We start from the raw sequence: 288,358 nt of genomic DNA, 5'->3' as shown, positions 1-288,358 counted from the left end.
TCTAGAGGAAACTGGGAAGGAACATCAGTACAACAAAACATAAACTAAAGCTGAAACTGAAACATTTTGGTGACACTTATAACATCCTGGCAATAAAGCAGAAGGGGAACAAGAGGTAGGCATATGGACCAAAAGATCTACTATTGCTAAATATAGCCATCACGGCTAATATTTATATAAATAGAAATATCTGTGTAGCCTTTGATTGTGTCCAATAATCCTGGAAAATATAGTGCAAACCACAACATAACCACACTACATATAGTGCAACCACACTACATATATAGTGCAAACCACAACATCTGCAGTATGAAAATGGATAATATATTGTTCTTAGTATCAGAGGAACGTAGAGAGAGACGTTCAAATATGTCAAGGGCCGTATTGAGGTAGAAGAGGATATATTTTTCCTTAAAGGACCTACAGAAATGAGAGGACATCCGTTGAAACTTAGGAGTGGGAGATTTCATAGTGACACCAGGAAGTATTTCTTCACTGAAAGGGTGGTTGATCATTGGAATGGTCTTCCACTGCAGGTAATTGAGGCCAGCAGCATGCTGGATTTTAAGAGAAAATGGGATAAGCATATGGGATCACTTCAAGGAAGAAATTAGGGGGTGGGTCATTAGAGTGGGCAGACTTGTTAGGCTGTGGCCCTTTTCTGCCGTCATCTTCTATGTAAAGAATATTTCTGGAAGGCTCTTTCTTACTCCTGTTTTGTATAGCACTTAATCCTTTGAGTACACTTCTTAATTCTTTGGGTTTTGAATGTAGCCTTAATCCTAGAACTGGCAGAGGCTACTTCACACTTGCTTTTTGCATATGACTTGAAGACATTTGACAGAACAACTCTTATTTAATAAAAAGTTTTTCAGATGACATCAGGATGACTTTTGGCCTGGATAAATGTGCTATGGTAATTTTCCTAGGGGGGAAATTATGTAAAACTTAAACCATCTCTTTGATGATTGTGCCATCAGGAAACTTGAAGAGATACATCAGTTTCTGGGAGTTGAGGAAGGTACAACAATCCAATATAAAATACAGTTGATACCGAAAAGTGCTGTAATATCAAAAAATAAGATACAAACCATTAACTAGCTTGCAGTACTTCTTGTACCCTGAAAAACAAACAAGAAAACTCCTCCATGCTCATGAAGTGGCTTCTAAGAAGCACTATATGCCAAGACTGTACATTCCTAAAGCTGAAGGAGGAATGAATCTCATAGAAATAGATTAGAGCTATCATCATAGTCCTCTAAGCTCATTTAACAGCATCAACAGATTCAAACACACAAAGTGTTGAAGTATAAGAGCAATGTCAAAAAGAGCTTGCCTGAGGTACCAGAAGCCTTGTAAAGAACACAACTGCACTTACCAACTTTTTATATATGTATAGAACAATTTGAAAGAGTGAATGTGAGCACCCTCAGTGTGAGGTTGTAAGCTTCTGCGCACCGCCCAGGAAGAGCAGTGCTAATGCTTTCAAATAAGCCGGCAACACTAGGTACGCCAGCTGTACACCATCATAGGCACACTCACGTGTGCAATTACAGTAGTGCAATAAACAATGCAATAAAGTGTTAATAATAATAATAAAGTGGCAGAATTATAAGAGCAAGCATCCAGAATCTAGTTCCAGCATCAAGCTTGGACAGGCACAGTGGCGCAGTAAGGGGGTGGGGGGTGGACCACCCCAGGCACTGTGCTGGTGGGGGTGCAAGAACCTCTCTGCCATGCTCTTTCCATCCCCCACCCCGTAGCTCTGTAGCTCTCCGCTAGCATGAGCAACTTCTCTTTCCTGTTGCTCGTGCCAGCCTGGTTCCCCTCTGATCCCCTTCCTGGTCAAGGGGCCAGGAAGTGACATCAGAGGAAAAATCCAAAGCTGGCACAAGGAGCATGCTGGAGAAAAGCCACTCACACTGGTGAAGATTTAGAGGTACAGAGAGGGGAAGGGAGAGTATGAATGGAGGTCACCTCCTACCATTACCGGTACTATGCCACTGGACAGGTATTCTGACCAGTAGATAAATGAGTGAGTATTCACCTGTAGGAACAGGAATGGGATCAACAGAATGCAGTAAACAGAAATAGATCAATAAACAAGGGAAAATAAATGGGAAATATAAAGTGTTACTCCAGGAATTATACAATTAATGAATTTCATACGTAGATGGTTAAGGAGAGAACTGAAACCTAAGGATGAGAGATTGATAGTTGCAGCCCAGGACAGAGGACTATGGACAAGAGATTCACAGCAAGCAAAGGAAAAACTGGTACAATAGATATTTGTAGATTCTATAAGAATGAGCTAAAAAGGTTACTTACCTCATGGCTGGCTCTGAAGTGCTAATGGCAGAAATTTTTATACAGAAAGGTACAACAAAGTACATCTCTCATTCATTGGAAACTCTAATTATAACATTTTTACAGAAAAGCATTTGGATTATGACCCTAAGAAAACTGTTAAGTGAAGATGATAATCTGAGACCCCCAGCCATCTGATAAAAGCTGGATGCAAGAAAACTGGACATAATGGTAAAATAGAAAAACCAGCATGGCATTAATCATTGAGGTGTCAGTCTGAAGCAATTACTCTGAATCACGTGGAGGGAGAGAAGATCCTCAAGTACCAGAAATGCATTCTGAGACCAAAAAGTGATAGAAAAATGCAGAAATATTTGCCATCAGTTTGCGTGCCCCAGGATTGTTCAAAAAGAACTTCCAAGCACAGCTGGATAAGTTGTCAGATACATGTTACATCTTACAAACTCCAGGGGGAAGCTGTCTTTGGCATGATACAAGTTCTATATTGAGCATTAGCAGTAAATTTTAAAGACAGATTATATTCCACATACCCTGGCTTATTAAGAGTGAGGTTCATTCCTGCCATGTTATGTGCAAAAATAACTAATTTGGAGAAATAGCCCCTGTGCAAAATAGGGCTTCACATGCTTTAAATATTGGAGGGGATAGAATCTTGAAGTACTTGGAGAATCAATGCTCTCAAATTACTCCAAGCCTTACTTTCACATTTTGCATCCAAGAAGCTCTATAAATCAAAAGATCTTTCAATTGTGCTTTGTACGATAAATTTTTAATTTTAACTGGAAGATAAGGGGCAATATTTTTCTTAATTTGGGTGGCCCTTGGTGTCTTTTCATTCTCTTTTTTTTTTTTTTGGTCTTCTCCTAAATTCTTTTCCAAAATCTCATTTTTATTTCTTCTAACACTGATATTTCTCTTTCAGCTTTTTTGGTCATTTATATTTTCAGTACATCTCTATCCACTCATAGCTACATTTTACCTCTCGTTTCACTCCCTATCTCCACATTCTATCCTGTCTCCTTTTTTTCAACTTTTAACTACCTACTAACTTTTCATCTTCCACTCTTGTTCTTCCCCGTTCAATTCATTTCCTCCTCTGTTTCTCACTCCTTCCCAAGCCTTCTCCCCCCCCAACCCTGGTTTTTCAACCAATCCCTGGAATCCCATTTATTGTATTTTTATTTATTTAAAAACGTATATCCCACTTAAACCTGAGTACAACCACCTTCCCAGCCCTCATATACCTTCCTCTGCCTCTTGTCTCCTCACCAGTCCAAGCTCCTTCCTTGTCACTCATCTCAATTTCCCTGACCTCCCACACTCCAGTCCTGAATGTATTCCCTTCTTAGCTTCCCATACCTCTCAACAACTCCTCTCCAGCTATTCTGTTTTCACTTTCTGTCATCCCTTCACAAATCCATCCTTTTCCTCTCTTATTCCCTGCTCGGTGCCTCTATTTCATTCACAATTTTATATCATCTCTCTGCTTCACACTAATTTTGTTTATCATGTTTGAGATATCCCAGGCCATTTAACTCTCTTTTACATTTACCTCCACTGCCACACAATCCCTGAATCCCTACTCACTCTCAGTTCTCCCTCCTACCTTTTCCAAGTCCCCATTTGGTTATAAAGTCTCCACACTCCCGTCCAGTCACCTGAGTACTCACATAATCTTTAAGTTCCTGTTCTCTATCATCCATGACACTTTCCACTGGCTGATTTTATCCCTGCTAATCACTAGACTGGATTATTGTAATATATTCTATCTAGGTTGTTCACACTCAAATCTAAACAAACTACAATCTTTTCAAAATACAGTTATCAGGTTATTGTGCCACATACAAAGATTTGATCGTTCTCCCCTTTACTTCAGTTGCACCACTGGTTCCCCATTGAACAATGGATAATTTTCAAACTATTGACATTCACTTTTAAGACTTATACAATTGGTTTCCCATGTTATCTAGCAAACCTTACTATAGGTCTCCTTCACTCTATAAATGATCATCGTTTGGTCCGTCCTTCCTAGCCCCAAACTGACCCAGCTTGAATTTACTAGACACCGTGCTTTTTACGTCATAGCCCTTCCTACTAGAATTCCCTCCCTCTCCAAATCTGCAACAAACCCTAATTTAAACAGTTCAAGGTTGTAGTAAAAACTTGGCTTTTTCATAAGACTTACAATAATACATAGGATTGTTACGGCTTCTGTTTACTGTTTTTCCACTACCTGTTCTTGTCTATTTCCTACTTCTGCTTCCCTCCCCCCTCCATGATGCCTGAATTAGTGAGTCTGGTTTGTTTGTTTTTAAACAAATCAATTCAGCCAAACTGAATCGGTGACTCGATGTGAATCAAACAGCACTACTGCACGCTACCTGTCCTGAATGCCGATAGTGCTGGTGAACTTACTGCCATCTCAAAAACATATATTGTATGGAAAGATGAACTATAGCAGTAATACTGCTAGAAGTCATTGACACCATTTTGGATTAAGGTGTCAGGCTGGGCAGCAGCAAAGGATGATTGCTGCCACCTGGGACCCCTCAACCGGTAATGCTGAATTCCCTGGTAAGTCCCATGGGGAAGTTTGGGAGGCAGAGCGTCTTGAAGGGAATGGGAATTTTGGCTCCAGTCAGTTGAGATTTGTTATCAGTGGGTTGGATTTGGACATAGGAGAGCGGTTTTTGGATTATGTCAGGGGGTTGAGTATTTAATTTGAGATTTGTTATTAGTGGGTTGGATTTGGACATAGGAGAGCGGTCCTTGGAATTATGTCAGGGGGTTGAGTATTTAATTTGGGATTTGAAGTGTCTTTTGCAGGTTGAGGATCTGATTGTTTGGACAATTTCCTGGAGGTAAAGTCCATAGTCTGTTATTGAGAAAGACATGGGGGAAGCCACTGCTTGCCCTGGATCGGTAGCATGGAATGTTGCTACTCCTTGGGTTTTGGCCAGGTACTAGTGACCTGGATTGGCCACTGTGAGAACGGGCTACTGGGCTTGATGGACCATTGATCTGCCCCTGTATGGCTGTTCTTATGCTCTTATGTGTGCCAAGTACAGGACAATTAAGCCATTGTAACATCGCTGATGAGGTTGGCTCTGAGACACTGTGGAATGAGGCATTATGACATCATAATCTCAGCTGTGGAATGTTGCTCTCATTTATGAATAATATATTTATTGATTTTCAAGAACAAAATAAAAGAGAATACAGAGCAACACAGTGTACAGTTCAAACCAGTGAGTCCCAAATTATGTCGCATTTCACCATGATGCTCCGCAACCCTTCCCCCTCCCAAATATACATAAGTATCAATGAACAAACCATAAACCCCATTCCAGTATATCAGAAACAGAAAAAGTCACACATTCAAAAGATGGCTGCGAGCTCTGGGTGTCAGAGTAGACCAAAAGGGCTCCCAGTGAAAACAAAACACCCTCCCTAGCATCATATCCAAAGAAGGAATGTGAAGACGTTCCATGGAAGCGAATTCCATCATCAGTGTGCGCCAATGAGCTAGGGTAGGAGAATCAAAAGATATCCAGCAGTGACGGATCGCTTTCTTTCCCATCAAAATTGTTCATTCCAAAAAACTCCGAAAACCCCTCGGGGAGGTTCTCTGAACGGTGTCCAGGGTAAACAACAAGGTTGGACCGTAAACATAAGTGTAGCGCCACATAGCCATTATATTTTGATGAACCTGCTGCCAAAAAGTTTGTACCTGTATACAAGTCCAGAACTGATGTCCAAGTGTTGCCGGAGAATGGGAACACTTAAGGCAGGCTGCAGAAACACACAGGGCAGCCCTATATAAATACGCCGGGGACCCATACATGTTGCTCTCATTTAATGATATGGAGTCAGCATGGGTTCAGCTGAGGGAGGTCTTGCCTCACAAATTTGCTTGACTTCTTTGAAGGTGAGAATAAACATGTGGATAAAGGTTAGCTGGTTGATACAGTGTATCTAGATTTTCAGAAAGCTTTTGATAAAGTTACTCATGAGATGCTCCTGAGAAAAATTGAAGTGTCATGGGATAGGTGGCAAAGGTCAGTTGTGGATTAGGAATTGGTTATCGGATAGAAAACAGAGGGTAGGGTTAAATGATATTTTTTTTCAATGGAGGAGAGTAAACAGTGGAGTGCTGCACGGGTCTGTACTGGGACCGGTGCTATTTAACTTATTTATAAATGATCTAGAAATTGGAATGACGAGTGAGATGATTAAATTTGCAGATGACACTAAACTGTTCAAAGTTGTTGAAACGCATGCGGATTGTGAAAAATTGCAGGCAGACCTTAGGAAATTGGAAGACTTGCTGTCCAAATGGCAGGATGAAATTTAATATGGACAAATGCAAAGTGATGCACATTGGGAAGAATAACCTGAATCACAGTTACCAGATGCTAGGGTCCACCTTGGGGGTTAGTGCCCAAGAAAATTATCTGGATATCATTGTAGACAATACGATGAAATCTTCCGCCCAATGTGCGGTGGTGGCTAAAAAAGCAAACAGGATGCTGGGAATTATTTATAAAGTCTAAGACAAGACTAAGAATGTCATAATGCCCCTGTATCACTCAATGGTGCGACCTCATCTGGAGTATTGCGTTCAATTCTTGTCTCTTTATCTCAAGAAAGATATAGTGGCACTACAAAAGGTTCAAAGAAGAGCGACCAAGATGGTAAAGGGGATGGAACTCCTCTCATATGAGGAAAGATTAAAACGGTTAGGGCTCTTCAGCTTGGAAAAGAGACAGCTGAAAGGAGATATGATTGAATAATAATAATAATTTATTTTTGTATACCGCCATACCCAGGGAGTTCTAGGCGGTTCACAACAAATAGATGAGTTACATATAGTGCAGTTGAAAAAGAAGAACATAAGACAATCGAAGGGTCAAACTAGTTTACATTGACAATTTAAGTAAGGAAGGACTAATACAGAGCATAAACGTTATTTACCGTAAAAGAGTACAATTGAATTTGAGAGAAGGGGGAGCAAAGCATATTGTATGAGAGGAGGGGGCAGGGATCATTGGGAGGGGGAGGAGGAGGGGGAAAAAGTAAAGAAAGGTGGGCCGTGTTGAGGGGGGGGTAGAGAAGGAATTGGTCTGATGCAGAGAAGAGAGTTCGATCTGTTTACTAATGAGGAGACGGGGAGCGTTAAGGCGGAAGAGGGGAGCATTAAGAATTTGGTTCATTGAAAAGTAGAGTTTTGAGCTTTTTTCTAAAGTGGAGGTATGAAGAGGCGTCAAGTATAATTTGGGCGAGCCATGAGTTTAGTTTGGCCACTTGAAAAGAGAAGGTTCGTTCAAGGAATCTTTTAAGATGACATGCTTTCAGTGAGGGGAAAGCGAACATAGTTATTCTGCGGGAGCTCTTATTATTATAGTTCAGGTTGAAGTGGGGGTAGAGATAGTCAGGTGACATACCCAATACGGTTTTGTAGCAGATGCAAGAGAACTTAAATAGGATCCTGGATTCGAATGGCAGCCAGTGCAACTTGTGGTAGAAGGGGGATATGTGTTCCCATTTCTTCAGGCCGAAGATAAGGCGGATGGCGGTGTTTTGGACCAGTCTCAGCTTTTTGGTGACTTTCTTGAAGGCGCCTAGGTAAATGATGTTACAGTAGTCCAGGACGCTAAGAATAGAAGCTTGGACCAGCAGACTAAAGGAGGTTTCGTTAAAGTATTTTTTAATGGTGCGGAGTTTCCAGAGTATTGAGATGCATTTTTTAAACACTAGGTCAGTATGTTTCTCTAGTGAGAGAAGTTTGTCTAAGGTGACTCCTAGAATTTTTAAGGATTGCTCGATACAGTAGTCTAGGCCATTGATATGTATCGCAGTTTCCTTGATTTTGTCGTTTGGGGATGCTAAGAAGACTTTAGTTTTTTCTGGGTTTAGGTTTAGCCTAAACGCTGTCATCCAAAGTTCGATCTGATTTAGGGTGAGAGATAGCGAGTTGAGTAGCTCTGAGGTAAGGTAGGAGAGCAGAATGATTATGGTGATGTCATCTGCATATATGAAGAATTTGAGTTTCAAACTCTGCAGAAGGTTTCCTAGGGAGGCAAGGTAGATGTTAAATAGGGTGGGGGACAAGGGGGAGCCTTGTGGGACCCCACAGGGGTTGACCCAGCTGTAAGAGGTAGTGTCATCCTTGAACACCTTGTAGGTTCTTGTTGTCAGGAATTCGCGGAACCAGTTGAGAACATGGCCTGAGATTCCAATAGATGTTAGGCAGTCTAGTAGAGAGGCGTGGTCAACCAAGTCAAATGCGCTACTCAGATCGAGTTGCAATATAAGAGCGCTTGAGCCTTGGCTGAATAGTTGATGAAGGTAATCAAGCAGAGAGGCTAAAATTGTTTCAGTACTGTGGCCTGACCGGAAACCGGATTGATTGTCATGTAAGATATTGTGTTTTTCTAAGTATGTGGTGAGTTTGGTGTTTACTATCCCTTCTGCTATTTTGGTGACCAGGGGGATATTGGCGATTGGTCTAAAGTTGGATGCCTTGTTAGATGGCTCTTTAGTATTTTTCTTAATTGGCAAAATCATAATGTGCCCTTGTTCAGCTGGGAACTTCCCAGAGGTTAGTAGAGAGTTGATCCAAGTCAGCATTTTGGCCTTAAAAAAGACTGGGGCCGATTTCATGACATTAGGGGGGCAGGTATCTAGTCTGTAGTAGGAATTGGCATACTTATTGTAGTATTTACTGAAAGTTTGCCAGTCTATGGGTGAGAATGTGTTCCAGAATAGATCGGCTCTTGAATCGTCTGAATCTAGAAGAATGGGGAAACACCAGTGGGGTTTTGTTGGGTCAGTGAGGGAGGACCTTAGTTTTTGTATTTTGGAGGTGAAGAAGTCCGCTATGCTGTTTGCAGTTAGGGAGGGCTCTTCGGGTGTGTCGATAAATGTTTCTATATTGTATAGATCAGTGATTCCCAACCCTGTCCTGGAGGAACACCAGGCCAATCGGGTTTTCAGGCTAGCCCTAATGAATATGCATGAGAGAGATTTGCATATGATGGAAGTGATAGGCATGCAAATTTGCTTCATGCATATTCATTAGGGCTAGCCTGAAAACCCAATTGGCCTGGTGTTCCTCCAGGACAGGGTTGGGAACCACTGGTATAGATCATTTACCAGCTTAAAAAGGTTGCTACTGTTGGTTGAGATGTCGCCGATTTTGAGGGCATAGAAGTTTTTACGTTTTTCTTTGGTCTGAGTTTTGTAGATTTTTAATTTTTGTCTCCAAGCGATTCTGTGCTCTTGTGACCCTGATTTTAGCCAAAGTCTTTCCGATTTTCTTAGGTCTCTCTTTAACAATAGCAGTTCCGTGTCAAACCAGCCCTCTAGGTTTTTAAGTCTCTTTCTGTGGGTTTTAATGGGAGCCATTTTATTTAGGATATTGGTGCTATCATTAATCCAGGAGTTCATGAATTGATCGGTTTGTGTGTTTTGTTCTGATATGATCTCATAGTGAGACCAGAATTCTACGGGATTTATTTTACCTCTGCTAGTATGGAATTTTTTATTTCTCGTTTTTGGGTTATTATTATTTGTTGGGCTTGTGGTTTTTAGTTGGCAATCGAGTTCAAAATTGCAGAGGCTGTGATCCGACCATAGAGAGTCGGTCCAGTGTTCTTGTTTCCAGAATATTTTGGGGTTAGGTAGCTCTCTTGAGGAGAAAGTGACTAAATCTAATTGATGGCCTCTTTGGTGGGTTTTAATTGGTGGAGGTTTGAGGTACCCTAGTGAAGAGATGAGTGACCAGAGTTCTATGGTTTCAGATTGGTCTATTTTTTCCAGGTGGATATTGATATCTCCACAAAGTAGGTTGTAAGGTCTATATAGAGAGTTAGTTAGTAAAAAGTCAGAGAAGTCATCCTTGGCGAGGTTCCATTTTTTTGGAGGAATGTAAAACAGAGTTATTGTTAGCGCAGCCGCTAGAGATTTGGACGATAGTGAGAGGGAAAGAATTTCTAGGTTTGGAGTGGATTTTGAGCTTAGAATAGAGCAGTGTAGGTTGTCTTTGAAGATCATGGCTAGGCCTCCCCCCCCGCCCCAAGTTCTAGCCAGCGATAAAATTTTGAAGCCTGGGGGAAGGCAGTCTTGGATAATAATATCGTTATCGGATAGTAGCCATGTTTCTGTAAATAGAGCGAAGTCAGGGTTGGTTTCTTTCAGCCAGTCCTTAATAAGTAAGGCCTTGTTTCTCATAGATCTTATATTTAGGTAAAAGCCATGTAGGTTCTGGTAGTTGGCTGGATCAATTGGATAGATGTGTGAGTAAGTTAGTTTTTTTAGTGATCGTTGTTTTTTTATGTATGGTTTGGTCGGTCTGCATAGGGGTGGTAGAACAGGTATTGGGAAGGGGCCTGCATCAGAGTAGTCGTATAAGGTGCGGTGAGAGATTGTAGGGGTGCTAGTTTTAATCGCACGGAATGTGGGATTAAGGACAGGGATAGGGGTTAGGGTGAGAGAGTTGATTAGGCAAATTCTGAACCAGATCAGATAGAGTAGGAATAGTGGTAGCCACGGTTGGGAGTTGGGGTGGGCCATGATACAGATTTTATGTAGGAAGTTGGGAGGAGAGGAACACCGTCCAGCAGACGTAGGGTTGGGGTGACAAGAAACTGTCTAGCCGAAGGGGGATGATGGCTAGAGATACCTTGGAAATGATAGGCAGTCTGACAAAGATGGTTACTTATCGTCTACAGGTTCTGTCTTGGGATCAGAAGATTGTGGGCACTTCACGTTCCGGCGCTTCACGAAGGTGCTCACAAAGGCGCACGCGCCTTAGTCGTGCGCCTTCGTCAGCACGCCGAACGGCTGCACGCCGTTGGGGAGTTCTTTAAAAAGGCTCCCGAAGACTCGTCAGTGAAGGGGAGGGGCGGAGCAGTGCTCCCACGCTCCTCTCCTTTTCTGCTGGGCCCGCGGTCAGGAGGAGATCAGGGCAGCAGAAAGGCTGCCGAGGCAAAGGTGCAGCAGAAAGGCTGCACGCGTTGGGGAGTTCTTTAAAAAGGCTCCCGAAGACTCTCGTCGGTGAAGGGGAGGGGCGGAGCAATGCTCCCACGCTCCTCTCCTGAGTGGAGTAGAACAGGTGCAAGTGGATCGATTTTTCACTGTGTCAAAAATTACAAAGACTAAGGGACACTCGAAGTTACAGGGAAATAAGAACAGAAGAATTGCCACTGCTGAGTCAGACCAGTGGTCCATCATGCCCAGCAGTCCGCTCACGCGGCGGCCCTCTTGTCTAAGACCAGCACCCTAACTGAGAGTAGCCCTACCAGCGCACGTTCTTGTTCAGCAGAAACATGTCTAACTTTTAAAACCAATAGAAGTAAACTTTTTTTCACTCGGAGAATAGTTAAGCTCTGGAACACGTTGCCAGAGGATGTGGTAAGAGCGGATAGCGTAGCTGGATATTTTTTTTATTATTATTATTATTATTTATAAATTTTCAAATTACAAATCAAGTATACACTTGTACAGAAAGTTGTTAGACAAGACATTAATATTTCAAGGTATAAAACTTTATACCTTGATATCTTAGAAATGAAGAACATTTTTTAGCTAACAAAACTCAAGTCCTTGATTTTTGGATCCAAGATTTCAAACAAGTGAGGATTTAGGAAAATATATCTAGGATATGCTATACATAGTGCTGGAGTAGGAGTGACTTTATAGAGCACTTGATTTTCTACAATAAAGCCAAGAAAGCAGTCAGCTGTTGGGGTTCAAAGAAAACATATTTAACTGAGCAGTGGCAAATAATACACTTGCAAGGATATCTTAAATTAAACATAACCCCCACCAGAATGACTCCTGGTTTCAAAAGAAGAAATTCCCTGCGATGTTTTTGAGTTTATCTGGAAGGGTCAGGATACATTTGAATTTTACATCCAAGAAATTCTTTCTGTCTGTTTTTAAAGAAAAGCCTCAATAACCATACTTTGTCTATCGAAAGTGCTACTGTTAATATCAATGTAGAAGATGTTACTATGTCCTTATCAGACGTTTCCAAAATTTCAGATACATTCAATGGTGCTTGATCAGATTCTTTTTCCTGTGATTGAGGCCCATTTTTATTTGGTAGGTAATACACGAGAGAATGGGGTAAAGTGTCTTTTGGGACCTGTAGAACTTAGCTGGCTTTAAGAAAGGTTTGGTCAAGTTCCTGGAGGAAAAGGCCATAATCTGTTATTGAGAAAGACATGGGGGAAACCACTTCTTGCCCTGTATTGGTAGCATGGAATATTGCTACACCTTGGATTTTGGCCAGGTATTAGTGACCTGGATTGGCCACTATGAGAACGGGCTACTGGGCTTGATGGACAATTGGTCTGACCTAGTAAGGCTATTCTTATGTCTGATAGAAAGACATGCCTTAAAAGAATATTACATTTCACAGGTCCTGTAAATCCCATAAAAATATATGTTAATCGTGTTTTTAGATCATATTAAGCATATTCAATTATAATTATAGGATTTGGTTCTTAAGTGCTGGACTAAGCAAAAATATGAGAAAACTTCATTGTTTCTTATTTAGAGGTTTCTCAGCAACTATCGGTGGTTAGTATTTTCCTTTGTGGTTTTGTGACTATGTTAATTTTGTTTTGCCTTTTGACTTCAACTATGGCAATGAAAAGTACGGATTACAAGTAGGACTGTTTCTCATTAAAAATACTGAATGTAGGTCAAGTTTCTGGGCTCAGTGGCGCTGAATCTGCTCAGCTCGGGTACAAGGAAACTGCCATGCAGCAAGGGCAGTGAAGAGAAGGGAGATGCACATTTAGCCATCTGAATTCAATATAAATTGTCAACTAATTATGATGCGTATTCACTGTTAGATTTCTGAGCAGAAGTGTCAAACAAGAAAACTACCTTATGATGCTAGCTATAAGATTAATTATCTGTGTTTCCAATAAAGGGTTCTGTTGGATAGGGAGGGGGGGGCAAGGTGGGGGGGGGGGGTTCCTAGGGGTTGAGATTATTGCATGTCTCTCAATAGTTTTGTATATTATTATGTAAGGAGTGGGGTTCTAAGAGTCCAGGTCCCCTTCATGTTATCATGGTTCTTGTTGGTTTGTACTTTAGTTCTTCTGCTTTGTCCGACATGTTTTAATAAACAGATTATACTCCAATGGGTGGGTGGGAGGAAGGGAGCTCATTCGGGGTAACATAAAAATGGATGACAACCTACCAGCAACGCAAGCAGCGAAACTTGATCACCACTTCTCCAACATGCTGCTGACAACAACGACTGACTACAAATCATTTCGAAAAGAAATCAAAACCCTGTTGTTGAAAAAATTTATCAAGAAATCCTAACACATCTCAATGACTATCCCCACTCTTGTAAATTTCCCAGCAAAGTCTCAACCATATAAACAGCACCCTAATTTGTAATTTTCCTGGAAATGTCCAGTTATCTTCTTTTGTAATCCGCCCAGAACTGCAGGGTATTGGTGGAATAGAAGTCACTAATGTAATGTACTAACAAGAGTTGTATTGTTATATTCTGTTGTTGTCTTTTTGTCGTCAATAAAAACTGTTAATTCTAAGATTATCTAAACAGATGGCAAAAAAACTTGTCCGTACTAAATATGGAGAACTTATTTGAAAATACTATATATATATATATATAGAAATTTGGTGGTAACACTATAGGCAGCGGAAAACTGTTTGATTTGGGGAGCCCAGGAGCGTCTCCCAAGCCCCAGCAGGATCCTGCGGTATGGCCCATCACCAGCTCCCTACTCCACCTCCTCCCAGCGTTGTACTTTAAATCTTTGGGGCAGCCGCCGCTCAGCGTCAATGAGCAGACCTGCCCCCAGAAGTAGAATGTAGGTTTCTGGGGCAGGCCTGCTCATTGACGTTGCATAGTGGCTACCCTGAAGATTTAAAGTATAATGTTGGGGAAATAGGTGGGAGAGTGGGCACCAATTGGCAACTGCCAATTTTTGGGAAGGCCATGGCCCTCTTGGCCTTCCCGTTCCAACGCCTATAGGTAATGCAGACTTACAATAGAATTAAGGCTTCCATTCTTTCATGTTTATAAAACTAAAGGATCAATAATCCAATGCGGTGATTAGGTTTTTTAAAACACCAGCCACTGAATTTAAGTTAAAACTCAATACAGAAAACCCAAAATTCTTCCATGCTACTCCTCGCATGAAGAAAGAAAGAGAGACAAGTATAAATTTGAATGAAATTTTGTACTTGATTAAGCCTACCATAAGAATTCTAGGGGTTATTTTAGATCAAAATCTCACTATGAATTCAAATACAGATGCTTTAGTAAGGAAAAGTGTCTATATGTTGTAGAAATTATGGACTATTAGACCATATTTTGATATTTCTTCTTTTAGACTGTTGGTACTGACATTAATTCTAAGTATTTTGGATTACTGTGATATTGTTTAATTAGCAGGTTATCAAAAAAAATCTTCATAGACTCCACATCATACAAAACACGGCAGTCCGATTAATTTCCAATCTGAAAAAATCAGATCATGTCGCACCTTATTACCAAATATTACATTGGTTACCAGTTTAGACCAGAGTCAAATTTAAGTTTGGCTGTATATGCTATAAAGTCTTACATGGTTTAAGCACCTAATTATCTTGTGGATCATTTTTTTATTCATTAATTCACAATGCCCAAGACATAATTGTAATTTGTTTGCACTTCCATCAGTAAAGGGTCATTTATACAAGAACTATTTTCAATTATTCCCATCTTTTCAGGCAGCTTCTTGTTATAAAGAGTTTGTAAATCAGTTAGGTTGGGCAGGGGTTTAAAATTGTGGAATTGTCAGTCTTGAGAGTTAGAGCTGTTAGAACATAAGAATAACCTTACTGGGTCAGATCAATGGTCCATCAAGCCCAGTAGTCTGTTCTTTCAGTGGCCAATCCAGGTCACTAGTACCTGGTCAAAACCCAAGGAGTAGCAACATTCCATGCTACCGATCCAGGGCAAGCAATGGCTTCCCCCATGTGTTTCTCAATAATAGAGTATGGACTTTTCCTTCAGTAAATTGTCCAAACTGTACTTAAAACTAGCTACACTATCCGCTCTTACCACAACCTCTGGCAATGTGTTCCAGAGCTTAACTATTCTCTGAGTGAAAAAAAAATTTCCTCCTATTGGTTTTAAAAGTATTTCCCTGTAACATCATCCCATATCTTATAATAATTCCGCAATGTATTATGTCTAATAGCTGTCAATTTAGACACCAATTGAAGATAGTTTAAGTTGGAGTAAACCTTGTGATGGTCAGGAACTTTAGCCGACCGCCAGCATTGAGCTAGGGCCAGTCTGGCTGCCGTAAAAATACAGGCCGCTAGTTCTGTTTAGGTTTCATAAATCCTGGCACTCCCACATTCAATAAACAACTCTCCATTAGTATGGGACAATGTTTCTTCAACACCTGCACCAGGATACAGTTCGCTTCTTGCCAATAAACTTGAACTGCCAAACCCGACCACCAAATATGCAAAAAAATATATATATATATCTTTCCCCACAGTTTCTCCAGCAGTGGATCTTGAGTATATTTATGTACCAAATTCCATATTTGTCTGTTCTCTAGTGCTGGTTCAGAATTACAATTCAATCATGAAACAGAAAATCTAAATAATAATCAAAATCTTTGTTTAGTGTTTTATATTTCATTAAATTCAAGTATGTCAATCAAAAAACATATCTGATCATTTCTAATGTAGTGAGCCACTGAAGTCTCAGATTTCAAATACATTTTGATTTGATTGATGTGACAGGATAACCTTTCTGGTGTGCTTATGCCCACACACACAACATTAATTATTTCATTAAGGGGATATTCTTACATGCACGTGACAAAATTTATCCACTGGTAACTTTCATTTGAAGATCTGCTTTCTAGCAGGATTTGCTTTGTTACAGATGCTGAGCTGCAGGCTTTTTTTAAAGATCCCACTGTTCAATGAATATCTTGAAAATGCTTGTTTAAGCAGTATTATAATGAGTAATAAACCACAAACCTTAAGACATCCACAGCTGCAGGAAGAAAAAGTCTGCCACTTGTTTTAAACATGCATATGATTCTTTTCTGCTGACTAAATACATACACTTTAGGTTAGGGCTAGAAAAATTTCAGGCACCTTAAAAACTGGCAAACTGAAGCTTAAAATTTAGGCCTTAGTGCCTGAGAGAAGGGGTACCAATCAATTTCCACTGGGCAGGGAAGAAAGAGTTGCAGTGGTATTGGGTAGCAGGGCTGAGACAGGAATGGAAGGGGAAAGAGAAAGAGTTGTGGTAGCTGGGAAGACCTAGAGTGGGGATGGGTAGATATAGCGGAGGCAGTTGATGGAACCCAGGTTAAAAAGCAAAGTTCTTGTGGCAAATGTTGCTGGCATGGGGTCATGGGGCAATTTGACAAACTGAAGAGTAGCAAATCACCTGGACCTGATGGTATACGTCCCAGATAGAATTGAAAGATAAACTTGCAGTGCTTTTGTTAGTACTCTATAATTTATTTTTAAAATCCAGCATGGTTCCAGAAGACAGGAGAATAGCCAATGTAACTCCAGTTTTTAAAAAAGGTTCCAGTGGTTATCCAGGAAATTATAAACTGGTGAGTCTGACATTGGTGCCAGGCAAAATAGTAGAAACTATTATAAAGAATAAAATTACAGAGCATATACATAAGCATGGATTAATGAGACAATCTACATTTCTTTGAAGGGGTGAAATAAACATATGGATAAAGGTGAGCTAGTTGAGATTGTGTATTTGGATTTTCAAAAGACGTTTAACAAAGTATCTCATAAAAGATGTCTAAGGTAAGGTAAAAGAAAGCAGGAGTAGGGTTAAATGGTCAATATTCTTAAAGGGTAAATAGTGGGGTTTGCTCACCAAAAAGCCATGCAACTGAAAAAAGTGAAGACAGCAGTGCTGGATTACTGCTTGCAGCGGAAAGGAGGAAAAGCCCTTCTCTAACTTGAGAGGAAAGATAACGTCACTGGCAAAAAAACCAAGACAGTGTCCAGGGTAGAGGTCTGTATGGGAACGGGGATCGCGGGAATCCTGCGGGTCCCGCAGGAATCCCCCCTAACCCACGGGACTCCCACGGGGACCCCTCTCTAGCCAACGGGACTACCATGGGGATGGAAGGCTTTGGAAGCAGGGTTCGTCCATATAATATAATGGACACGTCAGCCTTAGTAAAAGAGGGGGTTTATAAGTTAATTACCTGAACAGAAAATAAAAAAAGGGTTCCACCAAAGAGATTCCACAAGGAAAACAGCAGCACAAACACAAAAGAAACTGTGGAATTGATGATCCTGTCAGAAGTAATTGCTGCTTTTTATGGGAACGGGCGGGGATGGAGGTTATTCCGTGCAGGGACGGGTGGGGATGGAGAGGATCCTGGCAGGGACGGAGAGGATCCTGGCGGGGATGGGTGGAATTTCTGTCCCCGTGCAACTCTCTAGTCCAGGGTGAACCTTTACCAAGCCACTGAGTAGAGTAAGCATTTTTCTGTTCCTAGAGGGATCACTTTTACAAAAAGAAAGCTACAGTGGGATTTTAACCTGTGTCCCTTGGTTTGCACTAGGGTTACTCCTGCACTAGGGTTACTCCTCTGTTCTGCAAGGATGTCTGGGTGGCCATTTTAATAAGAATGCTGCCTGACAGGTTTCCTTGTGCTTTGTTTTACCCCATTTGTAATTTATTTATTTAATAAAATAAATTTGTAACTTAAATGTTTCAGTTTGTAAACTGATGGTTCAGGATGGACATCACCATTATAAGGATATCCTTCTCTTGTCTGAAAATTGCTGTGAGATGACCTTTTTGGGGGGGGAGATGTTATGGTCAGAACGTCCCAATTTTGACTTGGACATTTTCAAAAATGCCCCTCCATATATGAGAGATGATGAAAACCTACCCTTGTCATTGTTGGGTGTGTAAACTAAAACAACTCTATAAAATTGTCTTTGAATTTTAATCTCATTCACTCACTGCAGATATTCAGGAGAAGTAGTCACCTCCTGTGGGTGAAAGACCCTACAATACACCATATTAGTATTCAATATGTTATTTTAAAGTACATTAGCATCACAGTCTGCATTCTATCTAGCCTTAACTGGAAAATTGTAGTATACTCTGTTGAATGCTATGAGAAGTTGCCAATGTTTCTGCAGACAAACATACACTATACTGCTGAGCTTGGCACTGTCCATGTGTAACTGCTTTAATAACTTCCACACCATCAAGTTACATTATATTATCAAGCAACTCAACAGAATGTTTCTAATAACTATATTATAACATTTAATGACGGCTTAGTTAAGGGCAGAACAATAGCAAAAAAATGTGAGAAAGCTTCTCTTTTCGCTGGAGCAGAGGGCCCGCAAGGAAATCCCATTGGTCCTGATCAGCTTCGATGCTGAAAAAGCATTTGATAGTTAAATGGGATTTTTTTAATATGCTTCCTTATCAGCATATGGCTTTGATGGGTTCTTTGTATCAACAATTAGGACTGTGTATGCCTCCCCACAAGCTAAAATTGTGATTAACGACTATGAATCAGAAGGTTTCCCAAGATGTAGGAGTATAAGACAGGGTTGTCCCCTTTCACCTTTATTTGTCCTTGCTCTTGACCCTCTCATCTGGGATACATATACTATGCCCGTAATCTGGGATATCCAGGTAGGTTTGTCTTCCTTTAAATTGGTGGCATTTGCTGACAATCCACTTGTGCATTTAGCGGATCCAAAGGCTTCCTTGGTTTCGCTCTTGGAAGTGATCAAGGAATATGAAGATTATGCAGGCCTCAAATTGAATTTGGGGAAATCTGAAGCGCCTCCCTTCTCACCAGAGGTGCAGGCCATGTAGGGAGATCAGTTCCCTCTGAGATGGGCGGATGGCTCATTTGTGTACTTGGAAGTCATGGTAACTATGCATACTCCAAACCTGTATAAATTGAATATTGGGAAATTGTTGCAAAAATGTTGATGGACTGGATATATCTTCCCTTGGCTGAATAAGCTTGATTAATATGATATTATTGCCCAAGTGGTTATATTTGTTTCAAACTTCCGCTCTGCTTGATAGGTAAAGATTTGCAACGCATAAGGCGATTGTTTGTCACCTTCTATCGGGCCTCCAAGAAACCGAAAGTATCATATCAGGTGCTATTAAGTGGCTAGACGAGGGGTGGACTGGGGCTGAATTTCTTCCTCACATTAGGTATCCACATTCCCTGTGTGCTAAAATTCCCTTTTCATAATTGTATCCTGATACTCGCTGGTGTCCGACTATTTTCAATGTAAAATAGTTAATTTCTTATAATTCAACCTATGTATAATTTTCCTTTCAACCACCTTGCATTCATCTACTGTAATTCGCTGATTATACAACTCTTCTTCTTTGTGAACCGCCTAGAAGTCGCAAGATTATGGCGGGTATAGAAAATAAAGTTATTATTATTATTATGCTTGTCTATTGCGACACTTGGGGGATTGGGTTACTATTCAAATGGAAAAGGACTTTTATACCCTATGATATCTTTGCCCTGCTTCATCTGACTAGGGGCCAGCTTCCTCAATACATTAGGAATAACATACTATTTTGTTCTTTACAAGATAGAAACATAGAAAGATGACGGCAGAAAAGGGCCACAGCCCATCAAGTCTGCCCACTCTATTGACCCACCCCATTGAGTCTGAGTGCTAGTGACCTAGTTCCTTAACTTGACCCTCGTAGGGATCCCACGTGGATGTCCCATTTATTCTTAAAATCGAGCACGCTGGTGGCCTTGATCACCTGCACCGGAAGTTTGTTCCAGTGATCTACCACCCTTTCCGTGAAGAAATACTTCCTGGTGTCACCACTAAATTTCCCCCCTCTGAGTTTGAGCGGGTGCCCCCTTGTGACCGATGGTCCCTTGGGAAAGAATATATCGTTTTCCACCTCGACACGACCAGTGATGTACTTAAATGTCTCAATCATGTCACCCCTTTCTCTGCGCTCCTCCAGAGTGTAGAGCTGCAGTTTGCCCAGTCTTTCTTCGTATGAGAGACCCTTGGGTCCGGCGACCATCCTAGTAGCCATCCACTGGACCGATTCAGCTCGAAGCACATCTTTCCGGTAATGTGGCCTCCAGAATTGCACACAGTATTCCAGATGAGGTCTCACCATGGTTCTGTAGAGTGGCATTATGACTTCAGGTTTGCGGCTGACGAAGCTTCTATTGATACATCCCATCATTTGCCTTGCCTTAGATGAGGCCTTCTCTACTTGTTTGGCAGCCTTCATGTCTGCACTGATGATTACCCCCAAGTCCCGTTCCTCTGAAGTCCTAGCTAACGTTTCTCCATTCAAGGAGTATGTTCTGCATGGATTTCCGCTGCCGAGATGCATGACCTTACATTTTTTAGCGTTGAAGCCCAGCTGCCATGTCGAGGACCAGTTTTCCAACGTGATCAGATCCTGCGTCATACTGTCCTTGAGGTTGCTTTTACTTACTATGTTACACAGTTTGGCGTCATCGGCAAACAGTGATACTTTTCCCTGAAGCCCCCGGGTCAGGTCCCTTATGAAGATGTTTGGTGCTGGCTTGTAAAATTGCTGGGTGGTGATCCGGGGGGTAACTGATTTACTATCTCTGAGGGGGTAATCTGTCCTGCCCACCGGGACAGGAGAATAAAAGTTTTCCGGACTGGGAGGGTGTTGGTATACTTGCTCTCGAACATATATTGGGGGAGGATAGTTTAGTGCAAGATTATGCCGATCACAGGCCTATAGCGGGAGATTCCTGGAGTGGACAATTAGCATATCGCCGGGTGGTACATTATGTGGCGTCCCTCGACAGAGCACAACTGAGTAAACACATGGGGACTAAACTATGCCAATTCTTCACCCCGGCTAATAGATGATATTAACTGTATCCTGGCTATCTAAAGATATCCACTTATTGCAGCCAGAAAATTTTTTTCTTAAATGTCGCACTGCTTGGGAGACTGATTTACATGTGGACGCAGAATACTAGGATGTGGGGGACCAATATTAAGTCCATACCTTACTTGACGCAGAGTGCCTGATTACAGGAGACATATTATAGAGTACTACTGAGAGCATATTTTTCACCAAAGCAACTATTTTACAGTGGGGGCACTTAGGCGCCCACTTGTGTTAAATGTGGGTGTGCGGATAGTACATTTGGACATGTCTTTTGGGACTGTCCTGTCATTCAAAGATTTTGGACGTTCTGCTTTGGTGGGCAAGTCCATGCAGTGCACTCCTTTGCAATTAGTGTTCGATATACCAAGCCTATGGCCACATGGCTAAGGGACATTTAACCTTATATAGGAAACTGAGTCTGATAGCCCGTAAAAGCATACTGCAGATGCGCCGGCCTATTGGCATTGACGTACTGTACTAGCATACATCAATTAATCACCTGAGAAGCATGAGATGCTAGAGGGTCCTGAGCAAGGAAGCTTCTTTTTTTTGAAAATATGGGACCTTTATATACAATCCTTACATCCAAGGGGACGTAGCTTGTTGTTACATATACTGGATTAAGCTTTTTTTTTAGGCAAGGGTGAGATGAGGAAGGATGGGTGATGGGGGGAGGTTCTTGTTTGGTTTTGTTCTTTAGTTTTTTTTTGGGGGGGAAGACTGATATGTTTCAGTTCGCAGTATTTGATGAAATTATGTACTCTTCTTGTGAGAACTCTCTGTTGGCCATTTGGTAGATTTTGTATCCCTGTCCGCTGCAACAATTGTCATCAATAAAAAAATTGTTTTGCCATACAACAGCAGGGGAAAGGGGGTGGGATATACACAACTTACAAAATGGATGACAAGAATGGTTGTCTTTTAAAAATCATTGACACTTAACATTTAATGGATTGTGAGTAAAGAGATTTAAAAGGCATGTTACAATTCTAGTATATACAGTATGTTAACTGAAGAATCTTGTATCGACACAAAGTACACACTATCTAGTGATTACATTTTATAGAAAGATGGCAGTAAATCAAAATTAACTTTCTTTAAACTATCTATCTGTGGATAATTATTTGTTCATAGTGAGTCAGAGTATGATAAAAACAATATAACTTATGGCACTAAAGCAGTATCAAACCAATTATTGAGCAGGAGAAGCGTAATAGTTGATTGGGAGAAGTCAATATTTACCATGGCACTCAAATCTTCAATATTTCTAACTTTCTGAGAAACTAACTAATCAACAGATAATAGGCATGATGGCTGTGGTCTAAAACATTCGCTATAAGCAGGAAGGGATTACTGCCTTGAGAAAACCATAATAGATGAAACATGTTGGCCTAATATCCTTGTACTCTGACCACTAAGCTAAGTACTTCTATATCTTATTTACAGTAAAATAAAGTTTAAATGGGTCCGATGAAGAAATGACACATAAAGCCACAGACTATGAAAGTATTGAGTCCCTGGTGGTGTTGCTGAGGCCTGTTAGTGAGTAATATTGAGAGACATAACGGACACTTTTAAACTTGTAAACAGTTGCCTTTTATCTGTTGGGAGAAGTCATGACACTTGAAGACCTATGATTCCTCTACGTGGAGCACGAGAGCAATCGTTCATATATTTTACATGGTCACGCACAAAAATACTGACCTGACCCAACTTTCAAACAAAATTAAAATATACAAAATTAATTAAACTAAATCAGTTACCTTGGGTGTGATTTTTTTTTGTGTGTGTGTGTGTGTGTGCTATATAAAGAAATGCTTACAAATACTGGACTCAAAAATTGTTGATTTTTAAAACTTTTCATTTATATGAAAAAAAACTTGCATGCACCTGGCCACTCTTTAGATAAGTGTTTCTCAACTCGGTCCTGGAGTACCCCCTTGCCAGTCGGGTTTTCTGAATATCTATGGTGAGGCCTCACTTGGAGTACTGTGTTCAGTTTTGGAGACCACACTACCGAAAGGACGTGCTGAGGATCGAGTCGGTTCAGCGAACGGCCACCAGGATGGTCTTGGGGCTCAAGGATCTCACGTATGAAGAAAAATTTAAAAAATTGCAGCTGTACTCACTTGAGGAAAGAAGAGAACGGGGAGATATGATTGAAACATATAAGTACATCACGGGACGCATCGAGTCAGAAGATGATATCTTCTGGCTCATGGGACCCTCGACCACCAGAGGGCATCCGCTGAAAATCAGAGGAGGGAAGTTTCATGGCAACTCCAGGAAGTACTTCTTCACCGAAAGAGTAGTGGATCATTGGAACAGACTCCCACTCCAGGTGATAAAGGCCAGCAGCGTGACGGATTTTAAGAGAAAATGGGATACTCACATGGGATCTTTAAGGGAGTAAATTCAGGGGAGGGGATACTTGGAATGGGCAGACTTGGTGGGCTATAGCCCTTTTCTGCTGCTTTTTTCTATGTTTCTATCTACAGTGAATATACATAAACTTGACTACTATAATACATTATATAAAGGTATATGCCAAAAAGATATCCACCGATTACAATTGATATAAAACACTGCCATTAAAATTATTACTAACAGGAAGAAATTCGACCATGTTACTCCTCTGCTGAAAAGTGTGCATTAGCTACCAATCCCACATCAAATTCTATATAAAATAGCTATTCTTTCCTTCAGGTCCCAAAATATTAATGAACCGTCCTTTATTCGCAAGCTCCTTATTCCACACGAACCTTCAAGAGTCCTAAGATCCTCATCTCAACATCTTCTTTATACACCATCCCTGAAAATCATTAGCATGCGTCGGGCCACTTCATTTGCAGGTACGGCCCCTACAATATGGAATTCCCTGCCACTTTATATCAGGGCAGAAAAAAATCTAGACAAATTTAAGGGAAGTCTAAAGAGCTACCTCTTCCGAGATGCTTACAACTGCTGAATAGACTTGGAAATAGCCAAGGCTATCTAATAATCTTTATTCCCTTGCTTCCCTATTGTTGTTTACCCTTTATGTTTTCTTTACTTTTAAATTGTAGTTCTCCCCACTTTCCTATTGTTCCATGTTTGTGATGTATTGTTTAGTCGGTATTTATATGTTCAGTGTTTTCCTCTTATTTTAATACACTTTGTTAAACACTTAGAAATCTATCTTGATTTGCGTTTTATCAAAATTTTAATAAACTTGGATATACTGCCTCCATTATATGCAAATTTATTTAATGCATATTCTTTGTGGATATCCTGAAAACCTGACTAGCAAGGGGGTACTCCAAGACCTAGTTCAGAAACACTGCCTTAGAGTAATCTAAGGAAATACTTTTTTACAGAAAGGGTGGTAGATGTATGGAACAGTCTCCCAGAAGAGGTGGTGGAGACAGAGACTAGGTCTGAATTCAAAAGGGCCTGGGATAGGCACATGGGATCTCTCAGAGAGAGAAAAAGATAATGGTTACTTCGGATAGGCAGACTAGATGGGCCATTTGGCCTTTATCTGCCATCATATTTCTATGTTTCATTGATGAAGACTCCCATTGCTGCTGATTCTCTTGATTTTCACTCCCAGGCTTGGCGGGCCATCAACAGGTCAGGTTTTCAGAGTACCCCTAATGAATTTGCAAAATGAATTTTCATACAGTAGCAATGGTAGGCATGCAAATCTACCTCGGCCATATGAGGGTGATCAGCCACCAGGCACACATATGTAAACCAGAATGACCACTCTCACTCCGCTGTGGGTGCCTCCTCTCCCTGTCCATGAATTAGCAAATCCCTGGGTGTTGAGAAACCTTTCAGCTTAATTTCTGCATATTATTGCAACCAGTTCAGTATGTGAGAAGTCAAATCCCAGCATGCCTGTGGTCACTTTAAATGCTTTTGTTTTCTCTTAGTGTAGAACCCTGGATTTACAGCCATGCCAATATGCCTCCATGTTGCTTTATTAACAGCAATCAGCAGTCTCCTCTCATGTTAGGTTTTAAGAATCACACAAGCATACCTATTTAAAACAGCTTGCTTTCTTTATTTCATTTTATATCTTGGGCATTTAACCTTAGTCCTTATCAATAAAAGAAACTGTTTTTCCAGCCATTGTTGGTTAAGGAAAAGAATGTAAACACAGGTCTCTTATCCAGTCCAAAAAACATTCCTTTTCTTCTCCTTCAGCTCATCACAGGGGAATTATAATGTAAGGAAAGGCCACTCCCAGGAACCCTGGAAAAATGGGGGTCAAGATGCTTCTGTTATCCCAAGTAGGGTGTTCCGAAGAAAAAAACACTTCAGTTGAAAATATTATACCTGTATTAATGAAACTGTTTTGGTGTCCTGGTTGGATATGGACAAAAGAATGCAATGATTTCACAGGTCAGATGTACTTCAACCTCTTAGCACTGTTTGTGTAATTACTAATTATTGGGACAAGCAGTAACAAACAGCACCATGATTCATGCACAAATGTCTGTTTACAAGGTAACAGGAGCAAGAGAACAGATCTTACCTACGATCAGGAGATGCTAGTTAAAGTTGGGAAGATTTAGGTAACTGACCTATACAATCCTAGTCCACAACAACTAATCTCTAGAGCTGTTAATCACTAACCCTTAACTTTGTTAATTCTACTCAGTCTGTAGTATCTCTTAATCATTGTAAACTGCATAGAACTTCACGGTCCTGCGGTATATAAACTGTTATTATTATTAAGATTTCTTTAGTTAAAGGTGAAACAATACCTGAGCTTAAATATATGTGAATCTAACCTATTTATGCCATCCATATATACTATAAGTGTATTGTCATAAACTTGTCTTTCTTTGTATTTGTGAGTTTACCCTTTTGTGTTCCAAGTGGGGGGGGGGTAGTCTGCTGTTTCCTCCAAGTTGCTATCCCCCCTAATTGTTTCTTTATTTGCTAAAATGTTCTGTGAAGAGTATCGTCTTTATTCCTTTCTTGAACTTTTTCTAGTTTTTATTCATTCGAAAGGGAGTTCCTTTGCAAAAACAATCACCGAGAGGTAGACACAGCGCGTGAAGTGCTAAGAAAATCAGGCTGTGGCTGTAGGACCTGTCATTATCTTTCACATCATCTACAGCAGTGTTCTTCAACCTTTTGACACCTATGGACCGGCGGAAATAAAATAATTATTTTGTGGACCGGCACCGGTCCACGGACCGGCAGTTGAAAAACACTGGGCTAAGTCGTGGACCAGACCCTGCCCATCTCCACCCAATTTCCGCCCCAGCCCCCGCCCCCATAATAGTATTAATTGTAACACCATTATTTCCATTCATTTTTCATATATACACACACAATATAATTGTATTAACAACACATAATGGTTAACCACAAAATTAAAATACACAAAGCACACAGTATGCTTTTCAACATTAATTCCTACCAGAAAACAGATAACCCCATGCAAATGCAGGACCAAAAACTAAAAGTACTAATATTTACAAACAAACCCTAAGATGCAAAACTCTGCAAGCAGTACAACCCCAGAGGAAAAGAAACAAATGCATTACGGTACTTCCTGAACAGACAGCAGAAAATTAAAAAATAAAATAATTCCCCCTACTGTTGATGTCTCCTTCCCTCCATGCTGTGCCTTGCCTTTTGGCCTGTCCCCAGGTGCTATCTTTGGGCCGGCTCCCTCCGCTGCAGTGCACAAAGCTGTGGGCAGCGGCTCCTCACACATCCCGCGCCTCATCTGGAAGTCTTCCCTCTGACGTTGAGACGTCAGAGAGAAGGCTTCCGGTTCAGGCGCAGGACGCGCATAGAAGACAACGCCACATTGATTGCACCGTAGACCGGCGGCTGAAGAACACTGATCTACAGCACAAACTGTACATACTGAGTATCACTTTAAATGAGTAGTTAATTTTCTTTTTGCTGTTGCAGTTGACAGGAAATGAACAATTCTGTATGTTTACCTTCCAGGTCCAGATTGTTTTACATACTCAAACCATGTTCAGCTGCAATTGATATCTTTCAGTATAATAACAGGAAATTGTTTAATTTATCAGGAATAGCTTAACTCTGTGATTGCTGTGATTTTCACAAAAACCTTACCCGTACAGTGGGGTAAATTCTGCCCAAGCAGAACCTGCTTTGCAGGGGACCTAATCAAGAAGCGGACCTTTGGAAGCAGAAGCAGACCATAGGAAGCATTAATTGCTTCTATTTATTTTTTTTTTAAGTTCTCCACTCTATTTTTTCAAAGTTTACAAACTACTAGTTATCAAATTAGGCAGTTTTGCGTGCTGAATCTAAAGCTGACTAAAGGAACTGCTTAAAGTGAGTCTCACCTACATCAAATCACAGTTGAAATATGTAAAAGTTAAGTAATAATTATTTGAATGGGCAAATAGTCTGAACTGCATCTGTAGCCACATAATTGTCTTTATGCAGTTAATTTAATGCTATTTAACAAAATTCAGCAACGAGGCCGTATCTTGTTTGCTTCTGTTTTGGCTCATGAGCTCCCAGCTGACCCCTAATATAAGGTTTCCTCCTCTCCTGATTGTACACAAGACCAGCAGTCTCAGATGTCATTTCTACACACATTTCTATGGACTGGCTGGGTATGCGATGGCTAGTCAGAACCACCATGGGCTTGCTCAGAAATTCTTAGATCTCTGCTGTTATCTTGGTACAGGTAAGACGAGACTCGGAGACTCTGGAGTTTCAGTCAAGTCACTGAGTGAGTGTAGTTGCCTCAGTGTTGATGGATGGTGTTTTCCTGGGTCTCGCCCTGCTCTCCAAGCGTGTCTTCTCATCTCCTTCATCTCTGATCTTCAATATCTTCTGCACTGCATCTCTTCTCTCCTTTTCACTGCACAACAGACAACCATACCAAATTGACCTTCTCACTGTAGGCAAGACTGTCTTCCTTAACTCTTCATTCTTCTTTCAACAGTTGCAGCTGGAAGAGGGACCATGTATCCAATTGCTATTTATTTTTATATTAAACCCGTTTATCATGTAAACCCCAACAATCATTCTAAAGTTTTTCAGATTCTTTCCTTGATAGCTGTAGTACAAAAAGCATTAATATGCAATGCAAACGCACAAAAACTATTATCAGAGCACTTAAACATTTCAGTAATTTGTGTACCTTTTTCATAATTTCCTACAAATTCCAGGTAGGTAAATAACATATTACACAAAATTTAAAGCTAGTTGTTGATTTTCCACATGAAATTGTATCATTTTTCCACTAGTGTTTTTTAAAATTGTCCTAGAGTATGTCTGTATCTCCTAACTATGTAGCATCTCCTTTCTTTGGGTCCCTTGTACAAAGCCACAGTAGTGATTCTGCGGAAAATGCACCAAAACCCTTAGGAATTGAATGGGCTTCAGTGCATTTGCCATGGAAGAATTGCTACCATGGATTTGTAAAAGGAGTTCTTTGTGTTGCTTTGTTATGCATATTTTTGCTGTACAGTAAGTCCTAGATTTGTTTTCCAGCGTCTTTTAGTTATCTGTTCTGAACTGTAGGGTATGTGTCAGAATATAAAATAAAATGTGTGTCTCTGAACCCCTCTCCAGCCATCTAAGATCTGTTTCTATCTCTTCCCCCCCCCCCCCCCCCATCATCCAGGATCTCCTCTCTTGCCTACAATGCAACTTCTCTATGTTTCTCTCCCCTCATCAACATCACCCTTCTGTATCTCTTTCTCCCCATGCCACATAGCATCTCTTCTCTCCGTATCCCTCCCCTATCTATCTAGGATTTTTGTAGGCGGTAAGAGCTCCCATGTTATTTGTGCACTATCTTGCTACCATAGGATCACCTATTCTCTGCGCCTGATATGCCCCCTGAAAAAAAAAAAAATTAAAAAAAATAATTTAGCACGGGTGGTCTCAAACTTGCAGCCCACGGGCCATATGCGGCCCGCCAGGTACTATTTTGAAGCCCTCGATGGGAATGATTCTTTATGGAAAACTTGTGCCTTAAGTGTCCAGCGGTTGTGTCTGGTGGTCGTGTTCCGGAACGTTGCCCGCCTTATAGCTGTAACCTCACCCAAGCGCTTTCCTGCATCTATATGCAATTGTGAGGTGGAGTGGAGAGGACCATCGCGTACAGACACAGCAAAGCGCTTGCTTGAGGTTACAGCAGTGAGGCGGGCAACGTTCCAGAATGTAAGGTAACCATTGGAGGGAATGTAGCTTGTGCGTGCGTCCGGTGCTGGAGGAGGTGAGAACTGAAGGCGGTTGCAGATGCGACCGCCGGACACTTAAGGCACAAGTTTTCCACAAAGGCTCATTCTTTATAATACCGAGGGTCTCAAAATAGTTGGTCCAAAATCTTGTCTCTTGCAGTTGATACTTTGATAGTTTTTCACTTTCTGCATGTTGCACTGCTTTCAGCTGTGTATAGCTGAAATTATCAGAAGCAATTAAGGAAAGATTTATATATTAATTGCTTCTGATAATTTCAGATAATCCACATTTTGGATTTGTAGGTGCTTACCTCATGGAAAGTTGTAATTTCTTTAATAAGACATTAACTATTTTTTCTGCAGCCCTCCAAGTACCTACAAATCCAAAATGTGGCCCTGCAAAGGGCTTGAGTTTGAGACCACTGATTTAGCACGATTAGCACGACACATTCTCAAATTACTTTGTGACACCATATTACATCCAGTGCGTGGTAAGGGGGGGGGCAGGGGTGGAACACCCAGGGCACTGTCTTGGTGGGGAGCCGGCACTTCTCTTCCTCACTGTCCCCACCCCCACTCCTCCCCTGCCACATGCGCCTTCACTTCCCCCTCCCCCACCAATATACCTCTAGCTCTTCACTGGCGAGAACAGCAGCTCCAGCCTGACCCCTCTGACGCTACTTCTGGGTCCTGCAACTAGGAAGTGATGTCAAAGGGGAAAGCCGACATCGCCACGGCAGCAAGTTGGAGATGCTGCTTGCGCCAGGGAAGCTAAAAAGGAACGTGGCAGGGAAGAAGGGGAGGGGATGCACCACCGCCCTGGGCACCTCCCACCCTTGCTATGCCAGTGATTACATCCTGTAGTACTCTAAATTTTTTTTTTTTATTATTTTTTTGCTGTATTAGGTGCATATTAGCACCTAATACATCTTAGTAAAAGGGCCTCTATGTTATCTTATAAATGTATGAGCAATAATGACAGCTGGATGCCTTTGCCACAATGGAAAATGTACTTTATATCGTGTATTACTACTTGTTGGCTCCATGCCAGTGATTCTAAGTGTTGTCAAGTTTATTGTAGTTGGTTGGTAGAAGGTGTTCTTTTGGAAGACTGTTGTTTCATATTGTGTGATGCTGACACCATCTATAAATTCACTGAAGCTTACAGATAATTTCAGAAATGCATTCCACTGGTGAGATTCAGCCTCCCTCCCCCTCACTGATGCAGAAATATGCATAAAAAAGTGAATTATGGTGATTCAGCTCCAAGCGCCTACGCAGTTCAACAGAAAAGCCATTTTTGTCATTCTGCATTTTATAAATCTTGACTCATCCTAGAGCTTCAGGGCATGAGCCAATAAGTAGGGAAACAATTTTGATTTAGACATATTTTAAACAGAGAAGAAAAAATACTATCTAGTTTTGGACACTTCTGTACCCACCTGTACACCATCACAACAGTCCTTATGCCTGCAGGTATCATCTTTATGTAGGTACAGTAGGAATATTAGAGGCAAACAATATTTCTCTTTTAAGTCTGCAACAAAAGTAACTACATACTTAAAAATCAGTTGATAAGAATGAAACTCTCTTTGTGATAGTCACTTCTACTCCCTGGGGACTGTAAATCAGCTGAATAAGGACTATGCATAAGATTAGGGGTGCCCACTTTTTTTTGACTCGCGAGCTACTTTTAAAATGACCAAGTCAAAATGATCGACCAACTATAAAATTTTTAAAAAATCACAACGCACACTGTACGCATAGAATTGTTAATTATCATTCCTATTCCGGGGTTTTTTCAAAGAGGTCAAAGCAGATGACTCTATGCACTGTCACCTCAGTAACAACCATACAAAAATAGACAAATACCCACACCCCTCCCTTTTTACTAAACCACAATAGCAGTTTTTAGCGCAGGGAGCTGCGCTGAATGCCCAGTGCTGCTCTCGACGCTCATAGGCTCCCTGCGCTAAAAACCACTATTGTGGTTTAGTAAAAGAGGACCATACTGTAAAATATAGACAGCAGATATAAATTCAGACACATTTTGATCACTAAATTTAAAATAAAATCATTTTTCCTACCTTGTCTGGTGATTTCATGAGTCTCTGGTTGCACTTTCTTCTTCTGACTGTGCATCCAATCTTTCTTTCAGCCTGTATGCTTCCTTTCCTCCACACCTCATTCCCTCCCCAAATTTTTTCTTCCTCTCTTCCTGACCTTTCTTTCTTTCTCTCTTCATGTGCCCTTTCTTTTTTTCTGTTTCTCTTCTTTCCTTCTGTCTCCTTGCCTGCCCCCTTTCTTTCTTTCTCCCTTCCTTTCCCCAAGCCACTGCCACTGCCATCGGGGAACAGGACCCAAACCGCCATCAATGGATAACAGGCCCCAAAGTCGACGCCATGCTCTCCCTGCTTCAGGCCGACCAGCATTCCTCTCCCCGACGTCAATTCTGCCGTCGGAGAGGAAGTTCCACCCAGCCAGGCAGCGATTGGCTGGCCCAAACTTCCTCTCCAACGGCAGAATTGACATCGGGGAGAGGAAGACTGATCGGCCCGATAGATCGCCAAGGCAAAGTGAGTCCTGGGTGATCGACTCACATTGCCTTGGTGAGCTACCCGTCAATCGCGATCGACCTATTGGGCACCCCTGCATAAGATAGATTTATATAGATGGGAGGTAGTATGCATGCAAGCTCATATAATCCCCACATTGAAAAGTTTGCATTGGCTGCCAATTGAGCAAAGAATTCAATTCAAAGTGTTGTCTTTGGTACCCAATCAAACTGTGCCATTCTGGTTTCAATCTCTATGGGAGATTTATAAACCCCCAAGGTCATTACGGTCTGAGGGAAAGATGAAATTGATAGCACTGACAGCTAATAATGTAAGATATGTAACAACTCGACTCCAAATGTTTTCCATTGCTGCAATATCATATTGGAACAAGCTTACTAGGCAATTAAGATTATGTGCAGATCATTACAGCTTTAAGAAGATGTTGAAAACCAAGCTGTTTGTAGATGCATATTTTTGATCTGTCTTTCCTAAAGTTGTTTGATAACATATTTAAAAGATGGTACAAAGGTGATTGAAGAATTTGTAAATCTGTTTTCATATGTTTTGTTAATATTTTGAAGAATGATTTGTGTATATATATATTTTTTTGTGATATGTATATTTATTTGGAAACTGCTGTGACTCCAGGCGGTATATTAAGTTGTTGTGTGTTTTTTGTTTTTTTTAATAAATACATAACAGTAGTCATTAGGGATATTCAGAAAACCCAACCTGTTCACAGCCCTGGAAGACTGTCATTGACTAATACTGTTTTACTTTGAAGGATAACCACTGCCTAAGACAGAGCTTCCCAAACTGTGGGTTGGGTCTCCAAATGAGTTCACAAAACTTGCCTTCAAGGTCTCAAACTAGGTGGGCTATAGTTACATCATTATTCTGCAACTCCAGAGAGTCATAGAATTTGATTTGGCTGAGATCATGTGTCCACAGCCACAGAAAGATTGGGAGGCACTGGACTAAGGTAATAAGAATGGTAATCTGGGAATTGCACCAGCATGGTCGTGCCCTCCAACTCCAAAATGCCAGATGACGATCCTACTCCCATTTCATATCTAGCTACTGGAATCAACTACCCCAACAGATCAGATCCCTCGAAAGGCTTTTGAACTTCAGGAAAGCAATTAACACTTAACCTCTTTACCCAATCCCCCACTTAATGCCCGTAAAGAAATGCTCTTTAAACGTATGTTGAACAAGATCCTCATTGTGTGTCAAATTAAGAGGAATACACTGTATTATAAGTATACTAAATTTAAACCTGTTTTGTCTACATCCTGTAAATTACTCTCCCCCCCTCTTTTACAAACGCATAGCGCTGGTTTTAGTGCCGGCAGCAGCGTTAACTGTTCCGATACTCATAGAATTCCTATGAGCATCTGAGCAGTTACCGCCGCTGTCGGCGCTAAAACCCACGCTATGTATTCGTAAAAGACAGGGTCTGTATGCTAACCTGCAACCCAATTATCTAAATTTTATGTATGTTAATCTGTAAACCATTCTGAGCTTGTTGGGGAGAATGGGATATAAAATGAATTAAATATTAATTCATTCTCCCAAGCAGATAAAATTAGCATCAACTGCAACTTGTACTAAAGAGTGTATCCTCTCATGTTGCAGAGATTAACCCTGAAGAAGTACAGTACTCCCCTGAAATTCACAGGGGTTCCTGGAATGGAACCCCTGTGAATTTTGAAATAACGCAAATACAGTTAAAAGGCAGGAGAAGGCAGCTGGGGTGCCGGCGGGTGCAAAATTACTCGTGGTATGCTCCGACCACCTCTTCCTGTTACTAAAGTCAGGCTACACCAATCAGGAGCTGCTTTGACATGCAGATCCCGATTGGTGTAGCCTGAATTTAGTACAGGAAGAGGCGGTCGGAGAATATCGCAAATTAGTGAGTTTGCGAACTGTGAATTTGCGGGGGAACATTGTACACAAAACTAATAGAAAAACACAATCTACAGTATATGGGTCATGGTGGATGGGGGGAGGAAAGTAAGACGGCTCCAAGGCATTTGAATGCACAAAACACAGAAAAAAAAGAAACACTCAAAAACCCTCTAAGAAAGTTCAGTCCACAAGAAGAATGTTTTAATAAAATTACCTTTAATAGGCATATCCAGACTGAAGTAGATCCAGGACAATAAGTAAAATGGAATAGCAATGAGAAGTCCCAGATGTTTAATATCTCCAGTTGCAGATAAAGAGTACACCTGTTCTCTAAGGGCTCCTTTTATCAAGCCGCGTTAGCGGGGTTAACGCACGTGACTTTTCATCACGCGCTAACCCCCGCGCTGGCCTAAAAACTACCACCTGCTCAAGAAGAGCGGCTAGCGCGGCTGGCGGTTTAGCGTGCGGTATTACGTGCGTTAAACCACTAGCGCGGCTTGATAAAAGGAGCCCTAAGTCATCCTCTAGAAACTTTACCTGGCATGCTGGGGGGACTCTTCCTCTTCTTCAATTCTTCTCTTAGGCCCTGAGATGAGTACACCAGATTCCTCAAGACAGTCTTGCAAAATGCTATTACATGAACTATTCTCCAAACTTCACAACACTTCAACTTAAGCCCAGTTCATTCAGCGTCAGTGCCTCTAGACTCGCAAAAGGAAAAATATCACAAAATCTGTAGATATTGCCTACAGGCTGATAAAGAACAGGAACACATTTCTGTCCTCCTCAATAGAAAATTCAGGAATTCCTTAAAATTCCTTCTTTACAAAAATCTAAATACTTAGGATGCACCATGGTCAGAACTGGACTTCTCAGGAGCAGAGATGGTCCCAATCACCTCCTGAGAGATACTGAAATGTTCTGTAGCTGAATTTTCCCAGGATTTTCCCCCTGTTTGCTTTTCCATCACTAAAGGGTCGTTTATACAAGAGCTATTTTCAACAACTCCTATCTTTTCAGGCAGCTTCTTGTGATAAAGAGTTTGTAAATCTGTTAGTTAGCTCTGTCTCTTACCAGCAGTTCAGGAAATGATTGAAAACCTACTTATTTAAGAAATGTTTGTAATTTCTAGGTCATTTTGTTTTTATTGTCACTGTTTCAAATTTCTTTTGTAAACCGCATAGAACTCCTAAGGTACTGCGTCATATAAATAAATTTGAATGTTATGTTATACTAAGGGCCAAAACATCTAGATAGGTCATTAAAAAAAAAAATATATATATATATATATATATGTCTTGTTGTTTTGAGAATGGACGTTTTCTCACTGGATTTCTGGACAAACTCAGACGTCCTATTGACCTATGACCCTGCATGGGTATCAAACAGGCAACTAAGGGGTTAAGATTCAAAAGCAACTCAAAAGTTGGGTTTATAGTCTGGATTTGTATAGGATCCAGAGAGACAGTAGAGCACAATGTACAGTAACTACTCCGGAAGTTTGTTCTAGGCATACGGTGCAGCAAGATGGAAAGAATGGATTCTAGAGTTGGCATTGGAGGAGAAGGGCACAGATAAGAGTGACACTCATATATTGATAACAGATCAACTCTCATAGTTAAGCTTCCACCTTTCACAGCAACCTGACATCAGCTGAACAGGAACAGTTTATATACTGAGAGGGCAGTTTTATTTTTTTTTTAAATTGCCTAGGTTTGAAAATCAAGAAGTGACTATTTTTATCCTTGTTTCTATAAACAAAGAGATGTCTTTATAAAATACTAGAAGTAAAATGGCAGAGGTATAGAGTCCCTTTTTTGATTATGGCATCACAGACCATCACAGGTTGGTTAAGAATGTCATCTTGAAACATTGGGGGGGAGGGATGTTCACTGGTTGGCATGCATGTTGCAAATGGCAACCTGGGAAAAGGATGCGTTGGGATAGTTCAGGGAACTAGAGCCATCGGGCCTATTTAGATTGTTGGAGCTCTTTTTAGGTATGCGTTGGAGTCCCGTGGGGGGGAGGGAGGGAGGTATTGCTCACACATCTATAAAAATGAGGGTTGCAGAACAAGTGTATTTGTTGTCCATGTTTCTAAGCCCAAGTCCGGTTCTCGAGATCTACTGGCAGGCCAGGTTTTCAGGATATCCACAATGAACATGCATGAGAGAGATTTGCATACCAAGAAAGCAGTGCATGCAAATCTCTCTCATGCATATTCATTGTGGATATCCTGAAAATCTGGCCTGCCAGTAGATCTCGAGGACTGGACTTGGGCAACCCTGTTCTAAGCTGTTCTCTTTTCGCATACTTGGGACACTTAGCTCTCTATTTTGATATGCCTTTTCAGTTGTATCAAGATTTTTGTATATACCATTATCCCAGGACAAGCAGGCAGCATATTCTTGACATATGGGTGACGTCATCCACGGAGCCTCGACGCGGACAGCTTTTCAAGCAAACTTGATTGAAGATTCAAGTTTGCTGTGCTGCACCACGCATGTGTGTGCCTTCCTGCTCCACTAGAGGGCGCATCGGGGCTCCGTGGATGACGTCACCCACATGTCGAGAATATCTGCCTGCTGTCCCTGGATAACACCTGTTACGGTAAGTAACTGTGCTTTTTTCACTTAGCACTTGGGGCTTGTACTGGTATGTTGTTCTTATTTTTGACACATTTTGACATTGTATGGTTGTTGTTCTTTCTGATGTTCTGCTGCCACAATAAAAAAATATATATATAAATGTAAAATGGCAGAAATTGCAGCTAGATTGAAAATATTTCTTTCAGCAAGAAAGTCAGAAAGATTGTCCATATGCTTCTACTTTGCAATCAGTTGGATCATCCAGTGTTAAGGATAGTTTGATAAGTCATTCTCATTTAGAAGTTATGAAAAGTCTCTCGTGCTAAAAATCTTAGGCTCCTGAATTTTCCAATTACACATTATTTGTCACCACTTAAACTCTTCAAAATGTATTTGAAAGATATTTTGCAATATCCTCAGGGGGACTCACTCTCTTGTTTTGGCCAATGCATGTGCCTAGAGGTACTCAAGTTGTAAATGAAGAATAGCAATATGATCAGATTGCTCATTCAGAAAGTCTAGATGTTTCTCAGTTCTTGGAATCTTCAAAGAATATTATATCTAAGAAAAGAAGGTATTTTGAAATTGTAATTCTTTAATTATAAGCCTAACAACCACCAACACTGTAATTATTGATTTGAAGAACAAGTTTTATCTTTAAGAAAACTCTCTAAATGGATCAAAAATATAAAAACAACACCCCAAAACAAATTTATAACTCCGAGAAGTGATCAAGCATTTATGTTAAAAAAACGGGTGATTTCCACAGCTAAGACGTTGGGCTTTAAATTTTAAAAAACCTTCCATCTCTTCTGTGTATGATGCGCCAGGAAAAATAGTTATTGCTTGACCACAAAAGGAAATGTTCTTTAAAGAAAAAAAACACTTTATTTAAAAATGTATATACCGTATATTAAATATACGGTTTACAAAGCTTACAATCATAAAACACAACACTACTTTTGCTTTGCTTAGGGCTTCTTGTACAAAGCTGCAGTAGCAGTTGCTGCTGTTGTAATCACTTCAGCGCCCATAGGGATTTAAAGGACGTCGGAGCGTTTGCCATGTGAGGGTTATTTAATTATTGCTGATTTGTTATAGCTTATGATCTCTATGATACGGACTAAGATTCTTTTTTTTTCCCTTTATTTTTTAACTGTTTCCTAAATTACAGTTTACAGTTGTATTGATCGTAATATATTGCCTAACTGCCAAAGCAAATGCAGTAAACAAATATAAAATAATTAAATCTAAAATCAGAAAAGAACTCCATTCTTCAATAAGACAGCCCCAAGAAAATACCCCCAATGTCAAAGATTAAAAGTTATAACTACAAAAACCAAATAAATTACAAAACAAATCAAAAAGATTGTACTCTGCAGGCCCCATGTGCTGACCTTCTGGTAAAACAACTCCAAAGGTTTGATGGAAAAAAGTAAGTCTTCAGACATTTTAAAAAATGGGACAAAGATAGTTTCTCATGAAAATCCACTGGTACAGCATTCCACGACACAGGGGCTAAAAAACAAATGCCCCCTTATGCGTTGTCACCATTTGTGGATCCCGACCCATTTCTGATGTAATGTTCTTATATTTTAAATTGCAAAAAAAAAAAAAAAAGATTGTCCACAGCAGATTACAAAATACATCCATAATAAAATACATTAAAAAGCAATAAAACATAGAATCCAGTGACCAGTAGAATAACCTCATAAAAATCAAAAACCTAACCCGAAGGCCTGAACAAACTGCCAAACCTACAGGTGCTTGAAAAACACTCTATACAGTTCTGTTTCTGCCTTAAGGCCACAGTCAGCAAGGTCTGTAAGGGCAGCCAACCAAGAAAGCAACCTTTCCAGTTGCTACCAGCTTAACTAAAGGAACATGCAACAGATTAGCATCCTGTGACCATAACACCCAGCTGGAAAAATAAAGACATTCAAACAATCTTTCAAATAGCTGGGACCTATCGCTTCAAACAGTTTAAAAATCAGAGCGCAAACTATAAAGAGCGGTGTGCAATAGGCAGCTGATATAATACCTATAACTTTGGTTGAATGTGCCCATGTACACTACAGCCTGGAAACACCTGTACTACAGAAATTCTGTGGGAGCTGTAAGGCATGCAGAACTGAAGCTGGGAAATTCAAATAGAAAGCAATATGATACTAATGATTGCATAACTTTGTGAAAATGTATTCATTCATTCATTCAGTTTTCTATACCGTTCTCCCCAGAGAACTCGGAACGGTTTACATGAATTTATTCAGGTACTCAAGCTTTTTTCCCTGTCTGTCCTGGCGGGCTCACAATCTGTCTAATATATTTGGGGCAATGGGGGGATTAAGTGATTTGCCAAGGGTCACAAGGAACAGTGTGGGTGTGAACCCACAACCTCAGGGTGCTGAGGCTGTAGCTTTAACTACTGCACCACTCTAGAAATAAAAATGTAGTAAAAGTGAGTCGAGTCTAGTACAATGAAGCCATTGTGACATCACTGATGAGGTTGGCTCTTAGGCGTTGGTGGAATGAGGCATTATGACATCACAATACCAGCTCTAGTTATCAGAGGCTGAAACTTTTCACACTATTCATTTATCTATACCATTCTCTCAGGGGAGCTCAGAACAGTTTACATGAATTTATTCAGGTTCTCAAGTATTTTTCCCCGTCTGTCCCAGTAGGCTCACAATCTATCAAATGTACCTGGGGAAATGGGGAACAGTGGCATAGCAAGGGTGAGAGGCACCCCTCACCTCACCTCTACATGCTCCTTCCTTGCCCTGAAATGCTGCACTCACTACTTCCCTTCCCCCATACCTAGAGCTGTAACATTCCTTGCACAAGCAGCAACTCCCATGCTGCTGTCACGCAAGTGTCGGCTCTTCCTCTGATGTCACTGTCTAGGTGTGTGTCCAGGAAGTGATGTCGGAGGAAACTAAACTAAACTAAGCCTTAAGTTTATATACCGCATCATCTCCACGGAAGCGGAGCTCGACACGATTTACAAAGAGCCGACATTCAGGTGACAGTGTCTTGGAGGTTGCTTCTTGTGCCAGGAATATTATAGAAATACAAGAGAAGGGAAGTGCCATGCACGTGCAGCAATGGAGGGGCAGGGAAGGAGCAGGGGCGGAGAGGAGGAAGGGTACCTGCACCTTCACCAAGACGGCACCTGGGCCACTGCCCCCCACCCTTAGTATGCTACTGATGCATGATTAAGTGACTCCTAGAGTCACAAGGAGCAGTGTGGATTTGAACCCACAATCAGTGGTGTAGAGGTGAGGTGAGGGGTGCCTCTCACCCTTGCTATGCCACTTCTTCCTTTCTCTTCCTAACAGTTCTCCTAGTTCTCCCTTCAAGTATCTCTTTCCCTCTTCCTCCACACCACCCCAGGTCCATCTTCTCTCCCTTCAGACCATTGCCCACCATCTCTATCTCTGTTCTTTGTTTCTGGCCCCATAAACTCTCCCTCCAGGCCCAATCTGGCACTTCTTTTAATACCCTCACCCAAAAAAAACCCCAACACGTCCAGGAGGCTTCCTCGGCCCAGCATGTTCTCCCCTTTCTCTCTGTGCCCATGTATCTCTACTTCACTCCTCTCCCACCACCATGTTTTTATTTTGAATTTATTAACTGGAATATGTTAGCTTTGGGATATGTGCATCACAATTATTTTTGTATTCAGTGGTGTAGTCATATACAGCTGATTTGGGGGAGGGACTGGAGCCCAAAATTAGTGAATGGGCACCAAAGTTTCTCCCTGCCTGAGTGCAATCTATAAATACTTGAACTAGGGGGATTCCCAAGTCCTGCCAACTGAAGACATCTTCCTCCAGTCTGGCAACTCAAAATCTCCAAACTTTGCAGCCAATGGCAATATCCTCAAGCTGCCCCCTGCTTTCATACATGCATGAAAGCCAAGGGGGGGAGGGAAGGTATCCACTCTGCAATATTGCTGCCAGCTGCAAAACTTGGGAAGTTGGAGGGGGGGGGAGGTGGCCGTCAGTTGGTGAAGCTCGGGGATCCCTACTAGCTACAGCAGGGGAGATATTCATTTTGAGGGAGCCTAAGCTCAAAGTGGGAGGTCCAAAAAAGCAGTAATATTTACCCTGATTAAACGATCCTCCATGTGCACTGATGACAGCTAATTCAGCATTCCCGCTCTGATGAGGCTCACCTCTGAAGAGGCTCACCGTAGCTGTAATAGAAGTGAATGGGAGAATCAGGAGCATACATCCCTGTTCATCTAAGTGGGGATGCGGAAGCCTGTGGCTGCTCCCACTGTCAGCGGTGCACATGGAGGGATCTCTCAGTCAGAGTATGTATTACTGCTTTTTTGGGTTCCTCTCCACAGTGTCCCTTTAATGAAGGTTTATTATTAGATACGTACATCTTCTATATTAGTGATTGCAAATTTGGGACCTGCTCAACCTTTTGCTCATCGGCTAGTGTTAGTGTTTGTGTGGCCCCAGAAAATTTTTTTTCGGCCAATGCGGCCCAGGGAAGCCAAAAGGTTGGACACCCCTGCTTTACATTCCCAATAGTATCTTACAAGGATATCAAATATGAGGGTGTCTTGAAAAGTTTGATAAAACAGCAAGTTAAACAACATAGTCTCCACTGAGGGCTATACACTTACTCCAGTACCAAGTGATTGTGTTGGCACAGACAGAGAAAAGACAAAACTGCTGTTACACGGATGACCTGCATGTAAGACCACACGTCTTGGAATGCCAATTCTTCGGTGCTCTGCTCTCTCCAACTGCTTAGATATCCCCAAAATCTGCCCTCCCTCCTCTCCCGCTTGAGAAAAGTTTCCTGCAGTTTTGCTTCAGTTCCAGGAAGCTGAGATGCCTGGCACTGCTTCAAATACACATTTTAACAATGGGACTTCAAATATGAGAAAATCTAAGAGCTTCCTACAGAAAATGCTGAATCTTCAGATTTTTTTTGTGCCCCACACTCTTATGTTTGTTTGTAGGCCAGCTGTATGTATTATTTATTTATTTCCATGATTTATATCTGCAGAATCTAAAATTCTCAGCAGGATACAAATCACTTTCTGGTGTCATTCTAAGAAAGAAAACAAACCATTATGTTCAGTGGTATAAGAAGGGGGGTGGTTGGGGAGCTGGCACCCATCCTCCTCTCCGCCCCCTTTTCCCCCGCACCCCACTACCGTGTGCAACCCTTGCCTTCCCCTGAATCTCTATAATGTTCCCGGCACGAGCAGCAACCCTCAACCTGCTGCTCATGGGAGTTTGGGAAGGTGTGATCGGAGGTTGGGGGTGCCGATCGGGGATTCGAGGGGAGCATTCGTGTGTGGGGGGGGTGCGCCATATTTTAGGGGGGTGGGGTGGTTGCACCTCGGCAGGAGGGGTTAGCCTCCCTCCTGCCGGTATTGGTTTGGGGGGGTTGCATCTTGGCAGGAGGGGTTGGGCTCCCTCCTGCCGGTATTGGTTCGGAGGTGGGGGGTCACGATTGGCAGGAGGGGTTGGGCTCTCTCCTGCCGGTATTGGTTTGGGGGTGGGAGGATCACATCTTGGCAGGAGGGGTTGGGCTCCCTCCTGCCGGTATTGGTTCGGGGGTGGGAGGATCACATCTTGGCAGGAGGGGTTGGGCTCCCTCCTGCCGGTATTGTGTGGGGGAGGTAGGAAAGATTGGGTATCTCTCCTGCCGCGATCACGATCCTCCGAACTGCCGTGAAATGCGGCAGTTTGGGGGAAGGATCGCGGCAGGGGAGATGAGGCATCTCTCCTGCCGCGATCGTTGCGGTGGGGGGTGGGCAGGTTGCCGGGGCTGCTGATCTGATCGTGGCAGCCGTGATCAGCTCAGCGGCCCCTTTTCGGCACTTATACCTGTTTTGACTTGTTCTAAGTCAAAACGTATAAGTTCTGACTTGGCAACCTGTTAAAGATTTTGGTTATACTTGCTGTATGACTAAGTCTAGGTCAGTCCACCTCCCACCCTTTCCCCTCCTCTAAAAACGCCTCTTTTCGCTCAAGATATATAGAGGCAGGGTACTTGGACGATCTGGCTTTTTGATCGTCCAAGTACCAATTTAGGCCACTTTTGGATGTTGTTGTTTTTTTTAGATTATGAGCCCCATAATATACAGTTTACAGGTTAAATTTGACAACGGTACAGTGCAAAATTTTTCAATGCAAGTTTTTTCCAACGTGATACATACTGGGATCTGGTACCAATATATATTTCTTTATAATCCATCTGTCATGGGCATTGGAGTTAGGTGACGAGGTATGTTTTTATTGCTTTCCTAAGGTGACTGGACTAAATCGCGCGAGACAACGGTGCGCCGACAACTGAGCGCAAGGTTGACGGCGCGCCGAAGAAAAGCACTATTTTAAAGGGCTCCGACAGGGGGGGTGTGGGGGGAACCCCCCCACTTTACTTAACAGACATTGCGCTGGCGTTGTGGGGGGGTTTGGGGGGTTGTAACCCCCCACATTATACTTAAAACTGAACTTTTTCCCTAAAAAACAGGCAAAAAGTTCGGTTTCAAGTATAATGAGGGGGATTACAACCCCCCAAACCCCCCACAACGCCAGTGCCATGTCTGTTAAGTAAAATAGGGGGATTCCCCACCAACACCCCCCGTCGGAACCCTTTAAAATAGTGCTTTTCTTCGGCACGCCGTCAACCTTGCGCTCAGTTGTCTGCACGCCGTTGTCTCGCGCGATTTTGTCTATGAACCCTTTCCTAAAGTTGAGGAGTCCTTCAAGGGATCTGATTCCAGTGGCTCGGTATGAAGTGGAAATAGGAATGTCATTTGGCGGTTTGCAGTTGAAGGGCATGACCAGGGGGCGTTTTGAGGTGCAGTTCATCCTGGGAGCGCAGGGACCAGTTTGGCCCATACGACGGAAGTTTGGCTCGTACGGAGGAGGCCTTCTACTGAATTGTTTGCCTAAGTGGAAGATAATTGCCATACAAATTTAAATTAAACTGTTGGTTTGATTAATTGCACCGTCTGTAATTTCTAACCCAGTTTTATTAATTTAAAAAATCTTTTCTTTATTGTTCTAGCACATTAAACTGCATGTGCATTTGTTTATGCTTCCGTTTCCAAAATATTTGGACTTGAAACTTGTACACAAGAATGAGAAATTGCCTGGCACTTTGCCGGACACTAGGTGTGACTACTGTTTCTTACGCAATAAATCTTTTTCAACAGATTTTCCCCAACAATGATCTCTCTAGGTGGTGAATTTCTGCCAGGTCACTGACCTTGAACCATCTGGAACTTGCTTAAGAACATAAGCAGTGCCTCTACTGGGTCAGACCCGAGGTCCATCATGCCCAGCAGTCCGCTCACGCGGCAGCCCAACAGGTCCAGGACCTGTGCAGTAGCCCTCTATCTATACCCCTCTATCCCTTTTTCCATCAGGAATTTGTCCAATCCTTTCTTGAACTCCAGTACCGTACTCTGTCCTATTACGTCTTCTGGAAGCCGTAATTCCAGGTGTCCACCACACGCTGGGTAAAGAAAAACTTCCTAGCATTCATTCTGAATCTGCTTCCTTTTCTCTATTGCACCTGGGGTGGAATATAAATGCAACCACCAGCCCAACATGGTACTTTATTATGTTTTTGAGAGAGAGAATATTAACTCTAATCTATCTTCCCTTTATACTGTGCACCTCCAGGACTGAATAGTTTAAAATCTGGCCTGCAAATCTGCAGTTATGGAATACTAGCTTAGAGCCTAGTATGTTGGTGCCTAACCTATATTAAATTAACCCATAGAGTATACACACACATTCACACCTTCTTGCATGCTGTTGGGCTGCTTCTTGCGCTTAGTTTTCCTAGTCACGGGACCAGGAAGTGATGTCAAAGGGTAGGGTTACCATATTGGGAGCCTCACAACTTGGACACAGGACCACACCCCATTCTGCCGCCTTATTCCGCCTCCCGCCCCATTCACCCCAGCCCCGCCCCCCTCAAAGCCTCGTCTTCCACGACGAGCTCCGGACGTGTCTGGAGGGCACGGATGTGTGTGCTCAGAAGCTCTCTAGATTCAGCCGGAGCTCATCAGGGCTTTCTGAAACCCCGGATAAACTGCCGGGTTTTGATATAACATAAAAATGCATTTATATTCCGCAGTACCTTAGGAGTTCTATGCGGTTTACAAAAGAAAATTGAAACATTGACAGTAAAAACAAATGACCTAGGAATTACAAAAAATTTCTTAAATAAGTAGGTTTTCAATCATTTCCTGAACTGCTGGTAAGAGACAGAACCAACTAACCCCCTCCTTTACAAAGGCCACACTAGCGTTTTTAGCATCGGTTGCAGCGGTAAGAACTCCAGTGCTCATGGAATTCCTGTGGCTGGCGGTAAAAATACTAGCGTGGCTTTGTAAAGGAGGGCCTAACGGATTTACAAACTCTTTATCACATGAAGCTGTCTGAAAAGGCAGGATCAATTGAAAATAGCTCTTGTATAAATGACCCTTTACTAATGGAAAAGCAAATAAATTACAACGTCTTGGGCATTGTGAATTAGTGAATACAAAATGATCCACAAGATAATCAGGTGCTAAACCATGTAAGACTTTATAGCATATACAGCCAAACTTAAATCTGACTCTGGCCTCAACCGGTAACCAATGTAGTTTTGGTCATAAAGTGTGACATGATCGGATTTTTTTCAGATTGAAAATTAATCGGGCTGCCGCGTTTTGTATGATACGGAGTCTATGAAGATTTTTCTGATAACCCGCTAAGTAACCTTTATTATAGTAATCCAAAATAACCTTCTGGGTTTCATAAAAGATCAGGGCTAAAGCAGTTTGTTTCACCTGCAGATAACTCTGAGCTGTATATCTGTGTTGCTGGCTGTTCCCCAAAGTTGCCTAGTTTAATATGAGGAGGAAAGAGGATCACGTGATGCGTTGAGCCGCGGCAGACACGCGCCACCAGAGCTCCCGGGCCCCGAGTCCCGAATTGCCCGGTTACAGCCGTCGGGGGATCGCCGGAAATTAGCGCTCTGAAGCGCAGCCACAAACTCGCTGCATGGACAGATTTCTGTCCTCTTCCGCGCCCCCGATGTCAACCCGCCTGCACAAAAAGGATCTGGAGTGCCCGCAGAACGGAGGGAAAAAAATGGCGTCGGGCACCCTCACCCCAGCGATCCAACATATTGCGCCGGAGGCACTGACGGCCCTCACCCAGGCTGTGACAGCGGCTATGCAGCCCAGCATTGACAAGCTATCAGAGCAGATTTTAAAGTAGAAAATATGCTCTCAGAAACGACTAAAAGAACAACAGCATTGGAGACTAGAGTATCCAGCATGGAGGACACACAGAACACTCAGGCCACTACATTACAGGAACTGCAGGCCCTGACCCAAAAGCAAGCGGAGAGACTGGAAGACCTGGAAAATCGTTCCCGCAGATCCAACTTACGCTTTTTGGGAATTCCTGAGGCGGTGGCGGGTCCAAAGCTGCTAAAAACCCTGGAGGTATGGCTTACCAAAACCTTTTCCTTACCCGAGGGATTGGGACCTATCCGTCTTGAACGGGCTCACCGTCTGGGAAGGGAACAGGCCCGAGAGGCCCGGCCTCGAATGGTTATAGCCAAACTCTTAAATTATAACCATAAGGTGGAAATTCTACGCAGATATAAACAACTCCGGGAGACCTTACAATTTGAAGAGTCGGAGATCCGCATCTTCCAGGATTACTCTGCGGCCCTAACGGAGCGCAGGAAGCAATTTTACCCGATATGTGCCTCCTTGGCTGAAAAAAAGTACGGTTCCTGTTCCTGTACCCGGCTCTATTGCGTATCCACCATCTGGGACAATGGCATGTTTTTGATACAGCGGCGGAAGCGGCTCTCTATTTGAACACCCATGTGCTTACCCAGTTTGATCTGACCTGATTAACAGCAGGACCTGAGTGTGTACCACCCTCGGGCTGCTTGTCGAACTCTGGTTCTGGGTTTATGGGAAGCATTGGCCCTCAACTGTGGTGGCTCAGGGCTACATTTAAGGCCCACTTTTGCCAGTAACCATGACTCGAGCTGGCGATCTGGCATTTGTTAAGTTATGATTGTTCAAGGGAAAGTATGTTGTGGACAAGTTATTTTTTGCTGTTTTCTTGGTACTGGGCTTCTAAGGTATAACTGTTATTCTTGCACTATTGGGGACTCGGGGCCTGGAGTGGCATTGTTTTGTGATCTTTCACACCTCTGGGACCGCCCTAGGACGGACCCCTAGTTGTGACCTCAAAACCATGCGCCAGGGGGATAGGATGGGAAAGGGGGAGGGGGTCGAATGGGGGGGAGTCCTTTGCTATCATATGGCTATATATATAATTTACGGCTGCAAGAGAGTGTAGGTTTTGAAGCTATGGTGAGCTTCTTGTCCGGTAACTCACCCACTGTATTGAAGGCACTTGGGCAGGCCCTGAGTGCCTTATGGCTACCTCGGGTATGGCTGGGAACCTGGGGTGGCTTCTTTATTTATGCTTTCTATTTTTTTGCTGATCATAGCCCTTCTAACACCGCATGGCTAATACTCTAAGGGTAGCCTCCTGGAATGTATCTGGTATCACCTCTCCTATTAAAAGAACCAAAATTTTAACACAACTAAAACGGAATAAAGTAGATATAGCCTGCCTACAGGAAACCAGGTTGACGGACATAGAGCATCAGAAGTTGAGGAGGTCCTGGGTGGACGCAGTGTATGCAGCCTCATCTCCACAAAAGCGAGCGGGGGTAATGATATTGATCCGTAAGTCCTTACCATACACAGCGAAAGTGGTAGCCACTGATACACAGGGTAGATATGTATTGTTACAGATGACGGTAGGAACATACTCTTTTTACCTTTTGAATATTTACGCACCTAATACATACGATCACGCCTTTTTTGAAGGCATCACAGCATTGCTTTTAGAGCGCATTACTGATCCGGTCTATATAGCCGTGGATTTTAACCAAGTTCTAGACCCGACCTGTGACCGTACTGGGCCGGGACAAAGCGTGAGCTCATCCCAAACTAGAGGCATACCTTACCTCTGTGCCACACTGGATCTGGTTGACCCCTGGAGGCTCTTACACACCACAGAACGGGATTATACTCACCGCTCCAGGGCGCATAACACCCAATCTAGAATAGATTATATTCTTACCACAAGTAGGGTGTTCTTAAATGTGGATGCGGCGGTAATAGGTCCTACAATCATTTCAGACCACGCGTTGATCTGGCTTGACGTGAACGTGGGCTTTGGCATTTGGGGACCCGTACGTTGGCGATTCCCTAGTTACCGTATTTTCACGCATATAACGCGCGCGTTATACGCGTTTTTACCTACCGCGCATACCCCTCGCGCGTTATACGTGTGAGCGCGGTATACAAAAGTTTTTCTACATAGTTCCCACCCCGCCCGACGCCCGATTCACCCCCCCCCAGCAGGACCGCTCGCACCCCCACCCCGAATGACCGCTCGCACGCGCTCCCACCCGCACCCGCGATCGGAGCAAGAGGGAGCCCAAGCCCTCTTGCCCGGCCGACTCCCCGACAATATCAGGCCAGGAGGGAGCCCAAACCCTCCTGGCCACGGCGACCCCCTACCCCCACCCCGCACTACATTACGGGCAGGAGGGATCCCAGGCCCTCCTGCCCTCGATGCAAACCCCCCTCCCTCCAACGACCGCCCCCCCAAGAACCGCCGACCGCCCCCCCCAGCCGACCCGTGACCCCCCTGGCCGACCCCCACGACACCCCCACCCCCCTTCCCCGTACCTTTGGTAGTTGGCCGGACAGACGGGAGCCAAACCCGCCTGTCCGGCAGGCAGCCAACAACGGAATGAGGCCGGATTGGCCCATCCGTCCCAAAGCTCCGCCTACTGGTGGGGCCTAAGGCGCGTGGGCCAATCAGAATAGGCCCTGGAGCCTTAGGTCCCACCTGGGGGCGCGGCCTGAGGCACATGGGCCCAACCCGACCATGTGCCTCAGGCCGCGCCCCCAGGTGGGACCTAAGGCTCCAGGGCCTATTCTGATTGGCCCACGCGCCTTAGGCCTGAGGCACATGGGCCCAACCCGACCATGTGCCTCAGGCCGCGCCCCCAGGTGGGACCTAAGGCTCCAGGGCCTATTCTGATTGGCCCACGCGCCTTAGGCCCCACCAGTAGGCGGAGCTTTGGGACGGATGGGCCAATCCGGCCTCATTCCGTCGTTGGCTGCCTGCCGGACAGGCGGGTTTGGCTCCCGTCTGTCCGGCCAACTACCAAAGGTACGGGGAAGGGGGGTGAGGGTGTCGTGGGGGTCGGCCAGGGGGGTCGCGGGTCGGCTGGGGGGGCGGTCGGAGGGGCTTGGGGGGGGGCGGTCGTGGGGGGGAGGGGGGTTTGCGTCGAGGGCAGGAGGGCCTGGGATCCCTCCTGCCCGTAATGTAGTGCGGGGTGGGGGTAGGGGGTCGCCGTGGCCAGGAGGGTTTGGGCTCCCTCCTGGCCCGATATTGTCGGGGAGTCGGCCGGGCAAGAGGGCTTGGGCTCCCTCTTGCTCCGATCGCGGGTGCGGGTGGGAGCGCGTGCGAGCGGTCGTTCGGGGTGGGGGTGCGAGCGGTCCTGCTGGGGGGGGGTGAATCGGGCGTCGGGCGGGGTGGGAACTATGTAGAAAAACTTTTGTATCTCGTGGGCTCTTATTAGACTCTCTGCTGTGTCTTCCAGAAGGGAGGATATTTAGTGGGCAAGCCATAAGCTTCTAATAAAAGCATTTATGAGGGGGCGGTCGGAGGTTCTTGGGGGGGGGGCGGTCATTGGAGGGAGGGGGGTTTGCGTTGAGGGCAGGAGGGCCTGGGATCCCTCCTGCCCGTAATGTAGTGCGGGGTGGGGGTAGGGGGTCGCCGTGGCCAGGAGGGTTTGGGCCCCCTTCTGGCCCGATATTGTAGGGGAGTCGGCGGTCCTTCGGGGTGGGGGTGCGAGTGGTCCTGCCGGGGGGGGGGGGGCAGGGCAGGGCGGGTAAACGGAGAGTCGGGACAGCGCACGGAGAGTCGGGGAGGGCGAAAGGAGAGTCGGGGTGGCCAGAGGAGAGTCGGGGCGGGCGAAAGGAGAGTCGGGGTGGCCAGAGGAGAGTCGGGGCGGGCAAAAGGACAGTCGGGCAGCATGCGCGTTATACCCGTGAGCGCGGTATACAAAAGTTTTTATACATAATATTGTGGTTTTTGCTCGCTATACCCGTGTGCGCGTTATACACGGGTGCGCGTTATCTGCGTGAAAATACGGTACTTATATTCAGATGACCATTTTAAAACTTATTTAATAACTAAATGGGAAGACTTTCTGACCTTTAATGGTCAACACTGTAATAACCCGACGCTGTTCTGGAGCACAGCTAAGGTAGTGCTTAGAGGTGATTGTATAGCATATGTTATAGCGCGGAATCGCCGATTATCTCGGGGCATCCTTAGGTTAGAAAAGGAATTGGCAACTGCTAAACACCAATATACACAATATCCTACATGAGCATCTAGGGAACGTCTGATCTCTGTGGAGGCTACTCTTAATTCTTATATCCATGAACGCACGGTTAAAATGCTTCTGTATCAAAAATTCCGCTACCACCACTATGGTAATCGTGCGGGGAAATTATTAGCTCGATTAACAACACAGGCTCGAGGTCATCGTTATGTAATGGGAATAAAGGATGATAAGGGACATCTACAGCACTCCACAGCACACATTGCGCAGATTCCGGCCTAATGCCGCTCTCTGACCCTGATGTTGAATTTCTCAATGCAGCCATCACACCTAAAGAATTGTCACATGCTATTAAACAGCAAAGAAATTTCTCGGCTCCGGGGCCGGATGGCTTTACAGCTGAATTTTATAAACTTTTAGCGGAGCAGCAGAGTCCCTTCCTTAGGGACTACTATTCGCAGGTTACGCGGGATGAACATTTTCCTACAGAGGCGAATGAGGCGTTGATTACTTTGATTTTGAAGCCAGGGAAAGACAGCACTGCTCCTGAGTCCTATCGACCCATATCTTTATTAAATGTGGACATAAAAATTTTATCTAAAATATTAGCTGCTAGATTAGCCACTCTACTCCCAAATATCATCGCATCTACACAGGTGGGCTTTATAAAGGGCAGGCCGGCAGTCCATAACGTTCGAAAGGCACTCTTGTCATTGGACCATACACAATCTCATGACACCCCGATGCTATTACTCAGCTTGGATGCAGCGCAAGCCTTTGACCAAGTCAATTGGACATTTTTATTTGAAATACTGCACTCTATGGGAATTTCGGGCTGGTTCGCCACAGCGTTACGCACGTTATACTCGACACCGCGGGCAAGACTGCTTGTTAATGACACTATCACTGACCCCATATTAATTGAAAGAGGCACACGGCAGGGATGTCCTTTGTCCCCCCTGTTGTTTTTACTGTACTTGGAGCCCTTTCTGCGCACTGTATCTCTGGATCCTGATATAGTGGGGGGTGGACTTCGGGGATCAAACATTAAAGGTGTTAGCTTTTGCAGATGACATCTTGTTTATGCTTACTAACCCTTCTCACTCTATCCGACCCCTTATACAATCCCTTAACAAATTTAGATTTTATTCGGGCTTTACCTTAAATTATCAGAAATCTGTTGCTTTAGCCAGTCCAGTAACACTGCAGCAGACATGGAGGGGCCATTTCCCTTTCACATGGGCTGTGCCCTCGATTCGATACTTGGGGGTTTGGATCCCCCGAGACCTCAAGACTCTTTATGACTGTAACATTTCCCCACTACCCCATGACACTTTACGTGACTTACAAAACTGGTCCACTTTCCCGCTCACAGTAGCGGGACGGGTGGCTCTTTATAATATGGTGCTCTTTCCCAAATGGTTATACCGATTTCAGGTCCTGCCCTTGCTTTTATCCTTTTCTCATAAAGCCCGGTTAATTAAAGGATTACAACGTTTTCTTTGGGGAGGCAAGCGACCCCGCATGCAATTTCTTAGAATGTGCTTACCTAGGGAAATAGGGGGTTATGGCTTATTAAATGTACATTGGTATGCTATTGTCTGTCAGATGAGACACATTAATGATTGGTTTAGGGGGACGTCTGACTTTACTGCGACATCATTGGAGTTGTCATTGCTGGCTCCGTTTCATGTGAATTATTTCTTGCATGTGGCGGACCCGCGGCTTCGTCCTTTGGTGGCCCAGTACCCGATATTTGCACCGGCTCGACGAGCATGGAAGTGGGTTTGCAAACTTGCTAGGTTGCCTTCTGAGGTTTCATTATACTTACCCATCCAAGGCAATGGAGCCTTTCAGCCTGGACTGGAAAATACCGCCTTCCAGAGGTGGGGTGTGCAGGGACTTCAATACCTATTCCACTTATTTTCCGAGGAGGGGAAACTGGCGACTTTTGCTGACTTACGTCGGACATTTACTTTACCACCTAATGATTTTTTTGCATATTACCAAATCCGACATTACGTTCAGTCTCTTCCGGAGCACCATCTTGAGGAAGATAACAGGGAGGCTCTTTCAGAACTCTTTAGCCTTTCTGCACAACAGCGGATTCCGCTTCGATTTCACATAGTGGGGATCCGGGATGGGCACTCTGGCCCCAATTTGGACATCTTAGCGGCAACATGGGCTGAGGACTTGCACTGCACGTTAACGGCCCAACAGATACAGAGGACGCTGAAAAATATTCTGAAGGTGTCTCCTAATATTGTCCACTGGGAAATGCAGTTAAAAATTGTTTTGAGACTCTATATCCCGCCGGAACGAGCAGCCCGGATGGGGATTACTACAATTCATTCTTGCCCGAAATGTGCACATGCTCACGCATCATTGGGGCATATGCTTTGGAATTGTCCCAAAATTCAACAGTTCTGGCAACAATTAGGGCACTATATTACGCGGCTCTGGCGGAGGCGTTGGCTCCCACAACCGACAGCTTTATTTGGACTTTATAATATAGCCACGCCCAAACCCAAAGGAATGTCAGCTTTTGTCACTAGAGTGCTTTTGATGGGGAAGAAAGCAATTCTTACTAACTGGCTGTCCCGAGATCCCCCTTCCTACGCTCAATGGAGAGCGTTGATTATTGTTCATGCGACGCTGGAGCGGAGACTAGTGGGAGATTTAGATCGTGGACCAGGCCGCAGATTTTGTCAGACCTGGGAATGCTTCTGGCAGGACCTCACACCGTATGCTCGCAGTAGACTCTTGAATTATTAGGATTATCTCTAACTCTCAGTCTTTGTTGTGGCATTGGACTCTTGGGGCGGGGAGGGATGGGGGGAGGGGGTGAACTTGCACTGTTATTTTTTGGATTTGTATGCAACTTCTATTTGTACGTTCTGGTTGAAATAATAAAAATCATTTGAACATAATATTAGGAGGAAAGAATACCTTTTCTGCTTAAGTAATGAGACTATGGGCTCCTTTTACTAAGCTGCGATAGCGTTTTTAGCGCGTGCAGAATATTAGCGCATGCTAAACCCGCGCTACGCTGCTAGAACTAATGCCAGCTCAATGCAGCTTAGTAAAAGGAGCCCTATGTCTTTCTCCAAGATAATGGCAGTGTTACCGCAACAATTTCTTCTTTCTCTGCCAGTGAAGAACACTGCAGCTGAAGATCAATATAGTCGACCCTTGATTTAATGAACTAACTAGGGTGACCATACGTCCTGTTTTCAACGGGACAGTCCCATTTTCGGGCCGACCGTCCCGTTGTCCCGACCCACCGAAGCTGTGCGCGGGGACACCAGGACAACCGATAACTTTCCGTCCCTGGGCCACCGCCACTGCTTCTTGTTCTTCCCGACGTCAATTTTGACGTTGGAGAGGAAGTTCGGGGCCAGCCAATCGCTGCCTGACTGGCCCGAACTTCCTCTCCGACGTCAAAATTGACGTCGGAAGAAGCCAAGAAGCAGTGGCTGCAGCCCAGCGTTTCAATCGGCGCGGCAGGGAGGCAGACAGGCAAGCAGCGGCGGTACACGGGCTGGCGGGTGGGCAGGGGGTTGAATCGCACGGGGGGTAGAATCTGCGGGTAGGGGTGGTGAATCAAGCACTGGAGAGAGGGAAGGAGGCAGGCTGACAGGCTGGCTTCGGGGGAGGGACAAAGGCAAGAGAAGACATAGGACGGAGGCACTGGGGGGCACTATGGACATGGGAAGAAGGCACTGGGGGCACTAAGGACACAGGACAGGCACCGGGGGCACTATGGACATGGGAAGGAGGCACTGGGGAACTAGGGACACAGGACAGAGGCACTGGGGGGCACTATGGACATGGGAAGAAGGCACTGGGGGCACTATGGACATGGGAAGGAGGCACTGGGGGCACTAGGGACACAGGACAGAGGCACTGGGGGGCACTATGGACATGGGAAGAAGGCACTAAGGACACAGGACAGGCACTGGGGGCACTATGGACATGGGAAGGAGGCACTAGGGACACAGGACAGAGGCACTGGGGGCATTAGGGACATGGGAAGAAGGCACTGGAGGCACTAAGGACACAGGACAGAGGCACTGGGCGGCACTAAGGACATAGGAAGGAAAGAGGGAGGGAATAGAAAATACCTGGACCTCTAACCCTTCATTGTAGTTCCTTTCTATCCCATCTCTGTAAACCGTGCCGAGCTCTACGAATGTGGAGATGATGCGGTATACAAACCTAAGATTTAGTTTAGTTTAGTTCAGTTTAGACAATTGTTGGGCCTGAGTAAAGAAAGAAAGAAAGAAATGAAAGAAAGGATACACAGTAAGAAGGAAATACAACCAGAGACTCATGAAATCACCAGACAGCAAAGGTAGGAAAAATGATTTTATTTTCAATTTAGTGATCAAAACGTGTCAGTTTTGAGAATTTATATCTGCTGTCTATATTTTGCACTATATTTGTCTATTTTTCTTTAGTTACTGAGGTGACATTGCATATTTTAAAGTCATTTGCCTTGACATCTTTGAAAACCCCCCAAATATAAATGATAATTAACATTTTCTCTGCGTATAGTTTGCTTTGTAGTTTTTATTTTTTATTTTAAGGTTACCATTATGAATTAATATGAAGATATTATGTGTACATGAAAAATGAATGGAAGAGATTGAGGGTGGGGCTAGGGCGGGATTGGGGTGGGGCTAGGGTGGGATTGGGGGCGGGACTGACAATTAATAGATGTCCCCTTTTGATGAAAAAAATAAATGGTCACGTTTGGGAAGAAGTGTTTGTTAAATCGAATTATCCATTAAATCAAAATGTCTGAAAAATATAACATTTTAATAGTTTGACGTGCAATACAATTCATTTTCACAATTGTTTTGTTTTGGAATTCTGATGCTTCTGATTCTTAAATCTTGGCCTTGACCATGAAATAACTAACCGTCAGCTTTGTCATTATGATACACACATAGCTGTCAGCTATTTCTCTCTTAAATCTGAAATCCATTAAATCAGGGACCGACTGTATTTTCTTTTGGGCTTCAGTTTGCGTAGTCCAAATTGTTTCTCTTTTCTTTCAGATCTTGTTTAAGTCTCTGAAACTGCCTCTTTCCTTCCCTGTGACTCTGAGGCTTGTGCCCCCTCCAACAATTCTGTCTTCCCCACTTCTGTTCATTTCTCTAGGCCAGTAGTTCCCAAACTTTGTCAGTTCACAGCACAGTAATTTTTCCATGGCCCCTAGGCCACACATTTTCTCTTGGGTCCCCCCCACAGCAACACAATTCCTCTTATTATCTCAGGTCTCTTTCCTCTCCGGTTACATATTTCCTCTTAGGTTGACCACCCCCCCTCGCCCCTCCCATCACACATTTCCTCACGGTCTCTCTAAATCTCCACCCCCAGCAGCATGGAATCCTACCTTTTCTGGCTCCTAAAGATCCCATGACACGGCCAGAACATCACACTTCCACCATGGTTCCATCCAAGCCTCCTCCTCTGTGTTTGGCCTTTAGCCTGTGCAAGGCCCTCGGCTCCTCGCACACCCTGCTCCACCCCTACTTATGCCATTCTCAGGCGGAGAGCCACAGCTGCTTCACTTGCAGCCTTCCGTGCTCCTCACCTCCAGCAACAGCAACGGGACCTACCAAGAGGTGTCATCTCTCATGTTGTGGCTGCTTCCCCTGCTTGAGGCTGCATTGAGGGCAAACAGAAACCATAGCAGTGACATGCGCATTGCACAGGCAGTTAATGTGATCTCCCTCAGTGGTATCCCTTTGAGTTTGCCACAGCACACAGTTTGGGAAGCACTGCTGTAGGCTGAAAACCTTACAGTCCGTCAAAGAAAAGAATGACACTCAATTTGAAAATAGAGTGTCATTCTTTACTTTGACGGACCGTAAGGTTTTTCAAATTGAGGAGCCTGATTTGAAAAAGATGCTTATATAGAAAGATGTTTTCTTCCTTTAATTTTCCTTTGAAATAGATTTCTGTTATTAAATAGTGTACCTCTTTTTTTAATGAGGGCTAGATGGAATTTCTGATTTTGTAATGATAATAATTATGTAAAATGATTTGTTATGTTTCCATATCCTGTTATGTTTCTTTGCAAACATTATTTGAAATTTCAAAATAAAAAAAAATATATAAAAAAAACCAAAAGAATGACACAGGGACAAATTTTTCCCTGTCCCCGCAGGAACTAATTTTCCCATCCCAGCCCGGCGAGTTCTTTTCCTGTCCCTGCCCCATTCCTGCAAGCTCAGTCCACATCTGCATAAGCCTTAAAATCATAAGTGTTCGAGGCTTGTGCAGTTAAGGCAGAGCTTACAGGAATGGGGCAGAGACAGCGGCAAAACTCATGGGGACGGGATGGGGAAATTGAGTTCCCGCGGAGATGGTGACAAATTTGTCCTCATGTCATTCTCTACTTCAAAGTAGTTAATAGCCAGTGTTGGGCAAGTTACTTTGTAAAAACAATATATTAAAGTTACTAGTTACTGCAAGGATAGGGTTACCAGATTTTCCTTTCGGAAAATCTGGACTTCCTAGCCCCGCCCACAGGCCCACCTAGTTCTGCCCATCCACACCCATATCCCGCCCCAAGCTTACCCTAGCCCCGCCCCCACTGCCTGCTCTTGTTGGGTAGGGAGGACATCCGTGCATGCATGGACACTATATGATGACGGCATGTGCGCATGATGTCATCGTATGACAGCCGGGCAGATGTCCTCCCTGCCCGACACAGCTTTTCAAAACCCGGCCAAAGTGCCAGGTTTTGAAAAGCCGTCCAGACCCCTGGACATGTCCTCAAAAGGAGGTCATGTCCAGGGAAATCCAGACATCTGATGACCCTATACAAGGATAAAGTAATATATTACAGTTGCCAATTACTTGTTTAATTAAAGTAATGTTACGTTACTGTGAAAGTGATGTTACTTTTAGTTATTTTTAAATTCTTGGATATAAACAGCTGTTTTGACATTACGTAAAATTAATTCTAGTAATTGGAAATCCATCCATTATCAAAGAAAACATCTAAGCAGAAAATGTTCAAGTCCTCCTATATAGAAATCCAATACCATTAGAGAGATATTTAAATCAAATAAGGGAAAACAGATGAAAATAGCTAGCGTATGAGCAGTAAAGAAACCAATCAAATATTATCTATATTCAGCAATCTTTGGTTGTTTCTTCGTATCTAGGCACTGTTTTTGAAGATCCTATTACAACAAAGGAGCAATTGCATTTCAAAATATTTCTCTATCATTCTTCATCTTCTTGGAATCATCATTTGTCTACCCATGCTGAAAAGCCTTTCAACAGGAGTATTTGAAGGCAAACCCATGTTGTACTTCAAAAAGAACTGGTGTTATTTTTTTTTTCTGATGACAGTTTTGCTGTCTCCACTGCTTCAAAAATAAGTTCTTTGTATTTCATCTTATTTCATCATCTTCAACCCAACAAAGACAAAACTATGGCAACCTAACTGCAAGAATCAAATCTTTGCGGTCAAGATAATGATCAGAATGCTCATTTAGCCCATATTAAAGAGCATAAACCAGAGTTGAGGCATATTTAAGGTCTACTGTATACCAACTTTAGTCAGCTTTCTTTTCAACATAACTAAAGTTGGAGCAAAAAGCCCAACTAACTTTTAAACTAAACTAAACCTTAAGTTTGTATACCGCGTCATCTCCATAAAGACAGAGCTCGACACAGTTTACAGGTAATTTAATAAATGAGGGAAGGACATAATAAGAATTAGAGGTTATGAAGTGGATAGCTAGCTTTACATTTTAAATAGATAGCTTTATGTTTTGGAGAAAAGCCAGGTTTTCAGATGCTTTCAGAATACAGTGGAACCTTGGTTTACAAGCATAATTCGTTCCAGAAGCATGCTCGTATATCAAAGCGAGTTTCCCCATAGGAAATAATGGAAACTCGCTTTGATACGTTCCCCTCCCCCGAGGCCAGCGGTGCTGCTCCCCCCCGTTCGCAAAGGCCCCCCCCCCTCCGCGTGAACCGGCACCCCCCGCCCGAACAACTTGAACTTATCCTCCGTCTGGCACCAGCACGCAGCCCACAGGACATGCCGGTGCCGCTTGAAGATCTTCCTGCCTCTGCCTTTCCCACAACTTTTAGCTTCACTTTGTAAGATATCCAGAGCAGCTGCCAGTGTACTCATGACATGGCAGTACCCAATAAGGGAGGGAAGGCAAGGGAATGATTTGCCCCGGGTGCCGTCTTGGTGGGGGCACCAGTACTTCTCCTCCTCCCTGTCCCCTGCTCCTTCCCTCTCCTCCCCGCTGTGCACACAGTAAAATGTGGAGGGTTACAACCCCCCAAACCCCTCATAATGCCGGCGCGATCTCTATTAAGTAAACTGGGGGGGCTCCCCAACAAACCCCCCCCGTCGGAGCCCCTAAAAACTGTAATTTTCTTCGGCGCGCACCTCCGTCTTGCGCTCAGTTGTCAGCACGCGCCTTTGTCTTTAGCGGGGTTGTCTATGAACCGGTGTCAGGTCAAAAGCGCGCCGGGACAAAGGCGCGCGCAGACAATTGAGTGCAGCGCGGAGGCGTGCACCGCAGAAAATTACTGTTTTTAGGGCTCTGACGGGGGTGTGTGGGTGGCCCTCCCCCACTTTACTTAATAGAGATTGCGCCGCGTTGTGGGGGGTTTGGGGGTTGTAACCCCCCCATTTTACTGAAAACTTCACTTTTTCCCTGTTTTTAGGGAAAAAGTTAAGTTTACAGTAAAATGTGGAGGGTTACAACCCCCCAAACTCCCCATAACGCCGGCGCGATCTCTATTAAGTAAACTGGGGGGGCTCCCCAACAAAAACCCCCGTCGGAGCCCCTAAAAACTGTAATTTTCTTCGACGCGCGCCTCCGTCTTGCGTTCAGTTGTCGGCGCGCGCCTTTGTCTTTAGCGGGGTTGTCTATGAACCCTTAAATACCCAGCCACCATACCTCTAGCTCTTGCCGGTGTGAGCAGCAGACCTCGGTGCTCCCCTCTGAGGTTACTTCTGGGACTCCCGACTAGGAAGTGACATCAGAGGGAGAAGGGAAGGGGAACACACGCGTCAGGGAAGGAGCAAGGGTGCTTCCCACCCTCGCTACACCACTGGCAGTACCCAACCAGAAAAATTATTTCATGCTGCCTGAATCCAGTCACTTCCAAAGCTGTGTATAATTCATTCAGCAGAGTTTCAGTATGTTATGGAAACTCCGAACGCTCAGAAATTATTTTGTTTTTTCCGCTTTCAAAATTCTGGTGCAGTCTTTGGCTCTCAGTCATTTGGATTACTGCAATATCATTTACTTGGCAAATATTAAGAAAAATCTAATTAAGTTATGAATAATCCAAAATACTGCAAGTAGGCTCATTTATGGATTGAGGAAATATGACCACATTACACATTGCTATCGTGAATTGCATTGGTTGCCCGTGGAGGCACGAATTCTCTTTAAATTGGGTTGTCTTTATTATAAGGTACTGTCAGGTTCCTTCTTACTTGATAAATTTCTTTTGTTACTCTTCTACGCATTAGTCGTGTAGTACTAAAGCTTTCTTTGGCGTTCCACCATTTAAGGGCCAAGATAAAACTCTCTCTTTTCAGATTGCTTCATAGGACAAAGATTTTAAGTGGCTCTATTTCTTATCTTCATTATAGAAAACAACTCAACACTTTTTTGTTCTCAAAGTTCTTCAGCTCCTAATATTAACGTACCTATTATTGGGGGGGCGGGTTAGGATGGGAAGGGGGGATAAAACATTTTTATATTTTATTGTTGGAATAGAGTGCAATATGGTACGTTATTTGAATGTTCATGTGTTTGCACTTTGTATTTGATATCAAAAATGAATAAAGAATTTTTTTTAAAAACGTACCTATCATTCTGAATCATGTATTGTAGCTAGTCTTTTGGGTGACGGGACTAAATCGCGCGAGACAACAGCGCGCAGACAACTGAGCGCAAGGTTGATGGCGCACCGAAGAAAAGCACTATTTTAAAGGGCTCCGACGGGGTGTGTTTGGGGGGGATCCCCCCACTTTACTTAACAGACATTGCGCTGCCGTTGTGGGGGGTTTGTAACCCCCCACATTATACTTAAAACTGAACTTTTTCCCTAAAAAACAGGCAAAAAGTTCGGTTTCAAGTATAATGAGGGGGGTTACAACCCCCCAAACCCTCCACAACGCCAGCGCGATGTCTGTTAAGTAAAGTTCCCCACCAACACCCCCCGTCAGAATCCTTTAAAATAGTGCTTTTCTTCGGCGCGCCATCAACCTTGCGCTCAGTTGTCTGTGCTCAGTTGTCGGCGCGCCGTTGTCTCGCGCAATTTTGTCTATGAACCGTCTTTTGTAAACCGCATTGAACTTTATGGTAACTATGGTCTAGAAATAAATTCTTATGTTCATGTGTTTGCCAACAATGGAACACATTTTTCAACACCCACAGAAGAAGCAATTCCACCATACAGCATCAGGAACGATCAGCTGCATATTGCATTTTTTTCTTATACAACATCAGCTGCCTGAGCATTTTGACTTGCCTTGTTCCATAATGCTTAACGTGACCATACGTCCCGTTTTGAACGGTACCATCCCATTTTTAGGTAGCCTGTCCCATTGTCCCCAAGCACAGCTTCGGGATGCCAAAATGTCCCATTTTCAGGGGTCCGCTGAATAAACAAGTACTGTACCATAGCGAATATAGCCCTCCTCCCCCCCCCGTACCTTTTTTTAATCCCTTTCCTGATGTCTTCCGGCAGCGGCAGAGCGGTGTGCCTGCCTAGTCCCACACCGCTCACTGAATGGCTGCCATCAGTTCTCGTGAGTTCCGCAATTTTTCATGAGTTAGATAAATAGAGCTTGTACAGTAGTAAAGTTTAAAAGGTACTTTTCAATTACTTACCCCCCCCCCCTCTTTTTACAAATCTGTGAAAGCGTTTTTTAGTGCAGGCTGGCACGCTGAATGCTCTGCGCCGCTCCCGATGTTCCTATGGCCCTCCTTTACAAAGCCACGCTAGCATTTTTAGCTCCGGCCAGTAAGACCTCCGACGCTCATAGGAATTCTCCCCCCTTTTACAAAAGCGTGCAAGCGTTTTTAGTGCCAGCCTTGGTTGTACCAATGCTGACGCTCATAGAATTCCTATGAGCATCGGAGCTGTTACCGCCGTGGCTGGCACTAAAAATGCTAGTGCAGTTTTGTAAAAGAGGATATCTATGAGCGTCGGAGTTCTTACTGCCACAGCCGGCGCTAAAAACGCTAACGCGGCTTTGAAAGGAGGGGGTATGAGAATCAGGAGCAGTACTACAGAGCATTCAGTATGCTGGCCTGCACTATAAACCGCTTTCACGGTTTTGTAAAAGGTAAGTGCAAGATCAGCTTTATTAGAGACATCAGATTCATAGTCAGCTGTTCCAGCTACTCTATGAGTGACTCTGGCATTGGAAGTGGAAAGCTTTTCAATTCTAAGTGATTCTGGATTTTGGTTCATATTGATGGTCCGATATCTTTAAAACTGATAGTAGGGTGGATGCTTTGTTTTGATTTTTGCCTTACCAATACCCCAGAAGAAAATTCTAGTAGTGTCTCAGGTAGGAGCATACGTATTTTCCTCGCAATCGAATGCAAACCTTCAGAGGGAATTACCTGCTGTAACTGACTGCAATTCACCTTGGGTTTCTGATGAAAAGGTGTGAGCTAAGATCCAAAGGAAAAGGCATGGGGGAGGAGTCCTTTCCAGCCAAAACGTTTTGAATAAAGACCCTTTTGGCCGGAAAGGACTCCTCCCCTTGCCTTGTTCTGCTGCTCTCTTGAGGCAAGTTTGCCAGCTAAGATCCAAATAAATTTGACTCCTCAACTTGGCTCACATGTAGCATGAGGTAACCATGTAATATCTAACGGAAGGTGTGAAATTTCTGTTTAGTTGCCATGGCATTTGTTAAAAATTAGGTTTTCATGATTAGAAAAACATGAGATTTAGCCACAAAAAGCACAGATTTTGGTCCCCAATCATCAGCCTGGTAGTAGCAGCCCACACAGCTAAAAATAGAGGAAAACAATGATCTCAGGAAAGCAGCTGCCAATGACTTAGCAAGCAAAGCAGTCAGAATATGAATGTCAATGTTTCGGCTTTGTCAGAAGCTCATGTTATCTGCAATATAGCTGATCAAGTCTATACAGAAAGACCAGAGATGCCAAGGGCGGACCATCCCAAAGAGTGAGAATTCAGAGGAGAAATGAAAAAAATTAAAAAACCAGCATAAAATAATATTTCTTTCTCCTGCCTCTGAAAGGATACAGAGAGGCAAGGTAAGGCAGTTGTCAATGGGATTTGCCAGATAAGTAAGCAAATACCTGCCTAGATTTTTGGGACTAAAAAGTGTCCCTGCTCAGTGTTAAAAGTATGTGCATAGACTTCAGGGAGTACTGTGTCCAGCACTGGTTGCCAACATGAAGAAGGACACAGTACTACTCGAAAGGGTCCAGAGAAGAGCAACTAAAATGGTTAAGGGGCTGGAGGAGTTGCCATACAGTGAAAGATTAGAGAAACTGAGCCTCTTCTCCCTTGAAAAGAGGAGACTGAGAGGGGACATGATTGAAACATTCAAAATACTGAAAGGAATAGACTTAGTAGATAAAGACAGGTTGTTCACCCTCTCCAAGGTAGAGAGAACGAGAGGGCACTCTCTAAAGTTGAAAGGGGATAGATTCCATACAAACGTAAGGAAGTTCTTCTTCACCCAGAGAGTGGTAGAAAACTGGAACGCTCTTCCGGAGGCTGTTATAGGGGAAAACACCCTCCAGGGATTCAAGACAAAGTTGGACAAGTTCCGGCTCAACTGGAACGTACGCAGGTGAGGCTGGACTCATTTAGAGCACTGGTCTTTGACCTGGGGCTGCCGCGTAAGCAGATTGCTGGGCACGATGGAGCACTGGTCTGACCCAGCAGCGGCAATTTTTATGTTCTTATGGATATACCAGTAGATAGGGAGGCAAAGTAAACAGGAAAGTCTACTTCAATTTTTTCCCCCACTGGTTATCTACTTCCATTTTCTTCTCTGAGGCTTGCCTGGCATGAAAGTAGTGATCAAGATGAGTGCACTGTGAATCCAATGAGGGACTCAGAGGGAGAAAGCCTTCCGATGAGTTCTAACAAGTGAAACTTGGTATTTTTGCTGTGTGGGCTCGGGATTGTGGAGGCTGCTGGCCTGAAAGTTCACAGTGCCATGACCAAATGAAATTTGTTCCAACTGAGCTAGAAGTCCAGCAGAGCAAGAGAAACTGCTTACAGCTGTTCTTCGGAGCCTATATTTTCAAATTCTTTTATTTGTTAATACAATACTGAAGCTGTACAACCAAATAACATATTTAGTAATGCAATGAATTGCAAATGTGAAGTCACTCGGCTGTGGAGGTTATACAATATCTATTTATTTTTGTTATGTTATTTATTTATGTCCTAAGTCGTTTTACATTCAGGTACTTTATCATATTTCCCTATCTGTCCTGGCAGGCTCAAATTCTATCTAGTGTGCCTGGGGCAATGGGGGATTAAGTGACTTGCCCAAGGTCACAAGGAGCAGTGAGGGATTTGAACCCACAACCTCAGGGTGCTGAGGCTGTACTTCTAACCACTGCACTATACATTCATAAGGATATCAATCCTTGGAATTTTATTTATATTTAAAAGTGCCAGAAAGTACAGTATAATGTTTTGCATATAAAAATTGATATCAGTGCTCGATAAAATGCATGCTTCAGAAAGCTGTTTCAGCTGAAGAGAGGTTGGGCAGGCATCCATGTTTCCTGCAGTTTTCAATAAGCTGTGACCCTGTGCAAGCTTCAGATGAGATGAACACAAGGGTAAGATGTGGTCACACCAAGTACCAAAGGCTCTATGGTACTGTGTCTAAGTGCTTTGAAAATGAGCCCCTATTAATACCTGTCATCAATTCCCTGTGAAGCACTTAACCTTACAACTCCAGGGCATTTAGTCAAATATATATATATATTTATTTATTTATTCAATTTTCTATACCGTTCTCCCACGGAAGCTCAGAACATTCTCCCACGGAAGCTCAGCCCATGCATTCATTCAGGTACTCAAGCAGTTTCCCTCTCTGTCCCGGTGGGCTCACAATCTATCTAACGTTCCTGGGGCAATGGGGGGATTAAGTCACAAGGAGCAGCGTGGGTTTGAACCCACAACCTCAGGGTGCTGAGGCTGTAGCTTTAACCACTGCGCCACTCTAGAAATCAAAATGTAGCAGAAGTGAGCTAAGTCTAGTACAATGAAGCCATTGTGACATCACTGATGATGTGGCTCTTAGGCATTGGTGGAATGAGGCATTATGACATCACAATACCAGCTCTAGTTATCAGAGGTTGAAACTGTTCACGTTATTTATTTAGTTTTCTATTCTTCCAGGGGACCTCAGAACGGTTTACATAAATTTATTCAGGTACTCAAGCAGTTTGCCCTCTCTGTCCCAGTGGGCTCACAATCTATCTAATGTTCCTGGGGCAATGGGGGGATTAAGTGACTTACCTAGGGTCACAAGGAGCAGCGTGGATTTGAACCCACAACCTCAGGGTGCTGAGGCTATAGCTTTAACCACTGCGCCACACTCACCCCTACCCAGCTAACTGCTATAATGTTGGGTGTTCTGTAAGCATTTTGCAAAATCCAGTTTCTATGTGTATTTCCTAAACTCTACTTCTATTTTTCACTAGAAAGCCATCTTTTCAGAGCAAGAGAGATTGCTGAATAAAAAGTGGAGGAATGCCAACTGCTTAATAGCAATACCAATTGCATGATACTCTCCTTTCAATCCCTGAAAGGAACAAAATACAAGAGGCCACATAACAACTCAGATTCACACCATCATCACTTATGCCCTGTTTCGTAAAAACTTCGAAACGTCATGCACAGGAGCCTAGCTAGGGTTACCAAACGTCTGGATTGTCCCGGACATTTCCTCCTTTTGAGGACATATCCAGGATGGCTTTTCAAAACCAGGCACTTTGTCCGGGTTTTGAAAAGCTTCCCGACATAATTGCGTCGGGAAGGGGCATCTGCACATGCGCGGATGCCATCTGGGGTGTGTGGCTAGGGGCGTGGCAATGGGTCCGGATTTTCCCAAAAGTACCCTAAGCCTAGCCCAACCCCAAATGTAATCTACACCTTCAAGACTCATGTTATAAATACACTACTCAAGAACAGAATGCATCTAAAAGCCCACTAGACTCTGAACCGGACTGTTATCCACAATGTTTATTGACGCTTGGTTTGAAACAAATTCCACTGTAATGTACATATAAATGGAGAATGTGGTGCAGTGGTTAAAGCTACAGCCTCAGCAACCTGGGAAAGTCACTCAATCCCTCCATTGCCCCAGGTACATTAGATAGATTGTGAGCCCACTGGGATAGACAAGGAAAAATGCTTGAGTACCTGAATAAATTCATGTAAACCATTCTGAGCTCTCCTGGGAGAACAGCATAGATAAATAAATAAATAAATGTATCATGTAATAACTGTTTTAACAACATAAGAATTGCCGCTGCTGGGTCAGACCAGTGGTCCATTGTGCCCAGCAGTCAGCTCATGTGACGGCCCTCTGGTCAAAGACCAGCGCCCTAACTGAGATTAGCCCTACCTGCGTACGTTCTGGTTCAGCAGGAACTTGTCCAACTTTGTCTTGAGTCCCTGGAGGGTTTTTCCCCTATAACAGACTCCGGAAGAGCGTTCCAGTTTTCTACCACTCTCTGGGTGAAGAAGAACTTCTTTATGTTTGTACGGAATCTATCCTCTTTCAATTTTAGAGAGTGCCCTCTCGTTCTCCCTACCTTGGAGAGGGTGAGCAACCTGTCCTTATCAAATAAGTCTATTCCCTTCAGTACCTTGAATGTTTCGATCATGTCCCCTCTCAATTTCTCTGTTCGAGGGAAAAGAGGCCCAGTTTCTCTAATCTTTCGCTGTACGGCAATACCTCCAGTCCCTTAACCATCTTAGTCGCTCTTCTCTGGACCCTTTTGAGTAGTACCGTGTCCTTCTTCATGTACGGCGACCAGTGTTGGACGCAGTACTCCAGGTGAGGGCGCACCATGGCCCGATAGCGGCATGATAACCTTCTCCGATCTGTTCAAGATCCCCTTCTTTATCATTCCTAGCATTCTGTTTGCCCTTTTCGCCGCCGCCGCCACACATTGCATGGATGGCTTCATCGACTTGTCGATCAGAACTCCCAAGTCTCTTTCCTGGGAGGTCTCTCCAAGTACCGACCCGGATTTCCTGTATTCGTGCATGAGATTTTTGTTACCTACATGCATCACTTTACACTTATCCACGTTGAACCTCATCTGCCATGTTGATGCCCGTTCCTCAAGCCTGATTATGTCACGTTGCAGATCTTCGCAATCCCCCTGTGTCCTCACTTTTCTGAATAACTTCATATCGTCCGCAAATTTAATCACCTCACTTGTCGTAACAATGTCCAGATCGTTTATAAAGATGTTGAAGAGCACGGGTCCAAGCACCGAGCCCTCCGGCACCCCACTGGTGACGCTCTTCCAGTCCGAGTATTGTCCATTTACCCCCACTCTCTGTTTCCTATGCTCCAGCCAATTTTTAATCCACGTGAGTATTTCACCCTCGATTCCATGGCTTACAATTTTCATGTGGAACCTTGTCAAACACCTTCTGAAAATCCAGATATACAATGTCTTGTTGTAACTCGCCTCAAACTCCACCTCAGAGGATTTTGCAGGATATAAGACCACAAAAAACATAACATAAAACTTCAACAGTGAAGAATGATTTAAATTCCCCAATCAGGCCTGCAGCCTCTGCAGTATCCATAATAATGACTTTTGATAACATAGAAACATGATAGCAGAAAATTGTCCTTGTTTCTGTACAATGAAGATAAATTTACAGTAAGATCCAGAAGGGAGTCTGGTTCTACTATACAGACAGGAGGCAAAACCAAGCAAATACAAGCTCCAAAAATGATAAAGCCACCAATGATAAGCAAACTATCAACAGAAAAAATACTAGGGGAAAGGTTAGCTTTCATTTAAAGCAGCAGTACCAGCTTCACTGCTCAAGTAACATAGTCCCTGTTTCTGCTTCCAGCTTCAGTTTCATTCCTTTCTTCCTTCATTTTTTTTTTTTCAAATAAGTTTTATTTTTTATATTTTACATCTTTTGTGATTGTTATTGGTACACTTCTTTTTAAACAATCTTTTCCTTCCTTATGAAGTATGACTAGTGGTACCAGATGTCTGGATTTTCCCAGACATGTCCTTCTTTTGAGGACATGTCTGGGGGTCCGGACGGCTTTTCAAAACCCAGCACTTTGTCCAGGTTTTGAAAAGCCTCCCCAAATCACGTCAGGCAGGGAGGAATTCCACGCATGCAGACTTCCTGCCTGACAAGAGCAGGGGGGTGGGACTGGGGGGGGCGGGACTAGGGCGTTATAGGGCAGGGATGGACAGAACTGGGGGTGGGTCTGAGGGGTCCAGATTTTCCGATTGAAAAATCTGGCAACCCTAAGTATGACGGAAAGTGGGGTGGCATAAAGGGAAGTGATTCTCAAAGTACAAACAATAAAATCAGCGTAGGGTTACCAGATGTCCCGGATTTACCCAGACATGGCCTTTCTTTAGAGGACTGCCCAGGTGTACGGATGGGCTTTCAAAACCCAGCAGTTTGTCCAGGTTTTGAAAAGTTTTCTCGGGGCTTCCTCTGGAGGGCCTCTGCACATGCCCGCATGCAACGTGATGATGTCACATGCATACGCCGATGTGTGTGGTCACCATGTCGCATCTGCGTATGCACAGAGACTCTCCAGACGCAGCCCCGAAGAGACAAGGTTTGTGTGGGGCCAAGGTTAGGGGCAAAATGGGGTAGGGCTGTGGGCGGAACGGGGCTGGGGCGGAGCCACCCATCCTCTCTTTTTGAAAAAAAAAATCTGGTAACCATCCCTGTGGTGACACTTATTTTTTTGGCATCCTGTTTATATTACTACTATTTATTATTTCTGTAGCGCTGAAAGGCATACGCAGTGCTGTACATTTTAACATACAATAGATAGTCCCTGCTCAGAAGAGCTTACAATCTAATTTAGACAGGACATTTCAGGGTTGGGGAGGTATATCTTTTTGAGCTCCCTCTTGCCCCGATCGTGTCGGGGGTGCCGCGGTTGGCTGGGGCAAGAGGACGGGAGTGCGTGCGAGCGGTCCTTCGGGGTGGGGGTGCGAGCGGTCCTGCGTTGGGGTGAATCGGGGGGGGGGTATCAAGTTTTCAGGGTAGGGACAGGACTTCAAGGGGGAGAGGAGAGTCGGGGCGGGCGAAAGGAGAGTCGGGGTGGCCAGAGGAGAGTCGGGGCGGGCGAAAGGAGAGTCGGGCGGCGACGGGAGAGTCGGGCAGCATGCGCTGTATACGGGTGTGCGCGGTATATAAAAATTTCTGTACATAGATTTGTGTTTTCCGCGCGCTATACCCGTGTGCGCGTTTTACACGGGTGCGCGTTATCTACGTGAAAATACGGTACATGTCAGTTACTCAGTGAAGTGGAAATTGCATTGATTTTAATTGTATGCCAATAAACATCACGTCAAGATATTGGGTTCCAGTTTCTGCTTCTTTTGTTTTCAACACTTAGGTGCCATCTGCCATAGGGTCATTCCACGTCAAGTGGACTAATTTTGAAAATCATCCACTCTCTACCTCCCCCAAATTTAATTAAATTTTGTGAGGACATTCACTAGGGTCTCAAACTATATCATGCAAAATGTTTTAGCTGGATCCCTATTGGTTCAAGACTTACCAGCAAATGAATGGAGATCACTTTCAGAGTGTCATGCTCCGTGTAACACAAAACAGCCACTTTGTCCAGCTGCTGCAACTCAACAAAACCTGTCAGAAGACTGACATTTTTGGGACTAATACAATCCCTGGTACTGAGTTCCTGTGCAAAGTTTGGAACCTAACATGAAATTGCCTCCCTTTTTATGGGCCAGCAAAGTATGTGAAAAATGTTGCAATAAGAAATTTAAGGCCTACTTTGATTCCTCATTGCTCCTGACCTATACTTTGATTCAGGCTATAAGTGAACTAGTAGTCATGGCCTATGACATACATCTAGCACAGGGGTGCCCACACTTTTTTGGCTTGCGAGCTACTTTTAAAATGACCAAGTCAAAATGATCTACCAACAATAAAATTTAAAAAAACACAAAGCACACAGAGTACGCAGAGAAAATATTAATTATCATTTGTATTTGGGTTTGTTTTCAGAGGTCAAGGCAGATGACTTTAAAATATGCAATGTCACCTCAGTAACAACTATAAAAAATAGACAAATATACCCCCTCCCCTTTTACTAAACCGTGATAGCGGTTTTTAGCGCAGGGAGCTACGCTGAATGCCCCTTGCAGCTCCCAACCCTAAAAACCACTATCGCGTTTTAGTAAAAGGGGGCTATAGTGCAAAATATAGACAGAAGATATAAATTCTCAAAACAGACACATTTTGATCACTAAATTGAAAATAAAATCATTTTTCCTACCTTTTTGTCTGGTGGTTTCATGAGTCTCTAGTTGCACTTCCTTCTTCTGTAAATCCAATATTTATTTCTGCCCCCTCCCCTTTCTTTCTCCCCCTGCCCCCCTCTTTATTTCTGTCTTTCTCTCTCCCCCTGCCCTCCCCAAGCCATTGTGCCGATTTCTCTATTTCCCCGATTCTTTTTCTCTCACCCTGCCTCCCCCCCTGCAAGCCATCACATCGATTTCTCCCTGCTTCCCTGAGCCAGGCCTGGCGCGTACAAGCACCAGGCCCACAAGCCTTCACCTCTGACGTCAATTCAGACGTCGGAGAGGAAGTTCTGGGCCAGCCAGGCAGCGATTAGAGGTGAAGTCCTGTGGGTCCAGCGCTTTACGCGCCTGGCCTGGCTCGGGGAGGAAGGAAGAACAAGATCACAAAGGCAACGCAATTGACTCGCATTACCTTTGCGATTTACTGGTCGATCACGATCAACCATTTGGGCACCCCTGATCTAGGATTTGCACTAGGAGGCTTTGCAGCCAACTGGGAGCAAAGATATACCCCACCCCACCCCCTTTTACAAAACACATAGTGTGGTTTTGTAAGATGTTCTTTCAAATCACATAAAAAATCATTTAAAATATATAATAGAAATAATTTTTAAAAAATATTATTTGAAAGAACATCTTTTTTGCTGCAAAAGTCACCCCAGAGCTATCTTTGGCGCCCTATTGTTTAACACACAAATGAGCTAGAGATGTGACATTTTGCAATGCAACTAAGTTTCTTGTGCTTACCATGCTTTACACTTATGACACATCTTTGCTCAGACATATTTTCATAAATTAGTCATCAAAGTTGTTACAGATCTGTGGTACGTTAATTACCTTGCGTTAGTCAGTGGTGGCTGAGCCACTGCTAATTCAGCAAAATTGGCAACCTCATCACGTAAGTGCCACTCTTGATAGCCAGGCAATATACCAGCCATGGATTGTCAAGCTTTATTTAAGCACAAGACAAGGCAGAGTACAATACAATACAATACAATACAATACAGTGTCTTACACAATATACCGCAATTCTCTGCAAGGTATTCAAAAGTAGCCTCAAACTTCTTCTGCCATACTTTTTGAGTTAACCGGAAGGGTAGTATCACAACGCTTCAACATTGTGATACACGTGAGTTGAAGAAGGAGCGTGGGACTTTAATATCAGATGTTAGTCCCACTGAGTTTTCTCCATAGATAAAGTTTAACAGAATTGTGGTAAAAGCGGTTAACATAGCTGATTTTAAAACAGGTGCAGATAAGTTCCTATAGGAAAAAGCCCATAGTCTGCTATTGAGACAGACATGGGGAAAACCACTGCTTGCCCTGGATCGGTAACATGGAGTGTTGCTACCATTTGGGTTTTGCCAGATATTTATGACCTACCATGAAGACGAGACACTGGGCTAGATGGACCATTGGTCTTACCTCGTAAAGCTATTCTTATGTTCTTATGCAAATTTTACAAAAAAATCACTTTTTTCCTGACTTGCAAATGCTTTTGAACATCCCATCAATGGTTGACAAAGTGGCATTCACAGCTGAGGCTTTGGAAGCCTTAAAGGAAGCTCTGTGTTTGCATGTGCACCAGCAAGTTCCGTTATGTTATCATCATAAATTTTTGCAGGAACTGATACCAGACTATGATCATGCTTTGCTTAGTCAGAGATAGTCAAGGGATCTGAATGTTGATATTACAAGCAATAACCTCAAAATGCATTTAAAAGCTGTAAATAATATGCCTGTATCAATTATACTATGGGAAATCAATTATATGATGGTCATGCATATACATATGTCTCTTCTAAGAGCTCAAAAGGCTTCTTTACGGCGTACCTGTCCTAAATGTTTGCAATCCAATACATCCTTGGGACATATGTTTTATACTTGTCTTAAGATCACATCAAGTGTGTCTGCACATCTGTCATCTTTGGAATACATATTGCATGTTGACACCAAAGTTACTATTTTGTAAAGATTTCCATTTATGTTACCAATGCCTAGAGGCATGAAGGCATTCTTGTATAAAGCATCTCTGTTGGGGAAAAAAGTCAATCTTGTGTGGTGGCTAGAAGTGCCATAGCCACAAACATTGTTCCACTGGAGAGTGGCTATGATTCTCATCTTCTACAAATGGAAAATCAGGCAGATCTTTGGAAGGAAAAAAGCTACAATTCGTCTGAGAACCTTTTCGGAACTCACTATCATATACGGCACGAAGTTGCCTGTTGAATTTACAATATGTCACCTTGTTATTCTTTTGGATGTTACCAGCTATTTGGAGTTATGGTTGATAATGAGAAGGGAGTGGGATATAATTGGTTTTGAATTTTACCAAATGTGTCACCTGAGAATCCTAAGAGCATGTTATATTTTGGGGCTCATTTTCAAAGCACTTAGATAAAGTATCATAGTAACCTGTGGAATTGTGGGTGTGTAAGGCCCTCTTTTACTGAGCCATGATACAGGTTTATACCACAGCCTGGAATACTAAGGGCTCCTTTTATCAAGCCGTGCTAGCGGGGTTAAAGCGCGTGACGTTTCATCACGCGTTAACCCCTGCGATGGCCTAAAAACTACCGCCTGCTCAAGGGAGGCGGTAGCGGCTAGCGCGGACGGCGGTTTAGCGTTCGGTATTACGCACGTTAAACCGCTAGCATGGCTTGATAAAAGGAGCCCTAAATGTTTCAATGTTGCTCCAATGCTCATAGGAATTCTATGAGCATCAGATCAGCATCGGAGCATTTAGGCCCTGATTCTATAAAGTCCACTTAAAGTTCGGCACCAATATAGACACCGATTCTATAAAACGTAAGCACCCTTTATAGAATCACACTCGGCACCGCATAAGCATGCTTAGGTGCTCAGCATCCGAACATTAGGCATCCCTAATTTATGCCAGGGTTTACTTTGCCTAAAGTTAGGGGCCATCAGAGCCAAGAGGCACCTAACTCGAAAAGACGCCCATGATCTGACCCTAACCACACCTACTTTTAGTGCAGGTGCTTTGAGATAGGTGCCTAAGTTTAAATTAAGTCCAATTAAAGCTGATTATGAGGTGTTGAGTGCCAGTATCAGAAATGATTAAGCCTATTCATCAATTAAGTTAGACGCTGATATTGGTGACTAGCTTTAGGTGACCTTTATAGAAATTTGGGCACCCTATATAAAATCTGAGTTTTAGCACTCCAGGCTGCGGTAGAAACCTCTATCAAGGCTTAGTAAAGGGGGGGAGGGTAAGTGCTTTGAAAATAAGACCCTTTATGTGTTTTGTTTTCTATGTATATTATTGTGCTACTTTTGGAACAAATTGCAGCTCTATACTCTCGAGGAGCGTAGGGAGAGGGGAGACATGATTGAGACATTTAAGTACATCACGGGACGGGACAAGGTGGAAGATGATATCTTTCTTCTCAAAGGACCCTCGAACACAAGAGGACATCCGCTCAAACTCAGGGGAGGGATGTTTCGTGGAGACGTCAGGAAGTACTTCTTCACGGAACGAGTGATAGAGCATTGGAACAAGCTTCCAGTACAGGTGATCGAGGCCCGCAGTATCCCAGACTTCAAGAATAAATGGGATACCTATGTGGGATCACTGCGAGGGTCATACCAATGAATAGGGTTGCTAGGATATTGACTTAATAGAGCAGGTCAGTAGAGTTAAGAGGGCCAGTAGAATTATAAGGGTGGGTCAATGGTGTGGGCAGACTTGATGGGCTGTAGCCCTTATCTGCCGTCATCTTTCTATGTTTCCAATAAACATTTCTAAAAAAATAAATAAAATGTAATGGCCATAAACACACAAGACACCCCCATTCCCCCATATAGAAGCCATTTTATGACTGCAGTAAAAAAATGACTTTAGCGCGCAGAAAAAATCCACATAAGAGTACACTAGGGTCATTTTTTGTGCAACTTAATAAAAAGAACCTTTATGAGGGGCCACTGAAAAGTTCTCAGCCCAACCAATAAAGTTGGGGCAGTCTCCGTCGAGAGTTATACATGTGGAGCGGCATAATTAAAAAAAAAAAAAAAGTCCACGTCCATTTTGGGCCTAAGTCACTAGTCATCCAAAGTCCATTCTCAAAATATACGTCCCAATTTTTTTTTTTTTTAAATCCGCCTCCGACATCCAGCCGTTTGATCGTCCAGACCACTAAGTCATCTATCTTTATACCCCATTCTTGTCCAAAAAATCATCCAAGATTAAAATGCCTAGAAAAAGATCTTTTAGACATAGAAACATAGAAAGATGACGGCAGAAAAGGGCCACAGCCCATCAAGTCTGCCCACTCTATTGACCCACCCCATTAAGTCTGAGTGCTAGTGACCTGGTTTCTTAACTCGACCCTCGAAGGGATCCCACGTGGGTGTCCCATTTTTTCTAAAAGTCGAGCACGCTGGTGGCCTTGATCACCTGCACTGGTAGTTTGTTCCAGTGATCTACCACCCTTTCTATGAAGAAATACTTCCTGGTGTCACCACTAAATTTCCCTCCTCTGAGTTTGAGCGGGTGCCCCCTTGTGACCGAGGGTCCCTTGGGAAAGAATATCGTTTTCCACCTCGACACGACCTGTGACGTACTTAAACGTCTCAATCATGTCACCCCTTTCCCTGCGCTCCTCTAGGGTATAGAGTTTGCCCAGTCTTTCTTCGTATGAGAGACCCTTGAGTCCGGTGACCATCCTAGTGGCCATCCGCTGGACCGACTCAGCTCGAAGCACATCTTTCCGGTAATGTGGCCTCCAGAATTGCACACAGTATTCCAGATGAGGTCTCACCATGGTTCTGTAGAGTGGCATTATGACTTCAGGTTTGCGGCTGACAAAGCTTCTATTGATACATCCCATAATTTGCCTTGCCTTAGATGAGGCCTTCTCTACTTGTTTGGCAGCCTTCATGTCTGCACTGATGATTACCCCCAAGTCCCGTTCCTCTGAAGTCCTAGCTAGTGTTTCTCCATTCAAGGAGTATGTTCTGTATGGATTTCTGCTGCCGAGATGCATGACTTTACATTTTTTAGCGTTGAAGCCCAGCTGCCATGTCGAGGACCAGTTTTCCAACTTGATCAGATCCTGCGTCATACTGTCCTTGAGGTTGCTTTCACTTACTATGTTACACAGTTTGGCGTCATCAGCGAACATTGCTACTTTACCCTGAAGCCCCCGGGTCAAGTCAGTTATGAATATGTTGAAAAGGGATGGTCCCAGGACTGAGCCCTGCGGTACTCCGCTAGTCACCTCCGATGTCTCAGAGAGGGTGCCGTTGACCACCACCCTCTGAAGTCTACCACTGCAGGGACATTACTTTGTCCCTGCAGTGGTTATCTGGATACTTTCTGGACACTTAGACCTGTTCTTAAATCGCCTAAGTCACAATGTATAAGTTCCGTCTAGGAAATGTCGTTGAAGTTTTGATTATCGCTGCATAACATCTAAGTCTAGGTCGGCCCACATCCCGCCTACCTCCTGCTTTAACTACTCCTTCAAAAATGCCCCTTTTCATCCTGGGCATACAGCGACACTAAAAATACTTGTTTTTAGATACGTCTAAAACCCGTTTTGATTATCGGCACTTGGACGACCTGTCTTATAGGTTGTCCAAGTACTGATTTAGGCGGGTTTTTAGACATATTTCTGTTTCGATTATGAACCCCTTAGTCTAGCGATTTTCCACTTTTTTCATTCAGTGTTTTTCTGACGGAACAAAAAAGGTGGAAAATCACTGGACTAGGTGTATGGCCCTCGATGGAAACTGCCCCAACTTTGTGGGTTGGGCTGAAAACTTTTCAGCGGCCCCTCATAATGAGTTACAGTAATCTCAGCAAGAGTTCATCAAAGCAAGATTGAGGATTTGAAGGGAGAGAAAATGTAGAAGTGAATGAATCAAACATATCCACTCTAGGTAGTTAGATTAGTTAGTTGACTAGATTGTAAGCTCTGATGAGCAGGAACTGTCTCTTGAATGTTTTAATGTACTGTGCTGTGTACATCTAACAGTGCTATAGAAATGATAAGTAGTAATAGTTATTAAGGTGTGTTAGAGCCATAATATGTTATTTGCCACTTAATGCATTTTAAACATCAAGAACGTGCATTATATTACCATAGTGCACATTAATATTAGTTACCATGAGAAACAGAATAATGAGAAGCAAAGCATGAAAAAAAAAGATTACTATGTAAACTAACATAGCTTGCTGTAAGCACTACAAGCTGCATTATTCCTAGAAAAGCTGGCATTTTTTTTTTCTGACTGGTCGTATCAGGCCTCAAACATGTGGCTTAATATTCCTGGGCCACATCATTAATCTTTTCCTTCCCCAAAACCCACTCTCAAAATTTCCGTCTTCCCCAAAGTGCATCCATGATCATGCTCCCTCTGAAGACCACCTATCATAAACCTTCCTCCTTAAGAACCCCTCTTTTCCAAAGTTTCTCCTCCTCCAGACCAGCCTTTGCAAATTCCTGGGATCTAGTGGGGTAGGGGGTCCCCAGGCAGTCCTGTCCCTAGCAGTGCTAGACTCAAAATAACCCCTAGCATTAGTACCGCAAGACAATCGCTAAGGTTTACTGGCAGGAGCGATTGATGTTGATCCTACCATGACCCCAGCAGATCCCAGGGATTTGTAAAGGTAGGAGGGAAGCTGACAGGAAATTAAGAGGGAAGCTGTGGAAGAGAAGGACCCTTTCAAGGGGGTTTGTTGTGGGGGATCTCAGGGGGGTATGATAAGGGCTCTTCAGGTAGAGAAAGTGATGAGGGGTTAGCTTCGTTAGGGCAACTAGTGTAGGGGGGGCTTTGCAGGGAAGTACTGTGGGGGAGGGCTGGAGGGGGCAAATTAATGCTAGAGCCCCTTTAAAGATGCTCTCTGGGAGCACTGGGCTCTGGGGTAGTGGCCTGATGCTTCTAAACAATATGAATAAAGGGGTCCTTTTTGTTAAGGCGCGCTAAATGCTAAGAGAAAACCAAAAAAACTCTGTGGAGTGACAATGTTCCTAAATGGACTTTATTTGAAAGTGTCAAAGTTCCAAAGGTACACTAAAATCATCCACATAAAATAATTCCATCCACATAAAAGTAAATCATCCACATAAGAGCCTTAAAGGACCTAGTCCGCTAGGGATACAGGACCCAACACAGTCCACGTTTCGACAAAAAGTCTTCTTCAGGGGTCCCTGGGGGTCCTATAAAGGTGAATACGTGGGAAACAATTATGTTGTGAGCCGGAAGTGAGTTTTTTACGCTAAATGCTAAGACATCCATTATATTCTATGGGCGCCTTAGCATACACTAATCTTTAGCGCGCCTTAATAAAAGGACCCCAAAGTTGTTTGCAAAGTTAATTGCAAATAGCATTATTCAAGTACCATGGCAGTCACTAACCTGTGGCACTGAGCATCCATAAATTAGTGACCCCTTCAATGAATTGCCCTTGCAAAATTGTCTTAGAAAAGCTGCAGAGACTGTGGCTAAAATGAACCTGTGACCATTTATGCATGCTTATAAATATACATTTTTATATGTTAAGATTGCCCAAACTTATTTCTACATCAGGGCCAGATTCATACATCAGTAGCCACATTCTTGTCACCATGTATACTTTTTTATACTGTAATTATCTTTAGTGAAAATCACTGAATCACAATCTCAAAAGATAATATAAGAAACATTAGCCACCTATACAGTGAAAGTGATTTGGCTATTGCAGAATCGTTAAGATCAAGTTTTTGTCATAGGAACATAATCCCACCTACTTTACCAAGGTTTTCAGGATAACTCTAATGAATATGCATGGGGCATATTTACATGCCTGTCACTTCCATTATATGAAAATCTCTCATGCATATTCATTAGGGCTAGCCTGAAAACCCAATTGGCCTGGTGGTCCTCCAGGACAGGGTTGGGAACCACTGGTTTTTAATACATGCAAAAATAAAAGTAAGCCGTTTAGAGCAGGGATCTCAAAGTCCCTCCTTGAGGGCCACAATCCAGTCAGGTTTTCAGGATTTCCCCAATGAATATGCATGAGATCTATGTGCATTCACTGCTTTCAATGCATATTCATTGGGGAAATCCTGAAAACCCGACTGGATTGCGGCCCTCAAGGAGGGACTTTGAGATCCCTGGTTTAGAGCCACCTGCACGATCTCATAAGTTCTTCTGCAGGATTTGGGGTGGGGAACGAGGGCCATAATCCAGTCGGGTTTTCAGGATTTCTCCCAACGAATATGCATAAGGTCGATTTGCATGCACTGCCTCCATCGAGTGCAAACAGACCTCATGCATATTCCTTACGGAAATCCTGAAAACCCGACTGGATTGCGGCCCTATTAGGAGCAGTGAAGCTGAGTAGCAAACCACACTGCGGTGATAACGTTTGCTAAAGAACAAAAATAAAATAAAACAGCACACGTCTTCGTCTAACGTTAATGCGAAGAAGCCCCAGGTTACACTACGAAAGGGACCATATATGCGGTCTGCTTATTGCGGTAGTCCGGAAAAGCAGCGGACAAGCGCATTTTGCTCTTTCATCTTTTTTTTTTTTCAAGAGAAACTCCTGTAAAGCAGTAATACAACGGCAACCTCAAACTTCTGGAGCCAGCGGCCTCAGTGGGCCGGGGGCGCGCGCTCAGTTTCTCTCGCGCCCGCGCACGTGCCATTTAGCTCGGAGGCGGCTTGCTTGCCTCCGATTGGCCGCGCTTCTTTGCCGGTGACGTCACCCTGTTGCTGGGCGAAAAACTTCGCTGCAGTTGTTGCCGGGGAGCTGCTGTTTTCGGCGACTTGAGGAAATAACTGGGCAGAGCTGCACGTAGATGCTGAGCAACGGGCCTTGGCTGTTTACAGAAAGGGTGGATGATGTTTTCCAAAAAATACTTTTTTTAAAAAAGTCTTCCCCGTCGCTAAGCTTAAAGTCTGTGCCTTCGGTAGCCAGCGCAGCGGCCCTCTGCAACTTAAATTCTCTGAACAGTAAATTAAGTTTTATTCAAATCAAAGAGGTTTGGTTTTATTAATCATACTCCTTCAAGTTCTTTCACTCCGAACCTGATTCATTCTTTACATCCCAACTTGGATGCTAAGTGACCTATGGTGCAAAAAGCTCTCTGTTTTTTCGAATCAGACTTTAATGCCTACTTTGAGAAAATCCGGGTCTAGAGTTGCGAAGAAAAAAATAAAATTAGCAAGTCAAATTATTCTTGCTCGTTTTAAAACCAATCCATTATATCCCCCCATGGTTTTAATTTCTTGCCGCTTTTACAAGATACCTTTTGCAAGCATAAACTTATGCAAAACATTGTTGCAGGGCTTGTGCCCTAAAGCAGTGGTGTGCAAACTTAAGTAGCACGAAATATAAAAGGCTGCGTGTGAGGAGGTCAGGAACAGCAGCAATAGCCCATGTGGGTTAGGAAATAAGTGGCAAGTCTGGAGGGGGTAGATTTCCTATTAGGATGCTAGGCATTCCCTGCAGGGCAGATACTGAGCAGCAGCTGAGTGAGTACTTCAAGTTCACCCTCTGATTTGTGGGCCTATGGCACTAGTACCATCATTGCCCCTGTGCTTTAAGGATTGCCCCTGTGCTGAGATGTGTGTGTCTCTGGCAGCAATTGAAATTTAGCAGTCAGATGCCATAGTGCTGGCAGGCATGAACATACAGATATTAAGGGTGAATCATTCTAAAAAGTGAGATTTAGTGCCCCAGAGTAAGATCTTCAGATGTTACGTGAATTTGCGTCCAGGGTATAAAGCAGTGGTCTCAAACCCGCGGCCCGGGGGCCACATGCGGCCCGCCAGGTACTATTTTGAGGCCCACGATATGTTTATCATAATCACAAAAGTAAAATAAAACAGTTTCTTGATCATATGTCTCTTTAGCTAAAAATTACAATATTATTATTAAGACTTAACCAAGAGGAAAGATTTATTAACTATAAAGAGTTTTACCTCATGCAAAATTGTCATTTCTTTAATAAGACATTAACTATTTTTTCTGAGGCCCTCCAAGTACCTACAAATCCAAAATGTGGCCCTGCAAAGGATTTGAGTTTGAGACCACTGGTATAAAGCTAGAAAGAAAGTGTCATGTTGCCTTGCAAATGAAGCAACATAAAGTAATGGGGAGGGAGGAGAGAAAATCCTTCCCCCATCCCCCTAACCAGGCAGCCCAGACTGCACCTCTCAACTATAAGCTTGGGACACACATCCATTACTCCTAAAGGGTTTGTAACAAGGACAAGAGAAATAAGCAGCTAATTTTTTGACTGGGATTGTTGACTTTGCTTCAAAATGCTGATGTTCTAAAATTATCTGGCCTGCATTCTGCTTTACTGAAATTTCTTTTGGCTCCCTGCTACATCAGTGTCTTATCACCACAAGAAGCAACTGTTTGTTTTTAAACAAGATTCAGCAGTTGAAAGCTGCATAAAGAGGGATATTTTCAATATAATGTCTAACTCTGGGGTTAATACAACTAAATATATCAAAAGGTACAATCGTATTTAGTCACAAAAAACTTCGATTCAACACGTATTGTAAATGCTGTTAGGTAGAAGGAATTCATTCATACCAAAACGGACAGAAAAAGACTGTAGACAAAATCATAAAACACAACGGAGAAAAATAAACCTCAATTGAGAGCAGCCGGGACTACACAAGTGCCCTAAGCCGCTCTCATCATCACGGGTTTATAAAAAAACTCCGTACAATTATAGATAGCTTTCATACATCAAAGTATTAGATTTTTTTCAAAATTTTTTCAGTCTTTTATCGTTTTCTTCAATATTTTTAATATAATTCAAGATATCAGTTATTAGATCTGTCCAAAACACAAAGGAGGATTCATTCCCAAACACCTACAATGTGGCAATCAGCTCAGCTATAAGCATGTAAACTTCGTGAAGCTGCGTGACTTTTGAAAAACCGAAATATCAAATATCACTCATCTGACAATGTGAACCTTCATAGTCCCGACAGAAAAGACTTTCTGTTTCGCCCGAAAACGGCTACTTCAGGGGATCCATATAATTCGGAATACTCCACGCTTCTTAACAAGACAAAAAATTCAAGCTTTTAAGAATCTGATGATTCAGGATCTTCAGCAGATTGATAACACAGCTAAGTCCCAAAGGAGTTTTAGTAATCTTTCTCCTATAGAATGGACAGCTTTACAACAATTGAGAAATGATCCCACAATTGTCATTAGGTGGGCCGATAAAGGTGGCGCTGTAGTGGTATGGGGCTTAGATTTATATATTGCGGAAGCGAATCTACAACTTAATAATACAGATACTTATCTGAGATTAACTTATGATCCATCTTTAGAAATTTTTGAGAACATTGCACAAATTAGTTCTGAAGCAATGAAACATGGATTCTTAACAAAAAAAGAATTCAAGTTCCTTACTCCCCAACACTTTAAGGTCCCCATTTTTTATTTATTACCAAAAGTCCACAAAAATATTCAACAACCTCCAGGACGCCCGATTGTATCGGCCCGTGATTCTTTGTTAGAGAGAACAAGTAAATATATTGATAAGAAACTAATTTGTTTTCTGAAAAACATTAAATCGTATATTCAAGACACCACTCAGTTCCTTAAAATGCTGAATGATTTGGAACCTGAGATCCCTAATGATTGTATATTTGTCACATTTGACGTATGCTCTTTATATACGAGCATACCACAAGAGGAAGCACTTCTAGTCTTAGAAAGGTTATGGAATTCTCAGCTGAATGTAGATAATATCTCTACACAATTCTTAAAAGAGTTATGTGCTATAGCTTTGAGAAATAATTACTTTATTTTTAATGGTGAGTTCTTTAAACAACTTTCAGGCATTGCTATGGGTGCGTCATTTGCGCCTACCATAGCTAATTTATACATGGCTTGGTTTGAGGAATCATTTATTTACAAGTTATCAGGATTTCAGCGTTTTATAGACAACATATTTGTCATATGGACAGGCACTTTACAACAACTTCAAGAATTTTCTGTGATAATAAACCAGTGCCATGAATCTATTAAGTTCACCATGTCATAAAGTACAAGTAAAATCAGTTTTCTAGATGTACTAATACAATGGAATGGCAATAATCTTGTAACCTCTATCTATCGCAAAGATACTGATAGAAACACCTTACTGAGATTTGATAGTATGCATCCGGCACATTTGAAGACCAGCATTCCTTTCGCTCAATTTTTAAGATATAGGCAAATATGCAATACAAAAGAGAAATTTCTCCAAGAAGCTAAAGTTTTGGAACAAAGATTGGTAGCAAGAAATTATCCATATACCATAGTTAAAAAAGCGAAAAAACGTGCTCTTCATAATCCTAGAGAGATGTTATTAGATTATAAGAAATCTCAAGAAGAAATAGATTTGATTCCATGTACTGTATAATCAAACAAACTCGAACATCTCCTCAAATTATCAAAAAATATAAAAGACATCTTCCACTATTGAAAACTCTCCCGTGCTTTGAGCATAAAAAATTCATTTTTTCTCAATCTAGAAATAGAAATTTGAGTGATTTGTTATGCCATACATCCAAAGAAAAATTTGATAACTATGGAACGGAAATTATCTCAGGACATAGCCCTTGTGGACACTGTTCAAATTGTAATGTAAGGGCCGTGATTTTGAGTTTTATTAATCCATATGATGGGAAGAATTATGTTTTACGACATACGTCTACATGTCAATCTGTCAACGTTGTTTATGTCATTCAATGCCCATGTGAGCTGTTATATGTGGGTCAGACATCTCGCAGTTTGACCATAAGACTAACAGCACAAAAGTTGTTTAAAAACACAGAAACTCACGGCTCCCATAGTCACTCATTGTACACAGCTTGAACACAAATTTGAACACCTGAAGTGCTGGGTTATTGAAAAACTAGTTCCTTCTTTGCGAAGAGGTGATACAAGGAATTTGCTATGGCAAAAAGAACAACAGTGGATAAACCGGTTACATACCATTGAACCTTATGGTTTGAACACAGTACATGAATGGCAGCCTTTTTTGTGAATATGAAGTTCTTTTGGAATGTATGCTTATTCTAGCCTATTGACCTATTATTTTGGACATTCTGGTGTTTAGCCTATCCGACATCACTTTGCCGTGATGACGTCATGACGCCCGACTCCTTCGTCTTTTTGAACGAGCCGGGCGCGTCTCGCAGTCCTTCGTCCATTTTGTGAGGAGCCAGCTGTAATTTTGTCTTGTTAAGAAGCGTGGAGTATTCCAAATTATATGGATCCCCTGAAGTAGCCGTTTTCGGGCGAAACAGAAAGTCTTTTCTGTCGGGACTATGAAGTTTCACATTGTCAGATGAGTGATATTTGATATTTCGGTTTTTCAAAAGTCACGCAGCTTCACGAAGTTTACATGCTTATAGCTGATCTGATTGCCACATTGTAGGTGTTTGGGAATTAATTCTCCTTTGTGTTTTGGACAGATCTAATAAGTGATATCTTGAATTATATTAAAAATATTGAAGAAAACGATAAAAGACTGAAAAAATTTTGAAAAAAATCTAATACTTTGATGTATGAAAGTTATCTATAATTGTACGGAGTTTTTTTATAAACCCGTGATGATGAGAGCGGCTTAGGGCACTTGTGTAGTCCCGGCTGCTCTCAATTGAGGTTTATTTTTCTCCGTTGTGTTTTATGATTTTGTCTACAGTCTTTTTCTGTCCGTTTTGGTATGAATGAATTCCTTCTACCTAACAGCATTTACAATACGTGTTGAATCGAAGTTTTTTGTAACTCGGGGGTTAAACATTTTCAGAAGTGCATCCAGAAATTAGATAGAGAATATGGTCATTATTTAAAAAGGTATCATAAAAGAAAAGGATTAACAAGTGCACAAACAAAAGTAAATCATGCAAACACACAGTACATGGGTCTACAGAAGGGAAGGGGTAAAATATGGACCTTACAGACCTCACGGTTCTAAAACCGCACATCTTTAAAAATCTGAGGTCTGCGCCACTTGTAGTTTCTGGCTCTGACAGACCTCTATGACAATTTAGCTCTGATAGATCCTAATGCTTTTCCCTCCCTATGTTGAGACTAGCAGCAAAACTTTTGCCCTGGGGTCTGTGCCACTTTTAGTCTCAGCATAGAGAGGGAAAAGCATTAGGATCCATCAGCGCTAAAATGTCATAGAGGTTTGTCAGAGCCAGAGACTAAAAGTGGCACGGACCTCAGATTTTTAAGGATGTGCAGTTATCCCAGGACAAGCAGGCATGATATTCTCACATGTGGGTGACGTCATCTACGGAGCCCCAGCGCGGACAGCTTTTCAAGCAAACTTGATTGAAGTTTCAAGTTTGCACACTGCACCACGCATGTGCTAGCCTTCTTGCCCACTAGAGGGCGCATCCCCACCTCGTGGTCCTCAGTTCATTTTCATCCGCGGAGCCAGAAGCCCTGTGGAGAATTTGTGCTAAATTGTGCCTTCTGTCGCCGCGGCTGTGTAGGGATTTTCGCGCGGTCGCTGCGTTTTTTTGTCTTCTTCTTTCTTTATTTTCTTTCTTTTTCAAAAAAAAAACAAAAAACTTTTCGTTTTCGTAGCTACCAGGGGCTCCCGGTAGCCGTGGCTGAGGAACCTCGCCTGTTCCCGGCTCTCTTTTGGGCCCATGTCCCGGCCCGTAACGGGCTTTAAAAAGTGCGGGCGCTGTGAACGGCTTCTATCAATTACTGATCCGCACGGGTGCTGCTTGCGGTGTTTGGGGCCCCAACACCCGACAGCGTCCTGCGAGAAGTGTGCCACTTTCCAGAAGCGGGCACTTAAACGCCGCAAAGCCCGCATGGCAGAACTTTTCTCGGTCGAGTCCCCTCCGGGGAAGGCCTCGAGTTCGGCCTCGGCTTCGGCCCCGGCCTTGACCTCGGCCTCGACATCGGCCTCGACCTCAGCCTCGGGACCGTCGGCTTCGCCTCGGGCCTCGATGCCTTCGAAGCAGCTGGCCTCTTCCAAGGCCTCGGGTAAGTCTCCGCTTCCCTCCTCAGCTCCAGGATCGTCCAAAAAGCCATCCTCGGGCTCGTCGGCGGGTGGGTCCGCCTCCGTTAAGCCCAAGATGCCCGCGTCCGCCGCCCCGAGGGAATACTCGAGACCGAGGTCGCCCTCTGAGGAGCAGCGGCAGGTCTTGCCACAGGGAATGTCAATCCCCGTGTTTCAAGACTTGCTCCGGGCGTTAATCGCCTCGGAGCTCACCGGGGCCATTGAACATCTGCAGCAGGCTTCGGCCTCGGCTGCTTCGGCCTCGGCTGCTTCGGCCTCGGTGGCCCCGCAGTTGGCGACCTCGGCCTCGGGTACCGGGGCTTCGGCCCCCGAGGCGCCCACGGCCTCGACCTCGGCGGTACCTTCTGACCCGGCTTCGCGGGATCCGCCGGAGCGTAGCGTGCGCCCAAAGGACAAGGTGCGCCGGGTGCGAAGAATCTCGTCTTCGTCCTCGAGGTCCTCGCGAGGTTCATCGCCCTCGGGCAGGTCTTGGGCGAGGCGCCGTCCGAGGAAGGCCAAGCGGTCTCGGACCTCGCCTCGGCGGCGTGGTCGCTCGTCGCCGGCCGGGGCCGATGCCTTGCAGGTGCGGGACCTGCGGGTCGATAACCCCATTTTGTTCCGGTCTCCGGCCAGGGAGAGCTCCCGGGCTTCCTCGCCGGGGCCGAAGGGTCGGGCTTCGGTGCCTCGGACCCCGGGGGGATCCCCGAAGGGTTCCTTCAGACGCACACGGTCTCCGACTCCGTCGAGGTCACAGGAATGTGCCTCGTTGGGGTCGGGGTCAGGTAGGGAGCCCAGATACTCCCACGAGGCCTCTCCCTTCGGCTCCGCCGGGAAGTCTCGGTCTCCCTCTCCTCCTGCTAAACCCTCATCCTTTACGAGGTTTGTGCAGGATATGGCGGCGGCTTTGGGTGTTGACTTGTCTGAAGGGTCCACTTACACCAAGGAGTTCTTGGAGGAGCAGGATCTTCCTGCCCCCCCTAGGGAGTCCCCGCGCCTTCCGATTAACAAGGTCCTCTGTCAGACCTTCCTGAGGAATCTTGAGGCTCCATTGACGGTCGCTGTGGTCCCCTCCAAAATGGAGTCTAAGTATCGCACCCTCCCCATCAAGGGGTTCGAGAAGGGCCAACTTTCCCATACTTCGCTCCTAGTGGAATCGGCGGTCAAGAAATCGCAGCCCTCCAGGGTCTCGGCGACGGTCCCGCCGAGTAGGGAGGGCCGGACCCTAGACAAATTTGGGCGTCGTCTCTATGCGAACTCTCTGATGGCTACAAGGGTCCTGAACTACGCATTTTCGTACTCTTCCTTCCTCCGTACGATGGTGAAGGACCTCCCCTCTTTTCGTGAGGTGATGCCTGAGTCGCATAGGGACCGGTTCGCCACCTTTAGTTCGAATCTGGCCCAGCTGCGCCTATATTTGTTCCACGCAGTTTATGATGCGTTTGAACTCGCCTCGAGGGTGTCAGCCTGTGCGGTGGCCATGCGCCGGCTGGCGTGGCTTCGTACCCTCGAGATGGAGTCAAATTTGCAGGAACGCCTGGCAAACTTGCCTTGCGTTGGGGTGGAATTATTTGATGACTCTTTGGATGCGGCGACGGAGCGACTGTCCAAACAGGAACGCTCCCTGGCCTCTCTGGTACGGCCGAAGCCTAAGGCTCCTGCCCAGCGTCCTTTCCGGCAGCCCCCGAGGAGGTACCCTCAGAAGTCGACGCCGGCCTTCTCCAGACCGCCGCCACGGCGACAGCCCCAACAGAGTAGGGGTGGCCCCTCTAAACCTGCCGCGCAGGGAGCCGCCAAGGCCGCGCCGTCCTTTTGACGGGATAGGCGGTTGGGGGCGGGCCCTCACCGCAATATCGCACCATCCCCTCCCCATCGGGGGTCGGCTGACGACCTTTGCCGGGGCCTGGTCGGCCATCACGTCGGATGCATGGGTGCTCCGGACAATCTCAGAGGGCTATTCGCTCAACTTCTCCAGTCAGCCTCCAGACTTGCCACCCGGGGCTTGCCCTCCCAATCGGAACCAGTTGGCCCTTCTCCAGGAAGAAGCCAGGGCCTTGTTGACCCTCCGGGCGGTCGAAGTGGTTCCTCCCGATCAGAGGGGACGGGGGTTTTACTCCCGCTACTTTTTGGTCCCAAAAAAGACCGGGGACTTGCGCCCCATTTTGGACCTACGGAAGCTCAACAAGTTCCTGGTCCGGGAGAAGTTCCGTATGTTATCGCTTCCGGTTCTCTATCCGCTGTTGGAGGAGGGGGATTGGATGTGCTCCCTGGACTTGAAGGAAGCATACACCCATGTTCCGGTGCATCCCGCTTACCGCAGGTTCTTGCGCTTTCAAGTGGGGGATTTGCACCTGCAGTATCGGGTTCTTCCTTTCGGTCTGGCGTCATCCCCTCGGGTGTTCACCAAGTGTATGGTAGTGGTGGCGGCGGCCCTGCGCACGCGGGGTCTACAGGTCTTTCCCTACCTGGACGATTGGCTAATCAAGGCCCCGTCCAGGGAGGGGGTTATCTTAGCGACCCGACAGACTATCAATCTTCTACAAGACCTGGGGTTCGAAGTGAACTTTCTCAAGTCTCAATTGTGCCCGGCACAGTCTCTCCAGTTTATCGGAGCCGTGCTGGACACGGTTCGCCTCCGCGCTTTTCTCCCCCCTCTTCGGCGGGATACCCTGCTTCGGTGGTGCCGCCACTGTCAGGGGCAGCGGGAGGTGTCGGCCCAGCACTTGATGGTTTTGCTGGGTCACATGGCGTCGACGGTTCACGTCACGCCTTTCGCTCGCTTGCACCTGAGGCTCGCGCAGTGGACTCTGGCGTCGCAATGGCGACAGGATCGCGACCCGGTGTCTTCCCGGATATCGGTGACCCCTTGCTTACGTCGATCGCTCCGTTGGTGGACCGACTCTTCCAACTTGTCAGGGGGTTTGCTGTTTCTCGTTCCTCCTCACACCAAGGTCTTGACGACGGACTCCTCCGAGTACGCGTGGGGAGCTCACCTGGACGGTCTGAGGACGCAGGCTCTGTGGTCGGCCGAGGACCGTCGTTGTCACATCAATGTGCTGGAGCTTCGCGCCATTTTTCTAGCTGCGCGAGCTTTTGTCCACCTACTGCACGACCAGGTGGTACTCGTGCGGACGGACAACCAGGTAGCGATGTACTATGTCAACAAACAGGGGGGTACGGGCTCTTGGCCTCTGTGTCACGAGGCTCTCCGCCTTTGGGACTGGGCGATCTCGCAGAACATATTCCTGCGGGCAGTTTACATTCAGGGAGAGCAAAACCGGCTGGCGGACAAGCTCAGTCGTCTTCTCCAGCCGCACGAGTGGTCTCTGAATTCCCGGGTCCTTCGCATGGTCTTCGACCGCTGGGGAACTCCTCAGGTGGATCTGTTTGCCTCACCGGAGACCCACAAACTGCCCCTCTATTGTTCTCGGATTTACTCTCAGGATCGTATCGAGGCGGATGCCTTCCTTCTCGATTGGGAGGGGAAGTTCCTTTATGCGTTTCCGCCGTTTCCGCTGATTTTGAGAACGTTGGTTCATCTCAGATCGACCGGAGCCTCCATGATCCTCATTGCGCCTCGTTGGGCCAGGCAGCCCTGGTTCTCCCTACTTCTTCAACTCAGTACCAGGGAACCTCTGCTTCTGCCGGTGTTTCCCTCTCTGCTGTCTCAGAGTCGGGGTTCGCTGTTGCATCCCAATCTTCAGTCTTTACATCTGACTGCTTGGTTTCTCTCCCCCTGACTTCGATTCCGGTGTCTCGGGCCGTGAGGGACATTTTAGAGGCCTCGCGTAAGGTCTCGACTCGGCTTTGCTATGCTCAGAAATGGACCAGGTTTACATCCTGGTGTTCTTTGAATCGTCTGGAACCGGATTCGGTGCCTGTGGCTTCGGTTCTGGAGTATCTTTTGCATTTGTCTGAGTCTGGCCTGAAAACGACTTCCATTCGGGTACATCTCAGTGCCATTGCAGCATTCCATCGGCATCTTGAGGGTCGTTCTCTCTCTCTTCATCCTCTGGTGACTCGTTTCATGAAGGGGCTAGTGAATATCCATCCTCCTCTGAAACCTCCTCCGGTGGTGTGGGATCTTAATGTGGTCTTGGCTCAGCTGATGAAGCCTCCCTTTGAGCCCATCGACAAGTCGCATCTTAAGTTTCTTACTTGGAAAGTAGTCTTTTTGATTGCACTCACGTCTGCTCGTCGGATCAGTGAACTACAGTCCTTGGTGGCGGATCCTCCTTTCACGGTGTTTCATCATGATAAGGTGGTTCTTCGCACCCATCCAAAATTTTTACCTAAAGTTGTGTCTGATTTCCACCTCAATCAGTCTATTGTCCTTCCGGTGTTTTTTCCGAAGCCCCATTCTCATCCTGGTGAGGCGGCGCTTCATACCCTTGACTGTAAGAGGGCGTTGGCCTTTTATCTCCAACGCTCCAAGTCTTATCGGAAGGTTCCTCAATTATTTTTGTCCTTTGATCCTAATCGTTTGGGACACCCGGTTTCAAAGCGCACCTTGTCAAACTGGTTAGCTGCTTGTATTTCTTTTTGCTACGCTCAGGCTGGTCTCCCGCTTGCGGGTCGTGTTACGGGTCATAAAGTCCGAGCGATGGCAGCTTCTGTGGCTTTCCTCCGATCTACACCTATGGAGGACATTTGTAAAGCTGCCACTTGGTCTTCGGTTCATACGTTCACCTCCCACTACTGTCTGGACACTTTGTCCAGAAGCGACGGCCGGTTTGGCCAGTCGGTGTTACGTAACCTGTTTTCATAATTTGCCATCCTCCCACCTGCCCTTTTTTGGTTGGCTTGGAGGTCACCCACATGTGAGAATATCATGCCTGCTTGTCCTGGGATAAAGCACAGTTACTTACCGTAACAGGTGTTATCCAGGGACAGCAGGCATATATTCTCACAACCCGCCCACCTCTCCGGGGATGGCTTCTTTGCTATGATATGGAACTGAGGACCACGAGGTGGGGATGCGCCCTCTAGTGGGCAAGAAGGCTAGCACATGCGTGGTGCAGTGTGCAAACTTGAAACTTCAATCAAGTTTGCTTGAAAAGCTGTCCGCGCTGGGGCTCCGTAGATGACGTCACCCACATGTGAGAATATATGCCTGCTGTCCCTGGATAACACCTGTTACGGTAAGTAACTGTGCTTTCAGGTCCGCGAGGTCAAATGCACTGCAGACCTTTGCACATATTTTTTACCCCCCCCCCCACCCAGCTATTTGCCATCCAGTGTCATATCGCGGGGGTTCTCGGAATCAGCAAGGAGGGAAAGATCTAGAGGAAGGGACGATCAGGCTAATTAGAAAAAGCCACGGTGCGCCTCTTCCCTCCTTAGCCATTAGGGAAGGCAGGGCCTGAGCTGAGCATGCAGGGAAAGCGGTGGAATAAGCTAAAAGATAGACTTGTCAATGCACGGACCTCAGATTTTTAAGGGCATGCGGTTTTAGATACGTGAGGTCCACGTTTTACCCCTTCTGGGACTAAAATATTCTTTATTTACAAAGACCAGACACTGCCAGTGTTTCTGCGGAAGGCCTGCATTAGGGTTCTGTGAAGTAAAGGTAGTCCGGAATCGATCAAACTGGTTGAAAAACAGAAATTCTAGCTGCGTTCTTTAAACTTCAATAGTTTGAAGTTTGAAATTACTGAAAAAGCAAAACGTCTATCGGGTTCTTCTCTGTTATTTTTTTTTTAAGTCATTTTCGGGGGGGGGGAAGGAACCCCCAAACCAAGCAAACAAGTGAAAAGTGCACATAACACCACCATTAGCAGACTGGCCACACAGACATCCTAGCAGATCTTTGGGGTACTGCAGTGATCTTCACAGAAGGTGTCCCAGGTACACATGTCACCAGAACCCTCTTACATTATATGAGGAGCCTTCTAAAACACCTCCACAGCTACTGTACCCAACTGAATACCACCTCAATAGCCCTTATACCTGCAGGTGTCACCTATATTTATTTAATTGGTTTTCTAGCCCATTGTCCCCAAAGAGCTCAGAATAGGTTACAGGTTTAACATATATAATTTCTTTACAAGATTTTTCCTAACTTGATACATGCTAGGGACTAATGATAATATACAGTTTACTGGTTACAATTTGCTATGGTTGTCCTTATGATGCAAGGTTTCCAGTACAAGTTATACCTAATTCGACACCCAGAAAGTAGATTTTTGGGGCATGTTGGTGGGATCACACTGTCCACCACAAGTGTACTAGTTAAGGTAACATATGGGCCTGGGTCCCCCTCTCTGGAATCCACTGCACTGACCATCAGGCTACTCCAGAGACTTTTTTGCTGCTCTCATTGGACTAGCCATTACATCTGATGCTGTCATACAGACTAGTATGCACTGTTACTGCCACATCTTTGGGGAGTGGGAGGGTGTCAGTGACCACGGTGAGAGTAAGGGGGACCATTCTTTCAGCCCTCCAGTGGTCATCTGGTCAGTTTGGGCACCTTTTTGCCTCCTATTCGTTACTGAAACAGGTCTAGCCTCGAAATGTTCAATTATTGTTGAAAAACATCCAAATTATAAGCACACCCTAGTCCCACCCCAGTGGCGTACCTAACATATGTGACACCTGGGGCCCATCATTTTTTGACATTCCCCTCCATCTATATGAAAAATATGATTTTTAGTAACAATCCACATATCGCACAAGAGTGTACCTAGGAAAAGGCAGCATTTTAAACACTGCAGTGAGCACTAGAACACCAACACATACATTGTAAAACTAAACAAGCCAGATCCTGTACAGTCAATTGATCCTGTACAGTCGATGCTATCAGAAAGCCATGTCCCTTTCATAAACACAGACAGATACACCTTCGCCCAACATGGAATAATCACAAACTAAAAATAGAAATATGTAGACAAAAGTTAAACTGAACCGCCAAGAAACCAGACTCTGCATACAATGCAACACTACAACACCACAAAAACAGTAATACATGTCCTCTAATACTGTGCAAAATATAAAGACAGCAGATGTAAATTTGAAAAACTGATACATAACAATCACCATTTTACAAATTAACAAATAAAAATAAAACAAATAACGAGAAATAAGAAAATACCATTTTATTGGACTAATCCCCGTAAGCTCGGTCCCCATCCCTGCAAACCACCTGATTCCATCCACACAAGCCTTGAATTGTTTTATATTGTACTTATTATATTAAAGTATAAAAAGAAACAATATTCTGTACAATTGTCAATTTATAAATCAGCATCTTCTCCCCACTCTCTCTTCCCCATTTCCCTTCAGCATCCTCAGCCCACTCTCTCTCCACTTTCCTTCAGCGCACGCACACAAAAACAAGCAAGTAATTTTATATCATTCTATTTATTCATAGAAATTAAAGTCTAAATAATGCCAGTCACATAACAAAACATGATTTTACAAAAATAATTCCCTGCACAGTCAAGCCTGCAAGGATTACTAGATGTCTTTCAGCAGCTCCCCTCCCTCCCTCCCTCCCCCTTACCTTTGTGGCCAAGTCAAAATGATCTACCAACAATAAAATTTAAAAAACACAAAGCACACTGTACGCAGAGAAAATGTTAATTATCATTTATATTCCGTGGGTTTTCAAAGAGGTCAAGGCAGATGACTTTATGCAATGTCACCTCAGTAACAACTATACAAAAATAGACAAATATACCCCCTCCCTTTTTACTAAACTGCGATAGCGGTTTTTAGCGCAGGGAGCTGCGCTGAATGCCCCACGCTGCCCTCAACGCTCATAGGCTCCCTGCGCTAAAAACCTCTTGCGGTTTAGTAAAAAGAGAGGGGGTATATTTGTCTATTTTTGTATAGTTGTTACTGAGGTGACATTGCATAAAGTCATAGTGCAAAATATAGACAGCATATATAAATTCTCAAAACGGACACATTTTGATCACTAAATTGAAAATAAAATACTTTTTCCTACCTTTGTTTGGTAATTTCATCAGTCTCTGGTTGCACTTTATTCTTCTGACTGTGCATCCAATATTTCTTCCCTTCTTTCAGCCTCCTGTATGCTTCCTCTCCTCCAGACCTCTTTCCCTCTCCAAACTTTTTCTTTATTTCACCCTGCCCCCTTCTTTCTTTCTCTCTCCATGCCCTCTTTCTTTCTCTGTGTCTATCTTTCTCTCTCTCTCTGTGCCCCATTTTTTCTTTTTCTTTGTTTCACCCTGCCCCCTTTCTTTATGGCTCCCTGTCGTCGTCCCCCCGTTTCTTTCTTTCTCCCTCCCCTCCCCCATGCCACCGCCATTGGGAAAATGCTGCCACCGGCGCTGGGGAATAGGCTGCCACTGCCGCCATTGAGGCCGGCTCCGAGTTCGCCCTGCTTCTCTTCCCCGTGGGGCCGACCAACTCTCGCTGCCCGACATCAATTCTAACGTCGGAGAGGACGTTCCGGACCAGCCAGGCAGCGATTGGCATAAATAAAACCCAACATGGCCATGTTTTGCCCTTATAAATGCTGTATTAGGGGCTGTAAAAAAACAAAAGGTGTTGTCCAATAAATATCACCTAATGGTAAAAGCTTCTCTTCCTCAGCATGTGCCGATTAGCTGAGATTGACAATTATGACTTGTAGCTCATTGATACATGGGATCACTGTGGGCAGATGTAGTTAGGAACTGGAAGAACCTGGGGCCATTTTCAAAACAAGGTTTTCATAGAAGACTGTGGAATATTTACCTTGTGAGTAAAATTACAACTCTTTAAGTAAGTCTGAGGATATGTGGCTCTCTAAGATAAATGGCTCTCTACATGAAGTGGAAAGGGGAAGATCCAGAATATGGTAGGTTTATTTTTGATATGATGGGCCTGATTCTATAAACGGTACCTAACTTATAAGTGCCACTCTGCATGGTTGTCAATCAATCACTAGGCGTCCTTTATAGAATCATGACTAGCGATGCCTAGGTGTGCTTAGGCATCACTAGGCGTCCTTATGGTAGGTGCCAGTATATAGACCAGGGTTTTCCTGGCCTAATTTACCCGTGTCTAACTACAATTCCTAGAGATGCCTAAGTTAACCATGCCTATTCTCTGCCGCTAACCATGCCTACTTTTCAAGTAGGCATCATTAGGTATTGGAGGGTGTCTCAATTTAGGCATTGTTAGGAGCAGCGCTGATGTCCACGCCCAATCTAAATTGCCAAAATAATTTTTAATCATTTTTTACATGGCATGGTCAATTACCGTGCCATTTAAACTAATTAAAGACAACTTAGTTGCGCCCGGAACCAAGGCATCGCAAGGCATCATCCATGATTAGGGTACCTAGCAGCGCCTAATTTAGGTGCCATTTAAAGAATCAGGCCCCCAATGTACGAGAGGGCATTCGTAAAAATTAAGAGGGGACAGATTCAGAACCAATGCTAGGAAGTTCTTCTTCACCCAAAGGGTGGTGGACACCTGGAATGCGCTTCCAGAGGGTGTGATAGGACAGAGTACAGTTTTGGGGCATCAAGAAGGGATTAGACAATTTCCTGAAGGAAAAGGGGATAGAAGGGTATAGATAGAGGATTACTATACAGGTCCTGGACCTGATGGGCCACCGCGGGAGCGGACTGCTGGGCATGATGGACCTTTGGTCTGACCCAGCAGAGGCACTGCTTATGTTCTTATGTATGTTTATATAGTTACTTGGAGTTGTCATTCATTGAAAAATAATCTAAACATTAAAGGCTCCTTTTACAAAGCTGCGCTGGCGGTTTAACGCGTTTAATAGCGCACACCAAACCGCTAGCCACTACCGCCTCCTCTTGAGCAGGTAGTAGTTTGTCGGCCAGCGCAGGGGTTAGCGCGTGATGAAAAGTCACGCTCGTTAAATCCACTAGCGCGGCTTTGTAAAAGGAGCCTCAAAAAATTTGAAAAAGAAAAAAATGTTTATATTTTATAGGAGGAAGGAGAATATGATAAATTAGTTGCTTTTTCTTTCAAAATTTCTAATTTTATTGACTCCACAAATGCTGCCTCTCCATGGCTGGCTAGATGACATCTTTGATGAAATGAAGTGAGTTCTTGAGTTCAAGTAAGCTTTGTCAAGTAGTTCTGCAATCACTGCACATTGAGAAATATGTAAACCAGCTTTTTTTTTTTTTTTTATCTGTTCCATCAAATTGCTACGGCCACCGCATACCTGATCGGCTTACCAGCATGACTAACATTTGGAAACCAAAGCAAATCAAGAGCTTAAGGGTTTAGCAACTTTCCTTACCTGTCTTCGTTTGACATGCAGCCAGTTTTGTGTCAGGACGAAGTGCTCCTTGATCCCTCTTGATGGGTTCAAGCAGGTTGCTTTATTTTGTCTGTACATTTAAGAAGTAGTTTTATGAAGCCATTCCTGCCCTTATAAAATACCAACTGGTATTTAACTATGCCCACTGTCATAATGACAGGCACTTTGCTGCTGGGCAAGCACAAGGGCAGGATTTGGTCAGAGCACGGGTGGAATTATCACATTTCTGGGTCCATTATGAAATACATTAACCTACAACAAAAATACAAGGGGTTGAAAGACTGAAGGAACTGTAACAACCAACAATAAAGTGAACCACTCCAGTATTAAACCAACATATACACCCAACAGCTATAATAAAGGAAAACTTCAGGTGGCTTTATATATCTCACTGACTGTTGATTTATACATGTTATTAATGAAGGTTTTTTTTAATGCCAGTGATGGTTTGTTCAGAGTAGAGCTAATTTGCTGCTGTGCTCATTCCATGTGTGTGCCTGAAATTTTCCATTGGCCGCCTGAGGCTTTTTTTTTTTTCTTCATTATGAATAGCAGTTGGGATGTATATATTGGTTTAATAATACTGGAGTGGTTCACTTTATTGTTGGTTGATACAGTAGTCTACATGCATATGTGTGAAAAGTATACACACCTTCATTTACACCAGCTGCTCAGCAGGTATAAGTAATCATGTCTACATTCAAGGCATAAAAACATAAGAATTTCCATACTGGGATAGACCGAAGGTCCATCAAGCCCAGTATCCTTTTTCAAACAGTCCCAAGTACCTAGCAAGATCCCAAGTAGTAAAACAGATATTATGCTGCTTATCTTAGGAATAAACTGAACCCATGGCTAGCCCAAATGGTGCTCGAGGCCCCCACCTACCTCGACTTCAGAAAGCTACTCAAAACTCACCTTTTCCATGGACACAACCCCTGATACCCTGTCCCCCACTACTCCCCCCCCCTCTACAATGCACTGAAATCCCCTCTCTCTCCTTACTGTAATATCCCTTCCCACTACCCTCAACCTTTACTTCCCTTCTCCAGTTAACCTCAACAACATCATTCTATGTCAATTGTTCATTATTGTTCGTGTACTATTTGTAATCTCTGATATGTTTATAACTTTGATAAATTGCTGTGAACCGCCTAGAACTCCCTGGGTATGGCGGTATACAAGAATAAAGTTATTATTATTATTATTATTATTAATAAAGAGTAGATTTCCCCAAGTCATCTCAATAATGGCCTATGGACTTCTCTTTTAGGAAATTATCTAACCTTTTTTTAAACCCTGCTAAGCTAACTGATTTTACCACATTCTCCGGCAACAAAGAGTTTAATTGCACATTGTGTGAAGAAATATTTTCTCCGATTTGTTTAAAATCTACTACTTAGGAGCTTCATCACGTGTCCCTTAGTCCTAGTATTTTTGCAAAGAGTGAACAAACGATTCACATCCACCCTTTCCACTCCACTCATTATTTTATAGACCTCTATCATATCATCCCTGAGCCGTCTCTTCTCCAAGCTGAAGAGCCCTAGCCGCTTTAGCCTTTCCTCATAAGGAAGTCATCTCATCCCTTTTATCATTTTTGTTGCCTTTCTCTGTACTTTTTCTAATTCTGCCATATCTTTTTTGAGATATGGCAACCAGAACTGCACACAGAATTCTAGGTATGGCTGTACCATAGAACGATACAAGGGCATTATAACATTTTCATCTTTGGTTTCCATTACTTTCCTGATAATTCCTAACATTCTATTTGCTTTCTTAGCAGCCGCCACACAATGAGCTGAGGATTTCAACGTATCCCTCAACAATGACGCCTAGATCCTTTTCCTGGGCAGTGACTCCTAACACAGAACCCAGCATCACATAGCTATAGTTCAGGTTCCTCTTTCCCACATGCATCACTCTGCACTTGCTCACATTAAACGTCATCTGCCATTTTGATGCCCAGTCTTCCAGTCTCACAAGGCACGTTCTCTGCCATGTGCTAGGATTTTATAAAGGCAAGTAGGCATCTAATTGTCTTTATAAAATAGTACCTACCCATGGCACCCTGTTATAAGTTACCCTTTTACTGAGCCAATAGGAGTTTAGTGAAAATGATGACTGGTCTCCTCAAGGGCTTATAACTTGTATATAATTAATATGTAGATGAATAGGGGAGAGTGTGGCGCAGTGGTTAAAGCTACAGCCTCCGCACCCTGAGGTTGTGGGTTCAAACCCATGCTGCTCCTTGTGACCCTGGGCAAGTCACTTAATCCCCTCTTTTCCCCCCCCCCCCATTGCCCCAGGTGAGCCAGGCGGGGACAGACAGGGAAAACTGCTTGAGCACCTGAATAAATGCATGTAAACCGTTCTAAGCTTCCCTGGGAGAAAATTGAATTAAATAAACACATTTGGTAACTTAATCAGGGTATTTAGGGGGTCTATGCAAAATGAAGCAAGTCATCGATTGTTTCAATATAGTACACTTCCAGTTTTATTGCATCTTAATGTTCCTCTATAAACTTGCACAGTTTATTGTTTTTCATAATCTACTAGATTAATGTTTCAGTATTGCTTATATTCAAAGGTTCTTGTTTGCAAACAATTTGCACATCGAGGCTGTTGTATGACTCCCAGACAGATCCCAGAATACACAGATATCTGTTTAAGATACAAAGCAAATATTTCATCATACCAGGGCTGTATGGACAGGGTGCAAAGTAGAGAGGGGCGTCAAAATCCATTGTCTCCCTTGCAGTGACTTGTGGCACAGTGGAGAAGGTGAGGCAGTAGGGGCGGGTTACATAGGTGTGATTCTGGGTCAGGAAGATCCTGCCTCAAACATTGTTTTTCCACTGAACTCCAAGCACACTTTTACAGTCTTGTATTCTCTGTCTGTAAATGCAGAGAATGTCAATATTCACCATATGCATTGGTGATGGCTCCTGTTAATTTTTAGATTCACCCAATCTTAAAGGGAAGTAATAATAGCAATATTTTTTAGATTTCTCAATCAGTTTACAATATTGTTCCTCAAGTACAATAAAGTCCGTTCCTGAAAGAGCTTATAGTCTAAGTGGGTACCTAAGTTTACTTATCTGTTTTAAATACTTAATTCTAGTAGATGGTTCAAGCCTCTTTGCAAAGCTTTACAAGTGCTATAACTGGCTTCAGGCAGTGTTAACCTTCTGTGAAGGCATTTCAACCATCTCCTCTTTCAGTAAGAGTTTGTGCAGTGCGGTAATTCAGCCATGTAAGCTCTTGAAATTTTATGGCAAGAAATACAATTACTAAGTTAAGCTTCCCTTTTAATACTGTGATGAAACTGCTAGATTTCATAGTAGCATAAGTAAGGCATTTTTCTCTTTTCCAATCATCCCTCTGTTCCTGCAGAACTTAACCGAAGTTGCTAGAACTGATTTTGGGCCTAGTGGCACTGGCAAGAAACTGCAAACTGAGTATGGTGTCAAAAGTATCAGAGAAAAGAAGAGAAGTAACTTGCCTTAATGGGGAGAACAAAACCAAATGAAAAGGCAAGCTAGATGTCTAAACCAACAAAGCTAATTTTATTGTGTGAGTAAAAATACATCTCAACAAGAATTCTAGTTTTGACATAAAAACATACATAGTAACATAGTAGATGACGGCAGATAAAGACCCAAATGGTCCATCCAGTCTGCCCAACAAATACCTTCCTCAGGGGAAGCTAAAAACAAAAACATTAAAACCATAAATATACACTTCTCCCTCCATATTTGTGGTGGATGCGTTCTGGCTATAGGCGCAAATATGAAAAAACCGCGAATAACTTTTTTTATATGTTATTCACTGTTTTAGGAAAATGCCATTGTTTTTACTATTGAAACCACAAATAAGGTATCAGCTGTTATTCACGGTTTTTGAGGAAGAAGAGGAGAAGGCATCGGATGCATGAGTGGAGGGAGTCTCCAAGGCAAATGCTGGTGCTACGGTTGGAACCGGCACTATTTTGGGTTGCAGCCTGCTCGCTTCCAAGTGCCGGTCTCATTGTGCGGCAAGCTGCGAGAAGAGCCGGAGTTAAAGGCTATGGGCTGGCACTAGGACACAGCTTCTACCAGCTTCCTGGGGTGTCCTCGTGGGCCAGGAAGCATCTGAGAAAATTCTCTTTCCCCTTTCTCCATCACGACGAACAGAGCAGTCTGCTCCCGGGCTTCGGTCAAAAACTGCAAACTCGCTCCCAGGGAGCTCAGCTGCTTGGGGATTTGCCTTCTTGCCGCGGAACTGCGTTTCATTTTTATTTTATTTTAACAAGTTATTATTTGTGTTTTGAGGTGTGTGGGCTGGTTTTCTCAGCGATTTCATGCATGCTGGGAAGAAGCTTTTCTAGGGATGCTGGGAAGCAGCGTTTTTCTCAGTGCACACTGGGAAACATGGAAGCAGTGAATTTGTGGGAGAAAGCATGGAAACTGCAATTTTCAGAGTTACAGTACAGTAAATGGTAAGTGATAAACTTTTTTATTGGTACTGTACATTAAAAGGAAAAAAACTTTAGTGATGACTTTTTGGGGGGGCAGAGTCAGCGGCCGAAAAATCGCGAATATTCGAACCGTAGATACGGAAACCGCGAATACGGAGGGAGAAGTGTAGATTTTAAATATATGTTAAAAATATAAATAGCTACAAATAAATTGAGAAATAAATTGCTTAGACATATTAAAAATTATGGAACCAAATATATAATCTAAAACTAAAAAAATAGGAGTGGTAAGAGTGGATAGCGTAGCTGGTTTTAAGAAAGGCTTGGACAATTTCCTGGAGGAAAAGTCCATAATCTGTTATTAAGAAAGATATGGGGGAAGCCACTGCTTGCCCTGGATCAGTAGCATGGAATGTTGCTACCCTTTGGGTTTTTCCAGATACTAGTGACCTGGATGGGCCACCGTGAGAACAGGCCACTGGACTTGATGGACCATTGGCCTGACCCAGTAAGGCTATTCTTATGTTTTTATGTTCGTGAAGGTGCAGAGTCTGAATGTATGCAGACAGGGAGGCAGAAAATAGCCACAGCATCAGGAAGCTGAGAAGTGTACAAGAGGAAGTGGTAAGAGGGAACAGGATCCACTCAGTTGGAGAAATAAACAACAAAAGTACAAAAGAAATATTGGGCCCAATATTCACTCTGCAGCCATTAGTAGCTTGTAAGCTGCTGACAGCTGTGAGCTGAATTAACCCCAGATATTCAATGATGGGACATGTGTGGCCTCCAGCACTGAATAACCTGGCTAGTGTGGTTAACTCGGTGGATAAAGTTAAGATAGCCTTTATGCTTTCCTAATTTTATCTGCTTACTCAGTTGGTTAACAGACTGACTATCACCACTAACTGGCTAAGTAGTGACTCTGTCCAAACTCCAAACCCAGCACGCCACTAACCTAGCCAGCTAGGGAATGGTCAAGTAGAGCTGATATTCAGTGGCACCACCCAGTTAAGTACAGGCAGTCCCTGTTTTATGAGCATCCGACTTACAGGGGTCCTACTCTACCTTCGGTGTCTCAATGTGCCCCTCTCTTTCTCTATCCATCCCACCCTCCCTCCCTCCATTCTGTGCCCCAAGTACGTGCCTTCCTCCAGCGGGTGTTTACATTCAGGCTGGCTTCCTCCTTCTTCCAGCCGCAGTCGATTCTCTGCACAAAGCCGTGGGAAGCGGCTCCTATATATATCCTGTGCTGAGCCGGAAGCCTTCCCTCTGACATGGGAGGAGCTTCCTCTGACATCAGAGGAAAGACTTCCGGCTCAGCTGCGGGATGCACGTAGGAGCCGCTGCTGGCAGCTTTGTGCAGAGAAACTACCACGGCTGGAAGGAGGAGAGAGCTGGCCAGAAGGTAAACACCCGCTGGAGGGAGGTGCATAATTGGGGCACAGAATGGATGGAGGGAGAGAAAGGGGTGCATTGGGATACGGGAGGGAGGGAGAAGGGCGTGTTGGGACTTGGGAGGGGGGAGCCCAAACTTCAGACAAAGGATGGAAGGAAGGAGCTCACGGCAGCCATTTCCTATGAGTGATTTGCACGAGGCAGGAGTGTAGGAAGATCACTCCTGCCCCGAAAACCCGCTAGACCACCAGATAAGGCTTAAGGGATTCCAGGGAAAGCGGGAGGGAGACAGGGAAGGTCCGTAATACAGCTTTAATTCTGGGGAAAAGTGGGGGGGAGGTCAGAACCAGCCTAAATATTATTTGTGTTTTTTAATATTTGCGGGCTGGCTCTGTCCCTAACCCCCGTGAATATTAAGGGAGAAGTGTATATACTAAATCATAGTAAATGACAGCAGAAAAAGAACAGTGTGTTCTATCTAGTTTGCTTAGTAAGGTGGTTATTTACTGTATTTATTAGGTTAATTTTATATCCCATCCCCCCCCATGCATACTTATTATCAGGAGTTCAAAATATTCAATACCAGTGTATGAATTAAACTTATTAAAATTGATCACTGGTTTATTTTTGTTATTTGTGTGTATTTATAAAACTTCTGCAAAAATAAATTTTTTTTTGTGAACATATATGTGATTTTATTATTAGGATTTTATTAGGATTTTATATACCGCCTATCAAGGTTATCTAAGCGGTTTTACAATCAGGTACTCAAGCATTTTCCCTATCTGTCCCGGTGGGCTCACAATCTATCTAACGTACGTATGTGATGTTATAATATTTCATAAGTGTTCAGTGCCCAATCTCCTGCATTGGAGCCACAGCAAGATTAATCACACTCGCTGTGGCTCGCTGTGGCTCCAGTGCAGGAGATTGGGCACTGAACACTTATGAAATATTATAACATCACATACAATCACATATAAGAACATAAGAACATAAGCAGTGCCTCCGCCGGGTCAGACCATAGGTCCATCCTGCCCGGCAGTCCGCTCCCGCGGCGGCCCAAACAGGTCACGACCTGTCTGAATCACCAGAAGGGGCTCCCTTGCCACCTTGGTTTCTCATTGAAGTCCTATCTTCCCATCGAAGTCCTAACCCTCTGGTCTTGCACATGCACGACCTGGTTGGGTTTCTATACTTATTACCTGGTTAGCTTTCTATACTTGTGTTACATCCCAGCTCCTCCCTCAGTATCCCACGATCCCTTTATCCCTCAGGAATCCGTCCAATCCCTGTTTGAATCCCTGTACCGTATTCTGCCTGATCACTTCCTCCGGTAGCGCATTCCAAGTGTCCACGACCCTTTGGGTGAAAAAAAACTTCCTTGCATTTGTTTTGAACCTATCTCCCTTCAGTTTCTCCGAATGCCCCCTCGTACTTGTTGTCCCCTTCAGTCTGAAGAATATATGTTCACACACACAAAAAAAAAAAATATATATATATATATATTTTTTTTTTTTGCAGAAGAATTTTGATAAATATACACAAATAAAAATAAACCAGTGATCAGTTTTAATACACGTGATGCATAGACATACAAATTATGAATTTACATGTGTACAGTAACTTTAGATATACAGAGCCAAGTTTAGCTTACAATATGGTCATTTTAAGTTGTATCTGCTACTCCATGGAGGTTACATTCCTGCATTATGATTTGTATAAAATGGGGAAAATTTTATAAATGGTGCCTAGTATAGGCACCATAATCGGAGACACCTAGCAATACCTAACTGAATTCTGCTTGAAACTTAGTTGTTTTCAATTGGTTTAATTGACGTGGTATTAAAAACCGATTTTAAAAATGAGTGATGCCTAAGTCAAGGGGTCTAACAACACCTACCCGAAAATTAGGCGTGGTGAGGTGGAGAATAGGCGTGGTTGAATTAGGCATCTGTAAATTAGGCCAGGAAAACCCAGTAGGACGCCTAGTGGGGTGACTTGTGAAACTACCACTAGGACGCCTAGTGATGCCTAAGCCTGCTTAGGAGCCACTAGGCGTGATTCTGGAAATGGTGCTGTGGGTTGACTGACAACCGCGTCGAATGGTGCCTACAAGTTAGGCACCATTTATAGAATCAGGTCCAATATGTATGTTCCAAAAGTGTCTCGTAGTGATACCGTCTCAGTATCACAAGGAGATGATACCACCATGGGATACCTTTGGTGCTTATCAAGCCCAAAACTTCTCCAAATCGTGGTACTCCATTTGGTTCATATCACTAGAGATAGAAGATCTTGGACCTCTGAGGAAGAAGTGTTTTTCAAAACACGGACCGTGTCGGGTCCAGGCTTCAGATCATTGTGAAAATGTGAACCATTCATTGGACAACAACATTTTATTGACTTTAATAAAGTTTCAGCATCTTGTACATTGGATCTGCAGTTTCTTTTGGTTTTTGTTGTTTGGCAAGCTCTTCAGACTTGTTGGATTTCTTTTCGTGTTGCCAATATGTGTATGTTACAATGACATTGAATTAAATTAAGATGTAATGGAAGTTATAGTGGGTGGCTAAAACTGGTTGAGGCTGAAATATAATCAGTAGTGGTCAATCAAATGAGAACTTTATGACCAGTTGGAGCAGCATGTGCATTTCCACTTTAGGAGCTGACTAATGTCCCACCTCAGTGGTGTAGCGCCCCTCCCCGCCCTCTTCTCTGCCTCCCTCATCCCCTTTTGCCACGTGTGCCCCCTTCCCCGTACCTCTTCAACGTTCCCGGCGTGAGCATCAAACCCAACCTGCTGCTCGCACAATCGTCAGCTCTTCCTCTGATGCCACCTTCTAGATGCGGGTCCAGGAAGTGACGTCAGAGGAAGAGCCGATGCTGGCGCAAGCAACACACTGGGATTGCTGATCACGCCACGAATGTTAAAGAGGTAAGAGGGAAGGGGCGTTCGCGGTAGTGGGGTGGCAGGGAAGGAGAGAGGGCGGAAAGGAAGACGGGTAACGGCGCCCCTACCAAGACCGCCCCCTCCTTACTGTGCCACTGCCCACATTGCTTGCTTTCTTCCTATTGGTTGTGTCTAGAGCCAGTCAGGAGCTACTACTAGACTCACTGTAGCTATGAGGAGAGTTCAGGAGGAAAGCTGCAGAGTCTGAGTGTGGGCTGACAGGGAGGAAGAACATGGCAGCAGCACCAGAAGCTGATAGAGTGTTTGTTTATGGAAGGGTTGGAGCTCTAATCATCATCTTCTTTCCAGTATGGGGCCATTCTCATGCTATGAGCCCTGACATCTGTATGGTTCATATCATAAGAATGGTTTTAATTCTTTACTTAAAATTTAATTTCTATGCTGCCCATCCACAATTCTAGGTGTCTCATAGTAAAACCTAAGAAATATCATCAAACACAAAAACCCCCCAAATAAAATAATACACATAATTGTACACCAAAATAATTTATGAATTTAAGACAAATCAGCATCATTCACGTGTTGGCTGTAAAATGCCTGTTGTAATAAATATGGGGACCTTTTACTAAAGCGTGCTAACCGATTTAGCACGCACTAAATGCTAAGGCACCCATAGAATATAACGGATGCCTTAGCATGTAGCAGGCGCTAAATTGCTTAGCGCGCCTTAGTAAAAGGACCCCTATGTTTTTACTAACTTTCGAAATCTCAATAAATCATTGTCAGACTGTGAATGAGCAGTTAGTGCATTCCATAATTTAACTGGAGCATCAGTTTCACCCCTCCAAAGAGCAGAGGAGTAGCCTAATGGTTAGAGCAGTGAGCAGAGGCCTAGGCAAGCTCCTTGGTTCAGTTCCAGCTGCAGTTCCTTGTGATCTTGGCAAATCGCTTAACCATTGCCTTAGAATGAAACGCTCTCCAGACCCAGAAAAATACCCTCTGTTTTCCTGACTGTAACTTGCCCTGAGCTACTACTGAAAAAGACACGCACAAAATCTAAAATCTCTACTGAAGGAATTGATGATACATTTGGACTCATGAAGAACAATAAGGGCTCCTTTTGCAAAGCTGCTCTAAAGATTAGCACATGCCAGATGCTAAGACGAAGCTCATAGGAATAAAATGGGCTTCTTGGCATTTAGTGCACCTTAATAGAAGGAGCCTTAAGAATGAAAGACTGTTTTTATTTACGCAGAAGCCAAGCCAAGTAAAATTTTAAATTCCACTTATTGAAATTTATATTCTATTCTATACATACAAATCTTAATTAGATTACAATTAAACACACATAATTTGAGAAATAAATACAAAATTTTAAAAAACCAACAACCCCCCCCCTTTTTACAAAGCTGCGGTAGCAGCTGGCAAACGATCCAACGCCCATTAAATTCTTTTGGGTATTGGAGCAATTACCGCTGCAGCGGCACCTACTGCAGCTTTGTAAAAGGAGGCCCAAAATATGCAAATTGAATGCTATCATCAGCATCTTAAATTTCATCTGCCGTTCCACCAGCAACTAGTGAGGTTGTACAAGGTGTGGGATAAAATGCTCCCTCCTTCTAAGATACCCAGGATAAGTCTTGCAGCCACGTCATGAACAACTGCAATGATTGAACATAAGCACATGGGAGGCCCACATACAGAGAATTACTATAATCAAAACAAGATGACAAAAACATCTGTAAAGACAATCCAAACATCAGTAGAAGCTAGGAAAGGCTTTAGACATTTCAGCAAGTGCAGCTTATAAGGCAGCCTTAACAACATGATGTAACTACTTCAAGCCAATTATCTAGATTATTTATTAACCCCCCCCCCCTTTTTATGAAACCGCATTAGGCTTTTTTATTGCTGGCCAAAAGCTCTGACGCTCATAGAATTCAGAGATTTTACCACTGCAGCTGGCGATAAAAAAAAGCCTAATGTGGCTTCATAAAAGGGGGGTTATTTATTTAATTAATTTCTATTGTGCTCTATCAAAACATTTCTAAGCAGATTCCAATTCAACATGCACAATTTTAAGACCATACATTCTCTTCTAAAACCATAAACAGTATTACATTTATTCAAAAATAAAACAGATCTTCAAAAATCTTCATAATTCAAAAGAAATGTATAAAAAACAGACCTGATTAAATAGATCCACAGTTAAGAACCTCTTTAAACAGAAATGTTTTTAAGGAACTTTTAAAACTTTTCACATCTTACAACACCTTAATCTGTTGGGGAAACTGGTTCCAGAATTGAGTTACTTTTCCTTAAAAAATGGAACTCCCTTTTTTCCATTCCTCCCCTCCCCTCCCCCCCCCCGAGAAACTACTCCCTGGGAGAAAAAATGCAGGAGGGCCTTAGAATGAAAGTTAGCAGAGGACTGCTCTGAGATAAGGACACCCCCTTTACAATTGTATTATAACCCCCCCAAAAAAATCCTGTGGCTCTATGGTAGCATATAGGGATGTGGACATGAAAATACAATTTTCTATATGGTCAGGCAAACATACAGTTGAGTCTTTCAACTTGCACATCCTTGGGTCTTAATGATTTTATACCATTTCAAAGCTGAATAAAAGGCAAACCATTCTGTAACAGTCATTTTCAAAATATACTCATTATCAGTGTGTAGATTGCACTAGCACAAAACATCTCACTCTTATCTTGAGCTGTTCCAAACTCCAAGGCCTTTTTGCAAGATACTTTATAGGTTCGTAACTCCTCTCATTGCACTCCCCCCCAGCACACTAGAATATAGCACCAAAAGAAAAGAGAACCCACACAACAAAGTTAAAATGATCATACATTTTACAAAACATGCTTTATGACAGTTTGCTCGTAGAGAAAACCAAGAAATCCCTTCTGTAAAATGCGAGACAATTTTCAAAGCTGTTCACTCACACTTTAGTAAATCACAAATCAAAAAAACCCAAAATGTTATAAATGGTGAGTGAGGGTCCTCGGTTCGCAGTGCCCATGCAAAGACTTATGCCCTCAAAAGAGCATTACTTATAGACCTTAACCCCAACAGGTATGGTCACTTGGAACATCTCTGGACCTCTCACTGTGTAATAGTGTTTTCCATCAGCACTACATTGCAGAAATGTACATAAAGCATATCAATAATACAATACTACAATAGATTAAGCTGCGTACTCTTAAAGCTTAATAGGGCCAATTAACGTTATCATTGAAGTCCTTACAGAACTCAGCTAGAGGGGCCCACGTTCTAGTAAAATTAGCAATATTATTTTGCTTAATTGCTATTATTTCCTCCTATTTCCTTGTAACACAGAGATGGTTCCACCATTCAAGGAAGTTAAGCTTAGAGTTATCTTTCCAATTGCAGATAATATGATGAATGGCTAGCGCAATCATAGAATCAAAGATTTTATTGAATGATGCTGGTAACGAAATATCTGGGTTTGTGGAATGCAGTATGATAGATTTATATGACAAAGGTAACACATTATTATTCATATGCATTATCGTTTGAATTCTGGACCAAATACCTGACCAATAAATTTGCATATTAGAGCATATATAAAGAAGGTGCAAGAGAGTTCCAGGTTGCTGATGACAAGACCAATACACATCCGAAGACGAATGTAATGCTCTAGCCATTTTAGTGGGGGTCCAATAAGCTTTATGTAAAGTAAAATAGGTGGATTGGCAAAAACTTTAATACAAAATACCGTATTTTCACATAGATAACGCGCACCCGTGTAAAACGCGCACACGGGTATAGCGCGCAAAAAACACATATTTATGTACATAAATTTTTATATACCGCGCACACCCGTATACCGCGCATGCTGCCCGACTCTCCTTTTGCCCGCCCCGACTCTCCTCTGGAGACCCCGACTCTGTTTTCGCCCGCCCCGACTCTCCTTTCTTCCTTGAAGTCCTGTCCCAAGCCTGATGCCCCCCCCCCGATTCACCCCCCCACAGGACCGCTCGCACCCCCACCCCGAAGGACCGCTCGCACGCATCCGCACCCCCACCCTGAAGGACCGCTCGCACCCCCACCCCGAAGGAGCGCTCGCACTCCCACCCCGAAGGACCGCTCGCACCCCCACCCGAAGAACCACTCGCACCCCCACAGCCTCACCCCCCTCCCCCATGGAGAAGCTGTCTACCTTGTTTCCGGATGCCAGCGAGCCCAACTGTTTCCTCTGCCGGCGGTCCCGCCCCTTCTCTGAGCCCTGCTGCGCTGCTTTTTCTTCCGGCGGTCCCGCCCTTTCTCTGACATCAGAGAAAGGGCGGGACCGCCTGAAGAGGAAGCAGCGCAGCACAGGGCTCTGAGAAGGGGCTGGATCGCCGGCAGAGGAAGAAGCTGGGCTGGCATCCGGAAACAAGGTAGACAGTTTCTCCATGGGGGAGGGGGTGAGGCTGTGGGGGTGCGAGCGGTCCTTCGGGTGGGGGTGCGAGCGGTCCTTCGGGGTGGGAGTGCAAGCGCTCCTTCCGGGTGATGAATCGGGCGTCGGGGGGGAACTATGTAAAAAAAAATTTGTACAACGCGCTCACGCGTATAACGCGCAAGGGTATGCGCGGTTTGTAAAAACCACGTATAACGCGCACGTTATATGCGAGAAAATACGGTACTATACGTTCTTGTATTGCAAGACATCACTCATTTAGAACAGTCACTACACTCCTGCAGCGTCAGAGAGAGAAGAACCAGCGGCTCAGTTGTGATGCGTGTATACTATATGTACTCGTATTGCAAGACTTTGCTTGTTTAGAACAGTCACTACACTCTTGCAGCATCAGAGAGAGAACCATCGGCTCAGTTGTGATTATGTGATGCGTGTATACTGTATGTACTCATATTGCAAGACTTTGCTTGTTTAGAACAGTCACTACACTCCTGCAGCATCAGAGAGAGAAGAACCAGTGGCTCAGTTGTGATGCGTGTATACTATATGTACTCATATTGCAAGACTTTGCTTGTTTAGAACAGTCACTACACTCTTGCAGCTTCAGAGAGAGAACCATCGGCTCAGTTGTGATATACTGTATGTACTCGTATTGCAAGACTTTGCTTGTATATCAAGTTAAAATTTAATCAAATGTTTTGCTTGTCTTGCAAAACACTTGCAAACCAAGCTTTTACTGTATTTCTGTTTCAATTATGAACCTCATAGTGTCATTTTTATCTGTAATGCATTTTAAATGCTTAATGTTTGAGGTCAAAATCAAAAGCAATTTAAATGGCTTGAAATGGCACCTGGTTGTTTAAATCGCTAGTCCGGGGTTAATGGATCATATTCACCAGCACTTACTACTTTTACTACTTATCACTTATATAGCGCTGGAAGGTGTACACAGCATTGTACATTTTGACATTTATAGACAGTCCCTGCTCGGAAGAGCTTACAATCTAACTTGGACAGACAGACACGACATGTAGGTTTTGGGAATGCAGAACCTAAGGTGAGAGGAGTTAGGAGTAGAAAGCACTCTCAAAGAGATAGGCTTTTAGCTCGGCCTTGAACACTGCCAGAAACAGAGCCTGTCATAGGGATTCAGGTAGCTTGTTCCAAGCATACGGAGCAGCAAGGCAGAAGGGACAGAGTCTGGAGTTGGCTGTTGAAGTGAAGGGCACAGATAGGAGGAACTCATGGGGGGGGGGCCTAAGAGATCCGGCCAATTGGAATCTTAGGCCACTCCCAGTGCATTCCAGAATGCACTGCGAATGGGGCCTAAGATTCCAGTTGGCCCAAGTGCCTAAGGCCCCTCCTAAGGGAGGGGCCTTAAGCACCTTTGCCAATCAGGGCCTAAGGCCCCTCCCCGGTGCATCCCAAGATGTAAGGGTTAGGCCCACAATTCAAGAGAAGGCAGGCCAGCCAGCTGGAGGCAGGAAGGATGCCTCTGGCCAGCCAAAATTTTAAGTTGAGGGGGCTGAGTGGAGGGTGTGTCCAGCGGGGGGGATGCCTGCAATGTTTGGGGGGTGAGGGGGCTCTGGCATGGGGGACTGGGAATCCCTCCTGCCGACAATCTTTGGAGGGGACGGGCAGCCACTACATTTATCGCGGCAGGGAAATCCCTTGCCATGATAAGCTCAGCAGCTGGCCTACATTGTACAGGTCTACCACGGGCCTAGGGAGATGCGTAGGGCCGCCTACGCCCATCTAAGGCTTCTTCCAGGCCAAGGCACGCCCATGCCTAGCCTTAGGCGAGCTTAGGCAGGCCTACACATCTCCCTAGGCTCCCGGAGGTGCCTACAAAGTAGGCGGCCTGCCTCAGAAGAGTTTTGTTGGGTTTTTTTTAGAAATGTGCATTCCAATTGGCTGGTTAGGCAGCAGTTGGTTGCCTACAATTGGGATGCTGTTTTAGAATTTGGCCCGAAGTGTCTGAAATGTGGTAATGCTAATGCTACTCTTAGTCATATGTTTTATTTACGCTGTCCAGTATTTTTGGAAGAGGATCTTGCAACATATTTCTGTTCTATGGAAAGAACACTGTTCACTAACACCCATGCTCATTTTTTTCCAATGTCCAATAACTACCCTGGTTCCTAAGGGTGTGCGAGACTTTCTTAAGGTGTCTCTTCTCTTGGGCGTCAAGACTATATTGCTGTATTGGTTAACCCCAGAGACTCCCACTTTGGCAGAGTAGAGGGCACTCCTTATACAGCATTTACAGATGGAACGGCAGAGAATGTCCATTTAGACACTCCTTGAGGAAGATGGATACAGTTCACTTGGGAACCATTTTGGAACTCATTAACACCAACTGCCCGAAGCAGATTACTCAACCTGTGACCAGTTTATATTGTTCTGTCTTTTCTTTTAGAGCAAGCTTGATCATTCTTTTGAATCTTATGGGTGGGGTGGGGAGTGGAAGGGAGGGAAAAAACATGAAAATGTGATTGTATCTGCTCATTTTCTTATACAATGCGGTTGTTTTCAATGACTGTATTATTTCTATGCCTGGTTATCTGCATTGCTTTCAATAAAATACATTTTTAAAAAAGCAAATTAAAACAGAATATCTATAGCTCATTTTTGACTGTTGGAAAACTGATAATCTTTCATTTTATTCTTTCTTTTTAGTACTTTTCCGTACAACTCTGAAAAGTATCACTGCGGTGATTTCAATTTGTCCATCCGCCTGGAAGTATGACCCATAATCAGGATCAAAATTGGCATGAAAGCCATCCCTGCGCTGTTTTAGAAATGATCCCAACCTGATAATGCTAAACTATGCTGGAAAACCCATTCATATGCACGATCTTCACTTCCTTCCTGGTTAGAATTTGGAATTATTTAAGGTCGGGTTAACTCAAATCACACACGCACAGCATATTTCATGATAAACAAGGCAACTTCTATCAGGAACCTCGGCCCCATCACGAGCTTCAAATAAGCCTGGACCCTGCAGAAACGAAATCTTTACAAAAATAAACAAGAACTGGGGAGATACAGTAGATTGGCTAATTTCAGCGCTGTTAAGAGTAAGAAAGCTGATGCAGCAATTTCCCATGCATTACTGCCAGCTGGCCTTCAGTATCCCCCTTCCCCCATCCTACTGCTTGCCTTTTTTTGTTTATTTTGTACTCTGCTGTAGGCTTCGTCTGACATTACAGCAAAAAAATAGAGAGAAAGGAAAGATGAGCCTGACCGACTGACTGCTTCTATATATAATTGTCAGCCAAACTTAAGGACTGAAGGAGAAAGCATCCGCAGGCAGAGGTGTGCGATTAGCAAGAAGTTCTTTTTTTTTAGCATCAACATTTTATTGAAAGTTTTCAAGAAGTATACAACAAAATTATAAAAGCAAAAAACAATATCAATACATTGTTACGCTGCAAGCTCATAAATCAGAGATATAGGGCTCCTTTTACAAAGGTGCGCTAACGTTTTTAGTGCACGCACCGGATTAGCGTGCGCTAGCCGAAAAATTACCACCTGCTTAAAAGGAGGCGGTTGCGGCTAGCTCGCGCGGCAATTTAGGCCCTAACGCACCTTTGTAAAAGCAGCCCATAGAAACCAGACTTTTAAAGTCTTACAGAATGCATCAAGAGGCGCCCAAGGCCTAGTAAATCTGGAGACGTTATTCTGTTTAAACACTATTATTTCTTCATATTTTTCTGATGGCACAAAGATGATTCCACCACTCGTGGAAATTGAGTTTGGAATTGTCTTTCCAATTGGGGAGCTAAAGCTATCATAATGTCAAAAATACTTTTGAATGTTGGTAGTATAGAAATATCAGGTAGTGTGCCAGATTTTAAGAAAAAATGGGATAGGCAAGTGGGATCTCTTCATGGAGGAAGTTAAGGGGTGGGGCATTAGAGTGGGCAGACTAGATGGGCCGTGGCCCTTTTCTGCCGTCATTTTCTATGCTTCTATGAAGAACGCAATATAATGGACTAGTCTTATAGCCCGTTACATTAACGGGTGCTAGAATATATGTGTGTGTGTCTGTCTTTTTTTTTTCTCTCTCCTTAGCCGCTTTCTGTATTTCTGTCTGTCTGTCTTTTTTTTTTTTTTTCATTGGCTGTCACTACCACCCCTTGCCTGCTCCCCCTGTCCATTCTCCCTTCCTTTTACCTCCCCTGTGTCCTCCACCACCCCATCATTGCGTTTTATTATATTAGAAGATTTATATGACATCGGCAGGTTGTTGTCCAAGTGAATTACAGAAAGAATTCATAACCATATGGCCGACCAGAAAATTGGAAGATTAGGACATGTAAAAAGGAGATGTGAGAGAGTGCCAGGATTCTGAAGGCTAGAAGAAATTTACTGCCAGGTTTGAGAATGTGTCAAAGCTTTGCTTGCCCTTCTGTAGCAGTTGCACTGGGGAAGAAAAGCTAATAGCCTTGTTGCAATTCTTTCCTCTTATCTATCCTGAACCCACCCCTTCCTCAAAATATAAAAATATCCCTGGTGAAGTGGTTCTCAACTAGGTGTGTCAAGACACCTTCAGTCTCGAAGTCTCCATGCTGAAAGTTTGCACATCACTTCTTCGTTGTGGAGTATGATGGGTTTTTGTCACTCAGTGTTTGCATCATACATTCATGGATTTCCTTTGGAGTTTTCTTCTGCAGGAATAGGAATTTCACGATGGCTTGGAGTTCCACACTTGAAAATTCCATACTTTTTCATTGACACGGTTCAAGCAATGTTGATTCTGCAAATGGCACTTTGCAAAATAAAATAACACTCTTTTCAATTACCGTGGCAAAATAACACTTGGAATTTAGGAAGTGGGTTGGGCTGAGAACTTTTCAGCACCCCCTCGTATCTAAGTAAGTGGCACCAAATTTCTGGGTATGACATGGTGAGTGGGACTTTCTGAGTAGGAGCCACTCCCACTTATGCTTCTAATGTTAAGCACCACCCCCTTTTTTGTAAAAACAAGTTTTTCATCTTTAGGCATAAGCCAGACACCACAGAACTTCCCACATCATTGTGGCTATCTCCTTTTCCAAGACAGAGCCAATCCAGAAGGGGATAATTTTATACCAGGGCACCAGTGTGAACTGTCCAAAAAGCTGACCTTTTTTAAAAGCATAGGTGCTTATGTGCCTGTCAATACAAGGAGCAGTACTGTGGAATGTGCTACCAATTGAAATGATGTTTCGTGCACACAACAGGGATATTATATCTTATATTGAAAGTCAGTAAAATCGCTTTGACAAAATAGAAGAAACTGACTAAGTCATTACAGACTAAGAACATTACTGACTAAGAACATTACAGATTAATGTTCAGGGATGTAAAAGTTATGCTGGTTTTCAACTGACGAATGAATGTTACAAGATCATTTGGTGGGCTCTCCTGAAGCAGACATTGAAATGGGGCCTCATCGGGACCCCGGGACCCTATTGTATTACCTTATACAAGATAAGTGAGGTTCTACTTACGTTCCAGTGACAACTGAATGCAAAAATATATATATAGAAATAAGAAAATTGAAAAACAGTATTTTTGACGAGACATAAGGAATATTTATAAATATTTATCACACCTCAGAGAGTGACCTATTTTCAATCAAGTACGCTATGACTGGAAGGTAAACTCTTTTCCTAAGAGGGGATTACTCTCCCCCTTCAGAGTTTCATTTCTCTGAGCGCATCTCAATTTAGGTTCACTCTCTGGAGGTGTAGACCAATTGAAATTAAGCCGTCTTCAGATGTGATGTAATTTAGAAAATGCATAAAAACTATCCCCCTCTTTTACTAACACGGAGCGTCGGAGCAGTTACCCCCGCTGCCGGCGCTAAAACCCGCGCTACTTGTTAGTAAAGGAGGGGGTATGTTATTTGAGAGGGAATATAAATGAATTGATTTTTTTGTACTTTTTGGCAGGCAAGCCTGTTTTTAAAAAATAAGTTTCTATACATATCGTAAACACAAGAAAAAGTGTACATTTTTAGTATGTTTTCATTGCCCCCCTTCCTTTACAAAGCCACACTAGTGTTTTTAGCGCCGGCCATGGTGGTAAGTCCTCCAACGCTCATAGGAATTCTATGAGCGTTGGAGTTCTTACTGCCGTGGCCGGCGCTAAAAATGCTAGCGCGGCTTTGTAAAAGGGGGGTGTATGTTGAATATTTTTTTGATATTAGTTACGAGGGTCATTTCATAAATAATGCACACTATTTTTTTTTTTTTTTTTTTTAATTTACATGTTTTATTTTTATTTTTCAAGTATTTCTTTACAATCCTTCCTTTACGTCTCCCTTCTTTGCAATGACTGAGTCCCAACGTCCAGAAAGCTTCATTATTCCATCCAAGACACCGTTTTTGTTCAGTTGCCGAATGGCTTGGGATTCTGGCGGAAGAAAGCAAAGATGCAAAATGATGTCTGACCCAGTAAGGCTATTCCAAGTTTCCAAGTTTATTAGGTATTTTTGATTTATCGCCAATTCAAAATTCAAGGCGATGTACAAATAAAATCGTTGGTGACACACTTGCAATTATTAAATTAAACATACAATTATCTAAAATACACATAACACAAATAACGTTACATTTAAAAGTAATTTAAATAGGTTATAGTGAAACAAAAGGAAAAATATTTAATGGTCTTATGTTCTTATGTGCAACATGCTACACAAGCAGAAAACGATTTATAAAATTACCTCCAGATTGTGAAAATATGAAGACACGTTACACGCCACAAGAACTGTTTTATGAAAATACAGAACTATTCCTAATGCAGGTAACAATACTGACCACATATATTACACAAAATCAGCCTTTATATATTTGTGTTTCCTTCATCAGCTTCCAGCTGTAACCAGGACCGGGTTAAAACCACAGTGGTTTTCTCCTTGTGTTATTCCCAATGGTTGCTTTACAAACGCTAAAATATACAGATACGCCTTAAGAGCTTTACTGATTGTGACCTTGTAGCTGCCAGAGAGATAGGCATGTTTTCATTTGGCTGCTGCATTAAAATGATGGATGTTTGTCTACTTTGGGAATCTGATAAGCTATCTGTGCTACATTACCAATTTCTTAAGGAGTTAAGGCAGTTACTGCTGACACAAAGAGATTCTGAGAGGTAATACAGCTGCTGGCAGGTACATACAGACAGATAGCAGGGTTCATTCAGCCAGCAGAGGCCTGGATGCAGTAAATGGTGCAGCTCTGCTAAGCTTCAGTACACTGCGTTTCAGGCATGCAATAAAAAAACATGTTTACTCCCATTGCAGTAAATCAACTGCATACAAATTAGTGCAAAGTTTAAAAAGGGTGCCGCATCATGAGTAGAATGTCTACATTCTGTCATAAGTGGAGAGAAAGGACACTGATAGGAAGGAAAACACTGGGGGGAAAAACCCCGGGCCTGCTGGCAATGTTCTTTCTAATTTTTGCTGGCCAATGCGTTCATGAAAATCATTTTGTGTACAAATTGTCTGGCTTGACCCAAGGTGCGTGCAAGTATAACCTTGTTCACAATAAAGAAAGGCAGCAAAACTTTTGCACAGGCAGTTGCAAGGCGTAAGCGCTCCATTTCTGAACCATATGTGCAGGCACACACCCACAAGCAGCTGAGTGCCGAATATCGCAGTTACCCCCCTCCCTCTTTTACAAAAACCACAGTGCAGTTTTATAACGCCAGCTGTGGCTAAAAACCGCTCTATGGTTTGTAACAGTAAGGGTTAACCGGCTATATTTAGCCGGTGTCAGGTCAAAAGCGCGCCGGGACAAAGGTGCGTGCAGACAACTGAGCGCAACGCAGAGATGCGCGCCAAAGAAAATGACTGTTTTAAAGGGCTCCGACGGGGGGTGTGGGGGGGAACCCCCCACTTTACTTTATACAGATCGCGCCGCGTTGTGGGGGTTTGGGGGTTGTAACCCCCCACATTTTACTGAAAACTTCACTTTTTCCCTAAAAAACAGGGAAACAGTTAAGTTTCCAGTATAATGAGGGTGGTTACAACCCCCCAAACCCCCCACAACGCCGCTGCGAACTGTATTAAGTAAAGTGGGGGGGTTCCCCAACAAAACCCCCCGTCGGATCCCCTATAAACACTCTTTTTCTTCGGCACGCGCTTCCGTCTTGCGCTCAGTTGTTGGCGCGCGCCTTTGTCTTCGGCGGTTTTGTCTATGAACCTAGCGTGCGCGGCAATAATGCCCAAACGCAGCTTAGTAAAAAGGAGCCCTAAAGGTCCAATATTCAGCTGACAGCGATCAGCATTTCGCTGACCACTGCCAGCATTAGACTCAGAAGTTCAATGCCAAGCCATGTCCTTGCACAGACATTGAATTTTTGGGTTTGTGAAGGTGGCTAAATAGTTCTAGCCGCGTAGCGTGCAGTGTAGCGCGCGATAATATCCTGCGTGCGCTAAAAACGCTAGCGCACCTTAATAAAAGGAGCGCCTAGTTTACAGAAGACTGGAATTTACATGCTTAAATGTTGCATGTTGCATGTAAATGTTGCATGTTGCATGTAAATGTTGCATATTCCTGTTATAAATGCATGTGGCTGAGTTTAAGTGCGTTGATACAGGTTTATGCTAGTATTTTATGAGAACACTCAAAGTCCACAATAGAGGCCTAGTAAATTCATAGCAACGCAGGCACAAAAATAAGCGTATGGATAAAATATTTTATTCAATCTTAAACTGTGGCGTACAGTGACATTTAGGGCTCCTTTTACTAAGCTGTGATAGCGTTTTTAGCGCGTGCAGAATTGCTGTGCGTGCTATGCGGCTAGAGCTAGCGCCAGCTCAATGCTGGCGTTAGCGTCCAGCGCGCGTGGCAATTCTGCGCGCGCTAAAACCGCTATCGCAGCTTAGTAAAAGAAGCCCTTAATAGTGAATCAATCGCTGTTTCAAAATGGGCCAACAGCAATTGAATCGTTATCTTTAGTGAATCTGGGCCTAAGGAACTTTGCATCGCTCGGAGAAATGTCACCATGAATGAGGTGCCAACTCGGTAGCAAAGCAAATTGTTTATCTTTAGTGAAGGCTCTGGCCTTCAGCATTCAGTTTGTTCAGGCTGCTGCTTCTCTCTCTGTTTCCCACTCACTATGTTAACCTTGTTGCTTCTTCACGGTTGTTTGCACAGGCCACCATGGTAGGATTTTAATAGAAATGAGCTGGCAGTCATCTTGAAATAGGGACACTGGATCATCTGTTGTTCTATTGTCCTTTGATACTCAATTTTTGGAAGTTGATATGGGGGACATATCAATAACATACTGGAATCATCGATTCCATTAACCTATGATGTAGTCATATGTGAGACACTATTGCATATTAAACCCCAATTGGACCGGTATAAATGCCGGCTTTTCATTATCATGACCGAGATTGCCATGCAAAATGGTTACTCACAATTGGAAAAATTGGGATCGGCTTAGTTTTACCTTTTGGTGGGCGACTTTATGATTGTGTTGTAAGTATGAGAAAATGAACGTTGGGGCATAATAATTTATTCAGATTAGTTTGGGGTCCATTAACGACTTTTGTTACTTCGGTATAGTTGTCTTTTATCTTTAATTTCCTTTAGATTTATACACACATCCAGGGAAGGGGGAGGGGGGTTATCTCCTTTGTTTTATTCCTTGATTGAATGTACTGGAAGGGAGGGGGGGGAGGATAATTCATTTTGTATTGTTACTGATGGATGGTAAGTGCTGATTCTGATTATTAATGTATGTATAATTTTATGCACTTTGTATTAGCCTTGAAAATTTAATAAAGATTTAAAAAAAAAGAAATGAGCTGGCAGTAAAATCGTTAACTAATACAGGGCGGGAATCACTGTGGTTTTGAAACACCAAACAGCATACATGTGAAAGGCTATTATATAACAGGACACCCAGATTTACATGTCACACGAGAGCGTAAGAGTCACTTTCACAGGTAAGTGTACAGACACATATGAGTGGCAACAAAACACCTAAGGCAGTGGTTCTCAAACTTTTTTTGGTTCATGACACACTGTTAAACATATAATAATTTTTCTAGTGCACAAGATTTAAAAAATATTAACTAAACTATGAATAAAAGTAACAATCTTCAGAAAGCTATTAATAACTTTGTTTTAATAAATTAAGCATGGTTGTGTGAAACACATGAACTTGATGTTTTGGCGACGTTTTCAATGTTGGGACGTATATAAGATAAACATCCTAATTTCTTCTTCAGTGCATTGAAGTCTTTCTCTTTGTTTTGCATTTCATGTTAGTGAAGAAAACCCTAATTCACATAGGTATAGTTCAGTCAGTCACAGTGAAACACTCACAGGTGTGTCTCAGGGAGGCATAAGAAGAAAACAGTAACTGGGAGAAACGCAAAGTCAGGCTTGTGAAAGAAGGCCCGCCTCCTTGCTCCTAAGTGTAACTGCCGTGCATTGCATGGTCCTCTCTCTGAGAGGGCGACCTGGAGCCGACTGGTGATACTCGGGTGCTTGCCGCCTCACACTCCTGTCCGCCGGTTCACCTTTTGCCTTTTGCACGCTCCCTCCCCTCGCTCGTCTTGCCACTCTTGCACATGCTCCCCAGCCTCGCTGCTATTTCACTCACGCGTTCCCGAGCTTTGCCAACCTCTCTTGCACACTCCCCAAGCTTTGCCTCTAAAATTCTCACAACGGTTTGCAACCATTTGAGAACCACTAATGTAAGGACACATATAAGTGATATAAGAGGCATTCCGTAAATCAGTGTCTCTTAAACAGCGGTGTGCCCGGAAGAGATTCCAGAATTGTACTTTATTTTTAAAAAATTCCCTTCATAAGTATGTACTAGAATACATGACATATACATCACGTATGCAAGAGTCTGCCAATGTTATGAGCGTCTATGTGCATAAGGATACAACCACCCAGACAAGCATCATTCTTTGACGTGATTGGTCCTTGAAAACTAACAGCACATAATTCTAGTTTTACTTTTATGTTTTATGCAGTAGTTATCCTAACTTGAGCAACAAAGTGTGGGAGAGTGTGGTGCAGTGGTTAAAGCTACAGCCTGAGGTTGTGGGTTCAAATCCAAGCTGCTACTTGCGTCCCTTGGCAAGTCACTTAATCCCCCCCCCATTGCCCCACGTACATCAGATAGATCGTGAGCCCACCAGGACAGAGAGGGAAAAATTAATGTAAACCATTCTGAGCTCCCCTGGGAAAACAGTATAGAAAATTTAATAAATAAAGCTATCAAAGCTTTGTTACTGTTTGTATTTTCTTACCTTTGCGAACTTGGATTTTCAGCTCTGACAGAAATTAAATTGAAAAAAAAAGAACAACTGCAAATGGTGGATGATGAAATGCGTGTTTGCTTGTCAACTATCGAGACACATTTTGAGTTCATTTGCACTCAAAAACAAGCACATCCATCGCAATTCTATTCTGTCTACTTTAGTCTCATCACTGTTACATACTTTAGTTTCACACTGTTATACCCATACATAGCTTAAAGAACTTTAAATAAATAACTCTTAAATTACATTTTTTGTTGGTTTTGCGATTTTATTAATTTCAATTATGTACCGTGAAAAACATTTGCTCTGTTTAATGTGCCGAAGCTAAAAGGTTTTTAGATACATGGTGCTATAAATGGTGCTAAGATTTTGGTGCGGGAAAAAAATCAGTATGGAGCTTACAGAATAGCCTTTAAAGCCCATTCCCATGCCAAAGGTCAATTACTTGTATTTATACCACCTGACAATGCCAGGGCCTAACTCTGTCAAAAAAGGAATTATTCCAGTCTTGTAATAATCTCCAAATTCATAAGGAGAAGTTAGATACTCGGTCCTCAGAGGGTCAAATTACCCAATGGTTCAAATGAGCGGAAGCTCACAGAACCCGATCTTCATAGGATCCAAATATATCTTTTATCCATATATACTTTTTTTGTATCAATTTTTTCTTTTGTCCATAAATTATTAGTAAAAATGGTTTTTACTTAGCTTTTATCTAGTTTTTAAAGGGGAGCGCTCCCCTTTAAAAACTAGATAAAAGCTAAGTAAAAACCATTTTTACTAATAATTTATGGACAAAAGAAATATTGATACAAAAAAAAGTATATATGGATAAAAGATATATTTGGATCCTATGAAGATCGGGTTCTGTGAGCTTCCGCTCATTTGAACCATTGGGTAATTTGACCCTCTGAGGACCGAGTATCTAACTTCTCCTTATGAATTTGGAGATTATTACATATTGATTCCAGTTTCTAGTATAGCCATTTATTGTAGGGCCTAACTGGGCATTTTTGGCATGGAAATAGAGCTATTCTATTAATTCCGCATGTAACATTCAGGAACACCTCTGCCACTCCCTTGGCTGTGCCCTGTTTTGAGATGCGCACTAGGGGATTTAGGTGCATATTTCTTTATTTAAAAATTTATATACTGTATATTAGCTATACGGTTTACAAAAATTACGATCATAACAAGTTAAATACCACATACAGACGCAATTGCAGAACAGCTCTCATAAATAAAAGCTAACACAGGAAAGCGCTAACAAACAATTGATTTTTCACCATTTTCTTAAAATTCATCCTCCCAGCACAGTATCGCAAAATTCCAGGCAACGCATTCCAAAGCTTAACACCTGCCACAGACAGTATCGCTGCACCGATCCTAACATGTGAGATGGACACCTTACTCTCTAAGCTCAGTTTCATACTATTTTCTGATCTCAGACATCTTCTAGGCACAGGGAGAGGCAAACACATAGATTGCACTAATTGTTAACACCAATTAATTGCAATTAATTGGCTCATAAGGTAACAAATATGCAAGATCCACGCACAAATTTCACTGCTGAAACCTTGGCACCATACACAGAATCTGGCTGGGTAGTGTGCAAATGCAAGGGAATGTTCACATAGGCGGGGTTGCCACTTATGCATGCAGGCCCGGATTCTCTATAGGGTGCTGATATCGGCAGCTGCCAATTCTGTGTCAACGGCGCCCTACAGAGAATCATGCCTTCACGAAAGATAGTCACCGGAAATTCAGGCCAGGGTTTTTACGGGCCTACATTTCTGGGGCCTATCTGTGTTGTGACTCGCATCTACGTAGGTGCTTTAGGTCACCTAACACCACTTCTACACAGGCGCAATTCCAGCACATATTATTTAGGTGCTGGTAAGTGCTTTAACGATGCCTTTTTTAACGATGCATTTGTTAATTAATGTAGGCATTACAATGTACAGAATACTGTAAGTTACACCTGCTCTTTCTACATTCGGTCTATGGTTGGTGTTGCTCTAGGCACCTAAACGTGAATTGTGCAACATCACCGCATGACATCGGGACATCTAAAATGAGGCATCCACTTATAGATCTGCCCTCATGGTGCAACACTTGTAAAAAAAAAAAAGTGAATTAAGAAAGGAAGCATGAAAAAGGCATCAATATTGTATTCTGAGTCTCTCAATGAAGGCTCACTTTAGAGAAAATTTAATCCTAAACCCAGTGGGAAAACCCTAATATAATTCCTTTTCCATTCATTTTAATAATGTAAGGATTTAAAAAAAAAAAAAAAAAATTCCACACAAAAATCTATTTGTTGTGGTGGATGGATAAAAGTTGAGTTTGAAAAAAAAAAAAAAAGCTGCAAAGGGGCAAACTCTATTATACAGGTCTTCACCATCCCATTAGGATTTCATGAAATAATTCAGATCTTTCAGAACTTAGCAGGCAGACTGCATATTAGATATATCTTAAGATCCTCAGTCCTTTTTCTACTGTGCTGTGGAAATAGCAGAACAGATGAATGCTACAAATCAAGTTCTTACTTCCATAGAGACAAAAAGGCCTGCAAAAGCTCAGCCCCTCGAGAGCTAATTATTGCTTTCATTAATCAGAACCTTGGTCATCCTTAGACCTAAAGAAATGAGTATGAATTGTTCCCCTTCAGTTCTCATGGAAAAGGATGGGGATGGGACTTAATATTCTGCTTTTTCTGTGTGGGTTTACATGGGACAATGAAGTGTTATGTGACTTGCACACAGTCACAAAAAGCTGTGGTGGAAAGCGAACTCACAATCTCAGGGGGTGACAGGTCAAAAGCGCGCGAGACAATGGCGCTCACAGACAATTGCGCGCCACAATATCTCCGCGCAAGACAATTGAGTGCAGCGACAACTCAGCGCAAGACAATTTAGCGCTAGATGACTCAGCGCAATTGTCTATGAACCATCTCAGGGTGCTGAGGCAGCTGCTCAACCACTAGGCCACGCCTTCACTCATAGGAATGGTCCCTCCTTCATTGGTCCCACCTGGAGTAAGTGGCCTTCAACCACCTTAGAAACCTAGAAACCTAGAAATAGACGGCAGATAAGGGCCACGGCCCATCTAGTCTGCCCACCCCAATGACCCTCCCCTACCTTTCTCTTGGACTGCAAGCAACTTGGTGTGCAAGTATTTTGCAAGACAAGCAAAACATTTTATTACATTTTAACTTGATAAACAAGCAATGTCTTGCGATAAAAGTACATACAGTATTTTGTATTAAAGTTTTTGGGTTGTGGAACGAATCGTCTGAGTTTCCATTATTTCTTATGGGGAAATCTGTTTTGATATACGAGTGTTTTGGACTATAAGCATGTTTTCAGAACGAATTATGCTCGCAAACCAAGGTTTTACAGTATACTAATAGTTTATTTTTGTTTGTGTGTGTGGTGGGGGGGGGGGGGGGTGGTGCCTACTTCATTGGTCCCAGTCCCTGGAGTAAGTGACCTTCAACAACCTTGTATACTAATAGTGTTTTTGGGGGGATGGGGGGAGCAGTAGAGGTGACCTGGATTGGTTGGGAGCAGCAATCACAAAGCTGAAAAGCAGACCTAAAGTAAACAGAGAATTGCCAGCATAATCATTGCTTGCATGTATAAGTTATTCATATAGTCAGCAGTACTATTTAAACAGATAATTCCACTGAATATACATATTACATTAAGTACCTAAAAATTAGGCTCTTCGCCCCAATTCTGTATATGGCATCATACGTTGTCTATGCAAATCAGTGCACACAGCCAAATTGTGCACACAACTTTATTGTTTAAGCCTAGTTGGCTCTAATAATTGGCATTTAGCATCTCATAAAATGGTGTCAGGTCAAAGGCGCGCGCAGACAATTGAGCGCAGTGCGGAGGTGCGCGCCGCAGAAAATTACTATTTTTAGGGCTCTGACGGGGGGGGTTGGGGGGAATCCCCCCACTTAACTTAATAGTGATCGCGCCGCATTGTGGGGGCGTTGTGGGGGGGTTTGGGGGGTTGTAACCCCCACATTTTACTGAAAACTTCACTTTTTCCCTGTTTTTAGGGAAAAAGTTAAGTTTACAGTAAAATGTGTAGGGTTACAACCCCCCAAACCCCCCACAACGCCGGCGCGATCTCTATTAAGTAAACTGGGGGGGCTCCCCAACAAAACCCCCCGTCGGAGCCACTAAAAACTGTAATTTTCTTCGGCACGCACCTCCGTCTTGCGCTCAGTTGTCGGCGCGCACCTTTGTCTTTCGCGGGGTTGTCTATGAACCCATAAAATAACATACTCCCTCTTTTACTAACGCATAGGGCGGGTTTTAGTGCTGGCAGCGGCGGTAACTGCTCCAATGCTCATAGGAATTCTATGAGCAGTTACTGCCACTGCCAGCGCTAAAACCCGCGCTCGGCGTTTGTAAAAGAGGGGGATAGTAAATTATGGCAGATAAAGACCTGCATCCATCCAGTTTGCCCAGCAGTCACGTTCATTATCAAGGCAATGTTGAACCAACAATCCAGTATATTAAGGGCTCCTTTTACTAAGCTGCGATAGTGTTTTTAGCTCACGCAGGATTTTAGCGCTCGCTAAACCTGCGCTACGCGGCTAGAACTTAACGCCAGCTCAATGCTGGCGTTAAGGTCTAGCACGTGCGCTAAAACCGCTGTCGCAGCTGAGTAAAAGGAGCCCTAAGTTTCACTGTAAGACGTCTTCCCCTCCCCCCCAAGATATGAAATGTGGTATAAAATTCACATACTTGTTCCTGATCCATCCTTGCCATTTTCAGGGCTCAGAACGTAAGAAAATGTCTGCCCTGCACTGGCCCTGCTTCCCAGCTAACTGAGGCGCTGACAAAACCTACTCCAGCAACACAGCAAAAGAGGGAAGTGAGATATCTTAAACAACCACCAATTACATTTGTTGAAGCTGAATAAACAATTGTGGAATGAAATTTATTCCAGCCCACCTCGATCTGTCTTGCCATATATGGGACACAGACTGTAGAAATCCATCCAGCGCTGCCACTGACGCTAATCTTATATAATAAAACCCTAGCCGCGCATGCGCACTCCTACCTGCGTGTTCCGTTTTCCCTGATCCGTGAGATGTAAGTCTGTGGCGGCAGGAGTGCGCATGCACGAGTCTCCAGCCTTACAGCACCTAACTACACTCGCGGCAGGACTGGCCGCCAGCGCTGGACTCCCTGTTCTCTCGCGGCAAAAAAACAGTAAGTTTTTTGTGGTCTGACCCTCCCATCCCTTCCTGACGTCTGACCGGCCCCCCTTCCCTTCCCGCGGTCCAGACTCCAAACCTGTCTGCAGCACGCTGCTTCGGGGCCTTCTACTGCCCTGATTTGCTCTGCCGCATCTCTGATGATGTCATCAGGGACGTGCCAGAGTAAATCAGGACAGTAGAAGGCCACGAAGCAGCATGTGTAGAGTGCTGCAGATGCTACTAGAATCGGCAGATTTGTCGGGACCGCAGGAAGGGAAGGAGGGGGTGGGGAAAGGGACTAAGGAAGCCGGATAGACTTCTAGCACCCGTTAATGTAACGGGCTAAAATACTAGTTGCACTAATAAAAGGTCATGTGCACAACCTGGTAGGCATATGCTATAAAGTGCCGTGTGCCAGCTCTGGTGCGCAAACCCGAAAGGGTCATGAGCAGTCCATGGGCGTTCCTAGAATTTATGCGCACTGTTGCAGAATATGCCTGAAGTGCGTGCAAGTTGCGCGCAGGGTTCTCCTCGGCCCAAATGGGTGTGCTTAAAAGTTGCGATGTACCGAGGCACTTTGCACGATTCTACAAGGCATGCGTACATTTTGCACAATCACACTAAGCTCTGTTCTAGTCAGCACCGATTTTCCCCAAAATATATAGAATATGGCCCTTTATGTAGAATTCTGCATCCTTTCCATGTCTACTAGGCACATTTGAGAGCAGTTCTATAAATTTCAATAGTTCAGGTATGGGCCATTCTAATGGCCCTTAAATGTGATGTACTTTGAGGATTGGTGTACACATGGAGTTGGAAACAGAAATAAGGAATGCCGACCTGGATGTGGTGGCGATATCTGAGACCTGGCTCACAGACTCCCATGGGTGGGACATGGTCATACAGGGTTACAACTTGCTTCGCCGGGACAGAGAAGGCAGATTGGGAGGAGGTGTAGCATTATATACTAAAGATGACATTAAGGTCACAAGAATCTCAGATGTCCAATACACTGGAGAATCCCTTTGGGTTAATTTGGCCAGAGGGAAGGACAAATGCTTGTATCTTGGCGTAATTTACAGACCCCCAAGACAACAGGTTGACCTGGATATGGAAATAATCGGGGATATAGAAAATATCACCTTGCGTGGGGACACAGTATTGTTAGGTGACTTCAACATGCCTGATGTGGATTGGGATACACTAACCTCCGATTCTGGCAGCAACAGGAGGCTATTAAACTCTATGAAAGGAGCTGGTCTGAAGCAACTGGTGTTAGACCCAACAAGGGATCAGGCAATACTGGACCTATTACTTACCAACGGAGAAAGTGTCACAGAGGTCTCGGTGGGCGACACATTGGCCTCCAGTGACCACAACATGGTATGGTTCAATCTTAGGAAAGGTTTCACTAAATCTAACACGCTGACCAAGGTCCTCAAATTCAAGGACACAAACTTCCAAGACATGGGTTCCTTTGTTCACCAGGAGCTACAAAGCCAAGCAAAAACCGATAGCATGGAAGAAATGTGGTCGACTTTGAAAGCCACCATACAAGAAGCGACAAACCGCTATGTTAAATTAGTAAGTAAGCGGCGAAGAAACAACAAGCCGCAATGGTTCACTGAGGAGATCTCGGACCTCATCAAGGAAAAGAAAAAAGCTTTCATCTCTTACAAACAATCGGGGAAACAAGACTCTAGGGCAGACTACCTGACCAAGTCAAAAGCAGTCAAAACAGCAGTCAGGGAGGCTAAATTTCACATGGAGGAGTCTCTGGCAAAGAACATCCAGAAGAGAGATAAATCCTTCTTCAGGTATATCAGTGATAGAAGTAAAAACTCTGGCGGGATTGTACGTCTAAGGAAACCAAACGGAGACTATGTGGAAAAGGATTCCGAAAAAGCCCAGCTATTAAATGAATACTTCAGCTCAGTTTTCACCCGTGAAGCGCCGGGGCTTGGCCCTCAACTACAGACAAGGGCAGACTCAGTTGACCCATTTAGTAACTTCGAATTCACGCCCAGCAGTGTCTACGATGAGCTGTCAAAACTCAAGGTTAACAAGGCAATGGGGCCTGACAACCTACACCCCAGGGTGCTTAGGGAGTTGAGTGATGTCTTGGCAGAGCCACTGTCGGCACTCTTCAACCTCTCCCTTAGTACGGGAAGCGTCCCGTTGGACTGGAGGACGGCTAACGTCATTCCACTCCACAAGAAAGGCTCAAAGATGGAGACAGCAAACTACAGACCAGTGAGTCTAACATCTATAGTGAGCAAACTTATGGAAACTCTGATCAAACGACAATTGGATAAGATCCTGGATGAGGAAAATCTACGGGACCCCCGTCAACATGGATTTACTAAGGGAAGATCATGTCAATCCAACCTGATCAGCTTCTTTGACTGGGTGACGGGGAAGCTGGATGTTGGGGAGTCCCTGGACATCGTGTACCTGGACTTTAGCAAAGCATTCGATAGCGTACCACACCGCAGGTTGCTGAACAAGATGAGTTCTATAGGATTAGGTGACACATTGACGAAATGGGTTAGGAACTGGCTTGGTGGTAGGCTTCAAAGGGTAGTGGTGAACGGCACCCCCTCAGAAATGACGGAGGTGATCAGTGGAGTGCCACAGGGTTCGGTCTTGGGACCGACCCTATTCAACATCTTTATAAGAGACTTGGCAGAAGGGCTTCGAGGTAAAATAGCATTATTCGCCGATGACGCCAAACTAAGTAATGTAGTGGGAAAATGCACAATGGACGAAGATTCAATGCCCGACAACATGATGCACGACCTACTCCTACTGGAGCGCTGGTCTAGGACCTGGCAACTCAGCTTCAATGCCAAAAAATGCAAAGTCATGCACCTAGGCAACCACAATCCATACAAGACTTATACTCTTAATGGTGAGATCCTAACAAGAACGGTTGCAGAACGGGACTTGGGGGTGATCGTCAGTGAGGACATGAAGGCTGCCAGCCAGGTAGAGCAGGCCTCATCCAAGGCAAGACAGATCCTAGGTTGCATTCGCAGGGGTTTCGTCAGCCGTAAGCCGGAAGTCATTATGCCATTGTACAGATCCATGGTGAGGCCCCACCTGGAATATTGTGTGCAATTCTGGAGACCACATTATCGCAAAGATGTGCTGAGATTGGAGTCGGTTCAGAGACTGGCCACCCGGATGGTCTCGGGACTCAAAGATCTCCCGTACGAAGAGAGGTTAGACAAACTGCGGCTATACTCGCTTGAGGAGCGCAGAGAGAGGGGGGACATGATCGAGACGTTCAAGTATCTCACGGGCCGCATCGTAGCGGAAGAAGATATCTTCTTTTTCAAGGGACCCACGGCAACAAGAGGGCATCCGTGGAAAATCAGAGGCGGGAAACTACGAGGTGACACCAGGAAATTCTTTTTCACTGAAAGGGTGGTTGATCGCTGGAATAGTCTTCCACTGCAGGTGATTGAGGCCAGCAGCGTGCCTGATTTTAAGGCCAAATGGGATCGACACGTGGGCTCTATTCACTAGGCAAAGGTAGGGGAGGGTCATTAGGGTGGGCAGACTAGATGGGCCGTGGCCCTTATCTGCCGTCTATTTCTATGTTTCTATGTTTCTATGGGTGGAGTCTGGGCAGAGTGCAGAGTGATGCACATAAATCATTGATTTACAAAAGTTTTTCAACAATCTAGGCACAAGTATTTAGGTTAAGGTGTAAGTGCTTATGCCTAACTACATAACACATGAATTTTTCCTAATATGCTAGTACAGGTACAAGATCCTTTATCCGAAATTCTAAAAACCGAAAAGCTCCAAAACTTGATTTTTTAAATTTACTTTGTTGCTTTAATAAATTGTACAAAAAAGCTTACTTTTAGCATCAAAAGTAAAACCTTGACCCACTTTAAAGACTAACTTCTACGCTGATAGTAGTTCAGTTTTTCCATCTTACCTCACACTGGTGTACCTCTGAGGGGTTGCCTCTGGGGTGCAGTAATCCATATTTGTTATCTGTTGCAGCCAGGAAGGAAAGAGGAAGTGATGTCAGCAAGGCAGGAGGTGGCAGAGAGAAGCCTGCAGGGCTGCAGCAGGTTAACGAAAATGAATTGCTACGGCCACTGATGACACATCACTCCAAAACCCCAAAAATTCTAAAATCCAAAATGTCTCTAGTCCTGAATATTTCAGATAAAGGATGGTGAACCTATATTCTATAAAACACAGTAGGCTCCTAATAGTCACTGTCTAGGGGGCAATTCCGTAACTTTGTTCCCTCTTTGAGACACCCCAATGCTGCATGGGGGTGCCTATTCTATAACAGTATCTGAGTGCCTAAATTCCAATATAGAATACATAGAAACATGGTGGCCGCTATATCGGTCGATGGTGTGCCCACATCTGGAATACTGCGTCCAATATTGGTCGCCGTACCTTAAGAAGGATATGGCGTTACTCGAGAGGGTTCAGAGGAGAGCGACACGTCTGATAAAAGGGATGGAAAACCTTTCATATGCTGAGAGATGGAGAAACTGGGTCTCTTTTCCCTGGAGAAGAGGAGACTTAGAGGGGATATGATAGAGACTTACAAGATCATGAAGGGCATAGAGAGAGTAGAGAGGGACAGATTCTTCAAACTTTCAAAACATAAAAGAACAAAAGGGCATTTGGAAAAGTTGAAAGGGGACAGATTCAAAACAAATGCTAGGAAGTTCTTCTTTACCCAACGTGTAAAGTTCTTCTTTACCCAACGCTTCCAGAGGACGTAATAGGGCAGAGTACGGTTTAAGAAAGTATTGGACAATTTCCTGCTGGAAAGGGGATAGAAGGGTATAAATAGAGGATTACTGCACAGGTCCTGGACCTGTTGGGCCGCCACGTGAGTGGACTGCTGGGCACGATGAACCTCAGGTTTGACCCAGCGGAGGCATTGCTTAAGTTCTTATGTTCTTAAATGGCCCATCCAGTCTGCCCATTTGCAGCATGCAATATCTCCTCCTCTCCCTAAGACATTTCATGTGCCTGCCCCACGTGTTCTTGAATTCAGATACAGCCTTGGTCTTCACCACCTCTACCGGGAGACTATTCCATGTGTCTACCACTGTTTCTTTAAAAAAGTATTTCCTTAGATTATTCCGGAGCCTATCACCTCTTAACTGTTCTATGCCCTCTCATTCTGGAGCTTCCTTTCAAATGAAAGAGACTTGAATCATGCACATTTATGCCACGTAGGTATTTAAATGTCTCTATCATATCTCCCCTCTCTCACCTTTCCTTCAAAGTATACATATTGAAGACCACCAACCATTTTATTGATGGGACATCTCTGAGTTCAGTTAAACTAGTTGCTTTATTCTTCTTTATATATTACCTATTAATCTCGCTTTTTTGTTATATTTTTGATCCGAAAAGTGAAGACTTGAGTTGAAATTTAAGCATATTGTCTTAGTATTTGGTTAAATGTTCTTTTATATTGGTGATAAGTTCTTGGCTTAAAATTATGCTTTCTGTACAAGTTTATACTTGCTATTTAAATGTAATAATAAAATAATTTAAAAAAATTAAAAAGGTTAGGGCTCTTCAGCTTGGAAAAGAGATGGTTGAAGGGAGATACGATTGAAGTCTACAAAATCCTGAGTGGAGCAGAATGGGTACAAGTGGATCGAGTTTTCACTCCGTCAAAAATTAGAAAGACTAGGGAGACACTCGATGAAGTTACAGGGGAATACTTTTAAAACCAATAGGAAGAAATATTTTGTTCACAGAGAATAGTTAAGCTCCTGAAACGCGTTGCCAGAGGTTGTGGTAAGAGCGGATAGCGTAGCTGGCTTTAAGAAAGGTTTGGGCAATTTCCTGGAGGAAAAGTCCATAGTCTCTTATTGAGAAAGACATGGGGGAAGCCACTGCTTGCCCTGGATCAGTAGCATGGAATGTTGCTACTCTCTGGGATTCTAGAATCTTGCGACTCTTTGGGGATTCTGTATGGAATGTTGTTATTTGCGGTTCCGTAATCTTGCTTACTCTGAGATAATGGAATGTTGCTACTCTTTGGGTTTTGGCCAGGTACGAGGGACCTGGATTGGCCACGGTGAGAACAGGCTACTTGGCTTGATGGACGTTTGGTCTTACCCAATAATGCTCCATGTGCAATTTTGAGCACCACATATAGAATTAGGCTATTTATGTCTTCAGAATCTTGTCTCAGCCCTCTTGTTGTCTACTAGATGCAAGACTATAGCTAGAGGTTGCAGCTGCCTTTATTAAGCTGAAGCTGCCAGGGGCAAGAGCGAATAGGTTTCTCTCCTGCTCTACTTGTATTACTGCTACAACTAGAGTCTGCGGCCACCGCTAATAAGCTGGAGCTGCCAGGGGCAGGACGGAGTGGGATTCGTGTCACAGACTTCTAATGTTTCCTATTAACTACTGTACCATGTCACTTAAGGCATGCCCTGTCCTCACCTACTCCATAATGGGAAATCTGCTTTGGAGTGGGAAGAAATATGGCAGGCAGTGCATGCAAGTTTTGGTTTTAATTTATGTTTCAAAATCAAAACTCGGGATAAACTTTTGTACAGCATGGCCTTAAATGAAGGTAACAATTTTTATAAATAAGGCATTAAAGAAAAAAAAAAGAATTCCAAGGCTTCAAAGATAAAGATAAGCTACGTGACAGAGATGCAATGTAAACCTGGAGAATAAACTAAACAAAAGGATATTTTAAAAATGTAGGAAAGGGCTATATGTGCTAGCAGCCGCCCTGGAGGAAAACATAATTCTTTTGTCACCTTCACTAAACTAACTGGTAATCAGAGGGTTGAAGTCTAATACCCTATTGGAAACTAGAAATGAAGTTAGATGTCTAGGCTCCCCAAAAACATATTTATGAGACTGCAATTGAATTATACATTTACAGCAGGGATCTCAAAGTCCCTCCTTGAGGGCCACAATCCAGTCAGGTTTTCAGGATTTCCCCAATGAATATGCATTGAAAGCAGTGGATGCACATAGATCTCATGCATATTCATTGGGGAAATCCTGAAAACCCGACTGGATTGCGGCCCTCAAGGAGGGACTTTGAAACCCCTGATTTACAGGGATACAAAGGCAAAGGAAAAATGAAAGGCAATTGTTAAGTTACACGATAACCGGAACAGAGCTAGCAAAATGCAACAAATGTACTTGTACGCACAATACAGTACTCAGCCTTTAGTCTTGTGGTCACAAAGTCAGAAACATAGACACTCCATCACAAGATTGCACCATTGAAGAACTTTGCTTTCTTTGGGCAGAGGGAGTGGAAACCTGTGGAAATTCACTCAATATGGACTCATATTGACTCAATATGGACATAGCACCATGAAATCAACGAAAAGTTTATGAGTGGGTAAAAAGGTTTAAACCGGGAAGAACAGATGGAACCGATGACGGTCGTTCTGGTCGCCCATCAACATCGCGCACACAAGAGCACATTGACAGGGTGGATGCCTTGATTAGAGAAGACCAACGGATAACAGTGTCTCAGTTGGCTGCAAATCTGGATATCAGTATTGGATCTGCATTTGCCATAACGCATGATGGCTTGGGATACAAGAAAGTATCAGGAAGGCCGTGAAAACCTTCCTTTTTACTAACCCAGCGCCTCACTGACTCAGTACCTCCACTCCTGACTGATGGAACTCAATAACATCTCCTAGTACAAATGGACTCCTACTGTAACTCAAATACCACCCCAAGTGCAACTTAAATAGCTACCTAACTTAATGGACACTCCTGGTATAACTTAAATGTATAAACAGATATATAGGGCAGTAGTATGTATCTTTATAAGGCAAAAAAAATCTAGAAACTTTCAAAGCATATAGCCTTATTTAGAGCTTAAATACATTCATTTATGACCTCAGCAGTACAAACTGTGAGAGGAGTTTCATTCACAGTATACTTTGCACTAAAGTCGTCATCGGTCAGAGGTTTCTATCAAATCTTATTAGTTGGTTCATTTTAGTTTATTATTCTTTATTTTTCAAGATAAATTAAGACAAAATACTCATCTCTTTATCAGAGCATAGCAGGGGTACTTCACCGACATAGGCTATGTTTCGCCTCCTAGGGCTTTATCAAGGTAATCCCCTGATAAAAAAGAGAGAGAGATATATCGTAGTTAATATCTTAGAACATATATTCTACAGTTCATATCAACCACTCTTAGAGGTAACATTTCTAACTCATATAAAGTAGTTGAGAGTAAAAATATAAGAATTAAATCTTAAAGCAATAATTTGTTAGATACCTTTAGTATGCCGATTCCATATGCGCTGCCGTCAATAGGGTTTGGTTCAGGCAGAGCAACATGGCCGCGGCGTTTTTTATACAAATTAAGAGCGTCATGATCTCATAGTTACGCATCCTATCAGCATCCAGAATCGGTCCCGGGAGTATTTTAAACCAGTGTCATCCATTCGACTTCCGCATTCAAGCCATTAGGTTTAACAGTATTAAGAGTATATATCATTCTTTGTTCCTTAAAATTCAGACGTTCGATATAATTTCCTCCCTCCCACCCCACATTAGTATGGTCAATAATTCTCCATTTTAGATCGGTAATTTTATGTTTCTGAGTTTGCCAGTGTTGTACAAGAGGTGCTTCTAGACTCCCGGTATTTATTTTAGATTTATGTTCGGTAAGTCTTATCATAATTTTTCGACTTGTTCTTCCCACGTATACTAAATCGCATGGACATTGGATCACATAGATTACATGAGTACTACTACAAGAGGTATTCATCTTAGATTTAAACTTCCTATTAGTACCTGGGTGAGTCCATTCAGGGCCCACTAGCGCTTGAGCACACCATTGGCATTGCCCGCAGATTTCGTGAGTAAACTGTTGGTCAGTTTCAATAGTTTTATTTTTGTCTTCAAATTTATATAGGGACAAAAATTCCCCTATAGTTTGTCCTCTTTTATATGACACAATAGGGTGTTCAGCAAAACAGGAATGGAGCTGGACTATTGGCCAATGTAATTTTAAAGTTTGAAAAAATCTATTGCTAAGATCATTAAAGGGAAGCACACATATCAAAGTTTCATCTACCTCATTAGCTATCTTTTCTTTAATCAGTAGGGATCTCTGAGCGTATTTTGCACGGAGGTATGCTTTCTTAACAGATTTTTTAGGATAAAGCCTTTCGTAAAACCTCTGAGACAATATGTGGGCTTGCTTATTAAATTCTTCATGATCTGAGCAAATCCGTCGGATCCTTAAGAACTGACTCACAGGGATGTTGAATTTCAAAAAGTATGGATGATAGCTTGCAAAGTGTAAAAAGTTATTCCGTTCAACATCTTTTCTATATAGAGTAGTTCTAATAGATTGATCTTTCGTTATCAGCAGGTCCAAATATGCTATTCTAGTAGGGTGGGCTGACATCGTGAAAATAAGATAAGGGTCCAAAGTATTAATCCATTTAAGGAAATTCTCTAAATCTTCATATGATCCGCCCCAGAAAAACAGAATGTCATCCAAGTACCGCTTCCACAGTTTAACATTCTGGAAGTATGTTGATGAATATATATAATCTATTTCAAACTTCGAAACATATAAATTGGCTACAGAGGGGGCCATTGTTGCCCCCATCGCAACTCCTTGAGTTTGGTAATAATAATCACCATGATACCAGAAATAATTGGATTTAACTACAAGAGTAGCAAGTTTCATAAGCCAGTCTTTTTTAAATCTACCTAAATCTCTGTTCTTTAGGATTTCCTCTACTATTTGTAGCGCAGCAGTTTGAGGGATTTGGGTATAAAGGGAGGTAATATCAAGAGTTACTAGATATGTAATTTCAGAAGCATTAGTTAAAGTATCAAGAATTCTCAGCAGATGCGCTGAGTCTTTTAAGTAGGAGGGAGCTTTCTGTACCTCTGGCCTCAGAAAATAATCTACAAATTTAGATAGTGGTTCTAAGATGGAATGTTTTGTAGAAACAATTGGGCGTCCTGGTGGTTTACATAGATCTTTATGGATTTTAGGGAGAAGGTACAGCTTCGGAGTAGAAGGATACGGTTCAATAAGAAACTGAGCTTCTTTCTTCGTAATCATTTTTCTTTCTAGACCTTCCTCCACTATCTCTTTAATCTCCATTTTCAAGTGATTCACTGGATTCTCATTGGTTTTTAGATAAGCTATAGTATCACTCAATTGTCTCATAGCTTCTCTATGGTAATCAGATCTATCCCAGAGAGTAATAGCACCCCCTTTATCTGCTCGTAATATCAGTATATCAGAATAACTTAAATGTGCCACCTACTAAAACTCAAATGACGTTCTTAGTATAACTTAAGTGTGCTACCCACTGAAACGCAAATGCTATACTATCAACCATGTTTAGACCTATAACATATAAGCTACCTTTATGTTATGTCTGTACTGGAAATGCTGCATTGTCTGCCATGTCTGTATTATCACTTAAGCCATGTCCCATCTACATTGTGAATGCACTTTTGTAACCCGTTCTGGGCTCCTTTGGGAGGACAAGCTAAATAAATAAATAAATAAAGTCTGTGCACGATGGGTTCCCAAACATCTTACTGATCTGTACAAGCAACAGCGTGTGGAGGTTGTGAGATGGCATGAAGAAGATCCTAGTATTCGGGAGAGAATTGTCACAGGTGCATCACTGTGACCTGGAGAACAAAAGACAAAGCATGATGAAGTAAAGGAGGTGGGAGCAGCTGAAAAACTTGTTCTCTGCCTTACTTTTTGATTTACCCTTGTATTTCAGGAAGAAGGTAGCTCCTAATTGCAAAAACACCAGGCTAGATAGTAGAAATTGCTTTTGCTTCTTCTGTGTGTTACGAGTAATATCTGGAAATTTTCCAGATCTTTTTTTTTTTTGTATACTCGTGTTTATTGAGCAAATGGTGAACAGCATGCCAAACATCACAAAACATTGCCTTGTACGAAATTAGGAGTAAATACAAATAATACAGATGATACAAATAATACAAATAGAGTAAGCTGAGCAAAGCAAAGCAGAAAATGCATGTCATAGCAATCCAGGCTCGAAAGATCCATCACAATACGAAAGAGAGAGCAACAATATCACATTGGGTGGATGTAATAAGAGGCGAGGATGCCATAAATTCCAGATCTTATTCTTATCTAATATAATAAAATGATAGGCGGCGCATGCGCACTATAAAAAACGTGTTCCCTGGTCCCGTCGCGAAAATACGAGTGCGCATGAGCGCCTACAATGTCAACACAGCCTGCTCTCCGTCTCCACCTCGTGCCGCTGCAGGCCCCACACTCGCAACTCACACATCCGCTGCAGCCTAGCAACTCCGACCAGAACCTTCCACCCTCAACCGCCTATGCCGGCTCAGGCTGGCGCGTTGAGGAGTCGGAATGCAGACCCGGAAGAGCGAAGGAAGCCTCACACTGAGCAACTGTATTTACACTGTGCAACGAGCCTCTGCCACGGTCCCGGGTTCCTCTCAGCCCACCCTTCTCGCGGTCTGGCAGGCTACCTTAGTCCTTTGCCGCCGCCGCCACCCCCTTCCCTTCCCTTCCCGCAGTCGACAAAACTCTTGCCTCCAGCAGCCGCCGCAGCACTGTAAACACGCTGCTTCGCGGCCTCTACTGCCTTCATTTGCTCTTCCGTTTCTCTGATGACGTCATCAGGGACACGGAAGAGCAAATCGGGGCGGTAGAGGCCGCGAAGCAGCGTGTTTACAGTGTTGCGGCGGCTGCTGGAGGCAAGAGGTTTGTCGACCGCGGGAAGGGAAGGGGGTGGCGGCGGCAAGGGACTAGGGGAGCTGGCCAGACCGCGAGAAGAGAAAATCGCGTGGGCCACGAAGAGACAGGGAGGAACTGGGAAGAGGGAAAGGGGCCTGCTTTGGGGTAAGGGTGTGCTTGGAGGCACACAGCTTTGCTTGGGGGGGAGACAGAAGGGGGGCCACAGAGAGACAGGGAGGAACTGGAGCTGGAGAGGGAAAGGGGCCTGCTTTGGGGAAGGGCTGTGCTTGGAGGCAGACAGCTTTGCTTGGGGGGGGAGACAGAAGGGGGACCACAGAGAGACAGGGAGGAGAGGGAAAGGGGCCTGCTTTGGGGGAGGGGTGTGCTTGGAGGCAGACAGCTTTGCTTGGGGGGGGGGGAGACAGAAGGGGGGGCCACGGAGACACAGTCAGGGAGGAACTGGAGGGCCAGAGGGAAAGGGGTCTGCTTTGGGGGAGGGGTGTGCTGGGAGGTAGATAGCTTTGCTTGGGGGGGGAGAAAAAATGGGGGGCCAAGGAGAGACAGTCAGGGAGGAATTGGAGGGGTAGAGGGAAAGGGAGCTGCTTCGGGGGGAGGGGTGTGCTGGGAGGCAGATCATTTTGCTTAGGGGGGGAAGACAGAAGGGGGGCTACGGAGAGACAGGGAGGAACTGGAGGGGGAGAGGGAAAGGGGGCTGCTTTCTAGCACCCGTTAATGTAACGGGCTTAAAGACTAGTTTAAAATATACTCCTTAGATCTGAAATAATAAGATAGTAATGAGTCTCTGTCTTGACTTGTCAACAAATTCACTATCACAGTGTGTTTAATACTGGTCACACCAGGACTCGCTACCACTTGTTTCTACAAGAGGCCCAAAATGCCCAGCCAACAAAGATAGAAAAAAGATAGTTTTGTTTTCTTCTTTTTTTAAGGATTAGAATGAGTTAGTTTTGGGAAGTCCATATCTTCTTTTCGTATTTTGCACAATAAAGAAGGAAATACAAGTATGTTTCTCTTTTTGTCAGAATTCAGCTTTTTGGAGTTTCTATTTTTAGTTTGTGGTTCTTCATTCTGTACTAGGTGAATGTCTGTTCATCTTCTACATTTGTGACCGAGGTGAAGGATTCTGTTAGCATATAGTTTATTATTTATTGGAAGCTTCTATAATGTACTTGAGCTTCAGTAAAGGTTTTACAATACATAAGAACATAAGCCGTGCCTCTGCTGGGTCAGACCAGGGGCCCATCGTGCCCAGCAGTCTGCTCACGCGGCGGCCCATCAGGTCCAGGACCTGTATAGTAGCCTTCTACCTATACCCTTTTATCCCCTTTTCCTTCAGAAAATTGTCCAATTCCTTCTTGAACTCCAATACCATACTCTGCCCTATCACACCCTCTGGAAGCGCGTTCCAGGTGTCCACCACTCTTTGAGTGAAGAAGAACTTCCTAGCATTGGTTCTGAATCTGTCCCCTCTTAATTTTTCCAAATGCCCTCTCGTTCTTGTAGTTGTCGAACGTTTGAAGAATCTGTCCCTCTCCACTTTCTCTATGCCCTTCATGATCTTGTAAGTCTATATCATATCCCCTCTAAGCCTCCGCTTCTCCAGCGAAAAAAGCCCCAGTCTCTCTAATCTTTCAGCGTATGAAAGGTTTTCCATACCATCTATCTACATATACGATAATTATAGTTTCTGTATTATCATATCCATCATATAGTTCCTGTGCAGGGAATCTATATAAATCCTCTTTGTTTATTTCCACTAGAGGAGGAGTTTGGGTATTCTAGGACCCAGGCGGAACGTGATTTGGGGGTGATCATTAGTGAAGACATGAAGACTGCCAATCAAGTGGAGAAGGCTTCATCAAAGGCAAGACAAATGATGGGTTGCATCCGAAGAAGTTTTATCAGCCGGAAGCCCGAAGTTATAATGCCATTGTACAGATCCATGGTGAGGCCTCATCTGGAGTATTGTGTACAATTCTGGAGGCCACATTACCAAAAGGATGTGCTGAGAGTTGAGTCGGTTCAAAGAATGGCCACCAAAATGGTCTCGGGACTCAAAGACCTCCCGTATGAAGAAAGGCTGAATAAATTGCAGCTATATTCACTCGAAGAACGTAGAGAGAGAGGAGACATGATAGAGACGTTTAAATATATCACCGGCCGTATTGAGGTGGAGGATGATATCTTCTTTTTTAAAGGTCCCTCTGCCACAAGAGGCCATCTGCTGAAAATCAGGGGTGGGAAATTTCATGGCGACACCAGGAAGTTCTTCTTCACCGAAAGGGTGGTCGATCGTTGGAATGAACTTCCACCTCAGGTGATTCAGGCCAGCAGCGTGAAGGATTTTAAAAGGAAATGGGATACACATGTGGGATCTCTAGGGGGGTAAATTCAAGGGGGTAGGGTTGTTGGAGTGGGCAGACTTGATGGGCTGTGGCCCTTTTCTGCCGTCATCTTCTATGTTTCTATGTTAATGTAATATTTGCAATATTGTTTTTTCCATAGGTAGGGTTGTGGTAGTTTGAGTCCCAGGAGTTAAAGCTGTTTTGGAATGGTATTTACTGTGTAGGTTCTAGCTATCTTTTTGTCAGAGTTGTATCTTCGCAAAGTGTCTTGCCATGGAACTTGTGTTATTCCAGGGAAAATACCAGAGTATAGTATAGTATCTATATATTTTTGTATGGCGAGTTATAAGGAAAAATGTCCTAGTTTAATTTTGGGTAGAATCAGGGCAGGATTAACCAATAGGCCAAGTAGGTACGTGCCTAGGGTCCGAAACGGTCATGGGGGCCCGATGAAGGAGGGCATCAACATTGTTTTTTCCAAACGGCAATGGGCCCCTCCAGCATCGATTGGCAACGCAGGCCCTTCCCCCCGATCGGCAACATGGGCCCCCCCATCGACGGAAAGTAAGACAAGAAAGCAACACGGGTAAGAAAGGCAACGGGAACTGTAATTGTGAAAGTGGTGCTGCTTGCCCAAAGCTTCACTCTGACGCAGCTTCCTGTTTTCACCTGGGCGCATGGTGGGGTGGGGCGGGGCAGGGGGGCCCAGTGTACTTGGGTGCCTAGGGGCCCTCGACGAATTAATCCTGCCCTGGGTAGAACGTGGAGAACTGAGATTTATGGGGCTTATATTGATATTTTGTCCCATTCACTCACAGATAAAAGATAATATTAATTGTTTTACTGGGTGGCTGAAACTGACTGGGGGGGGCCTTCTTTATACATCAAATACTTTTGTAATTTTTTTGTACTATCTGTTATAGCTAATTTAAATGTGGGGTGGGGGTGAAAAGAGGAAAGTTATGATGTACGGAAATATCACTTTGGTTCCCCCCCTCCACCTCTGTTACCTCCTCAAATATTTCTGTCTAGAGCAGGGGTAGGGAACTCCGGTCCTCGAGAGCTGTATTCCAGTCGGGTTTTCAGGATTTCCCCAATGAATATGCATTGAAAGCAGTGCATGCAAATAGATCTCATGCATATTCATTGAGGAAATCCTGAAAACCCGACTGGTTTGCAGCCCTCGAGGAGGGACTTTGACACCCCTGGCTTAAAGCATGACTTAAGTCAGGGATCTCAAAGTCCTTCCTTGAGGGCCGCAATCCAGTCGGGTTTTCAGGATTTCCACAATGAATATGCATTGAAAGCAATGCATGCACATAGATCTCATGCATATTCATTGGGGAAATCCTGAAAACCCGACTAGATTGCGGCCCTCGAGGAGGGACTTTGAGACCCCTGACTTAAGTCCATTCCCTGGTTCCCAACATTCCTAGATCCCAACTTTTCAAAAGGGAAATGAGTGATAACCCAAGACACAATAAATCTGGGTTGCAAACTGCCCCCCAGAGCTGACTCTATTATTTCTCCCCAAGTTTTGTACCCCCCCCCCGCAGTTTTTTTTTTTTTTTAGACAGAAGCTTATTAATAACTAATGCAGGTTTTTACAAAGCCTTGCAGTGGAGGTTTCTTTCTACCACGGGCCAGCGAGGTAAAGGCTTCGCCCGAGCAAGCAGCAGTATTTTCCTCTCCGGCCCCAGATAAAGGATTCGACAGCTGCCTGATAAAACGAGAGGGGTGTGACATCACCAGCCATAACTCCCTCCTCTTGCCTCCTGATTGGCGATTGGGCGAAACGATCGCTTAGCGAAGGGAAAGGCGTGGCGCAGTTGTTGGGACCCGGCCTTGAGATTGGCCGCCTTGTGGTCAACAAGCAAAGCGCGGCCAGTGGGCAGTTGCGGGGGGCGGGGCTAGGCCTTGTGATTGGCCGTTTGATGGATCGTGGGCGTGGAACGGAGCTTGAGAGACCAGCTCTGAACTGTCTCTCGAGCTGTCGGCCGCGAGCGCTCTTTGTGTGCGGGGCTGGGGGAATGGGGTAGAGCGGAAGACCGGGCCCGTGAGCGGAGGAGCCGCGCGGTGCAGCCCCCTCCTCCCCCTTCGACTCACGCAGGAACTCGGAGCAGCCCCGCACCCGATGCGCTGAAGCCAGCGGCGTCGGACACCCCGTTGCTGTCTCTCCCCCCCCACCCACCCAGCACCCTCAACCCCGGCTCGCTGCGGAGGTGGCCGGAGGGTGGGCGGGCGCGGACTCGCCCGGCGAAGGCAGAATGAACCGGGGTAGCCCCAGTACCGACTACACGATGTGCAGTAACTGTCAGAAACTTCTCCGCAAGGGCAAGGTATCTTTCTCCTGGGAACTTTGGGGGTGGGGTGGAATGGGGTGCACAGAAGTTCACCTCTGGGGTGGTGGTGGAATGGGGTGCTCCGGGGGGTGGGGGTGGAATGGGGTGTACCGGAGTTTCAGCTCTGGGGGGAGGGTGGAATGGGGTGCACCGGAGTTTCAGCTCTGGGGGGAGGGTGGAATAGAGTGCACTGAAGTTCCCGCTCCAGGGGGGGGAGGGGAGAGTGGAATGGGGTGCACCGGAGTTCCAGCTACGGGGGGGGGGGGCGGGGAGAGTGGAATGGGGTGCACCGGAGTTCCAGCTCGGGGGGGGGGAAGGGAGAGTGGAATGGGGTGCACCGGAGTTCCAGCTCAGGGAGGGTAGGGGAGAGTGGAATGGGGTGCACCGAGGTTCCAGCTACGGGGGGGGGGGGGGCGGGGAGAGTGGAATGGGGTGCATCGGAGTTCCAGCTCCGAGGGGGGAGGGGAGAGTGGAATGGGGTGCATCGGAGTTCCAGCTCCGGGGGGGGAGGGGAGAGTGGAATGGGGTGTACCGGAGTTCCAGTTCCGGGAGGGGAGGGGAGAGGAGAGTGGAATGGGGTGCACCGAGGTTCCAGGTCTGGGTGAGGGGAAAATGGAATGGGGTGCACCGGAGTTTCAGCTCCGGGGGGGGGGGAGAGGGAAGGTGGAATGGAGTGCACCGGAGTTTCAGCTCCGGGGGGGGGGGGGGGGAGGGAAGGTGGAATGGAGTGCACCGGAGTTCCAGCTCCTCCTCCCTGCTCCTCCGGGGTCCGCATAGAGGCAGCGTAGGCTGGCCATTCTCGCGGAAAAGTTGAACGGCAACATTAGATGTCAAGATAGGCATGAACGTCTACATTGCCACACGCAATAGGGTCTTGCAAACCGTACAAGACCGTGATAAGAGCTGTATACGTAGACCGTTGCATGATTTTTAGAGCCTTATAAACAACATTTGCAGAGACTATTACAGATAATTGCTACTGTTTTGTGTGTGGGGGGGGTGTCACATTTAAGTGCAGTCTCTGATTTTGGGGTTCATTTCATACTTGTAACTCTAGCTATAATGAGAGGTTTGAGCTCTCTCTGCTTATTAGCGAGCAGTAACCCTGATTTCTTAAGTAGAATACGGTTTGCGGTATGAGGTCGGATCGTGGTGTCCTCGACGTTTTTCTTGGGTTATCTCTTTGCAGAATGCAAAAAAAAAAAAAAAATCTACTTTGTGACAATAAATACTGCAATATATTTTAAGAAAGTAGTTAAGTGCCTCTCGGAATTCCCCTATTAATAAAAAACTAGTCGTCAAACTGTTTTCTTCTCCCTGAATAATAACTTCGCCCGAGCAATGGAAAATAACTGGTTAAGTGCCGCTTTGTCTTCAGTTTGTCTGTGGTTTGGATTGGAGCTATAGCTGTTTTGAATTCGTTTTTGCAACGCACACGGCACCCGTACACTTTAGATTGAAGCCCCTCTTTTCATATTTGAATTTGGAAGATTTTAGGTGCGAATGAATCAAATGAGTTTGTGAATGCACAACTTATTCGTTATATTCGTCTATTTTACTTATTGAATCTGTTGGTATAGTAATGCTGCAAGAAAAAAAAAAGCTCTCCTTAATTCTCTTGTGCTTTGTCCAAAAAATTGTTTTTCTTCTCTGGGTCAGGGTAAGTGAAGTGCCAATCAAAGTTGTTGTTGAAGCCTCTTTCTCCTGCAATTGACTGCCAGATTTTTCTTCCTGTTTCTTTCCCATTTCTTAAGACCTTTTTCTTTTTTTTTTTTCTTGCCTTTATCAGAGAATATTACAGTCTTTAAAAAGAATATATTAAAGCATTTCACAATGGTGACAAAATTTCTTGCAGAGACCTTGAATGCTAGGAACAAGTTATTTTTCTCCCAGCCCTGGCATCGGGTTTCATTTGAGACTTGCAGCTCAGCTCATTGTAGCAAGACTTGGGAGGCATAAACTGGAGCAGGAAAAAAAAAAAAAAAGTTCATTTGGAGTTAACCATTTCATTGCCAAATGAATGGGCTGTCTGTTTTGTTTTCTAATCGCGGTGAAAATATAGTTTAATAAATAATTTGAAAGAAAAATCAACTCGTTATAACTAAAATGCAGTGTATTTGTGATGAGCTTAGGCAAAACTGCCACCTTTGTTAAGTCAGTGTGATCAGGCTATACAAATCTCACTCTGCTTCAGGATGTAAAGTTCAAAACCAGGACTGACCAAAAAGTCAGTAACTGGGTAACTTAGCAACCCTGCTGTAAAATAGAATGACTGGCCTGTCCCCTATTCGCCAATCCTTTTTCTTATAACTCAAGATGCCACAAACCAGACTTGGCTTTCAGGATATCCCTAACGAATAGGTATCTCCAAGCACTGTCTCAACATTTCCTACGGCAGGGTGGGCAAACATATTCCTTGAGGACCACAACCCCATTGGAATTTCAAGGTTTCCACAATGAATATGCATGAGATAATTAGATTGCATACAATGGAAGCGTACTTCTCCCTCGGTATTCGTGGGGGATAGGGGCAGAGCCGGACCGCGAATTGAGAAAAACCACGAATAACTTCTCGGCTGGCTCTGACCCAGCCCCGCCTCCCTCCCGCCTTCCCCCCCAGCATCCCGGCCTTACCTGGTGGTCTAGCAGGCTTTCGGGGCAGGAGCGATCTTCCTACGCTCCTGCCCCGTGTAGATCGCCAATAGGAAATGACTGCTATGAGTTCCCGTAGTCTCTCAAGGCTACGACCTGAGCTCACGGTCTATTTGTACTGGTGCTCCTCCGATGCCGAAACCTGGCTACGCTTCTGGTTCTCAGAACTGCCGAGTATAGTGAGATCGCCTTGTGTCTTGGTACTCCATTCTTGCCTTCTTTGCTACTTCTGCTTGGAAGCCCATTGTATGTACAAAGGATCAGTGTTGGGAGTGGTTCATGGATTCGATACTACCCAAATTAGTTTAAATTTTAATATATATGGGTACTTTTGTCTCTTGAGGGCTTACAATCTAAGTTCTTGTAACTGGGGCAGGGGAGGGCTAAGTGACTTGTCCGGGATCACAAGGAGCCATAATGGGAAACCAACATAGTTTTTTGGGTTCTCAGTCCACTATACTAACTGTTTAGTCTACTCCTCAACTCAACAAAGACCGACATTGCCGTAAGACACGCTACCAATTCACAGTCCAGTGTAGTAAGTTTTAGAGAGAAGGCTGACATTAGGGGAGTGTGGAGGGCCCACTGGCCCCAAAGATTGAAGAGGCTGTTGTACCTCCTGGTTAGTGCTGAATTGATTCAAAGTGAGTTGCTTTAAAAATAAAACAAAAAATCAGATTTATCAATTTGGGCCGCGCAGCTGGAGGGGTCAAGACCAGCACCATCTTCCTCCCATACCACTCTCCCACATTCTGCAGATGCTTTCCTGAAGCAGCAGTGACGACAAACTGAAACAGAAGGGCTGTGGGACCTTTCTGTATGTTCCCTCCCTCTCCGATGTCAATTCTTCCGGGGTAGAGTCTTCAGCCGTAGATATGTATGGGAAGGTCCTGCAGCCAGTCTGAGTTTGTGACTGTTGCTGCTGGATGTGGGCTAGGGGAGAGAAAGGGGCAGAGACTGGTGGGGTGTGGCAGATAATATTGGAAGATAGGGAGAGCGAAAGAGTAGACACTAGTAAAAGTGGGGTGGGAGGCAGAAGCTGGTGGAAATTATTTGGTGCAGGTAGGAGAGAGAGAGGGCAGATTATAGAAATGGGAAGATACTGGATGGAAGGTGAGGGTAAATAAGCTGTATAGAAGGAGGGAGACAAGTCTGTATTAGAGAATGACTCGGGGACAAATTTTTCCCTGTCCCCATGAGAACTCATTTTCTTGTCGTGTCCCCGCAAGTTCTTTTCCTGTCCCTGCCCCATTCCCGCAAGCTACATCTTCATCTGCACAAGCCTTGACACTTTAAAATCAAAAGTGTTTGAGGTTTGTGAGGTTAAGGCAGAGCTTACAAGAATGGGGCAGGGACAGTGACAAAACTCTCCGTATCTTTCTCTAGCCTAGATGGAAGATGGGGAGATAGGAGGGAGATGATGGAAAGGGGAAGAGAGACACTGGTGGAAGAATAAATAGTGTGGAGATGCTGGATGGAAAGAGGGAGGGGGAGGCAGACACTGTTTAGAAGGGGGCAGCTGCTGGATGGAAAGAGGGGAGAAAAATGAACTCCAAGCTATCAAGAAGTTCCTATTCTGCAGAAGAAACCTCCAAAGGAAATCCATGAATGTATGATACAAACATTGAGTGACAAATGCTCATCATACTCCACAGTGAAGAAGTGGTGTGCAAACTTTCAGTGTGGAGACTTTGAGACCGAAGATGCAGCAAGGTCTGGGAGGCCTCAAACTCCTGAAATCGTTGACCTTGTCCATGACCAGATTTTGGCAGATTGGCGAATATAGGCTAAAATAATTGCTGAGCGCTACAGATATCCAGGGAACGTGTTGACTGTATAATCCACGAGCACCTAGGTATGCAGAAGCAGTCGGCCAAGTGGGTGCCCAAATGTTTGAATGCTCATGAGAAACGACATCAAATGGACGCTTCCAAGTTGATTTTGCAGCATTTTCAGCAAGCTGGTGCCAGCTTTTTTGAATGATTAGCTTCTTGGAATGACTAGTTACCATTGACAAAACAATCTATGCAATGGCAGCACTCGGGTTCTTCAAGACCAAGGAAATTCAAGACCCAGAAGTCAGCAGGAAAGGTCAAGGCCGCAGTGTTTTGGGATCAGGAATGTGTTGTAACGATTTCCTATCTTCTAAGGAGCCAAACGGTTAAGGCAGAATACTACTGTAACTTGCTGTGCTGATTTAAAGGAGGTTCTCGCCAAGGCTGGCAAAACGATAGATGTTTTGACACTGCTGGGGTTTCGGCGCATAGACAATCCACCCTACTCACCAGATCTTGCGCTATCTGACTATTTTCTGTTTCCAAACCTTAAAAAAGAGTTTGAAAGGGCGACAATTTTTGAGTGATTTTCAGAGGGGATTGCAGCAGTGGAGCAGTGACCAGATGTCGGAGTATTGTTTTGGAAAGGTTACATCAAACTTCAGATACAATGTGCTAAGTGTGTTGAACTTTGGGGTGACTATGTGGAATAACTGTAAGCTTCATGTCGCCGTGTCATTTCTTTCTTTGGCCTGCAAACTTTTCAGCACCCCCCTCATACAGGGGGCAAACTCTGTCGAGAAGAGAAAGAGGGCAGAGTTAGTGAGAGACTGGGAATAAGGAGAAGTAAAATAGAGCCAGGGAGAGGGGAAGAGATGGAAAACTGCCAGTAGATCATAAAAAGAGGAACTTGAAAAGTCTAGATAGTAAGAATGAGTTAAATCTGGACACTGAGGTAGAAAAATAAATTGAAGAAAGCTGAAGGGATAAAGAGGAGAGAAAAATCCTGGCAAGAGACTTAAGATGGAGGAAAGCAAAAACCAGAGAAGTAAATGGCCAGAAATAAAGGTAGAATTTTTTTTTATTTTTTTTTTAATTCAGGATAAAGTAGTTTGGTGCCAGTATTTATAAAGGTTAATAAATATAAATAGAATTAAGATGATATATTTTCATTGAACTAATTTTAATACATTTTTGACAGCTATCAGAGACCAAAACTTCTTTCTCAGGTCTGGACAGCTTACTGTCTTGACCCGGGGAAGGAGGTAACAAAGTAAATGACAGCAGATAAAAGACCTGAATGGTCCATCGAGTTTCCCCAATAGGTACATGCATTACAGATCCATGATTAAGTTCAATTGTCTTTGTTCACTGGGTCATAGACCATAGAAATCTGCCAAGTAATGTGCTTAGGTTCCAACTAGTGGAGTTACCATCGAAGCTCACTCCAGTAATTTGAGATGGTCTAGGTAGGATGGAGTTCCTATCAAAGCTCTCCCCAGCCCATCCTAAGCCAAATAGCCATATACAGGTCTCAAACTGTTCCAAGTCTGCCCAGTACCGGCCTTAATTCTTCCAATTATACCCTTCATTTTCTGATTAGAGATCCTTTGTGTTCATCCCAAGCTTTTTTGAATTCTGCCACTGTTTTCTTCTCCACTACCTCTCTCAGTAGGGCATTCCAGGCATCCACCACCCTCTCCATGAAAAAGAATTTCCTAATATTACTCCTTAAGTCTACCACCCCACAACCTCAATTTATTTCCTCTAGCTTTATCATTTTCCTTTCTCCAGAAAAGATTTGGTTCCATATTAATATCTTTTTAAGTATTTAAACATCTATATCATATCTCGCCTGTCCTTCCTGTCCTCTAGATCAGTGGTAGGCAAACTCATTAGTCAAAAGAGCCAAAGATCAGCAGTACAACGATTAAGATTTCTTTTGAGAGCCAAATTTCTTTTCAAGAACCATGTTGTTAGGAGTCGGTTTAAACTAGCTACTAACGTTAAAATAAAACCAGATATCATAATAATAATCTTACTTATTGACAAAAAAAATCTTTCTACCTTTTGTCATTTCTGCTTTAATCATTTTGTCTTCACTTATTTCTTTCTAGCCAACATTTGTCCTCTCTGTCTTCCATGCAGCATCAGTCCCTTCCATGTCTGCCCCTGCCATCCACTGTCCGTCCTCTCCCCATTCCATATGGCATCTTCCTTCTTTCTATGCGCCTTCCATAAACTGTCTATCTTGTGCCCCTTCTCTCCTTTGTACATGATTCATTTTTCTCTGTCACTACCCCCTCCCCATCCATGCTCTGACATCTCCTCCTTCCTTTTCCCTTGGTCTGGCATACCTTCCTCCTTCCCTCCATGTCTTGCTGACACTAAGGCCTGGATTCTGTATAGGACGCCGGTCCAGGAGTCATATGCAGAATTGGGCCTACATCCGCCCAAAGTTAACCCGATTCAGTAACCGACATCCATGTTGCAGACGCCGGTTACAGAATCGGGTTTAACATGCCCAACCCCCCTCCCCCCCACCAGTGGCCCCCTTAAGATCACCGGCAGGAAGGTGCTCAGCCCTTCCTGCTGACAAAACCCGCCCCCCTGACGATCGCAGCAGGAGGGTACCCAACCCCTCCTGCTGGCCCCCCCAACGGCTTCCCCTAAGATCGCCGGCAGGAGAGTGCTGAACCCCTCATTCCGGACCCCCCCCCCAAACCCTCCCCACACCGGAACCCCCCCTTAGACTTACTTTCTCAAGTTGGACCGGACGGCTCTTCGCACATCCGGCCAGCAGGCCCGCCTCCATCCAAAAGAGGCGGGCCCACCCCTCCCCTGCCCAACCCACAGGATCCTAGGGCCTGATTGGTCCAGGCGCCTAAGGCCCCTCCCGCTATAGGAGGCATCTTTCCCTGTCTGTCCCATGGGCTCAAAATCTATCTAATAGTGCTTCCTGATTCAGTGAAAAATATTTTGATTCGATTTACCCTGTTGAATCGATTTTCCGATTTGATTCATTTTCAATGACGCAGCTTTTTAAGTTTAAACATTTTATTTAAACAAGGCAATATCAAGGAAATCAGGCAGCACTATCATATTCCCCCTTCCCAGCCCCCCGCCCCAATTCTCAGCTTCCGCAGAGTATCCCCAGAGCATGACAAAAATTGCTGGATTCACAAAGAGGAATAAATCAAAAATTGTGTATCCTGATTGCCCTCATGACTCGGAAAATCCAGTTCCAATTCCTCCTTCCACATCTGCAGCACAGTGTTCCAAAAGTTCAGATGAAGAATGTGCCTATGCTGCTGTGGAGGAGTTGTATGAACCTGAAGTGGATGAAAAACAACCTCGCCTGCTAACTCAGGAAGATCTTAATGATCTGGCTAGAGACTTGTCACTGTCAAAGGGGAAAGCAGAATTGTTGGGTTTAAGGCTGAAGTAATGGAAATCTTAAGGCAGGACACCAAAATATCTTTTTTTTCCGTGATTGTCGCACCATCCTGGCTTCCTTTTACCAAATGGAATGAAACATTTGTTTCTGTACTGATATTAATGGTCTCGTGCGTGAACTGGGATGTGAACATGTTTCTGACGAATGGAGACTACTCATTTATTCAAGCAAAGCAAGCCTTAAAGCGGTACTTTTACACTATGGAAACCAGAAGCCATCTGTTCCTGTTGCTCATGCAGTTGGTGGAGACACTTTTAAAACTGACATGCTATGCAGATCGCCAGTGGAACTTCTGTGGTGATCTCAGTTGTCACTCCTGGGTCTGCAACTGGGGTACACCAAATACAGAACATGTGCTTCTTGTGTCTTTGGAACTGTTCTGATGATGCCAACCACTACAGGCAGAAACAATGGCCAAACCGAGATGAATCCGTACCTGGCAGGTGTTTCACATTTTATCTGCCGTTAGTACATTGTGAGAAAATCTATCTTCCAGCACTTCACATTAAACTGGGTCTGCTGAAAAATTTTGTCAAGGCAATGAACAGGAATGGTGTGATGCGTTTCAGCACCTAAGAAGTACGTTTGGTTTCAAGAAAAGTGAAGCCAAAATCAAAGAAGGTGTTTGTTGTTTTTTGGGGTTTTTTTTTTCTGGACCCGAAATCCGTGAACTGATCCTTGATGAGTCATTCAAACAGAAGCTGAACCCAGCTGAATCAGAAGCATGGGAAGCATTCATGCTGGTTCAGAATTTTCTTGGTAATCACAGATCAGAGAAGTATGCTGAGCTTGTGGAGAACATGCTGACAGCATATCAGCTAATGGATGCCTGAATGTCACTTAAAATGCTCTTCTTACAGTCTGACCTCGACTTCTTCCTACCCAATCTTGGTGATGTCAGCGATGAGCATGGGGAAAGATTTCATCAAGAGCACTGGTCGCCATACATGATAAAGGACATAGTACTACTCAAAAGGGTCCAGAGAAGAGCAACTAAAATGGTTAAGGGGCTGGAGGAGTTGCCGTACAGTGAGAGAGATTGGAGAAACTGGACCTCTTCTCCCTTGAAAAGAGGAGACTGAGAGGGGACATGATCGAAACATTCAAAATACTGAAGGGAATAGACCTTGTAGATAAAGACAGACTGTTCACACTCTCCAAGGTAGGGAGAACGAGAGCGCATTCTCTAAAGTTGAAAGGGGATAGGTTCTGTACAAACGTGAGGAAGTTCTTCTTCACACAGAGTGGTGGAGAGCTGGAACGCTCTTCCGGAGTCTGTTGTAGGGGAAAACACCCTCCAGGGTTTCAAGACAAAGTTAGACATGTTCCTGCTGAACCAGAATGTACACAGGTAGGGCTAGTCTCAGTTAGGGCGCTGGTCTTTGACCAAGGGTCGCCGCATGAGCGGACTGCTGGGCAGGATGGACCAACTGGTCTGACCCAGCAGCGGCAATTCTTATGTAAGATGATAGAAAGCAGGTATCGGGGAAAGTTCAATCCCAGTATGAATGGTGACTATTGTTGGTTCTTGCGAAGAGGGACAAATGTGCAGTACAAGCGTAAAAGCAAGTGTCTCAAAACATTTCTGAACATGCTGACATCACTTTTGTGTGAGTTAAGAGAGGCGTAAATATGTGGTATAACATGTCTCCTTATTGTCTTCGTGTTTATTTTGAGAGTAAACTCCTTAACACAAGTTTGATGGGACACAGTTCATACTCGCAATATTGTGCCGATATGGCAAACTGGCTAAAAATAAAAAAAAAAAATCAGTGATGTGTATCTCAGAAACCTGACGTGCTAGCTGAATTTCAATTAGAAATCTGAAATCAGCGTCATTAAATTAACTAAGAACACTTCTTAAGTTCTCAGTAGCAAAGAGAAACTTTTTTTTTTTTGTTGACCAGTGTTTTACATAGAAAGCCCCAGGACTTTCTTGTAGAGTGGAAGGGTGAAGTTAAGAGAAATAAAGGAAAGGGGATCTAAGAGTGACAATAGCAAGATGAGAAGTAGCAGAAGGGCAAACATCAAGAGGTCAGAATGGGAAGAATGTCGGATGTGAGAGGAAATGTAGATAAGGAAAGGGATTGGGACTTGTGTAACCATAGAAAAGCAGCATATTTTTACAAACCGTGCATAACCGAGCGCGTTTTACAACTTTTTTTTTCATTCCGATCCGGCATCCCTCCCGCTCGCGTTACCCCCCCCTCCCCCGCGATCCTACAACCCCCCTCAGCACCGCAAAACATCTCTTACCCGATTGGGCACCAGCACCAATGCACAGGACGTGCCAGTGCCCGAAGATCCTCCCTCGTTGGGCTGGGCTGGCCTGGGCTGGGCTGGGCTGTGCGGTGCAGGGAGATCCTCCTTCTTCCCTGTGCCGGGCTGGACTGGGCTTTGAGCATTTGCACATGCTCAAAGCCTTCTGATCTCGCTCTCTCCGAGATTCTCAAATCTGAGAATCTCGGAGAGAGTGAGATCAGAAGGCTTTGAGCATGTGCAAATGCTCAAAGCCCAGTCCAGCCCGGCACAGGGAAGAAGGAGGATCTCCCTGCACAGCCCAGCACAACGAGGGAGGATTTTTGGGCACTGGCACGTCCTGTGCATTGGTGCTGGTGCCGGTGCCCAATCAGGTAAGAGATGTTTTGCGGTGCTGGGGGGGTTGTAGGATCACGGGGGAGGGGGGGTGACGCGAGCGGGGGGGTGGAGGCTGGTTCGCAGGCCAGAACAGTAAGCGGGAGTGGGAGGAGGTTATAGCAGCATGCGCGGTATGCGTGTATGCGTGCTATATAAAAAATTTTTTTACAGACATGCTTTGGACCCGCGCGCTATACGCGTATGCGTGTTATACACGCATGCGTGTTATATGTGTGGAAATACGCTACTTACTATGTACCTGGGGCAATGGAGGATTAACCCCCCCCTTTACAAAAGCACGTAAGAGGTTTTTAGTGCCAGCTGGCGCGATAAATGCTCTGCGCTGCTCCAATGCTCTTGGGAATTCTATGACCGTCAGAGCAGCGCAGAACATTTAGCGTGCCGGCCAGCGCTAAAAACTTCTGCGCTTTTGTGTAAAAAAAAAAAAATTGGGGGGTAAGTAGCTTGCCCAGGATCACAAGGAGCAGCGCTGGGATTTGATTCCATAACTTTAGGGTGCTGAGGCAGCAGCAGCTCTACCACTAGGCCACTCCCTCACCTCCAGATAAAATAACAATGAAGGATCAGGAAAGGAGCAAATAAAAAAAAAAAATGAAGATAAGGATAATAAAAGGTCAGGAACTACTACAAAAGTTCACTTATTTTTAAGATTTACATTTACAACATATATCAGCGCATATTGACTAAGATTAATATCCCCTGAATGGAATAAAGAGTATTTTAGATGGTGTCTATCATGTATTTGCATTTCTATAAAAATAGAATCCAAATATATTACAAATGCTGTGTCATAAACTAGAATATATTCAGTAGAAGAATAGTGCAGGGCTCTAGTAACTGTTTGATCCTGAGACTGGACTAGCTTAACTGTTTAGGCAAACTAGGCAGCTGTCTAGGTGGCACCTTCTGGGGGATACTGGAATAGATGTACAGTAGTCAAAGAAAAATAGTTCTCGGACACTCAAAGAGCCATAAGCTTGTGCATTTTAGAGGGATTGTTCTTTCAGATTTGGATGATTTTGGTTTGTTTTAATTTTCAGGATCTCCAAGTAGGGGCCTATGAACACAAGACTGAAAACTGACCTAGTGCACCTAACTTTACGCTAGCTTTAATGTTAAACCTTTTTTTTCTGATCTTGAAAAGATTTTATGAGAGACTTTTTAATATCTGACTTAAGGGGCTTGCCACGTACGTGAGGGTTTTTTTTTTTAAATTTTAAATTGTGTAGAGTTTTCACCCCCGTCTTCTAAATGGGAACACGGTGCTGGGTGTGTAGAAATGCTTTTAGATGGCTTTGCTATAAGTGGGGATAGGGGAAGTTGGCGCTGGCTTATGGTGCCCTGGAAATCCTCCATGGTGTGTTTCAAGTTTCAAGTTTAATTACATTTGATGAATCGCTTATTACAATATCTAAGCGAAGTACAGTTTAAAAACCAACAGATTGTGGTAATACATATAGTTTAAATGGGCTAGACAATAGACAGACATTTTGGACAGACACGAATGAGTAGGAAAGAGGGGGAAAGTTACAATTACGATATTTGTTAAAATTCACATAAAAAGGTAAACATGGGGTGAGGTAAGGTAGAAATTTTATTAATTATTAGTAGAATGCGAGAATTTAGAAAAGATCTATCATAAATCAAATGCGTCTTGAAATAAATATGTTTTTAAATTTTTTTTAAAAGAGATAAGGTCTTTTTCGTTTTTAATAAAATTTGGAAGGGCGTTCCACAATGAAGGGGCCACCACGGAGAACATATCATTTCGTCTTGTGCCGATAATTCTCAACGAGGGGATTGAAAGCAAGTTCGATGAGGATGATCTTAGAGAGCGAGAAGAGTTGTATGGGACAATCATTTTTGATATAAATTGGGGTTCGTTAAAGATTAATGTTTTATAAACCAGAAATATAACTTTGAAGGTGATTCGATGAGAGATGGGGAGCCAATGTGATTTAATAAATAATGGGGTAACATGATCATATTTTTTTGCTTTGTGAATTAGTTTAATTGCAGTGTTTTGGATAATTTGGAGCCGTCTCTTTTCTTTCTGGGTTATGTTGATTAAAAGGGAATTACGGTAGTCTAATTTTGAGATGATTAGAGAATGAACTAGAATATTAATTGATTTGGGATCTAAGAGGGAGGAAATTGAACGAAGAAGCCGTAGTCTGTAAAAGCAAGATTTAACTATTTCACTAATATGGCTATGAAATGAAAGATCTACATCAATTATTACTCCAAGAATTTTCAATTGGGGGACAGATTCAAGAGGAGTATTGTCTAATATGAATGGTGTTTTTGAAGTTATGTTTCCTTTCCAAGTAAAAAGCATTGTTTTTGATTTTTGAGTATTCAGGGCTAGTTTATTATTGCTTAGCCAATTTTTTATCAGTTCTAGTTTGTCATTGATAATTTTTATTTCTTCCGCGTTTTCTGGGTTGAGAGGGTGCATGAGTTGAATATCATCTGCGTAGGAAAAGGCTGTAAAACCTAGTGACTGTGAGATAGTTATAAGAGGGGATAAAAAAATATTGAATAGAAGAGGAGATTTATGTTCAGTAGACCTAATCACTTGGCTATAGATCCCAAGTTGCTTGGCTGCAACTCTACATGATGGGACATTTTGGGAGCCATGCTCGGTATATTAATCAGTAGAGAATGACACGGTGACAAAATTCATCACCGTCCCCGCGGATAACCGCGGGAAATAAACCCATGTCATTTTCTAGTGTTTATTTCATTCTCTGTCCTTCTACACCAGCATTCTTCAAAGCAAAGCTTGTGGGTCAGTGGTTGTGGCCATTCATGCTCTGATTCTTCCCTCTTTCCTTAAAGAATGACATGAAGATGGTTTCCCGCGGTTATCCGCAGGGACGGGAACGGTGATGAATTTTGTCACCGTGTCATTCTCTATTAATCAGTTTGAAAGGTACCTTCAGCTCGGGAGTGTGGTACAGTTATTAAAGATAACCTGGCTCTAAGCACTCGAATTTAAATTTTATAGTTTTATTTCTTGAAGGAATAATCTTCCTACAGTTATTAATTTTTTGGGTGTGCTGAACAAAATACATGACTTGAAAATGAGATCTTGGATGTATACTTGCGCCCTAAAAATTGACAAGACATATTCTGAGTGACTGTAGCATTAGACCTTGCAGAAGTGCTGTCTCCTTAGATAATTCAGATGTCGCTGTTGTGTTGGAAGGGATGAGAGGAATAAATATTTTAGGGTGTCACTGGCTGCAACGTTTGCTCAAACCGGAATGAAACTGGATGCTCATTTTTCCCAGAATTATTCTGCAGTAGAACATTTTATGTTTCCTGCTGTCTCTAGGTCTAGTACTGGTGTGTAGTGGTGGGAGAAATCTTTCCTGGCTATGTGTCAGGAAATTTCCTTCAGGATGTTATCCTTCCTTGTAAAATGTACTAAATTTAATGTATGTTTCTGCTTATCTCTTGAGAGCCTTTTTAGGTGTAAAGTTGGAATAATCAACAAAAGAAAGTTAGGGCTTTGTTTAATCTTTACATTTTTTAGAATGGTGGGGGATATGTTTTAATTGGACTTTAGATGGTATATAGTAGTGGTCTCAAACGCAAACCCTTTGCAGGGCCACATTTTGGATTTGTAGGTACTTGGAGGGCCTCAGAAAAAAATAGTTAATGTCTTATTAAAGAAATGACAATTTTGCATGAGGTAAAACTCTTTAGTTTTATTTTACTTTTGTGATTATGATAAACATACCGAGAGCCTCAAAATAGTACCCGGTGGGCCACATGTGGCCCCAGGGCCGTGAGTTTGAGAGCACTGCTATTCAGCTATATATTTCTGTATTTTCCTGCTTTCTTGTAGTGTATTTAGTTTGTACCTAATTTTGGGTGTGTTGCAGCCACTACCACAAAGTCATAAAATCAATCAAAATAAGTTTTATAGGCAATAAGTAATACTTATCTAAATGAACTAATTAGGGATGCACTTTAATTTAGTTGCACAAGATTGAAATGTGTAATAACCTACAAATGTACAACTGATGTTGCATGTGTTTAATTTTTAATATACATTGCTAGCCCGATTGTTCACAGTTCGGATAATTGGCATTGCGGCTGCTGATAATCAGCGACAGCCAATATTCAGTGGCGCTGCCTGGTTAGCAGTCTGTAAATAGAGGTGCAGAAGAGCCAGCAGTTATCTTATTCTTTGTGATTCTGTACAGCGCTGTGTACGTCTGGTAGCGCTATACAAATTAATAGTAGCAATGAGCACAAGCGCAGAAAAAACACATGAAGGAACCCCCCCATAAAAACACAATAGCGGGAGAGATGTTCAGCCAACAATTCCCCCCCCCCCCAAGCAGTGGGAGAGATGTCCACACTCTCGCTGCCTTAAAATTCAGCCGCACGCACCCCACCCCCTGCAGCAGGAGAGATGCCCCCTCCCCCTTACCTCAAAATAGATGACCCGGAGGAACACGGACTCTCTCCCCTAGCGTTGTCTAAAATGGGCCTTCCCCTCCCCGGTGCATCTTAGGATGAACTGGGGAGGGGCCTGAGGCCTGCCGTTTCAGATGTTCATTTGCCTGCTTACTGCCTCAAAGTTGTCGGAGAAACTGGACATCTTGTTTCTTTTCTTTATCCAGCCTTGACAAGAATAGAGGCTGTGACTGCTGTGTTGAAGAAGTTAGGGGGCATCTGTGAAATCTCCCACACTTAGTGCAGGTGGTGCTCAAGTTGGTGACTTGTTTTGTTTACACCTTATGCATTGCAAAAGGTTAAGTTTTGTTTATCTGTTGTCTATTCTGCTCATATCATTAAACATATGCTTCTCAGGGAGTGTCCCTGTACCCCTCCCTCTTCTGTTTCCTCTTCAGTGCTGACCACCTGCTTTGGTATGAACTGAGGAATTGGACAGCCAAGAAGGATGGGAGGCTGAGTCAAAGAATGCTAATGAAGCTCCTTACAAGAATTCTCGCAATAAGGGATTGATTTTCAACATGTTCAGGAATGGAGTGTCTTATCTACTAAAAAAGATTATCAAGGTAAGAAACAATCTTTCCCTCATGCCTTTTCTCCTATATACATGTATGTATATGCGTCTGAAGTCTCGCTACAGCATGATAACATATGCAGGGGTGTTGCCCCATATGCATTTGTGCCTTGTTGTTTTGGCGATTTCATGCAGTAAAAATGACAACGATGAGGAAATTCTCTTTCCACTCCTCAGCCTTCCAAAAAGGAAAGAAAAGCCATAGATCTGGACACCAAAATGATGATGATAAAACAGTATGAAGGAGGAAAGAAAGTGAATGTGATCGCATGTGATATAAAGTTATCACACTCTACTGTGTTGACTACTATAAAGAACAAAAATAGAATTCGTGAAGCTGTGAAAGGTTCTGCACCTTTGCAGTCAACAGTGATTACAAAGCAACGTACTGGGCCCATCCATGAAATGGAGAAATTGTTAAACATTTGGATGGAACATAAGCATCGCCTCTGCTGAGTCAGACCATGGGTCCATCATGCCCAGCAATCCGCTCCGTGGCGGCCCCCCCAGGTCCATGACCTGTAAGTGATCTTTTACCTAAAACATTTTATTCCCTAATCATTTGATATTCTGTATAGTAACCCTCTAACTATACCCTTCAATCCCCTTTTCCTTCAGGAAATCATCCAATCCCATTTTGAAACCCAAAATCGTATTCTACCCTACCACCTCCTCTGGAAGCGTATTCCAGGTATCCACCACCCTCTGAGTGAAGAAGAACTTCCTAGCATTTGTTCTGAATCTTGTCTCCTTTCAATTTTTTTGAATGCCCTCTTGTTTTTGTTGCCCCCGCTAGTCTGAAGAATCTGTCCCTCTCTACCTTCTCTCTACCTTTCATGATCTTATAAGTTTCTATCATGTCCCCTCTAAGTCTCTGCTTTTCCAGGGAGAAGAGCCCTAGCTTCTCTAGCCTTTCAGCATATGAAAGGTTTTCCATGCCTTTTATTATCCTTGTTGCTCTTCTCTGGGCCCTCAGATTCAAAAGCGGACGCCCTTAAGCCTCTTTACAGTACAGTCAAAGGCTAGAAGTCCGTTTGGGACTTTAAGGAACGCGCTGGAGAAGACTACAGTCAAGAATTTGTGACAAGTACTGGTTGGTTTAAGAGGTTTAAAAATAGATTCCAGTTGCATAATGACTGGAGAAGCAGCGAGTGCAGATGAGGAAGGAGCTAAAAAGTTTGGTAGTTTAGAAGAAATAATCAAGGTTGAGGGTTACCTCGCAGAGCAAATTTTTAATGTGGATGAAACGGGGTTATATTGGAAGCAGATGCCAGGACGCACTTACATCCACAAAGAAGCCAAAAGCATGCCACGATTTAAAGCACACCAGGATAGACTCACTCTACTGTTTGGAGGGAATATCAATGGGTTCAAGCTGAAGCCCTTATTAATTTACCATTCTGAAAATCCATGTACATTTAAGAATGTTCACACACCCGCCAACCAAAAATGTCAAATGAAGAAAAATGTATGACAACCTACTGGCCACCAGAGCAGCGAAAATAGACCGACAACTCACCAATTTGCTGACTTCGACCACACACTACAAAACCTTCAAAAAAGAAACAAAAATCCTACTCTTCAAAAAATACATAAAACCAATATAATACAACCAAACATACTCTGAACACCTCCTTGCAATATCAACTACTCATCAGCAAACCAGAAAATGTTCAAACTATTCCCTAAATACTTCTTACTACCTTAACAATATGTATTTCTTAATACCTTACTCAATTCTTATGTAATCCGCCTTGAACCGCAAGGTAAAGGCGGAATAGAAATCACTAGTGTAATGTAATGTGAACAAGCACACTTTTCCAGTTTATTATAGATCAAGCCATAATGCCTGGATGAACCAGGCTTTATTTGAGGATTGGTACAGTAATTGTTTTATTTCTCAAGTGTGTGAGTACTGTTTGGAGAAAGGAATCCCCTTCAAAATTTTACTGTTGCTTGATAATGTGCCTGGACATCCACATCACTTAGCTGATCTCTTTCCCAATGGGAAAGTGTTATTTTTGCCCCTGAACACTACACCACTTATCCAAGTAATGGACCAAGGGGGAATTGCTCAGAACCACTTTCGCCCAAGCCATAGCTTCTATACATGCCGACCCTGAACTATCACTACGTGACTATTGGAAACATGATGGGACGGGAAAGTGTATGAATGGTGTGTGGAAGAAGAATGTTAAGCGCTAAGTGAATATCTTTGCTGGATTTAACAGGGAACAAGAATTTGATAAGATTTGTGAAGAAATAGTGAAACTGTCATAGTAACATAGTAGATGACGGCAGATAAAGACCCGAATGGTCCATTCAGTTTCCCCAACCTGATTCAATTTAAATTTTTTTAATTTTTTCTTCTTAGCTATTTCTGGGCAAGAATCCAAAGCTTTACCCGGTACTGTGCTTGGGTTCCAACTGCCGAAATCTCTGTTAAGACTTACTCCAGCCCATCTACACCCTCCCAGCCATTGAAGCCCTCCCCAGCTCATCCTCCACCAAACGGCCATACACAGACACAGACTTTGCAAGTCTGCCTAGTACTGGCCTTAGTTCAATATTTAATATTATTTTCTGATTCTAAATCTTCTGTGTTCATCCCACGCTTCTTTGAACTCAGTCACAGTTTTACTCTCCACCACCTCTCTCGGGAGCGCATTCCAGGCATCCACCACCCTCTCCGTAAAGTAGAATTTCCTAACATTGCCCCTGAATCTACCACCCCTCAACCTCAAATTATGTCCTCTGGTTTTACCATTTTCCTTCCTCTGGAAAAGATTTTGTTCCACATTAATACCCTTTAAGTATTTGAACGTCTGAATCGTATCTCCCCTGTCTCTCCTTTCCTCTAGGGTATACATATTCAGGGCTTCCAGTCTCTCCTCATACGTCTTCTGGCGCAAGCCTCCTATCATTTTCGTCGCCCTCCTCTGGACAGCCTCAAGTCTTCTTACGTCTTTCGCCAGATACGGTCTCCAAAACTGAACACAATACTCCAAGTGGGGCCTCACCAATGACCTGTACAGGGGCATCAACACCTTCTACTGACTACGCCTCTCTTTATACAGCCCAGCATCCTTCTGGCAGCAGCCACTGCCTTGTCGCACTGTTTTTTCGCCTTTAGATCTTCGGACACTATCACCCCAAGGTCCCTCTCCCCGTCCGTGCATATCAGCTTCTCTCCTCCCAGCATATACGGTTCCTTCCTATTATTAATCCCCAAATGCATTACTCTGCATTTCTTTGCATTGAATTTTAGTTGCCAGGCATTAGACCATTCCTCTAACTTTTGCAGATCCTTTTTCATATTTTCCACTCCCTCTTCGGTGTCTACTCTGTTACAAATCTTGGTATCATCTGCAAAAAAGCACACTTTTCCTTCTAATCCTTCAGCAATGTCACTCAAAAACATATTGAACAGGATTGGCCCCAGCACCGATCCCTGAGGGACTCCACTACTCACCTTCCTTCGAGCGACTTCCATTAACCACCACCCTCTGGCATCTGTCCGACAACCAGTTTCTGACCCAGTTCACCACTTTGGATCCTAACTTCAGTCCTTCAAGTTTGTTCAACAGCAAAAGACCTTTCATTGGAATGTGAAATGGAAGATGTTGAGAGGAGTTGCTAGACCAGGAATCAGGGGAACTTACGAATGAAGAGCTGATAGAATTAGAAGAAGAAAGAGTGGCGGAAGAAAAAAAATAAGAGAGTTAGAGAAAGACCAAGAGGATGAGGCGCCACAGCGAATGTTTATGTAGGTCAATTTTAGTTGCTTTCCTCTGGACTGACTCCATCCTGTTTACCTTTTTGAAAGTGTGGTCTCCAGAATTGTACACAATATTCTAAATGAGGTCTCGGCAGAGTCTTGCTACAGGGGCATCAATGCTTTCTTTTTCCCACTTGTCGTTCCTCTCCCTTTGCAATCAAGCATCCTTCTAACTTTTCCCTTGCCTTTTCAACCTGTTTGGTCACATTGCCTGCGATCTTAAGTTGCACTCCTCTTTTTGTGTACTCTTCTCTAGGGTTTTTGCAGCCTAAATACATGAACTTGCATTTCTTAGCTGCCAAATTTCAGACCATTCCTCAAGCTTCATTAGGTTCTTCCTCGTGTTTTCCACACCGTCAGGGGTGTCTACTCTTTTTTGCAGAATTTGGCATCGTCCGCAAAGAGACAAATCTTACCAGTCAGTCCTTTAGCAATATCACTTGCAAAAATGTTAAAAAAGAACGGTCCTAAGAACCGAACCTTTGAGACACACCACTGGTAACATTCCTTTCCTCAGCGCGATCTCCATTGACCACTATCCTCAAGTCACCTTCCACTCAACCAGTTCCTAACCCAGTCCATCACTTTGGGGCCCATCCCGAAGGCACTCAGTTTATTTATTAGATGCCTGTGTGGAACATTCTCAGAGGTTTCCCTAAAATTTAAATTCACCACATCTAGCGCTCTCCCTTTATCTAATTCTCTGGTCACCCAGACAAAGAAATTGATGGGATTTGTCCGACAAGACCTACCTCTAATGAATCCATGTTGTCTCGGGTCCTGTAATCCATTGGATTCCAGAAACGGCACTATTTTCTGGTTTTAAAAGCATTTCCATTAATTTACTTACTGGCCTGTAGCTCCCTATGCGCTCCTGCCCCACTGCTGAGCCGGTCGCTGCTGCGAGTTCTGGTAGTTCAGCTGTACCGAGCAGGAACGCTGCTGCTCGGTGCTGAGCAACTTCCTGAATGGTTGCGGCATGACAGGGTTCAGAGCCTGGGGAGGGAGGGGGGGACAGAGGAGAGCCTGACAGGGAAGGGAGGGAAGAAGGCTGGGAGCAGTGCCTGGCAAGGAGGGGGCTGGGTGCAGATCCTTATATTCAGGTCAACCATTTTTCCTCCTTTTTTGTGGAGGGGAAATGGGTGTTTGTCATGTACATTATTCATTACTTTTGCACTGAATTGTGGGTTGGTAGTTTATAAATAATTCCACACACCATGCTCCCTGTGCTTTCCCCGCATATCTTTTGTTTAAGCTAGTAAGGTGGGGGGAGGGGGGAATTATTGATGTGGACAATTATTTTGCTGTTAACTTGTTGTTTGTAACTAGGTCTCAATGCATAAAGTGGGATCTGTGTTAAAATGGCATGTTGGGGGTAATATAATCCGTCTTAATGGTAGCCCATTTTAACTCCCCCCACCCCCACCCCCCCAAAAAAAAACAACAAAAAACCATTGTGGCTAAATCCTGAAAATAGACGGGCAGGGTAGAGTTGGTTTAAACCAGTGGTCTCAAACATGCGGCCCGGGGGCCACATGCGGCCCGCCAGGTACTATTTTGAGGCCCTCAGTATGTTTTTCATAATCACAAAAGTAAAATAAAACCTTTTCTTGATCATATGTCTCTTTAGCTATAAATTACAATATTATTATTTAGACTTAGCCAAAAGGAAAGATTTATAAACTATAAGTTTTTTACCTTATGCAAAATTCTTATTTCTTTAATAAGACATTAACTATTTTTTCTGTGGCCCTTCAAGTACCTACAAATCCAAAATGTGGCCCTACAAAGGGTTTGAGTTTGAGACCACTGGTTTAAACTGGTTTATTTGCCTTATTTTTATAGTTTTACTTTTTAACTACATTAAAATTAGAGATCTTACTAGTATTTACTGCGAAATGGGCAGATAAGGTGGGCCTGGAAATCCTTTCTTTAAAAGTAATGTGTGAAGTAGATTCCTTGACACCCCCCCCTCCACCCCACAATACACCCTCTAGTTTTAATGCTTGCCCTGCCAGAATTAGTAGCAAACACTTGATTGGGGGGGGGGGGGAGCAACTAGGTCAGTAGCCCTGACTCCTGTGTCACTAAAGGCCTCAAGCTTTCCTGCTGCTAAAGACATAACCTGCAAATGAGCTTTGGGTCCCCAGTGTGTAACACGGAACATAGGAATAGCTTTACTGGGTCAGACCAATGGTCCAACAATCCCAGTAGCCCATTCTCATGGTGGCCAATCCAGGTCACTAATACCTGGCCAAAACCCAAGGAGTAGCAATATTCCATTATCTCAGAGTAAGCAAGATTCCGGAACCCCAAAAAGTAGCAACATTCCATACAGAATCCCCAAAGAGTAGCAAGATTCTAGAATCCCAGAGAGTATCAACATTCCATGCTACCGATCCAGGGCAAGCAGTGGCTTCCCCCATGTCTTTCTCAATAGCAGACTTCAATCCTGAGAAAAGTGGGAGTAAATTATTGGATAGGACAAAACCTTTTAATGCCGTCTATACAATTTGACCCAAAACTGAGCATGTTGCATAGCTAGTTTATAACTATTGACTTGTGCAGAAAAGACCTAAAAAGTGATAATGCTACCAAAGGCATATCAATATTTGTCAGCACATTCGCTCACAATTTTGAGTTATCAATCTTGATTTTGTCACAGCTCATCCTTTTATTGGCATTAAAAAGCTGGCCGGAGTGCTTTAAAATACTATGATTCCTGCTCTTTGAGATTGCCAAGGCATTTTATTTACCCTTTATTACTGTTCCAAAAAAAGTGGTGTGAGAGAACCCTTCCACCGGGAATGTTAGGGTGTGTGGTTTCCTTACAAATTGCTGTATGAAATAACTCCGGGCGTTTTTTTCTGACAGTTGATGCAACAGTTGGCAGCTTTAGAGGGGTGTGATCTGAAACTGGAGCTTGGTTTGACCTCTGTTTACCTGTCTTACTATACAGGTTTGGTCAACTTCCAGAGACGGTCGGCCTCGGGATTCAATTTGCAAACTTGACACTTTTGTACACAAATTTTGGAGAACTTGTAATATTTGAAGAAAAAAGGCGCAAAAAATTTTTAAAATCCTTTTTTTTTAAATTAATATGTAATTATACTTGAAGCACGAATGATAATTGATGTATTAGGTGGGCAAACAAAAAGCCAGATTGGAAAGTTTGAATAGAGAAGGAGTTCGAGATCTGCTCTCATGAATTGCTGAAAATAGTTCAATCAACGATTGGGACAAAAGAAACGGAAAAGTTGTATGATTGCTTAAAAGACCTCCGAGGCAGACTAAGAGCTGAAACACTGACAGTGTCGGGTCTCTTTCTTTGGGAATAAAGAAAAATATGTCCCAGCTCTTCAAGCGTCTACACCAGGGCTGCCCAAGTCCGATCCTCGAGATCTTCTGGCAGGCCAGGTTTTCAGGATATCCACAATGAATATGCATGAGAGAAAGATTTGCATAGCAAGAAGGCAGTGCAGGCAAATCTCTCTCATACATATTTAAGGTGAGATGACAGAGTGCTTAGAGCAAAAAGCAGACCCTCCAAGGAAATCGGGTGGGGCCAGAGCTTTTAAGCAAAGTATATAGGGGGGGAAGAGGGGTGCCTGGAAGCATAGGGGGCAGAACATAAGACAATAGGGAGGGGAGCACAGTCACTTGGAATAGAGGTGCTAGAGATAGAGGGATCGTGTATTGGAGGGGGGGAGCGGAATGGAGATTCCTGGAAATGATGGGGAGAAGCAAAGAGGTAGCCCTGAGAGGGAAGAGGAGCATGTTGGAAGGGGAGAGAAAAGTACAGCTCTCCCTCCGTATTTGCAGGGGGTTAGGTGCAGAGCCAGCCCGCGAATAGTAAAAAAAAAATCACAAATAAGTTTTTGGGCCGGCTCTTGACCCACCCCCCTCCTGCGTCCTTGGACCTTACCTGATGGTCTAGCGGTGACACGGGCAGGAGCAATCTTCTGCTCCTGCCCCGTGCAGAGTTGTCGTCAAAATGGCTACCGTGAGTTCCTGTTGTAGACTCGAGACTATAACGGGAACTCATGGCAGACATTTTGATGACAGCTCTGCATGGAGCAGGAGCATAGGAAGATCGCTCCTACCCCGCGTCACTGCTAGACCACCAGGTAAGGTCCGGGGAGGTTCGGACAGCCTAAAAATAGACAAAATCACAAATAATCGAATTCGCAAATATGGAAACCGCGAATCCGGAGGGAGAGCTGTAAAGGGTGGAATAGAAATCACTAATGTAAAGTAATGTAATGTAAAACCATTTTTTAAAAAAGATAAAAGGCAAAAACTAAATAGTAAAATAAGAAAAACAATCAACATAACAGAATTTAAAATATGCATCAGCCAAAAGGAACCAGGGCATAAAAGTTTGACTATTTTCAGTTGGCTTTTTTTTTTTTTTTTTTCCTTATTCTACCTCATCGCCACCTCCATTTGCAGGTTGGACATGCTTGAAATTGAGCTGCTTTTCAGGTCTGAAAACACCAGCAGGAAAAGAGGCGTTTGCTACAGGCATGTGGGGCTAACTTTATAAACCTCTATGTATAAAACACTGATTCAAGCATGCCTCCATTCTTTCTCCTTGGACCTGCCTTAATGATGCACTTGTGGTCTAAGGTAGGATGAGCTGGAATGATCCCCCAATCGTTCCGGCTCCTAAATGGCTGCAGTAACTTCTAGGGATGGTATTGTGCTCCGCAGGGGCGACTGGGAATCATTCCTGCCCATCCTACTTCTAGACCACCAGTGTACCATTTAAAGTAGGCCCGGGAGGGGCCTACAGGGGGATGTGACCTCTTCAGAAGGAACCTCATGTGGGGACCTCAAGAGCAACACTCATGTGACTCTACAAGGATCTTCTGTACTACTGCTAGGGGGTCAGACTATCAAATTTTTATGGGTTAATAACTTGAGTGCTAAGGTAGGTATTAGTATTACGTCTTTTTTTTTTTTTCCTTCAATAAACCTCAGCTGCTAAAATCTAGATCCAAAGTTTAGCGACTGTCCAAGCTTATTTTGAATGGTAGATAAACAACATTGCAAACCAGCACCAAGAAGCCCAGTGCAGTTTCTGAAATTTTTAAGTCTGAGACACATTTCTCTGTGCGACAGCCTGTCCTTAGGTTGGTTTGGAGGCAGTAACGGGAACCCACGGCTGCAGACAACTTCTAAGAGTTCAAGTTTCAAGTTTATTGATTTTTAATATACCGACCATCAACAAGTATCTGGCCGGTTTACAATAAAATTTAAAAAGAGATAAATAATTAAAAAATAATGAAAGTGCACACCAAGGACGTTAACTGGACAGACTTGAAAGTGAGGGTAAAAGGGAAAAGGGGGGGAAGTTACATGTTTAGAAGAAGAAAGGAGAAAGAGGGAAGAGGGTAAAACATATGGGGTGGGATTGCTTTATAAAAGCGGTTGGTTGAATAAGAAAAGAAGGAAAAGAAAGAAAGAGAAAAGAAAAAAGAAAAAAATGCTCTAAGCACAGGAAAAGGTGTCGCTAAATAAAAAAGTCTTCAGGCTTATCTTAAATTTATCAAGTTGTTGTTCGAATCGGAGTCGCTGTGGCAGAGCATTCCACCGGGCAAGTACACAAAATTTTCCACCGACTCAAAGCCCCCTTGCCTTGGCTTTGCACCTACTGTCTTAAGACACCACGTATAGAAACGCTCTTTGTTAACACTATTATTATTATTTATTTATTTAAAAATTTATATACCGCATGCAACTTTGCGGTTTCCATATTGCATACATAAAATCTTGTTTCCCTTCGATTATCACATATAACATAGACATGTCTAAATAACATCGTTAATCGTCCCTGTTATAAAAAAGGATAGAGCGCAAATTCAATCGATTCAGAAATACAAGCAAGCTTTAAAATCATACATTGGTGTAAAAAAGAAATTCTAAAAGGCGATTTATCAACTTAAATATACCTTAAACATAAGAAGGTGTTGGCAAAGAATTGAGTGTTCAGCATTTTCTTAAAATTCATCCTCTCCATACAAAACCGCAGGATAGTAGGACAATAGAAATTAGGGCTTGCAGTCTCCATATATTTTTCCCAATAAATATGGATGGACGGAAGGATCAGTTTCATCTGTAATTTATTTTTCTGTCCATCATTCATAATCCAGTTATGTTTTAACCGAGGGGAGCGTTGATATCTTAAGTAGGCATTTGTTTTCTGTTTTAAATGTATAATCCGCCTTGAACTGCAAGGTATAGGCGGAATAGAAGTCCCTAATGTAATGTAAAGCAGAATTCTTCTCTTAAAAAACATTCCTGTACATGTTGTGTGTTTTTTTTTTTTTTTTGTTTTGTTTTGTGTGTTTTATTTTTTTTTTTTGTTAATACAAACATCCATCCAAAAGCACCAAGGAAAAGAAGAAAGATGTTTAAGAATCCAAATCTCTAAACTTGGATTCTTGAACATGAAAAAAAGAGAGTGAAAAACAAACAAGCGTAAATTACTGTGGCGCTAGAAGCCTGGTGGTGTCTTCAGTCTTAAAGTAAAGTAGTGATTTTCTTTAACTACCACAAATGAAGCAAAAGGTCAAAGAGTTTCTAACTTCAGGTAGCTAGCTGTCTCCTATCAGATTTGTAATCACTTAAGAACATAAGAATTGCCGCTGCTGGGTCAGACTAGTGGTCCATTGTGCCCAGCAGTCTACTCACGTGGAGGCCCTTAGCTCAAAGACCAGTGACCTTACTTGCGTATGTTCTGTTCCAGTAGGAACTTATCTAACCTCTTCTTGAATCCCTGAAGGGTGCTTTCCCCTATAACAGCCTCCGGGGGAGCATTCCAAATTTCTACCACTCTCTGGGTGAAGAAGAACTTCCTTACGTTTGTACGGAATCTTTTCCCTTCTAACTTTAGCGAGCGCCCTCTCATTCTCTTCACCCTGGAGAGGGTGAACAATCTCTCTTTCTCTACTAAGTCAGTTCCCTTCAATATCTTGAATGTTCCGATCATGTCCCCTCTCAGTCTTCTCTTTTTGAGGGAGAAGAGGCCCAGTTTCTCTAGCCTCTTGTTTTACGGCAACTCCCCCAGTCCCTTAACCATTTTTGTCCCTCTTCTCTGGCCCCTTTCGAGTAGTACTATGTACCTTTTTCATGTACGGCGACCAGTGTTGGACGCAGTATTCCAGGTGGGGGGAGCGTACCTTGGCCCGGTATAACGGCATGATAATCTTTTCAGATCTGTTTGTGATCCCCTTCTTAATCATTCCTAGCATTACTGTGGGGTCCTTTTACTAAGTGCTAACCAATTTAGCATATGCTAAATGCTGAGGCGCCCATTATATTCTCTCTTTTTTTTTTTAAACATGTTTATTGAAAATTGCTTGGCTTTGTTGTACATGATTGTTTCTGTGTTTTCTTTACTGCCTTGGATTGTGCTCTCTGACCATTGTATTCTATGGGTGCCTTAGCATTTAGCGTGTGCTAAATCGGTTAGTAAAAGGACCCCTGTACTGTATTTGTTACCTTTTTTTTTTTTGTTAAAGTGTATGGAAGACCTTTCATACGCAGACAGGTTAGAAAGGCTGGGGCTCTTCTCCCTGGAGAAGCGGAAACTCAGAGGAGACATGATAGACTTTCAAGATCCTGAAAGGCATAGAGAAGGTAGAGAGGGCCAGATTCTTCAGCCTATTGGGACCCGCAAGAACGAGGGAGCACTCTGAGAAATTGAAAGGGGACAGGTTTAGAACCAATGCTAGGAAATTCTTTTTCACTCAGAGGGTGGTGGGCACCTGGAATGCGTTTCCGGAGGTTGTGATAGGACAGAGTACATTACGGGGTTTCAAAGAAGGATTGGATAAATTCCTGAAGGATACGGGGATTGAGGGTTACAGATGGAGGTAGAGATAGGATTATGAAAAGATATAGATAGAAGGATAAAGGGGACTGAAGGGTTTTAGGTAAATGATCAACTTACAGGTCATGGACTTGATGGGCAGCCGCGGGAGCGGACTGCTGGGCGAGATGGACCTCTTATGTTATGTATATCTGCCCAATAATCGAGCATTCTGCTCTTAATGTGGCTTTTTTTTTTTTTTTGTCACTATCTTAAGCAGTGATTTTATAAAATGATGCAGGTTTCACTTTTTTTTAATAGACATTCATTATACAAGCATTAGCTTTGTTCACTGCTGTAATGTTTCTTAAAAGCCAGATTTACTGGGCTCTGTTCCATATTAATGTTAGTACTTGGCTTTAATAAATCGAGTCACTGGGACTCAAAAATGAATCGATGGCACCTAGCAGGGAGAGTACTCCATGATCATAGTAACATAGTAGATGACGGCAGATAAAGACCCGAATGGTCCGTCTAGTCTGCCCAACCTGATTCAATCTAAAAATTTGTTGGGTTTTTTCTTCATTTTCTTATCTATTTCTGGGCAAGAATTCAAAGCTCTGCCCAGTACTGTTCTTGGGTTCCAACTACTGAAGTCTCCATCAAAGCTCACTCCAGTCCATCTACACCCTCCCAGCCCATCCTCCACCAAATGGCCATATACAGACACAGACCGTGCAAATCTGCCCAGTACTGGCCTTAGTTCTTCAATATTTACTATTTTCTGAACACAGAGGATCTCGAATCAGAAAATAGTAAATATTGAAGAATTAAGGCTGGTACTGGGCAGACTTGCATGGTCTGTCTGTATAATGCCGTTTGGTGAAGGATGGGCTGGGGAGGGCTTCAACGGCTGGGAGGGTGTAGATGGACTGGAATGAGCTTTGACGGAGACTTTCAGTAATTAGAACCTAAGAACAGTACAGGGCAGAGCTTTGGATTCTTGCCCAGAAATAGCTAAGAAGAAGAACCCCCCCACCCCCAATTAATTTTTAGATTGAATTAGGTTGGGCAGACTAGATGGACCATTCGGGTCTTTATCTGCTGTCATCTGTTACTATGATCATGGAGTACTCTCCCTGCTGACTTGAACATGTTTTCATGGCAGAATACAGAAGTAGATTGCCAGGCCTTGTCTTCTGAGCAGTATAAATTCGATGTTTCCACTGTCGCATCAAAACGATCCTCCGCTTCCAGCACTGCCAACCTGCTGCTGCCCAGATGGGTGGTACATCATTAGTCTGACATATCCACTGAAACTTGTCCGCCTTGGGAGGCCCTGCTGGTAGTGAAACAGACGGCATAGCTTTCAGCTTCTCAGATGCTCATAAGCTCAAGTGGCACGACAAGCCTTTAGCCACTTTATTTCAGGATCATCACAACAAATGTGCCCAAGATGGGATTTGTAGGTACTGCCTTGTTTTCATTGTAGACATTCTAGACAAGTGGGTAGTGTCCCCATGGCCGTGTGCCATCTGCAGGAGGAATCCAGTTCAGATTTTTCTCTGTGCCTCTTCTGTACTTCACTGAGCTCCTTAGCTACACCTACAATTTATCCCTTCTGCATGTGCCTACAGGAGTGTGTTCGTTCTGCTCTCTACATTTTATTACTTTATTCAGTTTTTTAGTCCTTTTTTTCTTTGGGATTCTTGTGCTTGGTGTATTTATTTCGCTTTGCCTGCATTGAGAACACACAGACTTCTGACTGTAGCTGATGGGCCAATCCCACTAGGTACCTGTTAGCCAGCCTGCTTAGTTTCTTCCCTGAAGATGTCTCGCGTACTGTTAAAAAGGGTTGAGCACAGGCTATTAGGCCCCCTTAGGAAGATGGTTTCAGCTTTTCATCAGGAAGTACTGTATAGACTCAAATATAAGTCAATCTGAACGTCGATACCCCCATTTTCCCCCCCAAAAGGAGGAAAAACGGTTGACTCAAACACAAGTCGGGTGGCTTAATATTCAAGTGCCCTGCCCTGTCAGGCTCTGCACCCAGCCCCCTTCCTTCCCTCCCTCCCTCTCTCCCCTGTCAGGCTCTATCCAGCCCCTTTATCTCACTCCCTTGTCAGGGTCTGCACCCAACCCCTTCTTCCTCCCCTCCCCTGTCAGACTCTGCATCCTGCCCCTCCTCCCTGCCCTGTCCATCGTACCTTCTCTGCCAATCCCTGGTGGTCCAGAGATGCAGCGGGCAGCAGCGAGCTTTCCACGCTCCTGCTCTGCTGCTAACCCAGTCAGTGGCTGCCGTGAGTTGTGGTTTCTTCAGCCGCTGAGTGGCACCGGAGCACTGAGCAGCTTTCTGACTAGTTCTCACGAAATTCAGCGGGAGTAGTTTCTGAGCTCCCTTGAGGTTTTGCTGGCTGTTTGCAGCTGATGTTCTTATGTTACTCCTTTGAGCAGAACAGTTATTTATGACCTTGATTGGTATGGGTGTCTCTACATTGATTTGGTGGCCCTTTGTGCTTGGGTACTAACTAAAGGTGACACTAAGGAGCTCGGTGAAGTACAAAAGAGGCACAGTGAAAATTCAAGGCAAGCGGTGGCTTCCCCTATGTCTGTCTCAACAACTGACTATGGACTTTTCTTCCAGGAACTTGTCCGAACCTTTTTAAAAACCAGCTACATTAACCGCTCTTACCACATCCTCTGGCAATGCATTCCAGAGCTTAGCTATTTTCCTGTTGTTGGTTTTAAAAGTATTACTTTGTAAATTTGAGTGTCCCCTAGTGTTTGAAGTCTACAAAATCCTGAGTGGTGTTGGAACAGGTACAAGTGGATTGGTTTTGTTTTGTTTTTTAACTGCAACAAGGTTCACAATCGTATCTCCCCCTCAGCCGTCTCTTTTCCAAGCTGAAGAGCCCTAACCTCTCTAGTTTTTCCTCATACGAGAGGAGCTCCATCCCCTTTATCCTCTTGGTCACTGTTCTTTGAACTTTTTCTAGTGTTGCTATATCTTTCTTGAGTTGAGACCAGAATTGAATGCAATACTGACGGTGAGGTCACACCATTGAGCGATACAGAGGCATTATAACATTCTTAGTCATCTTTTTTTTATTTATTTATTTATTTATTTATTTATATACCACTTAAGTGGTTTGCATTCAGGTACTTTATCATATTTCCCTATCTGTCCCAGTGGGCTCAAATTCTATCTAGTGTACCTGGGGCAGAGGGGATTAAGTGACTTGCCCAGGGTCACAAGGAGCAGTGAGGGATTTGAACCCACAGCCTCAGCTCTAACCCCTGTGCCACACACTCCCATCCCTTTTCTAATAATTCCTAGCATCCTGTCTGCCTTCTTGGTTGCTGCCGCACATTGGGCGGAAGGCTTCAGCATATTGTCTATGATGACACCCAGATCCTTTTCTTGAGTGCTGACCCCCAAGGTGGTCGCTAACGTCCGATAACTACGATTTGGAGGATTCTTCCCAGTGTACATTACTTTGCATTTGTCCTCATTAAATTTCATCTGCCATTTGTACGGTTAGCCTTCAGTTTCCTAAGGTCTTCCTGCAGTTTTTCCACAGTCCACATACATTTTAACAATTTTGAACAGTTGTGCACAGTAATCCATGCAGCTCTCTTGCATGCTCATTATGGGTATTGCTTGGAAGCTTGGAAAAGACCACGGTGAGCCATTCTGATAATTGGCTGGTAAAATATTGGCACGTTAAACTGGCTGAAACCAGTTTAGCATTAAGTGCACAATAGGTTTTGAGAATCTGTTCATCAGTGGAGTAAAGGGAATTGTAAAGCTCCATAGTTTACTGAATATGGTTGGACAGATTAGTTGGAATCCCTGCAGAGCTGCTCAAACCAGTCCCAAGAGCCACACTGACAGCACTATGCCAGAAGATCTGGAGTAGAGAATGACACGGTGACAAAATTCATCACCATTCCCGTCCCCGCGGGAAACCATCTTCATGTCATTCTTTAAAGAGAGGGAAGAATCAGTATGAATGGCCACAACCACTGACCCGCAAGCTTTGCTCTGAAGAATGCTGGTGTAGAAGGACTGAAACAGACACTACAGAATGACAGTCTCTGGTATCCAGAGCAGATATTGTGATGTCATAATGCCTCATTCCACCAGTGCCTAACAACCAATCACATCAGTGATGTCACAATGGCTTCATTATCCTTGGCTCACATAAGCACAGCCACTGACCCATAAGCTTTGCTTTGAAGAATGCTGGTGTAGAAGGACCGAGGTTGAAATAGACACTAGAAAATGACAAGGGATTATTTCCCGCGGTTATCCGTGGGGACGGGAACGGTGATGAATTTTGTCACCGTGTCATTCTCTAATCTGGAGGACCTGCAAATGGCCAAAGGATTGAAAAAGATCAGTTTTTATCCCACTGCTGAAGAAAGGTGATGTTTGGGACTGTATCAAATATAGAACAATTGCCCTGATCCCCCAGGCCAACAATGTACTTCTAAAGATCATCCAGAGGCGCTTGTGCAACATCCTCAATCAAGAACTTCCTGATGCCCAAGCTGGATTCCGTAAGGGCAGAGGGACCTGTGATCACATCACAAACTTGAGGTGGATCATAGAAAAGGTGAGGGAGTACCAGAAGAAGCTCTACCTGGGTGTGGAGAAAGGATTGAGTTGAGAACCCTCGATTTGGAATCTGCTGCTGTTGAAATTTAAACGGAGGTGTTGGGAAGCCTTTTAATCCTCAGTTTGAAGTGGGTGGGGGGCAAAGGATGGATTCTGTAAGATCTGGAAAGGATGCATAGAATCCCCCATTCATTGAGTGCTGATGGCTAATAGGCATAATTTCTTAGTGAGGAGCTATGGTACTTGGGGTCATATCTGATCTGGCCCTAGCACGGTCGTGAAAATATTGGGGATCCCAACAGAGCACCATCGTGAATACCAGAATCTCCTTGCCCCCCCCCCCCCAAAGGGAAAAAGTGTTCTGTTTATATGGCAATGACACTGCGATATTGTTTAGCTCTTTAATTGGCAGATGGTGAAACAGCTGCTTTACATAACTTTATGTCGGGGGAGAGTGTGGCGCAGTGGTTAAAGCTATAGCCTTAACACCCTCAGGTTGGATGTTCAAACCCTGCACTGCTCCTTGTGACCCTGGGCAAGTCACTTAATCCCTCCATTGCCCCAGTTTCATTAGATAGTGCGAGTACCTGAATAAATTCATGTAAACCATTCTGAACTCCCCTAGGAGAATGGTATAGAAAATTGAATGAATAAATAGTGAGAAGTTTCAGCCTCTGATAACCAGAGCTGGTATTGTGATGTCATAATGCCTCATTCCACCAATGATGTCACAATGGCTTCATTGTACTAGAAAATAAACAGTGCCTCTGCTGGGTCAGACCAGGGGTCCATCATGCCCACCAGTCTGCTCACGCGGCGGCCCATCAGGTCCAGGACCTGTTAGTAACCCTCTATCTATACCCTTCTATCCCCTTTTCCTTCAGGAAATTGTCCAATCCCTTCTTGAACTCCAAAACCGTACCCTGTCCTATCACGCCATCTGGAAGCGCATTCCAGGTGTCCACCACTCGTTGGGTGAAGAACTCCCTAGCATTGGTTCTGAATCTGTCCCCTTAATTTTTCCAAATGCCCTCTCATTCTTGTAGTTTTAGAAAGCTTGAAGAATCTGTCCTTCTCCACTTTCTCTATGCCCTTCATGATTTTGTAAGTCTCTATCATATCCCTTCTAAGTCTCCGCTTCTCTAGGGAAAAGAGCCCCAGTTTCCCTAGCAACAGCAGCAGATGAATCCAGAGACCAATGGGATAGCTCACATCTACCAGCAGGCGGAGATAGAGAAACTGATTAACAGGTGGTCCTATTGGCTGGCACTCCTCCTGTTTATCCAGTATTCTCTATCTCCCAGCAGGAAAAGGTCGCTATTCAACTAGCTCCTTAATTCTGGCTGTGGCTGGAACTTTATTTTCTCCTGTTGAGGTTTCTCTTCAGTGAGACTGCCATTCTGTTTCTCCTGTTGAGATTTTCTCTTCAGTGAGACAGGGTTGTCCGGCTGAACGGTGCCAGCTTTAGTGGTTACACCTGGGCCCCCCCCCAGGTCCCTGCCTCACCCTCCCTCCAGTGATAGAAGGTCTGACTGGGTCTCAATATTTTTCTTCTTTCCCTTCTCTGTAAAAAAAAAAAAAAAAAGAGACCACAGTTCCTCCATTCTGCCTGGTTACTGCTGATCAACCAGATTTAACTGGCTTCAACCGGCCCTAACAACAAGCCTGTGAGTATGTCTGGCTCTTACAGTTGTTTGAACTTCAGGTTCTGTTTGGGAGTTTTAGTATTGTGGGTTCGGTCATCGTACATTTAAGGTATGGATATTTTATTGAGGCTAAGTTTTATGACTAGAAATCCTTGGAGGGAGCCGGGACTTCCCGCCCTTTGCATGCACGCACTTTGTTTCCTTGTTGGTTACAGCGCGGCAGTAGCGATGTGATTTTATGCTCGTACTTGTTCTCATTGTTGGGTTTCCGTGCAGCAGTAGTCCTGTTTATTCTGAGGCTCTCTTTCATCGGTGTTTGTCACGGCCATGTGCAGCTGATTGTGCAGGTGCCGGTTTATAGCAGCGCGCATGAGATGGGACATGTTTTTTCCGGCGCTGTGGGCCATTCTTCTGGTTATTCCCCGAGTCTGATTTTCTTTCTATGCAAGCCGCGGCAGGGTAAATTTTGCGGGGCTCGAATCCGACTATGTTTCTAGGAGCATTGATGCAGCGACCACGTGTCAGCGAGAATCAGGCATGCGCTTGGGTCTCCGGCGATGGCGGGAGAGCTGCAGCGTTCCGGTAGTTTGTTTCCAGCTGACTTTGGTCAGGGTATGCCGGGGCTTCTCTCCTTTCCGGTTCAGACAAGTTGTATGTGTTTCACCAGCTTTGGGACAAGCTTGGGCAGATTTATATGTCTATGTCTGTGTTCCTGCTGTACTCCCTTGAATTAAGCTGCTTGTTTAATTGGACTCTGGGGTTAGCACTCAAGGGGTTTACCAGAGAGACTCTGACCTGGGCTAGGTCACCCAGTCTCGGTTTGTCTCCGGACATACGGCAACTCACGGCACAGTGAGATCAGCAGTAAGATAGTGCCCTGTATTTCACACAGGTATCTCATTGTCTCTTTTGGGGTCCCTGCGGATTGAGCCTTTGTCTACCCTTTCTGGATATTGTCTCTCGGTTTTTTCTTTTGCAACTTTCGCAGTTTGTTATTATGGCAGGTTGTTTTCTGTATTATTGCAGTTTGAGATTTGTTATGGGAAAGAAGTTTTTTACATGCTATGCCTATTGATGGTTACGGATGCGTGGGCAAGGAGCTATACTGGATAAACAGGAGGAGTGCCAGCCAATAGGACCACCTGTTAATCAGTTTCTCTATCTCCGCCTGCTGGTAGATGTGAGCTATCCCATTGGTCTCTGGATTCATCTGCTGCGTCTAAGGGAAAGAAAATTAACAGGTAAGAACATAATTTTTCCTTCTCCAATCTTCCAGCGTATGAAAGGTTTTAGCAAACATGTTGCTATCTTCTGAACCCTCTCGAGTATCGCCATATCCTTTAGGTACGGCGACCAATATTGGACACAGTACTCCAGATGCGGGCACACCATCGCCCGATACAACGAGAGGATAACTTCTTTCGTTCTGGTTGTAATACCCTTCTTGATTATACCTAGCATTTTATTTGCTTTCTTAGCAGCCGCTGGGCACTGTGCCGACTGCTTCATGGTCTTGTCCACTATTACCCCCAAGTCCCTTTCTTGGGGTACTGTCACTCAATAACAGCCCTCCCATCATGTAGCTGTACCTCGGGGGTTTCTGTTCCCTACGTGCAAGACTTTACATTTCTCTACATTAAACTTCATCTGCCATCTCGTCGCCCACTCCCCTAGCTTGTTCAGGTCCCTTTGTAAATCTTCGCAGTCCTCTTTAGTCCTAGCCCCACGACTTGCTTTTAAATAGACTAGAAGAAAAAGGTTTAAGCGGCACAGTTCTAGATTGGTTTAAGTCTTATCTTAACAATCGCACTTCATCTGTGAAATTTAACAACGAAGACTCCACTACTTTTACCTTAACATTCGGAATCCCACAAGGATCCATTTTATCTCCATTATTATTTAATATTTTTTTATCACCATTATTAGAAACTTGTCAGGCCACAGGTTTTATTCCATACGCTTACGCGGATGATATTCAACTAATCCATCCTTTAGATCCCGGAAGTGTCACTGACATTGCCTCCATAAACCATAAACTAGAACAAATACATAATTGGTTGAATTCAAATAAATTATCATTAAATATCAATAAGACCAAATCCATTCTATTCAACTGGAAAAAAGACATTTGTCTCGTAAAACCATTTTTTCTTAATAACTTTCCTATCAGTACTGAAACTTCAATTAAAATTCTCGGGGTTATACTTGATGACAGTTTATCTTATGAACATATCTCTTCTATCGTCAAAAACTGTTTCTTCAAACTACGTCAGATAAGAGCCATTTCCAAATTTCTAAACCCTTCTTCTTTAAAAATCCTAATACATTCATTTATCATTGCAAAAACCGACTACTGCAATGCTTTATTTTTAAACATCACTCAGAAGGAAAGAAGGCGACTTCAAATTATCCAGAATACGGCTATCAAACTTATCTACAACGCCAAAAAATTTGACCATGTATCCCCACTGATGATAGACGCGCATTGGTTACCAATTAACCACAGGATAATGTACAAAATAATGTTTTTAATCTTTAAGACTCTAATATCTAGCGAACCACAATTCATATCAAAATCACTGATCCCTTACAAACCACAACAATCTTTACGTTCATCCGAATCAAATTTACTATCTATCCCTTCTCTAAAAATCATCGGTACGAGAAGAGCAGATATTTTTACTGTAGCAGGTCCACAATGGTGGAACTCCCTTCCCCAGTACATTAGAATGGAACAAGATTTCTCAGCTTTTAAAAATTTTTTAAAATCTTATTTGTTTAGGGACGCCTATGACCTTTAAAAATTCTAATTTATCTACTTTGTTTAAATTAACATTCACAAAGAGTGCCTTGTAATTATTTACCCAACCTTTTGTTTTTCCCTTTTTTCCTACGCCCCTATTGTAACTTTACCCCCTTTTCCTCGCTTTCTTGTTAGTCAATATTGAAAATTGCTGTTTTTAAGTTTATATTAATGTTTTTATGTGTTATTATATTATGTACATCGCTTAGAATATTCAAAATAGGCGATACATCAAGAGTTAAATAAACTTGAAACTTGGTATCGTCTGCAAATTTTATTACTTCGCACTTCATCCCTGTTTCCAGATCATTTATAAATACTTTGAACAGCAGTGGTCCGAGCACCACTCGTAACCCTCCTCCAGTCAGAGTAGTGGCTTTCACTCCTACCCTCTGCTTCCTACCCGCCAACCAATTTCAGATCCATCTGTGTACGTCTCCTTCCACCCCATGGTACTTCAGTTTCCGAAGTAAGCGTTCATGGGGTACCTTGTCAAAGGCTTTTTGGAAGTCTAAATATACAATGTCTATGGGGTCCCCTTTGTCCATCCGTTTGTTAATTTCTTCAAAGAAGTGCAATAAGTTTGTCGGGCACAATCTTCCCTTGCAGAAGCCATGTTGGCTTGTTATCATAAGTTTATTCCTTTCTAGATGCCCCTTGATGCTTTCTTTTATCAGCACTTCCGCCATTTTCCCCGGAACCGAGGTCAGACTTAACGGTCTGTAGTTCCCCGGGTCACCTCTTGATCCCTTTTTAAAGATGGGTGTAACATTGGCTATCTTCCAATCCTCCGGGATCACACCTGTTTTTAGGGATAAATTACAGACTTGCTGTAGTAGTGCCGCTATCTCCTCCTTCAGTATCCTAGGGTGGATTCCGACTGGGCCTGGTGATTTGTCAGGTTTTAGTTTTTCTATCTGCCTGTGAACGTCTTCGAGGCTTACTTCCATGGATGTTAATTTTTCTGCTTGGTCTCCTTTGAAGATTTGTTCAGGTTCCGATACGTTGGATGTGTCCTCTTTTGTAAATACTGACGAAAAGAACATGTTTAGTCTCTCCACCACTTCTTTCTCCTCCTTCACCACTCCCACTCCCTTCCTATCTCCGTCATCCAGTGGTCCCACCTCCTCCCTGGCTGGCTGCTTCCCTTTAACATATCTGAAGAACGGTTTGAAATTTTGTGCTTCCCTGGCTAGCCTCGCTTCATATTCTCTTTTTGCTTTTCTAACCACGAAGTGACATTCTTTTTGATGCTTCCTGTGTTCTTTCAAGTTCTCCTCAATTTTGCCCTTTTTCCATTTCTTTAGTTATCCACGCTGGGTCCTTTGTTCTGTTATTTTTGCACCCTTTTCTGAATCTGGGGATATACAGATTTTGCGCCTCGCTCACCCTGTCCTTGAATAAAGACCCAGGCTTGCTCTACAGTCTGCCATTTCTTCGAGCTGCTCCTAAGTTTCTTCCTTACTTGGCTCACTTTTACTACATTTTGATTCTAGAGTGGCGAGTGGTTAAAGCTAAAGCCTCATCACCACCCTTAGGTTGTGGGTTCAAACCCACGCCATTCCTTGTGACCCTGGAAAAGTCACACAATCCCCCCCCCATTGCCCCAGGTACATTAGATAGATTGTGAGCCCACCGGGACAGACGGGGAAAAATGCTTGAGCACCTGAATAAATTCATGTAAAACCATTCTGAGCTCCCCTGGGAGAATGGTATACAAAATTAAATGACTACCATATTTTCACGAATATAACGCGCGCTATACACGATTTTACAAACCGTGCATAACCATGCGCGTTATACGCGTGAGCGCGTTTTACAACTTTTTTTTTACATAGTTCCCCCCCCCCGACGTCCGATTCACCCCGAAGGACTGCTCGCACCCCCACAGCCTCCCGACCCCCCCCCCCCATCATGAAGAAGCTCCTACCGTTGTCCTGCTGCTTCTTCTGCCAGCGGTCCCGGCCCTTCTGTGAGCCCTGCGTCTGTGCTGCTTCCTCTTCAAGCGGTCCCGCCCTTTCTCTGACGCAGGGCTCACAGAAGGGCCGGGACCGCCGGCAGAGGAAGCAGCAGGACAACGGTAGGAGCTTCTACATGATGGGGGGGGGGGTCGAGAGGCTGTGGGGTGCGAGCGGTCCTTCGGGGTGCGGGTGTGAGTGCGTGCGAGCGGTCCTTCTGGGTGGGGGTGTGAGCGGTCCTGCAGGGGGGGTGAATCGGACGTCAGGGGGGGGCATCAGGCTTTCAGGGTGGGGACAGGACTTCAAGGGGGAGAGGAGAGTCGGGGTGGCCAGAGGAGAGTCGGGGCGGGCGAAAGGAGAGTCGGGGCGGTGTGCGCGGTATATGAGTGAAAATACAGTAAATAAATGTTGAACGAGAGTAATAGTGCCAAGTAACAGGCATTTGGAGATGCTTGTAGATCTCCCACGAAAGCCATAGAAGACACATGTTGCTTCTGAGCAACAATGCCAAATAAAGGGTTAACCTTTATTGGCAGAGGGTTTCTTTGCTTATTTTCTTCCTCAAGTTCTTTTCTTGATAGCTGTGATCCTGTTCGTTTTAAAATCCCAAATGTAGCACTATTATTTGACGGTGTTCTATTTAAAATTTACTCGTGATTTGCTTATATTCTGTATGTAAATGTGTTTTTCTTTGTCCAGCCTAGGTGAAGGCTGACACATTTGGCTGAACTAGATACCCGTGCAGCTGTGATTATACTTTGATATGTGGGGTCATTATCTTTGACCTAGCAAGATATCATCACTTCTGACCTAAGTTAATATAAGATGTTACAACAGCCTTCCAGTAAGAGCCGTCTTCTGCCAGTTTTCATGCTTTCATCTGTTTTTTGTTAAAACGTTACAGGCCTTTTGTATGGTTCCATTTCTCTTATCACCTCCTTTTTTTCATTCTTTGGAGCAGTGAAGAAACTCATTTATTCTAAGACTGAAAAATGGTGGTCAGTTAACGTGAAACAGAGAGTAGGTGCTTAAAGGAAATGCCAGGCAGTGATTTTAAAAAGTGTTGTCTTTTTAGATGACCCCCATGGAAGGGCTAAACGGGAAAATGTACTTACCGTATTTTCACGCATATAACGCGTGTTATACATGATTTTACAAACCGAGTATAACCATGCGCGTTATATTCGTGAGCGCGTTGTACACTTTTTTTTTTTTTACATAGTTCCCCCCCTTCCCCCCCCGACATCCGATTCACCCCGCAGGACCGCTCGCACCCCCACCCCGAAGGACCACTCGCACCCGCACCCCCACCCCAAAGGACCGCTTGCACCCCCACAGCCTCCCCACCCACCCACCCCCATCATGGAGAAGCTGCCTACCGTTGTCCTGCTGCTTCCTCTGCCGGAGGTCAGAGAAAGGGCAGGACCGCCGGAAAAGGAAGCAGCGCAGACGCAGGGCTCAGAAGGGGCGGGACCGCCGGCAGAGGAAGCAGCAGGACAATGGTAGGCAGCTTCTCCATGATGGGGGGGGGGTTGGGGAGGCTGTGGGGGTGCAAGCAGTCCTTCGGGGTGGGGGTGCGAGCGGTCCTGCTGGGGGGGGGTGAATCGGACGTCGGGGGGGCATCAGGCTTTCAGGGTGGGGACAGGACTTCAAAGGGGAGAGGAGAGTCGGGCGGCGAAAGGAGAGTCGGGGCGGTATACTGGTGTGCGCGGTATATACAAATTTCTTTACATAAATTACAGTTTCCCACGCGCTATACCCGTGTGCGCGTTTTACACGGGTGCGCGGTATATGAGTGAAAATACGGTACTCAGGATAAATGAATGGTAGCTTAAATGGGAAGACTTATCAGTCCACCCGTTATCAATTTAAAAAAAAAGTGCTGTGCAAAACCCTTGACCAATGTTCTGGGCCGTCAGGTGTTTAGGGGTCCATGTCTGGATTTTCAGAAGGTGTTCGACAAGGTTCCGAATGAACGACTTACTTCGGAAAATTGCAAGCCATGGAATCGAGGGTGAAATACTCACGTGGATTAAAAACTGGCTGGAGCATAGGAAACGGAGAGGTAAATGGACAATACTCGGATTGGAAGAGCGTCGCCAGTGGGATGCCGCAGGGCTCGGTGCTTGGACCCATGCTCTTCAACATCTTTATAAACGATCTGGACATAGGTACGACGATTGAAGTGATTAAATTTGCAGACGATACGAAGTTATTCAGAGTAGTGAAGACACAGGGGGATTGCGAAGATCTGCAACATGACGAAATCAAGCTTGAGAAATGGGCATCAACATGGCAAATGAGGTCATCGTGGATAAGTGTAAAGTGATGCATGTCGGTAACAAAAAATCTCTTGCACAAATACAGGATGTCTGGGGCGGTACTTGGAGAGGCCTCCCAGGAAAGAGATTTGGGAGTTCTGATAGACAAATCGATGAAGTCGTTCTTGCAATGTGCGGTGGCGGCGAAAAGGGCGAACAGAATGCTAAGAATGATAAAGAAGGGGCTCACAAACAAATTGGAGAAGGTTATCGTGCCACTGTACCGGGCCATGGTGCGCCCTCATCTGGAGTACTGCATCCAGCACTGGTCGCTGTACATGAATAAAGGCACGGTACTACTCGAAAGGATTCGGAGAATGGACCACTGGTCTGACCCAGAAGCGGCAACTCTTATGGTCTTATGTTCCCTTATTGCCTATTAAGTGATTTAATTAGATGGAAATTAGGGGAGCATAGGGACTCCCTTACCGCTGTGGGCCCTTGGACACTGCCCTATTGTTCCTCTGGTCAGTTTGCCCTGATAAATCATGCACTTGGGATACATAAAAATATTTTTTTAATCCAAATAGATCCCAAACAGTGGGCTTGGCCTGGTAAAGCTAGCTTCCCACTAGTGATATATTTGCTGTAATCATAGGGTTACCATATGGCTCCAGAAAAAAATAGGACTGATCGAGACATCCGGGTTTTACTTCCATTGCTTTCATTGGAAGTAAAACCCAGATGTCTCTTAATCGGGGTTCATAGACAAAACTGCCGAAGACAAAGGCGCGCGCCGACCACTGAGCGCAAGACTGAAGCGCGCGCCGAAGAAAAAGTATTTTTAGGGGCTCCGACGGGGGGGGGGGTTGTTGGGGAACCCCACTTTACTTAATACAGATCGCGGCGGCGTTGTGGGAGGTTTGGGGGTTGTAACCGTCCTCTATACTGGAAACTTAACTGTTTCCCTGTTTTTTAGGGAAAAAGTGAAGTTTTCAGTAAAATGGGGGGGTTACAACCCCCCAAACCCCCCACAACGCGGCGCGATCTGTATAAAGTAAAGTGGGTGGGTTCCTCCCCACACCCCCGTCGGAGCCCTTTAAAACAGTCATTTTCTTTGGTGCACGCCTCCACGTTGCGCTCAGTTGTCTGCGCGCGCCTTTATCCCGGCGCACTTTTGACCTGACACCCTTAATCAGTCCTTCTTACTTCCATTGCTTTCAATGGGAGTAAAACCTGGATGTCTCAATCCGTCCTCTCTTTTTTTTTTTTTTTTCTGGAGTCATATGGTAACCCTTTAGGAATCTTATTTTTAAAAACACTGAACTTTGCCTCCTTGAAATGGTTCATAACCCTTATGTGAAAAGAACAAAAAAGTAAATATTTAGACATGGTACAAACATCCGATACATTGAGTTTCTAGAAAAGTAGTCTGTCTTCCCCACCCCACCCCTCAGTTGTATGAGGAATTCAAGGACAAGATTTTATTATATACATTTGAAGGCCAGAACACTCAAAAGGAATGTAAAACTTCACACTGAATGGGAAAACTGGGCCAGACTTCAAGCCGGAGAAAAACAGTCCAGAGCTAAAATAAATTTGGGTAATTTGGGGTAGATGCTATAGCTGGAGCCCAGGGCAGAAATGGAGGAGGTGGTTCAAAGCTCATCTTGGAAGGCTGTATGTTGAGCTTTAGGTAGGTTTGGGGGGGGTGTCTACACCCCTCTCACCAATGTCCACTCTGCCATAATGAGGAGGTCAGACATGAAAATGCATTCTGCTCATCTGTGATAAGAGTAGACCTATAATTCTTATGTATTGAGGCTGCCTCTTCTTGTCTTCTGTGCTCTTAGAATCTTTTTCCTTCTAGGTCACATTCCTCTTTTTACTGGTGATATGAATGCACCTGTAAAAAAGGACCCAAGGTTTTAAAGATGCACAGAGTACTCGGTAACTTTCTAACAGCAATAGCCTGGTTACGCAAACAAGAGTCGCACAAACGCTAGCAAGCAGTCTGGGAAGGTAGGAGAATACACTTTTATTTACACAGAATTAGGGGTCTGATTTCCTCACAGAAACCAGCCGCTTTTCCAAAATACACTGCCCCTCTCAGTTTAGTTTAGTCAGTCCAGAGTTCTGGGTGACAGTCCTTAGAGTCAAGCCAGAATCACAGTTCATGCAACCCCGCCTCTGAGAGAAAGTTTTAAAATGCAGCCTTTTTACTTATTCCTGTGTAAGCAAAAAAAAAACAACTTCAGTTCAGCGGGTTCCTACCTCAGTTGGGAATAAATTATAATTCTCTCCTGGTCTTCCACATCCTGCCTTCACTCTGGGACCCCTCTTTCTTATCCTGGCTCTTCCTTTTAAACTCTCTGCCTCTACTTCCTGGTTTGACACTTTCCTCTCCTGCCCCTCTTCTGAAGCTGTTTCCTTCTGAGCTGTCCTTGCCTTTCTTCCAGCTGGCCAGGAGGGGGAGTGCTGGAGGTTCCTCCAGGAAACCTTCAGACTGAGGAGCTGAAATAATCTGAGGAAGGGGCAGGGTTTCATAGCCTCCGTCACACTGCTGGATCTTTTTGGAGAGCTAAACAGAAAAAAAGACAGCATTCAAATTTAGAGGAAAGTTTGTGTTGGATGGGCCTTCTTGGAAATGTGGCATTTAAGTCATTTAATATACCACTTTTTTTTTTAATACACAACTTGACTATTTTACTGTAATATCTCAAGGGACAACAAAATATTTGAAATAAAAAAAAATCCTGTTAATAAACACAAGATCATACAAAATACTATACAGTATACCCCCGCTAATTCGTGGTTCACGAATTGCGAACTCAGTCATTTGCGATATTTTCTGACTGCCTTTTCCGGGAACTAAAATCAGGCTCCACCAATCAGGAGCTGCTTTGAATTTCCAGATAGCTTGCCAAAGCAGCTCCTGATTGGTGTAGCCTGACTTTAGTTCCTGCGGTCAGAACATTCCGTGAATGACCGACCAATGGAAAATTCACAACCCATCAGTGTGTCGCCAAAACTGCCAACTCCGAGCAAACCCCACCGAGTCTCCAGACTGGCTGTTTACCTAGCAGAAGAGAAGCACAGTTGAGGCATTAAGAACGATCCCATAAGACATCAGCCTTTTTTTTTCCAGCACCCGCTGCCCCTGCAGCCCTCTCCTGCCTCCAATCACTCCTAAACTTCATGAGTGCTCCTGAAACAGAACCCCTGCGAATTTCGGGGGAGTACTGTATATCAAAACAAATAGTCAAAATATAGCAAGAATGCTAAATCTAGAGTATTCTGTTATGCTGCGATCAGTCTAGTACCCTGTGTTTCTGGAATCTGGCAAGCATGAGCAAGGGAGAAGGATACCTGTATATTTGCAGATCTTATTAAGTTGCTGGGCAGCTAACTTTTCACACATCAGAGTGCTAAATACTTCTTCTGCTTGCAAATCTGGCTTGTTGCCAGAATCTGCACAACCTCCAAATGCAACCTTTTTAGCTACCAGCAAAACCTTTTTGAGACGTTTTATTCCCTGATAAGAGTACACTTTTTGATTTCTCTAAAAGCGACCACTCGGATTGAAAATTGTGCAGTGCAGCCTGCAGTCATAGTGATAGATTTTCTCATTTATGAAATGTCATCTTGTTGGATATCAGTATGAATGGTTGCGGCCCTCTGTCCTCCAGAAACACTCCCCTTGTAAGCAGAAATTGCTATAATCCCAAGGACATTGGATAAATAAAATAGAAATAGAAATTTCTTCATTGAAGAATACAGAATTGATGCTCTCTTCCCCCCTCTTCCTACACCGTTACTTATCAAGAATTTCTTTCAGGTGGCAATTCTTGTGATCCGTCTTTTGCATGATTCCTATAAGGTTTCTGGGACCCACTGACACTTCTGCAACCTGGTTTTCTCCTTTTATATTGATACTTCATGCCACTTGAATTCTTATTCTAGCAAGCATAAGTCATACAGCATCAGATCGAGGTTCATTGAATGCAGTATTGGCATCCCCAACCCTATACGTCATGTTTGTCTGTCCAAGTTATATTGTAATCTTTTCCGAGCAGGGACCATCTATAAATGTCAAAATGTACAGCACTGCGTACTCCTTTCATTTCTAAATAAGTGGTAAATAGTAATAGTAAAGGGCTGGTGCCCCAGGCACCCCCTTGGTTGGGGTACCGGCATCTCTTCATCCCCTCACGCCACACTTGCCTTCCCCCGATACCTCTTTAATCTTCACCAGCGCAAGCAACTACTCTGGCCCGCTGCTCGTGACAGCCTGGCTCCCTCTGAAATCACTTCCGGGTCGCAGGGCAAGGAAGTGATGGGGAGGGGGGGGGGGGAAACCGGCATGAGCAGCAGGCCAGTGAAGCTGCTCACACTGGCGAAGATTTAATGGGGTGGTAAGGGAGGGCGCGAGTGTGGCCTGTGGGGCATGGAAGGAGCGGAGGGGTGTTGCAGAGATAGCTGGTGGGGTGGCGTTTCCTACCCTCACTATGCCAGTGGCCTGAGAATAAAGATTTAGGGAAAGGGATTGGGACTTGTATACTACCTTTTTGTAGTTTTACGACCACACTCAGTGGTTTATATATAACAGGTACTTCAGGCATTTTCCCTACAATCTATTTAATATACCTGGGGCAGTGGAGGATTACCATATACACTCGAATATAAGATAAGATTTTGGGGCCAAAAATAGGGGTCTCATCTTATATTCGGGTTAGCGTCCACCTGCCCCCCCCCCCCTCCCAGACTTGTTGCAGGCCTCCGCTGGCTTGTCGTTTGACCAGGTAGGCCAGGACAGGAGGGATTCCTCCAGTCTCCTGTCCTGGCCAACTCTTTTTTTTTTTTTTTCTGCCTCCCCCTGCATACCTTTTTTTTTTTTTTTTGCTTTTTGAATCCCTGGTGGTCCAGCGGTGTATCGGGCAAGAGCGAGCTTTCCACGCTCCTACCCCGTGCTGAACCCTTCCCTCCATGAATGGCTGCCCAGGTTCTCGCGGCCCAGTGATGTACCGGGCAGGAGCAAGCTTTTTGTGCTTCTGCCCGGCCCTGAGCTGCTTCCTGAATGGCTGCCGCCAGTTCTCGCAGGACTGAGGGTGCTGAGGCTGTAGCTCTAACCACTGTGCCACACTTACATTAAACCCCTTCTGCCTTTTAAAATTGTGTGCATACTCAGTTAAAAAAAAAGTTTCCATTGCTTCCAAAAATTCATACTAAAGTTTGACATTTAAGATGCCAGGAATTAGTGTTTTTAATGCCTGGCGTGAAACTGCAAAAGTGGATGTGATCTGTTTCTGGGGGTCACTTTGCATGGTCATAAACACCAATGTTTTCTGCACTGAGAACATTCATCTTCATTGACGTCTATCTGTAATAAATTGATCACTCTCATATGTTTAAATCATGTTTTGCTTTGCATTTTCCAAATTATGGATTTATTGTGAGTTATCTTAGGTGCACATATTGGTGGTTATCCAGTCACCTCGTATCCAATTATCTGAAATAAAAGTAATTTTAGTTGAGAGAGAAAATAACCCTGGAGGAAAGGCTGGAAGGGGAAGATGGGATAAAGACATTAAGTACCTGCAAGTAGACCACCTTAATGGAAGGAAGGCTCTGGAGTTTGAGGGGTCATGTGATGAGTGAAAAGGGATTGATTCTGATAATTAAGGAAATGTTAATTAAGGAAGGGTGGTAGATATATGTAAACCTCGGTTTAATCAGTCATGCTGACCACAAGGATGAATTTTATGCTTGGGAGGATTTTTTTCCCCCCCCAGTCAATTACCATTTTAAAAACATTTTTGTAGAAGAGCACCATAAGACATGGTTTTTTCCACAAAATATTCCAAAGACAGACTTCACTCTTGTCTTACTGTTCTGTTGTTGAAGGCGAAAGCGTTTATCAAACTAAGGCGCGCTAGCCGATTTTTAGCGAACACATCCATAGAATATAATGAATACGCTAACGTGCCTTAGTAAGAGGACCCGCTAAGCTATCTGCTCTTCATGGAGAGAGATCACTAAAGCTTGATCTGCCATAGCTTGTTACCGATACTGAAAAGGCCAGAATAGTCCATTTAAGTTAATGGCAGTGTGGTTATCTCAGAACTGCGATGGCCGGTGCACAGATGGTTTGTTCTGTTTATTTGCTTCCTAGGTTTTTCCCGGGAAACGGAGGAGACCTGTTTAACTGATAAACCACATGGAGAAGGTGAAATGTCATAAGCCTTGACTTCTCAGCGGATTTCTTTAGAATGAAAACTGCACAATAAATCGGGCCCCTTTTTTTGTTTTGAAAACCATAGATACCCTATTGAATTCATGCTGCTAAAGAGCAGAAGACACATTTTTCAAATATTGCCTTTTTACTTTAGCGCAGTGGAATTACTACAGATAAATCTATTCTAGGACACGGTTGTTGTATAAAAGTCCTCTGTGAATGTCTCGACTTGGGAGTCCTTTTTATGACCTAATTTGCCAAGTATTTTCTAAAAGATTCTTTGAACAAGGAGTCTTTGCGTTGCCACTGTCTGCAAGGGATAGAGACTATCCATTTCTCAAACTACTTGAACTGAAAATATGAAGTTGACAGAGAGAGGAAACTAGAACTTTCAGGGATGCACGTAAATAGATAATATTTAGTTCAAATGGCCAACCTCCGTAAGAGTTGTGAAAAAAAAGTGTATAGAGCAGGGCTGCCCAAGTCCGTTCCTCGAGATCTACTGGCAGGCCTGGTTTTCAGGATAGCCACAATGCATATGCATGAGAAAGAGATTTGCATATCAAGAAGGCAGTGCAGGCAAATCTCTCTCATGCATATGCATTGTGGCTATCCTGAAAACCAGGCCTGCCAGTAGATCTCGAGGACCGGACTTGGGCAGCCCTGGTATAGAGTATTGAGCTGCAATAGTAAACCTAGTATTACATGTGTATATACATAGGGTAATTGATTTGGTATGAACATGTGCATATAACTCTGTAACACCACCACAGAGCTCCATCTATTTCAGTATAGAGCCCATGTCTTGAAACGCCTCACAACTCTTTATGGCAGGGGTAGGGAACTCCGGTCCTCGAGAGCCGTATTCCAGTCGGGTTTTCAGGATTTCCCCAATGAATATGCATTGAAATCAGTGAACTCTTCCCCCCATGCAATCTGCTAAGAAGATCGACTGTCGGCTCCGGGTGGCTTTCCCGCAGAGGAGAGAATCCTGCATTCACCGTGGGCCTCATCTGGGGCAGCTTCCTTGGAGCAGCTGGGGCACGGGCAGTGTGTCTGGGAGGGAATGCATGGATGGGAGAACATCGCAGGGGAGGAGACATAGGCATCCTGGGACTGTCTGCCAAGTCTCTTCCCTGAAGAAGCCCTTTCTGGAAACGTCAATCGCTCCTCCTAAACTTACTTGCTCCACTTCATCACTGACGCTGAAACTGTGGATTGAAGACAAAGTTTTATTATATTTTTCTTTCCAGCTTATGATTTATCTTTAATCTTATCTATTGTTTTGCCTTTTGTCTTTGTTTTGTTCTATTTCTATCATTTAAATTTCTCCAGAATTCTACTGTTCAACGGCTCCCCCTTCTGCTTCTATTCCTTTCTCTCCTCTCTTCTACCTTCCAAAGTATTTAGATCAATGCTGTCTTGTTAAAATGTTTATTTTATTTTTATTTTTCCTCTCACTCTACTTTTCACTTCTCTATTACCCTCCAGGTACTTTAGTTAGATTGTGAGCCTTCGGGACAGTAAGGGAATTTTTCAAGTACCTTTCTTATTTCTAATCTTAATGTATATTTTCTGTAAACCGCTTAGAACCTAACGGATGTAGCGGTATATAAGAAATAAATTACATTACATTACATTCATTGGGGGAAATCCTGAAAACCCGACTGGAATATGGCTCTCGAGGACCAGAGTTCCTACCCCTGCCTTATGGTAACATCTCTACAGAAGCTAATGCATCATAACACTTTTACAGAAGCTCACGTATCTCGAGAGCCATATTCTAGTCGGGTTTTCAGGATTTCCCCCAATGAATATGCATGAGATTTATTTGCATGCACTGCTTTCAATGCATATTCATTGGGGAAACCCTGGAATACGGCTCTCGAGGACCGGAGTTCCCTACCCCTGCCTTATGGTAACATCTCTACAGAAGCTAATGCATCATAACACTTTTACAGAAGCTCACGTATTGTAGTGCCTTTGCGGAGGCTCATGTAGACCACTCTGAATTGACCCCCCCAGTCAGTAGTGATATAGAAGCTCTCGATAAACAATGTGCATTTGCCATCGTGCGAGATCAGCCACATCATAAAAAGACCAGCCCAGGGCTTTGCACGTGTAAATAGCAGCCGATTTTACAAAACTACATTTCCCAGGGAGGGCAGTTAATGGTGCTGAGCTGATCCCCCCCCCCTCACCATAAACGAGTAGCCAGCGAACGCGTGTAACTGGGAGAAGGTGTAAATGCAGGGAGAGGGGAAGTTTTTAGAAGCATATATCTTTCTGTTATAAAATAATATTTTTTCAGGTCCACCCAGAAAATGCCCCTTTTCAAAACTTCACACACTGAACTAAATTCTATATAATGGCGAAAAAGAACTGTTCTATAAGAATCGCTTAAAGTTAGGCGCAATTGATATTGCATATGCCCTGGAACCAAATTTATGTGCAGATGCCCTTATTTTATAATTACAAGCATAACTAAAAGTAATGCGTCCAACTCCCCCATTTCAACGCTTCCTTTTTTGACTTGCATGTAAAATTAGGCATGGATCCTGGGCCTAAATTTACGCACAATAATGTGTAATTGATTTTAATTAGCACCAATAATTGCTTGTTAAGCCAATTAGCAATAATTAATTTGTTCAATTTTTTAGCACACTTTATAGAAGTTGGGGGACTGTGGGTATATATATTTTTAGAAAAGCTGCTACTTAAAATACATGTGTTTAGATATTTTATTTACAGGTGTTGGCTTTATACTACAACCATTATTTATCATTTCTAAAGCACTGAAAGGCATACGCAGCACTGTACATATGCATTTAACATGTAATAGATGGGCCATGCTCAGAAGAGCTTACAATTAGAGAATGACACAGGGACAAATTTGTCCCCGCAGGGACTCAGTTTTCCCAACCCGTCCCCATGAGTTTTTCCCCTGTCTCTGCCTCATTCCTGTAAGCTCTATCTTAACCACGCAAGCCTCAAACAATTCTGATTTGAAAGTGTTTGAGGCTTGTGCAGATGAGGACAGAGCTTTCAGGAATGGGGCAGGGACAGGAAAAGAACTTGTGGGGATGGGACGGGAAAATGAGTTCCCATGGGGAAGGGGAAAAATTTGTCCCCGTGTCATTCTCTACTTACAATTTAATTAAGACAGACAAACAGGACCTATAGGAGTTGGGAAGTTTAACACAGAGAATGGTAAGATGGACATAGGTATCTTATGGGGCGTTAAGAGCAAACTCCAAAAAAGTGAGCTTTTAGCTTGCATTTGAATACTGTTAGAGATGGCGCGTGACATAATGACTTAGGCAGTCTGTTCCAGGCATATGGCGCAGCAAGATAGAAGGGATGGAGTCTGGCGGTGGGGGAGAAGAGTATTGATAGAAAGCACTTACCCCCGTGAATGGAGTTTGTGGGAGAGAGCATAGGGAGAGAGAAGTGAGGAGAGATATTGAGGGGCTGCCAAGTAAATGCACTTGTAGGTCAGTAAAAGGAGTTTGAACTGGATTCGGAAATGGATGGAGGAGCCAATGAAGTGAGTATGGTGGCTCTCAGCAGCAGAATTTTGGACAGATTGAAGAGGAGAGAGATGTTTTGAGCCGAAGACCGGAGAGAAGCAAGTTGCAGTAATCTAAGTGAGAACATAAGAATTGCTGCTGCTGGGTCAGACCAGTGGTCCATCATGCCCAGCAGTCCACTGATGCGGCGGCTCTCTGGTCAAAGACCAGCGCCCTAACTGAGACTAGCCCTACCTGCATACGTTCTGGTTCAGCAGGAACTTGTCTAACTTTGTCTTGAATCCCTGGAGGGTGTTTTCCCCTATGACAGACTCCGGAAGAGCGTTCCAGTTTTCTACCACTTCCTTATGTTCATATGGAATCTATCCCTTTCAATTTTAGAGAGTGCCCTCTCGTTCTCCCTACCTTGGAGAGGGTGAACAACCTGTCCTTATCTACTAAGTCTATTCCCTTCAGTACCTTGAATGTTTCAATCATGTCCCCTCTCAATCTCCTCTGTTCGAGGGAGAAGAGGCCCATTTTCTCTAATCTTTCACTGTACGACAACTCCTCCAGCCCCTTAACCATTTTAGTCGCTCTTCTCTGGACCCTTTCGAGTAGTACCATGTCCTTCTTCATGTACGGCAACCAGTGCTGGACGCAGTACTCCAGGTGAGGGCACACCATGGCCCGGTACAGCGGCATGATAACCTTCTCCGATCTGTTCCCCTTCTTTATCATTCCTAGCATTCTGTTTGCCCTTTTCGCTGCCGCCGCCGCCGCCGCCACACATTGTGTAGATGGCTTCATCGACTTGTCTCTTTCCTGGGAGGTCTCCAAGTACCGCCCCGGACATCCTGTATTCTTGCATGCATTTTTTGTTACCTACATGCATCACTTTACACTTATCCATGCTGAACTTCATCTGCCATGTTGATGCCCATTCCTCGAGCCTGATTATGTCACGTTGAGATTAAGGATAAGGGTTTTGGTAGTGTGCAAATGGCATCTAATGACTCTAAAATGACCTCTGATAAAGTAGAATTTTTACAAGGTAAAGGGTAAATGGTGTATGATTTTTACTTTCAAAAAGTAAAAGGATAAAAAAAGGGAGCATGAGGTAGAGGCATCACATGCTATGGAGGTGGTTAGTTTCTCTTAATGACCAGGTTATAATAGAGTGACATGGGGACAAAATTTTTTCCCATCCCTGCGAGAACTAATTTCCCCATCCCTTCCCATCCCCATGAGTTCTTTTCCTGTCCCTGCCTCATTCCTGCAAGCTCCGTCGTCCTCAGCACAAGCCTCAAACACATTAAAGTCATAAGTAGCAACATTCTAGAGCTCAGATTATGTTGTCATAATGCTTCATTCCACCAATGCCTAAGCTCCGTCCTCATCTGCACAAGCCTCAAACACTTTAAAATCTTGTGCGGTTAAGGCAGAGCTTGCAGGATTGGGACACAGACAGTAATGTTCATATTCCTCATTGCACTGTTTTGCCATTGGAGACTGTAGCACTGTAGGCCACTCCTGCACATCTAGTTATGCCTACAGGTGGGCAAATTTGGTGGATATCTACAGTATTGTACGTTGCTTCAGGATTTTTTTGGGAGGTGATTTAGTAGACTTGAGTAAGTAAATGACTACTTCAGAGTTTTTTGTTTTGGTTTGTTTTTTGTTTTTTTTTTGTACAAAATCTGCATCTTACATGTGTGATGCTGTTTTGTTTGAATGCATTTTCTTTTCTTTGGTTGGGGTGGCTCTTTGGCTGTGCATGTAGCTTTGTAAGTATTTTGCAACCAAAGTGCTGGGACTCTGTTCAGTGAGCTTTAAAAAAAAAATTATTTTCAATTATGTACTGATATGTTATGACTTTCTCGAACCCCCCCCCCCCCATCACCAAATAACCAAATTCTACCCCTTGATCAAATACTTCCATCCTGTAATTGATACTGGCTGCTTTTCTTGTCATTCACCACCCTACATCCTCGCCATATATGTAACTATCATTGCATAGTAAACCGCTTATTCTGTCCCTTGCATTGCATTTTGCTCTATAAGTCTCTCGCACTGCTTTTTTCCACTATATAAATATCTCTGCTGTATATGTACAGTCTCCTGCATGGTAAAACTGCATTGTTCTTTGCTGTATAAACACCTTTACTGAATATGTACAGTCCTCATTGTATCTTCGCTGTAAATGTATAGTCTTACACTGTAAACCGCTTTGAACTGTTTGTGGTACTGCGATATACAAAATAAAGTTATTATTATCTGTCTTTACATAGACGTTTTCTAAAAAAAGACTGCTAAGGGGAGATATGATTGAAATCTACAAAATCCTGAGTGGAGTCGAACGGGTACGAGTGGATTGATTTTTCACTCTGTCAAAAAGTAGACTAGGGGGACGCTCAATGAAGTTACAGGGAAATACTTTTAAAGCAATAGGAGGAAATTTTTTTTCTCTCAGAATAGTTAAGCTCTGGAACGTGTTGCCAGAAGTTGTGGTAAGAGTAGATAGTGTAGCTGGTTTTAAGAAAGTTTTGGACAATTTGCTGGAGGAAATGTCCATAGTCTGTTATTGAGAGAGACATAGAGGAAACCACTGCTTGTCCTGGATCGGTAGCATGGGATGTTGCTACTCGTTGGGTTTTGGCCAGGTACTAGTGACCTGGATTGGCCACCGTTAGAACGGACTACTGGGCTGACCCAGTAAGGCTATTCTTAATGTTCTTAGACAGTGTGTTCAGTATTGAGCTTTAAACACTTCCAACTTATCTATTAAAGATTAGAAAGGTCTGCCTTGGTACAAACACTAGACGTAGTTTATACATTTCTCTCCTCTGCATGAAAATAAAGAGATTTTACTTCAGTAACTGTCTGTTGCTCAAAATTGCTTTTTATAAGATGGCTCTAGTTTTTAGCTGTGACCTCTGATGACTTACATATCCTGATAGCCTCAAATCAAGGTCCAGATGGGTGGCTTTGTGTAATCCTGGTTTAAATTCCTACCTTTGTGTGTGTTCCAAAGTTAGTTCGTGGAGAAAATCTGCAGTATCCAGTTTTTATTTAAAACCACAAATATACTGCTGTGAATTAACACCATTAAGACATTTCAGGTCTCCTGATCTTCTGCCTCTGTCTATACCAGGCCAGTTAACCCTTTCAGGACCAAGGGACATATTTGTCCCATAACTTTAAAATCCTATAAATTTTGATATGTACGGATTCCATATGATACTGCCTTTATGTAAACAAACTGGTTCCGACATTCATTCATTAGCGTCGTTGCCAGATTGACGAGAAGATTCACTTGCCACACTGTCCATAAGCCAGAAGTTTGATTTTTTTAAAAAAAAAAATAATGATATTTCACAAAAAAAATCAATTTTTTGGCATCTGCAAGCCCTTTTTACCATAAAAATGTCGTCAAAACCACAAAAATTGGCCTACGATCCTTATGGTCCTGAAAGGGTTAAGTTTAATGCTGAAAGTTGCACTGGTTTATGTTTAAACGAGAAAAATAAACCTGAGCTCTGGGAATGAAGGAATCTGCTTTTTATGTACACACACTTCCTAGGCAAACTTTATACAAATTGACAGGCCATAGCTCTTTGCAATGAATACAAGGGTTAGTTTAGACATTTGAATGCCCGTCCCCTTCCTAATCGGATTGCTTGACTCGCTGTCCTGGCACACCCTTCTCTAACTGTTGATCTGCTGTCCGTGTACATTGGGGCAGTGGTTGAACTTGGCCCCACCGTGGGCCATGGGGGGAACCTTTTTCCCACAATGGTGTTTTGTTTTGGGGTTTTTGTTTTTTTATCAGTAAAATATTTGTACAGGGGTGGCAGAAAAGTTATTTTCTTATCCTCAACCCACACAAATATCTGTGGCCCTACCCATAAGTCTTTCTAGTTGCTGATCAGCCCACCCCATTCCGCTGCATATGTATTTATAAGTCCTCCTGGTATAACACTCTTGCCCAGTGAACAGCAGCTGGTGGTTTACTTTAAGCTACACACAGTTTTGTAGGGAGGTCAGGTCTGGGACTGACTTTCACCTGGAGAGCATTGATGCATATAGTCCACTCACTCAACATTCCTCTTGTACTCAATAAGTTGGTCCAGGCCAGAACTTTTAAGGTCTGAACCAAAGAGTGTATTTAAATTGGTTTAATCAGACAAACAAAAGGACAACTACTTACAGTAACAAGTAGAGAAATGGTTTCTAACACTTAGTTTCCAGCAAGTTTCTTTATGGAACCCTCTGTACTCTTCTCTGGGGGCCTCTTCTCTTTAAGTCTTATGGTTTCTTCTTGGTTCTTTGAGTCTTATGGTTCCTTCTCCAGTGGGAACTCAGCTGCTGGGGTTCTTTAATCCTTAATCTTTGGGGACTCTCCTCTGGGTCTCCTCCTATTCTTTGAGCACTTTTTTTCCCTTTTAATCCTTGGAAGGGCACGGTAGTGGGCCGGTTTCCCTGTTCCCAGCAATCCCTTGTGACAAGTGCAGCAGCTTTATAGGCTAAATTGTTCTCGCTCCTCTCTCCAGGTTCAGAAGCTGTTAGCCAGACTCTTTCCTTTATACTAGTGGTGCAATGGCCAAGGAAGCAGGAGCCAAAGATGAGGAATCGCAAAAAAGCAGTATAAGCCCCGTTCCCTTTCCCCTTAATTTTTACACAATTATGCCCTCGGTGTGTTGCAGAGGGATAAAATGCTTCTGTGACAGAGATAATACTCTAGAAATAAAAAGTGAGCTAATAAAGCTTGAGCAACGCTAGTGGTGTGATTTTCATTTATTTTTAACATGGAAAAATAATGCAAAGCTCGAATGGAGATGGAAGTACAGTTTGACCTAGGCTGTTACAGGAGGTACAGTCAGCAGGAAAAGGTGCCCCTAATACCATTATAAAGATCACTGGCAAGACCACTGGTGACGTGTTCTCCTGATGCAGCCTCCACAAAGAGATCAATATAAAATAGGTTAGGGAGAGGCCAATAGGGGATTAACAGCAATCAAAACCCTAAGATTTAAGGAACCAAAAACCTGGAGAGGTGGAAGTAGAACAGGAATTCAAATGTCTTTGTTTACAGTTATTTAAAAAAATATGAGAAGGATTTTTTTTTTTTTCCATTCGAATGGAGCTTTGGTACAAGAGGCTCATAAACTGGGGTTGGGGGAATATTCACCTGGAAATAACATGGGGATGTACAGATATGTAATAGAAAAGGGGGAGGAGGAGAGAGAAAGAAATGAGCTTGGAAAAAGCTATTTTTATTTATTTATTTTTCTTTAAAGTCTGTACTGAATTCAGGCCGCAAAGATCAAGGAACTCCAGGCCTGATAAATTTGCTTCAGTGTACACCAGGTGGGGCTCTAGGGAAAAGGCAGACCTAATAGGGCAGGCTTTCAAATTTGTACAGTAATTCATCAGCCATTCATCAGTAATTCATCTTTCTCTTTCTCTCTCTCCTCTTGGGGATTTCTGCCTGAGACTAGAATAGTTTTGTGAGAGAACATCAATCCACTTGGCATTCTAATCTAGTCTTCAGTTTATATACTGGGTTATAATCTCTTCGGAGCTCAACTCGCTTTACTAGAATATACATTACATTACATTAGTGATTTCTATTCCGCTTGTGCCTTGCGGTTCTAAGCGGATTACAAGTTAGAAGACTGGACATTTCCAGTAGCATTGCAATACATAAGGAGAGATAAAAGATAATAAAACTTAGTTTACTCTATCATAGAAGGAAATCTTGCAGGTAAGCTAATTAGATATTGTGAGAATAGCAGGGTTTAACCCTTTCAGGACCATAAGGATCGTAGGCCAATTTTTGTGGTTTTGACGACATTTTTATGGTAAAAAGGGCTTGCAGATGCCAAAAAATTGATTTTTTTTGTGAAATATTATTTTTTTTAAAAAAAATCAAACTTCTGGCTTATGGACAGTGTGGCAAGTGAATCTTCTCGTCAATCTGGCAACGACGCTAATGAATGAATGTCGGAACCAGTTTGTTTACATAAAGGCAGTATCAAATGGAATCCGTACATATCAAATTTAGAACTGTAGACTATCCCAATCAAAATTTATAGGATTTTAAAGTTATGGGACAAATATGTCCCTTGGTCCTGAAAGGGTTAAGGTTTTCCGAAATAATTGAAATTGGTCTATCAGTCTTTCATTCTAATAACACCAGGAAGTCCATTCCAAATATCTACCAACTTGAAAACATAGGACTAACAGTTTCAGAGCTGATTTAATTCCCTTGAGAGAGGGAAACGATGTGCTTCTGTGTGTTCCTCAAATAGCAGGTTCTATAGGCATTCCAATGTAAGGGAATTGGAAGATCATACACTGCTACTACTATTTATTATTTCTGTAGCGCTACCGGACGCATGCAGAGCTGTACATTAAACACGCAAGAGACAATCCCTGCTCAAAGGAGCTTACAATCTAATTATGACAAGGCATTTGGACTCATTTCTTCTCCTCTGGGAGAAGGTGCTTAGGCTTATCACTTTTCCAGAGTGGGGAGGCGTTTGGACCAGTCTCTCTTTTCTAGTGCGGGAAGGTGTTTGTAGTGGTTTCATCTCCAGTGAGGGGAAGGTGTTTGGACTGATCTTTTCGAGGAGGGGTTGGAACCAGTCCCCAATCTCTGGCACTGGACCTGTTCTTATACACTTAGGCCCATGTTCTGTAAACGGTGGTCGAGTTAGCCACCTAAATCAGGAGGTTCCTAGTTGTAAAGGTGCTGCGTTATGAAGATTAGCTGGTGTAGCTGAGCCTATGGCATATTCTCCCTCCTCCCCCACTTTGGCTGCTCTTCACAAACCTGAACAGCAAACAGTGGAGGTCAGTAGCGTCTATCAGGTTTATACGAAAAATGACCATAAGTGAATTCTTTAGTCCTCACTAATAAAAGGAGTAAATTTTTAATACTGGTTTTCATTTACTCGCACTTCAGTTTTTGTTTTAACTGTCCAGTGTAATGCATCGGGCATTGAAAAATTCACAGCAAAACATGAGTAAAAAGATGTATTAGACCGATACACGCTTTTACCTGCTTATGCATTAGACTAGTAGGAAAATTAAAAAATAACTATTTCTTGTTAGTTTGAAACGTGCACATTTAGGCCCTCTTTTACTAAGGTGCGCTAACCGAATTAACGCACGCTAAACGCTAATGCGTGCATGTTAGTCTATGGAAGCGTTGGCATTTAGCGTGCGTTAATTCGGTTAGCGCAGTGACACACTGGGCGCGTTTACCCTTTACTCTATTTAGTCTGTCATGTATGTGTGGCTTGGTGGGGGAGGTGCTAAGGAGCACAGTTGAAACCACTGTGGTAAAATATGTCTGGGGGGGGGGGCAGGGAATGTGAGTGTTTGAGTGGATGGGCATAAAGTGGGCAGTGACTGATGTCATATGAGATGCATGTATGTCTGAATCAATGGTAGGATGTGCTTGCCTCTTTCCATGAAGACACTTTGGCTGCAGTTCTGAAAGGATGTGGGATGTCAAAGTTAGGGGGAGTGGTGAATGTATTTGGGGGGTGTGGCAAAGACTTGTTGGAAGTGTGCGGCAAGGACTGGGAGAACGTGGAGGGGGGGCCTGTAGGCATCCCTTTTATCTTGCAATATTCCTCGCCCAATCCTGCACACACTTTCCTCTTCCACTCTCTCTAATTCTACCCCTTCCATTGTGCACTGCCCCCTTAACCAGCCATTTCCTTCTCTGAAGGCAGTTCAGCCTTTACAGGTGGGAGTTGAGACTCCTTCAACACTTTGCTCTGCTATTTGTGCTGGTATGGAGTCCTAGGCATCTGATGTGATTATGAGCAAAAAGATATACTGTACAGTGGTGCCTCGCATAACGGACGCCTCGCACAGCGAACGCTGCGCACAACGAACTTTATGTCTTGATCCATACAACGAACTTCGTTTCACACAACGAAGTCGCCCAAGCTGCATCCATGGACTAAAGTCAGCGGGCCGTTGCTTCGACTAATCAAGGCCCAAAGACAACGCACATTTGCTACATGAACAGAAATTGGCGTACCTATTTGTACAATAAGTTTTTGATAGAACATTGATATATCCATCCGTCTACTTCTCAGACTCTGCCCAGAAATAACAATCTACCCAGAAGTACCTTGCATAGGTCTTGCCTCTGCCTCGTCATTCTCTTGCCGCCGCCAGAGGAACCCGAGCGCTTTAGAAAATAGAACGAGCATGGTTGCTTTACAGCCGGCAGAAAAATCGACTAAGAGCACGCGCCAGCAACACACTCCGCACTACCAACTGCGCGCCGAGCAACAGAAACGTCAGGAGAAACTCCACCCACTCTGCGTGACCACGTATGACTCAAGACCCTCCCCCCCACCTTATCTTGGAAAATATCTCTCAACTCTTAGCGACGTTTCCTTTGAGCTGCGCACCATTTTTGAAGCTTTCCCATATCTTCACCTCCCACTGCCAGCCAAGACCTTATAGGTACGGGGGGGGGGGGGGGGGGGGGTCAGCAGGGAGTCACAGGTCGGCGGGCGGGTGGGATCCCTCCTGCCTGTATCATAGTCAGCGGGGGGGGGGGGGGGGGGGCTTTGGCAGAGGTGGGAGAAAGCAGTAAATGAGTGGAAGTTGGCAGGCCTGGGGATGGAAGGGCAGTCGAAATACGGTATGTTGGAGCAGGGGATGAGAGGGAGGGAGAGAAGGGGAAATATTGGACAAGGGCAGAAGGGATGCTAAATCATAGGGTGACAGGCAGAGAGAACAACAGGAAAAAGAGTGGAAGCAATCTTGAACCCTGAGGGTGAGGGAAGAGAGAGGTGGTGAGATGATTGATCATGGGGAGAGGGACAAAAGGGAATAGAGATGGGATAGGAAGATAGTGGAAGTAAAAGGACAGGGAGATGTATGTTTTTAGATGTATCTAAATAAAAATAATAACAAAAAATTTATCTTTTTTTATGTCATCTTAGCATATTTTATGCTACAGAACGAATTATTTTTTTTTACATGTATTGTTATGGGAAAACGCGTTTCACATAACGAACTTTTCGCATAACAAACTTGCTCCTGGAACCAATTAAGTTCGTTGTGTGAGGCACCACTGTTATATAGAAATAGATCACCCTCCAAAAAATGCTATCAAGTGAAACACACCTAAGGAATAGACCCCCTTCTAGCTTGGGTGGAAGCCCTCAAATTCCTGGTAACCCCAATGCGGCCTGGAAATTTATCTTTAGCAGCTGTGGAGACCACCGGAATTCATCCTCCCCACTCTTGTTCCACTTCAAGTCAAGAGTGTTTCCTCATTTCACAAACTAACCCCCTTATGGTGTGGTCCAATGTATTGAGCTCTGGAGCCATGGACCAAAAGGCCTTTTCTTACTAAAATAGTCCACAGGGACTTGTACCCATGAGTAAGTCTCAAGAGATTAGGTCCTGGAAGCCTGAGGCCACAAAAGTGTTTTTTTCTTAATGTCAAAAGTTTGTTTGTTTTTCTATCCTGTTTTTCCCAAAGAGCTCAGAACGCGTTACAGGTTTAAACATACATAATATAAGATCTAAAGGTGAAAAAACAGTGTGACAAGGCGGTGGCTGCTGCCAGAAGGATGCTGGGTTGTATAAAGAGGGGCGTAACCAGTAGAAGAATGATGGTGTTGATGCCCCTGTACAGGTCGTTGGTGAGGCCCTACTTGGAATATTGTGTTCAGTTTTGGAGAACCCTATCTGGCGAAGGACACAGAAAGGCTTGAAGCGGTCCAGAGGAGGGCGATGAAAATGATAGAAGGTTTGCGACAAAACACCTGCAAGGAGAGACTTGAAGCCCTGACTATGTAGAGGAAAGGAGGGACAGGGGAGATATGATTCAGGAGAGAGATGATTCAGATGTTCAAATACTTGAAAGGTATTAACGTAGAGCATATTCCTTAGCAACAGCAGCAGATGAATCCAGAGACCAATGGGATAGCACACATCTACAAGCAGGCGGAGATAGAGAAACTGATTAACAGGTGGTCTTATTGGCTGGCACTCCTCCTGTATCTTCAGTATGCTCTTATCTCCCAGCAGGTGATGGTAGCTATTCAACTAGCTCCTGAATTCTGGCTGCGACTGGAAAATTATTTTCTCCTGTTGAGGTTTCTCTTCAGTGAGATGGCAATTTTATTCTCCTCCTGTTGAGTTTTCTCTTCAGTGAGTCAGGGGTGTCCAGCTGAGCGGTGCCAGCTTTAGGAGTTACACCTGGGCCCTCCCTCCATTGCTAGAGAGTCTGACTGGGTCTCGGGTTTGTTTGTTTTTTTTCTTCTTCTTTCTCTTCTCTGTTTAAAAAAGAAAAAAAGGAGACTACAGTTGCTACATTTTGCCCTGTTAGTGCTGCACAACCAGCTCTTACTGGCTTCAACTGGCCCCAACAACAAACTTGTGAGTTTGTATATGTTTTTATTACTGTTTGAACTTCAGGTTCTGTTTGGGAGTCTTAGTACTGTGGGTTCGGTCAACATATGTTTAAGGAATGGATATTTTATTGAGGCTAAGGGAGCCGGGACTTTCCTGCCCTTTGCATGCACACGCTTGGTTTCCTTGTTGGTTACAGCGTGACAGTAGCGGTGCAATTTCATGCTCGCACTTGTTCTCCTCGTTGGGTTTCAGTGCAGCAGTAGTAGTCCTGTTTATTCAGAGGCTGTCTTTCATCAGTGTTTCTTTTGACACGCTCACTTTTCCTTCCTTCTTCCTGGGAGGAGAAATGGGGAGACGTGCTTTTATTTTTTGAAAGTGCGTAGCGTTCTCTGCGAGCTAGGTTTCTAACGACTTTTAGTTGTTTAGATCATCTTTTTGTATTCTCCAAGGGAAGCCTCAAACGTATGGCGGCGTCCAAAGCTTTCATCATTCGATGGGTCCAGGAGGACATTCTTTACGCTTGCTTGATGGCAGGGAAAGAACTTCATGACCATTCCGCCAAAGCAATGGCTACTTCTTGGACTCGGTCCAGAGTTTTTTTTCCTTGGAGGAGTTTTGTCTCGCGGCTACTTGGTCTTCTGAGAGTGCTTTATCTCAGCATTACCGGTTGTATGTGGGGGCGTATGTGGTGGATGCGTTTAGTGCTTTGGTTGTTGCGGAGGCGGCGTTTGCTTCCCACCCAGATTGAGGATTGCTTTGCTACATCCCATTGGTCTCTGGATTCATCTGCTGCTGTTGGTAAGGAAGGAAAAATTATGTTCTTACCTGTTAATTTTCTTTCCTTTTAGATGCAGCAGATGAATCCAGAGCCCCACCCTTTCTGGATATTGTCTGTCGGTTTTTTCTTTTGCAACTTTCAAAGTTTGTTATTATCCCAGGACAAGCAGGCATGATATTCTCACATGTGGGTGACGTCATCTACGGAGCCCCGATGCGGACAGCTTTTTCAAGCAAACTTGATTGAAGATTTAAGAAGATTGAAGATTGGAAAAAAGATATAACTTTGAGTTCTCCAATCGCTATTAATAACACTAACTTAGAACAGGTTACCTCTTTAAAAATATTGGGTGTTGTGATTGACGATAAGCTTTCTTATCACAACTACATAAACAATATCGTTAAATCATGTTTTTACAAACTTCGATTGATTCGCTCTCTTGCAAAATTCTTACAGCCAGAATCCATTAACATTCTCATTCACTCCCTAATAATGACTAAATTGGATTACTGCAATTCTCTTCTTATAAATGTAACACAAAAAGAAAAAAAAAGACTGCAACTTATACAAAATACCGCCGTGAAACTAATTTACAAAGCTAAAAAATACGATCACGTTTCCCCTCTGTTGATTAAATCTCATTGGCTTCCTATAAGCCATCGTATCACCTTTAAATTACTGTTTTTGGTGTTCAAAGCGTTAAATTTTAATGAACCCCAATTTATTAACAGATGGCTTATCCCATATAGCACAACACGTTCACTTCGTTCATCTTCTTTTAATCTTCTTACAGTGCCTTCTATTAAAATGATAGGAACTAGAAGACAAGACATGTTCTCAGTTATGGCCCCTCATTCTTGGAATCTTTTACCACAATATATTAGAGAACTAAAAGACCTAACAATGTTTTAAAAAATGTTAAAAACCTTTCTCTTTAAAGATGCGTATGGATCTTAGGACAAATAAAAAGTGATTAGTTTTTATCCATTACCGAGTTTTCTATTTTTTATTTTTTTATTTTTTTTTTAAAACAACAGCTATTATAACCCACCTTTTGTTCTTTCCTTTTATGTTTTTTTCTTCTCTTCTATCAAAAATTGTAACTATTCCCCCTCGTACCGCACAGGTCCTGTATGTTTTACCCACAAATTATTTTAAACTTATGTTTGCACCCAGTTTGTTAAATGTGTTAAATTTTAACTAACAAATTTGTTTTTTATGTCACCATTAATATTGTACTTGTTTCATCTATTATTACATGTTATTTTATTGTACATCGCCTAGCAATTTAAATAGGCGATTCATCAAGAACAAATAAACTTGAAACTCTGCTGCTCCACGCATGCGTGCCTTCCTGCTCCACTAGAGGGCGCATCTCCTCGTGGTCTCCAGTTCAAAATTTTCCGCTGAGCCTAGAAGTCGTTTTTTTCCAGGCTCTGCCCCAACTGCCTTCTAGCACCGCAATTTTTTCTTGCTTTCGATTAAGTCGCTGCGCGCAAATTTTTTTTTCTTCTGTTCCTGCTTCGTTTCGACCGACCCGGAGGCTTCCGGGCCGCCGTGGCCGCGTGGCTACCCGAGCTGCGGCCAGTTTCTTTTTCTATGTCCCGGCCCCTGACCAGCTTTAAAAAGTGCACCCGGTGCGAGCGGCTTCTTTCCATCACAGACCCGCATCGCCGGTGAATCCTCTGCCTGGGGGCCGCCCATCCAACCGACTCCTGCCCCCAGTGCGCTACTTTTCAGAACCGGGCCCTCCGTCGAAGAAAAGCCCGCATGGCGGATCTTTTCACCGCCGACCAACCCACTACCTCGGCCTCGAGGTCGGCCTCGGCCCTGGCCTTGACCTCGGCCCCGAATACCTCGGCACCACCTCGAGACTCGACCCCGAAGCCCTCGGGACAGCAAAACGCCTCGGCTCCGGGTAAGTCTCCTCTTCCTTCTTCAGGTTCCGCACCAGCGAAGAAGCCAGCCTCGGGGACACCGGCGACGCATGGTGGAAGCCCCATGCTTTAAGCCCCGGCGAAACCTTCCAAGCCTTCGGGCCGTGCCTCCACCACACGGGAATACTCTGATACGAGGTCACCCCCGGTGGAGTGCACCGAGGCATCGGACATGCCCTCGATGCTGTCCATGCCCGTTTTCCAGGACCTGCTCCGGGCGATGATCTCGTCGGAGCTGTCCGCTGCGCTGGCCCATCTACAACCGGCCCCGACCTCGACCTCGCGTGCGCCGGACCAGCCTGAGCCTCGCGTCGAGCCCCCTAGGGGCAAAGTGCGCCAGCTTCGCCGCATTCCATCCTCCTTGCCGAGGCGCCCAAGACGCTCTCCCTCCACGGACCGCCGCGGGGCAAAGCGTCGTGCTAAAACAACCGAGACCTCAAACTGCCGTACCTCTAAGAAGGCCCGGAGTTCTCCCACACTATGAGGCCGTTCACCGACGCCCCGTACAGGACCGCTGAAGGTGACTGAGTTATCACTCTCCAACCCTCACATCCTCCTAATTCCCCCTCGGACCGGGGCTCCGAGCCGAGGTCCCAGGCTTTCGCCGAGGGAGTCCGGGTCGAGGTCACCGATTCGACATCGATCGGTACCCCGTACCCCGGCATCGTCTCCGAGGGGCTCCTCGAGACGACTGCCACAGTGTTTCCCCGGTCTCGGAGCACGGGTCAGAGCATGAACCTCGATACTCGAGGGAAGCCTCCCCGTCCTTCTCCGCCCGACGGAGGTCTCGTTCACCGTCCCCACACGGGGCCCCGGGAACGTCTCGCCCCTCCTTCACTCGCTTTGTCCAGGACATGGGCCACGCTCTGGACTTAGACCTCCAGTCCGACTCGAGATACTCTAAAGAGTACCTGGCGGAACTAGATTTACCATCACCGCCCAGAGAGTCCCTTCGCTTACCGCCCAATCCGGTACTCCAACAGGCTTTCTTCAGGAATCTGGAGACCCCCTATATGGTAACAGCTGTCCCCTCCAAAATGAAGTCCAAGTACCGCACAGTACCATACCCCGGGTTTGAGCAACCACAGCTCTCCCACCAGTCGCTGTTGGTAGAATCTTCCCTGAAAAAGGCTCACCCCTCCCGGGTCTCAGCGGCGGTCCCCCCAGGTCGAGAGGGTCGGACCCTTGACAAGTTCGGCAGAAGACTGTACCAGTACTCTATGATGGCCTCCAGGGTACAAAGTTACACTTTCACCTTCACGTCCTACTTGAAACATCTCATTGGACTGTTGGGAGCCTTTGCGACCGACCTGCCGGCCTCATGCCAAGGAGCCTTTAACCTACTCCTGGAAGTTTTTTTCAACCTACGCCTCCATTTATTTCACGCGGCCTATGATGGCTTCGAACTTTCCTCCAGAGTGGCAGTCTTCCCTATCGCCATGCGCCGCCTAGCCTGGTTACGCCTCGTCGACATGGACCCCAACTTACAGGACCGGTTGGCTAACCTCCCCTGCGTGGGCAAATAACTTTTTGATGACACTATCGAGGCAGCTATGAAACGCCTTTCGGAGCACGAACGCTCGTTTGCCTCCCTCGTTTGGCAAAAGCCTAAACCGCCAGCGTCCAGGCCGTTCAGGGCCCCTCCACGCCGCTACCCTCAATCTACCCCTGCCTTCTCACAGCCTCCACCCCGACGCCCCCAAGCTCACCATCGGGCCCCGCCCAAGTCCCAGCCACCTGCGACCGCCAAACCATCCCCTTCCTTTTGACGGGATAAGCGGATGGGGGCTGGCCCCCTCCGCCACAGCCCCAGGCCTCCTCCCCATCGGGGGACGCCTCAGAGCCTTCTACCCGCGCTGGGAACAAGTCACGTCGGAAGCATGGGTCCTTGGCGTGATCTCATCAGGATACACTCTCAACTTTCGGGAAAACCCACCAGACAATCCTTCAAGGGTGTGCCCTCCCAACCGAACTCAGTTACCCCTCCTTCTCTCAGAAGCTCGAGAACTGCTTCGCCTACGGGCAGTGGAGGTGGTTCCCCCCGACCAACGGGGGAAAGGGTTCTACTCCCGTTACTTCCTGGTACCGAAGAAGACGGGAGACCTGCGCCCAATTCTAGACTTGAGGCGACTCAACAAATTTCTGGTGCGGGAAAAGTTCCGGATGCTTTCCCTACCGATTCTCTACCCTCTCATCGACGAGGGCGATTGGCTCTGGTCCCTCGATCTGAAGGAAGCCTACACACATGTTCCAGTGCACCCTGCTCACTGCAAGTTCCTGCGCTTTCAGGTGGGGGACCTGCACCTACAATACCGAGTCCTCCCCTTTGGCCTGGCGTCGTCACCCCGAATCTTCACGAAGTGCCTCGTGATGGTCGCAGCTGCCTTACGCTCTCAGGGCCTCCAGGTATTCCCCTACCTGGACGACTGGCTGATCAAAGCCCCATCCAGAGAGGGGGTTATCTCAGCGACCCGACAAAGACTATTATTTACCTTCAAGGTCTGGGGTTAGAGATAAACTTCCTAAAATCCCAGCTGCGCCCCTCTCAGTTCTTACAGTTCATCGGGGCCGTGCTGGACACGGTTCGCCTCCGCTCCTTCCATCCCCCTCCACGTCAAGAGGCGTTAGTAAATCTGAGTCGAAGGATTTCACTGCTGACCTCGGTATCAGCTCGGCAGATGATGACTCTTCTGGGCCACATGGCCTCTACCGTCCACGTCATACCCTTCACCCGCCTCCACCTGAGGATTCCTCAATGGACCCTGGCCTCCCAATGGCGTCAGGACCCGGGACCCAATCGACCGTCCCGTGACAGTGACTCCTTCCTTGCAACGATCGCTCCTCTGGTGGGCCGACTCTTCAAATCTGTCCAAAGGTTTACTTTTTCTCGCCCCTCCACACAGCAAGGTACTCACCACGGATTCGTCGGAGTACGCTTGGGGAGCTCACCTGGATGGCGTACGCACTCAGGGGATGTGGTCAACAGAGGACCGCCGCTGCCTCATCAACGTGCTGGAGCTTCGGGCCATCTATCTCGCCGCTGTGGCTTTTCAACATCTGCTCCACGACCGGGTGGTTCTCGTCCGAACCGACAACCAGGTAGCAATGTACTACGTAAACAAACAAGGGGGGACGGGGTCTCGGGCCCTCTGTCAGGAAGCCCTGCATCTCTGGAAGTGGGCAATCTCCAACAACATCTTCCTTCGAGCGGTGTACATACAAGGAGAGCGGAACTGTCTGGCAGACAGACTCAGCCGCCTCCTCCAGCCACACGAGTGGTCGCTGCACGCTCAAACCTTACGACAGGTGTTCGAGAAGTGGGGGACTCCTCAGATAGATCTGTTCGCCTCCCCCTCTCAACCATAAAACTCCCCCAATTCTGCTCCCGGATGTACTCCCCGGACCGCCTCAAGGCCGACGCCTTCCTCCTAGATTGGGAGGGAAGGTTTCTATACGCGTTTCCGCCTTTTCCTCTGATTCTGCGGATGCTGGTCCATCTCAAACCAGTGCGAGCCACTATGATCTTGATTGCTCCTCGGTGGCCACGCCAGCCTTGGTTTTCCCTTCTACTTCAACTCAGTACCAGAGATCCACTGCCTCTGCCTCTGTTTCCCTCTCTGCTATCACAGAGCCAGGGTTTGCTGTTGCATCCAAATCTTCAGTCTCTTCATCTGAATGCTTGGTTTCTCTCCCCCTGACTTCTCTCCCTGTGTCGCAATCAGTCAAGGAAATACTGGAAGCCTCGAGGAAGGCTTCGACTAGAACCTGCTATTCCCAAAAGTGGACCAGATTCTCGTCCTGGTGCTCCTCGCACGACCAGGACCCGGTGTCGGTCCCGGTCCCCTTGGTCCTGGAGTATTTGCTCCATCTATCTCACTCCAGCCTGAAGACCAACTCCATTCGGGTACATCTTAGTGCGATTGCTGCCTTCCATCAACCCCTGGAAGGAAAAGCCCTTTCACTCCATCCCTTAGTTTCTCGTTTCATGAAAGGTCTTTTGAATGTCCACCCTCCTCTCAAACCTCCCCCGGTGGTTTGGGACCTTAATGTGGTGCTGGCTCAACTCATGAAACCCCCATTTGAGCCGTTAGACAAATGCCATCTGAAATTCCTCACTTGGAAGGTGATTTTCCTGCTCGCACTCACTTCCGCTCGGCGAGTTAGCGAGCTACAGGCTCTGGGGGCGGACCCACCTTTCACCGTATTCCATCATGACAAGGTGGTCCTCCGCACTAACCCTAAGTTCTTGCCTAAAGTGGTGTCTGATTTTCATCTCAACCAGTCCATCGTCTTGCCAGTATTTTTCCCCAAGCCCCACTCTCACCCCGGAGAGACGGCACTACACACGCTTGACTGTAAGAGAGCGTTGGCCTTTTACCTCCAACGCACTCAGTCTCATCGGACAGTCCCACAATTGTTTTTGTCCTTCGACCCTAATCGGCTGGGTCGCCCAGTTTCCAAGCGCACCTTGTCCAACTGGTTGGCTGCTTGTATTTCTTTTTGCTACGCTCAGGCTGGTCTCGCGCTGCATGGTCGAGTAACGGGACATAAAGTCCAAGCGATGGCAGCCTCCGTAGCTTTCCTCCGGTCCACACCCATTGAGGAAATCTGAAAGGCTGCCACGTGGTCTTCGGTTCATACTTTCACCTCCCACTACTGCCTGGATACATTCTCCAGGAGCGATGGCCGTTTTGGCCAATCGGTATTGCGTAATCTCTTTGCTTAAAATTACCAACTTCCCTCCATCCCTTTTCAGTTAGCTTGGAGGTCACCCACATGTGAGAATATCATGCCTGCTTATCCTGGGATAAAGCACAGTTTTGCAGGCATATATTCTCACAACCCGCCCGCCTCCCCGAGGTTGGCTTCTTTGCTGGTTAAGTGAACTGGAGAATGCACAAAAGGGAGAAAGAAAATCCAACGTAGTCTGCAGTAAACAGCAACCAGAAAACAACAAACAGACTGCAGACAATGTACAAGATGCAGGCGTTGTTTATTAGTAAATGCAGTAACATATACAACCTTATAGCCAACCAAGGGACCCGACACGGTCCTTGTTTCGGATGACACGCCTTCCTCAGGGGTCCATGGTGGTTAAGGTATAAAGCAAACTGCGTAAAAGATAACAAACACACGCCAATCACGATCAAATGGGGTCAAGCAAGTCTTACACAATGGTAAAAAAGGCCTTACCATTGTGTAAGACTTGCTTGACCCCATTTGATCGTGATTGGCGTGTGTTTGTTATCTTTTACGCAGTTTGCTTTATACCTTAACCACCATGGACCCCTGAGGAAGGCGTGTCATCCGAAACACGGGCCGTGTCGGGTCCCTTGGTTGGCTATAAGGTTGTATATGTTACTGCATTTACTAATAAACAACGCCTGCATCTTGTACATTGTCTGCAGTCTGTTTGTTGTTTTCTAAGTGAACTGGAGACCACGAGGAGGAGATGCGCCCTCTAGTGGAGCAGGAAGGCACGCATGCGTGGAGCAGCAGAGCAAACTTAAATCTTCAATCAAGTTTGCTTGAAAAAGCTGTCCGCATCGGGGCTCCGTAGATGACGTCACCCACATGTGAGAATATATGCCTGCTGTCCCTGGATAACACCTGTTACGGTAAGTAACTGTGCTTTATTGATGGTTATATTCTATATTACCTTTTGAGATTTGTTATGGGAAAGAAGTTTTACGTGCTATGCCTATTGATGGTTACGGATGCTTGGACAAGGAGCTATACTGAAGATACAGAAGGAGTGCCAGCCAATAGAACCACCTGTTAATCAGTTTCTCTATCTCCGCCTGCTGGTAGATGTGTGCTATCTCATTGGTCTTTGAATTCATCTGCTGCGTCTAAAGGAAAGAAAATTAACAGGTAAGAACATAATTTTTCCATCTTTTCCAGAGAAAGGAAAATGGTAAAACCAGAGGGCATAATTTGAGGTTGAGGGGTGGTAGACTCAAGAGCAATGTAAGGAAATTCTTCTTTATGGAGAGGGTGGTGGATGCCTGGATTGTGCTCCCGAGAGAGGTGGTGGAGATGAAAACGGTGACAAGAGTTAAAAGCGTGGGGTGAACACAGAAGATCTAGAATCGGAAAATAATAGTAAATATTGAAGAACTAAGGCCAGTACTGGGCAGATTTGCACAGTATGTGTCTGTATATGGCCGTTTGGTGGAGGATGGGCTGGGAGGGTGTAGATGGACTGGAGTGAGCTTTGGTGGAGACTTCAGTAGTTGGAACCTAAGAACAGTACAAGGCAGAGCTTTGGATTCTTGCCCTGAAATAGCTAAGAAGAAGAACCCCCACCCCCAATGAATTTTTAGATTGAATTAGGTTGGGCAGACTAGATGGCAGATAAAAACCCAAATGGTCCGTCATCTACTTTGTTACAGGTTACAGTTTGCCATAGTTACAGTGCAAGATTTTTCAATACAAGTTTTCCTAACATATTCCAATAAGTTTTGATTTTGTAACCATTTAAAATCAAGGAGTGATGTTGTGGGCATCCTGTATATAAACTGCTTTAGTTATAGTATAGAAAGGCAGTATCTCAAATGCATTATCTTCTTTCCCCCAATCCCCACCCATTACCTCTTGAGTGTACACTATTGCTTTGGAGGCCCTTATACAGGGGTCTTGCATGCATGTGCACAGAATGCACATAAAGGCCCTCTTTTATAAAGGTGCGCTAAGCATTTTAGTGCGGATTTAGCGCGTGCTAAATCAACATATGTGCTAACCGCTAATGTGACCATAAGATAACATGCACGCGTTAGCGTTTAGCGTGTGTTTAGTGCACGCTAAAAAGCTTAGCACACCTTTTTAAAAGAGGGGGTAAACTTTAAAACATTTTTCTAAACATGCATTTTTTCCCCACACTAAAATAGGGTTAAATATAAGACAAAATGCATGCTAAAGCCAGCGTAAAAGTGCAATAATAAGGTTTGGTGTGCTATTACATTTAGGGCTCCTTTTACGAAGCCGTGTAAGCGGCTTTATCGCACGCACCTTTTAGGCGCGTGCTAATCCCTGCGTTAGCTGAAAAACTACCGCCTGCTCAAGAGGTGTAGTGTCTAGCGCGGCCAGCAAATTAGCGCATGCTATTTACGTGCGTTAAACTGCGAACGTGACTTCATAAAAGGAGCCCTTAGTGCTTTTAGTAGGCTGAAATGGGAGGCAGGCAAGGAGGTTGGGTCAGCAGAGGGACCTGAATTCATAACCCTAACTAAACATTGCTGAATTCTGCACTACAGAAACATTAATCAAAATGTCCTGTTCTCTCTGGCTCTTTTTTTTTTTTTTTTTTTTTTTTTTCTTGGGAGGTAAAGGGAACTTTTTATTCATAGCTGTAACATAGAGCATTCAGATAGTAAACTTGATTCAGATTACAAATAATGTATGCTGACTTTGGCATTTGGAAAGATGGATTAAAAATCTGAATAATTTTCTCTTCTCCTGGTTGTCTTCCCGTTTGGATAGATGAGTGTAGAAAGTCCAACACTTAAACCAGCGCCAACTGCATCAAGCCCAGTAGCCCATTCTCGCGGTGGCCAATCCAGGTCCCTAGTACCTGGCCAAAACCCAAAGAGTAGCAACATTCCATGCTACCGATCCAGGGCAAGCAGTGGCTCCCCCCATGTCCTTCTCAAGAACAGACTATGGACTTTTCCTCCAGGAAATTGTCCAAAGCTTTCTTAAAACCAACTATGTTAGCCGTTCTTACCACAACCTCTGGCAACGCAATGCACCCCAGAGCTTAACTATTCTCTGAGTGAAAAATAATTTCCTCCTATTGGTTTTAAAAGTATTTCCCTGCAACTTTGAGTGTCCCCTAGTCTTTTGTAATTTTTGACGGAGTGAAAAATCGATTCACTTGTATCCCTTACTGCAATAAGTGTGGCAGCCCGCATCTACAGTAACCCGGTTCTGTAATTGGCGCCTGTAACATGGACGTCTGTTACAGAATCGGGTTTATTTTGGGTGGGTGTAGGCACGATTCTGTATAATAATAATAATAACAACAGTTTATATACCGCAATACCGTTAAGTTCTGTGTGGTTTACAATAGATTAAGCGAGGTACAAATTGATTGAATTTAAGAGGGGGGAAGAGGAGAGTTAATAGGACCAGAAATGCGTTGTTGAGGAGAAAGAGATTAATAGGACCGAGGAATCACTATGGAGGAGAAAGAAGATGAGTGGGTCAGTTGTATAGGACGCCCGTCTAGGCCTGAGTGTCTGTATCGTGATCTATGTTCTTGTAGGTTAGGTTGTTTAATTTTATACCGTTGGCATTGAGGTATTTATTTGTCAGGAAGATAGATTTTATTTATTTTATTCAATTTTCTATATTATCCCAAGGGAGCTCAGAATGGTTTACATGAATTCAGGTATTCGTGCATTTTTCTCTGTCTGTCCCAGCGGGCTCACAGTCTAATGTACCGGAGGCATTGGGGAGATTAAATGACTTGCCCAGGGTCACAAGGAGCAGCATGGGTTTGAACCCACAACCTCAGGGTGCTGAGGCTGTAGCTTTTAACCACTGCACCTCTCAGGAAATTATAAAGGAAAAACTTATGTAATGATGATATTTTACTGTGATGTCTGTGGTATTATGAACGTTACATTAAATGTATATACTGTTGTAATCTGCTTTTGTATAAAGGCGGAATATAAGTAATACTGTAAATTAAAATGAGGAGTTCTCTGTCAATTGAACTTGTGAGTTGGGCCTAATTATAGGTATTACAAACATGTGTTGTCTTGTTCCGATGTGTTCAGTGAGACGTTTACAAATGAGCCCCTAAGAGCAAAAGTAGGCCAAGTCCAATTCAGTAACAAGAGCAAGGAATGGCTGAATTGGCTTTAATCTGTATTCATGTAGGTATGGGCATGGCCCAATTTTTTAAGGATATAAATACAAAAAATGGGCTCTGAAAGGCTCAAATTAGAACAGCTCTCTGAATATAAATATATGTATATTGTAAGATAGGGAGGTTAAGCTTTGGGGCTTTCTGTTTTTGCGTTTTTGAGGTATGTTAGACGCGCAAAAAATGGTGACACATTATGAGGTGAATGGAAAAGCATGTAGAGCAGGGGTGTCAATGTCCCGCCTCGAGGGCCACAATCCAGTCGGGTTTTCAGGATTTCCCCAATGAATATGCATGAGATCTATTTGCATGCACTGCTTTCAATGCATATTCATTGGGTAAATCCTGAAAACCCGACTGGATTGCGGCCCTCGAGGAGGGACTTTGACACCCATAATGTAGAGGCTGAGGAAAGAGGGGACTTAACTAATATTTCTGTTCACCGAGGAAGGGCTGGGAGCAGCCCATGGAAGGCAGACACAAATAGAAATGGAAATGAATGTTTTATTGGACATCGAGCAATTTTCAGAATAGTCTGTCCTGGTGGAGCTGACTAAACCAAAAAGTGCGTAAGGTGATGGGGCGAGGTGGGATGTGTAAGAGTGCGTGAAGGGAACTTACATTTTGGCAGCTCTGCTGTCTGACCTTTTTCATGTTGCTTTAGAATTGGAGGTCCCGGAGAACTAGATGTGGGTGGATAAGAGTTCCTCTTTTCAAAAGTGGAAGTAAGGAGGAAGTTGGAAATTGCAGGCCAGTTAGTCTGACCTTGGTGGTGAGAAATTTAATGGAAACATTGCTAAAATAGAGAAGAAAAACAGTTTTGGGAATCCAGCAGACTGCGGCATCTGAGGCATCGTGATTTTGCAAGGTATAGGTCTTGCCAGTCAAATCTGATCAGTTTTGGGGGTTTGGTTTTTGTTTTTTTACCAAGTGATCAGAGGTTTAGATCACAGGAGAGTGCTAATGTGGTTGTCTTATATTTGAGGAAGGTGCATGACACGGTTTCACATTGATGACCTATATAAACTGAGCAGTGCAGGTAGGTTTAGTCCCTAAAGTAAATAAGAGAATGACACGGTGACAAAATTCAACACCGTTCCCGTCCCCACGGATAACCGTGGGAAACAATCCCATGTCATTTTCTAGTGTCTATTTCAACCTCAGTCCTTCTTCACCAGCATTCTTCAAAGCAAAGCTTGCGGGTCAGTGGTTGTGGCCATTCATACTCTAATTCTTATGGGAGCCAAGGATAATGAAGCCATTATGACATCACTGATGTGATTGGTTGTTAGGCACTGGTGGAATGAGGCATGATGACATCACAATATCTGCTCTGGATACCAGAGACTGTCATTCTGTAGTGTCTGTTTCAACCTCGGTCCTTCTACACCAGCATTCTTCAAAGCAAAGCTTGCGGGTCAGTGGTTGTGGCCATTCATACTCTGATTCTTCCCTCTCTCCTTAAAGAATGACATGAAGATGGTTTCCCGCGGTTATCCGCGGGGACGGGAACGGTGATGAATTTTGTCACCGTGTCATCCTGTTACTGAGTGGCAGGTGACTTCAGGGTAGTGGTAAATGAGTTCATGCCAAAAAAAAGTGTTTCCAGTGTTGTGCTGGATGCATCTATTTTTGATCAGATTTTTTTTTTTTTTTAAATATATCATTTAGGCAGAAAGTTTAACAATGTGGGCACAACTTGTGGTAAAATAATCCATTTTATGGGTAGCACCCCCCAATGATATTGCAGAAAAACTATAAAGAGACTGTCCCCCTCCCCCCATGAGGTAAAATAACCCATCTTATGGGTAGCCCACATTGATAACTTCCCCCCCCCAAATGATATTGCAGAAAAACTATAAAGAGACTGTCCCCCTCCCTCCCCCTCCATGATTCCAAACATGTTTGACTCCTGAAAGATGTGGAAAAATATGGGGAATGTAAAAAGATAAGGACCTGTCCATTTGGGGTAGGCCTGGGGTGCTCCAAGCTAGTGCCTTACTGGCTCTCCCCATTAGTTCAATCCTTCACAGTGCCTGTTCTTCCCTCCTGCCGCTGTGTGGCTGCTCTTAGGCCGGCCTGCACATCTGAAATATGAGATGAGGTGCTTCGTTTTCATGTTTCAAGCCTGAAGAAGAGGAACAGCACAGCTGCAAGAGGGAAGAACGTGCTCCTGCTTATTGTGTCCACAGTGGCTGGAGCTAAGGGTTCAGGTAGGGTTACCAAATTAGTGAAGTTAAGAAAAGGACACGTGAACCCGCCCCACCCATAGTACCTTGCTCCACCCCGCTTTCCCACCAGTCTACCCATTACACCATCCCACATGTCCCCCCTTCCCATTCTCTATATCAGTGTTCTTTAACCGCCAGTCCATGGACCGGTGCCGGTCCACAGGGCCGGCATGTGCGTCAGGCCCAAAACTGTGTTCTTCAACTGCCGGTCCGCAGTGCGATCGATGCGTTGTTAATGAGATTATATTGTGTGTACATATAGAAAAAATAGTGTTACAATTAGGACTATGGGGGTGGGGTCTGGGGGTGGAGATTGGGTAGAGATGGGCGGGGTCTGGTCCACAACGTAGCCCAGTGTTCTTCAACCGCCGGTCCGCGGATCGATGCCGGTCCATAAAATAATTTTTTTATTTCTGCCGGTCCATAGGTGTAAAAAGGTTGAAGGACACTTTGCTTTGCTTCTCTCTCTCTTTGCCTTGGCTTCTCTCTCTCTCTTTTCCCACAGGTGGGATGGGGAGAGCCGTACTCAACTCCGGGATGGGAACTGAGTGGGAATGAACGAGTCCAAACCCAGACGATCTCTCTCTAGTCCAGGAAAATGTCAGGATACCCAGACAGTCCTCTAAAAAGAGGACATGAAATTTCATCTGACCATTAGATGTCCTCTTTTTAGAACATACAACATATTACCAGCAATTGGAAAGATTGCAGTAGATTTAAGTTATACATTCTGGTGGAATTCGCTATGCCATATTTATAAAATGGAAAGAGTTATTGCCACACAAAAGGGTAGTTATAATAATTTTAAAAGGGTTTGGGGGCCATTAACAAATTTTTGCAATGACTAGACACCTTTATTCATAGAAAATACATTTATGCATAGGGGGAAGGGGGTATCAAGTTATATTATGGATGATCAATTGTTAATATTGATATGAATCTTTTGATTATAATATTGGTGGGAAAGAGGGAGGGAGAGGAGGGTATAAATGTGTTTCTAGATGTGATTTAAAGAACTGTAAGAGATGTGTATATGATATCAATGTTACTATATTGTGATTTTAATATTGGATGGAGTGTTGAATAAAGATTTTTGTAATTCTTGGTGGGTAGGGGGGATGGGGAGAATAAATTTTTCTTGTTGAGATTTTAATTGAAAGTTGTTTGACATGTATAATTTTTAAATGTTGTAATATTGAACACTTTTTATAAGATGAAAAATGAATAAAGATATTGAAAAAAAAAATAAAAAGAGGACATGTCTGGGTAAATCTGGATGTCCCAGCCCTAGGTTCAGGACCAGGGCTGGGACTGGAGGCTGAAGACTAATTCTGGAGCAGAAAGAAGCTGGAAGTGAGGAGGGGGGAGCTGGAGGCTGACTCTGGGGGAGAAGCAAGGATCAATGCAGGGGACGATATTGGGTATGGTGGAAAAGGCAGTGGCAATAGATGGCTAGGAAAGTGTGTGTGTGTGTGTGTGGGGGGGGGGGGTTTGCAAGAGGGCTGTTCTGAGGACACTCTAGGACTGGATGGGAAGCCGGAAGAATAGCTGGGGATTGGGCGTATAAAGAGGGACATGGGTATTAGGTAGGATAGGAGAGTGGGGTCTTAATGACTAAAACTGAGCAGGGATTAGAGAGGATACTAGAAACTAAGGGGGCCAATATTGAGTCTACGGGGAGACTGGCTATATTTAGTGGTTAACAGTGTATCTGGATATTCAATGCCAGGCTGTTTCCAGTGACCAACATTGAATATCTGGTCTATTTTTGTCTGGCTCAAATTTAGCCAGCTAAGTTTTGTTTTAAGCACTGGCCGGTTAAGTTATAGCAACCAAAGATAGATTAGCAATTTTGGGTGGCCCAATTTGGCTGCTCAACTTGGTCAGTCAACATTTAAAATGAGCAATTGTGCAATATAGCCGATTAAGATTTATCTGTGAAGTGCTAATATTCAGCTGTTCCTAACTGGTTAAATAGGAATGAATATTGGGTGGTAAATGATTTGGCTGAGGATGGGAGACTGAATGTAGGAAAATGGGGAAGGGGCAGTATGAAGGACTTGGTGGGGTTGGAAGGTAGTTTCGAAAGGATAAAAAGGGCTAAAGAAAAGTTTTAGACCAGCATCTCTCAAACTGTGCCAAGACACAGTGATGTGTCCTGAGAGCTTCTAGAATTTTACTTTATTGGTAAAAATTGGGAAGGGGTAAAACACAGACCTGACGGACCTCGCGGAGCTAAAACCGCATGTCCTTAAAAATCAGAGGTCTTGCGTACATGTCATCTATTCTAGGACTCCTTTTACCAACCTGCGGTAGCGTTTTTAACGCACGCAGAATTTTAGCACGCACTAAACCCGTGCTACGCGGCTAGAACTAACGCCAGCTTAATGCTGGCATTAGTGTCTAGTATGTGTGGTAATTTAGCGCATGCTAAAACCTCTAGTGCAGCTTTGTATAAGGAGCCCCTAGTGTATACTTATGAAGGGAATTTTTAAGGGAAGGGGTAAAGCACGGACCTCGCGGATCTAAAACTGCACATCCTTAAAAATCTGAGGTCCGTGCCACTTGTAGTTAGTTTCTGGCTCTGACGGACCTCGATGATGATTTAGCGTTGACGGATCCGTCTCAGCATAGGGAGGGAAAAGTATTAGGATCCGTCGGCGCTAAAATGTCATCGAGGTCTGTCAGAGCCAGAGACTAATGTTGTGGGGATGGGAGAGCTTTGCCGTCCAGGAGTGACGTCTCCGGGCTTTGGTGCAGGTTAGAATTGGGGTTTGACACGTTGCAGCAGTCAGAGCTGACGCGCAGTGTGTAAGCGGAAAACAGTGGCAGGAATGAATCAGCCCAAACAGTTCTGCGGCATTTAATTGAAATATCCTCAGACATTGTAGCAGGCACACCTATTTCTGGTGATCTGTCTTCCCATCCCTGAATAACTTATACTGACTGATTACTTATTCTGGCAAGCCTCTGGTTCCTCGGGCGCAGGAAAGACACTTTAGCTTTGACGGATCCTAATACTTTTCCCTCCCTATGCTGAGACGGATCCGTCAGAGCTAAATTGTCCACCGAGGTCTGTCAGAGCCAGAAACTAACTACAAGTGGCACGGACCTCAGATTTTTAAGGATGTGCAGTTTTAGATCCGCGAGGTTTGTCGGGTCCGTGCTTTACCCCTTACCTTAAAAATTCCGTTCATAAGTATACACTAGGGCAGGGGTAGGGAACTCCAGTCCTCGAGAGCCGTATTCCAGTCGGGTTTTCAGGATTTCCTCAATGGAATATTCATTGGAGAAATCCTGAAAACCCACCTGGAATACGGCTCTCGAGGACCGGAGTTCCCTACCCCTGCACTAGGGGCTCCTTATACAAAGCTGCGCTAGCGGTTTTAGCATGCGCTAAATTGCCACGCACACTAGACACTAATGCCAGCATTGAGCTGGCGTTGGTTCTAGCCACGTAGCACAGGTTTAGTGCGCGCTAAAATTCTGCGTGCGTTAAAAACGCTATCGCAGCTTGGTAAAAGGAGCCCTGGAATAGATTGACATGTACGCAAGAGTCTGTCAATGTTATGAGCATCGGTGTGCATAAGGATACAACCTCCCAGGCTACCATTCTTTCATGCGATTGGTCCTTGAAAACTAACAGGAAGTAATTTATTTTTATTTTTTTATGTAGTAGTTATCCTAACTTGAGCAGCAAAGCAATCAAGCTTTTGTTACTATTTGGATCTTCTTATCTTTGTGAACTTGGATTTTCAGCTCTGACAGAAATTAAATAAAAAGAGAGCTGTAGATGATGGATGCACTCCAAAACCAACACATCCATCGCATTGATTTAGCAGTTCCATTCGATCTACTGTACTTGAGTTTCACCAATTCTGGAGCTTGTATTTTCAAACAGATATAAATGAAATAACATCGATCCACAAACAGCAAATAAAATAGTGAGCAGTCTGTCAAAGTACAGTACTCCCCTGAAATTCACAGGGGCTACATTCTGGGAGTGACCCCGAATTTTTAAAAACTGCAAATATTGGATGCGGTACAAAATAACGTTATCCCTTAAGGTGTGGCCTTGCAGGGAGAGCTGGGGGCTGTTGATCTTCTCCTAGGCACATTAGGAACAGCAGGAATCCCTCCCAAGCACGAGGAGAAGGCTCTCCTACAGCCCTAGAGCCAAGGGCAATTAACAGGGAGGGAAGAGAGAGGAAAGGTCTCCAGTCACAATTACCAGGCTTCGGTAACATGGTGCTTCCTGCTCTTGGCGCCCAACTGTCGAACACTTCCTGATTCTGATCACGTGACTAAGGGAAGCCAGCAGGCTCAAACCTGATGCCACTGCGGAAAGAGGCATGAGACGGAGAACGTGCAGTGGTAGAGATGAACTGCTCCCTTTGGAAGCTTTGTGCACTGAGGCTCAATATATGATAAAAGTTAAAAATTTGCGGAGGAAAAAAACCGTGAATGACTGGGGGCATGAATTCTGAACCGCAAATTCGCAGGGGAGTACTGTATTACTGTATGTTGACAGACTTAACCATGTAAATAAGGCAGTAAAGGAAGGTATATGGTTACAGAAATAAATACCACCAAAGCATGAATAAACAGGAAGCTGCTCTTTTAATGGCACGAAGATGTGGAATGCAGTGGCATAGCCACCAGGGAGAGGAGGGTGGGGAGAAGCAGCCTTAGGCCCAGGCCTCCTCCACAACTGCAACTCTTGTTGAAATACTGGCAGTGATGCCCCAAGCTTTGGCTGCCGAAGAGATCTGCTGCTTGAACTGCCCCCCCACCCCCACCCCACCATGTGCTCTAATGCTGGCACGTCCCACAGAGGCTCAATTCATATGTGACGACTTCACTGATGAGGAAGCATGGGGGTGGAAGGTTTGGGTAGTGTTATGCGAGGGGGGAAGAGGAAGGGATGGAGAGCAGAAAGGAAATACATGGCCCTCTTGGGCCCCTCCAAATATGGACTGCTGCCTATGGCCTTGGTGGAAAGAGAGGCCTTAGGATGAGGGTTGGCTGTGGTGGGAACAGGGAAGTTACCACAATGGATTTAATGTTAATAGGCTGAGAAGAGTGTTTGGTTTTTTTTCCATTATGTATGTATAACACTTAAATATTCAATATAACTGGGCCACTGCCCAATGTTTCATCTATTGTTGCCTTGAGCCCAATATCTTAGATGAGCCAAGTACACATTTAGATAAGGTAAGTAAATATTTAGAACGCGATTAAATGCTGTTTAAACATGCTTAAAATTCAGGGTAGTTTTGTCTAGCCAAATGGCAATCTCCCCCTCACATCTCCATTTGAGTTATACATTAAAAGCAAGCCAGTTTTGAGCAAGTTTACCATGAAAAGCACTTATTTTTGCTGTGGGCACAAAATGGATGCCCTCCACAGCCGTGTTATCCAAGTTTGGAAAACAGGGAAACCTTGTAATGTCTGTTGCCTACACACATGGATTCTTTCAGAAATGAAGAAACTTCTTCATGCACATTTGTTACTATTACATTCTACTTTCTATATAAAACATATATGGCAATACAAAGAATACGGATGAGTGGGCTTCCAAGCCAGCTTGAATCAGCCAGGGACATAGCTTAGGTTGAGCCTGGATGGGCACAGGCCTATCCATTCTGGCAGCCAATCAAGTGCTGCTGCTACTATTTATTATTTCTATAGCGCTGAAAGGAGTATGCAGCACTGTACATTTTAACATACAATAGGCATTCCCTTCTCAGAAGAGCTTACAATCTAATTTAGACAGGACATTCTCCCAGTTTTAGAGTTCAATTTAAATGTGCTTGTATTGTTTTTAAAATCCTATATGGTATCTTTACTCCTTTCCTTCGTTTATCTCAGAATGCTTACAGACTTTTTTTTTGCAAGAGGTAACCAACAATTTAAATTATTTCTTCATTCCTAAAAAGGGGTTAAAGGAATCAAGATTTTTAGTCAATCTCTGATCTTTAAGTTTTCTCAACTTTGGAATGATCTTCCATTTCTTGTACGGAGTTCCGGCTCACTTAAATTTTTTTGCAAATCTTTAAAAACTACTTTATTTGTTAAACACTTTGAAAATTAATTTCCCGAAATGTAATCTTATTTTTTATGGTTTTTATTTAAGTTAATTATTGTAAACCGAGTCAAGCTTTCTTAGAATGATGACTCGGTATATAAAGCCAAGCCTTAGATTAGATTAGGGTTGGGGAGGTAATAGTGGGTCTAGATATCTGACAGCAGTGAGGGGGGAGTTAAGAGTTGAAGGTAGTTTCAAAAAAGTGGGCCTTTAGCTTGGATTTGAACACTGCCAGGGACGGAGCATGACGTATTGATTCAGGCAGCCTGTTCCAGGCATATGGAGCCGCAAGAAAGAAGGGACAGAGTCTGGAGTTGGCAGCGGAAGAGAAGGGTGCAGATAAAGAGGGGCTTGCCCGACCCGACGAGCAGAGATCACAGGGGGGGGGGGCATAGGGGGAGATAAGTGAGGAGAGGTATCGTGGGGGGCTTCAGAGCGAACGCACTTGGAAGTCAGCAAGAGGAATTTGAACTATATTCAGAAATGGACAGGGAGCCAATGAAGCGACTTGAGGAAAGGGGTAATGTGAGAATAGCGGCTCTCGCGGAACATGAGTCGCGCAGCAGCATTTTGAACGGATTGAAGAGGTGAGAGGTGTGTGGGAGGTCGGAGAGAAGTATGTTGCAGTAGTCTAAGCGCAAAGTGATGAGAGAAGGGTTTTGGTTGTTTATTCAGAGAGGACGGATTTTGGTAATCTTAGAGGAGGAAGCGATGGGATTGGCAGTCTGTTGGCTGTCTGCTTTAGTTCTTTCCACCTCTTCCTATTCCACCCCCTCTCCTTTGTTTTTCTCCCTTGACCTTCAAACTCACAGCAGTGAAGCCACCAGCCTGCCTCTGACCACCCCAAGGCCCTTCCATCTGCCGTGACTTGCCTTCTCTGACGCAACTTTTGTTGCCGCTTGGATGGGATATGGCAGAGGAAAAGCAGTCTGGCTCCATTGCTGGATATGAAAATCATGCATTTGAAGGGTGAGGGATGGAAGGGTGGGGGGGAAGGAGAAGGAACAAACATGTTGGACCCACACCTTGGGGGGGGGTTAGGTCTGGATTCACTACTGGTGTCACTGATTCAACACTCAAGGGTTACCAGACGTCCGGATTCCCCAGACATGTCCTTCTTTTGAGGACATGTTCAGGGGCCCGGACGGCTTTTCAAAACCTGGCACGTCCAGGTTTTCCCTCAAAATCGCCATCGGGCAGGAGGGCAACGCAGTGTGCGCCTGTTATCATTGTCGCATGTGCGGGTGCCTTCCTGCCTGACCAAAGCAGGGGGCGGGACTGGGGCGGGTCTAAGGGGTCCGTATTTTCCGAACAGAAAATCTGGTAACCTTGAGGGTAACTCTTCGTAAAGGACATGCCGGTACCCAGATGACTGTTAAGAAGCGGCGGGGGGGATGCCCAATCGAGTCGGGGGGGGGGGGGTGCCAGATCGCGGGGGGAAAGGGTGCCGGATCACAGGGGGGGCCTTTGGGGGGAGCAATGCCGGTTCTCGTGGCGGGGGGGAACGTATCAAAGCAAGTTTCCATTATTTCCTATGGGGAAACTTGCTTTGATAAACGAGCACTTTGGATTACGAGCATGCTCCTGGAACGGATTATGCTTGTAATCCAAGGTACCACTGTACTTGTTTTCAAAAAGCTTCTAAAACTCTGCAAGCTTTACTGCATAATATATAATATACTGTATATCATAGAAATGATTACCGTATTTTCACTCATATACCGTGCACCCGTGTAAAATGCGCACACGGGTATAGCGCACGGGAAACTAATTTATGTAAAGAAATTTTTATATACCGCGCACACCCATATACCGCACATGCCGCCCCGACTCTCCTCTGGCTGCCCTGACTCTCCTCTCCCCCTTGAAGTCCTATCCCCACCCTGAAAGCCTGATCCCCCCCGACGTCCGATTCACCCCCCAGCAGGACTGCTCGCACCCCCACCCTGAAGGACCGCTTGCACCCCCACCCTGACGTCAGAGAAAGGGCGGGACCGCCGAAAGAGGAAGCAGCACAGACGCAGGGCTCAGAGATGGAGCGGGACCGCCGGCAGAGGAAGCAGCAGGACAATGGTAGGCAGCTTCTCCATGATGGGGGGGGGAGGTTGTGGGGGTGCGAGCGGTCCTTCGGGGTGGGGGTGCGAGCGGTTCTGCGGGGTGAATCGGAAGTCGGGGGGAGGGAACTATGTAAAAAAAAAATGTGTACAACGCGCTCACGAATATAACGCGCGCGTTATATGTGTGAAAATACGGTAGTAGTAGTATAATCCTGATCTATCACAATTTTTTTCCCTGTAAATGTGCCACTGGCTGCCAAATAACTTCATTATATACAAACCACTCCGTGTTTGACAGTGGGCAAGGTGTTCTCTTCAAACGCTTGACCTGATTTTCTTCAAATATGTGATGGTTTTGAACAGTTCAGTTTTCATGTCATCAGTCCAAAGCACTTTTGCTTCAAAAGCTGCAGGTTTATCGTGGTTTTCTTCTGCATACTTTAGACATGATTTCGGTAATGAGATCATAGAAACTGCTGCCGCTATATTGTGAACTTGTGAGAAAACTGCTCCAGTGTCGGCTAAACTTTCAGCAGATTGTTTGCAGAAGTTCTTTTGCAGATGGGACCCGTTTAGTTGTAAGATTTTTCTTAGTCTTCAGGTCTTGCCTTGTCTTGAACACCGCGGGAGACCATTAGAAGTACCCTGTTTACCCGACAATAAGATCTATCCCAAAAATAAGCCCTAGCATCATTTTTAAAGATGCTCATAATATAAGCCCTAGTTAAGATCAAGTCCCATTCCCTCCCCCCCCCCACAAATATCTGTGACTCAATCCCTGACACTAGTGCTGCCTGATTTGCTGAAAAAATGGACTCGTCAATTCAGCAAACCCCCCACCCCCCACCCCTGCTGCTTTAGGAGGCCTCGAGCGGAGGTATGTCAGTCTCACGGTGGGAGGTTTGGTGGGGTTCTGCTGCACGAGGGGATGAGTGAGAGGGGAGGAAAGGTGCTGCACATGGGGGGGGTGGGGGAGGAAGAAATGGGGTGGAGGCGAGGAAAGGATTGATGATTGTTGTACATGGAAAAAGTAAGACATCCCCTGAAAATAAGCCCTAATGCATTTTTTTGGACCCAAAATAATAATAATTTATTTTTGTATACTGTCACACCCAAGAAGTTCTAGGTGGTTCACATCCATTAATTAAGATCCGTGCTGACACACGGATTTACAAAATTTTGACATAGTTACAGCAACAGAGGGGAGCGTGGGAGCGCTTAACAGAGTTTTATCAAAAGTACAAGCAGCAATAAAGGAAGGGATGGAAGGTAAAGGAAAACAGGAGAGAGATCATGTGGGGGGAGGGGGGGAGCAAAGGGAGCGGGGGGAAAGTGGGAAAGGGGGGTTGCAGATGGAAGGGGGTTTAAAGGGCCTATTCTCGGAAAAGGTGCGTTTTGAGTAGTAGTATAATCCTGATCTATCACAACTGTCTTATTTTCGGGGAAACATGGTAGATTGCAGTAATCTAAGCGTGAGGTTGCAAGAGTGTGGGCAAGGGTCCAGGTAGTGTGCTCAAGAGAGGAAGGGACGAATGGGGAAAACATTCCTAGATTTTAAAGCAACAGTGGATTCCTAGAATACATCATCAGTTGGTTGGTTTGTTTGTTTTTTGGGGGGGTGGTTTGGGAATGTGGTAACTTGCCAGCTGCCCTGATTACGATGCTAGTGTTTAATCATGACGTGAAACGTGCACAGCGTGCCAGATACAACTCTGGACACCTTGATGTGCAGCCTGGATAGTTCATACGGGCCTTCATCTGCCAACATTTACTGTGTTCCAGTATTGGTGATTAGGGTTACCATATGGCAGGGGTGTCAAAGTCCCTCCTCAAGGGCCGCAATCCAGTCGGGTTTTCAGGATTTTCCAATGAATATGCATGAGATCTATTAGCATATAATGAAAGCAGTGCATGCAAATAGATCTCATGCATATTCATTGGGGAAATCCTGAAAACCCGACTAGATTGCGGCCCTCGAGGAGAGACTTTGACACCCCTGTCATATGGCTTCAAAAAAAATGGATTGAGACATCTGGCCTTTACTTCTATTGAAACTAATGGTAGTAAAACCCAGATGTCTCAATCCAGTCTCCTTTTTCTAGAGCCATGTGGTAACCCTATTGATAGCCTAAAAATAAGTCTGGTTTCTGTGCCCCAAAGTTTTATACACCTGTGAGAATTTAAGCTCTTATTGAATAAAGTGGGACCAGTACTTCATGTTAAAAGGATGTGACCGCCTAGTGACGGTTTTGTACTGATAGCAGTACTTCTGTTGGGGAATGGGGAGAGGGTAGTGGTATATAGTTAGATTATCTCTGTCCGCTTTAACAAAAAAATAAAAATAAAAAATAATTGCTTCTGCTTTTTCTTTATTTAAACACTTCATTACATTTCCTTTTTCTCTGCTCACATGTTGAGGGTGCATATCAGGGTGACACTATCAACTTCCTCTTTTTGGCTCTTGAGGAGACATCTGGAAGGAAAAAAAAATTTTAAATGCTGATTTAAACCAAAGTGAAGGGCAAAATTGTTATGGAACAATTTATTCGTACATTGAAGTTTTTGTGAACGGATTGTATCGGGACATACTGTGTACGAAAGCTTTTGATTTATTTTTTTACAATGTGTTCTGTACTTAGGATTTATCTGTGTGGATTCATTAGACCAAGGTTATCGCATTTATTTTACCTTAAAAAAAAAAACCCAACCCCTCTCATCTTGGTATTGCTGTCACTTGGAAGTTTTTAAAGGTCAAATTGTTTGTCCCAATTGTGTTGATAAATTTGTCCCCCCCCCTGCGACTTCAGAGAAAAATGCAGTTCTTTGTTGGCATTTGATAAAAATGTGACAGTCTTTGATCATTCAGGTTACTGTTGTGTGAGAACCCCTACTGTAATGTGTTGTAGGAAAGGACACATTGTTTAGTTCAGAAGTTTACTTTAGGCCTAATGATTTGACGATATCGATTTTTCTGATTTTGTTTAAGTATAAATTGTCTAGATATGTACGACAGCAGTGAGTGTTGTGTTTGGGGGTTTTTCCAGTGCAAATCGTATGCTATCCTATTTGTATAATATGGGCAAACTTGGAGTTATTTTATTTGATGGACTCCCAATCTTTGTCACACTGAAACCTATCCTCGCCACATCCCCCCTCCCCCCCTAAATTAAAAGAAAACCAAAGTCTTTTTGCTAAGTAGAAGCCCTCATATGGGAGCACATTTGTCATCTTTTCACTCTTGTGGCTGAAAAAGTACTTCCGTCACATCCCTTCCAGATTCAGTATACTAGGTGTTCAATCCCTTCCCGTAATCCGGGAGTTGCAGAAATCCAAAGTTTTCTGAGCATATGCTCCTCCCACCTTAGAAGAGAGAGTTGGATCCCTTGCAGTTTCAATTTCTGCAAGGAATCTGTGCAGAAGTCTTTTGGATTTGCTATGCATCTTTTTCTTATTTTTCGCTTAAAATTCATTTTTTTTCTGTGGCTCGAGTTCCTTGAGACCCCTTTGCAGTGGTCCTCTGTCTGAGGAAAGGATACAGTCCTACGGAGCCGGACTGCTACTTCACTGAGAAATTTTGGTGTATCTGTGAAGCCAGCCTGCTGTGTGCCACCCTTCCTGGACTTGGAGTCCATTCCCCTGGAAGCTCGCTTGCCCTCTGACTTTGTCAGGGGTTTAAGCACAGGCTGTATGCATCCTGAGTGGGGAAAAAAAAAATCCTCTGGGTTTCAGAGCGCAGGCTACGTTTCCCGCCCCCAGTTGCATGGATAGGATCTCTGGGAGCAGAGGTTACAGTATGTGTCCATCCAACTGGCAGTCCAAAGATCTTCAAGTCTGGTCATTTTGGAACTGTTCTGAGGCACCCGTGGCTGGAGTCGACAACATTTAGGCAGACTTCCTCAGTCATCAGGTCCTGGACCCGGAAGAATGGTCTCTCTCACGCAGAGCATTCCATCGGATCGTGCAGTGCTGAAGTCGGCCCCACATTGACTTAATGGCTTCAGCAGAGAACTTGAAGGTCAGGCGCTTCGGTCTAGTTGCTTCGGACTGGCCTCATCTGTGGTATGCGGATCTTGTTTGTCTTCAGCGGGACATGAAGCTCCAGCTCTCTATATTGCAACCTCAGTCAGGTTCGGTACCCTTGGAGACCCACAGCACTTTAGTCTTACTGCATGGTTCTTGAGAGCTCGGCCTTGATGAAGCACGGTTATTCTGATGTAGGCATCTTGACCCTTTTGAAGTCTTAAGAATCCCTCTACTATGATTTTTTATGCCAACGCCTGGAAGGCTTTCCAACTGTGTGTGTGTGCAAGTTCAGGTAGCAGGCGCTTCAGGGCACGCAGGGGTTCTAGTTTGTTTACTGTTCATCCAGATGTGACCAGGTTTCTAAGAAGGGCGCTTTATTTGCAGCCTCCCTTGCATCCTTTCCCTTTGTGGAATCTTGGCATCGTTCTCCAAGGTCTTGTGGAAGCCCCATTCGAGCCACTAAAGGATGCTACTCTTCTGAAATTGACGATTGAGACTGTTTTTCTGGTTGTTTTCATCTCGGCACGGTACGACTCTTTCATGCAGGGAACCCTTTGTATCACTCATGCTGAAGTTGTTCTACCCAAGGTAGTTTCTGCTTTCCATGTCCACCAGGAGATTCGTTTGCCTTCATTTCATTCCACAGGCTCAGAGCAACAGGATCAGATCTTACACCAGTTGGGTGTTGAGAGAGTCTTGCTTCACTATTTGGAGAGGACTAATGATTTTCAGCTGTCTGATCACCTCTTTGTCCTGCCTGATCCACCACAGCATGGTCGGCCGGCATCTAAGAGCTCGATTGCCCGATGGATTCGTATGGCCATTTTCGCAGCTTTTATCACCCAAGGCAAGTGCCGCTGGTTACCCTTAAGGCCTATTCAACTAGAAGTGTTGGTGCTTTGTGGGTGGAGTCTCACATGATTCATCCAGATGAAATTTGCAGGGCAGCTACTTGGTCCTCTCTTCATATCTTTACCCAATTGACTGAGTGGATGTAGTGGCTCACTCTGTTGCCATTTTTGGGACCTCTGTGTTGTGGGCAGGATCTTCTGTCTCTCCCTAGATGCTGCCATTGTGTTGGTACGTCACCTGGCATACTGAATCTGGAAGGGATGTAACAGAATGGAAGATTAGGTTTAACCTTCAATAATCTTCTTTCTGTTAGTTCCTGGAGGATTAAGTACGGCCCACCCTTTTAGTTCTGCATCACCTGCTTTTGGCCTTGGATATTCTCCTTACAAGCTTGAGGATCTTCCAGCCAGTAGATGGGTCCTGTGGAGAGTTTGCTCTTCTGTGAGTATGCATATTATCAAAAGCTGCTTCATGGGGGTGTTTAACACTCAGCAGGTTAGTTCTACAATGTTCCTCAATGTTTTTCTGGGTTGTCTTTTGCCTGTTTGACTTGTTTTTATGTTTAGCAGAGCAGACCAGTTCATAAATTGTTTGTCGCTGGGGAGTTTCCCCAGTACCCCCTTCCTTGACATGGATTTGTTAGGTATGTTGCTTGGCTTTGGGACTGAACTAGAGGGGGCTCTAACTCTCTCTAAGTTGGGAGGAGCACATGCTCAGAAAAGTGTTTGGATTTCTGCTACTCCTGGATTGTGGCAAGGGATTGAAAACCTAGCATATTGAATCCGCCTGGGATGAACAGAAAGAAGATTATCAAAGGTGAAAATCTAATCTTCCATTAAGATCTCCAAGATTTCTTTTTCTTGGGAAGGGATAGCAAGCAAACTTTAGGTCCTACTGGCTTATTTGAAAACTTAACCCTATGTATGTAACAGCATAGGAATGTCATCGGCTTTATGTATATTAATACAAGCACCCAGTTCTGTTAAATCATAGCAGCAGGTATAGATATCTTCGGCATAAAGATTGGGAATAGTTAAAAAAAAACTTGATGGAAAGTATTTATTTAGGTATTTCTATCTAGTATATATCTAGGTACAGAATTCTAAACTGATTCTACTAAAATATTTGTGCACTGTATTTAAAATATAGTTTTTTTTTGGGTTTGTTTTTTTTTTAAGATCCAGTGCATGACTTCCTCAATCACCATACAGATGCATATTTTTCATTCTTTAGGAGAAAAGCAGAGTTCTTCAGTCAACAAGAGGACCAAGTGCCTTTATTCCAGAAAAAGAGGTAAGGCCCTTTTTTAGTAATCTACTATTCAGTCATGGTACATGGGCTTGTCTTGCCACTGGGGCTTGTGCACATCTATGCCATTGGTAGTTTGACTACCAGCAGGGCCTCCCAAGGCGGACAGGTTTCAGCGAAGATGTCGGACTAACAATGTACCACCCATCTGGGCAGCGTTGAGGTGGAAGATCAAATTTATACTGTGCAGAAGAAAGACCCAGCAATCTACCATATTTTCACGTAGATAACGCGCACCCGTGTAAAACGCGCACATGGGTATAGCGCGCGGGGAACACAAATTTATGTAATAAAATGTTAATATAGTGCGCACACGCGTATACCGCACATGCTCCCGCCTACTCCGAACCGGCATCCTCCCCCCCCACTCGCGTCACCCCCCATCCCCCTCTGATCCGAGATAATCTGATCCGGCATTCCCCCTGCGAACCGGCATCCTCCTCCCCCCCCCGCTCGCGTCACCCCCCCTCCTCCGCGATCCTACATCCCCCCCCAGCACCGCAAATACAACTCTTACCCGATTGGGCACCGGCACCAGCACCAATGCACAGCATGTGCCAGTGCCCGAAGATCCTCCCTCGTTGGTTTGGGCTGGGCTGGGCTGGGCCGGGCGGTGCGAGAGAGATCCTCCTTCTTTCTCTGCCGGGCTGGACTAGGCTTTGAGCATTTGCGCATGCTCAAAGCCTTCTGGTCTCGCTCTCTCCGAGATATGCACGGTTTGTAAAATCGTGTATAACGCGCGCGTTATATGCGTGAAAATACGGTACTTCTGTATTCTTCCATGAAAACTTGATATCGCTATCAAGTCGCTAAGACTTGAACACGAGTTGAAGGCACCTAACCTAACTACCAGAGGTTGAAAAATCTTGGTTGCCTGACTAAAATGTAATTGTCAATGCCAGCATTGCGTGGGACTGCATGAACCAGGGGTGGCTACAGTGACTGATCTGCAGTAAGTGAGAATGCAAGAAAAGCATAAAAGAGCAACCCTCTCTACAATGCCACATACTGAAAACCCAGGGCAGGAATTTGTAAGGGGGGGGGGGGCAAAACACATTGGCACGCTGTTCGTATATTATTCAGTTTTTGAGCAGGCCTTGAGGGCCCAGGGTAATTATCCTGTTTGCACCTCCTTAACACTGGCTGTGCCCCCACACAATTTCCCCAAAGCACTGAAGTTTTAACTTGACACCCACATTTTTTTTTTCTTTTTCTTTAGATTGTCTAGAATTAATGTAGTGATACTATGCAAAAACCATACTCTGAATTCTTTATCTTGAAACAAATTTTCGTTTTTCTTTAGACTGATAGGGGCTTTTAGATATCTCAAATGACTAAATCTGCCAATTGGTTTTTTCAGACACCTCCCTTGCTTCCTCCAAAACTTCATCTTGGAGAGGAGGAGTGGCCAAGTGGTTAGATTGCTGCCTTGGCACCCTAAGGTTGAGAGTTCCATCCCAGCCTGCTCTCTGTGACTCTGGGCAAGTCACTTAATCCTCCGTTGCCCCGGGTACTACAGTTAGATTGTGGCTCTGCTGGGACAGATAGGGAAAATACTTGAGAGTAGCTGATTACTGTTCATTGTATTGTAAACCGCTTTGGGTGAAACTCTTCATGAAAAGTGGTTAATAAATAATAATAATAATTAAAAAAAAATCTTGAGTGGCATTCTTGGCAATTTTTCCATGCCCATGTGAAATGGATAATTTTCTGTGGCTTTGCATCACTGCTGATGCTAAATATGGGGCCCTCGCTAGGGAATCATTGACCACTGGTGTCATCTTAATTGATTTTAAGTGGCGCCACCAAGAGGTGAAGCAGAGGCTAGCATGGTGTTGCTTCTGTATTTTCCATCTCCCTGTATAATGTTGTATCCATAATCTTCAAAAAATGTGATCCCCAGTACTTGACCCTTTTAGCCTCCAACTGAAAGCATATCCTGGCTTCTATTGGGAGTCTTAGTTCATGCTTTTAAATGTGCTCCATATTGGCAGGCTTTCTTCCCTGTCTTGCTGAAATACAAAACTGTTACAGCTGTTTATCTGTAGTCTATTTCTCTCATTACCAACAGATATATACTCGACAAGCATCTCTGTAACCAAAAAGAGAGACTCGCTGATGTGTTTAGATTAGATTAACTCTTAGAAAAATCTTTATGGAATGCGTATTTTTAAAAGTCTTTGCTCTAGTTATAGATGTGAAAGGATGAACGCTGAGAACTTGGGGCATGGTAATATATCTAAATTGATATGAGGCCCATTGACATCATGTTACCTCATTATAATTGATTATTGAATGCGAGTCAATTTTTGTTATTTTGGTACATATCCAGGGGGGGGTTATTTCTGCTATAAATTGATTTTTAAATATTTATACTTGGGGTGGGTGGGAATATATCAGTATTTTGAATGGGGCAAGGTTTCTGCGGTAATATGTTTTTGTGTTTTATTGAATAATCAGTTGGTGGGTGGGGGGGGAAATGGTTGATTATGAACATGTGTAAGTTGAATGTGCCTTTATTGTATAATTATAAGTTACAGTTGTTGTATTGCACTATTGAAGGTTTGGAGATTAATAAAATTTAAATAAAAATCATAGCCTAGAATTAGTCTTGACCTGCCTTTACAGCCATCCAAGATGTCAGCAGTCCATTCCCTGGCTAACAATTTGCTTGTTTATTAAAGGAAACATCTGTTCCTCTCTTTTTGACGTTTGTTCCTTGCTCACTAGCTAATACAAGCTGATGTGGTGGCCGACTGTTCCAGCCTACTAGTGGAAGAATTCTGCACATCTGGCCGCCTGGACAATATAACCCAGGTCATGAGTTTACATCCACAGTACCTGGAGTCCTTCATCCGTACCCAGTTTTATATGCTGCGCATGGACGGACCCCTTCCTTTACACTACCGGCACTACATTGCCATAATGGTAGGTGGAGATGCTAGCGAAGCCTTGGTTTTCAACCCCTACAAAATTGCGTGAAAAAGTGTGGTGGCTGTGTTAGTCCACTTTCCAAGGTAATATATAGAAATAAAAAAAGAGGAAATAATTGGACTAGCTCAAATCATTTTATGAGCTTTCGAAGGCAACCGTTCTTCAGACTAGAAATAAGCAAATGTTGACAATATCAGTATATATAAGGAAAACATGAAAGCATTTCAGGGATAGGGAGAGGTGGGTAGGTGCAGTGGCATACCGGGGGGGGGGGGTGCACAGCCGTCCAGGTCCGGATCCTCCTGCCCTACTACCCGGGTCCTCCTGCCCTTCCTTTCCCCAGGTCCGCCCGCTGCAATCTTACCTCCCCGCTGCTGATGCTAATCGCCAACAAGAAGTCTTTCCGGCGTCAATTCTGACGTCTGAGAGGACGTTCCGGGCCAGCCAGGCAGTGATTGTCTGGCCCAGAACGTCCTGAAAGAAGACTTCTTGTCGGCGATTAGCAGCAGCAGCGGGGAGATAAGATTGCAGCGGCGCAGACCAGGGGAAAGGAAGGAGAGAGGCGCTTTGTTTTGTTTTGGGTTTTTTTCAGCGGCAGGGAGGTAAGGCTGTAGGCAGGCAAGCTGGCTGGCTTTAGCGCGGCAGGGAGGGAGGGAGATAGGCAGACTGGTTTTGGGTGTGGACAAAATCTGGAAGGTAGTGGGGGGACATAAGGGGGCACTGGGGGCACCATGGACACGGGACGGAGGCACTGGGGGCACCATGGACACGGGACGGAGGCACTGGGGGCACTAAGGACATGGGAAGGAAGGAGGGAGGGAATAGAAAGGGACAATTGTTGGGCCTGAGTGCAGAAAGAAAGAAAGGATACACAGTCAATTAATAGATGTCCCCTTTTGATGAAAAAAATAAATGGTCACGTTACCTCTGACTTACTTTTTCTGCAGCAGAGTCAGCAGCCATGCTGAGATGCAGGAAGGTCCCGCGATGACTCGTCTGCCGACTCTGCTCTGGAAGAAGTAAGTTACAACGGAGGGGGTGTACCCGGCAGACGCAGTCATTGCGGGACTTTGCCACAATTCCCTGCGTCTGCCGGATCCACCCCCTCCGACGTAACTTACTTTTTCCAGAACAGAGTCGGCAGACAAGTCATCACGGGACCTTCCAGCATGCGGCTGCTGAGTCCGCTCCAGAGCAAGTACGTCGGAGTGGGGTGGACTGGCAGCCGGCAGCTACAGTCATCGTGGGACCTTGCTGCATGAAGGGAGAGAAAGGAGTAGGATTGTTGGAATGGAAGAGTGGTGGAGGGAAAGAAAGGGGGCAGGCTGGTATGGAAGGATGGTGCTGATGGAATTGATGTACAGAGAAAGGGGAAAAACATAAGGGGGAAGGATATTGGAGGGAAAGAAAGGGGGCAGATGCTGATTGATTGAAGAGGGGTGGATGGCGAGAGAAAGGGCAGACATTGGATGGTAGTGGGGAGCCTATGCTGAATGGAAGTGTAGATGGGAGAGATAAGGGAGCAAATGCAGGAAGGAAATGGGAGGAGAGAAAGAGGGGAGCAGACGCTGGATGGAAGTAGACAGAGAGGAGAAGATACTAGATGGAAGGGTTGGAGAAAGAGGGTACATAATGGAAGGAGGGGATAAATGATGGGGAGAAAAGGATTGAGTTAGGGAAACACTGGAGGGGTGAGGGAAAGAGGTGGCGAGCTTTAGGTAGACAGTAAAAAAGGACATTGATGAGAGGGTAGTAAGAGCGTAATCTAGACAGATGCAGAAAATAAATTGAAAAGGAAAATGAGGGAAAAAAGGGGAAGGGATTGCAGAGGAGGTGTGGGAGAGGGAAGGAGAGGAGAGAGATGCCAGACCAATCGGGGTGAAATTAGAGATGGAAGGGGGAGGCATACAGTTTCTGGAAGGGGCATAGAAGGAGAGAAGATGCCATATAGGGGAAGAGAGACGGCAGACAGTGGATGGAAGGAAGAGTGTTACAAGAAGATGAGGAAAGCAGAAACCACAGAATACAAAGGTAGAAAAAAATTTTCTATTTATTGCTTTAGGAGACATATGTTACTGTTTCTGTGATGCACTGTATGCAGAGTCCAGCTTCTTATGGTTCAATTTAACCTTTGTCTATGTATTTCTATTTTATCCCCCCTTTTACAAAACTGTGGAGTGTTTTTTAGCACCAGCCATGGTGGTAGCAGCTCTGAGGCTCAGAATTCTATGAGCGTCAGAGCTGTTTCCACCGTGGCTAAAATCTACACTACAGTTTTGTAAAAGAGGGAGAGGTTAGTTTGTGATTACATATTCCATACTAGGCGAAGGTGTTTTCTGTGTTGTGTGTTCGAAAGACATGGTTTTTTGTTAGGATTGACTGCAGGATCGATCTGTACTAGTCTGGCTTGTTTAGTTTTACAATGGGTATATTGATGTGAGCATGTAAGATGCTGCCTTTTCCTAGGTACTCATGTGTGACATGTGGCTTGTTTCTAAAAATCATGTTTTTTGTACAGATGGGGGGGGGGTATCAAAAAATAATGGGCCCCGGGTGTCTCAGATGCTAGGTACGCCACTGGGTAGGTGAGTGGGCAGGAGACACGTATCAAAGCAGTTTTAAATGTCTTTGTAGTGGGAAAGGAAACCCAGATCTTTAAGTCTTGTCTGGTAGGTGTCAAAATATTTTATCATTGGTGCAGTGGTCAGTTTTTCCAAAGTGTTATCCTACAGAGGTAATATGCTGGTTGGTATTACAATTTTTAATATGATAGCTATGTAATTTGTCTCCCTCCCACCCACCCCTCCACTCCACCCACCCCTCCATTTTCCTATCCCTGAAATGTTTTCATGTTTTCCTTATATACACCGATATTGTCACCATTACCTTATTTCTTTTTTTTTTTTTTTTTTTATTTCTATATATAACCCCTACAAAAGAAATTTTTCAAAATCAAAACTGTCTCTTGATAAGATGAATGTACATCAGGGTTCTCAACTTGATCCTCAGGATACAAGTGGCCAGTCGGGCTTTTAGGATGCTCTTATTTATTTATTTGGCTTTATTATTATTATTTTTTTTATGTTTAAATGATTTTTATTATTCCAGCAGTAAGAAGCAAATACAAACAGTAGTACCATTCAGGAAATAACATTTTCAACAACATAATCAGTTCCCCTCCCCAAGAATCCAAGGCCAGTCCAACAGCTGAGAATGGGAATAAAATCTTAAAGATTCAAAAGTCTACTGCGAGCACGCGGTGTGAGGTCCTGCCAGAAGTGCTCCCACACCTGACAAAATTTGCGACCCGGGCCAAGAGTCAAGTCTCCCACCATGCGTCTCTCCAGTGTTGCGTGCACTATCATTAGGGATCTCCATTGTGCATATGACGGGAGAGCCAGTTGGTGAGGATGGCTTTTTTTCCCATCAAAAGGGCTCTGGAGATAAATGCTGACATTCCCCTGGGTTTGGGCGAGGCTATATTATAAAATCCAAATAACGCCCTCGGTTGCGGAAGCCATCGCCATCCTCAAAGCGATGTGGTATATAGGCCCAGATGTCTCCAAATCTGTTGGATTGCGGGGCAGGCCCAAAACATGTGACTCAAAGATGCGTGAGCCTGATTGCATTTCGGGCAAGAATGCGACTCAGTAATCCCCATCCGGGCTGCACGTTCCGGTGGAATGTAAAGTCTAAGAACAATTTTCAATTGCATTTCCCAGTGAGTAATAGTGAATTTCAGGACCCGTTGTAACTGTTGAGCAGTCAACTGGCAATGCAAGTCCTCAGCCCACGCTGTCGCTATTTATCCAGATTCGTACTTGGTTGGCAATCCCGGATCCCCACAATATGAAATCGTCGAGGAATCCTCTGTTGTGCTGAAAGGCTGAAGAGTTCCGAAAGCGCCTCCCTGCAGACTTCAGTAAGGGCAGCCACTGGGAGGGACTGAACATAGTGACGGATCTGGTAATAGGCGAAGAGATCATTGGCCTGTATGTCAAAAGTCCGTTGCAGCTCGGCAAATGTGACCAGGCTCCCCTCCTCCGAAAACAGGTGAAAAAGATATTGTAGACCTTGTGATTGCCACCTAAAGAAAGGTGGCATTTTGCATGCCTGGCTGGAAAGCTCCATTGCCTTGTATAGGCAAATATAAAGACACCCTAGAAGACAATTTGGCTGTTTTACAGACCCATCTCCATGTCCTTCTGGCTGGCGTAAAAATGGGGTAGTGAGACACCAAAGGACGCATCCTCGGATCCGCCACATGTAGAAAATAGCTCACATGGAACAGAGCCAGCAAAGATAACTCCAGTGGTGTAGCAGAAAAATCAGATGTTCCTCTAAACCAATCATTAATATGTCTCATCTGACAAGCCATAGCATACCAACGTACATTTAATAAACCATAGCCCCCCCTATCCCTGGGCAGACACATCCTTAGCAAGGGCTTACGTGGTCGCTTACCACCCCATAGAAAACGCTGTAGCTCTTTCGTTATTTGGCTTTATTAACTGCCTTTTTTATGAAAAGATTCACTCGAAGCGGTTTACGAGGTGAAAAGTTTGGTAAAAAAACAAATTTTCTGTCCCTACCTACTGTAATCAAGTCTCTGTTTTGATCTCAATCCCCTTATTTTTATTTTTGTTTTTTGTTATACATAATTTTAAATATTTTTTTACTTTTTTATCATTGTAAACCAACCAGATACTTGTGATGGTTGGTATATCGAAATATTAATAAACTTGAAGCTTAATAAACTTAAATTAAACAATCGAGGGCTATACAGTTGCAGGGTGTCAAAGTCCCTCCTCGAGGGCCGCAATCCAGTCGGGTTTTCAGGATTTCCCCAATGAATATGCATGAGATCTATTTGCATGCACTGCTTTCATTGTATGCTAATAGATCTCATGCATATTCACTGGGGGAAACCCTGAAAACCCGACTGGATTGTGGCCCTCGAGGAGGGACTTTGACACCACTGGTCTGGTGAGTTTCCATTTTTTTCATAAGCTATTTTTCCTATGATTCAAAAAAACTGGAAACTCGCTAGACTAAATGTGGAGCCCTCGAAAGAGACTACGTTGCTTAACTTGCTTTTTTACCAAACTTTTCAAATCACCCTTGTACAATACATTGAAAAGCAATCGGGTACTCTTTAAGTATTTCCGCTGTCTGTCCTGGCAGGCTTACAATCTAATTGATACCTGTGGCGGTAGAGGGTTAAGTGACTTGTCCAGAGTCATGAGGAGCAGGCTGAGATCAAACTTACATGAGAGATTTCATACAGTGGAGGCTGTACGTGTACAATTTCTTATGCAGGTTCATCGTGGATACCTTAAACTGCACTGGGTTGGTATCCTAAGAGCTGGGTTGAGAGCCCCCGATACGCGTGTAAAGAAAATACAGAAAATTGGTTTGAACAGGATGTGAAAGTCGTGAATCAGATTTTCCCAGGACATGTTTAGGGTAGGGCTGGAAAGCTGCATGTGGCTATGAAGTCAGTGTGTGTTGGCACTTGCCTTTTTGATGGAAAAAGTTTGTACACATGGCAGCTTCAAAGAGGAACTACCTGCGTGGTTTTCCTCTAAGTATCTGGTACAAAATTTCTATCCACTGGCTTTGCAGCCTAGGGGGACTGATGGAAAATTGTCCAGTTTAAAAAAAAAAAACAAAAAAAAAACCGAGTTTGTTCTGTCAGTGGCAAAAGTTCAAATGAAGGTCCCTCAAAGCTGAGGGATTATCGCCTAAGGATACAGGAATGGGATACACTGCCAGGGCTGCTTTTGGTGGTCTAATTTTCTATTGGCACAATACTTTTTTCACCATAGCTGTAAATAGAAGTGTGCTACTTATAATTCCCATTGCTACAGCCTGCGTTTCAGGTCACCATACCAGAGATACTAAATATAACAAGTCTTGAACTTAACACGTAAAGATCAGAGAGTGTTTTTGTTTATGCTCGAGTTTCTGGGATCGGTCCGTTTCCAACAGTCCCTCAAGAACGTGAGGACAGGATTACAGGCCAGGTTTGCAGGCAGCGTGTAGCTCATTTTGGATTACTCAGCTGGTGCTCTTCCTCTGTGCGGCGTTGACAGTCTCATCCCGACACTATGTTGAATACTTTCCAGAGCTATTTTGCTCCATATCATTTCTGCTTTGCTACAGGTGAAAATCAAAGGGATGTAATAATAACCTTTGAACATGAACAGAAATATATTTAGAGCATAGCTATTCAAAGGATATGTTTCTAACTTTCAGAGTTGTGACTCTATTTGCATCTTTGGAAATGGTCTAGGGCTGGAGGCCTAACTTTTTTTTTTCTATTCAAAATTTCACTTTAAACTTTTTTATATTTAGGAGCATAAAAAGTGGGTTGCAATAGATGGGTTTAGGAAAAGTAAAACCAAAAAAGTTGAAGGAAACAAAAAAAACAAAATATGGATTCCCAAATTCAGAACAGCAGCTCAAAAACTGACAGAACGACTTATCTGACAGTTTTTGAACTGCTGTTCTCCTGAATTTGGAAACACACATTTTGATTTTTGTCCTTGGTTACAGCTATGAGGATAAGTACATTACTGCACTATTTGAAGATTTGAACATTTATTTAAATATTTGATACTTTATTTTGTGAAGTTTTTTGAGACCAGTGACACTGTCTAGCCCCAGTGCAATGACGTATGTTATGCTGAGATATATGGGTGCAATATTCTCTGAATTGCACTGGTTGACAGTTGGAGGCTCGGATTAAGTTTTAAGTTTGGAGGTTTTTGCTATAAAACCAGATTTTGGTCTTACCCCTAGTTACTTCACAAATTCATTTTCACTTGCAACTAATAAACATACTAGACGTTCACATGCTACTTTCATTTTTCTGTCAGTAAAAGGATGTAAATTTAAAAAAATTCCACCGTCTCTTATCCTATCAAGCAGCGTCCTGGGACAAAGACTTAAATTTCTTAAATCATGACATCCAGCACTTATTTAGCTTTCAGGAGGCATTTGAAAACATCACCGGCAGCGGCGGTAACTGCTTCAATGCTCATAGGAATTCTGCGAGTGTCGGAGCAGTTACCGATGCTGCCGGCGCTAAAAACCCACGCTAGGCTTAGTAAAGAAGGGGGTAAATTATTCTATTCAATTGTAACAACTTTCTCTTTTTGTAAACCGCATAGAGCTTCATGGTCCTGCGGTATACAAGCAGAATGTTCTGTTATGTTTCTTCACATTTTTTTGAGTTGGTTTGTTTGAATATTAAGTTGCAAATGTCTTTAGCATAGGTGTCTTTAGCATAGGTGTCTTAACTATACGTTCGTATAACGATTTTGCTAGTATTTTATTTCCAAGTGCTTTTTTTTTTCTTTTCAGGCATCAGCCAGGCATCAGTGTTCCTATTTGATAAACATGCATGTTGATGGGTTCCTTAAAACGGGAGGGATTGCAGAATGGCTGAATGGCTTGGACTACATCCCACAACGACTGAGGAATCTAAATGAAATCAATAAGCTCCTTGCACACAGACCCTGGCTAATAAGAAAAGAGCACATTCAGGTACTAAAGTGGCCTTACAGAAGAGGGAGTAAGACTCTTCTCTAGGGGAAAGTTATACTTTGTGCAAATAGTAAAAAATAGCATGTATTAACAGAGTAAATGACGGCAGATAAAGATCTGTGTGGTCTATCCAGTCTGCCTCAACAGTCACATTCATTCTCAAGGCAACAAACCAGTAATTACTCAATTTACTTGCTTAGCAGTGGAAGGGAGTGGGCATCTTTCCTGCTGCCATGGGGGAAGGGGTGCTTGACTTCAGCAGTGGGAGGGAGTGGACATCTTTCCCTTAGGGGGGTGTTGCTTGACCGGTGGCAGGAGGAAGTGGGCATCTTTCCCACTGCTGTTTGTGTATGTGTGGGGGGGGGGGGGTTTGATTGATTTTGGCACAGGAAGGAGTGTGCAATCCTTCCTGCCAATCTTCAATTTGTTTTTTGGGATTTTTTGCGTTCTGCACATGTGTCCATCACCGTCACCTGTGATGTGCACATGCAAATGTATCGAATCTTCGCTACTCTCCGCCAACCTCATTTGCATGCGAGGTTTTTGGAGAATGACTCACCTTTCTGAAATTGCTACCATAACAGCTGTAATAGCGGCCCATCGGATTTTACCACAACGTTTTAAGAAGCTAGCCCTGAGAGGTGTGTCTCATGACAAGTTATTTTGGTTCTCATTTCAGGAACTGGTGAAAACAGGGGAAAACAACTGGTCTTTGGCTGAGCTGGTGCATGCCATGGTCCTGCTGGCACATTATCATGCATTGGCAAGCTTTGTGTTCGGTAGCGGTATTAATCCAGAGCAAGATCCAGAAACCTCCAATGGATTCAGACCGGAACTAATCAGTAATTTCTGTGACTGTGACCTTACCAATGACAACAACATTAAAAATACATCCCTTCTAAGAAGTAACTTTCAGGTTAGTACCAAAGCTGTTTATTAAGTCCTCCCCCCTCCCCCCCCGCAACACCTTTTCTTGGAAAGTACTCTGATTTTTAAATCCTTGAAAAACAAGAAGCAGGCATGGCATGTGATTCTTGAAACTCTTTCTAACCACTCTGCCTTTATGTGTGTTAATTTCAAAAGAGAAATACAGTCAAACCTCGGTTTGCGAGTAACCCGGTTTGCGAGTGTTTTGCAAGACGAGCAAAACATTCTCGCAAAACGTGTCTCGCAAACCGAGTGTTGACTCGATTCGCGAGCACCCCCCGATAACCGGCATTGCTCCCTCCGCTCGCAAAGAGCCCCCTCCCGCTCGAATCAGCACCCCCCCCCTCGAGAACAGGAATCCCCCGCCCAACCAACTTTAGCTCACACCCCCCTTTGGCACTGGCACGCAGCCCACAAGTGCCGGTGCCGCTTGAAGATCTTCTTCCCAGTCTCTGCCAGCTTTGAGCATGCATCTGCGCATGCTCAAGCCCTTCTAATTCTCCCTCTCGCCGAGATTCTCGGCGAGAGGGAGAATTAGAAGGGCTTGAGCATGCGCAGATGCATGCTCAAAGCCGGCAGAGACTGGGAAGAAGAAGATCTTCCACCGGCACTTGTGGGCTGCGTGCCGGTGCCAAAGGGGGGGTGAGTTAAAGTTGGTCGGGCGGGGGGTTCCTGTTCTCGCGGAACGAAACCCCCGTGAATTTCGGGGGAGTACTGTATATACTGTATAAATGACTGAAGAAATTCACTGTCTCCAGCTGGTTACCGGCATGTCGGGGCCAGCGGCGTACAAGCGCGCTGCTGCGTGGGTGCACGCCACTGCTGAATGGCTGCCTCAGTTCTCGTGAGGAGCTAGCGAGAACTGAGGAGCCATTCAGAAGTGGCGCAAGCCCATGCAGTAGCGCGCTTGTGCGCCGCTGACCCCAACATACCGGTAAACAGCAGGCAGCTGTCCAGCGAAGTACCAGCAACCGGCACAATTAGGAAGTGTCGCGGGCCCAGGCATTAGCGTGCTTGTGCGCCGCAGGCAGCAACAATCAGCAGGCAGCCATCCACCAACCTCCACAATTTATAGGTACCACCTGGGGGGAGGGGGGATGGTATATTTGCTTCATAAGACGTACCCTTATTTCCACCCACTTATGGGGGAGAAAAAAGTGCGTCTTATGGAGCGAAAAATACAGTAACTTATGTTGAGTCAATCAGTTTATCCATAACTTTGTTTTGCTGTAGCTTGATGATTCCTTAAGTGAATTGGAGAACTTAATGGAAAGAATGAAGAGGCTCCAGGAGGATCGTGAGGATGAGGAAACCTCACAGGAAGAAATGCTAACTCGCTTTGAGAAAGAAAAGAAGGAAAGTCTTCTAGTTATTTCTGGAGGTACTAAACTCTTGCATGGTCTAAAGATAATGTTCTCTACTATTTGGGTTTCTGATGGAATGACTTGGAGGTGTAGACCATCCCCTTCAGTCAACGACTTGTTCCTCCTCAAAATCAAGGAAGAAAAGCAACATATCCCAAAGTAAACTTGAGTGTTTTGCCAGGGTGTTTTGAGGTTCATGTAGCAAGGTTGACAGTACATGTTTTTCAGTAACACATGCACACAGGATCTTCTGGAGAAGCTTGTCACCAGTATTGGTTTTAGCTCCTCAGGCACCACAGGCATTCTCATCCCAGAGGACTTGCCAATTGTTTACACATGGAGGGTTAACTTTGCTACTAATGACTGGATAGTCAATTCTGAACGGTTTACATGAGCTTCTACAATGGCGTTTCTATGCATGAGCCATGGTGTTACATTACATAATGGAGTTACAATACATGAGCTATGATATATGAGCCTTAGTACCCAAGGTCACAGGGAATATCGGTGGGATTTGAACTGGGCTTCCCTGTTCTCATCCTACTGCTTTAACCACTAGATTACTCCTTCTCTTCTGCTACCCCCACCCCCACCATACACACACAATTCCACTCAAATCCCAGACAAGTTGTGGATGTAGGGCTAATTGGTGCAGAATACAATCCAATCTTGTATACCGGGCCATCCCAACTATGGGACTCTATCCGGTTCAGAGAAAGGAGAAGTCTAATTTCTGAAGGTAGATCCTTCCAGATTTTTACCAAGGCAAATGACAGTGATACAGCCTACCTAAGGTTTTAATTCCCCTTATAGAAGGGAATGCTAATTTAAATTTATGAATTCCCCTGGAGGAGAGGCTGTTTATAGCTCTTATTTTCAAATTTAATCTGTACTGCTTTTCAGCAATGTAAAAATCAAGTCTTTTTGCTCTTGAGGCCGTTTCCTCCCGCTCTTTACTAGAATCTGTACACCTTCCTGCTTATTTTCATCTAAAGATGAAACAAGAATGACTTGTTGGATATGGGGAAAATCCTCACCTAAGTCAACCAAAAACTACAAATGCCTAAGTGAAGGGAAAGGTCTTATAACATCACACCAAGGAACATGTATTGTAATGGTTGTAAAGTGGTGATAGGTATCTTTCATTGATCAAAAACCTTTACATATATTATGGCTGTAATCTCAGCCTTTTTTTTTATTTATTAAATAATCATTTAAACTTTTTTTTACTTTTTTTTTGTCTTATGTTTTAACACCAAAAAATAATTGATTACGAGCGTCTGTTAGCAGCAGGCAAAAGCATATGCTATTAGCATTACACGCTTGTTAGTAACGATCTCTGCCTCGGAATTTGTTTCATTTCACTTCACTTCTATGTCCCGTGAGTTGACATTTATTTTCCAGATATTTTACTTGGATATGGGACCGAGTGCAGATAATTTATTGTGAGGCCTTGTTTGCATCAGTTGGTCTGAAAAGCGGGCACTGTCCAGATAACAGTACTGGTAGTGAATATCTAATAATTTTTTTGACAAAACACAACTAAATTTAAATTTTTATAAATTGAAGCCGCGTTAGGGTTTTGTTTTATTTTTTATTGCAGGCCGCGGCTGCAAAAGCTCCAACACTCCTAGAATTCCTGTGAGTGTCGAAGCGTTTACCGCCACTGCCTGCGATTAAAAAAAAACAAACAAACAAACCCCTAACGCTGGGGTCATAAAAGGGATGGGAGGGGGTAAATAAATAGTGCTGGTCAGTATCGGCTGAATATCGAGGGTAAATACTTAGAGCAAGAACCTAATTAATATCATGCTGATGGTAGTTGCTTGGTTAACCCAACGAAAGAAAAATATCAGATAGTACTACAACTACCTATCACTTATATAGTGCTGAAAGGCGTTCACAGCACTGTATATTTTGACATTTAGAGAAGAACTTACAATCTAACTTGGACAGACATGACACATAGGGTTGGGGATGGGTGAGGTGAGAGAAGTTAGGAGTCGAAAGCAGTCTAAGAGGTGGGCTTTTAACTGGGCCTTGAACACTGCCAGAGAGGGAGCCCGCCGTAGAGATTTGGGCTGCTTGTTCCAAGCATACGGCGCAGCAAGGCAGAAGGGACGGAGTCTGGAGTTGGCAGCTGAAGAGAAGGGCACAGAAAGGAGGGATTTAACCAGCTGAGCGGAGTTGATAAAGCCCATGCAGTTGTCTCATCCTCACTTGCTCTTTAATGCAGTTTGTGAGAACCTGCCACTTTTAACAGTTCATTGCCTGAAAATTCTTAGTGCTCGTGGCTTTTAAAGTTTGTTACTGTTGAATTCTCGGTAGTAAGAACATTATAGCGCATGAATACACTGATCTTGTAATTTTTCTCGGTCTACTTGAGAGACAACCAATATTTATCAACCTGAGCAGGAATTTAGATGTCAAAATGTCTGGCAGTTGTTTTCATGGCTGATCAAGGACAGTTCAGACTAAAAAGAGGTAATCGTTTTCTGTTGCCTTCCACAAAAGTGAGACATTGACAAGGCTTAAAGATAACAAGATTTCAGCTGTCTGTGCCGAATCAGCTATAGGCAAATGCCACGATTCCTTCCCACGCTGAATTATGCTTTGTTTAATGAGGCAGAGAATAGATAAGTGTCGCCAGTGATTCAAGATAGGTTGTTAATCTAACAAAGTGCTAGCAAAGGCCATATGGCTCGCGTCTCCTCCGCCCTACAAAGCATGTGGGAAGTAAATGCCAAAAATGAACACCAAGGTTGGACGTAATCGGCTTTGCAATAATTAACTCCAGTGAGGGTAGTTATGTGGTCAAGCCACCTGATAGTACAAGGGTAAATAATTTGATTCTAGATAGAGAAGGTCTAACTGCTTAGTAACAGTGTTCAGTCTCTTCAGAAATGCTTAGTTACTGGAGCTTACAAACTACTATACATACACATCGATCTTAATATGACATTTCAGTGGCTCTCTTAAGGTGCCCTTGAACCTTTTTGATCTTTTTTACTAATTGTGATGTTAAGTAGCATAGAGGAGGGGTTAGTAAGGATGACTACGTTGGAAATAGCAATGCTGTTCCCCACCCCCCATAAGGGATACTTTTCCTAGGGTTACCCTATGACTCCAGAAAAAGGAGGATGGGTTGAGACATCGGGGTTTACATCCATTATTTTCATTTGAAGTAAAACCCAGATGCCTCAATCCGTCCTCCTTTTTCTGGAACAATGTGGTAACCCTAATTTTTCCACAGCAGAATCGGTAAGGCACACAAATGACTACATCACACAGAACTGCTTTCCCATAGCTCGAGCTTTACACTAGACAGCCTTTTAGCTACACAGGCAGCAAAAATTGACACTACCATTTCCAATCTACTGATCAAATCAATAGACATAAAAGAATTTGGAAAAGAAATCAAAACTCATCTCTTCAAAAAATACTTTCCATCATGTTAACCTCAACATAGCACTAGAAAATACACACACGATCACCCCACCATAACTATACCTAAACATTGTACAACTCTCTTCATCAACCTACTATTCATCTACTATGAGCTCTAAATTTCTCCTGGAAACTTCCAGACTAACAATTGCAACTTGATACATTCCTGATTCTATGTACTGTAATATTCCCGAGATTGTCCAGTCTCTTAATTTGTAATCCGCTTAGAACCGCAAGGCACAAGCGGAATAGAAATCTGTAATAGAAACATAGAAAAAAGCGGCAGAAAAGGGCTATAGCCCACCAAGTCTGCCCATTCCAAGTATCCTCCCCCCCTGAGTTTACTCCCTTAAAGATCCCACGTGAGTATCCCATTTTCTCTTAAAATCCGTCACGCTTCTGGCCTTTATCACCTGGAGTGGGAGTCTGTTCCAATGATCCACAACTCTCTCGGTGAAGAAATACTTCCTGAAGTCGCCATGAAACTTCCCTCCCCTGATTTTCAGCGGATGCCCTCTGGTGGTCGAGGGTCCCATGAGCCGGAAGATATCATCTTCTGACTCGATGTGCCCCGTGATATACTTATACGTTTCAATCATATCTCCCCGTTCCCTTCTTTCCTCAAGTGAGTACAGCCGCAATGTAATGTAATGTATTCGCAGCCCCTTCCCTGGCATAGTAGTTTCTTGAGCTCCTTCAGTTAGTTCCAGAGCGCGAAACAGGGGAACAATTCTTGGGGGAGGTGGGGAGTGATGGTATGTATGCCTTATCGATCCTACTCTCTTTGGAAAACACCCAGCTTTGCTCCTTCCGTTGGTGAGCAGTTTTGACTACAAGTGGGCTACTCCAAGCTTAGGTTGCTCTGTACTGAGTTGTCTTAATCCTTGGAGCAGCCTGCACAGTCAAGAGAGAGAAATGATGAGGATGGGGACAGCAGCACTTGACCAGAGGTGCATCGTCCTTTGCAAACCGTAATCAGTAGTGAAAATGGGAGGGCCTCTTTTTATTTATTTAAATTTATTCAGTTTTCTATACCGTTCTCCCAAGGGAGCTCGGGACAGTTTACATTAATTTATTCAGGTATTCAAGCATTTTTCCCTGTCTGTTCCAGCGGGCTCACAATCTATCTAATGTACCTGGGGTAATAGGGGAGATTAAGTGACTTGCCCAAGGTCACAAGGAGCAGCGCGGGTTTGAACCCGCAACCCCAGGGTGCTGAGGCTGTAGCTTTTAACCACTGCGCCACACTCTCTTACCCCATAAGGGGTATGTTGCCTATTTATTTAGATTTACTTACCCAGAGAGCTCAAAATGGTTTACAGGTTAACATTCACAGTGTTAACAGTATTAGATTATATAGGGTTACAATAATAGTAAATAGGCTTAGAACATAAGAATAGCCTTACTGGATCAACCCAATGGTCTATCTAGCCCAGTATCCTGTCTTCGCGGAGGCCAATCCAAGTCACAAGTACCTGGCAAAAACTCAAATAGTAGCAGCGTTCCATGGTACCAACCCATGTCTGTCTCAACATCAGACTCTGGACTTTTCCTCCAGGAACTTGTCCAAACTTTTTTTTAAAAACAGCTATATTAACTGCTGTTACCACATCCTCTGGCAACACGTTCCAGAGCTTAACTATTCTGAGTGAAAAAAATATTTCCTCCTATTAGTGCCTAGTGTCATGACTTTAGCGTATGCCTAGAATCTGCCTTAATGTCTGGGTGAGGCTTTAACTTGGAGCTGAGAAATACTGTATCTGCTTGTTCATAGTAGAATTGTACACTTCTCCCTCCGTACTCACTGTGATAGGGGAGTAACAGACCCTTGAATGCAGAAAAACCGCAAATAACTTTTTTTTCATATGATAATTTGCTGTTTTCTATTAAAAACCATCGTGAATATGGTGAAACCGCGAATAACGGGATAGTACGCCTTAGAACGCCAGACGGGAATTATGTGGAAACTGACTCCGATAAAGCCAAACTACTGAATGATTACTCCTGTTCAGTCTTTACCTGCGAGGCACGGGCCTCGGCTGGATGCAAAGCAAAGCATGGATGACCCGTTTCAGAAGTTTGAGTTCACACCAGCTGATGTTTACCAAGAACTGTCAAGACTCAAGGTGAACAAAGCCATGGGACCGGACAATCTGCACCCAAGAGTGCTCAGAGAGCTATGCGATGTTTTGGCGGAACCGTTAGCCATGCTCTTCAATCTCTCCCTAAGTACGGGGAGAGTCCCCCTGGACTGGAAAACTGCCAATGTTGTTCCTCTGCACAAAAAGGGTTGCAGAGCGGAGGCTGCGAATTACAGACCAGTAAGTCTCACATCAATAGTGTGTAAACTCATGGAAACTCTACTTAAAGGGAAATTGGACGCGATATTGGATGAGGGGAATCTGAGGGATCCCTGTCAACATGGATTCACTAGGGGCAGGTCATGCCAGTCCAATCTTATCAACTTCTTTGACTGGGTGACAGGAAAGCTAGACTCGGGAGAGTCTCTGGACATAGTGTACTTGGATTTCAGTAAAGCGTTTTGACAGTGTCCCACACCGTAGACTATTAAACAAGATGAAATCGATGAGGTTAGGTGAGAAACTAACGGCATGGGTCAATGATTGGCTGAGTGAGGGTGGTGGTCAATGGCACCCTCTCTAAGACATCGGAGGTAACTAGCGGAGTGCCGCAGGGCTCAGTCTTGGGACCATCCCTTTTTAACATATTCATAAGGGAGTTGACCCGAGGGCTTCAGGGAAAAGTAGCGCTGTTTGCCGACAACGCCAAACTGTGTAATATAGTAGGTGAAAGCGATCTCACGTATGGTATGGTGCAGGATCTGATCAAGTTGGAAAACTGGTCCTCGACATGGCAGCTGGGCTTCAACGCAAAGAAGTGTAAGGTGATGCATCTCGGCAGCAGAAATCCATGCAGAACATACACCTTGAATGGAGAAACACTAGTTACGACCTCAGAAGAACGGGACTTGGGAGTAATCATCAGTGCAGACATGAAGGCTGCCAAACAAGTAGAGAAGGCCTCATCCAAGGCAAGGCGGATGATGGGATGTATCAATAGAAGCTTCGTCAGCCGTAAACCTGAAGTCATAATGCCACTGTACAGAACCATGGTGAGACCTCATCTGGAGTACTGTGTGCAATTCTGGAGGCCACATTACCGTAAAGATGTACTTCGAGCTGAGTCAGTCCAGCGAATGGCCACTAGGATGGTCTCCGGACTCAAGGGTCTCTCATACGAGGAAAGACTGGGCAAGTTGCAGCTCTACTCTCTAGAGGAGTGCAGGGAGAGGGGTGACATGATTGAGACATTTAAGTACGTCACAGGTCGTGTCAAGGTGGAAAACGACATATTCTTTCCTAAGGGACCTTCAGTCACAAGGGGGCACCCGCTCAAACTCAGAGGAGGGAGATTTGGTGGTGACACCAGGAAGTATTTCTTTACAGAAAGGGTGGTAGATCACTGGAACAAACTACCGGTGCAGGTGATCAAGGCCACTAGCGTGCTCGACTTTAAGAATAAATGGGACATCCACGTGGGATCTCTACGTGGGTCGAGCAGCACTCTGACTTAATGGGGTGGGCCAGTGGAGTGGGCAGACTTGATGGGCTATAGCCCTTTTCTGCCGTCATCTTTCTATGTTTCTATAACATGGTGGGAGACCTGGCCTGTTCCTGAAGGAGAGGCAAAGCATGGTGAAAGAAAGTGCTGGGAATCAGCGATTTTCTCTGTAAACACTTGGAATCAGCGATTTCTGTATACAAGCTGACATAATTGGGGGGGGGGGGGAAGCCAGCAAGCAAGCTGAAAACGCGATTGTTGAAACCGCGAATACGGAATAAGAGGTGAAGTAGTTTGCTAGGGTTCTCTTATTGCATCTGACCCAACACTTATTTGGATTGAGCAAAGCAGTTTGAGTTGACATTCTCAGTGATGCAATTCTGTTTCAAGTAGCAAGTCAAGAGCCCGTTATTCTAGAGCAGAGGTTCTCAACCCAGTCCTCGGGATGCACCCAGCTAGTCAGGTTTTCACGATATCCCCAGTGAATATGCAAGAGTTGCATTTACATGCATTACGTCATTTCTATGCACATGTCATGCATATTCATTGTGGATATCCTGAAAACCTGACCTGGCTCCGGCTCTCGAGGACTGGAATTGCCTACCCCTGGCCAAGTGGAAGGCTTCCAAAGTAGAGATCAAGATGCGACATGCTAAGAGTAGAAGCTAGAACAGGGAAGGCAAATCCAGTCCTCGAGGGCTGGAATCCAGTCAGATTTTCAGGATATCCCCAGTGAATATGCGAGAGCTGCATTTACATGCATTATGTCCTTTCTATGCACATGTCATGCATATTCATTGGTGATATCCTGAAAAACTGACCTACCTGGGGGTGTCTCAAGGTGTGGGTTGAAGAACCTCTAGCGCAGGGCTGCCAAAGTCCGATCCTTGAGATCTACTGGCAGGCCAGATTTTCTGGATATCCACAATAAATATGCATGAGAGAGATTGCCTGCACTGCCTACTTGGTATGCAAATCTCTCTCACGTATATTCATTGTGGATATCCAGAAAACCTGGCCTGCCAGTAGATCTCAAGGACCGGACTTGGGCAGCCCTGCTTTAGAGTATGATGTACCTTCTGAACATTTGGATGAGGCTTGGACAAAAAATTGGAAACACTATTTTTTTTTCTTCAGATGGAAAAGTGTGATAGCCTTTAGTAAAAGCTTGGGGTATACACAGTATCTGAAGGATGAATTTGAGAATGGAACAGGGTATATGATTTGTACATTACAAATGCTTAAAATTCAATTTTCTCCAGCTGAAATGATAGTGTTTCTCAGATTCCTAACTTGTAGTGCTATTTCTAGAAGTTCAGAAGAAGACTTCATGAGTAAACTGAGGTCTGGATTCAAGTCTTAAAGCACAGGGGCCTTCTATAATATAATACAGGTTTTATTTAAAATAGGTCTCTCCACAAAGCATATAGCAAGCTGTGATTTGTGAAGCTGGAAGGTTATCTACTGGCATACCATGTGCTGGCAGTGCACCAAGATGTACTCCGATAGTAGAAGTTTGATGCTATTAAATCTGAAGGAATGTAATAACGTTATTGCAATTTGTAGAGCACCTAGACTGAAAATCTTTTCAACTTGAATCCATGTTTGCCTAGTGCAGGGGTAGGCAATTCCAGTCCTCGAGAGCCGGAGCCAGGTGAGGTTTTCAGGATATCCACAATAAATATGCATGAGATTTGCATCTCGGAGGCAGTGCATGCAAATCCATCTCATACAACTCAAAAGAGGAAGATAAGAATATCTACATAAGAACATAAGCAATGCCTCTGCTGGGTCAGACCTGAGGTCCATCGTGCCCAGCAGCCTGCTCACGTGGCGGCCCAACAGGTCCAGGACCTTTGTAGTAATTCTCTATCTATACCCTTCTATCCCCTTTTCCAGCAGGAAATTGTCCAATCCTTTCTTGAACCGCAATACCGTACTCTGCCCTATTACATTCTCACATTCCAGGCGTCCACCATACGTTGGGTAAAGAAGAACTTCATAGCATTTGTTTTGAATCTGTTTTCAACTTTTCCGAATGCCCTCTTGTTCTTTTATTATTCGAAAGTTTGAAGAATCTGTCCCTCTCTACTCTCTATGCCCTTCACGATCTTGTAAGTCTCTATCTGCACTGAAGGATCATTTGAGTTCAAAGCACCCTTCTGAGCTTGGCAATGGACTCTGCAGCTTGAGTGTATAAGGGTCATGTGTCTGAATGTGGTTAGTCGTCATAAAATCCCAGATTCTGGCTATTTCCCAATGGAGATGAAGAGAACCTGAGCTGCTTTGCTTTTTCATGTGGAACATCGCTACTTGGTTGACCCTCTTTAGATCTTATGCCAACACTAAATTATAGACCTATAGCAAACATTCCTATTTTGACTAAGTTGATGGAATCTGTACTAAACAACTAATGAAATATTTAGACTAGCATTCTCTTTTACAGTCTTACTAACATGGATTCCATCTGTCACATTTCACAGAAACTTCATTGGTTCTAACCATGAAGGTAAGGTATGTACTAAGTACTACTTTACGGAGAGGGTAGTGGATGCCTGGAATGCGCTCCCGAGAGAGGTGGTGGAGAGTAAAACTGTGACTGAGTTCAAAGAAGCGTGGGATGAACACAGAAGATTTAGAATCAGAAAATAATATTAAATATTGAACTAGGCCAGTTACTGGGCAGACTTGCACGGTCTGTGTCTGTGTATGGCCGTTTGGTGGAGGATGGGCAGGGGAGGGCTTCAATGGCTGGGAGGGTGTAGATGGGCTGGAGTAAGTCTTAACAGAGATTTTGGCAGTTGGAACCCAAGCACAGTACCGGGTAAAGCTTTGGATTCTTGCCCAGAAATAGCTAAGAAGAAAAATTACAAAATAAAAAATAAAAAGTTTAAATTGAATCAGGTTGGGCAGACTGGATGGACCATTCGGGTCTTTATCTGCCGTCATCTACTATGTTACTAAGTAGAGGCAAACGAGCAATATTACTACAGTTTGACCTCTCAGCTGCCTTTGATATGGTTGACCATAAATTGCTGTTTCCATATTGAGTGGGGTGGGTGGTATAATATTGAAGTGGCTTCAAGGTTTTCTGGAAAACTTTTCATATGCAGTTAGTCTGTGGTAAACTCTCGCACGCTTGGGTTCCAGGCTGTGGTGGTTCCTCAGGATTCCCCATTATCTCCTATGGTTTTCAATATCTTCATGGGAACTTTTGAGTTCAGTTAATTTAGAGGATGGTCAATTTGTATATTCTTGTGCTACTGATATCTTTGTGCTGTTGGAAGTTGACCCTGATTTCCAAAATAGTCAATTGAAATTGACTGCATTATGAAAATTCAACATTGAGCTGATAATTTTCATCTTAAGCTTATTCCTTCTAAAACAAAACTGCTCTGGTTTGGGGTTTTAAACCCTTCTTTTCCTTCTTTATCGGTGACAAAACCCAGCTTACCAAACTGGTCATACGATTAGATTTGAAAACACAAAAGTCCTGGAGAAAGAAGACCGCTGGTGGCTGAGAAGAATCAAAAAGGCAATAGAAATTGCAAGACTACCCCAATAACGTGAGTGCCGATAAAGAATTTTCCATAAACAAAGCATAGCAACCTCTCATCCAAAAGAAACGGCACAAAAAGGATTGTGGCCAAGTACAAAATGCCTTTTTCCTCCATCTAAAAAATTCCACCTCTTTTCTGACAATTTAAAAGTGGGACCACAAACTCTTGCCAAAATTTAAAATTGGGTCAACGAATGGTCCCGCCGATATTCAACATTCAGACTTGGATTTCCAATGAACTTTCCCGCCAAAATTCAAATTCATAACCAACAGACTTCCCTGTTCTTAATCAGGTCCTGCCAAAAAGTCAAATTTCTTGACCCACAGATTACCCTGTTCTCAATCGGGTTCGTGGGCCCACTATATATAAAGACACACTGCAGACCTCACAGCATATCCTGAAGAAAGCCACAGCATGATGGCTGAAACGTCGGTTCTACTTACCCAGATGTGGCGATACCCAGAAAACTACTACAATCAGCTTACCATTGATCACTCCTCTAAAGTTTTAGGGAGTATTATTGCACTCAGTGTTAACTTATCAACCCTATATCAATAATTTGACAAAGAAATGCATTTTTAAGCTTAGACAGTTGAGTTCAATTAGGTCTTTATTTGATTGCACTAATTTTTCAGTCTTAGCTCAGTGTAGTTTTTTTCTCATTTAGACTACTGTAATTCTTTGTTTTGAAGGCCTTTCTGTTCACTTGTGTAGTAGACCCATAAGAACATAAGAATTGCCGCTGCGGGTCAGACCAATGGTCCATCATGCCCAGCAGTCCGCTCACGCGGTGGCCCTCTGTTCAAAGACCAGTCCTACCATCGTACCTCCTTGTTCATTATGAACTTGTCTAACTTTGTCTTGAATCCCTGGATGATGTTTTCCCCTATGACAGACTCCGGAAGAGCGTTCCAGTTTTTTACCACTCTCTGGGTGAAGAAGAACTTCCTTACATTCGTATGGAATCTATCCCCTTTCAGTTTTAGAGAGTGCCCTCTCATTCTCCCTACCTTGGAGAGGGTGAACAACCTGTCCTTATCTACTAAGTCTATTCCCTTCAGTACCTTGAATGTTTTGAGCCATACCCATAAGACTTGGTTATTTGTAGCCATGTGCTCCAGCAGCTCTAAGTAGGTTCTGACGTGTCTTGGTCATGATTGGTATAGCCTGAACACGAGCCTGAGTGTTTTTGGAACCTGTCCTCTGGAGAAAAACTCAAGCTTGAGTAGAGTCCAGAATATTACCTTTAAAAGAAATTACGGTTGGGCAAAGTGTGAACTTCTACAGTCTCTAGGATTCCTCATCAACCTGCAGAAGTGTGATTTTATGTAGAATTGAGACCTGTGAGTCTGAATCGCTAGAGGCCAGCCATCCAGGTATGGAAATAGTAGAGAGTCTCATTTGTACAGTTATATGGGTGCCACAATAAGGCACTTTGAAAACACTCTGCACAGCTGAGAAAGGCTGAAGGGGAGGACTTTGCACTAGAAATTAATGGATTAAAGGGAATGAATTGGAATATGCATATACATCTTTTGATATCCAGGTACACATCCAGTCCTTTGTTTAGTAGGAGAAGATTGTAGGGATGATGGTCATTCTGAATTTCATTTTGAGCAGATATTGGAGAGCAAGTATAATAGGTGGATATTGCAGATCTTTTTTGGAATGAGAAAGTATCTTAAATAGAACCTTCCATATTTTACCTGAGGCAGGAAAGGTTCTGTGGCATTGGCTTAGAGAAGTACAGTAGGCCAAGTTTATTTAAAATGTGTTGTTCTGCTTATTCAAGCTTCTAAGTGGAATACATAAAAGTTAAAATGATATTACATAAAATAAGTACAAAAGGAAGTGGGAACGGACACTGAAGATCACTCATGTAAAACCAACTTGTTTATTTCATAAAAGGACACAAGCAGAAGCTGTGGACCCAACACAGCACTGAGTTTCGGCATCTGAGGAACACCTGCATCAGAGGTCACTATGGCGTATATGTTCACAGATGACAGGTTTGGGGTGAAACAAAGCTTGGTCCAACTAACATGCCAGAGTAACCAAAATCACTGAAAAGCTATGGAAGCATTTTCGTTCCTCAGACGCCGAAACACAGTGCTGTGTCGGGTCCACAGCTTCTGCTTGTGTTCTTTGCTGAAATAAACATGTTGGTCTTACAATAGTGATCTTCAGTGGAGTGTTCATTGTCTATTCCCACTTCCTTTTGTACTGTTTTATACCTGTGGGTTCTCTGTCCTGTTGGACTTTTTGGTGTTTACAATTACATAAAATAATTCAAACACACATGTTGGGACGAGCAACAAATACTGAAACAGTGGGAACGGGGGAGAAACTACATCAATTAAAGTATGGAAAAATGAAAGTAAGCACAAGCGGGAAGGGGAACCAATCTGAAAATTTTGAACAGAGAGAAATTAATACTGAGCATCCTTAATAGGACGGTTATAAGTCAAAAGCATCTTAAATAGAAAGGATTTTAGGATTTAAGCAGACCTTCTCATGCAAGATGGGGACCAAACATCCTTCTAGGAAACTAGTAGAGGGTGATCCAGGGGACAACTGATGAATCTGAGGTGACACTTGTGGCATCTGTTACATTTGCAAATTAACTACCATCTCCCACATAGATTTTATTTTAAAGTATGATTCCATCTTTAATTTTAGATTTCTCTTTATTGTACAGTTTAATGAACAAAAAAAAGATAATAGTTTACTTAAAATAAGAGGATCCGTGTGTTTCTTGACCTATGTATAGCTTTACTTATGCCTGACATTTCCTGCCTATTCTAGACTTTGATGATGAAGTAGTGTCCAGATCCAATATATCCCGTTATATCGAAGACCCTGGTTTTGGGTACAAAGACTTTGCCAGGCGGGGAGAAGAGCATCTGCCAACATTCCGAGCTCAGGTATTCAATGTGTGCGCTGTTGGCTTCGAAGCATGTTTACAGAGTGGTGCTGGTCAATGCAACAGAAAAGAAGGTTGTTCTAGTCAATTTGAGTTTGTTTGATAGTTTTGACTTAAGAACATAAGAATAGCCTTACTGGGTCAGACCAATGGTCCATCAAGCTCAGTAGCCCATTCTCATGGTGGCCAATCCAGGTCTCTAATACCTGGCCAAACCCCAAGGACTAGCAAAATTCCATGCAGAATCTCAAAGAATAGCAAGATTCCGGAATCCCAGAGAGTAACAAGATTCTAGAAGCCCAGAGTAGCAACATTCCATGCTACTGATCCAGGGCAAGCAGTGACTTGCCCCATGTCTTTCTCAATAACAGACTATGGACTTTTCCTCCAGGAACTTGTCCAACCCCTTCTTAAAACCAGCTAGGCTATCCGCTCTTACCACATCCTCTGGCAATGCGTTCCAGAGCTTAACTATTCTCTGAGTGAAAAATTATTTCCTCTTATTGGATTTTAAAAGTGTTTCCCTGTAACTTCAAGTGTCCCCTAGTCTATGTAATTTTTGACGGAGTAAAAATCGATCCACTTGTACCCGTTCTACTCCGCTCAGGATTTTGTAGACTTCAATCATATCTCCCCTCAGCCGTCTCTTTTCCAACATTGCGACTTCGTTTGCAACTCTGTTTTGTTGGTTTTATATCCCCCTTTCATCTCTGCAGAGCCATTGCAGTGACAAGCTAGGGGTGATTAACTGCAGTTAAAGTAGACTCTGAGCAGTGGCATCATAAGGGGGGGTATTGGTGGGAGCGCCGGCCCACCCCAGCCCCTCCCGGCACACGTGTGCACCCCTTCCCTTCCCTCATACCGGTCTCATTTTCCCGGCGCGAGCAGTGTCATGAACTTGCTGCCTGCGTCAGTGTTGGTTCTCTCAGACGTCACTTCTGGGACTATATAGCCGACCCCACTTTTAAGAAAAAAATAATTAATGAAAACGCACAAAAAAAAATAGAAATGCAATAAATGAAGACTTATCTGAATGATATGTGAATCAAAGTGGGGTCGGCTATGTGGACTGTTTGAAACATATTTACTGAGTGGACCAATCTTGAATAATAACCACATATCACATTTTATCTTTTGGACATTCACTGATGTTTTGGACACTAAAAAATGAGTTAAAAATTTTAAAAGAGGTATCATGATGCACGGAGCAGACTCATTTAGGTACTGAATGAATTTGTACCATGTTTGAGATACCGTCCTGGTTCAAACTGCCTTTGGTCATTTAGAGCAGTTGCCCTGTACCGAATTCTCTTAGCGATATCATCCAAAACCATTTTCTGTTTCAAAATTTATCCTTAGGATTACAATCTGGGGAAAAGTATCTCTCCACAGCGCTTGAATTCTCATTCAAGATCGATCCATAGGAATTATTTCTCCTATAGAGAGATATTGTTCTCTGCCTATAGAAACCTAGATCTAAATAATGTGCAATTGGAGCCTCAACCCTGAAGAAATAAATAATGAAACATGGTCATGTCGGTGGAGGCGCTCCCTAATTAGAATTTCCTACAAAAAAAGTTTGTTGTTGTTTTAAGAAGTCACGTTGAGATTACATATATCACATAAAGTAAAAACGATCCAGTGAAGAAAATGGCTTATGCGATCTCTAAATGAAATGCATAAGGAGAAACCCAAGCCTACAGAGGATCAAAAAAAATTTATTGCACATTATTTGGTGTCTGGGTTTGTTGGCGATAGATATTCTGCCTCTTTTACAAAGCCACGCAAGCAGCTGCTCCAAAGCCATTTAAATCTCTATGGGCTTCGGGGCTGTTAGCGTGGCTTTGTAAAAGAGGCCGATAGTATTGATTACCCAGAAATTAATAGCCTGTTGTAGCTATTTGTTATAGAAACATGATGGCAGATAAAGGCCAAATGGTCTCTCCACAGCATCCACTATCTCCTCATCTCCCTAAGAGATCCCACATGCCTATTGAAGCACACTGAACTACATTCTGGGTCTCACTTGTATTTCTTTCTTATTTCATAGGATTATTCCTGGGAAGATCATGGTTTCTCTCTCGTGAACAGCCTTTATTCTGATATTGGGCATCTCCTGGATGAGAAGTTCAGGATGGTCTATAATCTCACTTACAACACCATGGCCACACACGAAGATGTGGACACGACCATGTTGAGGAGAGCTTTGTTTAACTATGTTCATTGTATGTTTGGAATTAGGTATGTTCAAATGTGTGCGCTCTCTCTTGCGCGCGCTCTCTCTCTCTCTTGCGCGCGTTCTCGCTCGCTCTTGCTCTCGCGCGTTCTCGCTCGCTCTTGCTCTCGCGCGTTCTCGCTCGCTCTTGCTCTCGCGCGTTCTCGCTCGCTCTTGCTCTCGCGCGTTCTCGCTCGCTCTTGCTCTCGCGCGTTCTCGCTCGCTCTTGCTCTCGCGCGTTCTCGCTCGCTCTTGCTCTCGCGCGTTCTCGCTCGCTCTCTCTCATGACAAGTTAGAATTTGAAAAATCCATAGATTTGTTTTTTTTGTTGTTTTTTGTTTGTTTTTGGGTTTTTTTTTAACTCTATAGTAGATGACGGCAGATAAAGTTTGCTGTCGAGAAAATTTGCTTCCAGTTTTTGAAGACTTTGACCAACATAGGTAGGCTCACAAGCTATACTTTTTTTTTCTGGATTTTTTTTGCTTAGGTATGATGACTATGATTATGGTGAAGTTAATCAATTACTTGAACAAAGCCTGAAGGTTTACATTAAGACAGTGACCTGCTACCCTGAAAGAGCTACCAAGCGCATGTACGATAGTTACTGGCGTCAGTTCAAGCACTCGGAGAAGGTAAGTGTTTAATAGCCAAACATTTCACAAGTGGCGTGTTTATGCCTTTTAACAATAAAAAGCTAACCCTAATCAGGTTAGGGCCCTTCATTTTGGAGGAAAGATGACTGAGGAGGGATGAGATAAAAGCTTATGAAAATTAAGAGTTGAGCAGAATTGTTAGAGAGGGAACGGTTTTGTGATCTTGGCACAATAAAAATAAAACACCTTAGGCAATTACATTACATTAGTGATTTTTATTCTGCCATTACCTTGCGGTTCAAGATGGATTACAGAAGAGGATTTCTGGACATGTTACAAAGTAGAGCTGGTTGCTCCAGAGGATTGAAATGTTTCATTTGGTGTGTGTTAGTCTTCATGGATTTCTTGAATAGCAAGGTTTTTATTTCTTTTCTGAAAGTTGTTGTAGTCTGGGGTCACGATTAGTAGATTGGAGAGTTGGTGGTCTAGTTTTGCCGCCTGTGTGGCTCAACATTGCTTATAAAAATGTCTTTGTGAATATCTCAAATCCTTTTTCTGTTTTTTAAATTTTGTTGAATTGTACCATTTATCTGTGTAGATGTTCAGACTTGTTGCAAAGCCTGCATGTCAGCTACAAAAGTCTGTCGGGGCTCGAGGCAGCTGATGTAACTTCCTCTTTCAGTGTAGCAGGGACTGGAGAAAACACGGAGAGTGCTGCTTTATTGCTAACACTAGTGTTTAAGCCCGTTACAATAACGGGTGCTAGAGAGATGTCTGTCTTTTGTTTTTTTCTTTCTCTCTCTCTCTCTCCTTGGCCACTGCTAATCTGTTTTTTTCTTTCTCTTTCTCTCTCTCTCTCTCTCTCCTTGGACGCAGGCTGTCTGTCTCTCTGGCCCCATCTGTCTGTCTCATTCTTTCTTTCTCTCTCTCTCTCCTTGGCCGCTGTCTGTCTGGGTTTTTGTTTTGGTTTTTTTTTGGGGGGGTTCTCTCCTTGGACGCTGACTGGCTGTCTGTCTTTTTTCTTTGCCTCTCTCTCCTTAGCTGCTGTCTGTCTCTCTCCCTGGCCCTCTTTCTTTCTGTATGTCTCTGTCTCTCTCTCTGGCCCCCTGCCTGCCTATATTTTTCTGTTGTGCCATCCCTGACTGTCTCTCCATGGCCCCCTTCTGTCTTCCCCCCAGCACACACCTCCCCAAAGCATCCCCCTTTCTCTCTCCCTGACTGTCTCTCCATGGCCCCCTTCTGTCTTCCCCCCAGCACACCCCTCCCCCCCAAAGCAGCCCCCTTTTCCTCTCCCTTACTGTCTCTCCGTGGCCCCCTTCTGTCTTCCCCCAGCACACCCCTCCCCCCCCAAAGCAACCCCCTTTCCCTCTCCCTGACTGTCTCTCTGTGGCCCCCTTCTGTCTTCCCTCCCAGAGCAAAGCTGACTGCCCCTCCAGCACACCCCTCCCTCCAAAGCAGCCCCCTTTCACCTGCAGTACCGGAACAACACCCTCCAGCCGTTCCTAAACTGCCACTGAAATTCCTCCATGCGCCACCAGCCATTGTAAGCTGCCTCGCGCACCTCCTCAAGCCACCGAATACCATGGGACACAGCACGAATCACAGCACAACCTCCTGAGTGTGCATGCCCGCTTAGAGGATTATTATAGAGAATTGTCAGGCTATGAAAGGTTAGAGGGAGGGGAGATATAGTAGACCGTGGCAGGCAGCGTTGGCCGAGGTGAAGGCAAGTGGTGGGCAGTGACAAGGCAGCTCTTGGGGGGAGGGTCAACAGCGCCAGTTGAGGTATCACCTTATTATGGCAGGGTGAGGACTAGGACTCCTTTTAGAGCTTTTAGGGTGGGAGGACAGAAATCTCTCTCTTCCCTCCCCCCTCCAGAAGGAAGCAGCAGACTTCCCCCTCTACATGCTGCTTTTGGTTGTTGGGCCTAAACAGGAAGTTACAGCTTTCATGCAACTTCTGTTTTGGGGTCTGACAAAGACGCCTATCGATTCAGCTGCGGTGGAAACAAGGAGCAAACCGGCAGAAAATGGGTGAGCCAGCGGGAGGGGGAGAGGGCAGGGAGACAATAGCGCAATTTTGAATGTGGGGGGTGGGGAGATGATGATGCTGGATATGTGGAGGAGAGGCGATCGCAGTAATTGTGGTAAAAAATTTTTAACGCAGCTATTTAATGCATTAATCGTTTAGCACGTTACATGTACAACCCTAGTACAGCTGCACAGCTGTTTCAATTTCTCTCAGAATATGGTTTGGTATTTCATTTCAATCAATCTACAGATTTATTTTTAGTTTGTGATAGTTTTGTAATTGGTGAGGGTCTCTGCTCAACTTGGCATATAAATTCTACGAGTATATACAAGGATCAGTAGTAATGCAACTTGTTTAGTTTTTCCAGTGTTTTGAGCAGTTTACTTGCTTTATACTTTTTTGTTTAGTTTTTCCAGTGTTTTGAGCAGTTTACTTGCTTTATACTTTTTTATTTATTTATTTTTTTTTACATTGTCTTTAAAAAAATAAATTGATCTAGAATCCATTGAGATCTGACCCTGAGTGGCCTTTTGGTTTTTGTATTGCTTTATACTTATTTTTTTTTAACATTGTCTTTAAAAAAAAAATAAATTGATCTAGAATCCATTGAGATCTGACCCTGAGTGGCCTTTTGGTTTTTGTATTGCTTTATACTTATTTTTTTTTAACATTGTCTTTAAAAAAAAAATAAATTGATCTAGAATCCATTGAGATCTGACCCTGAGTGGCCTTTTGGTTTTTGTATTGCTTTATACTTTTTTTTTTTAACATTGTCTTTAAAAAAAAAATAAATTGATCTAGAATCCATTGAGATCTGACCCTGAGTGGCCTTTTGGTTTTTGTATTGCTTTATAACATGTCTGGCTCTGAAGAGGGTTTATGTTGGCTGTTAACTGAGATGAAACCAGGATAAATATTCAAGGGAGACTTCTGTGCATGCAGAATATCTGTTTAAGCACTGCGTTCAGTGTCGGCTTCTATCATTTTAAACTTTGGGGAAGCTTTTTGGACGGGTAGGATTATTTCTAGCACACCGATCCTTTTAAGGTAGCTCCAGGAGCATTGGGTGTTAAATTAGCAGCCAGTGCTCCCAGGGAGGAAAAAATGCTAGCTAGGAGCTGGCATTATTTTCTCAAATACAGCTAATAACGTTAAACATAAGCTGCATTATTCAGTTTGCATAATGAGGGGCTTTGCATGTCATTTATCTCATTCACGCTTCTGAAATGTGTGTTAAATGGCACAGTCAGGAATTATTTGCCTTTACCTTGTGTCAAGTCAAACAATGCACATTAAGAACTACCCTTCTAAATCTAACCTATTTGTAAAGTAGAAAAATGCTCCGACAAGCTTAAATTCAAAGACCGCTCTAAGATTTATTTATTCATTCAATTTTCTATACCAGGGGTGTCCAACCTTTTGGCTTCCCTGAGCCGCATTGGCTGAAAAAAAAAAATTTCTGGGGCCACATAAACGCGCAAAGGCTGCAGAAAGACAGAGGAGGGAGCCGGCAAGACAGTAAACACCCGGGGGCAGCAGAGGAGCTGCATTGACCGAGGCCGCAGGTTGGACACCCCTGTTCTATACTCTCAGGGGAGCTCAGAATAGTTTACATGAATTCAGGTACTCAAGTATTATTCCCTGTCTGTTCCATCGGGCACACATTCTACCTAATGTATCTGGAGCAATGGGGGGATTTGCTAAACTGATAATTTTAACCTCACATTTTGTTAATTAATCTACCTGGTTAAGATTATTATCCTCTAATTGGCTTAAACCCAAATTTAGACAAGTTAATTAACTAGTTTGCATATTGATTCCTTTCTTCCCTTGCTCAGATTTCTTGCCTGTCTCCCATTTCTGAATGAAAGCATGAAAACTGGTTGGAAGTACGTTTTGACTTACCTACTGTATATGTTCTTTCACAGGTCCATGTTAATCTGCTTTTAATGGAAGCTCGGATGCAGGCAGAGCTGTTGTATGCCCTTCGTGCCATAACTCGCCACTTGACCTGAAATGTGAACGAAAATGCAGAGCTTCCTGTTCCAGCAGATGCACGCCCAAAACTGCTTTACGCTACAGTGTCGACGATTCAGTCCTAATCTCCTATTTTGCCTGCATTGCTCGGTATTCATGTGCAGCAATGCCCTTCCTATGTTTTCCCGCTCGATGCTTAAAACGTAGCTAATGAGCATAAAAGTGAGGCGCTACATCTTTGTTTTTCAGAGCCGGCATGTTCAGTCCTGCTCACAAATCCAGAGTTTGATATGTGATTAACTTCAATGCTTTCGGCTTGAGAGGAAAAAAAAAAAAAAAAAAATCCACTCGCAAAATAAGCAGTGTGTTCTGTTGAAGAAACTTCCCCCTTGCCTCTGCCCAAACTTACGAATTGACGGTGGATGTTTCCATTGGCTGTTTTACGTTGAATAACTTTCAGAATCATGTTGAAGGCATGCACTGTCTTAGGACCAGCTGGCTTTCTCCCGCCTTTTTTGCTTTTGCCGGTGGTTGATGGTCATAGGAGCTGACGTTCAGACATTGTTCTGGTAAACCAATCATTCGAGGTTGCTGTGCAGAGCAGCGTGGCTCGCAGTTTGAAAAATGTGAAGTAAATCTGTGGTGAGCTTTGCAGCATGCTACTGAAATTACAAAAAATGCAGCTGTTCCTTAGAAGCAGAAATTAGTCAAGATTTTGCTTCCCTGTCAAGATGCCATCTAATGCTACATAATCCTTTTAGTTCAAAGAAGGTATATAAGTGTGTGAAATTCAGCTTTCTCCCAGCTGCTCTTGCATTTGCAAATTTTATTTTATTTTATTTTTTTGCTGTTGGCCAAATGTCACCTGCGTTCATCGGAGTTTTTTTAAAAAAATTTATGAGAGAAAACAGACAGAAAACTGCATGATAAAGATGTTTTAATGTTTTTTTTTATGTACTTCACTATTCCATTGCTTTTAAAGTGCCATAAAGGTTAGTTAAAGGTGGTGATTCCAGCTCAGGTCTTCTGGGATCTATAGTATGATTGCAATCAGCCTTTGAAAAGAAATGTCATCTGTCAGCCAGCATGCTGGGAGGGTTTTAACAGACAGCCCTGAGCATTTTTTTTTGTTTGTGAATGGTATGCTTTATCTTTTTTTTTGTGCATAACCACCTAGTTAAAAAAAAAAAAACCCCACAAAATAACGTGACAGTGGAAATAGCATTTTTTTCAGATAATGGTCTGAGAAATTGAGTAAGAATGGCAAAATGTGTTTTGGGGTTTTTTTTTTCTCTTGCCTGTTACTTAGCTGACTTCTATTATGTCCTAGTTCCTCAAGCATTTTATATTTTTAATTGTTACGTAATGTTTTGCACCTTTCACTTACTAGCTAGTTATACCTACTTGGTTATTAACCCCTGGATTCTATAAAGTGCTAAAATTTTGAGCGTCTCACCATCAAACAAAATATTTCCAAAAGGGGGCTCACCTACTTATAGAAACATAGCAATAACAATCCTCAGATTTATCACTTCATTATAGCCATTGGATAAGAGCAAAACCAGAGGGTAGGAAAAGGCTCATATTTACAGCAGATTATAGAAAAATCGCCAAAGCTCCCTCTTCTCAGTCGCTGGCATAAAAGCCTCCCCTCCCTGACGCAGCGGCAACCAAAGCCATGAAACTCTGTCGGTGTTGGAGATTTTGAAATCTGCAAAGAAGCTCCGAGAAGGCTGGTTTGAATTAAACTTCTGCAAAATTAACTCTACAGCAAATATATTTAAACAGATTTGTAAGTTTGCACATCGAATACAGTTGGCAAATTGACCGTTGGGTTTAAGGACTTTGAGTTTCATTTGAGAGAAAAAAAGGGGTGTTTTTTTTTTTTGCTTAAAAGTTTGAAATTTATTTTGAAAATTTTGAGCACCGCAGGGTAGGTTTTTATGCCAGTGACTGAGAAAAGGGAGCTTGTGAGGATTTTTCTCTCTCTACGTCTCCTGCTGTAAATCTGAGGCTTTTCCTACCCTCTGGTTTTGCTCTTATCCAGTGACTATAATGAAGTGATAAATCTATTTGAGCCCCTTTTTTTTTTTTTTTTTTGGAGCTATTTTGTTTGATGGTGATTTTGTGCTACCACCCATATTTGATTTTCTTCTTTACATATCCTATTTATGTTTAGAATTTAATTGAACAATGAGCCAGTAGCACTGATAATTGGGATCTCAATGAGCAATTGGTGCCATTTGGTTTTAAGTTGCTTGCATTAATTTAGGTGTGGATCTGCACCTATATTTTAGGCAAGAGTCAAAGGGAGTACGGAAATGGGAGAGTCACGGGCAGATCAGGAGTGTTCCTTCAGTTTTCACGCATTGTATAGAATAAGGGGATCCATACATAATTTAGGCGTGAGGACTTACGACCATGTGTCTGTTGGTGTAAACGGCTAGGCCTAAAGTTAGACGCAGTTTCAGACGCTAAGTGCTGATCGAAGCTCAAAGTTAGGCACCGTTTATGGTTTATAGAATAGTGCTTAGGTGTTAATTTTTTTAGGCTCCAATTAGGCACCATTTGTAGAATTCTCGTCTTAAGCCTCAAAAAACAGTGCCTGCACGCCCATTTTCTCGTAGGCCTTCAAAGTCTTTAATTGCAACAATAAAGTTGGTTAATTCTGTTCTACAGGAGAGTCTCTGGTTAACCGACCTTTGGTTATCTGATCCTCTGAATTAACCGATGGTCAGTTCAGTGGGCTCCACCCTCTTACCACACCTCGGGAAACCCCACCTCCAAAGTGCCTCTTACCTCATCCACCCTGCCATACAATTTTTATTTTTTTGGCTCCTGGCCCCTCCCCCTTAAGCTCTCTTCACTTATCTGCTCAACCACTGCTGTGGGGGAGGGGTCCTCAGAAGCCTTTGTCTCCTCATGATGTGGTACTGGTGGTAGCAGCTGGAAAATCCCTGCCAGTCATAGCAGCAGATGCTTGTGCTACATCATGAAGGAGCCCAGGCATCATAGCACCCCCCTCTCTCTCTAGCTGCAGTTCAGCAGGTGAATGGGGAGAACTTGAGATGGGTTTGGGAACAAGGGAGCGGCATCTATTTAGGAGGGTGAGCGGGATAGGAGACACTTTGAGGAAGTTTGCCAGGTATAGTGGGAGGATTGATGATGCAAGAGTCTCTCAAATTATCCAACAACAGGATGGTCCTGTTTATGTTGAATAATCAAACCCTTTTGTATTTCCATTAGCTTTTTTTCTTTACAAATTGCTGTTCCCTGTAAATCTTTATTTTATCAAACATTACGTTCAAAATAAGTGCTCATTGTTTCTTTGAACTAGAGATTTATAGTATTTTTTTTGGGGGGGGTGGGCAGCAAGACAAGCTAACACAATACACTTCTCCCTCCGTATTCGCGGATTCCATTATTCGCGGTTTTTAGCTTGCTGGCTCCTCCCCCCCAAATTACATCAGCTTGCAAAGAGAAATCACTGATTCCCGGCACTTCCTTTGCTGTGTTTTGCCTTTCCTTCAGGAACAGGCCAGGTCTCCCACCATGTTATTCGCAGTTTCACCCTATTCACGATGGTTTTTAATAAAAAACAGCGAATAACATATGAAAAAGTTTTATTTGCGGGTTTTCCTGTATTTGCAGTTCTGTTAATCCCCTATCACAGCGAATACGGAGGGAAAAATGTACTGAATGAAATATTTGAGAGTAACACTATACTGCAGAACATTTTATCGTAAGGTCTTTCAGTTTGCACATCTTGAGTTATCCTGAAATGCGGTAGTACCGTGTTTTCACCCGTAAAACGCGCACACGGGTATAGGGCGCGGGGAACACAAATTTATGTTAAAAAAATGTAATATAGTGCGCACACGCGTATACCGCGCATGCTAAAACCTCCTCCCGCCTACTCCGAACCGGCATCCTCCCCCCCGCTCGCTTACCCGAGAGAGCATTTTTTTTTTCATTCGAATCCGGCATTCCCCCAGCGAACCGGCATCCTCCCCCACGATCCTACATCCCCCCCAGCACCGCAAAACATCTCTTACCCGATTGGGCACCGGCACCAGCACCAGCACCAATGCACAGGATGTGCCAGTGCCCGAAGATCCTCCCTCGTTGGGTTGGGCTGGGCTGGGCGGTGCGAGAGAGATCCTCCTTCTTCCTGCGCCGGGCTGGACTAGGCTTTGAGCATTTGCACATGCTCAAAGCCTTCTGGTCTCGCTCTCTCCGAGATAATGTAGGATCGTGGGGGAGGGGGAGTGACGCGAGTGGGGGGGGATGCCAGTTCGCAGGGGGGATGCCGGATCGGATTGAAAAAAAAAGTTGTAAAACGCGCTCACACGTATAACGCGCACGGTTATGCACAGTTTGTAAAAATCGTGTATAACGCACGCGTTATATGCGTGAAAATACGGTAGTTCAAAACATTCCTAAGCTAGTAAATACTAAGAATCTGATCAAGCTGTAAAGCTTTTATTTTATTTTTCCTGAGGCCTAATCGCCAGAGGTGCAAATAATAGTTCAAAATATGCTGGAAGCTTTTGATATTTTTTTTTTTTTTTAACCATCAAAGATTCTCATCCCTGTCCTCAGAATCCCAAGCCAGTCTGCTTTTCAAGATATCCACAATGAATATGCATGGAATATCTCTTGCAAACCAAACTGGTCTGGGATTCCCCAAAGACTGGGGTTGAGATACTCTGAAACGGATTAAGGAGATGCTTGAAACCATGTTCTTTTGAAGTGCAAAATGTAAATAGAAAATCACTCCAAAGTTTATTTAGTGTGTTTTCTTGTTCCAAAGCGAACGATGGAACAGTTTCCCTTGTCAAAAAGCAAGTTTGCTGTGGAAAATATTGTTGACAAATTCTAATTCTGCTCGTTCATTGATTATGAAGATGACGTGATCACATTCATACTTTTTACAAGATGAAAAGCAACCAGTCTTGCAAATCCAATTCCAACATGCCACTCTTCTTTCTCCATCATACTGACTTCGGCACGGTTCCCTTCTTGAAAGCATTAATCGCCCCTTCCAGTCAACAGATCAGACGTCTGCCTCTACATAGTTGCTTTGGGGTTTTGCACGCTTGAAACTTAAATTTGTTGACTGGGTTAGGCTTTTTGATCCTGATTCTATAAAACACCTAAAGTTAGGAGCATGAATCAGGACACCTAGTAAGCTTAATTATTTAAGCAGCAGGTGGCCTGCTGCTTTCAGGTATGTGCCTAGCCCAAAGTGCTTACCAGAAAGTAGGTGTGGTTAAGGACAGATTGTGGGCGAGTTTCGTGTGTAGGATCAGGGAAATGGAAACGGACCTCTAAGCCACTCGACTTTGGCCATGTTGCATACCAACTGCAGTACGATTATGGTATTCCTTGATTTACTAGCTTTACTTTATTATCCGCTATGCAGGCAAACTGGGAAAATCCCTTCTCTTCAGAATCACAGGTCTTTGGAACAACCTTACTACCCCCGCTGCGGAACCTGGGCTCCCTCCAATTATTCCGCAAGCAACTGAAAACCTGGCTTTTCACTAAAATGTAATTCTATCCCCCCCTTACTCTTCTCTTCTCTATATAAGTTCATGTAAACCTTTTTTTTTCCTTCTCTTCCTATATTTTAAGTTCTTGTAAACCGTGCCGAGCTCCACAACATCCGTGGAGAGGATGCGGTATATAAACTTAAGGTTTAGTTTAGTTTAGTTTTTGACTGCATCCTCCCTTTTTGTGAATTTACTTAATTGAGTTTATCTTCTTTAGTCTCTGCCTTTATACCCCAGGAAGAATGCTTGGCTTTTATACACTGGAGATATGTTGAGGTCTTCAGCTCTCTTTCTCTCCTTCCTCCAAGGTCTTTAAAATTTTTCCATGTAGATGTAGCATTAGTTTGGTAGCCTTCTACGTTGTTCCATTATAACTATAGCCTCCAGAGTTGAACACTTGCCACTGGACTGCGCAAATGTATTATCCTTCCCCCCCCGCACACACCCCTGCTTTTTGCGACGGCTTTTTTACAGTTAGTGAACCTCGACATCTCTTAAACTTTGCCGCTACTCTACAACAATTTTTTGTGACTTTTTTTGTTTTCCTTTTTTACCATGGACCCCTGACGAAGGTTTGTCCGAAACACAAACCGTGTCGGGTCCCTTGATTGGTAAAAGGGTTTGCATATAATTATTTTGTCACAATAAATTTTGCCTAGGTCTAGTACAGATCTGCAGTTTTGTTTTGTTTGCTTTTGGTTGGTTTTTCACTGCAGTTTAGGTTGGGACACTCAATGAAGTTACACTTTTAAAACCAATAGGAGGAAATATTTTTTCACTCGGAGAATAGTTACTGGAATGTGTTGCCAGAGGATGTGGTAAGAGCAGTTAATGCAGCTAGTTGTACAAAACGTGTGGACAAGTTCCTGGAAGGAAAGTCCATAAACTGTTGTTGAGACAGACACGGGAGAAACCACTGCTTGCTCTGAATAGGTGACATGGAATGCTGCTACTACTGGGCTAGATGGATCATTGGTCTGATCCAGTAAGATTATTCTTATGTTCTTACCCTTCTGCAAGCATTGAAGTTTGCTCCTTTCTTGACACTCATGTCTGCTGTTGCATTTTAAGTCCACTAACAGAACAAGTTTTGTATTAGCTGACAGTACATTTTAGTAAAGCTAGCCCTAGCATGTTAACACACATGAATGCACGTTATTGAGCTTGACTTACTGCAGGACCTGTTTTATGCAGTTAGACCTATTTGAAAAATACGGTGTCAGGTCAAAAGCGCGCCGGGATAAAGGCGCGCCCAGACAATTGAGCGCAGCGCGCGCCGCTCTAAATTACTGTTTTTAGCGCTCCGGGGGGGGTGTGGGGGGGAACACCCCCACTTTACTTAATAGACATCACGCCGCGTTGTGGGGGGTTGTAACCCCCCCACATTTTACTGAAAACTTCACTTTTACCCTGTTTTTAGGGAAAAAGTTCACTTTACAGTAAAATGTGGAGGGTTACAACCCCCCAAACCCCCCATAACGCCGGCGCGATGTCTTTTAAGTAAACTGGGGGGGTTCCCCAACAAAACCCCCCGTCGGAGCCCCTAAAAACTGTAATTTAGAGCGGCGTGGTGACGCGCGCTGCGCTCAATTGTCGGCGCGCGCTTTTGTCTTTCGCGCCGTTGTCTATGAACCAAAAAATACACATTAATATGCTGGTGCATATCAGTAAATCTGACCCATAGAGATTAGCCTCCTCTAAAGAAAGATGCAATTGAGGTTTCTCTTATTGAGAAGAGGAGCTCAAACTGGAATTAAAGAGAGAGCCTGTTTAAGTTTTTATAACCGTGTTTTGCCAAAGTTTCCCCCATTCTTGGCTGTCAAACCCCAAACAGATCCTGTCCCTGATTGATACTTTTGAGTTTAAAAGACGCCACTTCGTTGAATACAGATTTATCAGAGACTAGTCTTATAGCCCGTTACATTAACGGGTGCTAGAATATATGTGTGTGTGTCTCTATTTCTTTCTCTCTCTCCTTAGCCGCTTTCTTTCTTTCTGTCTTTCTTTTTCCTTGGCTGTCCATCACCACCCCTTGCCTGCTCCCCCTGTCCATTGTCCCTTTCTTTTACCTCCCCTGTGTCCACCACCACCCCTTCATAGCTCTCCTTATGCAGAAGCAGCCCTTCTCCCTTTGTTTTACCTCCCCCCTGTCCAGCAGCACCTTCCTTCTCCCCCTGTCCAACATTAGGCCTCCGTTCCTTTTTCTTCACCCTCCCTGTCCATCAGCACCTCTTTCCTTCTCCCCCTGTCCAGCAGTAGTCGTCCCTTCCTTTTTCTCCCCCCCCTCCTCCTTCTTATCCCTATGATACACTTACCTTGCTCTGCCCCTGATCAGAGGCTCCCGACAGCCGCCCAGTTGCACCCATTGGAAAAGTTCCCTCTGCGGCATCCCGCACCCCTCCTGACGCGACTCCCGCTGTCTTTCTTTTTGTTTGTCTCTGTCCCTGGCCCCCTTTGTCTGTTTGTCTTTCTGTATATCTCCCTGCCCCTGTGTCTTTCTTCTTTTCTTTCTGTCTCCCTTCCTCCCTCTGTCTGTCTGTCCGAAGCAGCATTCCCTCCCCCCACACCAGTTCCCTGTGCACCTGCCCCTGTGTCTTTCTTCTTGTCTTTGTCTCCCTTCCTCCCTCTGTCTGTCTGTCCAAAGCAGCATTCCCTCCCCCACACCAGTTCCCTGTGCACCTGCCCCTGTGTCTTTCGTTTTATTATATTAGATGTAGAAAGAAAATTAAGGCTACATAAATTTCCTACTGTAATCTAACCCCTTTTTCTCTCCCCCTTCCCCTCTCTATTCTGACAAATCAAAAATAAAAAGAGTTAGTCGGTGAAAGAAAGCAAAATATGCAACACAGGAGAATATGCAGGCATTTCCTTTTAATCTCTGCTTTCCCCCGAGCCCTGGATCACAACCCCTGAAACAAAAACTCCTTGCTGGCAATGAATTTTGCCTTGGTGTTCACCTTACGGGGAACTTATTTAAACATTTTGCCTTGGCAAATGTTCTAATGTCCTAAAACTCCAGTAAACCCAAAGGTCAGACGGTGGCTATCAAGTATAACCGCTGAACAATTTATTTCTTTAATATAGTTGACTTTCAAGACATGAAAAGGATCATTGGTCAATGAGAAACTTCCACTTTATCAACCAAGGTTATCAAAATGAGTTGCGCCTTCAGTCAGCACAAGCGTTATCACTATTGGACTATTGTGAAATGGACAATATATCAGGTTCCCTCACAAGTAGATTGATGGTCATAAATTGAATGTCACATTTACAGAACCAAGGGATTGCATAATACAGGGTGCCCACAAAAACACTCCTTGATTTTAAATGGTTACAAAACCAAAATTTATTGGCCATATTCTTTCACCTTGGAGGCTAAAGTTTCATCAACTCGTAAAGTTTCATATGGTTTCTGTTGATTACATACACTTGATGTGCGCCCCACCTGATACTCGGCAAACATCGATGCAATAATCAAGCTCGGACCAGATGCTCCGAAGCATTTCCGGTGTGATCGCGTTTATAGCTTCAGTGATGCATTCCTGCAGAACATCCATAGTTGCGGGTAGTGGAGGTACGTACACTATGTCTTTCATGTACCCCCAAAGGGAAAAAGTCAAACAGTAATGTCCAGTGATCATGGGGGCCACTTGAGGAACACCTGGTCATTTTGGCACGTTGCATTGTCTGAAGGTTGTAACTTCTGCACCAATTGCAGCTTTTAAGGGTGAAAGTGCAAGCGATTGTGTAAAATCTTGCTAACCGTGCTTTTTGGGACTTGTATTTGCTGTCATCTTATTTATCGTGTGAACAGCGTATCTAAATAATGATGAGAGAGTATGTGATCTAGTACTTCGAAAGTAGTCCAACTGACTAGTTCCTGACCCCCCCCCCTCACAATATTTTTAGTCACCCAGACCCTCAGAAATGCCACCGAGATACTCAAGTGTATTTCATAGTATCTGGCTTTATGCATTTAATCTTCACCGGGTCTCTTATGTTGTTTTATAATATTTTTTTAATATTGAATATAGTAGTGTCTTTCAAGTTAATAAATAATTTATAATAAATATATTTTGTGATAGTAATTTTTATAATACTTAGCTTAAAGTGGTCAGGTTCTAAGGGATACAAAAGCCGACAAGTTCCTTGATGGTCGCGATGTGGAAGATTAGCTTCACATTTATAAAATGGAAAGATTCATTGCATTGCAAAGAGGATATTTTAAGAAGTTTCAGGATGTGTGGAAACCATTGACAGATATTGTACAGAGTAAATGGATACGTTTCCCTTAAATATATCAGTTTAAAAGGGTAGGGTGGGGATTGTGGTATTGATGTGTATTTATATGATTATTAGTTATGTGGTAGGGAGGGATGGGAGGGGGTGGGGTAAGAAATTATGTAATTAACTAAAGATAGAATGTAAGTGAAATTTGCATTGATTATCTAATTGAATATGTACTTACACTTTATTTAATTTTGAAAATGAATAAAAATTTGGAAAAAAAAAAGAAGATTAGCTTCACAAAGGATAGTAGCCCTGAAGAAACCCTCGGGGTGAAACGTGTCGGCTTTTGTATCCCTTAGAACCTGACCACTTTAAGCTAAGTATTATAAAAATTACTATCACAAGATATAGTTATTATAAATTATTTATTAACTTGAAAGAAAATATTTAAAAAATATTATAAACCAACATAAGAGACCCGGTGAAGATTAAATGCATAAAGCCAGATACTATGAAATACACTTGAGTATCTCGGAGGCATTTCTGAGGGTCTGGGTGACTAAAAATATTGTGAGGGGGGGGTTAGGAACTAGTCAGTTGGACTACTTTCAAAGTACTAGGTCACCTTATTTATCAACATATTCCAATAAATTTTGATTTTGTAACCATTCAAAATCAAGGAGTGTTTTTGTGGGCACCCTGTATAGAAGGAGATAAGAAAAAGATTTTGAAATTGAGTTGTTTGGTAATAGCAAAAAAGACTGAGGACTCGATGTCTGTCTGCTTATGGAATGATAGCTTTTGGTTAAAGGGAAGTTTTTCATTGATCCTTTTTCATTTTTTGAGAATCAATCGTGCTTTACACTCGACCCATTTTTTTCTGACAAAATGTAGCATTTTTGTGAACTGCTTTGCTGCATACAACAAGGACAGGCAGTATATGTCAAGTTCAATAAACTATTGGTATGACAGCTTTTACCTCACGTTGATTGCTTTGGGCATAGCATGGTAAAAATACGCCCTAGGATAAGACTGTCGTATTGCTCCCTAATCGCTATACTGTAGCATTTGTCTTCTAAAGTGACAAAAAGTCTTTTTCTTGAGTCACATACAGAATTGAAGAGCATTTCTCCAAAACTCGGTCCATTTTTGTCCGTTTTGAGCTGTGACTTTAATTCATCAAGGCAAGATTCATTTACTGTTGCTTATTCCTGGGCCAGAACTCTTAGGCCGTGAGTTCTGGCCCAGGAGTAAGCAACAGTAAATGAATCTTGGTGGATGAAAATTGCATCGTTCAAAACTGACAAAAAAAATGGTCTGAGCCAGTTTAAAAAAAAAAAAGAAAGAGTTTGCAATCATTCTTTTCTGCATCTGGTAAAGGAAAGTTTGCCAAAGGGAAACTTTTTTTTTTTGCTTTTGTGTTCTTTTTAAATCGAAGAGCACTTTTTCAAAACTCAGTCCAATTGTACACTCTTACCATCCTTAGATCAATGCAGGTGGGGAATAGGAATATGATGACTCAGATTTGGGTAGAGTTGAGTCGGTTCAGCGGATGGCCACTAGGATGATCTCCGGGCTCAAGGGTCTCTCGTACGAAGAAAGACTAAACAAATGGCAGCTCTACACTCTAGAGGAACGCAAGGAAAGGGGGGACATGATTGAGACATTTAAATACATCACAGGACGTGTCGAGGTGGAAGAAGACATCTTCTTTCTCAAAGGACCCTCGGTCACAAGGGGGCATCCACTCAAACTCAGAGGAGGGAAATTCGATAGTGACGTAAGGAAGTATTTCTTCACAGAAAGGGTTGTAGATCACTGGAACAAGCTTCCAGAGCAGGTGATCAAGGCCACCAGCGTGCTTGACTTTAAGAATAAATGGGACGTCCTAGTGGGATCCCTACAAGGGTCGAGTTAAGGAACTAGGTCATAAGTACTCAGACGTAATGGGGTGGGTCAGTAGAGTGGGCAGACTTGATGGGCTATAGCCCTTTTCTGCCGTCATCTTTCTATGTTTCTATCATAGTTGATCTACAGAATGATCAATAGTCAAACTGTGTAGCATTTTCTTTAGAAATGATAAATGTGAAGCTGACGCCAAACAAAGGCACAGAAGGGAGTTTGAGGGCCACATTTTCACTCTGGTTGCTTCTGTGCCATTTAACTTGAACTCTTTTCCCAAGTGGGGGGGGGGAAGGGAATTGCAGTTGCTATGTTCAGCAGAATTTGGACAGTAGAGGATTTCTTGTGGTTCTCAAACCAAGAGAATATTCTATGCAAGACAGTTGGAAGAAGCCAACCATTAAACTTAAAACTAGCATGATTTATTTATTCCTGTTAAACACCTGCACAATTGTAAAATCTCTTATGAAGAATTGTAGACTTATAATACCAGATATTTGCTATGATCAGACCATCCGATTACAAAATCTTCCTTCCAGCATAACTGGAGTACATCCAGTGGCTCCATTCTGGTTTCACAATTGAAATAGTGCGCTTTTTTTTTTTGTTTGTTTTTTTAACCCTATGCAGCATGTAGTCCAATATACTTACAGAGAAGGTCCTAAAGACTTTATTTAAAGGGCTTTTTGTTTACAGAATTAAGCTATGCAAAGTCTGTGTATAGTCACTGAATGTCCATCTTGGTGGTGTTAACTCTTATATAGCTCAGCTTACGCATTCACATCTGGCAAAAAACTAGCGTTTGTATCTTGCTCAGCATGGCTACTGAAAGCTGCATGTGTCTCGGAATAAGCTAAATGTCTTTCCAGAGCTAATTCAACATGATTTCTTGTACTAAGTAGTTTTCTGTACAAGAACATCAGTCATAGTTCTGCATTAATGACAATCATGCTGGAAATTGCAATCCTTGTTTACATCGTGTGGGGTAAATCTGGCTTAGATCTTTTAATTTAGCATTTTTCACATTCAGACTTTATTCAGAAAAATATTTGCTGCTGAACTGATATGTATCGACAGTGCTACTTCCCCAAAAAACCATAAACTTTACAAAAGGATAAAAAGCACAAAAATAGCTGAAATCTGGTTGTTTTTTTTAAGGCTAGAAAAGTGCCATTTTCGTATTTTAATTCTTCGAAAGGAGAACATAGTTAAACCTGTCCTTTGTGAATTGGTCTGGCCACTCGATATTGTATTTTGCTCTCCTTTTTGACATATTTTGAATTTTCGGCTTAAATCTTGGAAGAGGTGAAAAAAATCGTGCTTGCTTTGCTTTGAGACTGGAAACCTGTTTAGATATTGGAGCCTTAAAAGTATGTATGCTGTCGTGAAATTTGATATCCTTGCTGTTGTAAAGTTGCGACCTCTAATATTTTCAGGACCGTTCTAGAACAGGGCACCCAGGTGTGATCACTTAAGCCATAGAGCTGGTATTGGTGTTTGCACCCAAATGTCAGATATACATGTGACTTGGGCTGTTACGTGCATATTTTGGCATATATATGTACGCTTATAAATGCCATTCTCAGCTTTTATATTCACAATGGACACTACCAGCTATGTGCCAATCTAGAATTACCTTCTTTCACTGTGTTATGTACATCCTCAGAGCTCTCCCCCCCCCATTTGCCTTCATGGGTGTAATGAAAAGAATTAAGGGGCAAGGGTCAGATTAGCCAGTCATAGCTCACAGGGAGATTGATGGTAATAGGAGTGAAGGTATGAGTTAACTGTTTGTACTGGCTGGCTTAATTCTGCAGCCATGTTTGTTCTTTCAACATAATCACTGAATGCCCAAAATGGCCACCTTTGCACAAGTATCAGTATATATCACAAGTTGGGCTTGATTCTATAAACAGCACCATAAGTTAGGCAGTGGTAGAGGCCTCACCACCACCTAACTTAGCATGATAATTGACTGTACAATTAAGAACCAATTTAAAACTCAAAGTAGGCATTGTAATCGTCTCTCCAGCAAGGTGCCGATTGGTGCCTAAGGTAAAAGGTGTGGTTAGTGGCAGATATGACCTTAGGCGCCCTTAGCCGTGATTCTCAGTTGAACTTAGGCACTGGTAATGGTGGACTTTAAAACACTGGCCTCCATTACTAGCACCTAAGTTTTTCTGTAGCCGCAATTTGTCAATGGCGCCTACGTGTGGTTGACCTGCAAACGGCGACATATTTTTGTAGGCGCTGTTTAAAGAATCAGGCCCTTTGGGCCTAAGATGATTAAAATATTACAAGAGAGCCTTGGAATTAATGTTGACCAAATGGAATCGGAAACCATTGAGCAAGTATGTTGGTTTTTGCCCAACCCTGCCCTGCATAATAGCTGCTTAGAAAAAGCAGTCGTCGTCCAGCATGTAAAAGTGAATGTTAACAGTGGCATGGGCGAGGGGGGGGGGCGGTCCGCCCTGGGCACCTTGTTGGTGGGGGCGCACCTTGTCCCATTCCTCCCCTCCACGCTCGCCCCTTCCCTCCCCCCATTACTCTAGTTGAAGTTGTTCGCAGCAGTCAACAACCTACTTTTCTTGACCCCGTCGGCTCTTCCGCTGACATCACATCCAGTTGCCACGCTTAGGAAGTGACGTCGGGGAAAGAGCTGACGGGGTTGCGAGGAGCATGTGGTTGACCGCCACAAGCAACGACTTCAACTACAGGTGCAAGGGAAGGTTGGGGGGCTTGCGTAGCAGGCGGGGGGGGGGGGCAGAGACTAGGGCAGGAGGGGGGGGCGCCTCTCACCCTCATTACACTACTGAATGCTAACATACAGCAACATTTGAGAACTCTAAAACACGGGCACCCCAAAACAGTATTCTACTATTAGACATTCAGGTGTGTTGAGCAGACAACTTTTTATCTGGCGAGGCTAAAGCTTCAAAGACCAGAATTATTTGCCAAATCCATTATTCTGCTCTGATTTTTGCTGACAGCAGCTTAAAGAATGTATAGATCTTTTTGTACCTGAAACATGCAATTTAAAAATTGCCATATACTTTTTTCTTGTACCTGCATTAATTTTCTATTTTATCCTTACAAGGTGAGAAATACATGTAGCATTTTGTGAAAGTCTTCTTTCAACTTTATTGTCCATTCCTTAATTCATCAGTATTACACAAATGATCTTTCTCTTTGATAAGATTTTTTTTATACTCAAGACTGTGATAACGCCTCTTTGGTCCTGTACTTTTGATGTTGTACTCTTTGGGGTTGTGTGTTTTGAGAAAGCACATGACTGGGCTAATGTGAGGCAGATGGGAAAGTATGGTCTGTAGAAACATGTGCCATTATACCGAGGATTTATTTTAAATCTTAGAATAAGCTTTTAATGATCAGAGATCAGTGATGCTGTTTAGGATCCAGCGTAGTGCCAAAGAGATGACGGGAAGCCTGCTGTGTTATCCTGTAGTTTGTAGACTAGGATACTTGAAGTGCATATAGCCACTTTATCATTTGGAACTTGTACTCGTCTGAAAGGTCAGCGAAATTACAAGTTCTGTGAATTAGATTTACAGTTTAGTGAAGCTTAAGTAAGTTTCATGGAGTGCAAGTTAGAAGAACTTTGTTTTCCCTTTTTGAGCAATTTGTCAATTAGTGTATCCTCCCTTTTTTTTTTTTTTTTTACAGCAGACTGGAAAACCCTACCCATAACTACCCGCAGGCAAGGCTTGTTAGGCTATGATCAGTTTATTATGAAAAACTTTTTTTTTTTTTTTAAATGGCCCCCAATCTTATTTGGGTCTTCTGTAACTTCTCCGTTGTTCTGCATCGATGACCACATTCCAGTAAAACCTGCTTGCAGGTGATAAAAAACTCATTTGTTGTAAGTAGCAGTCTCTTATGGATGGGCTAAGAGTGTCAGACAAGTGGGCAAACGTCTCTCCCAACATGTGTGCTTTTTTTTATTGGTTGACTCATCTAACCAAATATTATTGTGATGTCCAATACCCTTATATATTCTGGAAAGAGAGAAAATTAACAGTTCTATTTTAAATTTTTATATGCTTCATGAGTGGTGTATGCGAAATGTCAATTATATTTTTACTTGTAAGTGTGGGGTGGGTGACAGACACACAAACATTTATGCAGTAGAAAGCATAAGAACATAAACATTACCAAAATAACTAAGGCTCGTGTGTAAACTAAAGTGAAAATGTTTCCCAGAGATTTTGAGCTGGATTTGTTGTAGACTATCTTTATTTGACCAATCATAAGAATTATCAGAAAAATCTAACTGAAAACTCTGAAGTTTCTCCTTTAAAGCCTCTTGGAGGGGGGTCTCTTGGGTACAAGATGGGACTGCTCAACTATCTTCATGAAAGAAAAGTACTTGTTCAGGCTTTTCTTTTTGAGAAGGCCGGCCACACATGATTTGTTTACTCTGTCTTTCCCATATTTTGTGACCTAATTTCAATTTTCTGGATAGCTATAGTGTTGCTGGGTTTTAACTGGAACAATTCAAACATTTTCACCCTGAAGTTAAGCCCAATATGTAGTGTGGTAACACTGGAAAAGGGACTTGCATCTTGGTTAGAATGTTTTGCAGGGATTTCTTTATAGCATTCTCAAAATGGCCTCTCAAATTTTCAACCTGCCTATAACACAAGTGTCCTGATTCTCATAAATTCCAGCTGAGGTATTTTTGCCACTCAATCCTGAGATACCATTTATTTTAATTTGACTGGTACCGTATATGTTGAACATAGGTTCTTTAAGAAATAGGATATTTAGCACTCGGAGCTGGATGACCATTTCCAATGGAACCTACAGTATGTTAAGAAAAAGTTGTCAGATCTTTCTACCTTGTGTGCAGGGCTTCCCATGTCTGCATCATTGAGCATGGCTACCTCAGTTCTTCCACAGAATCCAGTTACCTGTTTTCCATGATAACAATAAGTCCTGTTCCTCCCCCCCCCTTCCCCACCATAAAATTGTGGTTTATATCAGATCTAGATTTCAACTTTTCTTTTGGAGCCCCTCGTTTTCTTTCGTTTTTTTTACAGTCATACAGTTTTCTAAATTTTTTGTTTGATTTTAATTTGCAGAGGCACCAGTTCATCCATTGTTTCAATATAATGGTTTGATTTCAGTGTAACTGATGTCACAAAACCAAACCTTCACCTGCTTCAAGAATTGCAGACAATGTAGCAGGATGTTCATAAGCAATACCCAAGACTTCTTGTGTCTGTCTTCTCTAAGTTCAAACACTGGCATAGCTGCACCATCTATCAGAAAATGGTGACGGTCTTGGTTGCACCGAAGAGCTTCTGCTCTTGATGGTCACTAAGCCTGGACATTGGATGCTATACCTTGGCATCAAATGGCCTTGGTGTCAATACTGGCCATTCTGATATCATTTTATCCAATGCTGGGGTCTAGATCATTGAAGGTGGCGAGTTGATAAACACAAGGGAACTCAGGCCTTATCTGCTAGCCAGGTGTATTCTTGATGACATCTATAGAGTATCTTTTCCTAAAACAGTGTGAGCATTTTTTGTTTGCTTATGGATTAGAAGAGTCTGCTAGCCTCCCTTCAGACCCTCTGTTCCACAACAACCTCTACCAGAGGATAATCTCCTCCTCTACTGATTCTTGGCAGGAAAATGGTTTGAGATCATTACATTTGTCAGAAGGTTGAATCCCAAGCAGAAATGTTTGATATTGCCGATTCCTTGTCTAACCCCCCTTACCAGGAAGTGCCTATTGTATTCTTAAAAGAGCAGATACCAATGTTGGAGAAACCTCTGTGAAGCCTGTGAATAAAAAGGTGAGCTCTGTGTATGTCTGAAAAGTTTCCAAATTTAAAAAAAAACATCAACTACCAACTAGTAGTGGATAACTCTGCTCTAAAGAAGGCCAAGAGGATAAGAATCCACTCCTCGGTGCCCCTTTTGAGGGGAAGCTTATATCCCAGACCTTGGCTTGTAGCTTTTTCAGAATGCTATGTATGTGTCTTGCATAGTTTTGTACTTACCTTTCTTGGGCCATAATGTGAATGGTCTGGATAAGAAAAGTCTGTCAGTTTTCGAAGAGAGATCTGAAAAAGCACACATGGTCAGGTTGATTCTATGATTTCAAAACTGCACTGAAAGCTTTTGCCATGTGTATTGGTGACCAGACTCATGGCAGCAGGCTTTTGATCTCTTATGATGTAAAGGGAAAGCTCTGTGATATAACCTGCTAGGGAGCAAATCTCCTTGGAGATGGTCAAAGGAGGCTGTAGTCAAAAGACCACTGTGCTATACTTCAGACATTTTCTGCTGCCACTTTTTACTCATCCTGTTAATCAGGTACTTGAATGGGCAACTGAGAAGGTACTTATGTTCTCCAAGGTAATAATTGCCACCCCCTTGACCCATTGTGAGCAACAAAAAACCCCACAGCCATCAGAAAAAAAGGTTTTGATTGGCCATAAGCCTGGGTATAGTCTTCCAGAATCTGTTCAGGAGAACCTTCCTGTCCAGCTGAGGCTAAGGTTTTGTGTAAACTGGTCTAACGTTACACTTTAGTTTTTAGTGTAATGTGAAATAGAAACAGACTATGCTTGTTGGAAACCAGCTAGACTACCCACTGAGATCATGGCAACTCGGCATAATGTTGCCTTATTAAAGAAACTGATCTTTAGAGACCAATAGGCAAACCCATTTCAACAGAGGAAAGTGCAGGGATTTTACTTCCAAGCATTCCCTGATCTTTGAGATCTATAGGATTCAGTCTTGTCTTAGGTCTAAACACTAAAAATTTAAAGGTAGTTTCCCTGGGCTTTGTAACTCCTTTTCTCCCAAAAGGCTTGCTATACTTTGGATTTAAAGGAAACATATATTCATATAAAGATCCTTCTTATATCTGTATCTTAATTTTATCTTTGACTGTATCTTAGATTCATAGTTTTTTTTTTTTTTAAAACCCACCACTTCAGTATTGCATACTGCCTAGCTATGGATGCCTAGCGGCTTCTACCAAAACTGGTCAAGAGTATATCTCGGGAAAGGGCCATGACAGTCTAGATAATCCTATTGAAATGTGTAGGATCTTTGTTTGCCATATGATTTCGGCGGAAGCCATTCTTTCACAAGAAAGGATCACAACCTGATATCCATTGCACAATAAATAAATGTGCAGACATCAGCTTAGAACATGTTGATTGGCTTTATGGTTTCAATAGCCCTTGACACTTCTTAATGAGAGAGGTCCAATGGATCTTACACTCTTGTTTTATGGTGTCAGTAGCCCTTGACACTTCTTAATGAGAGAGGTCCAATGGATCTTTCACTCTTTGTTTTATGGTGTCAGTAGCCCTCGACACATCTTAATGAGAGAGGTCCAATGGATCTTACACTCTTGTTAACTTGGTCCACTCAGAGCTTGCACAGCACCTGAGTTACTCAGCAGCTGATGGGCTCTGGCCAGTGGCATCTTATTCTAAATTCCTCAAACTTAAGCTGTCCTAACCACAGATGCTTACAAATACCTAGAATTGCAGGTGATCTGAAATATTTTTAACAACTTTAAGAGATAATTTATGCACTAAAATGTATCCTAGGTTAGATAATCAGATGTCTTTGTGAAGGGAGGAACAATGTTATATATAACCTCCTAATATTGGACTGTCAGGATGTAGAACTGAGCCACCTCCACAGGATGACACTCAGGGTACCTAGTTGGTAGGGAAAGATTACATCACGGGCAAACTGAGTTAACTCTTGCAACCAAACAATTGGTCCCAAGTCAGAGGGATAGCAAACATGATTGAATAATGGACACCCATAGCATCTGTTATACATAGCAAAAGAGGCTCCAATACAACCTTCTCGAATTTAGGGGGGGGGAAGAGTGCTTATCTATGAATATTCTCGTTTTCAGGGAGACTCTGCCAAGGAGTTGAATACTTGTAACTCCATATTGGCCAACATCTGGTATGCACTCTTGGGGAAATCCATTAGACAGCTGTTAAATACCAAAATGAGGTCACTGGTCCTCAGAATCTGGTTAACAGGTTTCTGAGATGCCAGTAGAAGATCTTCTAATTTTAAGTGCAGAGGTTTGCTGTGTGGTATGACTGAAAGGTCCTAGACCCCTGTTCCTTCTTCAAAATAACTGAATATCCTCTACCCATTTCTCAGGTTTACATACTAACTCATTAGGATTCAACTCGGTGCAGTTGGCACTTACCACTAGACGTAGAATATATGCTTATCTTTAAACAGCCTTTAGGTTTTATACAGAGCTTTCTTCTATTGATGCTTCCTGGTGTGTCTTGCAACTTCAACATCATATTTACCCTGCTGATGGAAGCTCTTGAGCTTCTAGACTCCTGTGCACTAAAGTACCTGACCTGGAAAGTCTCACTTTTTGGTGGTGGTCACTGGTGTACACAGTGAGCAAGCTCCTGGCCCTAGTGACTGACCTATATACATTTGCCAACAATAGGGTGGTTCTGTGTATGGCATGCAAATTTCCACCTTAACCAGTCCAGTATTATCGCCAGGTCCCATGTCCATGATGGTGAATCGTCTTGCACACTGTAGATTATAAAAAAAACCTTAGCCTTATACTTAGTGTAGACTGAAGGTTGTAAAGTCTATCCAAGGTTTGCTTTGAACTCCAATAAACCAGTGATTACAGTATCAATGCACACACTTGCTAAATTGGTAGCAAGTTGCATCTCATGCTCAAACAATCTTAACTCTGGTAAAGCATGTATGGGCTCTGTATGCTACTTGTGATGGCTGTTGACAGCCTGAGGTCAGCTAAGAACATTTCTTGTTGACCCTTTTTTTTTTGTTGGGGGGGAGGTCCCTTTTTTTTTGTTTGTTTAGTGGCAACCTATAGCTGGGGTTTCCTGGACATAAGAACATGTCTGTGTTGTCCTCCCCAAAAAAATAAAATTGCTTACCTGTAGCAGGTGTCCTCCAAAGACATCAAAATGTTAGTTCTTATGAAACCCTCCTGTCTCAGGAACTAGCTTCTGATTTAATGCTTTGTGCAAAATTGAGATGGCTCTGTGCAGTGATAGATATGTGCAGTACAAAGCTCTGGCAGCTTAGAGCGTTTCTGTTTTACTTTTTCTCGAACCTGGTTGTCATCACCTAATTGAAAGGACCAATATCCTGCTGTTTTCAGAAAACACCACCTACAGGTAAACAGTTTATACTTTTTTTTTTCTTTCAAATCTGAGAAAAGGCTTTTCAAAGGGCATAGTATTGGCGTTAAAATAAGTGAATTGCTAAGATCAAGTCATTGGGAATAGTGGGATATAAATATTTAAATTCAATTTCTAAGACTCTCCAGCAGAGAGCAGATAAATGCAATGTTGTTATCTGCTGATGTTTCTAGAGATGCTTTTACATTGGATGCATTCTCTGGTGTATATTTGACAAACTAATTTGGTAGTGTTTCAACCAGCTGAAGTAGTTATAAAAGCGTTTTGAGATCCAGAAGGATGCTTTTTTGAGAGGGGGGGGAAAGGGAGTGGGGTGCATGCGAGTCAGGATGACTTTAAAAATGGTTCAGGTAAAAACTGAAAGTGACAGCATTGGAATGGATTCAAAGACACTGTTTTAGAGATCAGATGCATTTTAAGTGACGGGAATGTGTTCATTAACAAGTGATTCTTAAATCTGCACTTTTTATGAAGTTTTGTAAAATATTTATAGGTACGGAACATTAGGGGTTTATTTGTAAAACTGTATCACATTTATACTTGCTGAAATTTTTCATTGTTAGTAGAAATTTTATTGGTCCAATAAAGTTGACAGATTTGTGACAAGCTTATTTGTCTGTCTTTTAATGACATATATGCGAGTTCTTACCATCACTAACCTTTCTGACAACAAAAAATGTTTACTTTAAGGATAATCTAATTCGTTATTTTAAGGTATTTCTTGAAGTATAAATGGCTGTTATATTTAATCAGAAGAAATTTCCTCAAGATTGAAAAATAAAAGGAACACAGGCTTACTGCTGACAGCAAGAAACTTTCAGACCCCATTGCCTGTGAAAATTTCATGTCTTGTTTCCAATCCAAATTTGGCATGGGGGAGGGAGGAGGGAAGGAAAAAGACTCAATAGGGGCAAGATTGGAAATGAAGTTCCATAGAAATAAAACACCCCCCCCAAAAAAAAAAGGCCCAATTCTGTTCTAAGAAAGAGTTCCAGTGCCTGCAGCATAGAAACATTTGATTCAGCACTAGTTGGGAAATGCTCTTTTTAAACTGTATATGATTAAAAAATAAAATAAATGCTCTTTTTTAAACTGCCCCTCTCATTTTCCTATACTGGTCTGGGGAGCTCATATAAACTATTCTAAATTTATTCAGATATGCAAGTAGTTTTCCCCGTCTGTCCCGGTGGACTCACTAATGTACCTGGGGCAATGGGGGGATTAAGTGACTTGAATCCAACTCCTATAACTGTCTCACTTATATTCAAGCAATGATTTCCTTATGCCACAATTTCATTGAAAGTTTCATGCACATCACATCTGAATGAGGGGAGAGCCTCAGAACCCCGTGCGTCTCTGTCTGAGCAAGTGTGTGAATCAGAACGCTGCTATGCTGGCCGGAGCCCTGACGCAGCTTGTCTAGCGAAACGGCAGCTAGCCTAACTTCTGTCGGCTAGGACTGGCAGAGACATAACACATTTTCAATACCATTGAACATTCTACCTACAAGCTAAGTAGTTTTGACTTTTCTGACACCATTTTGAAACATTTACTGTGTCTGCTGTAGGTAGGAAGGGGGTCAAGAGTCGGTGAAGATATTTTCCCTTTCTAGTGCAGTAATTGGCATTATTACGCACGGGGTTCTGAGGCTCTCCCCTCATTCAGATGTGATGTGCATGAAACTTTCAATGAAATTGTGGCATAAGGAAATCATTGCTTGAATATGTGAGAAAGTTATAGGAGTTGGATTTTATTTTCTTTCTCATTCCTGTATAGAATATTTTTTTGGGTATATGGGATTAAGTGACTTGCCCAGGGTCACAAGGAGCAGCGTGGTTTGAACCCAGAACCCCAGGGTGCTGAGGTAGCTTTAACCACTGCGCCACTCTAGAAATCAAAATATAGTAAAAGTGAGCCAAGTATAGGACAATGAAGCCATTGTGACATCACTGATGAGGTTGGCTCTTAAGCATTGGTGGAATGAGGCATTATGACATCACAATCTGGTTATCAGAGGCTGAAACTTCACACCATTCAATTTTCTATACTGTTCTCTCAAGGGAGCTCAGAATGGTTTATTTAATTTATTCAAGTACTCAAGCAGTTTTCCATCTGTCCCAGTGGACTCACAATCTAATGTACCTGGGGCAATGGGGGGATTAAGTGACTTGCCCAGGGTCACAAGGAGCAGCATGGGCTTGAGCCCCTAACCTCAGGGTGTTGAGGCTGTAGCTTTAACCCTTTCAGGACCAAGGGACATATTTGTCCCATAACTTTAAAATCCTATAAATTTTGATTGGGATAGTCTACAGTTCTAAATTTGATATGTACGGATTCCATATGATACTGCCTTTATGTAAACAAACTGGTTCCGACATTCATTCATTAGCGTCGTTGCTAGATTGACGAGAAGATTCACTTGCCACACTGTCCATAAGCCAGAAGTGTGATTTTTTTAAATAAAAATAATATTTCACAAAAAAAATCAATTTTTTGGCATCTGCAAGCCCTTTTTACCATAAAAATGTTGTCAAAACCACAAAAATTGGCCTACGATCCTTATGGTCCTGAAAGGGTTAACCACTGCAAAGATTTTCACTTAAAAACTCTGAGAGAACCTCACAGTCCTGGGTCTATTGGGACTGGCAAACAGGCAAACTTGTGCACACAACCGAACTTATATGTAAAAAGCCTGATGTCATGAATAATAGTGAAGTAAATTTTCTAAAACAACAATTATATATTAAAGATGTTTAAAGTACATCCATGAAAAACATGGTTTATATCATATAAAAAATGTATGTTAAAAAGAAAAATGAAGTCCATAAAAATGTGTGATACTATGCTTGGCTTGTGTTAAAAAAAACACACATCAGAGGTCTGTTTAAAAAAAAAAAAAAAAGTCAAAACCAACTTAAAAAGAACTTTGAGATGTTCAAAAGCCTATAACTACCTAAAATGCAAAAATAATAAAATCTCTAAATAGTAGAAATGGGCTTAAGTGCATGGATCTCAATAGGCGTTCCAGTGATGGTGGTGGTGCGTTCCAGCCACAGAAGAAATCTCAAAGTGCAAAAACATTAAAAACCTTAAGAACCTTTGCAAACTTCTAAAAATCGACCTAAAACATCTGAAACCTGTGTGGAATCTACAAATAACAAACCAGTCACAAAAATCAAAAAAGAGACACCGATTCCAAAGCTATTTATTAAAATTTACTTAAAATTTGGTTGTTTAAAATATTTAAATTATTGATTAATTAATACGGGGAAATGCCTCAGACTTAGGAGTAAATCTTTCCAGCTGAAACTTATTCAAGAGAAGAATGAATTAATCTCTTGCCTCCTTATAACATCACAGGTTAGTTCCCCACCTCCCTAACAAAATATTTATTTTATTACTTTAATTAAATAGCGTATAACTGATGCAGCGGGTGCCACAGTTTTGCCCCACGAAACAAAGGCCTTGTTGGATATTGATTACAAGCAACGGAGCCAATTTGGAACAGGCCGTTTGAGCTAAGTACCTTGTACAATATATGAAGAACTTTTTTGTTTTGTTTGAATCGTCACAAGTTTGAATGAATTAAATGAACTTAATGTTTTGCGATGAACTGAACAGCCATTTAAAATGAACTGTGGGCTTATTTCAGCCGAAGTAACTTCATTTTGAAATACTTTTTAACATTCCAGCACTTTTTTCTCTGCACTTTCTGCTCTTTTTCTATTAACTTTTAGCTTTATTAGTCTTTTAAGCACTATAGCACTTTTAACTTTGATGAGTTTAAATGAAATGTAGAATTGATAAATTTAAAATAAGGAGTTAAGATATACCTGAAACATAATGAAATAAATTGAAATGCAAGAAGATAGTTAAATTGATCTCGAGTCTCAAAAAATTATATGCTGATTTCTTAAGCTAAATTCTTAAATTAAATTAATTTAAAATAGATTATAAGTTATGTTGATTCTCTACTAAATTAATTAAAATTAGATCAAAGGTTATAAGTTATTTAATTAATTAAAGTAATAAAATATTTTGGTAGGGAGGTGGGGAACTAGCCTGTGATGTTATAAGGAGGCAAGAGATTAATTAATTCATTCTTCTCTTGAATAGTTCCAGCTGGAAAGATTTACTCCTGAGTCAGGCATTTCCCCTTATTAATTAATCAATAATTTAAATATTTTAAACTAGATTTAAGGTGTATAGTAAATTTTAATAAATAGCTTTGGAATCGGTGTCTCTTTTTTTGATTTTTGTGAATGATTTTTGTTATTTGTTTATTTTATTAATATAGTACCATTTGAATTTTTGTTGTGTGGAATCTACAGTCAAAGTAATCATTCTGAGATAAAAGCTCTGATATTACAAATTAAACCAGCTACAGCCATCATAAAAATTGGTGACCATAGCATCAAAAGTAAAAACATCAATAAGTACATTAAAACATTTGACAATATGAAGAGATAAATCATTGAATAAATAACACACACACCCTTTACAAAAGTGCAGAAGAGGTTTTTAGCACCAGCCAGAGTGCTGATGACTGTCAGAGCAGAGCATTCAGTGCCCCTGCTGGCACTAAAAACCTCTTCA

General features: G+C 43.6%; 1 protein-coding gene across 1 annotated transcript; it reads left to right on the top strand.

The window, feature by feature from the left end:
- Nucleotides 1-140,623: 140,623 nt before the first annotated feature.
- On the top strand, nucleotides 140,624-264,060 carry SESN3 (sestrin 3). The gene is made up of 10 exons (XM_033949241.1): nucleotides 140,624-140,981; nucleotides 229,676-229,735; nucleotides 232,481-232,678; nucleotides 240,053-240,235; nucleotides 240,915-241,151; nucleotides 242,396-242,543; nucleotides 255,921-256,039; nucleotides 258,089-258,279; nucleotides 258,741-258,885; nucleotides 262,807-264,060. The coding sequence occupies exons 1-10, from the start codon at nucleotides 140,910-140,912 to the stop codon at nucleotides 262,891-262,893; spliced, it is 1,440 nt and encodes a 479-aa protein (XP_033805132.1). The 5' UTR covers nucleotides 140,624-140,909; the 3' UTR covers nucleotides 262,894-264,060.
- Nucleotides 264,061-288,358: the final 24,298 nt, after the last annotated feature.

The sequence above is a fragment of the Geotrypetes seraphini genome, chromosome 6 (genome assembly GCF_902459505.1).
Source record: "Geotrypetes seraphini chromosome 6, aGeoSer1.1, whole genome shotgun sequence".
Classification (NCBI taxonomy): Eukaryota; Metazoa; Chordata; class Amphibia; order Gymnophiona; family Dermophiidae; genus Geotrypetes; species Geotrypetes seraphini.
This window is presented reverse-complemented; position numbering and strand designations above follow the sequence as displayed.

Coding starts and splice junctions, on each gene's coding strand:
- SESN3 (XM_033949241.1), top strand. CDS start 140,910: ATGAACCGGGGTAGCCCCAGTACCGACTACACGATGTGCAGTAACTGT. Junction 140,982..229,675: donor AACTTCTCCGCAAGGGCAAG/GTATCTTTCTCC, acceptor TTCATTCTTTAG/GAGAAAAGCAGAGTTCTTCA. Junction 258,280..258,740: donor CATTGTATGTTTGGAATTAG/GTATGTTCAAAT, acceptor TTTTTTGCTTAG/GTATGATGACTATGATTATG.